At 36.3% G+C, this 283,010-nt stretch overlaps 13 protein-coding genes and 3 long non-coding RNA genes across 29 annotated transcripts; 6 read left to right on the forward strand and 10 right to left on the reverse strand.

Annotated features, from left to right (window-relative positions):
• Nucleotides 1–1,288: 1,288 nt before the first annotated feature.
• Nucleotides 1,289–62,424, reverse strand: LOC128015229 (semaphorin-5B). The gene is made up of 22 exons (XM_052598899.1): nucleotides 62,324–62,424; nucleotides 46,403–46,466; nucleotides 37,277–37,506; nucleotides 34,245–34,344; nucleotides 32,873–32,918; nucleotides 27,819–27,881; nucleotides 27,407–27,719; nucleotides 25,203–25,488; nucleotides 23,902–24,037; nucleotides 23,505–23,712; nucleotides 23,214–23,421; nucleotides 20,084–20,201; nucleotides 13,425–13,609; nucleotides 9,157–9,300; nucleotides 8,762–8,909; nucleotides 8,435–8,663; nucleotides 7,212–7,430; nucleotides 6,966–7,136; nucleotides 5,961–6,101; nucleotides 5,843–5,881; nucleotides 5,546–5,754; nucleotides 1,289–4,566 (listed from the first exon to the last, which is right to left on the reverse strand). Exons 3-22 carry the CDS (start codon nucleotides 37,458–37,460, stop codon nucleotides 4,405–4,407), a joined length of 3,309 nt encoding a protein of 1,102 aa, XP_052454859.1. The 5' UTR covers nucleotides 37,461–37,506; nucleotides 46,403–46,466; nucleotides 62,324–62,424; the 3' UTR covers nucleotides 1,289–4,404.
• An 11,009-nt stretch (nucleotides 62,425–73,433) lies between these two features.
• LOC128015232 (protein unc-50 homolog) lies at nucleotides 73,434–77,271 on the forward strand. The gene is made up of 6 exons (XM_052598909.1): nucleotides 73,434–73,602; nucleotides 75,068–75,342; nucleotides 75,422–75,542; nucleotides 76,460–76,596; nucleotides 76,674–76,781; nucleotides 76,863–77,271. Exons 2-6 carry the CDS (start codon nucleotides 75,069–75,071, stop codon nucleotides 76,997–76,999), a joined length of 777 nt encoding a protein of 258 aa, XP_052454869.1. The 5' UTR covers nucleotides 73,434–73,602; nucleotide 75,068; the 3' UTR covers nucleotides 77,000–77,271.
• Nucleotides 77,272–79,549: 2,278 nt separating this feature from the next.
• On the forward strand, nucleotides 79,550–89,164 carry LOC128015230 (electrogenic aspartate/glutamate antiporter SLC25A12, mitochondrial-like). The gene is made up of 18 exons (XM_052598900.1): nucleotides 79,550–79,644; nucleotides 80,371–80,424; nucleotides 81,297–81,442; nucleotides 82,082–82,197; nucleotides 82,599–82,738; nucleotides 83,516–83,662; nucleotides 83,746–83,884; nucleotides 83,973–84,066; nucleotides 84,150–84,234; nucleotides 84,520–84,604; nucleotides 85,397–85,555; nucleotides 85,693–85,745; nucleotides 85,836–85,916; nucleotides 86,000–86,140; nucleotides 86,248–86,386; nucleotides 87,061–87,219; nucleotides 87,302–87,392; nucleotides 88,274–89,164. The coding sequence occupies exons 1-18, from the start codon at nucleotides 79,633–79,635 to the stop codon at nucleotides 88,476–88,478; spliced, it is 2,046 nt and encodes a 681-aa protein (XP_052454860.1). The 5' UTR covers nucleotides 79,550–79,632; the 3' UTR covers nucleotides 88,479–89,164.
• Nucleotides 89,160–100,315, reverse strand: LOC128015231 (dynein, cytoplasmic 1, intermediate chain 2a). 8 transcript variants are annotated; one of them, XM_052598906.1, is made up of 17 exons: nucleotides 100,168–100,315; nucleotides 99,174–99,282; nucleotides 98,962–99,076; nucleotides 97,412–97,502; nucleotides 96,024–96,083; nucleotides 94,931–95,046; nucleotides 94,767–94,853; nucleotides 94,528–94,690; nucleotides 94,353–94,452; nucleotides 94,145–94,270; nucleotides 93,518–93,664; nucleotides 93,319–93,432; nucleotides 92,357–92,490; nucleotides 92,142–92,286; nucleotides 91,145–91,285; nucleotides 90,948–91,073; nucleotides 89,160–90,855 (listed from the first exon to the last, which is right to left on the reverse strand). In XM_052598906.1, the coding sequence occupies exons 2-17, from the start codon at nucleotides 99,279–99,281 to the stop codon at nucleotides 90,745–90,747; spliced, it is 1,884 nt and encodes a 627-aa protein (XP_052454866.1). In that variant the 5' UTR covers nucleotide 99,282; nucleotides 100,168–100,315; the 3' UTR covers nucleotides 89,160–90,744. The 8 variants fall into 8 exon arrangements, with proteins under 8 accessions (XP_052454866.1, XP_052454861.1, XP_052454862.1 ...); XM_052598901.1 differs by having other exon boundaries at nucleotides 89,160–90,858; nucleotides 97,412–97,553; XM_052598902.1 differs by having other exon boundaries at nucleotides 97,412–97,553; nucleotides 100,168–100,284.
• A 7,913-nt stretch (nucleotides 100,316–108,228) lies between these two features.
• On the forward strand, nucleotides 108,229–123,278 carry LOC128015233 (serine/threonine-protein kinase tousled-like 1-B). Of its 2 annotated transcripts, none has more exons than XM_052598910.1 (22): nucleotides 108,229–108,546; nucleotides 112,183–112,301; nucleotides 112,739–112,810; nucleotides 112,910–112,948; nucleotides 113,535–113,610; nucleotides 113,797–113,840; nucleotides 114,063–114,152; nucleotides 114,220–114,306; nucleotides 114,403–114,495; nucleotides 114,585–114,695; nucleotides 114,784–114,920; nucleotides 115,763–115,948; nucleotides 116,193–116,259; nucleotides 116,460–116,557; nucleotides 116,697–116,778; nucleotides 118,811–118,902; nucleotides 118,979–119,068; nucleotides 119,152–119,321; nucleotides 120,078–120,213; nucleotides 120,414–120,525; nucleotides 120,613–120,720; nucleotides 120,795–123,278. In XM_052598910.1, exons 1-22 carry the CDS (start codon nucleotides 108,411–108,413, stop codon nucleotides 120,957–120,959), a joined length of 2,310 nt encoding a protein of 769 aa, XP_052454870.1. In that variant the 5' UTR covers nucleotides 108,229–108,410; the 3' UTR covers nucleotides 120,960–123,278. The 2 variants fall into 2 exon arrangements, with proteins under 2 accessions (XP_052454870.1, XP_052454871.1); XM_052598911.1 differs by having other exon boundaries at nucleotides 114,069–114,152.
• A 905-nt stretch (nucleotides 123,279–124,183) lies between these two features.
• LOC128015235 (Golgi reassembly-stacking protein 2) lies at nucleotides 124,184–132,320 on the reverse strand. The gene is made up of 10 exons (XM_052598914.1): nucleotides 131,947–132,320; nucleotides 131,154–131,234; nucleotides 130,676–130,879; nucleotides 130,317–130,403; nucleotides 127,286–127,416; nucleotides 127,061–127,193; nucleotides 126,864–126,987; nucleotides 126,661–126,747; nucleotides 126,431–126,562; nucleotides 124,184–125,050 (listed from the first exon to the last, which is right to left on the reverse strand). The coding sequence occupies exons 1-10, from the start codon at nucleotides 132,007–132,009 to the stop codon at nucleotides 124,767–124,769; spliced, it is 1,326 nt and encodes a 441-aa protein (XP_052454874.1). The 5' UTR covers nucleotides 132,010–132,320; the 3' UTR covers nucleotides 124,184–124,766.
• Nucleotides 132,027–139,128, forward strand: LOC128015236 (uncharacterized). Its single transcript, XR_008183849.1, has 4 exons — nucleotides 132,027–132,165; nucleotides 138,260–138,340; nucleotides 138,416–138,501; nucleotides 138,647–139,128. It is a non-coding gene; the product is annotated as an uncharacterized LOC128015236 (long non-coding RNA).
• On the reverse strand, nucleotides 134,629–154,200 carry LOC128015234 (glutamate decarboxylase 1-like). Of its 2 annotated transcripts, XM_052598912.1 has the most exons (17): nucleotides 153,860–154,200; nucleotides 152,844–152,968; nucleotides 151,090–151,152; nucleotides 148,710–148,850; nucleotides 147,300–147,542; nucleotides 146,368–146,458; nucleotides 140,647–140,759; nucleotides 139,570–139,685; nucleotides 139,106–139,185; nucleotides 138,946–139,000; nucleotides 138,613–138,729; nucleotides 138,399–138,463; nucleotides 138,245–138,323; nucleotides 137,254–137,403; nucleotides 136,421–136,528; nucleotides 136,241–136,330; nucleotides 134,629–135,065 (listed from the first exon to the last, which is right to left on the reverse strand). In XM_052598912.1, exons 2-17 carry the CDS (start codon nucleotides 152,917–152,919, stop codon nucleotides 134,892–134,894), a joined length of 1,761 nt encoding a protein of 586 aa, XP_052454872.1. In that variant the 5' UTR covers nucleotides 152,920–152,968; nucleotides 153,860–154,200; the 3' UTR covers nucleotides 134,629–134,891. The 2 variants fall into 2 exon arrangements, with proteins under 2 accessions (XP_052454872.1, XP_052454873.1); XM_052598913.1 differs by lacking the exon at nucleotides 151,090–151,152.
• A 13,145-nt stretch (nucleotides 154,201–167,345) lies between these two features.
• Nucleotides 167,346–169,899, forward strand: LOC128015124 (uncharacterized). 3 transcript variants are annotated; one of them, XR_008183798.1, is made up of 5 exons: nucleotides 167,346–167,456; nucleotides 168,456–168,571; nucleotides 168,690–168,774; nucleotides 169,280–169,406; nucleotides 169,527–169,899. It is a non-coding gene; the product is annotated as an uncharacterized LOC128015124 (long non-coding RNA). The 3 variants fall into 3 exon arrangements; XR_008183796.1 differs by having other exon boundaries at nucleotides 167,355–167,456; nucleotides 167,622–168,571; XR_008183797.1 differs by having other exon boundaries at nucleotides 167,355–167,456; nucleotides 168,421–168,571.
• A 2,097-nt stretch (nucleotides 169,900–171,996) lies between these two features.
• LOC128015125 (uncharacterized) lies at nucleotides 171,997–174,448 on the reverse strand. The gene is made up of 3 exons (XR_008183799.1): nucleotides 174,201–174,448; nucleotides 173,371–173,470; nucleotides 171,997–172,657 (listed from the first exon to the last, which is right to left on the reverse strand). It is a non-coding gene; the product is annotated as an uncharacterized LOC128015125 (long non-coding RNA).
• Nucleotides 174,449–204,087: 29,639 nt separating this feature from the next.
• Nucleotides 204,088–210,292, reverse strand: LOC128015237 (lupus La protein-like). 2 transcript variants are annotated; one of them, XM_052598915.1, is made up of 12 exons: nucleotides 210,180–210,292; nucleotides 209,630–209,688; nucleotides 209,446–209,549; nucleotides 208,627–208,801; nucleotides 208,370–208,477; nucleotides 207,526–207,629; nucleotides 207,337–207,408; nucleotides 207,223–207,265; nucleotides 207,009–207,146; nucleotides 206,066–206,258; nucleotides 205,863–205,979; nucleotides 204,088–205,079 (listed from the first exon to the last, which is right to left on the reverse strand). In XM_052598915.1, the coding sequence occupies exons 2-12, from the start codon at nucleotides 209,684–209,686 to the stop codon at nucleotides 204,985–204,987; spliced, it is 1,206 nt and encodes a 401-aa protein (XP_052454875.1). In that variant the 5' UTR covers nucleotides 209,687–209,688; nucleotides 210,180–210,292; the 3' UTR covers nucleotides 204,088–204,984. The 2 variants fall into 2 exon arrangements, with proteins under 2 accessions (XP_052454875.1, XP_052454876.1); XM_052598916.1 differs by lacking the exon at nucleotides 210,180–210,292 and adding an exon at nucleotides 210,043–210,064.
• A 627-nt stretch (nucleotides 210,293–210,919) lies between these two features.
• LOC128015239 (pyridoxal phosphate phosphatase PHOSPHO2-like) lies at nucleotides 210,920–213,051 on the reverse strand. Its single transcript, XM_052598917.1, has 2 exons — nucleotides 212,963–213,051; nucleotides 210,920–212,828 (listed from the first exon to the last, which is right to left on the reverse strand). The coding sequence occupies exon 2, from the start codon at nucleotides 212,825–212,827 to the stop codon at nucleotides 212,102–212,104; it is 726 nt and encodes a 241-aa protein (XP_052454877.1). The 5' UTR covers nucleotide 212,828; nucleotides 212,963–213,051; the 3' UTR covers nucleotides 210,920–212,101.
• Nucleotides 213,052–215,072: 2,021 nt separating this feature from the next.
• LOC128015240 (peptidyl-prolyl cis-trans isomerase G-like) lies at nucleotides 215,073–222,352 on the reverse strand. 2 transcript variants are annotated; one of them, XM_052598918.1, is made up of 13 exons: nucleotides 222,147–222,352; nucleotides 221,420–221,484; nucleotides 221,250–221,324; nucleotides 220,740–220,847; nucleotides 220,617–220,661; nucleotides 220,076–220,163; nucleotides 219,541–219,570; nucleotides 219,315–219,454; nucleotides 218,346–218,517; nucleotides 217,677–217,880; nucleotides 217,469–217,550; nucleotides 216,619–216,770; nucleotides 215,073–216,424 (listed from the first exon to the last, which is right to left on the reverse strand). In XM_052598918.1, exons 2-13 carry the CDS (start codon nucleotides 221,478–221,480, stop codon nucleotides 215,497–215,499), a joined length of 2,085 nt encoding a protein of 694 aa, XP_052454878.1. In that variant the 5' UTR covers nucleotides 221,481–221,484; nucleotides 222,147–222,352; the 3' UTR covers nucleotides 215,073–215,496. The 2 variants fall into 2 exon arrangements, with proteins under 2 accessions (XP_052454878.1, XP_052454879.1); XM_052598919.1 differs by lacking the exons at nucleotides 221,250–221,324; nucleotides 221,420–221,484; nucleotides 222,147–222,352 and having other exon boundaries at nucleotides 219,541–219,616; nucleotides 220,740–220,843.
• A 55-nt stretch (nucleotides 222,353–222,407) lies between these two features.
• On the forward strand, nucleotides 222,408–223,762 carry LOC128015076 (E3 ubiquitin-protein ligase RBBP6-like). The gene is given in 4 exon segments (XM_052598781.1): nucleotides 222,408–222,439; nucleotides 223,234–223,340; nucleotides 223,640–223,710; nucleotides 223,712–223,762. Coding segments are annotated over 4 exon segments (261 nt in total).
• A 1,094-nt stretch (nucleotides 223,763–224,856) lies between these two features.
• Nucleotides 224,857–229,565, reverse strand: LOC128015243 (kelch-like protein 41b). The gene is made up of 6 exons (XM_052598921.1): nucleotides 228,343–229,565; nucleotides 227,320–227,477; nucleotides 227,109–227,216; nucleotides 226,190–226,375; nucleotides 225,532–225,678; nucleotides 224,857–225,397 (listed from the first exon to the last, which is right to left on the reverse strand). The coding sequence occupies exons 1-6, from the start codon at nucleotides 229,456–229,458 to the stop codon at nucleotides 225,286–225,288; spliced, it is 1,827 nt and encodes a 608-aa protein (XP_052454881.1). The 5' UTR covers nucleotides 229,459–229,565; the 3' UTR covers nucleotides 224,857–225,285.
• Nucleotides 229,566–230,967: 1,402 nt separating this feature from the next.
• Nucleotides 230,968–253,023, reverse strand: LOC128015242 (collagen alpha-1(XXVIII) chain). The gene is made up of 36 exons (XM_052598920.1): nucleotides 252,799–253,023; nucleotides 252,389–252,559; nucleotides 250,920–251,473; nucleotides 246,984–247,004; nucleotides 246,837–246,896; nucleotides 246,369–246,422; nucleotides 246,243–246,287; nucleotides 246,118–246,144; nucleotides 245,549–245,593; nucleotides 245,421–245,465; nucleotides 245,268–245,321; nucleotides 240,933–241,001; nucleotides 240,782–240,850; nucleotides 240,614–240,682; nucleotides 240,291–240,359; nucleotides 239,812–239,880; nucleotides 239,665–239,733; nucleotides 239,477–239,545; nucleotides 238,621–238,692; nucleotides 238,461–238,529; nucleotides 238,200–238,271; nucleotides 238,019–238,087; nucleotides 237,792–237,860; nucleotides 237,642–237,710; nucleotides 237,446–237,514; nucleotides 237,274–237,342; nucleotides 235,951–236,019; nucleotides 235,794–235,862; nucleotides 235,634–235,714; nucleotides 235,199–235,234; nucleotides 235,068–235,104; nucleotides 234,025–234,582; nucleotides 233,095–233,351; nucleotides 232,759–232,951; nucleotides 231,414–231,605; nucleotides 230,968–231,317 (listed from the first exon to the last, which is right to left on the reverse strand). Coding segments are annotated over exons 1-36 (3,618 nt in total). The 5' UTR covers nucleotides 252,800–253,023; the 3' UTR covers nucleotides 230,968–231,309.
• Between the last annotated feature and the right edge of the window lie 29,987 nt (nucleotides 253,024–283,010).

A 283,010-nucleotide genomic window follows, 5' to 3' on the forward strand; every position in this document is an offset into this window, starting at 1 on the left:
GTCATCCATGACTTTTAAAGTGGCGGATATTGTACTGTGCCCTGACAGGAAACCGGATTCATTTAAAAAAGTATGTGAGTGCAAATATGATTTAAGTTGTATAGCAACTAAAGGTATTTTTGAAAAAACATGGAGATTAGAAATTGGTCTGTAGTTGTTCATGTCATATCGATCGCCAGCTTTAAATAGGGCTGTAATGTAAGCTTGATTCCAGATAGCTGGAACCTGCTTAGAACTTACTGACATATTAAAAATTAACCAAATATGAACCATAGGGTACATTCAGGTAAACTTGGCAACATTTTCCCATTTGGCACAATGATTAAAAATGTCTCTAAATCTAAATTCACCCTGCTTCTCTTGAATTGTGCTTTTGAAGATTTGAGGCCCAAACACACACTCTCTTTGTGTTTATGTGTGTGATGATAAATGATGAGAAGCGCATCTGATCGGTCCTGTAGCTATTAAAAAGTGTTCTGAAATGCATCCCATCCATTTACTCTTTTAACAAACTACAAATGAAAACAAATGAACCCGTAAACAATCAGGCATGTTAATGAGCCTGCATGTCTCTGTTCAGTAGAAGAGTCAATAGTCTCTGTGCTGAGATCATTCATTCCTGTGTTAGTGTTCGGGACGCTTTGAGCATGTTTCACTCTGTTTTTGTCCATCTGCTCACTGACTCTGATGAAACCATGCTGGACGCTTCCTTCAGGGACTTTTATAACGTCTAAAAGATGTCTTGACTCACACCAGCATCATGGGTGTGTGTGTGTGTGTACCGAGTGAGTTTATTACATCAAGTCTGGCAGCACAATCCTCATTTCTTGGAATCCGCATGAGTTTCTTGAGAAGTTTCTTCTTCGTGTGAGTGTGTTGTTTGGGTCGTGCGTGTCAAGCTGACGGCTGTGGCTCCAAAACGTCTCATCTGTGTTCAATCATCAACACATCCGTGACCATCACAGCTGATTTCTACAAAACATGCTCCAAAAGTCCAGCATCACCGCTCAGATATCAAGAGCTGGCCGGTATTTCTTCTCGCCCTCACGTCAGAGACTCTGAAATGTACGAGCTGATTAAACCATTTTAACCATTTCTACATCTGGAGAAGGTCACAGTCATTGACTCCTGGGCAAAAAGCCAGCGAAGCTTCTTAAATGATGAATTGACTCTGGACTGGATAGCAACTGTAGAAGAAGAAGTGTGCTTTTGTTTTCTTTTTTAGTAAAACACAGTTATCCTGAAAGATGGTTGGATGGATGGATCAAATAAAGTCTTGACAGAAGACTAAATTGTGGTGTTTTGACACCCAGCTGGATATTTATTTATTTATTTGAACAATGTACAACATATAAAAACATAGCAAAAAGTTCACAGTGTATAAAGGCAGTGATCATGTGTTGGGAAATCATTTATTGCATAGAAGACCGTCTGCATTCAGATAATGCAGCATCCATGCAACATCAGCGTACAGAAGCGTCATCAGCAAGCGTCCAGCTCCAGCGTCCAGTGCCATATTCAACACCCAACCAGACCGTCTGCGTCTTGCATTGGGATCATTGGAAAGAATTAACATTAAATATTTCATTAAACATATTGTCATTAAACATGTACTGTACACATGATGCCAGACAGAAAAAAACAAACAAAAACAAAATAGTCATACGTAAGAAAGAAGTGTAAATCTGAGCACTCTTAGGGTTCTGAAGACAACTTGCTTCTGTCAGTGTCATGTGTTCACTGTGGAGTTATAGTGGAAAAAAAATACCTGATTCAATCAAGAACAAAAAAATCTGAATTTGTGTATAAATATATAATGCCAGCTACAAATATACACACAAACTTAAAAATGTACATCCCTTTAGATTCAATTAAACTCGCAGTGGAGTTATTTCATACTGCTGTTTCAGTCACTATTCACTATTCATTTGATTAATGCTTAAAATGTTTATATTTGTCATTATTTACTCATCTTCAGATTTCATTACTTGTGAAAAAGAGTTTAACATTATGTGCAAAACACTCTTTTACACAATCTCACTGCAACAACTTTGAATGAATTTTTGAATGAAGCTTTAAACAAGTAACTTTCATCCGGTTCCTCACAAAACTTTTTTTTTTCACGCACTGGTAATATAATAATGGGCTATTCTGTTCCCATAACTTGTCTTATTTCAGACTAATGGAAAGAAAACATCCAAAATAAAGATTTAATTGTTTATTTTTATTACATTTGATTAACTTATGTCTGTATATTTCAATTGCAATACACATCTTTAAAGACTGATCTCTCAACTTAGATTAAACTTTAGTTTTATCTCCATCTGTATCCTGAAGGTTTTTACACATTTGGTTTGGTCTATTCATACATCATTCATGTGCACAATTTTATTCCAAAAAATGGTTATTTTTTTTAATAAAAATCTCCAAAATCTTTAATAGGTCAACAACATAATCCAGTGTTCAGATGTGTGTGCAAATGAGTGCATATTTAATTAGACAATGCCCCGTTTGCATATTTAAACAACATTTCATCTTGTAATACATTAAGATTAAAATCTTAATGTTAAAATCTTAATGTACTGTATTAATCAACTGGGGAAATATGGTGATATTTATTAGAACCTATTAGAACAGTGATTTCAAGTTTTCCTTTCTCTTTGGAGTGTTACAAGCTCTTGGTGCGTAAAGAAGATCTGTAAAGTTGCAAAGACTAAAGTCTCAAATCCAAAGAGATATTCTTTATCAAAGTTCACGTCCACGACCCCATGTCTACGTGACTATGTGGAAATATTAGCGTAATGCTGCCCAGATGTTGAAGCAGTCATGTCAGGGAGATGCTGTGTGTATCTAGACAAAAGCACTTTATTTGGTCTTCCGAATGTAGATACATTTAGGAATCTTTAAGATTACTTACAACAGAACAGAACACATTTTATGAACAACCGTTTCATGAACCTAGGAGAGGAGGTCATTCTGACTTTGCTACGACAATCTGGTGCTTCTGAATCAGCTTAAGTATGTTTTGTTTTTAGTTTAAATATTTGCTATTGTTTGTTCAAATGGGAATTTTTGCGAGTTGTGTTTGTGTGTCCGGTGTGTGTGTGTGTGTGTGTGTGTGTGTGTGTGTGTGTGTGTGAGAGAGAGAGAGAGAGAGAGAGAGAGAGATGGGGTCACACAGTGGAGTCAGCTGTCTCAACCGTCCGTGTCTTGTGTACTGCAAACACATACGAGCTTCATCACTGTGTCTGTCACGAGACTCTCTTCCTCTTTCAGGCTTGAACTGATGGTAAAACTAAGGACTTTATTAACTGTCTTTACATTTATTTTGAAAGATTAAGCTCACGGTTAAGGAAAGGGGTGTTATATTTCCGACGAGTGCTTGTGTGTTCGGCCAATCACAACGCACTGGGTCAGGTCAGTTGGCCAATCAGAGCAGACTGCGCTTGTCAGAAGGAGGGACTTTGTAGAAAACTACGTGTTTGAGAGAGGCGGGGCATAGAGGACCTACAATAATGTACAGTATTTGGAAAATACATTTAACATTAAAGCATGTCAAGATTTTCTGTTACACCAAATACACAATATAATGATCTTTAAAAAAGCCTCATCTGACCCCTATTCACATACTGTGTTTTGCCTTTGGAAAAAAAAAAAGTGTATGTAATGACATAAGGGTGAGTAAATGATGACAGAACGATCATATTTGGTGAACTTTCCCTTTAAAAGTGTCTGACAGACAAATCCACAGCCATTTGTGTAACTGTGTGGATGGCCATATATCCATGAGCTCAGGTCTTTTATTGGACACTGAAGATAACGGTCTTTTTTATGAGTTCATCCATACATCACTGATGTTAATCTACCGTTGATCCAGATTACATGTGTCTCACATCTTTGGAGTTCTTGGAGATCTGGATCAAATAAGAGAAACAGATGTCCAGGCTTACTGTGAGACGTCTGGAAACTTTCATGCTTTATCCACTCAAAGCGAGATCTGCGTTGCAGTTTTTCGATTGTGAAAAACAACACAAAGACGCCAGCACATAAAGTAGTACGTCACAATTCAGTTTGGAGCTTGATCGCAGAATTCTTCTTGTTTCTTTGCATTGTAAGAAGAGTGCATGCTTTGTGAGGGTCAGTCTGTAGTTATTACGAAGCATGTGATCAGCTGAACTTCCAGTTCGAGATGACATTTAGGAAAGGAAATGCTACAAGAAAACTACATGGGCCCGTCTAATCCAAACCTCACTCCTTTGCATCTTTCTGCATCTTTTGAGATGCAGATAATGCGCTCAGCCTTCCTGTGGATCCATGCATTTTCCAATGCGTCTGCATGGAGGCATCAAGGTGCGTAACCGTGGTCACACAGCCCTAAGAAAGCATGAGATGTGTGTCTGTGCATCAGCTGTGCACGTAGCTGCAGGGTGAATCCATGGAAGGGAAGTCGTATTTGCCCAGAGGAGACGGGTAATATGTGGTGGCGTAGACGTTGGTCTGCGGTAACGCTGATGGGAAGAAGTTGCAGCTTTCGTCTGGTGGAAGCAGGTTATTCTTATTCAGAGTCTGCGGGGAACAGAGGGAAAGCACAGAAAGTGAGCACAAGAGATGTCGAAAGTCTCTTCAATATTTCAAAGGCCATAGTGTGTTTTGCATCATGCTGCAGCGGTCCTGTGATGTCAACGCTCCCAGGGAAGAGAGGGAACCGAAAAATGAGGAATGATTGAGTTAAAACAGATTGAAGGAACGAGAGCCGTTTCCTTTGAGACAGATTAGAAAGAGTTGTGATTCTCTTTGATTTGACATCAGATGTCCAGAGATCCCAACACAAGACAAGAATTATTCAGTGAACAAAAGTAAATAATAATATAAATAATAATAATGATAACTATTATTCTTATTAAATAAATAATTATATACTATATATTTATTTAAAAATATATAATATTATATATTTAATTATTATTTTATTATAATGATTAATTATTATTTAAAAATATAATATAAATAACATACAATATAATACTTATTTAAAAAATATATTTATATATAAAAATGTTTTTAACATCAAACAAAAGGGAGCGTTTTCACTCTCAACTGCACCAAGACGAAAATTATTTATTAAACTAATAATAATAATAATAATAATAAAATAATAATAAAATATGAATTCACATATTATATTTACAATATATAATATATAACAATATTGTATAATACAATAAAAGTATAATATTATAAAATCTACATTTTATTGAAACATTATTTATATTATTGTATATATTATTAAATAAAAACAAATAATAATAATATAATCGTGAACTGTATAGGCCAAACAGTATGCACAATTAATAATGACTTTTTTGGTTTCTTGAAATGTGAAGAATTGTTTTCTCCTTCCCTTTAAAAAATAAATTCTATTTATTTCTCTATATTAACAACACATGATTATATGATTAAGTGCTTTTTATTATCTGCACTAATTAGTGTTGCGGTTGCAACCCACCAGTTAATACAGAGAGAACGCTGTGGCATGATGGGATACCTTGAACTCCATGGGTGTGTATAAGTCGTTCTTGGGCGCACAGCTGTTCTCTTTATAGTGTAGGTGGTTGGGGGTGCTGGGATGGATAACTGCGGACTCTTGAGGGGGTTTGCGGAGTCTCTGACAGTAAACATACACCAGGACGGACAACAAAACGGCTCCCAGAAAACAGCATGCTCCAGTCAGCACCAAATGAAACAGAGAAAACCCTGCAGGAGACAAAACAGAAAGACATCTTTCACTGGGGTCAGTAGAAATATCCAATCCTGAATGCTCTATGATTTAAATCAGATTTACCTTCACAGTTTGTGCTCCTCTTCTGTCCCTTTGACAGCACTAGAATTAAGGAAACGAAAATGTGCATGTGAAGCTGTACTGTAGTCTGAGAGGCCAGAAAGAAACAAAATTAACTAACCTGCGCTGTCATTGGGTCGACACGGTCTCTGATCTGTGGAGTTTCCTTGGCAAGAGGCGGAGCTTATTTCACATGTACGAGTCCTGAGCTTCAGCCCCTCCTCATTACACTCCGCCCACTCTGACCACGCCCCCCACCCACCTGACACAGGTGAACAAGATAAACAGAGCACAGAGTTCACAACTGTGTCATCATTAACACAGTCATGCAGAGTATTTAAAGGGGAAGTGGGGCAATTTTGTCCCAAATTGCACCCTAAACCCTTGCGGTCTTCCTCTGAGTCCACATTGTGACTTTCAAGTGAACGTTTGCTGCAGAGCTCGGAGAATGACTCTTATGACTGAACAAATGACTGGTACAGTTCAACTGATTCCCGAACCAATTACTCTCATGAGCCGGTTATTTGAAGTTAATTAAACATATACAGTACAATTAGTTCAGACCAACCGATTCCCGAACAATTAGCCTTATGAGCCAGTTATTCTTAGTAAATCAAACAAATACAGCACTGTTAGGGTTAAACTGATTTCTGAATGAACGACTCTTATGAACCGGTGAATCAAACACAGAGTATAACTGATACAGTTCAATCGATTCCCAATCGAATTACTCTTTTGTGCCCGTTCTTTTTATTGAAATCAAACACAGTTGCACATTAGGGGGTTTGCCAGTAGTAAAAATATAAAAATAAATAAACTAATGAAATATGCTACTTTTGTTTAGTAGTTTTTTTTTTTATTATTGTTGTTTAATATCTAGATATAGTTAAGGCCAAGTACTGGATTACAGGAAACAAAGTTAAAGACTGTGGAATGTGTGTATACACATTTTTATCACCAAAATGGACAAATCTTTCCCTCACAACCAAAAACACACTTCTTTGAAGACATTCTGACAATGTCTTACAAAACAGTGTGAATAAGTCAGAATGCATGAAATAGCATTAGACCTCCAGTTTAAAGTAAATAATATTCTTTTACTGCTGCAAGAATGTGATTTTCTCACCCTCGCACTCGTGTGTGTTACAGAGCGCTTCCTCTGTGTGCAGACCGATGCAGATGTCTCCAGAATGAGCAGGGGAACGGTTAGAGCAGGTACGGGAGCGCTGGTAGTGACCGCCGCCACAGGAAGTAGAACACTGAGACCAGGAAGACCAGCATGACCACGCCCCCTTCACTGAGAAACAACACCTGTTAGTACACGACTCCATAAACAGGACAAGAGTGACGCACATCAAAAGCTCTCTCAGACCTGGGCACGGCTGAGTGTTGCAGTCCTGATACTCGACCGGCGCTCCGCTGCAGGCGAACGGCGTGCTCTTCCCATCCGGTGTGGCGCAGGAACGCTTGCGTGTGCGGAAGCCTTTGGAACACTCTTCGGAACATGAGGACCACGTTTCCCAAGACGACCAGGCGGCTCCTTGCACTCGTGTCACAGGTCGACCCATTCTCAACAAATCCTCAACTAGACCTATACAAATATATAAGTGTGCACAATATGGATTAGTGCAATTATCAAGGTTGCGTTTTCATTACATAAATACATGCATGGTGCATTTTAAAGTGAAGAGCAGCATTGTGTTTATTTACACGCAAGCAGTGCTTTCAGCATCTCAAAGTGACGTGAAGCGCTTATTAACCAGCAGCTGTCAACAAAAGTGGTGTTCCGTCAAAATAAAAGTTTGCCGGTTTAAGAAATTAAACAATCCATAAATATTATTATTGTGATTCTACATTTGTACTGTAAAATATAATTATTATTTCTTAATTTTTTAATCATTTAATTTTTCTCAAATAGTAATTTTCTATTTTATAGGGAAATATTAGTAGCAGTAATAGAGGTAATATTAGTTAAATTTATATTTAACAATAATAATAATACAAATAATAATGTCATTAGATAAAAAATATTAATATACAACTACTACTACTGCTCTAATAATAATAATTATTATTATTATTTTATTTTATTTAGTAAAATAATAATATTATAAAATAATAATGTAAGGGAAACATGTAAATTTAGCTCAAAGGGAATCATTTAAGATTTTAAAGGGAATTTGGACAGAATCACTGTTTCACGGCTGATCACTGAGACGACCAGCGATTCATATTATTATTATTTTATTTAATATTTTTATTTAGTAAAATAATAATATATAGTAAATAATATATAGTAAATAATAATATAATCAATAAAAAATAATAGAATAATAAAATACATTTATTATTATTTTGTTTAATATTTTATTTGTTAATAATAATAATATTTATTATTACTGAATAAAAAAAATTATTATTCATATTATTTAAATATATTGATATATAATAAACACATTTCGGGTCGAATTGTACATACGAACAAGCATAGCAAACATAGATTTTTGAATTTTTTAAATCACATTTTAATCACATGTTTTATCAGAAAAGCAGCTCTCTCTGTGTGTGTGTGTGTGTGTGTGTGTGTGTGTGTACCGTCAGTCTCGCAGGCAGCAGCTCCGTCACTGGTGGGACAGAGGCGAGTCTCTATCTTGCGTTTGCCGAGCTGAAGGTCGTGAGGGTCAGCGAGGAGAGCCCTGCAGGTGTACCTGACCCTCTGCTCCTGTCTCGCCCCCATCTGAGTCACATTAACAGGGTACCAGGGTGTCCATGGTGTGGTCCGCCTCACTTCAGCACACGAGTCCAAGTTACACGCCTTATACTCCTGGATACAGTAACACACATGCTTTTCAAATCTTTTTCCGATATCAGTTTTATTTTATTTTTTTTAATTTTTTTTATAAGACCTGTTTAAGACCCTACCAGAGGGCAACCAGGACATGTGTTTCCATTCTCACAGGTTCGAACACGGGATTGGACTCCACCACCACACACAACACTACATTTGGACCAAGCGCTCCAGGAGACCCAGGACACCGGAACAGGACATGGATTATTTTCGTTACACAATCTGAATCACACAAATGAACCCAAATCATTTTCCAGTAACCTCAAATAAACACTTACACACTTATGAATCAGTTTAGCTAGAAAATCAAACAAACGACTCTTAAGAGTTGGTTCTTTTTAGTGAATCAAAACCATAAAGCAAAGCAAGTGTAGTCCAACCGATTCCTGAACACTTGACATTTATGATTCAATTGTAGTGAATTAAAAGCATAGTCTGACTAACAGCCTTCAGTTCCCTCTCGTCTCACCTCTCCTCCCGTGCCTGTCCCACACATACACGTCCTCCGTGTCGGGGTGCCGGGTTGTTACAGGACCGCTGACGGACCTCAAATCCAATGCCACAGCTGGTGCTGCACTCGGCCCAGGACGACCAGGGAGTCCAGCCTCCGTTCCTGAACAAGCACAATTAATTGAATTAACTAATGTTAAAGGGGGGGGTGAAATGCTATTTCATGCATACTGAGTTTTTTACACTGTTAAAGAGTTGGATTCCCATGCTAAACATGGACAAAGTTTCAAAAATTAAGTTGTACGTTTGAAGGAGTATTTTTGTTCCAAAAAAACCTCTTCCGGTTTGTAATAAGTTTCGAAAGTTTTTTTCGAGTATGGCTCTGTGTGACGTTAGATGGAGTGGAATTTCCTTATATGGGTCCTGAGGCACTTCTCCCGGAAGAGCGCGCGCTCCCGTATAGCAGAGCACTGAGAGCACAACAGACTTCACTGATCAGAGCGAGAGCGACGCCAAATGTCACAAAAGAAGTGTGTTTTTGGTTGCCAGGGCAAGACAACCCTGCACAGATTACCAAAAGAGAAACAGCATTAAGGGACCAGTGGATGGAGTTTATTTTTACAGAGCATCAACGGAGTTGTGCAAGTGTTTTTGTTTGTTCCCTGCATTTAGGATTGCACATCGTTTATTTCTTAAGGATAATGCAGTCCCAACTAAAAAGGGTCAGGATCGTGTGTTGGAACCACATGCGGTGAGTAAAACTGCTTCAAATATCTCTGTGTTGTTAACTTAGCTATCAGCGCGTAAGCACATCAAGTAAACAACATGCGATGTTGTCATCAAACTGCACTTTCCACATGTACAGCTTAAAAAAAAAAAAAAAAAAAAAGACGACACAAAGTGGAACTTAGTCATTTTCCAGAACCGCTAAGCAAATATATACAGTTTCACATACCACATAGCATACCGCCTTTGCTGATGCTGCTCTTGTTAAATTTCAGCCTCTGGATCTGTGTCACAGCTTCTTTAGCTCCGCCCACACGTCACGCCTCTAGGCGCTCGTGTTTTTCCGGGAAAAATCGGTACAGACTATCTGTCCCTTATGAATATAATAAAACTAACGACTTTTTGGAGTTATGAAGGATGCAGTACTACTCTATAGGTACTCAAGATTAACAGGATATTGAGTGAGAACGAGCATTTCACCCCCCCTTTAACTAATGATGCCCCAATGTGAAAGTGTGAATGAACAATAAAGAATCAAAACACTTTCAGACAATATCGAAGGCATGTTGTAGTCCAGATTAAAAAAAAAAAAAAAAAAGTTTCAAGATAAACAGCCAATGAAGTCTAAATATTGAAGTATTTGGCGCTGTGTTGAACACCATAGAATACACAAATCTGAATGGCTGTTTAAAATGATTTAAATATGTTTTAGAAAGTTGTGCAGCTGCTTTATTTGTGGGGTTTCGGGGTAAAGGCTGCGTTTTCTGCAGTTTAGCGCCATCTGCTGTCAGAGAGTGAATGTGTTTTCATTCAGCGCGTCTCTCACGTGTTCCTCATGTGCTTCTCACGCGTGCTTGCTTACATCAGTGTGTTCAGGAGTCTTTCAAGCAGTATACAGCGGTGTTGTGCATTTAGACCAGTTGATGGGAAAAGTATTCTTAAAATGCATTCCAAATTCTGAATAATTTGTAATATATAATTATTCATGGTATCTAGAAGTGCCCATGATAATATCATGCATATTCATTCCCGTGGTATATCATTACAGAATACCAACACATGTGTCATAATGGTGACATCAGAATTGTCTGTTCAGTTAACTCGATTTTTGAGAAGAAATTGTAAGTGACACCTGACATCTTTTTTTTTTTTTGTAGAAACTAAATTGTTTAAAAAATGTATCTTTGTCCATATTTTCAATATGTTTTTCTTTTTTCTATACTATTATAGTATATATTAATATTTTGGATAATCTTTTATTTTTATTTTTGAAAATTAATATTGCATTAATATTACATTTCAATAATTTTTTTCATGTGCTTTTGACATTGTTTCATTTATTTTTTATTTATTTTACAATTTTATGTAAGTTTGAGTAATTTTTTATGTTTTTGCCATTTTAGTATTTTTTTATTTCTGTCTATATGTCTGTCTAGTCTTATTGCTTTAGTTTGAGTTTTTTTAGTATATCAAGTTAAACTAAGTTCAAATGAGAAATCCTGGCTTTTTTTTTAGTTAACGTTCATTTCAAATAACAATTTATATATAATATATAATTTGAAACCCTTTAAACTACTTTTATTTAGACAAAATCACTTATTGTTAAGATTTTCATCAAATTGTTATATTTTATAACTTTATTTCAATTGAAAAGAATAATATTTTTTCATACATTTAGTTTAAGCTGACATTAACCACATTGATACTTACTTCATTCTTCTGTGGAACAGTTTTTGTCCAGACAATGGAAATCAATGAGGTTCGAAACCCAACTCATACAGGTTTGGAACGATATGATGATAAAGACTTTGCGGGTTTATGATCACAACTTTAGAGACTGACAGGTAACATCAGTTTTATTAAATTAACAGTAGCTTTCTGACAAAGATGTATTAGCAGCTGATACATATTACTCATCTATTATAGATCTACCACAACTGCTCTTCTGCTGTTATAGTGAAACATTGCATCCTATTAGTTTCTCGCACCCAGACCAGTGATGTGTGTGTTTAAACAAGCTCTCTAGGTAAAGATATAATTGGAAGATTCATTCAGTAACGGAAAGTGAATGCAATATAATGGGACAAGCAAAGAAGGAGCTGCTTGGCCAGAAACGCTGCGTCAGCCGCTTGCAGTTAATGAATCAGAGTTCAGGATTGATGGATTTGAGGCCTCACTCTCTGCAGCTGTTAGCGTTGGGTGGTGACTTTCTCTCGCGGAAGAGCTGAATCAGACGGAATAAAAGCATCACACATTTATGTGCTTTGACACTTTGATTGGCTGTGATTGAAGACTTCAGGCTGATCTCTCTGGCTCTCATATATCAGTTTAGCCGCACTGCCACTTCAATATGGGGAGTCCCAGATTATAACGGTCTAGTTCATCCAAAAACTAAATAACTTACTCTCTTACTCTTATAAATCCCATATGAGTTTTCGTTCTCTGTGGAGTGACAGTGAACAAGATGCTGTCAAACTTGAAAAATTAGATGCACTATTATATCCATATATGATATACTGTATACTCCAAGTCTTCCACGACAGATATCATTTGTATCAAAAGGTGTTTTTTTTTTTTGCAAAAAATGTATACTTCTATACATAGATGATGCATTAAACTGATCAAAAGTGACAGTTAAGACATTTATAATGTTACAAAAGAATTATATTTAACTAAATAGCTGTTCTTTTGAACTTTCTATTCATAATATAATCCTGAAAAAAGACAATTATAATTGATGATATAGTTTAAAAAACTACGACTGACAATAATAATGTTTCTTGATCAGCAAATCAGCATATTAGACTGATTTCTGAAGGATCATTTGATTATAGGAATGATGCTGGAATTCCAGCTGCACATCACAGGCATAAACTAATATATAAAATATAAATATATCCAAATAGAAAACAATTATTTTTAATTCTAATAATATTTCAAAATTTTCTGTTCTTACTGTATTTTTGACCAAATAAATGCAGCATTGGTGAGCATAAGTCTGTGACGAGTGGGGCGGGGCCAAGAGCCGTGGGAACGGAAGAGATGGAAGGATATAAAATTTTAGCGACGACAGTGAAGGACAAGAGAGGACCAGGCCTGGGTTTTACTTGTGTTTGGTTTTTATTTGTGCGCGACAGTCGTCCGTGAGGGGCTGTCACGCTGTTTTGTCTTTATTTTATTATTGAAGCTTTCATTTTGATTGTCTGCCGGTTCCCACCTACTTCTTCCCATGATCATGGAGTTATATTGTTACAAAGTCTTTCAAAGAACATTTTAAAAATCGAATCGACTTCATAGTTTGGAACAATTTAAATATGGCTCATGATGATGTCACGCCAGATTTGTCATCAATGAAGCTCAATGACTTATGCGTCTGGTAACCAATCACAACATGTCAAGTTTATTTGCAGGGTGCGAATGGGATTTGAGATCTACATCAGAGGAGAAAATGGTCAGTGACATAACTAACAGCAAAGCAATAATATCACACACAGGTTGTATGGAGTAACAAGCATGGTTCGTTTCCTTTAACAAGCATATGGGTTTATAGAGAAGGAGCACCTGGAGCAGTTGGCCACCTCCATGTTCGCCCCGACACACTCCATCCCTCCACACTGGGGTCGAGGGTTATCACAGGCCCGAGAGCGACACTGACACGTGCTGCTGCCTTCACCTCCGTCATCATGATTACAAGCCTGCCATGGTGACCACTGGCCAAATCCACCATCCTGGGTGAGGTTACGCTCCTACGCATGTAAATGCAAACAAGGCATGTTTTAAATACAGGTTTAGTGTTTGCACTGAAAATCATCGTACTAGTTTTCAAACTTCATTCTGCATAAACCGTTTTAGCGTACAGATTCCAATGCAGTAGGTAACCCTTTATTAGCATGCATATTACTAACATGTTACATTACTAACAACCCTTAATCCTACCCTAAAAAACTGAAATTTAAGCCATTAATTACTCACTCTGAAGTCATCCTAGGTGTATATGACTTTCTTCATTCAGACGATTTCAGTAGGAGTTATTCTAAATATTGTCTTTGAACCTTCAAGCTGTTTGATGCAACTTAGCAGGTGTTGCACTGCATCGGTCCATGAGATGTTTAATAAAAAGCTCATCCATTAAAAACAGTGTCTCACACGGCTGCAGGGGGTGAACAAAGGCCTCCTGTAGTGAATCGATTCGTTTTTGTTTTTGTGATATACACCTAGGATGACTTCAGGGTGAGTAATTTACGGCTAAATTTTCATTTTTGGCTGAACTTACCCTTTATTTACCTTACTATTAAGCAGCAAATCGGGAGTTTATTGAGGCAGAACTCATAGTTAATAGTTAATTGAGAGAATTTATTTTTTTAAATAAAGTGTCTTAACTTTGCTACCTGTTTTAGTTGTTATAAACTCAATGGTTTTTAAGAAATGTAAAGGGGTTTAACCATTTGCTCAGACAATGATGTGGGTTTGAGATGGGAATATTTCCTTAGCTGACCAACAGAAGATAAGGGAAACCTTCTTGAATACATTATGTCATTATTTTTGCAATTTCAATTGATGATGCATGTGGCACAGAAATTACACACTTAACCTTTATGATGAAAAGGTCAAAACAGTATTCATGCCTTATTTGAAGACAACATTTTGCAAGTTACAATTTTACGGTTTCCCATTCAAATGTTCCTCCCATTTGCAGTAGAAGCTGGTTTATGTATTGCACAGCTACTAAGAATAAAAACTCTAAAATTCATCTCCATGCAGGTGTGTGGCGTGTCCACTGAGGTGAATACCAACATCTACTGTGAGTCTGGATTAGTAACAACTGACCAGAACTCAATGCCATTCATCCAATAGTTCAGACCACAGAGGCACTAAAATCTTATTAAAATTAATAGCAAAATACATTTTGAGACTTGCATCAACTTTCACTGTACTTCAAGGATCAAAAAAGGTCAACTGAGGGCTTTTCTTTGCTGCATGACAAAAATCGTTAATGTAATACTCAACAGTCTGCCCTCTAATTCACTGCTCTGTTCCTCAGGATATTCAAGGAATCAGAGCTCTGCTGTGGGAACAGGGTAGTAACTGTTATTTAGTCTTTACTTAAATTGGCACTTAATTAGTAAGACAAGCCAAAACCATAGCAATGAGATTGTAAGTAGTATTGTCAAAATGCTGCAGATATTAGATCAGTTGGATGATGTTTCTTCATTGATTTGTTTAATGTTTGCATTTTACATTGGAATAGTTTAAATTCCCATTGAGACACATAAAAGAAAATTAGTCAAAAATATTATTCAGAAACCTATGTAAAATGAATCATGGCAATACATAAGGTTGCGTTCAATAGCACAACAAACAAATTACACAAATTAGCTTGGATAATGTAAATGTGTGCATATATTAATATATTTTGCATGATGAACTAACAATGAACAATACAATATTTATTAATTAATACTTATAAAGATTAATGCTGTAAAAATATAGGCCATTTTTAATTCGTAACACTAAATAGATTAATATTAATAATACAAATACTAATATTAATGTACAGAACCTTATCATACAATGTTACCATAACTATATTTAATACAGTAACAGCTCTTACAGTTTATACACAAAAGTTTGATTTATTCAGATAGTAGAAGCACAACATCGACTTTCTCTTAAAATGTAAATGTCGACATAATTACATAAGTGTAATGGACAGTCTTTTTTTTTCCCGCAAAACATGAACTCCAATGCAATCTAAACAGTCCACTATATTTTATCCCAAGTTATTTCTGACTAGAATTGTACGTGTATATTTTGTTTGTATGCTTAATGTTTAAAGGGGGGGTGAAATGCTATTTCATGCATACTGAGTTTTTTTACACTGTTAAATAGTTGGATTCCCATGCTAAACATGGACAAAGTTTCAAAAATGAAGTTGTACGTTTGAAGGAGTATTTTTGTTCCAAAAAAACCTCTTCCGGTTTGTCACAAGTTTCGGAAAGTTTTTTTCGAGTATGGCTCTGTGCTCTGTGTGACTTCTGCCGGAAGAGCACGCGCTCCTGTATAGCAGAGCACTGAGAGGACAACAGACTTCACTGATCAGAGCGAGAGCTAGGGCTGCAACTAACGATTATTTTGATAATCGATTAATCTGTCGATTATTTTTACGATTAATCGATTAATCGGTTTATGTACTTATATTTTAGTTTTTTCCATTTTTTCCCCAAGTAAATTATTAATAAAGGGTCTTTATCATTCAGCATAGATTTTTAAGAGATTTTAACCATTTTGCATTGTCATATCCTCATCAAAAATATACCTGGAGTTGTTTTATTATGTTAGTAATCCTTTGTCGAACTCTTCTGCAATCAAAACACTGACCCATACTCTAGCAAAATTCACAAGGAGATTTCAAATATTGTTTTCACCATGGCAGTCCTTAGAGCTCCTAAAGTAGTTTAACATCCCAAACAAAGCTTAAGGAATCTTTGAGAACATATTTTCACGAAGTATAAGGATAAAACAGAATAAAATTGCAGTGCATTGTATTTTATTATTTACTGGGAAAAAGCTTTATAGTTTATGCTGTGAAATTGTAAACAATCCTTCGAAAAAAAGTGCCAATGGCATGAAACCTGAATGGAACTCACAATTTAAAGTAAAATCCATCAGAAGGTTGTCCAGAAAAAAAAAAAATTGGGACACATACAAAAAACCTGCTGTGTGAAAAAGAGCAGTGAATACTTAGAAAAGAAGTGCATTTTAAATATACTCAAACATTTACCTCTCTCATTCAGTCATAATTAGGCTGCAAGACTGAATTATGAACTGGTAAACGACAAACTGATCACATAACATGTTTGTAAAGCTTTAAATGTTAACTGTTAAAAAGCAATGTTATCAGCTTTTACGACTAAACATTTGCAAAAAACCCTTGTACTGGAGAATCTGCACAAATAAAATTCTTAGGGGCCGTTCACATATCGCACCTAAAAACGCGTGGAAAACGCTAGTCGCGCCGCTTTCTCCTTCTTTCCAAAGCGCTCGGACAGAAGCGCCCCTGAGGCGTCTGCCTTTGCTAAGCAAACATGACGTGCTCTCTCCATGACGTGCCCTCTCCATGAAGACCCGGAAATTTCAGCAAAGGATAAATGGATGCGGTGTGGACGCGCCTGGAAAAACGGGCGCATCGCACCGCGTGCGTGTCGCGACCGCGTCGCTTCCATTATGACAGTGCATACTGTGCGCCTAAATAGGAAATAACGAACTTGAGCATGCAAAAGACACGATATGTGAACGGCCCCTTAAACAGTTCAGTAGTGCAGAGTTTACAGGTTACTCTTCATTTTGAAGGCTCAAAGTAAAGTACTCCCACTTCCCGCTGAATGCTGCAGAGACGCTGTTCGGGAAGCACGTGACATAAAACGAGGCCAGCTATTGGCTATTCGCTACTTCACCTGCTGTACTGGCTGAGTAAAACCTCCGGTGGCTCATTACTGCCACACTTTGGTCACCGCAGATTTGAAATATGCACGAAATGAGCCGCTTATGGCAAATAAAATTTATTTAGCGACGAATCGATTACCAAATTAGTTGACAACTATTTTAATAATCGATTTTAATCGATTAAATCGATTCGTTGTTTCAGCTCTAGCGAGAGCGTCGCGAAAAGTCACAAAAGGAGTGTGTTTTTGGTTACCAGGGCAAGACAACCCTGCACAGATTACCAAAAGAGAAACAGCATTAAGGGACCAGTGGATGGAGTTTATTTTTACAGAGCATCAACGGAGTTGTGCAAGTGTTTGTGTTTGTTCCCTGCATTTCGAAGATGCTTGTTTTACAAACAAGGCCCAGGTTGACGCTGGATTTGCACATAGTTTATTTCTTAAGGATGATGCAGTCCCAACGAAAAAGGGTCACGATCGTGTGTTGGATCCGCATGCGGTGAGTAAAACTGCTTCAAATATCTCTGTGTTGTTAACTTCGCTATCGCCGCGTAAGCACATCAAGTAAACAACATGCGATGTTGTCATCAAACTGCACTTTCCACATGTACAGCTTAAAAAAAAAACAAAAAAAAAACAAAGACGACATAAAGTGGAACTTAGTCATTTTCCAAAACCGCTAAGCAAATATATACAGTTTCAGTACATACCACATAGAGACGTCGTTGCTGATGTTGCTCTTGTTAAATTTAAGCCCCTGGATCTGTGTCACAGCTTCCAAACGCTCTCAACGCAAAAGCTTACTGGTGCTCGTGATTCTTTAGCTCCGCCCACACGTCACGCCTTCAGCCGCTCGTGTTTTTCCGGGAAAAATCGGTACAGACTATCTTTCTCTTATGAATAAAATAAAACTAAAGACTTTTTGGAGTTATGAAGGATGCAGTACTACTCTATAGGTACTGAAGATTAACAGGATATTGAGTGAAAACGAGCATTTCACCCCCCCTTTAATGTTGTGAATCACAAAATTTAGCAGTGCATGTTTGTAACTCCGTAACTATGGAGCCAACGCTCATTTTGCAAAAGTTTGGGAAAAACACTCTTACTTCCTGTCACAGCTTAAAGCCATTATGCATTATAATATGCAACTTGGGACAAAGCCAAAGCTTGCACAGCGTGTAGAAAATGAGGTTTGTTTATTATTGCTCCTCAGAGAATATCAACCATCGGAGATAATAGGAAATTTGTGATGTCTAATTATGGACCTAATGAGGTGTCAAGAAGAACAGGACTGACATTGGCCAGCCTTCATGCAGAACACCAGCGTGTAACTGACAGTGTCAGACGAAGGGTTCAGATGAGCTGAGTTCCTTCAGCCTCGGTTTCAAAGCTCTTCATCAGAAATGTGATTCTTCAAGACCAGCTCAAATCATACAAGATTTCTGGTGTAGTCAAAGAAACAAAAGCTGTTATGTATCTTCACTACAGAAGCCTTAAATAATGTTCATAGAACAGAACAGAATTAAATAGAATAGTACAGAACAATGTAGCGTAGAACAGAATTAACATAATACAATAAAACCGAATATAGAACAGAACAGGATAGAACGGAAAATAATAGAAGTGTATAAAAGAGAAGAGAAAATATAACAGAATAGAACCGAACAGAAACAAAATATAAAAGAAAAGAACAGTAAATAGCAGAGCACAGAAGAGAACACAACATAGACCAAAAAGAATGGAGTAGTGCAGAATAGAATAAAATAGAAAAAAAAACATATACAACAAAACAGAACAGAATCAACTCTGTTGAAATAATATTATTAAATAAAATAATGGAATATAGAACATAATTAAAAAATAAAAGCAGAGTAGAGAATAGAACAAAACAGAATGGAATACAACAGAACAAAACAGAATACAAGCATACAGTACAGAACAATACAGAATAGAAGAGAATAGAACTGAATTGAACAGAACAGAAAATGATAGGTGAGTATAGAAAATGAATACAGAATAGAAAACGGAATATAACACATCAGAACAGAACAACAATAGAACAGAACAAAATTGAATAGAACAGAAAATGCTACAATAGTAGAAAAAAAACTGAATACAGAACAGAAGATAAGTGCACAGCAATAGAACATGATATAATAGAATAAAACAGAACAGAATCAAATAGAATAGAACACAAAAACAAGTCTTTACTAACACAGTAAATAAAAGAGGACAAAAAAGAATAGCAGTGTATAGAATAGAATAGAATAAAACAGAACATAAAAGTAATAATAGCGTATAGAATAGAACATAATTTAGAAGAGAATAGAACAGAATGGAATACAACAGAACAGAACAGAAGCTACAAGCATAAAGTACAGAACAATACAGAATAGAATAGAACAGAATAGAAAAGGGTAGATTAGTATAGAATAATTGAATACAGTATATACCAACGCATAATAGAATATAACAGAATATAACAATAGAACAGAACAGAACAGAATAGAATAGAACAGAATAGAATAGAATAGAATAGAATAGAATAAGAATAGAATAGAATAGAATAGAATAGAGCAGAAAATAATCAAACTGAATACAGAACCGAACAGAGGGTCTTTTGCTCAAGATAATAATTAAGTCACAGGAGACTTAATCATAAATGAATCCATTAACTGTTCATTTCATCTCGGTGAGATTTTAAAGAGATATTAAAGAGATGTAATTTGTGATTTGTCTCTTCAGTGTGATGATGCTGTCTGAAAGTGTGTGTCTTACAGGGCACTGTGTGATGTCTTGGCTCCATTGGCTCATGTTGGAGCTGTCCTCAATCGTCGTACAGCGCTTCTGTGTCTGGTCCCAGCCGCAGTACGGATCCCTGGCACCCAGACAGTCCCTACGATCACCAAATCACACATCAGTGACAAGCTCTTAATAAATACCACCATAATGAGTGTCCTGTCTGCTCGGGAGAACTTCTTCATGACAAGAGAGAAACAGGAGAGGAGAGATTGGGTTTAATAACGGAGGAATAAATCTCACTGCAATAAACATTCAAACTAATCCTTCTGTCACTGAACACTGAATCTCAAGTGAATATTTTGCAAATTTGGTCTATAATATAAACATAACTTTCAGGGTTATGAGAGACTGAGCTGAAGTGTAAATATAATCTAAGCATCTGATCAGAAAATGATATGATCTGACTTACAGGAACTACAGGGAAGACACAATAAACCTCAAATCCTGCTCTGGGAGATAAATAACATCTGACAGAAGGTCGGTGATTTATTACAGCTAGCAGACTTATCATTTTCTCCTTGTGTCCTTTGGGTTCAGTGGAGCGAGACTGTGTTATTAATTCAGGAGCATGTTTCATTGTTTTAATGATGTCATTCTTAAGAAGGACAAAGTTTGAAAAAGCAAACAATGTATATTACAAGCACAAGCATACAATCATACATAAGTAATTAATATATATATATTAATTTAGTCAGAATTAAATAATTTATGTGATTATATATAAAAAAAAAAATATATATATATATATATATATATATATATATATATATATATATATTTTTTTTTTTTTTTCTTTTTTTTTTTTTTTTTTACTCGGGATTAAATAATTGCTTAAAAGTGACAGTAAATATATTCATAAATAATGCAAAAAAGGTTTCCGTTTCAAATAAATGCTGTTTTTTTACTTCCTATTCATCATATAGTCCTGAAAAAGGTATTTAGATTTATTGTGCATCAAATCAGCATATTATGATTTCTGAAGGATCATGTGACACTGTAGACTGGAGTGATAAAGCTAAAAATTCAGCTTTGATCACAGGAATAAATTACACTTAAAAACAATTCAAATAGAAAACAGTTATTTTAAATGGAGATAATATTTCCCAATATTACTTCATTTCTAATCAAATAAATACAGCCTTGGTAAGCCGACCCCAAAACATTTCAACTGCATTTTATATACTCATATTTCACAACCAAATCAAATATAACAATGCGTCTCAGTGTCCCACTAACAACGAAACACCGGCAACACTAGAAAACTGCAAATGTGCTAGAGATGCATAAAGAGAATACATTTGAATACATTAAAGGTTATATAAAGGTATAATGCTTGCAGATAAATCAAACTCTACAGATGAGAAATGGTATAAAATAATTCGAGTTATTTGCAACATCTTGTGAGATGTGACCTGTTCCCACTTGTGTGTACGTGTGCGTGGGGGAGAATACGTCATGAATGACTTCGTTCCATTGCATTGGAATGCTAAACACCGAGCGGCTTCACACACACAGTTCTATCATGTCCCATAACAGCCTCTAACACCAAATGTGTCCGCCTCGTGTAGCTCCGAGTGTTTGTACAACAACATCTGCAGCAAGAAGTCAGCGAGAGTCTTCAATCGATCACATTCCTCAAATAAAGACAATCTTCTACTTCTAAAGTAACTACAGACACCCTCGAATCATCAGCACATGTGTGCTTCTAAACTGACAGATCACATGGAAAACATCTTCTGATGTGACAAGCTGTAAGAAGACAAAAAATTATAATCTGTTATATCACAAGGTGTATTTTAAAAACGGTGCCATGTGGAGCTTGAAGGCATTTAGCAGATAAAAAAAATTGCTTTGTTTGATATTGTAACTCAATTTACCAAGCATTAAGTTACGTACAAGATTGCACAAAGCTCTTACAGATCCAGCTCTGAAGCCCAATTCATCCATTCGGAGTCTATGAATTTGAAATCTAATTACATCTCTAAAGTAAACGCAGTCGCTTCCTGTGAGGAGTGATGCATGCATTATATATTTTTAACGATGTTTGACGATTTATAGGTGTTCTATTCATAACAGCCATGGAGAACATGACAGTGATTTTTTTTAAATGACCTAGTTCATCATTCTCTGGCCTTTACACCAATGGTGGAGAATTTATGAGAGAATAATTTCTGTGACTGCTCATAAGTATTGTCATTCACTTCATCTCCTTGAGCTTCATTTCCTGTCTGACTCCAAGGGCATCAGCCACTCGCAAGGACTGGTGCTGTAATCATCCTTTGCTGTAATTTAACAGCAACTGTGGATTTTGTTGTCATGTGTGAACAGGTACTCAGTGTGGTGGTGATGCTGGGAAATGGGATCTGGAAGTTCTGTGCTGATATTATGTGAATGTGACGGTTCAATCATGTTCACGGTTAGGACGTTCTGACCTCGTGAGTCTGCTGTCAACGACACAATTATTCTTCAAGATGTGGGAACTGAAAATCTTGTTGCATTCAGCACCAAAGAAATCACTGCCATATAGTAGCCTGATTCATATTTCTCAGGAATCTGGTTAACTACCATTCAAAGGTTTAGGGTCAGTAGGATTTTTATATAGAAATTAAAACCAACTTACTTCGCGAGGTTGCATTAAATTGATCAAAAGTAACATTTAAAGACAAATTTATGATGATACAAACTTTCTATTCATCAAAGAATCCTGAGAAAAAAAAAAACATGTTAAAGTTGACAATTTATAGGTGTTCTATACACAAAAAATATTAAGCAACAACCGTTTTCAACATTGATAATAAACAGAAATGTTTCTTGAGAAGCAAGTTAGCTTATTATAATGATTTCTAAAGATCATGTGACACTGAAGACTGGAGGAATGATGCTGAAAATCCAGCGGAGCATCACAGAAATAAATTACATTCTAAATTATATTCAAATAGAAAACACTCATTTTAAAAGGTTATAATATTTCACAGTTTAACTGTATTTTTGATCAAATACATGCATCTTTACTGATACTTCTTTCAAAGCATTTTGGCAAGCTTGTCAGCTGTATCTACAGTGGTTGACTAATGTGCATGCTCTAGTTGACGCGTGTGCGACTCACTGTTCGGTTTCGTAGTTGGAGCATCTCTCCAGAGGGATCTTCAGCACTCTGCTGGGAAGTCCCACGAAAAGCGACCTATCGCTGTGCAGAATCTGCAGGTTCAGGATTGGCTCCTGCATGTTTTCTGGGAGAATGTTAATCTCCTCCAAGTAACATCCATGCAAACTCTTATTAGTTGTGGATAAGGCTTTGATGATGGTGCCGTACTCTGATTGGTCAATGAAAGAAAACTATTAGAACCACAGCAATGGACGACAAAAGTGTGAATGTCAAACTCTCTTCTTTCCTGACCTGTGCCGATGTACATGACGTGGTAGAGCCTGTCTCTTCCCTGAACAATGTCCACAGCCAGTCTGGAGAAACGGATGTTGTCTTGCGTGACCAGAGGATCCGTGGAGATAGGCTGAACCACCTCGCTCATGAGGAACAGCCGCTGGGCGTCTTGAAGACTGCGTTCTGTTAGATTAGCGCTCGGACCCGAATCATTCACTGTCCCGCACTGGCACAGAGAGAGAGGACATTACAGCCAGAGATAGGTGATGAGGAACAGCACGCTGGAGAAACGGTAAATCTAAATCGAACTGACTAATGCATTTGCTTCCAAATCTCTTGAATAAAATTGTGAGTTGGCTTCAGGGTAAAAGTGAAATGCTTTGAAATGGAAGCTGCAGCAGTTCATTTCCTTCACCTGAAAATTTGGGATGGGGTTGGGAGTGGAAAGCCAGCTGGTCCGAGGGTTCTCCTGATAGCGAAAGGGTCCGTTAAAGGCCTGTGTGATGGCACTGAGGTTAAACGCACACACCGCTGATGCAGCAATGCTGTTCCTGTGAAGAGACATGAGAGGAAGAGGTGAGGGATGGTGAGGTGCTGAACATTCTACATCTTAATAGAACAACAATAGTGTTCAGAAGTTAGGGGTCACAAAGATGCAAATCAATCTCTCAATTTCTTTGGTTGGTATTCTGTCTCTATACATTCAAATAAACCTAACATTAAAGTTACAGACCCTTCATTTCTTTGTAAGTGGGCAAACTTACAAAATCAGCAGGGGATCAAATAAAATGTCCCCCACTGATTATAATTATATATATATATATATATATATATATATATATATATATATATATATATATATATATATATATATATATATATATATATATACATATATTAGACATGTGCCGGTACTTGGTAATGCAATATATCAAGGTAATGAATATTCACAATTTTGTTATAATGGGCACTACATATTATTCAGAATTTGGAATGCATTTTAAGAATACTATTCCCATCAACTGGTCAAAATGCTGCTTGAAAGACGTGTGTGCTCTGATGTAAGCAAGCATGCATGAGAAGCACATGAGGCACACGTGAGAGACGCGCTGAATGAAAGCACATTCACTCTCTGACAGCAGATGGCGCTAAACTGCAGGAAATGCAGCCTTTACTCTCGAAACCCCATAAATAAAGCAGCTGCACAACTTTCTAAAACATATTTAAATCATTTTAAACAGTAATTCAGATTTGTGTATTATAGGGTGTTCAAGACAGCGTCAAATACTTAAATATCTAAACTTAATAGGCTATTTATAAAAAAATAATAATAATTGTTCTCATTTTAATCTGGACTACAACATACATAATACAACATATATAATACATAATAACTTGTATAGCAAATGTAGCTATTGTGAATGTTAATGGTTAACTAATGTAGTCTTATTATAAAGTGGTACCTATTAGCTCTTTTGCACATTAATCTGTGTAAACCTTTAAACGTTATATATTTTTTCTGTATTGCTTTATTGTATTTAAATGTTCAGTTATTTTTGTTATAAGAAAAAAGTTATTTAACCTGTTATACTGTATTATGACCACTTCTTAAAAACTAAATACCATGATAAAAGCATTAGCAATTATTCGCAACAGGAAAATTTGATACCGGCATATCCATAATATATTTCAGTAATTCATGAAGCATCCTCTCACATGTTGGTGGTGAAGACTCCGTAGATGAGATCTTGCTCAGGGAGGAAGAAGGTGCTCTGCAGCTCGTGGTAGTAGAAGGGAACATCTCCAGAGCGGGAACAGTTGAGTCGAGCCTTCATGAAGGTGGTCCATGTGTCTTCCAGCAGGAAACGACCACCAATGTCATTCTGACACACGCGCGCCACACGAGAGAAGACCATCTTCCCACAGTCCTGTTCTAGAGCGTTCTCTCTCAGAAAGAGGTATGTGAAGCGGCCCGCCTCGTATGCAGAGACAAAGTGAGGTTCTGTAGAGAAGAAGGGACAGGGGTGTGGAAATATAAGAAATATAATTCCTTATAGAGAACTATTTCAATAAATAGACATAACTGTAAAAAGTTGTATCTAAAGATGAGTTGTGATTTTATTTCTCTCAAAATTCTTTACATTTTTCTATATCAGTGATGATTTCTATCACAGTTTCATTGTTGAACTTTATTATTCAGCATTGCTACATGAATAAAATGAGCTAATATAATGGATTTTTAGATGTATATATATATATATATATATATATATATATATATATATATATATATATATATATATATATATATATATATATATATATATATATATATATATATATATATGTGTGTGTGTGTGTGTGTTCACAGTAAAATATGTAGTCATGAACAATTTCCAGATGTTTAACTGTTGTGTTTGCGTTTAATTTCTACTTTCTAACACAATATTTAAGTAGGGGAGAGCGGGGTCGAAAGTAACGTGGGACGAAAGTAACAAAGCGATTTTCTCCGAGCCTCTTTCTGCATTTGCATTCCCAGCTATGACAGCATGTTCAGCATGCAATCCTTGACGGAGCTGAGAAATATCATGTAATTTCCTCACCCTTTCCAGGAGTTAGGTCCGTAAAACTGTTTTTGAGTACAAAAAGTAAATTGGTGAAGCGGTAATTTTTTTTTATTAGTCATGTTGTTTTTCTTGTTTCATGTGTTACAGTAATGATCAATCTACAGGTTATTTAGTGCTTTAACACATCCTAAAGTTTGCATTTTCAATTTTTTTTTATATAAAATTAAATCGAGTTTAAATGTCAGGAGTTCCTGTCCCGCTACAGTCACAAAAAGAATTTATTTTGTTCCAGTGCAAGCTATATTGTGAATTTCTGTGTCTTGCATCATTTCTTACACATGTTTATGTCATATTATACCAAAAGAATATGTCTTAGTGAGGGTCAGAAAGACAGACAGAGGTCTGGTTTTATCCAGATGTTTTTGAGAGGGCGTTTCTGGACATAGAGGAACATCTCTCTCTGGGCAGCTGCTACGTCACATTTATATTTAGGTTTTAGCCATATCTTAGCCTTTACACCTCCACCTGTGAATTTGCAGTGTTTCCAGATGTTTTAATGCACATTTTCAATTCATGCATAAAAACAACTGGATGGAAACATGAATAGGCCTATACTGTTACATTATGTTGATGAGTTTTTTTTATTATGCTAATGTGATAAAATTTTATATTGTGCATTCTGTATAATTTTTTTTTATTATATAAAAATACATTGAAATTTACAATTAAAAAATACAGTCAGGTTTTAAGACATCTAATGAAACTTAAACTTAAATTTTAAATGAAAATATGAAAATGTAATTGAATAATTTTTTTGCAAAGATAATGGATAAAATATGTTTGCAGTTACTTATTAACAAGGTCACAATCAGGTATACTTAAGAAAAATAAGACTAACAAAAAAAAATCTAGCTTATATTGTTGTTTTTTTGACCCACCTGTGTGTTACTTTCGTCCCAACCGATGGGGTCGAAAGTAACAATGTTCAACTTATGTTCAAAGTGAAATTATACTGAAGTCTTTCTACATTTCTACAAAATACCACCTGGTATTGATAGACCACACTTCTGAGTTACTGGCCACAGCAGAAATATATCTCTGTCTACAACATTATCTTTTAAAATGAAGTTTTTCTGAAAAATGGTACATTCGCCCCTGCTCTCCCCTACTTCATTATATGCAATAAGTTTTTTTTTTAATTGAGGTGCTAAAGGTCCTAAATTATGCGCTATTTTCTTTAAATAAAATTTAATTTAACATACAGGTGTTATTTAGATTTTAATGTAAAATATGACCTAAACACTTTTCAGGATTTGTTTCCATTCATTCAAGGTGTGTGTTGTCCCGCTGTACCATTGAGCCATTTGGAGTTGTACTGTGCGGTCCGCAGGGGCGGCATGTTCCCCAGACTGCGGTAAATAATGGGGTCACGGCTGGAGAAATCGGTCACTGTAGCAGCGTAGACTTCTCCACTCTCAGTTATCATGGCTGTAGAGTTGTGTCGAGGGTCGTAGGGACAGCGGGCCACACCGCTGACGGACTCCAGGACGCTGGAGATGTCCGTAACAGGGCGAGTCGTACACATGGGCATGAAAGCATTAGTGCCGCAGGTGAACAGACGACTGCCGTTCAACAGGAGGACACGGACGTAGTTCTGACACACATCCTGAGAGACAGAGACCAAGTGAAGACTATTTCATTTAACACACATATTACAGCTGATGCACTCTATAACAAACCTTCATTCACAGAGCGCATCTCTCACCTCGGTCTTTCCTTTGCTCTGGCAGGACCTCCTGGTGCTCTCGTCCACTCCCCATTCTGTGGCCTGCAATTAACAGCCAATTAACATCACGGCTAGAAGTTAAGTTATCAAGACATTTGCCTGCTAAAATTCACATGCATCCTTTATCTCTTGGATTCATGAGGGAACTGCAGGGTGTTCATGAGTTGATGAAAAATTACAAATTTATTAAAATAAATCAATTAAAAGCTTTTTTTTGCTTGTTTGTTTTTTAGATATTGTTTATCTGCTTGTCACCTAACCATAGACTAACATCTGAAAAGCATAAACCAGTGTTATTTTAGTATCATCTTTTTGTTTTTCAGTTTTAATTTTAATTATACTTACATTTTTAGTAAATCTGTTGCTTTTGTCAATTGTATTATTGTTTTTTTTTATTGGGCTAACAATAATTAGTCATTTTTATTTAAGTTTCAGTTTAAGTAGCTGTTTTTTTATGTTGTTTTTTTAATCAACTATTATAGATCACTATTATAGATTTTATTAATAATTAACTTTTATTATTTTTAATGTTCCAGTCATCATTTTTGTGTGTTTTTATTTGAGTGTACTTTTTTATTTGTTTATATATATATATGTGTGTGTGTGAGCTTGTTTATGTGGTTAATGAGGACACAAATTTGTATAATGACATGGGTATGACACATGTATTACAATGAGGAGGTGGTTTGTGAGGACATTTTAGTGTCCCCGTGATTCAAAACGCTTATAAATCATACAGAATTAGTTTTTTTGAGAATCCAAAAATGCACAAAGCTTCCTGTGAGGGTTAGGTTTAGGTGTAGGGTTGGTGAAGGGCAAGAGAAAATACAGTTTGTACAGTATAAAAACAATTACGCCTATGGAGAGTCCCCATAAACCACATATACCAACATGTGTTTGTGTGTGTGTGTTTGTGTGTGTGTGTGTGTGTGTGTGTGTGTATGGCCTAGAGCAGGGATCCTCAGATCAGTGTTTTGGGGATCATTAGATCAGGGTTGGAGCCAAACTCTGCACCGCATTGGCCCTCCAGGGCAAGCTTTGAATAACCCTGATGTTAATGATTCGACTGAACTGATTCACAACGAGTAAAACTGTGATGTCGGAATCATAAACAACAGTATTTAAATATTTAGTTCACATAGAAACTGTAAAAGGTCACACAGAGACAACCGTTTACCGATGATTCAAACAAATCTGTAAACGGTTCACTTCCAAAAAAAAAAACTATTCCTGTAAAGTGCAAATATTGACATGCCTTTTACCAAACCTAAACTTATCTCATTACTATGTTCAGGAGGCAGAAGTTGTTGATGAACTAAAACTATGAAAGATATTCAGTCATGGCGAACTCTTCTATTCATTCAACATCCTTCTTTAATCTGAAGAAGGTACAAAACACACAATAACACAAGACGGAAGATGGAGAGTTTCGCTGCATGTGAGGCAAAGCAGCTGTGTGACATTTAATTAGGGAACACTGGATGGTTTGTCCGAATCGCATTTGTTCTCTTATCTGAAACGAAAACCCTTGAATGTGTTGTTTCACTCATTTTAGACGTCCTTCCTCTCTTTTGTTCCTTGTTCCTCCCTCTCCTTTCACAGACTGCTTTGTCATGTTTATCTGTGTTGTCATTTGTCTTGAAAATAATGATGTAGACCAGACACACACACACACAAACACACTACCGAATGCAATAATAAAGCATGATTTAGTATTGGATGTGACCCTTCCTGAAGGCATCTGCTGGAGAACTGTGAGGATCCCAGCGGAGCCTGAATGGAGTGGAAAGGTCACAAATAAAACCCAGAGCTCCTCACAGATTAACGTCTGTGCGTTACTATCAAGTTTTATATAACATAATCACAGCCAGATCTAGACTATTAAAATCACACTATCATTCATTAGGTTGATCTGGGCTAAACTTCACCCTAAATCAAAATATACACTATACAGTTCAAAGGTTTGAGATCAATATTTAAAAAAAAAAAAAATTACGATTTATAATAATACTTTTATTAATCAAGGGAACATTAAATTGATCAAAAGTGACAAAAAAGTTAATGTTATAAAAGATTTGTTTACAATAAATCCTTTTTGTTTAGTCATTAAATAATCCGGAAAAAGGTATGTTTTCAACAAAAATATGAAGCAGAACAACTTTTTTTCAACATTACAAATAATAATTATAGCGCAGCGAATCAGTATTTTAGAGTGATTTCTGAAGTATCATGTGACACTGAAGACTGGAGGAATGATGCTGAATAAATTACATTTGAAAATATATTCTGTCTATTAAAATACTAGTTATTTTAAATAGTAATAATATTTCACAATATTACAGTTTTTACTGTATTATTTTTGACCAAATAAATGCAGCCTTGGTGAGCAGAAGAGACTTAAAAAAAAAGAAAATGATCAAAAATATCTGCTAAAACCACAAAGCGGAAATTTATTAATACTTTAAAGAGAAAAAAATAGTATTTTTTTCAACTGTAAAGAATCTGTACATTATAATTTGTATAATTAATAGCACTCGATAATTCATTGAATTTATCCTGCTTTAAATGTAGTATTTCGTTGTACTACAGTATTTTTTTTACTTTATTACAGTAATGAGTCACCACTGAGGATACAAAAAAAGGGAAATTAAAAAAAACTTACATTCCCGGAAAGAGCTCCGTTAAAACTTTGTTTATTTTGCTGGAGATTTGACTTTAATGGAGCAAAGACTGATGTTCATTGCCTTCAAATACAACTATGCAACAAACGGAAGTGATGTGCATGACTGACAGCCTGAAATTAAAAATTGCAATCTTGTTCCTGTTGCCATTTGTAAATATAGTAAAAATGCAGTTCTGAGCATGATCAATTATTCTCCTTAAGTGCTTTTGCCATTTAGTGCTAGTTTTAGGAGCAACATTGCATTCACTAAATAAAAAGAGTGCATGGATTGTAGTGCGTATTTTGTGATTAAGTTACATCTGTACTTTTGCACTCTTGAAAAGCAGCAGGCGTTTCTGATGAGCACACTCATCTACAAACAGATCTGATTACACATGTTCTGACAAACTGCATCTGCTCACTTGACTTTTGCAAAGTGCAAACTACATTTCTTGCTTGTTGTTTAAGAAACAGACAGATACAAAGAGAGCACAGAGGTTTAGAAAGCAATCATCAATCTAGCCGTGCCTCTGCAGTCAGGTCACTGAACAACACGTGAAAGAGCAGGATTCACCCTGAATGATCTAGAGGGGTCAGACTTGTGTCACCTCTGGATGTTGTGGGGTTGTGTTTTTTCTCCAAAACACTTGAGATCTGCTCATCCAGGCACGATCATTTGACCTGACCTAAACCACTCTTATCTACCCTCTCTATCTCTTTCTGTGGCCTGTTCCTGACACAGAACCGTCATTAAACCAGAACAATTTCAAGACCGATTTAATAAATCATTGACATGAGTTGCAATAGATCATTATGATATCTTTCATTTACTGACATGGCTGATGTGCGTTTCACTGATAAAATACGAGGCGAGTTTTCAGGAAACCTGTTTGAAAACAGTCATTACAGTTTTGTGATGCAAATGGCTGAGAAATTACACCACTTTAATGCAGCTTTTATTTTTTTTTATTTTTTTTTAAGCAGTTAAGGTCTTCATATCATTATTTTTTTTAATTTTATAAAAAAAAAAAATTACTCATCCCAGAATCAGACTTTCTATCTGAAAATATATATAAATGTATAACTAAAATCCATCAAACATATATGGATAATTACATTTTTAATTCTACTATAATATATCATAAGCACATCTCTGCTGTTTTTATTATACGTTCTACCAAAATCAACAATTTTGGCCCTAATTTTTTTTTCTTTCAAAAGATTACTAAAATCACCTTTGAAAGAAAAATTTAAGTTAAACAAAAAGAAAGTGTCTGCCTTTCTATTTAAAATGTTTTTAAAATGTAATTTGCACAGCAACATGAATGGTTATTTAAGACAGGCTGGAAATTACATTCGTTCATGATGGACAGACAGTCAAAATTTTATCTTTAGTTTCTGCAAATATGCTGTGCTAAAATTATTTTACAACAGAGATATAAAGGAGTGCTGTGAGGAAGTTGTCATGCTGCAGTGTGTGTGTGTGTGTGTGTGTGTGTGTGTGTGTGTGTGTGTGTGTGTGTGTGTGTGTTTGCTCGAGGGGTAACCGTGGGTCACTCTTGTGGACACAGGGTCATGAGGTCACTCTAAATCACTGGATTCTGACAGATTCTTGTGAGATCTGCCTCCAGGGCGTCACCCCCTTTTAAGGTTACGGTGAATGTTTAGAGGGTTCACCGGCAGGGTCTTCCACAAACGCAACCCTTAAATATCACACAACCGCTCAAAGCTTTCAACAGGCTTGTCACGCAAGCACAACACAATCTCAGCGTTCCCACTACATCAAGACAAACAAGGCCAATTTAAACCCACTCCCAGATGAGACTGCAGTCTACAGCAGCAGTAGACAAACATACAGACGTCTGCATATTGAACGGAGCATATTCTACACTTTATTTTATATATATGCAGTGCTGGTGAAGATTGCTTGCACCAAAAACATTTAGAAAGTTTTTCCATAACCATTTCCCACCAAAACATACTCTCAAAGATGAGCAAATTATGACATTTGAATGAGAAATTAAATAAAATCACTAATCTTTTCAAGAGATTCGGAGGACAGGAGCTTAAATCAGGATGCTGAACATGACGCAGCGGTCTTGGAAGTCAATGCTTTTCAAACATCTGCAAAATACCAGATGCCACTGAATGTGTGTGTGTTTTTGATTTGATTTGTTGGATATTTCTGCTTCTGTGCATCAGCACTTTCGAAAATGTGGGCAATCATAATAAAGACTGAGTCTGAGTGTGTGTCTGGCATGGGATCAATTAAATGGACAGTGCTGGTACTGCATTTCTTGAGACGTCAAGATGATTGGATGGACAAATGGGAAGGAGAATAAAGAAAGAGAGAAAGAAAATGATGTCCTACCTGCAGGAGAGAGATGTTGCTCAAACTCAAACGGAAGAGATGATTCCTACATAGAAAGAGATGCTTTAGGTTTGACAGGCTCAGCTGGGCTTGTACTTCTGTGTGTGTGTGTGTGTGTGTGTGTGTGTGTGTGTGTGTGTGTGACATATCAGGACACAACTCTGTATAATGACATGGGTATGACACAGGTAATACAAGGAGAGGGTGACTTATGAGGACATAACCCATGTCCCCATTTTTCAAAACTCTTATAAACCATACAGAATGAGTTTTATTGAGAAAGTAAAAATGCATAAAGTTTCCTGTGAGGGTTAGGTTTAGGTGTAGGGTTGGTGAAGAGCGACAGAATATACAGTTTGTACAGTATAGACCCCTTTTGCGCGGACGTCACAGGTATGTCACGACGCTAGCTGGAGGCAAAACAAACGGAAAACTGGAGGCGGCTAATACAAACAAACACAGGGTCGGCTACACAAGGAGCTTAAAATGTCGTGTTGTTGGTTGCCAGAATCGACGGAGAACAGGCAATTTGAAATGTAAAAATGAAACTAATTGATATCTTGTTGCTCATCTCATATCATAGCTAACACAACAACATCACTAACACAACATCATGTTAGATAGCATAACTGCTAACAACAAAAGTGCTTTTTCCATTTTAATTCAATATGAAATGTGATCTTTCTAATCTGATATAAGATACTCAACCAGCCATGCAAGTGCAGTTCGCCGTCAAGATGTAGTTGTTTCCTCTGTTTACAATGACCCAAGCCTGATACATGGTCGTCTTCTGTCCTTGGCGCTGGCTAGGCAGAACTTTGGATCGTACAACACAAAACTCGTCTGTTATATCTTTGTATTATCTCTTGTACGTGACCATTCTGTACGTAGTTATACGTGTCTAAGGATTTATACGCTCGGTTTCTCTATCAGGTAAGTGTAGATGTCAGGCCACTCAATCGGAGGTAACGTTAATCCTGTCAGATCGTCCATCCAATGAGTGATTGTTTACGGGTTGACCAATCTGGTTCCGTCCGTTAAAGTTAACTTTTTCAAAAACTATCGCGGTCCCGGACAGTGATTGACCTTAAATATTCAGATAAAGCAGATATATTCAGATTTTCTCCAGCCATTGTTAAAAAAAAAACAAGCTATGAAAACTCGCTAACTAACATTTGTTTAAGTGTTGAGGGGAATCTTTCTGCCTCCAGCTAAGCCCCGCCCACACAAATACGTCACCTTGTTTACCAACTGTAAAAGGGTCTATAAAAACCATTACACCTATGGGATGAACACACTTTTCACTAAAACAAATGTGTGTGTGTGTGTGTATGTGTGTGTGTGTGTGTGTGTGTGTGTGTGTGTGTGTTACCTGGCTCCCACTATCAGCTGGTTCCTGGTGAGGTCGAGTGTGAGCGGTGAGTAGTCAGTCACTCCAGGAAGAGAGAAAGAGGACAGCCATGGGCTCAAAGCTACGGCAGAAAAGAGCCACAGGTGACAGTTAGACAGCTGTGAGTGGAAACACTTGATCTGCTGTTTAGCTGCTGGGTTCAACTGTTTGTTATACCACGAATTGAGAAAAAAAAAACACACAAGTTAGCGCAAATGAAGACCAATGTTATGTGACTGCAGTATTCCTCTTGTGAGATTTTCTTCATGCACTGTTCCTTAAGATTTGTCTCTGCACACATACAGTGTAGATGTTTAATAAACATATTTAAGTGGGTTTGAATCATGCATTAATAGTCTTGTTCATCATAAGAGACATTATGCACTAATCCAGTTGAACACTTTGTGGTTGGTAGGTATTTAACACTCACCAAGGATGCATTGATTTGACCAAAAATGCAATAAAAACAGTAAAACTGTGAAATACTTTTACAATTTAAAATCACTGTTTTCTATTTTAATATATTTTAAAATGTAATTTACTCCTGTGATGCAAAGCTGAATTTTTCAGCATCATTTCTCCAGTCTTCAGTGTCACATGATCCTCAGAAATCACTTGTGTTGTTTTTATTTGTGCACATTACATTTATTCATTTAGGAGAAATGAGGACTACAACAGCCAATTCAATTCTATGGAAGTCAAAGGGAACTGAAACTGTTTGGGTACCAACTTTCTTCGATTTAATCTATTTTGTTGGTAAACCAAATGGTTTCAGTTCCCATTGGCTTCCAGTCAATAGAAGTCAATAGGAACCAAAACAATTTGGATTAACATTTGAACGACATGAAGATGAGTAAATGATGACATGATTTTATTTTTATTTTGGTGAACTATCATTTTAAGATTTCAGTCACCATTTGTGTAATCCCAAAAGCAGATTTTGGCCTTGTAATCCTTCATGATTTCCAAAAATTTGTCTAAGATGGCAAAATTGTGGCCAAAATCATACTGCGTGATTTAGGCGTAAGTCCAGCAGAAGTTAGCAATTTTAAAATGTGTGATTTTTTAGTGGCAAAAAGAAAACCTTGACTAATAATGAAATGATCGGACATTTCAGGAGCCGCTCGGCTGAAGAGAAGCGTATGCAGTCCATTCAGCTCTCCAAACAGTGCTGAAGCAAGCTTTGCTGTAAATCAGGGTCGTTATCACCCAAAAACAGATGACTACACCCTTACTGTCTCACACTTAAAAAAAGAAATGCTGCTGAATCTCTCTCGATGGGCAAAATCATTCCCTTAATGTCTCTGGTGTACAGCAGCTTCTGCTACTACAGTGATTCACTAACACTTATATAATAGAGGACATTATAAACACTTACAGTGTAGCCCTGCCTGCATACTTTCAGAGCAGACTGCAGCGATTAATGTGAGATATTAGAAACTGCAGGGCGTGATTGTACACACAGCTGTGTTAACCTTTAACATCTGCTTATATAACATCTGATTTTACATACCAAAAGCTATCAAGACAGTTGCGAAAGGTAGTCAGTGGAAGCACAGTGACGTGTCAGAACTCATCAGTATTGCAGTGACAAATCTTTATACAAGCAAAACATAAGGGCTCGTATCATAACGTTTCAAAACTCTGCTGTCTTCTCTCACATCCTTGTATTTATGTTTCATATTGCCTGCACATAATTTCAACCCCACTAACACAATACACCCAGAACACGACTGGGATAGTTTAGGAATGGTTTTGAGAAGCAACTGGGCAGACTTTTTTTGAAAGACCTGGCAACCCTGTTCATATTGTTCTTTTGCGAATGTGTGTCAGTTCAGAACCATGACCTGTTCACACTGGAAATCTGATATTGGCCACATTTAAAACAACAATGTGAACAGCTATACAAAAATAACTGGATCGGAGCAAAATGTAATTGAGCACCAAGGCTCGCAGTGTGAATGTAGCTTTCTAGTCCTGATAGTACAAAGGTTTGTCAAGGATATATTTCAATAACATGTCAAAGAAACAATAAATTCTGATGAAAATTGTGTCATTAACTTCTTTGGCTTAACTCAAGCTACTCTACTGTTCAAAAGCCTTAAGATTTTTTTTATGTTTTTCAAAGAAGTGTCTACTACTCACCAAGGCTGCACGTATTTAATCAAAAATGCAGAAAAAGATTCATATTGTGAAATATTATAAATTAAATTAAATTAAATTAACGCTTTTAGCAGATGCTCTTATCCAAAGCAACTTACAGTGAATTCAGGCTATAAATTTTTTGACGTTCCCGGGGAATCGAACCCCCAACCTTGTGCTTGATAAGCAAAATGCGCTACCAATTGAGCTACAAGGAACACAATTTAATAGGAATTTTTAATTGCTATATTCTATTTGAATATATAGTAAAATGCTATTTATTCCTGTGATAAAAGCTGAATATTCAGCATCATTCCTCCAGTCTTCAGAGTCACATGATCCTTCAGAAATCATTCTAATATTCTGATTTAATATTCAAGAAACATTTAGTTTTATCATCAATGCTGAAACAGTAGAGCTGCTTCATATTTTTGCAGAAACTTTTTTTTCTTCAAGATTCTTTGATCAGTAGAAAGTTCAACAGTACAGCATTTATTTATTTTTATTTTTTGCATTATAAATGTCTTTACTGTCACTTTTGATTTATTTAATAAATAAATACATACTAGTTATTAAAATCAATCAAGTAATGTCTTTTTCAAAAAGGCTCTTGTAACTGAAATTTACAGCCATTATAGTGAGCAATGTGACTTCTCCCATACGTTTTACTGTTTTTATCCTCCCTATACCATCTCTGGTTTCAGTTAGATGGCCTCCTCTTTTCTAGCTGCATTGTAAGCAGTTTTTACTAGCTTCACCAATTTAACAGAGATGTTCAGGGGAAAAAATGATTCAAAGGCTTATCGTTTTAACCTTTGGCTCCAAATGCGATGATGGAAAGGGCAGGAGAGAGCGAGCTATTTTACACCCACCTGTGTAGGAGGTAACAGGGTGCATTTTTCTCAGGCACTCTCCAGGCTGAGAGGGCGCAGACTCAGGGTCAGAGGTCACTGGGAGTAATGGCGTCTGTGATGAGACGAGAGGCAGAGAGAAGAGGCAGAAGATGACGAATCCAGCGTAGGACAGCGGTCCGACCCGGAACGGCAATGCTGTCATGATTACTGCAACAACCTCTCCCTTACTTGTGAACAGTGAGAGAGTCCTGAAACGAGGAGAGATGAAAAATGAATCAAGTTATAGAGTGCAACAGCCGTGTTCCCAAAGGGAAAACTGATTTTACAAATAACTTCTACCTGTTGTGAGCTATGAGGTTAATCAAAAGTACATATTTTTGTTGAAGCCATCTGTTGACTTTATTTCATATCATTTTTGAAAAATCATGTTAAACAGCTTAATTTGTGGTGATAAACTACATTACCCATGATTCTGCACAAAACATTTCACCAATCAGAGAGCTGCTGTGACCAAAAAGAGCTCGGACATAATCGAATGTCAAAATAGTTAAATATTTCTATACGTGTTTGCATATATTACAGTAAATGTAAAATATATTGCTTATATAGAGATATAATCAACAACTTTAATTGAATAGTTTTACATTTCATCATCATTTTTAATTTATGTCATTCACAATGTTTCAAGGGATTGTAGTTCTTTCTCGTAAAGCCATCAAGTCTTGTTTATTTGCTTGATTTTTAAATACTCTTTTTACTTCAAATATAAGTTTGTAATGTTGTGATTCACCTCGTAGCTGGTTGGTTTACTTCATGGCTTATAACACTTTTACAAAGACTTCTTAAAAATCCCTACGGGAAAAATGGAACCAATACTGGAAAAACAGCTTGTTATCTTCACAATTTTTTACATTTTAGTGTGTTTGGAATTGTACATGTTGAAAGAACAGAAAGAAAGCAGATGGACGTCCAGACAAGTAAGCTAGATGGACAGATAAACAGACAAGTGAGCAGACAGACAGAGCGCAGAGAGACGGCTTCATCTTCTCCTCGTGGGTTAGATGGAGTAAGTCTTGCTCTTTCTAATCGAATTAACCTCCATCTCTCAGCAGAGTAAACGTCTGGACCTCTTCCGAGACCCGCAGCGGTTCAACACAATGTTATTCTAAAACATAACACTGCTTTGCTGTAATTGACAGCCTCTGGACGATGAGCCAGCAGATCATTAAAAGTTTAATTATCAGTTAAAAAAAAGATTCTGATATGTTTTCATGATATATTGTCATGGAAATCAACGGCTCTCTTTGATGGCTTCCCTAAAGCTTAAAACGGTTCACTCAGTTTATTTTCCATTAGGTGTTTAACAGCGCATGAGGCTCAGGTAAACCCAACATGTAAACACGCATCTGACATCTGACATGCTCAGAATAAATACAGTACATACACACAGCTTCACTTCAACAGAAACCTCCCCGTTAGCTCTCCAGTAAACACACACTCACACACTAACACATGCTCAATCACACTTAAACTTTTACTTCCTGACACGTCATTGAGAAATCACTGCAGCATCTGTCTTGGTTTTTCGCAAACACACACACACACACACACACACACACACACACACCAAACACTGGTCACTCTCTAGAGAGGTGGTCTGATGTCCTGTATCTGTAACTAGCTCCAGCTTTTTCAGATTTTTGAACTGATTCACTTAAACTTGATACCACATGATGGTATCAAATGGAAACACTTATATACTTTAAAAACAAAATTCAAGTCGGTCCACTCAGGGCATCTTAGAAACACCCCCAAAGTAAAGCCTGATATCTCCAAAACTATGTCAAAACATAGACAGTATAAAAACATGGGCGTAGTGGGCGTAGTGTTTTGAAGCTTAAAGTGGGCGGAGCTGGACGGAGCCATCTTGGCTGAACATCACTGCGTGTCTCTCCCAGCTAATCTAAAATGGGAAAAGAGGCGGGAGCTGGTTGCTGAAGCCACGCCCACCTAGCTCAACAGTGGTGACAATCATCCTGTCACTCAAGTGGCCATGCCCTTAAATATGCAGAATTTTTAGGCTTAATATAATTGAATCAGATGAGTTATAAAAAAATCTCCCCCTTACAGCTGTCATGAAGGGCAAAATTTTTGTACCAGGACGTAAAAAAAATTTTGCCGTAAAAATTTGATTTTTTTATATTTATTCGATTGATTTGCAGTTTTTGTCACTTCCGGGTTGGTTTCATGAGAGAAATCTGAAAGGTTGCCACTTCAAAAATTATAAAAAAATAACTGATGCCCATATCAGAATAACTACTGGCCTTTTGGCATTCCTATAGTCAACATATTGAATGTTACAATTTTTCACATTCATTTTTCAACAAGTGATCCTTTTGTGTGTGCAAATAATTTTCAGTAATTTAAATTAAACTAAATTTAAAATAAAATGTAAATATTAAAATAAGCTGCCTTGGGAACTACCTGAAATAAATACAAGTACTATAACTGAAATAAAGTGCAAATTTAAAAATAAAATAATAAAAATCACAAAAGCAACAAAATGACCAAACTTTAAACTAAAACTAAAATAAAAAAAAGCAAATTTAAAAATATAAATAAAAAAATATCAGTGTATAAATTTTACTAAAATAACATTGAGCTGAAAGCACTATTAATTAAGCATTTTTATTATTATTATTTTTTTTTTTATGTAAACCGCTTTATTCAAAACGATCAAAATTATATTAGTAGAAGGGGGAAAAAAAATTATACCCTGTCCAAACAACATAATGATACCTAAACATTCAAAATAAAATATTCTGGGAAAACTTTAAGCAGAAACTAATATAAAATCTATTTAAAAAAAATAAATAAAAAAAAACATGGAATGGCCTTTAAAAAGCTGATGTGTCATTTTTTCAGGGTTAATATTTTTTTCATATACCATTTAATAAGCAGAAAACAACTAAAAGTAAGCCATTCGTAAGTTGATTTAACTCCAAAACAATATAAACTTCCCATCTTAAACCGCAACAGTGGCTCGACCAATGGCATGATTTGGGGGCGGAGCTATGATAGGGTCCGACCAATAGCAGATCGGGGGACTGTTTACGAAACTGTTTTGAAAACAGTATTTATTTTTACGGTTCCTCTTGGTAATACTATTAACAGTATATATATATATATATATATATATATATATATATATATATATATATATATATATATATATATATATATAAACAATAATTAAAAAAAAAACGCACATTTAAACAACATTTATGCCTATACAAAACTCTCAAAATCCGATTATATGGAAAAACAGTCATAGCAAGGGAAGGGGCTGTGTAGAATTTTATGAATGGCATGCATTTGAATTCTATGGAAATGTGTCGAGTTTTCTGTGTAATTCTCTGGCAGCAGCTTCCGCAGGCGAACTGTTGCTCTTATTCTTGGCTCCAGGAGCGTGACGCTGTGCGGCAGACACTTCATCGCCAACCATGTCTAATGCACCTCAATAGCAAAAGACCCCCGATCCCCCAAATCCCCCTTAATACCCTCAGCATTTCCACATTCAGTCTATTCATGCCCACCTTCTCAGACTCATCAGAGGCCACAGAGATGGAGGGATAACGGAGAGAGAGATGGAGAGCCAATGATGGCAGTGACAAACGCACAGGAGGGGAGGCCAGGGTCAGACAATGAGCTGACTAGGTGGGCCACTGATGGTATGTCTGAGACGATTCCTTCTGGGTTAATAGAGGAGATATGAAAGAACGGGATGAATAAATAAGGTCAAAGATGGCTGACACAAATGAGCTCTTTAACAGACAGATATCCTGGAGGTCAATAGTGAGCTGACAGCTCTTCTAACTAGATTAGACTATGAGTTTACAATTCAAACAATGTGTTGAAGTGACTCAAGACTTCCAAGCATGTTTATGGGTAATGCACAAGGGAATTTTTCAGACTCCTCTCAAATGCTCATCTGTTGTTTCACAAAATATTGTGACATTTCTCGAGGTCATGCCTGGTTTAGAAGCAACTTGTTTCTCGCCCTTGTAAATTAGTACAAAATCCATCGAAACAATCAGTGATTAACGAGAGCATGAGATTATCAACTATTATTATTATATAATAGAGACTTTTTAAAGTGTGTAGATATCTCACAGTCATAACATAAATCTTGATTATGAGATTATCAGGATTAAACGATCTCCCCTTTTGCTGTATTTAAAAAATAAATAAATAGAAATATATACTAAATGTGTTTTCACTTCTACTCTGGTTTTGTTGAAATACTTTTTCTGTTTGTCTGATCCATATCACATGCGACAGTAAAGACATTTAAGATTTCTATTTCTAAGAAATGCTGGGCTTATGAACTTTCTATTCATCAAAAAAAACATTTTTGATGAGTTCCACAAAAATAAAAAGCATGAATTTCTTTAAAATGAAAAAACATCCCTAACTTTTGCACAGTACTGTCCAGTAATAAACCAAACTATTTAATGTATAAAACTGGAAAAGTACTCGCGCTGTTACAAGTATGATGTAGATTTTACAAACCTAGATGTAAAACTACAAACCAACAACACGAAAAATACATGTCCTGAAACCCTGCATTGCATTTGACAGAAATGTAACGTCAACACAACATAGTTTCTACAAACTAAGGGACGAGTCAAAACTGATAATCCAAAGCAGACCACAGATGCTTTCGATAGACGTTGTTGTAGTTGTATTCAAACCGGAACATTCCTTTAACACACTTTGATTATGCAATGTATAAACAACTCAATTCCTTGGATATTAAGTTTCACATGCATCAAGGTCAATAAGTGAGAGAGCAAAAATGAAGGGCGTTGAAGGAAAATTCTGCCAGAAGTCAGATCACTTTAATACAGCTGTCCTCAAGCACATTACTGAAAGACAACGAATCCACGACTGACGCGTGATAACAGTTAAACACAGAGATGGATGTTAATTCACTCTAGATGGTCTCAGATAGACACTGTCTCACTGTCCCAGTGCTTTCCAAACACTGCAGCATCAGCGCACTGATACAGGCGCTTTATGAACTCGATTCATCTCTACTCATCTTGAAAGTGAGAAGGAGGGAAGTCATAAAGAAAGACAAGACAAGTGATAAGAGCAGCTGGAAGGGTTTCAATATGAACTCAGGAAAGTCCAGATGTTACAAAATAACCGAGTTGGTCACATAAGAGCAATAAAGTTTAGTTAGTAAACTAGTTAAAGTCCATATGAAATCAAAAAGGACTGATTTAATACACATTCCTGAACTGCGAGAGATTCTTTGGTACACGTTATTTCAAAGAATAAAGTTTGTCATCTTAATCCTTCATTAAATATAAAAACTTCTGCCGCTACTTTTGGTAACTTTAATTTAAAGCTAAAATGAAATCCAAATTGAACTTATTTACACTATAAGAATAAAAATCTGGAAATGGAAAAAAAGGAATGGAAAATGGAAAAGATACTGGCAATAGTCTTAACTGGTGAATTTACAGGCATCTCCAACTCTAAAACACAACATGATGCAATGTGTAATTAAGACATATTAAATCAATGTATGCAATTTCGAATACATTTTTTTTTCATACCTTTTCATTAAAAATAATAAAAACTTAAGCTACTGGCCAGTATTAAGCAAGAGACAAACCGCTATTTTGTCTAAATCTTGTCTGTACAATACATCATCTGAAGATCTTTTTCAAAAGCATTGCATGTTGTAAATTGTAACGTAAATCATCATATTCCATTTGCACAGTGAAAGCAATTTATGTTAATTTGTCTAACACTGCACAAAACAGAACATAACTTTTAGAGTAATTTTACAAATTTGGTTAACGTTAATTTCTACTTCCTTTTTTTTTTATGCTGTATAGAATAACCTTAGTCGATGAAGTGGCAAATTTCTAAATTATATTATAAACAACAAAGAAAAAATAACCAAGGTTAATAAATGCTGTAAAATAATAAAATATACACTACAAACTACCAGAGTGTAAATGTACCCTACACCATCAAGAAATCTGATTCTCACTACAGCTGCATTTACTTGATCAAATAAAACAGGAAAAACAGCTATTTAGGGATTGTTTTAGGAAATCACACACAGGTGTGCACACAGTAACAGCCAAATATATTGTGGGAGAAATCTTGTTTGTATGATATATCATCTGAAGAGCCTAAAATTGGCTCTTTTAAAGCAACTGAAAGACCATGATGTTTGTTGGCATGTTGTTCTTGGAATTGATCTATAGCATCATTCATGAAATGCAAGCACAATTTTCTGTATAAATTATCACATTCCATTCAGTGCAACAATTTCCAAAGAATGGTTTACCAATGATTTATAGAGAATTTGTTCTGTGTGCATTTGATGAATGAAGTCCGTTGTCTGTGATTGCTCAAGTAAAGTGTTGTCAAAATGACAGAAAACCGTCTTCAAATGCACACAGGATGAAGACCTTCTGCCTGGTAGATGCACTTGATCATGCAGAGTGCATGTAATTTAAGCTAATTGTCCTTAGCTAGACTAACTGACAAAAACACCAGACAAAAAAAACATTGCCCACAGAGAACAAATTTTTGCTCTTTGGAGCCCAGCCGCCCTTAATCGCCAGCATTTCTCTAAATGCTGAAAAGGGTCACACAACCGAAACCTTTATCCCCTAAAAGAGACCCCAAATTAACTGTATTCCCATTCACGCAGCTGGAGGTCTGTGCACTACCCTCATTAGGGCACTAATACGGGCGAGCAACCTAAAGCCAACGCCAACCTGAGCATCCTTAGATAGATGTACAGTGAGACAGATCCAAAGACCTAGCAGTTCCACGGATATTTGTTGTATCTCTAAAAGTGTCTGCCTTTTCAGATGCATCCTTGTTTGCCATTTCTTCCTCCTAAACCTTCCACTCCTTCACTGTCTGTGCGTGAAAGCCTTCTCTGTGCGACCGGCCAACTATCTGTCAAAGCAGAGGCTCTTTAGCACGTGAATGAAGTCCGTTGAGCTTTACGGGTGCTCTGAGCGAGTACGTGGTCATCCGCCAAAGCTAAGCACTTTCACTCAGCCCTGACCACGGACCCGACGCCAGGCAGAATCTTAAACAGCACTCCAACAAGACCGGCCTTTTATTGTGTCCATCCTCACGCCATTCACGTTTCACTCATTCTCCCTTTCTCTGTCCATCGCTCTCCCTCTCTTTGTGTCACTGACAACGTCAGGTTTGTGACAGAAGCATCAGTCTCAACAGTGGATTGATAATTTAATATATTCAAGTAGATAGAAAAGCAAAAAAGAATGTTTAAACTAACGTTATGAGCTTGAAGCAAAAATCGCAGCCCACAGCTGTAAATCTGCATATTTGTTTATGAATCGTTGCGCATCGACGCCTGGCCCTGAATAATGCACAACATGCACTTAGACTCACAGTCGCAGATCCATGAATTTTCATTATCACGGTTGTTTAGGTTTGCGGTTTAATTCTGTGTTAGGAAATTAATCCAACAGCCACACGTTTTATATTTATAGTATTTCTCAGACTTTTCAAAACGACAAAAAGATACGTTTCTTCCCGTTTTTTTTTTTCCTGTAAAAACTTTCCACAGTAATTCATGTTAGTTAATGCAAAAGTGAGTTTTATCTTTATTTCTAGGTATACTAACAGTTAACTTTTCAACAAATGTTGTATAAGTTAACATTAAAGGAATGTATACATATAATAAACAATAAAGAATCATTATCATTAACCAAGATTAATAAATGCTGATAAATTAATACATTTTTATAAAATCAAATTCTTGTAAGAAACATACGCTACCATTCAAAAGTCCTCATGTTTTTGAACGCAGTCTCTTCTGCTCACCAAGGCTACATTTATTTGATCAAAAATACAATAATACTGTGAAATATTATTACGATTGACAATAAATGTTCCTGTATGAATATGTTGTAGAATGTAATTTATTTCTATAATAAAAGCTGTATTTTCAGCATCATTACTTCAATCTTCAGTGTCACATGATCTTCAGAAATCATCTTAATATACTGATTTTCTGCTCAGGAAACATTTCTGATTATTATCAAAGTTGTGCATTTAACAGTTGTGCTGCTTCATATTTTTCTGGAATCTTATTTTTTAAGATTCTTTGATGAATGGAAAGTTGAAAATAACAGCATTTTTGGAAATATAAATATTTTGCATCATTATGATTTACTGTCACTTTTGATCAATGTAATTTAATTTCTTTTCTTTAAAAAAACAACAACACTTAAACAAAAAACAAATACGGACCCTAAACCTTCAGATTTATATAAGGTCATCAGCAATGCACATTCTACAATATACATTATTTATAAATATTATTTATCCATATCTGCAGTGCAAATTACTGTCACGACAACAATGAACATTAACACAATTTAATTTAAAATGAATTTAAAATGAGAGTTGAGTGAAACAGAAGATAGAACGGAACAACAAAATGAACTTTCATGACAAGAAAGACTAATTTAATTGCATTGAAATGAAAAAGAATTACAGCAAGTAAAAAAAAGACATCTAAAATAAGTTATGAGAAATATACAGAAAAAGCAAACAGAATTGACAAGATTAACTCCAATGAAAACAAAAACAGATTAATTGAAATGAAACTGAACTGAACTGAGAAAAAGACACAGACAGACACAAAAACGATAGACAACACGGCTAAATTCTTGTATAGTTGCTCCGTCTAGTCAGACAAACACATGAAGTGGTCAGTCACACACACACACACACACACACACACACACACACACAGAGACACACACACGCCAGCACCACAAGCTCAGAGAACAAAGAGAATTGGATACACACAATGGGGAGGTCTGGAGATGACGGCCAAACTGTTTATCAGCATACCTCAACAAAGACACGGAGAGAGAGAGAGAAGACGGGATGGAGCGCAGTGAGAGAGGATAAAATAATACAGGATGGACACAAGGGGAGGGAAGACATGTGAGCAAAACAGCTCTCAGGACAAAAAAATTAAATAAAGGAAAGCACAGAGCAACAAGATGCAAAGACTCTCAGGAAGTGATGAGCAGAGGAGAACAGAAAGAGTGCACTCACCGGGAGGAAGGTGTCAGCAAGAGCTCATTCCAGAGGAGCGACTTCTGATCTGTTTAATGCAGTCCTTACAGACAGACAGAGAGAGAGAGAGAGAGAGAAATCATTTTAGTCAGTCTCTCGCGGACGGGCTGCATCCAGAGGAAAGGAGGGAGATGAAGGGGCTTCAGTAATGTGTGCAGTGAAGCTTTCGGCCCTGTGAAAAACAAACTGTTAACTTTCTCAATGGAGGGAGGCTGCTGGGGGCATGACGGATGCGTGTTTGGCATGTGTGACGAGTTAACGCGGGGAACGAAAGGGTTAAAATTCCTCGAACTGTTCCCGAATGAAGGCTGGTGCATCTCAGATGCGTATAGAAGCCCCAGTACTTCAACACTTATACTATGCTTGAAAATGTCTGATACGAAGTGTCTTCTGTATTTAAATGCTGGAGAAGCTTTTCACTTCACTACGCTTTTCCCACAAAAAAAACCCCAAAACATCAGACAAAAATGATACAATCACTCGGGTGTTCTAGCAGAGTGATGTTTATGGATCAAAAAGATTCGGATTCAGGTTTCACAAGTGTCATTATACTTTTTGCTTCATTAACATTAATCTTAATTAATATCGAAACATTGTTCAAAAGTTTGGGGTCGGGTCAGTTTTTTTTATGGTTTTGAAAAAAGTCTTTTCTGCTCGCCCAAGCTGCATTTATTTGATTATAAATAGAGTAAAATAGCAATATTCTGAAATATTATTACAATTTAAAATAACTGTTCTCTGTGTGAATATATTTTGAAATGTAATTTATTTATGTGATTCAAAGCTGGATTTTCAGCATCATTCCTCCAGTCTCCAGTGTCACATGATCTTCAGAAATCATTCTGATATGCTGATTTGCTGCTCAAGAAACATTTCTGATTAAAATCAATGTTGAAAACAGTTGATAAATAATTTTTTTTTTTTTTTTTTAAACTGAGATACATTTTTTAGGATTCTTTGATGACTTTTTGGGGCCACTGTATATTCGACATGAGACTCACTCATTAGCTGCAGAACAGCACTTTGAGAAGCAGTGGTCTAGTTTCTGTGGCAACAAGACCCCTGCCCTATGACATCCCATAATCCAGCTGTAATTTTCCTTTCAATCAATTCAAATGTGACATTTCCCAGTGAGAATATGTGAAAAGAGATCAAAAAACATGCTCAATCCCCTCTGTCATAATTCTGTTTCCCTCCATCTCCAGGCCCACGTCGCACACTGAAACACAATACACAACGGGGCGGTTGATTTCGAGTTCAACTTTTGTTTGACTTTCTCTTGAGATCCATCAATTCACTCATACATTCATCCATCCATTCATTTGTGGCTCCATTCATGAGTCGCTTAATTCAGCAGACTGAAATGAGATATTCATTCATTTATTCTCTGAGGGGAATGAGGGAAAGGATGACATTTTATGCAAGAGTTGTGCTAGCTTCACAATCTAACAAGGTTTGCTAAGAGTCAAAAAGATCTCTCGACAACACAAAGGGAAATTCAGCCAATTATTTTGAACTATAAGCTTAAAATAACTGGGTGTACAATTATAAACAGTGGGAAATGACATCTGTTTTGATATTATATATTCAGCAACTCTTTTCTAATTCTTTCCAGTCACAGAGCACTTTATTCTGAGAGTTGTTTAAGTGAAAGAACAACTGTAATGTAACAGATTAGGGGATTTGTAATGTTTAATAATTTATTTTATTATGTAAATATTTTTTGCATTAAAAAAAGAATCAGAATCGGTCAAAAAAAATTGCAATCGGTGCATCTCTACTAACCAGCGAAAACTAGCAACAGTTCAGTACTTAATCTGTAAACCAGTTACAGATTAGCACTAACCAGAATAAACCAGCCACCAAACTTTTAAACCAGCAAAATCAAATTAGCAGACCAGTTTAACCAGAAAGTTAACAGGCACTAACCAGCCACAACTAGCACCAAACCAGAACTTAACTCTAAACCAGAATTAAACATTTACAGATTCAAATTAACCAGCCACCAAACTTCTAAAACAGCAAAATCATATTAGCTGACCAGTTTAAAGCTGCAGTAAGTAACTTTTGTAAAAATATATATTTTTACATATTTGTTAAACCTGTCATTATGTCCTGACAGTAGAATATGAGACAGATAATCTGTAAAAAAATCAAGCTCCTCTGGCTCCTCCCAGTGTCCTATTGCCATTTGCAGAAACTCCATCGCTCCCGGTAAGAAATAACCAATCAGAGCTGCGGTCCGTAACTTTGTTTGTGTTCAAAATGTAGAAAAATTTATATAATAAGTGAGTACACCATGAATCCATTTTCCAAACCGTGTTTTTGGCTTGTCCTGAATCACTAGGGTGCACCTATAATAAGTGTTTATATTCGGACTATTTTAGATTGCTTCGGGGGTACCGCGGCGGAGTAACCCAGTACCTTTGTGATTCTTCATAGACATAAACAGAGAGAAGTAGTTCCGGCTACGATGTTCTTCCGCAAGACGCAAGCAGTTCTGTTTATTAACCGCTAGAGCGTCAAAAGTTACCAACCGCAGCTTTAATCAGCAAGAACCCTCTACTTTACTAATTTAACCACAAAGTCAACCAGGCCAGCACTAAATACCCATAACTAACACCAGTATTAATAATACTAGTATTACTTAACCCTAAACCAGAATGAACCAGCTCATGATTAGCACTAGCCAGCCTTTACCAGCCACCAAGCACTACAATCCCATTACCTGAATATCTTAACTAGTGAAAACCCTCTGCTTTACTGATTTAAGGCCTCGCTATACTTCAAACAAAGTTAGTTTTCGTTCTTTGTTTGGGGACAAAAAGAAGTTTGAAAAGGCTGAGCGAGGTATACTGTTTCCGAACATTAGATTAATGTAAACATGACATAAGGAAAACATAATGAAAACTTGTCTCAGATGTCTCAGATCTGCTTCGCTTTTTGCATAACAAATGTAAATCCCAAAGAAGAGGAACACTACTAAAACAATAGTTGTACAATATGTTAGCATTCAGCGTCGATTTAGTCTGGTGTTAATTAGTCTTGGCTCCGCCCCTCACGGGTGTGTACCCTCTCGAGGGGTTCACTATGAACATGTCACGTCTGAACAGATGCCAGTACCATAAGTCATGCTAGAAGAGCACTGGATGAAGAAACACAAAACAGATTTAGCCAACATGATCTCACCGTGAAATACATGACTCATGCTGTAATCATCTCAATTCAGCACTCATTTTTAGACACTTTATTCGTTCCCACTCGCCATTTCTCTCACTGATTTGACTTAATTCTTCACAATCATTCTTTATAAACAAGCAGCGTGCTGGATATGTGCCATATTCTTCTCTGCAGGCACTGAATGTGGGTGTTTGTGCAAGAAAGCCGGATTGAAATAGACGGGGAAATGAGGTAAAACTTTTGGAAAGCTAACTAAAAGTCAATTATAAATAAAAAGATTATTTCTGTCAAATGTAAAGCCTGGGTGTTTGAGCACGCAGTATTTCAAGGACAAGAGTACAGAGGTCTTTTGCTATGTATTTTGGGTTATTTGAACTCATCTTATGTGCGCCTCACAGTGCTGTCGGTTCATTTCTGAGCTCCTGTGGTCAACCTGATGGCTGCAATCACAAGATGTCCACAAGACAGCACAGTATCAGGAGACCAGTTGATTTAGTCCATCTTCTTTTTGAGGAACTCATGATGAGGAAACATATGCAAAGTGAAAAAAGAGATCTTTCACTCAAACTCAAACTTGTGTTGTGTTTTTAAATGGAGAAAAGTTTCCTGCAGATGTGTCTCCTGAAAAAACACCTCGATAATCATGCATGTCACAACCAGAAGTGCCAAGGAGATCGATAAAAAGTCAGAGAGCTCTACATGCATTAAAATTTTGCATCATGCTATTTAAGAAATCATTCTCTAATTAGCATTTTTTTTGGTCTTATTTTCTTGTAAAAATGTCTAAACATCCATAAAATAAGAACATTTTACTTGCAAAATCCATTGCATAAAACTGAATTAGGAAACTGCAGGGGATTGAGCTATAATTTAATAATGAATGAAATTATAGAAATGATAAAAAAAAATTGTTTTTATAAAATACATCATATACTTTATATTAATGCTTGATATATTTTATACATTTACCTGACCATAAACCAACATCATATAACTGTGAAAAAGCTAATTTGTTGTCAAATTATTTAAATATTAAAAGGGTTACTCCACCCCAAAATGAAATTTTGTCATTACTCACTTACCCCCCATGTTGTTCCAAACTCGTAAAAGCTTTGTTTGCCTTCGGAAAACAATTTAAGACATTTTGGATGAAAACAGGGAGGCTTGTGACTGTCCCATAGAATGCCAAGTTACAGTTACACAGTCACAATTTAGTTTCTTACTAAATTTGTTAAATCCAACAAAAACATAGTTAAAAAAACTAAAGACTAAAATACAGATTTTGCAGTGCATTCATTTTATAGCTCTGTAATCATACTCTATGCCAATGACTGTCTCATATGCACCTATTTTTATTTCCCCTAAGGAGAAACATCACAAATAAAGTTAATACGTAAATAAAGCACAACTGTGAACTCCCTTAAGTCTCCTGAGCTGTGAAAGAACAACCGCGGAGAAATAAAATCCTCCTCCGGAGAACAAGCAAAACAAAGACAGGAGGAGAGAGCGGATTCCTCAAGCCTCAGGTGGGATTCAGTCAGGATTGAGGAAAGAGAAAGAGATATTCACACAGTAACTACAGCCTACCATTCTTCAGAGACAACAGAGATAAGAGAAAATAACATGAATGAAGATTCCTGCACTGGAGGAAAAGAAGTGAGTGATCTCTTCACAAAAGCATTAATAAAGCAAATTAAATCCAAACAGAAAGAAAGAGAAATAGCCAGAGCGAGGGCCAGGAAAAAATAGCATAATTAATTTAAAAAGAGCCATTTAATCTACAACTATTACAATTGAATCTCGGCTGTAGCTATTAAATCCCATTTGCACTTCCAGATATTACAAATTTTGAAAAATAAATAATTAATAATGTATAATGTTTTTTTTTTTTTTTTTTTATTAATCTTTTGGGGAATTTATCATCCCATACAAACTTACATTCAATCAACAGATTAATCTCTAATCAAAATAGTCAAAATCGTAATATTGATTTCTCAGTTTTAATTTATTCTAATCTAGTAGCATTCCACCTATCCAATAAATTGCAATAAGTTTTGTGTTTTGTTACTTTTAATATAAAACAAAGTCTCAGCTTTTTTTATGAAATTTACATTTTGATTGATATGTCATGGAACGTTATATTTACCTCAGAAAAGCCATTCAGTGTCCATAAACATTATAGATAATTAGATCAATGAATTCTAAAGAGGAACATTTTATGCATTATATTTTTACTTAAATTGTACTTCGATATGTGCTTCAACTGTACTTAATGTATGTTTGAATAAACCCATCATGAAAACAAGTTATGACAGCCACTGTTTAAATGTTTACATTTAAAAAAAACTAATTGGAGTAAAAATATTATTATTAAGTTATTTTCTAATAAATTGCATTGTGCAGTTTAATTGTTTGTATCCAAATATTGTTTAAAGGGTTCCCTAGTTTACAGCATAAATTGAGAGAGATTTTTTTTTTCCCTTGAGGAAAACTGACATGAATTACTGCGTAAATTGAGAAATGAATTAAATCAATCATTAGCCGTAGCAATCCTCAATGTTCCTGCATAACTTACAGCAACTGAGAGACAAAGTGAAATGTCAGTCCTGAAGCCAGATGGCTGATTGGAGAGAAAAGCACAAGGCGCAGTTTGACCTGTCAGACACAAACACGACAGCAATTACCAGCACGCACAGATCACATCCCACATCTCAGGAGGAAGTCAACCGCCCCTTCAAGGGTCCGTCCAAACACAGGAGACTAATAGCTCTGCTGTTCTGACATTTTCTTAACCTTTCAAGCCACCAGCAAGAGCGCCATTCATCTTCCTTTACAATGCTCCAAAAACAGACAAAACAGTGGGACGCCCCAGCAGAAAGAGTGATGTTAAACCAATTTCAGTAGGACTGAGACAAATGCAGACTAGGAAGGTGAACGTGCCGTGAAGAGAAAGCACAAGAAGTGTTCAGATAATACACATTGAGAGCAATTAGCATTACGCTAATAATAGGGACCTTCCCCTCCTGGGACAGAGTGAGGTTAAGTGCCTCAATCAAGAGCACTGTGATGATCGGAGAACTCAGAAACACTACAGTGCATGGGTCACACGACCTGGGATTGAACTTACAACTTTTGGGACCGGCTATTTGGACAACATGAATGCAGCACTGTTTTTCCTCCCTTGTAAAAACAGATGCAGAGTTTTCCTTCCCTTGCTCATGAAAACACTCACACTGTTCCTATACACATAGGAAAACTTATGTCACATTTGGAAGGGGAAAAATGGCCCCATCCATGACTTTTTGACAGGTCACTGCCTGGGAATATGATTAAATTATTATTTAAAATAACAGTTCACCCAGAGTGAACATTCTGTCATCATTTACTCACCCTCATGTCGTCCGAGGTCCATATGACTTTGAGTTAATGCTAAAGGAGATGCTCTGAAGAACATCCATGCAATGAAAGCACACCATGATCTGTCAAGCCCCACAAAGGACAAAAAACACCATAGAAGTACTGAAGCACTAAAGTAGTTTATATGACTTGAGAACGATATTTCACGTCTTATGAAACAGACTTGTATATAAAACAGACAGAACTGTAAATTTTATGTGGAAAAAATATGCAAGAATTGATGTCAAAATGCAATGATTCTCACATGTCTGGAAAGCATCTCCTGCTGTCTGGGTTATTATTGGGTTAACTAAAATTAAGACCATACAAAAAAACTCTATATGAAATATAATTAACATTGACTGAAATTTCTCAATTTTATTTCAATATTATGAGGACAGAATGTATATTTCCACACTGTAAGAAAAACTTTGTTACAATCACCTTGACTTATTTTACCTTTCTAAAAACATCATAACTCATCTGTGTGGTTTCCTCACTTTAAGGCGAGACACTGCAGGTGAATAGGGAAAAAAAAAAAACTAATAGTTATCACCTTACTTACCCAGTTGATTGATTACCTTGATTATTGCAAAGATCTTTTGTATTATAAGTTTTCAAAAATGTTATGTTTAAATATGCAAATGAGGCATTATTTTATGAAATATGTGCTAATTTGCATAAATTTGTAGTGCAAAAATCTGAACACTAGATGAAGTCAGTTTCAAATTTTTTGTTTAATTTTTTTGACATATTAGAGTCAAATGATTTTACAGAGGGAATTCTGGTTATCTTTTTTTGTCACTCCATAATTCAGAAAATACTTTGAACAGCCAGAAAACAATATATTTTCACAATTTTGGTGGGAATAAAATGTTGTATATAATCCAGGAAAATATATATGAACAAATCCCTCTGTAAAAACCTTCAGAATATACAGGAATAAAAATGTCAAGTTTGGTGTGTGTAAGTGCTACTGAAGTGGAGATTTATGGCTCAGTGTTGAAGAAAAAACTCATTTTGAGAAAACGGCCTTTAAAAATATGTTTTGTAATTGAAATCTATTGACACAAACAGATAAAGTGCTATAATAGAAACACTTAACAGTGTCTTTTAGATGTTTTCCTTCCACTAATTTGAAAAAGCACTTTATGAAAAACCAAAAAGCCCAAAATCTCAAAATTGACAGGTGCTTGAAAAAACAGTGTTTTTGCCTGCAGTGTCTCACCTTAAAATCATCACACACACTACGATGTCAAACAACTTGTGAATTAACTTGGGAGTACTGGCATTGAAAGTGTGAAACTTGACCGCAGAGTTGTACGTTTCACTGCAATTCACACTTTGACAGCAGTCGATGAAATCTGTTAGGAATGCATTAAACACATTTCAACTTAAACATATATCTCTGCAATACTCGGAACAAAACACGCTAATATAATCCCAGAGTGTTTGCGCTGGATGACAGAAGCTTCTCTGAATGCTTGTTAGCATATTTCTAGGTGGCTGCTAGTGTTTATAATTTTGATAATTCGTTTAAAATAATATGATAAAAAAAAATACCAATGTGCATTACCTAGCAGCATGACAGACTGTGTTTGTGTGGTTAAAATAACTGGGAATGAATGATACCAGAAGCCTCACACATTCAAGTTAAAAATGGCCACACCGCTCTTCAAATAGGGTGAATAATGTTAATACAACCATAATTGCAACATGTTTATAGTTATCTACATAGTTATTGTTCTTGGAATAGATCATTTATCAGATGGTTTCAAGTGTCCATCCTTTCGGGATCAGTTAAGCACTTAAAGCTAAATGTTAAGTTTATTTGGGGGTTTGTACTCGGCCATTAATAATGACCCATAATGCTCTAAAATATATTAATATAATAAAATATATTATAAATAGAAAAAAATATATAAAATGTTTTTTTATATTCTATATCAGTTCAAGTAGCCAAAATAAAATTTTAAAATTTAAAGTGTAAGTAAGTTTGAAGCAGCTTTAAAAACAAATGTGAGAGTCTTAAGTGTCTGTGGTTTATTTGAAGTAATAACCAACACTCTATGGGTCAAAATTATCGATTTTTCTTTTATGCCAAAAATCATTAGGATATTAAATAAAATTCATGTTCCATGAAGATATGTTGTTCTTTTCCTACCATAAATACATCAAAACATAATTTTTAAATAGTAATATGCATTGCTAAAAACTTTATTTGGACAAATTCAAAGGTGATTTTCTCAGTATTTAGCTTTTTTTACACTGTCAGATTCCAGATTTTCAAAATCGGCCAAATATTATCCTATTCTAACAAATAAAATTTAAATGGAATGCTTATTAAAATTGACACTTAAGACTGGTTTTGTGGTCCAGGGTCACAAATGTTCTCTGCTGCACTAATCAAAGGAAAGAAAGGGAGTTATGGTGCCTTATAAAAAGACTTTCCTCTTAAAAAAAGACCTGCTTGTTTGACTAACCCAGTCTGGAGGTGCACAGACCCCTCAGAGGTGAGAGACCCCCGTTAAAACACAACACACCCCGCCGTGGTCAGAAGCATCAATGACTCTCTTGTGCCTGACAGAGCACATCACTGTGCGGCCTGGCCTTAGGAGCAGCAATATTTGCTTTAATATTTAAAACATTTAGCTTGACCCATTTCACACAAGCTTGGCAGTGTTGTCCTCCATCCCCTCGGGTCTGTGCTCGAATACAATCAGCTTCCACAAACGGCTCCTAAAGCAGCTCCTCCAGCCCAGTTCATCCATTCACAGACCCAGTGTGAGGCAGCTGACATGAAAAACCAGCAGTTCCTCATCACAGGTGTGATCCCCCCCCCCAACAGTCTGTCTTTTCTGCACTTCCTGACCACAAGCATCTCGGGCTGAAGTGAAGAACAGTGGCGCTAGTATTGGATGATGTGTTTTCGGTCTAACCTGAGGTTTAGCGCTCCACCAGTGGTTTAGATTACTGTAAAAGGGTGCAGAGTTTAAGCTGAGGTTTCTGGTTGGAAGGAAGACGGGCAGGTGACGAGGAAACGAAAGTGAGAGAGGGCAGATTAGACACTATGTATTCATCCTACATTACTATTTTCCATATTTTAGAATGATAAAGTCATCAAAACCTGTCTGAGTAGGAGTTTATTAAAACAAAAAACTTAAATAATAACTTCATCAAAACCAAACATTCATTAACACATTGTTACTTTAACACATTAACACAACTACTATAAAATTAACCCTGTAAAGCCTGGCATAGTAACAGCTGCTCTATGTGAAATCACGCACCTGATGGAATTTACCGCTGATTAGAGAACTGGCTTTACTGACGAGATGCGCATTAATGATCAGCCAATCGTGATCGAAGCACCCCTACATATATTTGCATTTTATTTTAGAAACTACAGAGCTATATGCATGAATGTTTGTATGTATTTATGTGTGTGAGTATATTAGGGGTTGCACAAACTAATCGACTAGTCGACTTCAGTGCTCTATGTCACTTTAAGCTTGACGTTGACTAGTTGCTGGTCCTATAGAGGGCGCAACAGGATAAGAAATCTTTGCAGGATTTCCACATTTATGCTCCGTTTCCAAACCGTTAAAATGACAAAAGCTCCACAAGACATGTTTGATTATATTCCTGGATGCTCGAAATTGAACGGTAGAATGCACTTTGTAAACAGCTTATTGTACAGGTAAGTTAATCGCTGTTCTCATCTAATGCGCTGCTGCACTGTAACACACACACACAGGCTACAGACAGAAGCTCGTACGTCATGCACAGATCGCTCGAGCACAGAATCATTCAGCACGGAAATGTACTGCCAACACTGTTCTGTGATTTCTCAATAAAATAGCTTAGAAACTGAAAAGTTCAAGCATATATTTGTTGATAACTAAATCCCACAGCTTCACTACTGCTAGAGAGATGCTGCCATGTAGAATTACTTCACATTAATGCATTCATATAAATGTAAACTTGCGCTACTTTATCTAGATCTCATTTAGAACTAACATAAATCTGTGAGAAATAAAACAACTCAAAGGCAAAAGAACTGGTAAAAATGAGCTGTTATAGGAGCATTAGCCATGTACGCAGCACTGTACCACAGCTGTGCACAGGGAGTTTTTCACAGCTCCAGACTTATTTGTTAATTAATGACGTCATCAGCGACTTTGACTTGACTTTCATCACATAAAAGTCAACGAACAAAAAAATCAGAAGTCATTCATATATATTGAATTCATGATGATTGAGATTAAGCACAAAAAAAAGTTGCTTCAGTCCAGTATTGTTCATCTTGAAATATTACTGACTATATAAAAGTTATTCTTTAATCCTTTCCACATTTTAAGAGCTCGCCAGTTAATAAAAAAGTCTGGCATTTTTAATCAAATCTTCCCAAATGCATTTCATCTTGTTCTTGCCAGACACTGTCACTTGTTTTAAGCATAAACCTCTCTAAATGGTGGAATTACTGCAATTATTTCCATTGTAATCAAAAAAAAAAAAAGCCATGTCTTGGAGAAGCAGGGTCTAATTTGGCTCGATTTTCACTGACTTGATTAACCTGACCTCAAAGCAGAAGCGAACTTGACCTTTAGTAGCTTCCCTTAAACCCAATCATGCACTAACTTCTTAACATTAACAGTAAAAAAGACCCGCTTATGTTACACACACACACACACACACACACACACACAACTGTTCAGTTCAGAGATAATTCTATTAAAACTCACTCCAATTCATCCACTAAAAAAAAAAAAAAAGAAAAAATTAATTCATTCATTCTTATAAATTTTATTTGCGTAAACAAATTTCTATGATGTCACAATTTATATTTGTCTACAAAACTGATTTTAAGTATTAAAGCATATGTTTTTAAATCAAGATCATGATAAACACAAATTCAGTCAGGTCTGTCCAAATGTATGTGTGCAACAGATAATTGCGCATCTTGCTGAACAATTTAATGAATAACACGTTCTGATTGCCCTGATCACATCTTTTATTCTATTTTAAGTCCATGCATCTCTACATTGTTCCAAATGAACATTTACCAGTGCATTAATGCTTATTTTTCCATATGCTACAGGCATATTAATTACCTTTATAAGCTTTAAATGTACGGTAAAACAACACTGAATACATTATCACATCAACAGCAAAAACTCTATTGCCTATTTATTTTAGTAAAATGACTTATTGTCCTTAAAGCAAGACAAATTCACTACAATTTTCAAATGCATTAAAACGTCTCTTAAGAGTAAGTATCTTAATTACTTAAAAAAAAAAATTTAATGCTTCTTGAGTGATATTTCAGCTATTCTCCATACAATAAAAAGGAAATGTTATCAGGACTATGTCATGATCCAACCATGGCACAAAAAAAAGCCAAGACAGTATTATAAAAGACTCCATTCTCGTCTCCAGAAGCCTTTCTATAGCTCTGTATGAGAAAAGACAGAAAAAGATGTAGCTGTTTCGGAGTAGAAATTATACTTATATAGTGCTTTTTCATCATATCTGGAGCATATAGCCCCAAAGGTGCGTTCCTGTGTGGAAAATATCCCCAACGCAGTGTTTCCCTGTGCTTCTGATTAAACCGCTTCCCCAGACATGCTCTTTGGGAACCCTGAGGAAAGCTTTCAGACACTTGAGTCTCTATCAGATATGTTTCATTAATGCCTGGAGAACTGTTCATTTATCAGATGTATGACTGTGGGACACATGAAAGATGCTGAAACTTCATGAGATGAGCACAGCACTACAGGCCCAGGTATCTTCAACATGACACATTTAGTCAAAATTAAAACATGAAGATATATGTTACACCATTTCTGGATGCATGTGGCACGGTTTTAATAAAAACTAGACACTCTTGTTATAAATAATCATATTCTACATTATCTACACTGCATGCTTTCGACGTGATGATTTCCCCCATCAGCATTTCTATTTTTGAAGTCTATTCTTCCCCCATTAATCTGAAATAAAACAATTTTAGTTCCACATTTGACATCCAACACATTATCATCACCAACCAAACGTATTTCAAAGAAGATTTTTTTCATCAAGGATGCAATAAATTGATTAAATGTGACAGTAAAGACATGCATAATGTTATAAAATATTTATATTTCTATTCTATCCATCAGACAATTTTGAAACAAAAATGTATCACAGTTTCCACAAAAGTTTTCAACTTTGATAAACAGAAATCTTTCTTGAGCAGAAAATCATCATATCAGAATGATTTCTGAAGATCATGTGACACTGAAGACTGGAGGAATGATGATGAAAATTCAGCTTTAATCACAGCAATAAATTACTTTTTAAAATATATTACAATAGAAAACAGTTCTTAAACTATTATTATAATTTTTACATGTATAGCAGATCAAATAAATGGAGCAGAAGACACTTCTTTAAAAATTCTCCAGACTCCAAATTTTGAACAGTAGTGTAAAATGTTCACATAAATACATAAGAGCAAACATGCACTTCAAGGAAAGACTTGGGCTAATGGACCAGGGGCTGCTGAATGATGATTTAAATCAAGACTGAGTTCGAATGGCTCTCTGAAAGAACCTTGAGGTCACAAACACTTTTCCACCGTGTCCTTGTCCAGATCTGCAAGGTTTGCATTTCTCAGATTGCATGCGGTCTCCACTCCAGTGACTTACCGATGCTAGACACGAGAGAAACAGAGCGAGGGCTGACAGAATGGGGCTGAAGGGTCATGTCCAGGAGACTAATTGAGCTGGCAGAGGGAAGTCTTTAGTTTGGGATCACATTTCACTGGTGACCTGTCAGAATCACTGAGACTCTACAGTAAAGCGGCTATAGAGTCACCTTCTGACAGCACCGAATCTTTCCGAGTAAACTTTTACATTTAATGGTTCTAGACCAAAACTTAGTTGCATGACTTGTTCTGTTAAAAGAACAGATCAACCAAAAAATTATACTTGCTGAAAATGCATTCATGAAATGTACATTGCATCATTTGCTCACCTCTGCAGTGAATGGGTGCCGTCAGAATGAGAGTCCAAACAGCTGATAAAAACATCACAGTAATCCACATGAGTTTAAAATAACTCTTTTAAAAATATTTTAAACAACACTTCAAACTGTTACTAATCCTTTATCCAGTATTCTCCAGTGATAAAAAGTCATCTGGTCTGAATCAGGAGAGAAATATGTACATATCAAGCACCATTTACAAATTACAAGACAGAGCAAAACAGTTCTAAACAAACATATGAGTGGGTTTTGATTTGAGAGACAAAAGGAGATGCACTATTTCACTGTTATGGATTATGGATTCATATTCTGGCCAAAAAGGGACGGTGTTCCATTAAAACAGCTTCATGATGTATTTGCTTCTTACAAACACACAGCTTTTCACTTCACAAGACGTTAACTGATGGACTGGAGTGCTGTGGATTATTGTGATGTTTTTATCAGCTGATTGGACTCTCATTCTGACGGCACCCATTCACTGCAAAGCATCCATTGGTGAGCAAGTGATGCAATGTAAATTTCTACAAATCTGTTCTGACGAACAAACAAACTCATCTACAACTTGGATCAGTAAACCTAAGGCAAGAAAAGTTTCATTTTTAATTTATTAAACTTCATTGCATACATTTAATAAATTTAGTTAATAGTTGTTTACCTATTTCTAAAGATATTTGTTGTCATCGTTCAACTGCATGACTATTGGGTCAGTTCTGTTAATTTACCCCAACATGAAATATTAATGAGTTTGTTCTTGCTGTAGAAATAATTAATGTAACAGACTTTTAAAATGCATCTCTAAATGTTTAATAATAACTGCTGAAACGGTGCTTGTGGCCGTTGGGGAATATGGTAACTGGGGTATTTCTTCATCCAGTAACCCCTGTACTAACCCAGATTACAGCCGATTAGTCCTGATTAGCATATGCAAAGCATCATCAGTAACCAAGTTTGACATACACTTGAAGAGACCATGTGTTTTGTTCATCTGAATATTACTTATTCAGAAATGTAAAAAATTGAAATCACAATTGTTGTTTCTCTTGAACAGCAATGAGATTAAATGAGAGAAAGAAAAAACAGTTTTCCTGGTCTACTGTTTCTCCAAATCTGAGAAAACGGCCCCAGTAATAATCACGTGTCTCCATTAGCGTTTCAGAAGAGATCTCAACAATGTCTCAACTACGCTAAATTCAAAAGTCTGTGATCAAAAGTCGTCTCATTATGACAATATAAATCAGAAATCTATTAAATCACATTGATTGCTCTATACTTCTACTGCATGTGAACCTTTATCTCATTTGTGTCTTTAATGCTAAATGAGTGCTAAAAATTGACTTTTTAGCCAATACAGGCCTATATATTTCAAATTTACAGTTTTGCACTTTTGGGAACGTATTGACTGGGAATATAATAATTGCACAATAAAATAAACAAACAAAAAAAATAGAAAATGTCTGTCCAGTTACAAATTCCTGTGTTAACAATAAAAAAAAAAAGGAAAGAAAAATGTGCTCCGAGTCATTTCTGTAAGGATTCTAATGAAATGCATATTAACAAATAACTTCAGGAGGAGCTGAAGAGAGCCAGCGGAGAAATCACATGCAGAGGAAATTATGACAAGGTCAGAGATCATGCTGTTATTAATCAAAATATGAGGGTGGTCTGTCCAGATGTATGAGAAAATACAGTTTCATCTAAGTGCTGAACCTCTGCATCAACTTAACTCTTGACTACAACTGTCTGTTCATGTCTAGACATACTGATGAGACAGTTTCTATACAGTTTCAGGGTGCAGAATCAGATCACACCATCCACTGCATGGAGAATCAGCAAAAACACAAATCCAGATCAAACCACCTAAACACTTCAAATATGAATTCTGATGTATAATTTATATGCAAGACACAAAGTCATTTAACAAACAAAACAAAGGCAGACTTTTTGTAAATCATAACAGGTAATATTAATCATCTAGTGCGAAGCCAAGTATTATAATAACTGTAGACTCTGTATCGCCCTCTACTGGCCTGCGCTCACATTACTATCTGCACCACAACAATTACATTTCCAATCAATCAGTGTCATTAACTGTAAAGTGAATAAACACAGACATGGAAAATGGCGAAAAAAAATTCTAAACCAGGCAAAAATATTACACAAAATGCAAAATAATCAATTGAAACAACTTTAGCAAACTCACTTACGACAGTAATCCACCTCAACAAGCAGTTCTGCTTGTAAACATGGCATTTTTTTGCACGCTTGATGTTGGGAAACCCACAGGACTGATCTTACCTCTGCAGTCAGGTGGATCCAGCGGTGATTTCAGGGTATGAGGTGTTCAGAAGACTCTGCTGTGCTGCTGAGCTTTGAAAGCAAAGCATCTGTGCTCTCCCTCAGAGTCAGTCAGCTCCGCCTACTACTGCTGCTCATGAATATTAATTAGGTCGTGCTTGTCATTTGTCGGTAACGCTCCTATCAAGAAGATTTGCTTATGAATATTAATAAAGGTATGCTGATGTCGCTTCGTTGCTGTATGGATGCGGTTTGGATAATTACAAACAAAACTACTACATTTGCCTCTGGGACATGAAATAATGGCACTAATCATACACGGATCTTTACAAACAACAACCACTCACTGATAAATGCTTCTGATAAATGACTCCTTTATTTATTAACTAATATTTATCTTGACTTGACTTTTAATTTATAATCTATTTTTCATAATTGTATAAAATGTCTTCATCTCAAGACACTGTTGTCCCAAAGTTCAAGAAACTCTCCTATATAATTGTATAATTAAATTGTTATATAAATAATGCCCACTAACAGGCAATATTAATGGAAAAAAATAAAAATAAATTAATTAATAAAAAAAATCCATTCGGTTTTTAAAAAATAAACATATTTTTACAAAGAATGAGCTGGTTCACAGGCTGAGAGATCATGTGAGGTAGGAATTGGGGTTCAAACACTATTACAGGGAATTTGCCAACTGGAAAGCCATCAAGGCCCTTTTTACCGTCTAATCAGATGTTTTTAAAGGATTACTTGAACAAAAAAAATCTGTGTTATGTTCTCAAAGGCAGTAAGTGCTGCTGAGGGATGTGAACAGATATGTTCATTGTTCTCATGTTATGCATGCTCTCTCTCTCAGACCTGCCAATAAACATAGATATGTCATCCCTAAGAAAAATGAAACATTTGAATTTGCACACAAGACTGTAAGATACTGCAACATGATACTGCAGATTTACTCTCCTGAGATGTAAAAAATGGAAATCAGAAATCAGCAACCGTCCATCACAATAAGTACAGACACTTATGTCAGTGTGAAATGAGAAATATTGAGCTGTCAGTCACATTATATGCTGCCACCGGTGTATTGAAGCTCACCATTCATTTCTAAAATCTTTGAACGATGAAGTTTACAGAAATGCCTGGAAATCACATGTTGGTATGAAAATAAACTCACTAGTTAACTCAAGAGTCCTAAGCACCCTCTGAGCCTTCAGTATTAACAACAGATCTCTATAAGAACAGTCAATCAATGGACCTTGACAGCCAGAGCTTGTCTTTACATTATTTTAACTAATTAATCACAGATCAAAAGCTGCTTTGAAGCTCATCTTTGATATCTGATTGATTATCTCTGTTGGTAAAACTCAGCTGTGTGTCAGCATGTGAATGTGTCTGTGTGTGTGTGTTTATTATTGCATGATTGTGATGTTTTTATCAGCTGTTTGGACTCTCATTCTGAAGGCACCCATTCACTGCAGAGGATCCACTGGTGAGCAAGTGATCAAATTATAAATTTCTCCAAAACAAGCTCATATAAATTAGCGGGGCAGCTGCCAGGAAAATAATATAACAAAGCAAAAAGGAAAAATTTTAATTATGTTAATTTTCTTTTTTGTTCTTTTGGATTTAGAGATGAAATTGCACTTTCATAGTTATCTTCTCTATTATTTCTTCCTCAGTTCAACATATTATGTTACATTTAATAAAAGTTTTCATCCAGTAACCTGATTATGGAATATAAAAAGAATATAAAAAGTATTGAGCACATGTTTATTGTTGGACAACTTCAGTATTTAATGCCATGCATTTATACTATACTTTATTATGCCACAGGTTTAGATGTCAAGAGATAGAGAAGATAACTACGGAGGTGCGTCAATCAAAAGAACACAGCACAATACCAAATCCTCAACTCATATTTAATGATTTCTAGGTAGTTTTTTCTTTTACCATGCAAAGTTTCGTTTTCAGATTATTCTTTTTTTGTATCATGCAACTTCTGTCTATTGGACAGCTTCTAAATAACCATGAAGTTTGATTGGGGAGTATTTTCTATCCTAACCGCGCATTACTGATTATATTGTTAGTTATTTTATTAGCTTTTTGCAAGACCTGTGACCCATTTCTTGTATTGTAACCCACCAGTTGAGAATCACTGATTTAGTCAAAGAAGCTTTCACACATATAGGCACAGATATTCTGCAATAATTGAGAAATTCTGATGGATGATTATTATAGGACGTCCGTCTCTATACCCACACACAGCACTGATGCCCTTCTATTTTCAGAGTCGCAGTGATTAGCCTCTTTAATCAGAGCTGACAGCAAGAGCCAAAGAGAGATGTCGTATTGGAACACTGCATGGATGGGTTGGAGCCAGAGTGTGTTTTTAAGTGAGGCATGTAGCAGTGTGTGTGTGTGTGTGTGTGTGTGTGTGTGTGTGTGTGTGATTATGTGGGTGTGTCATTTCCAGTCACTCGTTCACTGCCAAAAGTATAATTTACTAGAGTCAGAGTGAAAATCATGATCTCACCATCCCGCACGCACACACACACACACACACACACACACACACGCACCAACTCTCTGTAGCTAAAGAGAAATGATGTAATTCCTCTTCCTTGCCTCCTCCTTCGTTATGTCTTGGATTGCATCTCCTTAATTGACAGCGATAGTTTTCTGATTCCTCTCCTGGGATGCATTTGATTAAATCATGGTGTTGAGTTGAGATGTGTTAGTGTTAAGATCTGACAGCATTCAGACGTAAGGCACAGTAGGCATCATTAGGAGGTCAGCGCTCTTTCTCCTCATCTGAACTTACAGACAGTAATAATACATGAGAATGAAAGATTGAGCATTAGTCCGCTGAATGTATTTGTTCATTTCTCTGTCTGTGATTTAGTTCAAGGGATGATAATAGTTCAGAAAAATTAATTGGCACGATTCACAGCTGTTTTCTAACTTTGTGACGTACATAGAGATTCATGAAGGTTCGTTGTCACATCCTTTAGCCAGTTCATGGCAGTTAGTGCTCAAGTAATGGATGAAGCTTTTTCAGAGCGAACTTGCACGAAGGCACTTCACAAAACTGATTTTGGACAAACTTCTGAGGCAGAGTAATGGTTTAATGATCTACAGCAAAATATAGAGAGCTTTGGTGATAACTAAGTGGATATTTCATTACTACAATATTAATTTCTCTCTAGAAATGACAAAAAGTGGAAAACGTTGATCAGAAACATACATTTACACAAACTGACCACCGACCGCAAATTTTAGACGCCATCTTTATTTTTAGGCTTAACTGTCACAGAATGGAACGCACAGGATTGTGGGATATCAAAGGCAGCAAAAGATACATCTATGCTGCCTTCAAAAATTGGCCATATGAAGGCATCTCAGGAGACAGGAACTGAAGCTAACATTGATTTCGGACGTGCCTTGATGCCTTCCTACCTTGGAATGCGTCCTCCGAAGGCAGCATTTTTCAGTTTTCAGATGCAGTCTCTGAATCAGCTACTACTATTTGAATGTACTTGGAAGACGGCCTTTCTGAACCCTACTGGCCAATATGAGTTAACGCCCCCTCTTGTATTCCAGGGTTTCATGCATGAGGTGCTCTGGGAGTTTCTTCATCGCTTACATAGATAACATCCTCATCTACTCCCTGAGCCAGGCTGAACATCGCCAGCACATTTCAGAGGTCCTCCAATGCCTTAGAGAACACAATCTCTAATGAAAGCGGAGAAGTGTGCGCTTTCCACAAAACCACTGCAAAGCCACAAAGCCGCAGACCTTTAGCACATGCAAACAATTACCTACCAACCAGGTCAAAAAGTATAGTTATTTACCCGGGATATCGGGTATCAGACTGCACCTACCCTGTAGGAAACTCAGTCCCAGATTTGTTGGTCCCCTCACCATCATGGAAGTAAACCTGGTCACCTACAGATTACAACTTCCAGCGCAGTACAAAATTCATCCTATATTTCTTGTGTCATAGCTCAAGCCTCACCATGACCCTGTTTCTCTCCCCACAGAGCCTGGCCAGAGGGAAGAACCCCCTCTTCCATTGATTCTGGATGAAGCGTCGGTCTACAAGGTGAAGGAGCTTCTGCAGTCCCGGGTCCGTGATGGTCAGTTAGAATACCTCATGGACTGAGAAGGATATGAACCTGAAGAACATTCATGGATACATAGGGCTGATATTTTAGACCCCGCCTTAATGGCCGAGTTCCATGCTGCTCATCCCGAACTTCCAGCACCTCGGGGCAGAAGTAGACCACGACGACGTCGGGATGTTCAGTCCTCAGGAGCGAGCCGTGGAGGAGGGTACTGTAATGGATCAGCCAGTCTCCACCATCACCCAGTCACCACGATCTCAATCACCTGAATTCTGAGCACCTGCACTTGTCACCAATCAAGCACCTCATCAACCAGCCTGTACAAAAGCACACACCTCTGACAGCCACATTGTCCAGTCTCGTACACATGTAGAGGACTCTCTAAATCAGATACTACCAGAGGTGTCAAGTAACGAAGTACAAATACTTTGTTACTGTACTTAAGTAGAAATTTGGGGTATCTATACTTTACTTGAGTGATTATTTTTCAGCAGACTTTTTACTTCTACTCCTTACATTTTCAGGCAAGTATCTGTACTTTCTACTCCTTACATTTTAAAAATAGCTTCGTTACTGCTATTTCATTTCGGCTTGTTTTCATTCCGGCTTGTCATCATTAAAAAAAAAAAAAAAAACCTATCCAGATAAATCGCGCCATCCGGATGGAGTGAATTTGATTGTGGTTGGATGAGAAGTATAAACATATACCATTCCGACACCCTATTGGTCTTTACGCGATCCATCACACCTGCACGTGACACAAATCACATCACAGTCCAGCCAGGACATAGAAAGTTTTGGGTTCGTTTATCAAAATATATATTTCTTAAAAGTAGGGTTGGGTATGGAACCGGTATCCGATCGCCTCAGAGTCAGTCCGCTTAAATTTCACATGAAACCAGCGTCAGACCGTCTCCTCCCGTCTTTGAGCGCGCTCTTCAATCCACAGAGGCGCAGACCGCGAACGGAGCAGCGCATGCGCACTTAAACAAACAGAGGACACAAGGTATGTGTTTATCGATAGATTGTTAGAATATCCATATCTGTGCAGTTCTTTGTCATAAATACAGTTTACAAAAAGTCACGAGGTAGCAGTCGGTTTCTCATCTGTAAAGTTTTCGCTCATCACACCACAGCCGTTTCCTCCAGCGAAAATCTAGCCCTTAACACATATGAACGAACACATACTTTAATTACACTTACTAAAATATACTTAATTTAATCATACGTACTTTATACATACACTACTGTGCAAAAGTCTTAGACACTTTAGTAATTTCACTTAAAAGAATGGTGTTCGGACAGTTATTTATATATTTTGCTGTAGAATGTCAGTATAAAATATCAGTTTACATTTCCAAAAATTAATTTTCCCGTTGTCAGACTGCTTGTGCATTCAGAATCGCACTAGATTATTACTAAAATTAATGACCAACTGATATTTCCTACTGACACACTACAGCAAAAGATATAAATAACTGGCTTAAAACCCTTTTTGGGGAGAAAATACTAATTTTTCCATAAGACTTTTGCACAGTACTGTATTTTAAAAACGACATTGTTGCTACTTTATAAAGAATGACCATACAGTAATTCACAGAACTGATTTAAAACAGTGACAGACAGCACTCATGTTAACTTTTATATCAGAGTGAGTGACAGAGATACAGTAGAAACATTATGTGTGCTTTTGTATTAAATAATGACCCAGATTGTGAAATACATTTATTAGCCTTAGATTAAGGGAAGCACAACTTGCACAACAAGCTATGGATTTATTTTAAATATTTGTAATGTTTGTAAAGTTATCCATAGTTTTTTTGTGTTTCTTTTTTTTAAAGTATCGGTTCAGGCACCGTTTAGGAGCCGGTACCATTTTAAAAGTATTGAAAAGGCACTGGACCCTATTTAAAAGTTATTATTTCTCACTGGCTCATTTACCAAATGAGTGCTTTTTCTTCGTCCTCCACAAATTAAGCTACTGTAGGTAGTTCGGTAGCGAGATGTTTTAATAAATTAGCGTTTTCGATTGACGATGCGATTGACAATGTTGTGATAAGTAGGCTATACCAACTTTGTAACTCGTTACCCCCCGAACACTGGACATAGCAGACGTATGTACCAAATACAAGAAGCTATCAATCAAGAAAGTATCAGGATTATGATTTCTTTTTCAGTTTTAGTTTTTGATCAATCACTTGGATTAATCATTCATTTTGACAGCACTATAATGTTTACTGTAAATAGACCACCATACAAGTGTAATTGTTACTGAGCCTGTACCAATGTTCTTGTCCATTGCCCTCGCAGATTCCTGCAGCTAAGCTTGGATGTACATTTACATTCCATTAAAAGTTATTGATGACAAGCCTCTGAAGTTTGACTTTTTGCACTATAACAATACTTATTGGCAACTAGTCATCATATCTCTAGTCCTTTAATGTATTTGCATTGTACTAAAGTGCGTTCATTTTAAATGGGCATATATGCGGCTGAGGAAGACCTGAAGGTCGAAACGTTGCTTAATTAAATTCCTCTGGAGCAGTAGTTTTCAGTGTTCAGACTTCACTTCTTTATTTGTCTATATCATTTAGTTGTCTTGCACCTGTGTCCTAATTGGATGTTTGGGATGTGCACACCATTTTTGTATTTTTATATATGCGGCTGAAACAGGAAGCCTAGTGCATCCCAAATTTTTCAACATGAACATTATAGTCATTATGGCCTATGGCCTTTAGAAAAATGTTTTTTGAGGCGGTGGGGTAGTGCACAATAGGCCCCTGTGGTGCGGCCTAAGCTTTTGTTCTTAATGGCATTTTTTTCCCCTTACATTACTTTTACTTTTATACTTTAAGTAGTTTTTTAAACCAGTACTTTTACACTTTTACTTGAGTAAAAAGCTTGAGTTGATACTTCAACTTCTACAAAAGTCTTTTTAAACCCTAGTATCTATACTTCTACTTGAGTAATGAATGCCAGTACTTTTGACACCACTGGATACTACTTCTATTTGATTGTACTTACCTGCTAACTTACCTTGTGTGTTGCTCCCAGCGTCTCTGTGTCATCCAAAAACCCGGACTGAGATGTGTGCTCCTCCTGTGAATATCCCGAACTCCTGCAATAACAAAGACTCAAAGATCACCATTCCCATCATATCCTTTGAAATTATCGATGAACTGAATAGTCCATCTCACGCACACACACAATTGAATTTTTTATTATTTATATATATTTTTTTAACTGAATATTTTTTAGAATAATATGGTTTTTACTTTTGGCCCATGACCCTCAAACAAGATTTTTGGCCCTTTGTATTAAAAAGCTTGCTCACCTCTGTTTTAGATCAGTATAATGCATTCTTGCTTTAAACAAGTATTCACTTCTTTCAAAACTATTTCTGACGCCAAACTTTTGATGTATTTCAAATGCATTGGTCTCACTGTGCGCAGTTCAACAATTAAATGTTAGTTTTCAATCTTTCATCAAAATGTAAAACTTGCCCCACCCTGAAACATCTTCCTTCTCTTGCTGACATCTAACAGCTTGTGTGAGCTCCTAGTAACTAGTCAAAGCCAATTCGGCAGTGTTTCAGTAGGAGAGAAGTTCACCATTCACGGTCCACTGCAAACTCAAATACCTCCAGAAAGAGTTTGCTGGGTGATTTCCAGACCAGTCTCACAGTACAACACAGACTGTGATTAATAATATAGCGATGCTGAGCAGTGCTTACATATTGATCATTCTTTTTCAGTCAAATAGTGTATTATCCATCAAAACTCCCTTCTGGTTCTGGGTGGACAGATAATTAGTTAGCCATTACAGCTAAATCTTCTGCTATTCATTTTCATAACTAATGTTCTGAGCCTGTCAGTTCAGAAAGCAATTCTGAGGAAAATTAAGAGGGGAATGTTATGACAATAAAAACTGATGGTTTGGCTTAAAAATAGAGGACCAATTTCTAAAGGGATAGTTCTAGTTGTTATGAACCTCGTTGGTTTAAAAACCTCTCTTGTTGATATTTTCAAGTCATACCCAGATTTCAACCACCTCAGTGTTTGACCCAATTGACAAAGAAGCCATAGATCAGTCAAAAGAGAGCAGTTTTAATATGCAATGTGTATCATACAGACACAACATTGCTGTCGACATGGGAATCAAACAAGAGCAAAACAGGTTAATCTTTAAACTTAAAGCTATTTTAAATGAATTGAAAACCATTCAAACATTCTTAATCCCATGTTGTTTTGTGATTTGCCAACTTTCGTGATCTCATTCTAAACATTTCAAAAAATTATAAGAGCCTGGAATGAATAAGAGGGTTTATTCATCTAGACGGTATTTTTGGAGCCGAAATGTGCTATAAATTTAGCACAAACTAAAATACCTGGCTTGTTGATGTTCACATGTGTCTCTCTGACAATGAAGTCATTTACTGCTCTGTCCCATCAGATTAAGGGCAATTCTTCCCTTTCAAGAATTAAATTAAAATGAGCAACATTTAACAAATCTTTTGTAAAAAAAAAAAAAAAAATTATAATAATAAATTATTTGCAGCTGAAAACACATATTTTCCCATATCAGTCTCCAGGAATGTTTTTTAAAACAGGTTTGGACAAGAGTGTCAGAGTTATAGTAAACTGAACTGGAACATGTTAAAACAGCTCCATTAATCCAAGAAGTTGCTTTGCTCTGAAGTCTTTGAAAGCACGTTAAGATCATCAAAATAAACTACACTCATTTTGAGTTTACTATACGGATTTTGCCTATTGCTTGCACATGTTTTGCTAAATTTGGCTCATTGTGTCAAAACTCTACACACAAGAAAATAAGACACAACACTAGGAAATAAAGCATTCACGTCTGTCAAACTGAAACTCTGCTATCAAAACCGAACAATCCTTTGTCAAAATGTAACGAGATATGGTACAGTACTGTAAAACAGTCTGAGTAGAGTAGAGAGATGAAGACATACCGGTTTTCCAGTCGGAATGTCCTTATTATGGATGACACTGTGAAACGGCTTAGATTAGGATAGACTCAATGCCCAGTTTCCCTCAGTCAGGCCATGGTTTATGACATGGTCCACCAGAGTTGCTCTTATGTCATCAGAAATAATGGTCCTTGCATGGCCTCTTCGACCACGCTCTCACTCTCCCTTCTTCCATGCTTGCAAAGTTCTCAAAATGGCTTAACTAAGACCTTTTTGTAGCTGGCTGATTGGTGTTCAGTTTTGTAAGTAAGTATTTTCAGGTGTGTGTCAACGCCTTTTTAATTAACCAATGTGTGCTGTATTTTGAATAGATGTGTTTTCCCAATTGTACCCTGAGATTTCATTTTTTAACTAAGTGTCTTATGTAAGAAATAGTGTGTAGTGTCTGTCTAGTTCTGCAAGTGTGTAGCAGAAAGGAGCAAGTGTGTTACAGAACTGCAACTAAAGTGCAAAGCAACGCTTTTGTTTAAGGTATGGTTACACTTTGTTTAAGGTATAGTAACACCAACTTCAAGTTATGTTACTTTGGTTTAAGCATGTGTCTATAGTGTTCAAGCAATGGGCAAAAACTATAAGCAATCAAGAAAAACTAATTATATGAACAAACAATGAACAATACATTTATTACAGTATCTTTGTTAATATTAGTTAATGAAAATACAGTAGTTCATTGTTAGTTCATGTTAACAAGAACAACTTTTGATTTTAATAATCCATTAGTAAATGTTGAAATTAAAGTGAACTAAGATTGATAAATGCTGTAGAAGTATTGTTCTTTCTTAGTTCATGTCGACTAAAGTAGTTAACTTATGTTCACTTATGATAATGTTAATACATTTTATATTTTTTCCCTATTTTGTTAAATTTTAAAATGTCTAGGTTTAAACTAAACTCGTGAAAGATGGAAAGACTAAGAATTACTTTTTTATTAATTGTGATGGAAACTGAAAACTGTGTCAGTGTTGCTCAATGACATGTATGAACCTTGTTTCTGAAGTGATGTGCAAAGTGTTTTATAGTTCACCACATGAATGGCCTGCATGGGGTCGTCCTGAGAGGAATAGCAGAATGAAGTGGTGGTGCTTATTAAATAAATATGAGGCAAATATCAAAACTGCGTTTTTAAAATCCTCTGAAAGAGGAACTGCTCCAAACAGATGTGATGTGCTCTTCGCAGGTAAGCTCTGCTCCAGTCACCAGCAAGAAATGTGGAGGTAAAAATAAAAACTACTTTCTACTCACGCATCTTAGCAGAGTTTTTTTTTTTTTTTTTTTTTTTTTTACAGACATAGACTAAAAATAGAAATTGACTCTTTTGCAGGGGGAAGTAATTTTTTGGAATGTGAACATACTACTCACTAAAAGTCAGTTATCAAAATACAGGTTAACAGGTGGTAAACTATTTGCTTTTAACTCACAGTATTTCATTTTCATCTTTCATATAGTATTAAGAAATAAATCAAGATTTGTTTTTGAATTATTACTCAGAATTTTTGTTGTTGTTTTTAAATCATAACTTTCTTTCTTTCTTTTTTTTTAGGCCTGTTAAAAAGTCATGACTATTCATAAAAAACGCCATTAACGTGACAGAAGGAGAAGGAATAAAGTGCTTTAGCGCCATCTGTTGTTTCTAAACATGCAGTGAACAGCTTTTCAATTGTTTATTATTCAAATGATTTTAATCCTCACAATCGTAATAATCAGTTATTAAAACCTGCAGTGTCTTTAGACCTTCACAGATCAGAATATATATAAATAAAACAGTTTTATAAGAGCCAGAGGAAACAGCAGTAGGCCTAATTCACATTAAATTCACTTTCATTGCAGCCAGTATGAAAAGTTGACATTGTGATAAAAGAACGAAAATGATTTTCATCTTTTGAAATTGTGAGTTTCATATTTATCCAATCTATGAATATGATATAGGAATGTAATATAGTAATGACGTACGCTGCTCTCTACCCCAAAACTACATTTCCCGGAAGGCCTTGACACAGGAAGCTGCGTCACTGTGTCGGTTGCGCTGCTAGCCTCTAGCCTGCTACGTGTTCGGATAAAGCAGGAAGTTGACATGTCACCGTTGCTGCATTGTTTTTTACACCCTGATTAAAAGGAGTTTTGCTTTATTAATTTCTGATACTGCCGCAGAGCAGGTGAGTGTCATGTTTACACACCGCGAGCAGGAGCGACATTATAGCTAACATGTTTACCAGGGTATTATGTGATATCGAGGCCCAAGCACCAGCTTTACCACTCTAGTGCTTCGTCTGTTACGTTTTTGTTATTAATAAGCATCACATTTCACCGAGATATTAAGAATAGCTAGTTTGCTTTTAAACCAGTGATTTGAGTTTGCTGTAATGTTAGAGCAACTGTCAGTTGTGCTGTGTAAATCAAATAAGAGTAACAGGACTGATCCTGAATCAGCTCTACATGTTTACATAGCAGGTTATATTCACAAGAAACAGAAGAATGAACTCACAATACTTTTGATTATGAAGCTTATTTCTTGATGATAGACTAGAGTTCAGGTGGATTTCTTTCAAACTAAATTCATATACAGTTAATAGATGTAGATTTCAAACATGGGCAGATCTACTTTCCTGCAATGAAATTGTAATTAAGTTTGACTTGTCAAAACAGAGTGAGCTGTAATTGATGAAAATTCAGCCACATCATTTATTCCTGATTTAAGAATACATGTAGGAAGGTTCTTGTGTTATACTTGGCCTTCTGTTATTATTATATCAATCAAAATTAATAGATCTTGCTCTGATTTGCTCAAATGTTTATTTGCAGCTAGGGCCCTACGAAATCCGCTTAATTTTTTAACTAATTTCTGTTTTATTTTTTTCCAAATTCATTTTTTTCCCATTTCTGTTTTTCTGGATTCAGTTTTTTATTTTAGTTAAAATTTTTACATTAAATTATACATTAAATGTTATTAATCAAAAAGCATGTCTTACTTAATGCATTTTTTTTTTCTTAAAGTAGCCTTATAAATTGTTTTCCTAATTAATTAATATGTACAACATTTTTTTTCCTGGTTATCAAATGAAGGCATAGAACAATTTAATTTATTTTTTAATTATTGAAAATTGGGACAAACAAAGGGGATTTACAAAAAAATTTAAAAAAGGAAGAAATGTTGTGTGATTATTCCTTAAAAAAAATCATGTTTGTTTCATTTTAGTAGTAGTAGTAGTATATATAATCATTTCCGTATCTGACTCCAATTATTCCATATGTTTGTCAGTTGTGATGTTGAAGCCTGGAACATGTCAGCGCGAAATTTACATCTGAAACCCTGCATCTGCGTCTTCATTAACAGAGACATGCAGAACATGCAGAATTCATATTTAAATTGACTTTTGCGTCTTAATATTTACAGATACCAATCCATGTCATGATTTGATTAAAGTGTAATGACCTACTTTTGATTACATAAAAAATGTGACAAATTCCATGACATTCCACGTTAAACTTTGAATACTATTTTTATGAATGGATACCATGATTCCATCCATGTTTTCTGCATCGTGGAAATCATATGGCCCTAATTTGCACCTTTCATGTGTCTGTAATAACTAAATCTCTCTCTCTCTCATCCCTCGACAGTATGTTGCCGACGAGTTCCCCGCAGATCCACCAGAACGGCAGTCTGAGCGCTCGGGATGCAGCGCGGCACACAGCCGGCGCCAAGCGCTACAAATACCTGCGGCGACTGCTGCATTTCAGACAGATGGATTTTGAGTTTGCTATATGGCAGATGCTCTACTTGTTCACATCACCACAGAAAGTGTACCGCAACTTCCAGTACCGCAAACAGACTAAAGACCAGTGGGCTCGAGACGACCCTGCGTTCCTGGTGCTGCTCAGCATCTGGCTCTGTGGTGAGCACTTTTGATGGAAACATGGGAAGGGTTTAGAAATTAAACTTGCATCGGCTCACTAATCATGTTTTCTCTGCAGTGTCGACAGTTGGCTTCGGTCTGGTTCTAGAAATGGGTTTTGTGGAGACGTTGAAGCTGTTGCTGTGGGTTGTTTTCATCGACTGTGTCGGAGTCGGATTGCTCATATCTACACTCATGTGGTGAGGAGCCACACAAACACTCACAAAGACTGCCCATAATGTGTCCTTTTTCCTTAATGTTGACCTTGCTGTTATGATATTGATTCAGATTTTATTTCTGGGTTATGGATCTTTGCATTTTTTATTATTAGCCTATTATTAATTTCAGAATAAGGTGAATGATCCATCTTTTTTGCAAAGAGATATTTAAATAATTATAAAATAAACCAGAACAGGGTGGTTATGACCCCAGCACAAAACAATGTTGTTATCCTTAACTGAAACTAAAACTATTATTGTTTTTGGTAATTGAAATATGGCTGAAATAAAGTAAAATATAATTGTTGAATACACAACTTAAACTTTAACAACTCAAAGAAGTAATTTTGCCTTGAAAAAAAGATTGTAAGTTAAAGTACTCAAATTAGTCAAACTGAAATAAAAATTAAAAGTAAAAAATAATTGTAAAAAAGTAGACTTACAAAAAAAAAATTTTTTTTATATATATTTATATATTGATTTTAACAATTAAAATTCAAAAACTGCATCAAACTGAAATAAGTACATTTAGGTTAAATTGCTAAAATTACTAAAGCTTAAATAAAAATGAAGTTAAATAAATATAAAAAAAAATACAAAATGGCAAAAGTAAATGACTAAAATAAAAAATATGTTTAATGAATGCTATGATATATAAAATTATGAATACAAAATATATATATTTTGATATATATATTATATTATATATATTAAACAATAATGTTTGCTGTGACTGACCAGTCAGAATCAAGTACTTTATATAATAACATAATGATAATTAATCAGCCAAATATATAATACCGTAATAGATAACGTAACATTGCTAATAAATCAGCCTAACTTACGAGGAGTTTTTACTGTGACACTGTACAGTAATCCCTGTTTTTCTGCTTCTCCAGGGTTGTCACAAATAAATATCTAATGAAGCATCCTAGAGATTACGATGTGGAGTGGGGCTATGCGTTTGACGTCCATCTAAACGCTTTCTACCCTCTCCTGGTCATTCTGCACTTTTTACAGCTGTTCTTCATCAACCGTAAGTAAACCGTAAACAAATATGTGTAATAATGAACTGGGACTGTGTGAAAAACATATTTTACGCTTTCTTGACAGATGTTGTGGTCATAAGTTCAGACTGGTTCCTGGGGTATTTTGTGGGAAACACCTTTTGGCTTATTGCAGTCAGTTACTATATTTACATCACATTCCTGGGCTACAACGGTAAGTGATGTGACTGCTGGTCATGACCATGTGTTTTATGACATGTATCCACAAGCTGAACATTGTCTCTTGTTTCTTTAGCACTTCCGTTCTTAAAGAACACCGCGGTTCTTCTTTATCCCTTTGCTTTGCTCGGACTCCTGTATGTTCTCTCCATTTCTCTCGGCTGGAACTTCACTAAAGGTCTCTGCTGGTTCTACAAGCACAGGGTCCAGTAAAGGACAGCAGAACACATGATGGAAAGTGTGTTGTCGCTCTTGGGACTTTCCGACTTCTTGTATAATCTGTAAATATCAGTTTGGCTGTAGAGGAAAACAATTTCAATTGTTTATGGTGTCATGAACCTTTTCTTTTTCTTAATTTGAGACTCAACCCTCATTTAATGTTGTGATGTGGATAAATGCAAACTTGGGGAAAAGTTTCGGTATCTGATATGATGCTGCACTGTTTACTTGTGAAACCGTGTACAATAAAGATATTTTTAAAGAAACCGATTTTTAGTTTGTTCAGTATTGTCCAGTAATGTATTTTAAAATTCATGAAATGTAAATGTATGCATATGGTTTTGATCACATAAAATACATTATCCCATTGGCAGTTACATATATGGTAACATATTCAGGTGTTTATTGACAACTGTAAGGGATTCTCTCTCTCTCTCTCTCTCTCTCTCTCTCTCTCTCTTTTTTGGATTAGGTTGACTTGAGAAAGTCAACCCAATGTTCTGTATTTAAGATGCTGCTGCTTCATCTTAGACTATATTTCTAAATGCTACCCCTCTTATTAGAGTTTTAAAGATACAACCACCAGCTCTGGCGACTTAGTTCGCTTTATCTTTTTAGACTGATTCGACTTATGGTTTTCATAAAACTGAAGATTTAAAATCATAAAAAAACATGGAATGTTCAAAATTTAAATTTAACATCCCAGAATTCCTTGGGACTCAATCAAATCCCCTTCTATGTACTATCTCTTAAGCTTCCATTCTAATATTTCTAATCTAGCCTAAGAGGCACATGCTAATCGTGGTCTCAACAGCTCATTGTGTGTAGTGACCATAAGGTAGTGACACACTATGCACTCATACACAGTGTACTTATGTATATTGTGTATGAATAATATAAGGATATAATGTATAATATAATGGAGTCTGATAACCCCTCCCTCTTCACTACACAATTAACGATTACTGCGACGGTTGAGTTCATGAAGTTTCCAACATTCCGTTCTTCTGGTGATTTGAGGTCATCATCTGGGTATTTAAAGTGCACTGTTTCTTTTAAGAATTTTCGGTATGAACACGCTACTCACACTATTTATTCTACAAAGTGTCATAGAATAGTTAATAAGTACACAATTTGGGATGCCCCTAAAGTGTTAAAGCATGCTAATAGTGTGCTAAAATATGGGAGAAATATGCAAAATCATGGTGTTAAATCATGCTAACAATATGTTAGTAACATGTCAATCATGTTAGAAACATGCTAGTCATGTTGGAAACTTGCTAGCTACATGTAAATCATGTTAACAACATGTTAATTGTCTTCGAAAAATACGTTCAACATGTTAACCACATAAGAAACATGTTAGCAACATGCTAACAAAATAGTAATCATGTTAACAACATGCTAGTTACAGACAATTAAAAACATGCTAGCAACACGTTAAACATGTTAAAAACATGCTAGTAACATGTTATTCATGTTATAAACATGCTATAAACATGCTAATCATGTTAAAACATGTTAGTAACATGTTAACCATGTTAGAAACTTGCTAGCAACATGCTAGGTACATGTAAATCATGTTAACATGTTAGTCATCTTAGAAAAATACTTTCAATATGTTAACCACGTTAGAAACATGTTAACAACATGTTAACAAAATGCTTATCATGCTAACAACATGCAATAGGCTAATCATTAAAACATGCTAGAAACATGATTAGCAACATGCTCATTGTGTAAGAAACATGCTATCATCATGCTAATCATGTTAAAAACAAGTTAACAACATGTTAACAACACTAATCATGCTAGAAACACGTTAATAACATGTTAACTACATGTTAATCATTATAGCAACATTGTATTAATCCTAAAAAATTGTTAGCAACATAATTACGTTAATCATGCTAACAACATGCTTATCATGTTAACGGCATGTTAGACATGCTAGCAACATGCTAACTATATGCTATTCATACAAACACGATAATCATGCTAGAAACATGATGAACAACATTCTAACTACATGCTAATCCTGCTAGCAACATGTTAATAACATTAGAAACATGCTAGCAACATGTGAATAAAATGGTAATCATGCTAGCAACACAAAAGTTGCAAGATAACCATGCTAAAACATGCTGGCAACATGCTAATCATGCTTTCAGCATCTATCTAATCTAGCTAAATTTTCAAACTTTAAACTTTTACAACTGCTTTGAACTTCAAGCTAGGCTTTCTTACGCCAACCTAAAGCTTTAAACTAGTTGAATTCTAAAATACAAGACATTCCAGAAGGTTCTCAAAATAAACAAGGATACATTAGCAACTACACAAAAATAAATCAGATAAGATTTTATTCATTCATTTATTTATTCATTGAAATTGTATAGATTTAAAATTAAAATTTAAATAAGCATTTATTTTCGTATTGTATTTATTTATATTTATTTATGTATATGCTATTATCTTGATCAAATAGATATTATCTTTATCTAGATGTCAAATTATTATCTTTATCTAGATGTCAAACCTCGTGAGGTTTGACATCTCTAGTTCCCGGTTCTTCTCATCGGCCACGCGCCTGCGCGACCCCACGACCACACGTGACGTGAGACAGCAGCATGGCGGCCAAGGTGACTCCGGCGACACCGCGTTTGACAGAATTTTTTTGTTTTCATTATTTTAGCCGTCGACTTTTAATTACAGTTGCTTATTATTAACGGGAGAATTGCTAATAGATCCGTAAACGGGATGAGTAGAGACCGCGGTTAACGTTTTTAACGGTCCGGCGCGAGCATCACTGAGCTTATCGCCGCGCTCGCGCTGAGACTTTGTCTGAATTTAGTGTCTGTGAAGATCATAAAACAATAAAAAATATCAGAGTTGTGCGTTAACCCGCATTAATCAGCTCTTTAGCAGACTTTTGTGTTGTTCGAGATGAAGAATTGTTTGTAAAGTCTAGTCAGGCGTGTGAGGATCAAGCTCTGTGGGCGAAACTGGGCTAATTTTATCACTTCATGTGTTTGTGACTGGTTATTTTGTGTACTTAAAAAATTAAGTTTGTTTAGTTTTGCACCCATTCTGTCAAACAGTCCCAATAATGCTGAATGTGCTCTCAAAGATATTTTGATATAAATGAGAATTTGGGAATAAATGCAATTTTGAACATTAGAAAATGTATTCGTTCATTAAAACCTAGTCATTTTGGGATTCACTGAGAAACATTTAATAGATGCAGATAGTTCTGTAAAACATGCAATATATTTCTCTAAATGTGGTGGTGATTTTGTCCACAATTCTAGATCATAGCTCTTTAGTTCATCTTTACAGTGTAATTTAACCTTGATGTGATTCTGCAGGTTCAGTTAACCAAAAGGGCCGACCCTAATGAGCTGAAGGTCATCTTTCAAAAGGTAAGTTAAAGTTTTTGTTTGAACGCTTAATTTTGGTGTAATGTCAGGTTAGGATGTTTTTTTTTTCCTCCTCTACACTGCAGTCAATTCCTATTAGAAACTGCAACCTTAGAAGCAGCCACCATAGATTGTCTTTCATTAAATCTTTATTTCCTTAGTGATGCTGCATTTTTAAATGTCCCTCTGTTGTCATCTCTTCTTCTCCACAGCAGTTTAAAGAGACTGGCATGCATGCTTGAACACAATTTATTGTGTATATGCTTCCTTTTGTAGCACGAATAGGAAAACACCAATCTGTGTCCTTCATTAACTGTCAGTCAGGGCTTTTTAATTGTTGTGTTGATATGTGATCACTTCCGGTCTATGAGATCTTGTGCCTCTGTCACCTGAGAGAAGTTGTTTGTTGAGCCGCTTTGGTTTCAGGTAACACAGAGATTTGTATGTTATGTGGCTATAATAATAGGACTCAAGTGTGTGAGATGGATGTTTGGAAGAAGACATGAATGTCAGGGCAATAGATGGATGAGTGAATAATATCTTTATAAGGTCAGGGGGGCGTCTCGCTTTAGTTTAATATTGATTGTCACCTTTGCACATTTGTCCTGCAATGCAGATGTTGGTACTTGTTAAATACTATTTCAGCTAGTATGTTGCCAACACAGTTGTATGGGAGAAGCCAGTGTTATTTTACACAGCTAACTGCAGTTTCGTTTCTCATCTGTTGCCATGCATAACAATATGACATTTAGCTTCAGGTTCTTCTCTATTTTTACACAAGTCAGGTTACACATTAGACAAACACACATGCATGTTCAATCTTGCTTTACATGGTGCTCAGATGCTGTGATTATGTTTGTGTTGTTTCCCCTCAGTATTCCAGTGTGGTGGATAAGGATGGGGAGCGGTACATGACACCCAATGATTTCGTGCAGAAGTATTTGGGCCTCCACACGCAGCTTCACTTCAATCCTAAAACTGTGCAGCTGCTCGCCGGTGTGGCAGACACTACAAAAGATGGGTGAGACGGACATCGGTGTAATCGTTCAGTATTATAATTCTTGATGGTTTGATATGAAGCCTAAACTTCAGCTCAGATCAAGAAATTCTCACACTTGCATTAATTTTACATCATTTTTTGCAGTAGCAGGCTAATGAATATGGCAAAATGTAGAAAATTATGTATTGCACATACTCTGCTTCTCAAACGTTTGGGGTCGGTACAATTTTTAAAAGTATTTTATAGAAGACTGTATTTATTTGATCAAAAATGCAATAAAAAAAATAAATAAATTGTGAAATAGTAAGCTGTATTTTCAGCATCATTCCTCCAGTCTTTAGTGTCACATGATCTTTCAGAAATCATTCTAATATACTGATTTACTGCTCAAGAGCAATTATAATTAATGTTAAAAAAAAACTATTTATTGTTGTGGAAATATATTTTTTTTGTCTTGTCTTTACTCTCATTTCTTCCTTGATCTTATGCAACCTTGCTGAATAGAAGTGTTAATTTATAAAAAAAAATATCGTATATTTCACCAAACTTTTAAAAGGTGGTGTATTTAATTGCGTGTGTGTGTGTGTGTGTGTGTGAGAGATCGCAGAATGACAACAAGTTGTGTATTTCTAATGTTTCTTCTGTTTTGTTTCTATCCAGGCTGATCTCGTTTCAGGAGTTTCTGGCCTTCGAGTCGGTGCTGTGTGTGCCTGATGCTCTCTTCATCGTGGCCTTCCAGCTGTTTGACAAGACAGGCACTGGATCTGTGTCCTTCGGTGAGAACAGTATTGACTGTATAGAAATGTTCAGTCTTATTTAAAGTGGACGTCTGTATTTTTACATGCTGACATCAAACTCTATTGAAATCAATTCAGAGTTAAGAATGTGTGTTGAGATTTGTATGTATGTTGTTCCAGTTCCTTCATCTTTCATTTAATGCTGCCTACAGCTTGCAGTGTTTTTGAAATGACCCGTAGCGTTTCATTTCCTTTAACGGAGTCAGCTGGTCATAATGTAGTTATGCTAAACAGACAAGCAGCTTAACCTTGAACACACAGACACATTCATTCTCGCACATGGTCACGTGTTCAGAGCACATTTAAACACTGTCAGTAATGTTGCAACGCCCATTATGTTCTTCAGGAGTGTATATCTGAGCCTATCCGTGTGTTAACAGAGAATGTGCGTGATATCTTCAGCCAGACCACCGTGCACCACCACATCCCCTTCAACTGGGACTGTGAGTTCATCCGCTTGCATTTCGGCAATGACAGGAAAAAAAGTCTCAGCTACCTGGAGTTCACCCAATTCCTGCAGGTACAACACCCAAACAATTATGCACACTCATTCATCACATTCATTCACCTTTATTTATAGATTTTATTTATTTATACACACTCATCATGGAAATATCATATTACATTTTTTATTAAAACATATTTTATACTTTTATTATATCAGTTTTAAATAATGCTTATCTTTCTACTACTAATAATAATATAATTATATTGTAATAAAAATATAATTGTGTAGTAGTATTATTATTATTATCTTAATAATAATGCATTTAATATAATGAAATTTTTATATATGATAAACTTAATGACATGTTAATGTAATTTATTAAATTGTAGAGTTTATATTATATTATTTAATATTACTAAATATTCAGTATTATTATTATTTTAATGATAGTTGTATGAAATTATTATTATTTTAAATAATAATAATTTATATTTTTATAATAAAATTAAATGCAACCTCTTAATTAATTAATAATTTTTATATAAAATGTTAATATAGTATCGATGAAATTTTACTATAATAATGTAATATAAATTTTATAATACAATAAAATTATATTTTATATTTCAATAATAAAAGTACATTTAATAATGTTTATTTATAAGATAATATTAGTATTAGATAATATTAATTTAGGCCCCTGGAATGATGTATGATGTTAAATTTTGCACCATCAGGTTTTAATTGGCCCATGCCAACCTGTCAAATCTTGACCCTTTGGTCTTTGGCAAAACTTCTGTATAAGTTCATCTTTTAGCAAAAATCTAATTTCTGTGCTTGTTGTCACAGGAGCTGCAGCTGGAGCATGCGAGACAGGCGTTCGCACAGAAAGACAAGGTCAAGAGCGGCGCTGTTTCTGCCCTGGACTTCAGTGACATCATGTCCACCATCAGACACCACATGCTCACACCTTTTGTGGAGGAAAACCTTGTGTCTGTAAGTGTGTGGCTCTCTTTCCATCTAGTAAACTGTTTGTTGCGATGTTGTTGTAACAAGTTTAAATGTTTGTGTCCTCTCAGGCAGCAGGCGGTGGCACCTCTCACATGGTGAGCTTCTCCTACTTCAATGCCTTCAACTCTCTCCTGAACAACATGGAACTGATCCGTAAAATCTACAGCACTCTCGCTGGGTCTCGCAAGGATACGCTCGTCACTAAAGGTGCGTGCCCTCTGTCATATCCAGTTCTGTTCATCTGCACATCAGAATAAAGTTTTTAACTATTATCTAACATTTTCTTCATCTGTAGAGGAGTTTGTTCATTCTGCAAATAAGTTTGGTCAGATTACTCCTATGGAAATCGACATCCTGTTCCAGCTAGCAGGCCTGCACTCCCAAACAGGGTACTTTCCTTTTAAGTTCTTCCACACATACCATAAGCAGCATTATCAGCTGATCGTGTGTTTGTGTATGTTATGATGTGTAGACGATTAAACCTGGCTGATATCGAGCGGATAGCACCACTGGAGGAAGGAGCCCTGCCATATAATCTAGCAGAGGCGCAGAGACAGGTGAGCTTATCTGTATGAACCGTCAGATAAGAGACTATTAGGAATTGTTTAAATGTGTATATTACTACGGAAATTATGTTATCAGTGACTCATTATGGCATGAAACACACTTTCAATACTAGGGATTAGATTCCAATCTCACTTTCTTCAGAAAATGTAAAATCAGGTTTTAAATAAATATTCAAGCTTCTGTCATCCATCTCAAATACAGATCGGCCCAAACTATTGTACATGTAGTTTTTGTGCCTCGCATGCTTATTTCTTGCTGTCTGTCTGTCACTGCAGCATTCACAAGCGGATGTTTCTCGGCCCGTGTGGCTGCAGGCAGCAGAGTCGGCGTACAGATTTACTCTGGGCTCCATCGCTGGAGGTTTGAGTTTTCTCATTTATAAAGACACCACAAAATGAGTACAGTTTTCCATTCTGCGTTATGTATTTCCATATGATAAAGGAAGTTGATAAGTCATAAACTGTGATTTGTTCAGGTGGTATTAGGAGGAGGGTCAGTACCTTTATAAAAAGCATTGTAGTGGCAAAATTTGGGATATGTCAGTGTACAAGATGAGTTGTTGATCCCTTTTTTCCATTTTCCAAGAAGTCTTAAACAGTAAATTTGAAATGTGCATTTCAAGTTGATTATGACGGACTTCAATGCTAATAGAAACTGACTAAAAACCACTGAAATTCAAGGGTCTTTAAATGAGTCACAGTTTTTAATAGAATGCTATCTTTACATATTAGATTGCTCAAGTGACCGTAAAGACGTTTACAAAATTACAACAGATTTCGGTTTCAAATAAACAATTGTTTTGAACTTCATAATAAAAAAGTACAGTTGCACGAAGATATTAAACAGCAACTCTTTTCACCGTTGATATTAAGAAATATGTTTCGAGCAGCAAATCAGCATATTAGAATGATTTCTGAAGGACACAGGAAAAATTACGTTTTAAAATATATTATTGTTTTTTTAAATTGCAATAATGTTTCACACTAGTGCTTATTTTACTGTATTTTCAAATCTACAAGAATTAAAGACCAATCTTGTTTTCCGTGGCCTCTTTAAATGCACAAGATTTTCTGGTTTACATGGATGAGTATATATATGTTATTACACTTGATTGAAATGTACTTTATCGTGTGTGTGTGTGTGTGTCTATAGCCACTGGTGCCACAGCTGTGTACCCCATAGACCTGGTCAAGACCCGTATGCAGAACCAGCGTTCCACCGGCTCCTTCGTAGGAGAGCTCATGTACAAGAACAGCTTTGACTGCGCCAAGAAGGTCCTGCGATACGAGGGCTTCTTCGGCTTTTATAGAGGTTGGATTTGTGCCATCATCGCTGCTTCAGAAGAACGAAATGAAATAAACTATGTGTCTTCAGCTTTCTTAACCTTGATCCCACTTTCTTTTTTCCTTCTTCTCTCTCTGTGTGTGCGTGTGTGCTTTCCCCATCAGGTCTTGTACCCCAGCTCATCGGAGTGGCTCCAGAAAAAGCCATCAAGCTTACAGTGAGTGTCATCAAACATCCTGTAAAAAGCTGTTTCTAATCAGATGACAGTTAAGCCAATTATAGAGATATATCTGTGTCTCTCTTCCAGGTGAATGACTTTGTGAGGGACAAATTTACCACAAAAGAAGATACAATACCTCTGGCTGCTGAGATTCTTGCCGGAGGATGTGTGAGTATAATAAACCGCACAGACCTGTTAAACTGGGTTATGTTCTACTTGAATGGCTAAACTTTTTGTGTCTGTCTTTCTAGGCCGGTGGGTCACAGGTTATCTTCACCAATCCTCTGGAGATTGTTAAGATTCGTCTGCAGGTGGCCGGTGAGATCACTACAGGCCCCAGAGTGAGCGCGCTCAGTGTGGTTCGAGACCTTGGCTTCTTTGGCCTCTACAAGGTGGGAAACGTCGTATACAATTACATTTGACATTGTAACTCACTGTTCCCGAATCGATGACTTGGTGTGAACTGTAACACATAAATGTTACTGGTTTTCCTCCTCAGGGTGCGAAGGCTTGTTTCCTGCGTGATATCCCCTTCTCTGCCATCTATTTCCCCGTGTATGCCCATACGAAGGCTAGTATGGCGGATGAGGATGGAAGGGTGGGGCCTCTGCAGCTGCTGACCGCTGGAGCCATCGCAGGTCAGAACATGACTCTCGCTTGAACTTTGTGATGCTGACCCAGTTAAGTTAAAGATTGTACACACACGTGTGTGTGAGTGAGTGATTGTGTGTCTATTTTGCACTTGTTTTAGAGTTTATCCACTTCATTGCTGTGTGCTTTTTCCCCTATTATGACTGATTTGGAGATTGTACACCACAATTTTTTTTTAATAGTGTTCACATAGCAAGTGCCACAAGTCACCAAGTACAATCACATAAGTAAAAAAAAAAAAAAAAAAAAAAAAAAAATCAAAATTCTTAAACCCCATCTTCAAGCCTGCATTCCTCTGAATTCAATTTTCCACATCTCAGTCAACAAGCGATACACCGAGCCCATACATTTTTTTCTTCTTTTTTTTTTTCGCTGTAAGATGGAAGAACAGATCTTCCACTACTTTTTACAAACACACATCCACAGTGCACGTGACTTAAATCATATTATTGAACAATTTGATATTCATTGGAAAATAATGTAGAACAAGCATGGTTCATGATTTCAAAATTTGAAATTTGAAAAAAAATATATAATAATCTTATTTTCCCTTAAAATGACAAATATGAATGTGTCATGCATGATAAGACAAGATTTCCTATTGAAGATCACACATTTTGTTTCATGTATTAATAGGTGTCTGGATGTTTTTATTTTACAGGTGTCCCGGCCGCTTCGCTCGTCACCCCTGCTGATGTCATCAAAACACGACTGCAGGTGGCTGCCCGCGCCGGTCAGACGACTTATTCTGGAGTGATCGACTGCTTCAGGAAGATCTTACAGGAGGAAGGCTTCCGAGCTCTGTGGAAGGGAGCTGGAGGTACACACACACACACGCGATGACACTGATGTCATTACACATCCATTACTCACTCACAGTCCTCTCTTTGTGTTCTCCGTAGCTCGTGTGTTTCGTTCCTCCCCTCAGTTCGGTGTGACCCTGGTGACCTACGAGCTCCTGCAGCGATGGTTCTACGTTGACTTCGGAGGACAGTAAGTGCTGATCATGTGAAGCACACGTTTTACTGCATGACAGCAGACCTCTCAGGAGAAGATTCACACATCATGCTTGCAAATCAGAAAGATTAGGTGATATAATATCTGATGGATGAGGTTCATTCAAGGTTGCTATAAAATAGCTGATATACACAAGTGTTTTTGCGCATCATTTGAAATTTTAATAATGTACGGATCAACATTGCTGCTACAAATCATTAAAATGTCTCAAAACTCATATTTATTTGAGGTAAGATTTTTCAATTTGAGAGAAACTAAGACTTTTATTATGCAAGGTTTCATTACAGTAAATTGATTAAAAATGTCATGAAAAGACATTTATGTTGCAAAAAGATTTCCGTTTCAAAAAGACGCTGTTCTCTTAATCCTTAAAAAATTTATCACAGATATATAAACTGTTTTCAACATTGATGGTAATCAGAAATGTTTCTCGAGCAGTAAATTAATATATCAATGATTTCTGAACTCTTCAGTGACTCTGAAGACTGAAGTAATGATGCTGAAATTTCAGCTGCTCATTACAGAAATAAATTAAATTTTTCATTGTATTCAAATATACCAGTTATTTTAAACTGTAATAATACTTCAGAATATTGTTTTTATTGTATTTTTGAGCAAATAAATACAGCCTTGTCTTATGTTCAAAATAATCTTGAAAAATTATGTTGAAATTTGATAGAATGCATAGAATGTTTGTTGGACTTGGTCAAAAAATGGTTTCCTGATAATGGTAGTTTTTTTTCTCTGAGAAAGGGTGTTGTTGCACTTCTTAAACCACTGAGAAATATGGCATGTTGAGTCACTTTGGATAAGCATCTGCTGTAAGAAAAAAAACTCTTTTCCTTTCCTCTTTCCAGCCGCCCTACTGGTTCTGAACCAACGCCCAAATCCCGGATCTCTGAGCTTCCTCCTGTCAGTCCTGAGCACGTGGGTGGTTACCGTCTGGCAGCCGCCACCTTTGCCGGCGTGGAGAACAAGTTCGGACTTCACCTGCCCAAGTTCAAATCGTCCGGGGTCACAGCCATTCACTCCGAAACCAGGGAACAGGATGGTGCTTCGTAAAGTCTTGTCCTCCGGTGGCTGCATGCCTCCCTCCTGCAGTACATTTGCCCACATTTTTCACACTTTTTTTTCTCCCTCATTTCGTTTGAGTTTTTAGGTTGGGGACATGGGAAATTATTCTCGTTTTCAGAGTCTGATTGCTTTAACCCATATCAGTGCCTCAGTTTTAATGAAGAACACTGGTTAAAGCTCATAGTTAGTGTGTTTTCTGAAGCACAGTGTAGGCGTCTGCCACACCGATCGAGACCTAACGTGACACATGCAGTGAAATACCTAACAAGGGCTCTAAAGAAGTTCATCAGCCACTGAAACGAAAGAGCTTTTCATGAAACACTCCTGAAAGGAAAACCATGACATGTACTGTTGGTTTTGTTTTCCTCTGATCCCCAAGACGCACATTCGCTGCTTTTGAGTTTTAATCTCATGGTTATGATGTATTGATGTGACCGAAGCATGCTGTAGCGCTCTTCATTTGCTCAATAGGCTTTGCGTAGCTTGCACTTGTACATCTCATGCACAGAGACGTGTGTCTCTCTCTGTCTGCATCACACTGAGAGTGATGTGCAGAGGTTTCCAAACTTGACTGATTGATAAGAGAAATCATGGTTGATTTCAAATGTAGAAAATAATTTAAATGCATTTCATCCTTGTATTTTATGGAAATAAATCAATACAGTTCAATTTTATTTCTAGTTTGTGATGGTTTTATTGAGTTTATTACCTCAAGCTACAAAAGATGTTGGATAAAGTGAGTTAGTGAAGTCGTTGGAGAACCAAACGCACACATGCAAGATCAACACACATGTCCTGGTCATGTAAATCAGGGAACACACACATTTTGTCCAGTGGATTTTTTATGATTTAAAAATAATGCATGCCCAAAGCACTACTTTTAGCTGAGTAATATTTTGCATATGGTTAGGCTTGTCAAAAATGTGATGTAATTGATTTTTTTGACTGTGCTCAGTGTTTTTGAAAGTCCAATCATATCCAAATAAGGGAATTTTAAGAAAATATGAACAAAAATATGCATTTTAAATTCCTAAAATATTTTAAAATTCTTTTAATATATTTTTTTATATCGTCATTGTCATGTGTAGTTATGAGTATTTCATATTCATTATGAATAAATTAACTATGCATATTAATTAGCTGTTATTATTCAATTGTTCATAATTATTTAACAATTAATCATTATCTAAGGGTTAGGGTTAGGAATAGAAATTTCCAAGATTTGAGAAATTTTAAAATGAATAGACTAAGGAATAATAGATCAGCAATAAACTGAAATATTAAAAATGAATGCAAGAGCAGTTGTGTTATTGGCTGGGAGGTCACTAAATTTAAATTACGAATAATTATGTCAAATTACATATTAAAATGGTAAAAATACATAAATATAACAGGATGCAGACATTGTGAAGCTGGCTATTAACTACTTTGTTAACCCTTCAAGGAAAAATGTATTCATAAAATAAATGGAAAAATAATAACACTCTATTAGTTTAAGTATGTGCCAAAGGGAAGTTTTAGGTTAATGCTAATCAAAAGACCACTCCAAGTCCTTTTGAAATGACAAATCATGGGACATTTTTAAAACCATGATCTAGAGATTGCATTTTGCAAAAAAAAAAAAAAAATATTTCAATCATAAGCGCTGGAATAAACAAGCACCAAAAGGGCAATGCTGTGTGATGGAAGATCGTGGACACTTCTGTGTGTGTTATAAAATGAGCTTTAAGGCATTCAGAAGAACTGAGTTACATGTTAATAGGTTTGCCGATCTGGTTTTTACAAATGTGCATTCAGTCTTTATAATCTAAAAACAAAATGCATTTCTTAAAAAGCTATAAATAATCCAAATGTGAAAGTTTATCCAATAGACGGGACTGTTAAAAATATCCCAGCTCTTTAAAAACACATCTCCCCTGTTACTCAGAGTCTAAAGATGCTGGACAATAGTTTGCATATCGGTAGTGTTATTCTCCCTTTCCTCCAAATCAGCCTCTAATCCTAGAAATAGCTCAAAATATTATAAATCTCCGCCTGATATACAATCTACTTCCACATCCCATCCCATTATGATTATTTCTCCTAAATGTTTAGCAACACTAAGTACTTTAGTTGTTAATAGCAAAGTCTTGCTTTCTGAAATAACATTTGTCTCTAGAATTAAAAAAGAGCCTGGATTAAAATAACCTCAGAGAGGGTGGAGATATGCAAATGCAGGGGGAATGTCATTGGTCAGCCGGGGATGCTATGTTGATCATGCAGCCAATCGTTGAGCAGCCAGTTCCTCCACGTCCTCGCGGTTCTCGTTGATCTCGGTGAGCGTGAGCACAAACCGTGTCCACTCGTCCTGCCGCGCCACTGAGATCTGCTGCAGGAAAAACAAACCAGTGTTTCGATGCCCACAGCTTCACAACTTCATTTCATTGTATTTTTTATAACTGAAAGCGTCCTCCTCACCTCTCCGACGTCATAAATGTGCACCCGGCCCTCAGAGTCGCCGACAGCCACCTCTCGTCCCGAATGAGTCCAGCGCACACGGTTCAGCGCGGGGCTTCCCTCCACCGTCGCGCTCGCTGTGGGAACCTGACGCAGCAGATTATCATTCATTCAAGAAACGTGGATTTGTTCATAGTATTTCTATTATATTTTTGTACCTCTGTTTCATTGTTGAGGTTCCACAGGTCCAAATGTCCGACCCCGTCCACGCAGGCAAACAGAGCGGGGTGTGTGGGAGACCACATGACGTCATACACGTAGTCTGAATTGTCCTCGAAGGAGTACAGAGGCTTATTGTTCTGTCAGGAGAGACACAGAGAGACCAGCGTTAATACTGTTGGCTAAAGCTATTACATATGACTTACGTTCATTGGAATAAAGCTGATATTACATTATATACACACACATATATATATATATAAACCTTTACATTTAAGTTGAGGTTCTAAATGTAAAGTTTAAGTTTACAAAATTACTCAAACTGAAGCTAAATAAATTATTAAAAGTATTCAGCAAAAACTTCGATCAAAGAAAAAAATGAAGTTAAAGTACTAAAATCTGAAAGAAATACAAATGAAAGCTTATTGATCTGTCAGGAGAAACATGAACAGACCAGTGTTATTATTGCTAACTAAAACGATTAAAAACTTTTTGCTAAATGAAATAAAGATCAAATTAAGTAAAATATAAATATTAAAAAAACTGAAAAAAAAAAAAGTTACTAAAACTATTAAAAAACGTTTTCATTAATTGAAATAAATTTGAAATAAAATATAAATATTCTACAAAAAAAAAAAGTTAAATGGAAAATTGGAACTGAAATGTTGCGGTGCTAAAATTTGAAAATTTGAAATAAAAATAAATGAAAGCTTATTCTGTCAGGAGAGACACAAACAGAGCAGCGCTCTGAACTGAAACTATGAACAATTATTTGTGTTCATTAAAATAAAGCAGAAATAACAAAATATTAACAGGTGTAAACTATGTACTAGGTTTAAGTACTAAAAATACTAAAACTGAAATAGAAAATAGAGTTAAACTAAATAATCTAAATGATAAAACATACTTTAAAAAAATAATAAATAAACTGTAACAAATAGTATGATAGCGTATAAACAATGTTTGTAGTGTTTATATCAGTAGTGTGTCTGGCACCTTGGTACTCCAGAGTTTGACGGTCCAGTCAAAAGAGGAAGTGACAAACAGGTGCGAGAAGTCGACCGGTCCTGCCGCTGTGTGGCAGTCGAGGCCTGTGATTGGTCCATGATGACCCTCAAACATCTCACTGATGCCCGCCTTACTACAACACACACAGAGCACCAATATAACTCAGCAGACACAAACAGCTGTACACACACTCACACACTCACCTGCCGTGTCTGCAGGCGCTGTAGACCGACCCGTCCTCGCTGCCCACCACAAAGTTATTGACGTCACCCAGAGGAAATGACATGGAGGTGACGGCCACTGACTTAGACTGCTTGAACACCAGCTCCAGACTGTCCTACACACACACACACACACACACACACACACTCAGAGCCGTTAGTTTGACTGCTGTTGTGTGATTGGATCAATGAGAGCCAATGATTGGCTCCATTTCAAACTGTTGACATTTTTAGAAATCACAGAATTTTATATTAATGCATATAACAGATAATCTTTTTCCAAAATGACTTGTATTGCATTCGAGGTATATGTTTGATCAGTTGATGCATTGCCTTCGAAAAGTATGGGTGGGTAAGATTTGAGAGAAAATGCATTTATTTGAATCTTTACTGTCACGTTTGATGCGCCATTGTTGAATAAAAGTAATTTCTTTAAAAAAATAAAACTTACTGATCCCAAACTTTTGAACAGTAGTTAATCTAGAGGCCTTGTGTGTTTTACCTAATTAAATTAATAATTCTTACAATCTATAAATGATAAATAAATGAATTTAAAAGAATTAAAATTAATTAAAAATCTAGTTCAAGTTCTAGTTCTTTTATTTATAAAGCACATTTAAAACAATCACATGACTGACCAAAGTGTTGTACAACATAAATTAAAATAAAATAAAACATAAAATATATCAGTAAATAAATAATTTACTAATAGATAATTGAAATAAATAAATTGACACAATAAATAGTTGCATTAAAAAAAAAAACATTAAATCAACAAATAATTACATAACACAGGAAAGTTCTTAAAAATCCATCTGTTGAAGAGTTTCTGAATGCTTTCTGTACAGTGAACTCTCTGATGCAAAAACTTTTTTTTTTAATTCTGCAGAAGTTGCCTTTAAAATCATTGGACAGCATTAAGCTAGCTGTGCTAAGTGTGTTACCTGCGGTGAGGTCAGCATGTCCAGACTCCAGGAGCACATCTTGCCGTCGGTGGAGATGCTGATGAGATTGTGAGCGTTCTGCGTCCCCACCACATTCACACAGTACACCGGGTGCTGCACACACACACACACACACACACACACAGATGATGAAGAGGAAGAAGATGCTGCAGACGAGGAGGTGTGTGTCTGTGTGTACCGTGTGAGCCGAGGCAGAGAGAGGCGTCCTCTGCACAGGGGTGCGTTTGTTACTGCGGTTGTCCCACAGGACGATCTGCCCCGAATACGTGCCTCCAACCAGAAGATTGGGATGAAACTGTGCGAACGCTGCTGACATCACCGCAGACTGAACACACAAGTTAATCAATTATTTATTTTATTTGAATTCATTCTTTCATCCATCCCCAAACAACTTGTGCTCTATTTATTTATATAAATGTATTATTGAATTGTTTATTATTTTTAATACATTTATTTATTTGAATTAATTCATCTATCCATCCACACCGCTTGTCCTCTTTTTTTAACTCATTGATTAATAAAAAAAATATTTATTCTTTTTTATGTACTTATTGAATGAATGATGCATTTATATATGCATTCCAGTGTTTTATTATCATCATAATCATTATTACTTTTTCTCAGTGATTCTCAACTTATTTCTATTGCGAATATAAAAGTCCCCGTCTGATTTACAATCTTTTAGATTTTCATGAGATAAATAAAATGTGCTCTTGAGGACAAGATCAGAATAATGCCAAGACAAAACAATACTTTAGATTATTTCATGCGTATGTTTCACAGAGAAATGCGTTAAGCTCATCACCTGGCAGTGGAAGACATATTCTGGTGTGGTTTTCTTATATTTCATGTTCCAGACGAGAGCCACCCCTTCGGGTTCGTGTGGAGCATCTTCATTACTGCTGTATGACGCCGCCAGCAGCTCCGGGTACTGATGGGAAGGACAGAAAACAGGAAACCTCAGTGAAATAGTCTTAAAAGCAGAGTTAGACACTTCCAGCGTGATCATGTACCTGCGGTGACCAGTCGAGACAGGTGACCACTCTGTGTTTGGACCAGCGCTCGTCTGCAAACTGTCTGTTCAGGGAGAGTGTGGCTCCAGCCTGAGACTCTCTGAAACAAACACAATAAAACAATCACAAACCACACATCACACCAACACATCTGCTGACAGATAAACACACTCACCCCTCTTTATCCTGAAGAGCCCGTCCGCTGTAGTCGAAAAACACGTCCACCTGCTCGGAGAGAGCGCGCTCCACGATCCGAGAGCTGTGGTCAAAGAAAGTCACGAACTCCTCCGAGTGAAGAATCTGCTGTTTCTGTTCCTCCGTCAGATCATGAGGGAGCACTACACACAGAAACAGATCCCTTCAGCAGTTGGAAAGCGGCCATATTTTCAGTCTAACTATGTCTGAGAGCACTACCTTCCTCTTCCTCTTTCTGAGAGTCTTTCTCCTCTTGATGCTCCAGAACAGGCTGCGTCAAAACCAAATCATCCTCCTCTTCCTCATCTACACACAGCAATGAAGGAGTTCAGTTTCATTTGCACACTGATGCATTAAAGAAAAGCAGCGTTTGTGTGATTTACCGTCTTTGTGATCAGTCTGTGTGGGCGTCTGGGTCTCTTTTGTGTAAGACACCAGCTCTTTGGGCGGGAAATCCACCTGTGTGACCTTTGACATGCCCAACTTCAACAGGCCGCGTCTGCAGAAAATACAGATGCATATGTTTAGATCGAAAAATACTGGGATACAGTGATAATAAATACTTTTTAATTAATAAAAAATATTGAATAATTAAATGAAAAACAATTGATAATTAAATTAAAATAATAATTAAATAAACACTAATAAAAAATGAAAAATAATAAATATCTAAATTAATTAATTAAAATAAATGATAAAGAACAAATAAACAAATTACAAAAATGAAACAGTAAAAAAAAATAACTAAATAAATTACTAAAAAGTCATAAAACACTAATTAAAAATAATAAATAAATAGTACATTAATTAATTAAAATTTTATATTTAATTAAAATTGATTTGTTAAAAAATAATTTCTAAATAAAAAAAAAACAATTTTTTTTATATAATTAATAGCTAAATTGAAAAAATAAATAAATAAATAGCACACCGAAAACTCAGAAATCGATAAAATTTTATCAGCTGAAGTGTGATAACGTTCACAAAGTCACTTTGTGAATAACACGTTTATGGGAGGCTTGAATCTATGCAAGACTGTCAAAACAAAAAGGTTGAGGGAGCCTTATGAAGTAAATGCTAAACTAAATATTAATTCGGGATGCTACAAAAATAACATTTCATGTTGGTCAGAAAAGGTCAATATAGTAACAGTATGATGTCTGAACGCTTTCCAACAGGAAATAAGATTGTACAGTATTTTGACAAATCATGGGTCACTCTTCCTGGACTCTCTGTTTAATGACAAGCAGGAGGAGTCTGATGATGGAAACGTGTTTGAAAACAATACAATTCTGAAGAACTAATCTTTAAGAGAGTTGTAAATCACATTGTTTTCATGAAAAAAAGCAAGACTTGACTGAAGAATAAATGAAGGTTAACAGAAGGAGAGAATGCAGGAGAAGTGCAGTAGGAGTGATGGTTAATAAGAGAGAGAGAGAGAGAGAGAGAGAGAGAGAGAGAGAGAGACAGCAGTACCCGAGCTGAGAGTCTGAATGGAGCAGTAGAGTAGAGGGGTCAGAGTCCCAATGAAGAGTCCTGTTAGACACACACACACACACACACACACACACAGGCAGACACGCATGCATAAGAGGTGCTGTTATACACAAGTATACATGTGCATGCACACACGCTTCACATTCTACACAATACAATATTGAGAAACGTACATTTGAAATATAATAAAGTTTATCTGCATGTCTGTGCTTATAAGGGCTTGGCCTTTTAAACATGATGGTTGAACGGTTTTTGGTGTAACAGGTCCACCATGGGAGAAAGTATCAAAATCACTTATTTTTCGTGTGTTTTAACATTATGATAGGACTTATGCTTCAAAAAAAAATCTTTTAGAAGTTTTTTCAAGATGTGAAAAAATAAATTAATAGTTTCTTAATGTACTGTATGTAATCATTGACATTTCGATACACCCAAAAATTAAAATAAAATGTTTTCAAAGAAAACAGTGTCAGCCTGAAGTGACAAGCTTATTGCACTTTTTCCAACACTTTGAAATAAATTAATAAAAAAATTGTATTATTTTGAGTTTCTAAAAACTCCAAACCATTTATTACAATTTGATATAAACATTTTGTGACAGATTATAAACATGCGGGGAAAAAGATGAAAGGAAGTTAATACATAATGATCAAAAACATTTTTAGAGTGAAACATCAAAGGAATGTGAAATACAGAGCGTGAAGCAAAGATGAGTTGTTTCAGTTTGCCAGGCGACATATTAAAATAATGATCTGTGTTTTACATTGCGAAGCTGTCATGACTAATGAAGAAAAACAGGATGCAGAATCTTTCATTTGTAAATGATTTCATTCACTTAATTATCCAAAAACAGGCATTATCACATGGTGTTATAAAGTATAAACTATATTTTAATAGAATTACAGTAAGGAAAATGAACAACACCACCGTTCATATGTTTGGGGTCATCTAGATTTTCTAATGTTTTTGAAAGAAGCCTCTTCTGCTCACCAGATTTGATCAAAAACACAGTAGAAATCACAATATTGTGAAAGATTATTACAATTTGAAAGCCAGCTTTCTCTCTGAATATATAGTAAAATGTAATTTATTGCTGTGATGTATTTTCAGCATCATTCCTCCAGTCTTCAGTGTTACATGATCTTCAGAAATAATGAAAATATACTGATTTGCTTCTTCATATTTTAGTAGACTTTTTTTTTTAAATAAATAGAATGTTTAAAAAAATAGCATTTATTTGAGATAGAAATATAAATGTCTTTGAAGTCTTTTAATCCCCAAACGTTTCAGTGGTAGTGTATATACAATTATGTTGATATAAATGTACTCATGCGGTGATATGATATTTCTGATGTGAGTGTACACACCTCGGCCCCGTGCCGCCGTCTCCTGAGTCCTGGCTGCCCGTTTCACTGGGGGTGTCCACTGATTTGGCCGAGGGGGACATGGGAGGGGGGACTAAATAGTGAAACAGACAGGTATCTTCTGTTACTACATGCAGAGGTTGCACTACATACACACGCACAAGCAGAGCCAAGAGGGGGTTTAAAATAAAAATAAAAAAAATGCAAAAAAAAACCATAAAATAAAAGTAGGTGAGCAAAAACAAGCGAGAGCAGAGTGGTGTAATAATCACGATGAAGCAGCAAAACCAAAGAGGATTGAGCAAAAGAAAGAAAAAGAGAGAAGACAAAAGGACAGTGGTTAATATTCATGCAGGATCCACGTGTGTTAAAAAGAGATCAGTGCTCATTCCAAACCAAACCAAATTAATTCATGAAGAAAGAGGATATAATGAACATTGAAACCAGGGGAAATGGATAACAAATGAGTTTATTTGAAGGTTTTGGGTTTCTTGTCAGGTGGTCAGGACAGGTGAGCTGCTAACCAACCAGCCAAACAGGTTTAGGAAGGGCTCAAATAGGTCATATCATATAGTTTTGAAGGAATAATAACAGCTATCAAGTTTTCTCCTTATTATCTCACAGCGGCTGAGCAGAACAAGTTTTTTAGCTGTGATTAAATGGATAGTTCACCCAGTTATGAAAATATGCTCATCATTTGCTCACCCTCATATGTTCCAAACCTGTTTAAAAGATATTTTGAAGAATGTTAGTAACCAAAGAGTTGACGGTAGCCATTGACTTCCATATTATGGAAAAAGATACAAAGGAAGTCAATGGCTACCGTCAACTGTTTATTAACCAATGTTCTTCAAAACATCTTCTTTTGTATTCAGCTGAAGAAAGAAGCTCATACAGGTGTGAAACAAGTGAGTAAATGATGCCGGAATTGTCATTTTTGGGTGAAGTATCTCTTTAACATGTAAACATGTAAAGTGTGTGTTAATATGTAAATCTGTCTGAGGAACAGAAAAATGCTGAAGATAAATAAACAACCCTTTTTCGACCCATTTCCAGTCTGCAAATAGCTTTTTTATGATTTTCCAAAAAAGGAAAAAATATCAACACTCAACATTCACGCAGCAGCTTTAACTACTTTCTGTTATGTAATGCCTGTGCAATATACAGGTGCATCTCAATAAATGAATTCCTGAGTCTTCAAAACCAAAGAGGCTGATCACAGAGTGCTGTATCCAAGCATGTAAACAGAAAGTTGAGGGGAAGGAAAAAGTGTGGAAGAAAAAGATGCACAACCAACTGAGAGAACAGCAGCCTTGTGAGGATTGTCTTTTACTTTCCAAAAATGTAAAAACAAAAATGTTGCTACTAGATTTATGATGTTAATAACAGTCTTTTCTCACTGGAAAGGAGGTTTTGAGGTCTGAAAGTGACAGAATATACATGTGTGTATAAATACTGTATATATATTCTTTCGATATGACCCCTTTTTGTCATTAGGTTGTAGTTGACTAGTAAGAAAAGCATTTCCCATGCTGCTTTGCTGTGTTTCATACCCATGGAGGGGTCCACTATCCCCATGCTCTGCAGCAGAGTCTCTGCCTCCCTCCTTTTCCTCTCCAGATCAGAGTCATCCTGCGGAGGAGACGCTCCCTCCTTCCGTCCATCCAGCTACAGAGAGAGAGAGAAAGAGAGAGAGAGAGAGAGAGATAGTTTCAGTATTACAAAGACAAAGAGATCAAATCACTGCAGTTTCACCACAGCTGACCTCTTTCTTCTTCCGTTCTTCTTCTTTCCTCTTCTTCTCCTCTCTGATCTGAGCCAGTCGTTGTTTCTTTCTCTCTAACTCTGCTTTCAGCTCACTTTTGTCAGACATTCTGCAAAAAGATCTGAATCAAATCAAGTCTTCTGGGTGTATTTGCAAGCAGAGCAATTTGTCAAAGAGTCAACAATATTCACAACACAATTTGCTTTTATGGTTATCAGTTAACTATAATAACCCTGGTTGTAATGCATTATCCTAATGTTTCATATTACATGAGCAGTCTCTGGTGGCCATTCAGAGAATATCACACACACACATCTGATGGTGCTGAGGTCATTCTGGTCCACACCAGCACCATGACTTCAGTATTTCAGAGTCGGACAAAGTTGGGCATAATTTTTAGTTTTATATTTTTGTATTCTGCTTGGATCATGCATGCATGATAAGCTTGAATAATATAAAATAATTTATTATTGATGTTTACTAAAAGAAGGCTCCATGCCCATGTAGCCTGAGAAGAGTTTGTTCAATGACACACACGCACGCGCGCGCGCACCCACACATAGGGGACACTCCTGTAAGAGTCCCGGATGATCAGTCGATTACGCTAAAACCCGGAGAAAGCTCGTAAGATCATCAGTTTGGAATCATAATTACTCATGAAGTCCTCACACATAATTATATATAGCTTTCAGGACATCTACTTATATAATTTGTCTGAAGTGCATTAAATACATCATCTGTCTGGTTGTATCAGCTGTAAATATATGTTTCTTTTTTCTGTAAACCGTTTAAATTTATGTTTTAAAAACCCATTGCATTGTGAAGTCATGCTGTGCTTTGTTTTAAATGAATTTCAGTAAGAATGTAACGTTATTTATTATTATAATGTAAATAACACACGTCAGGCAACGAAACATCGCCATTTAAAACACAATAACCCAGTCTAACATCAAAAAACCTGTTTATTAATAAAGAAAAAAAACAGTATCCTTACTTGAAATGAAATGTTATCTGCTCGGAGTCGTTATGGAGAGGATTATTCTTCTGTCAGTTGACTAATAACTTCTTATCCTCTTTCTGTTGTTGTGACAGCAGCGCTGAATCTGGGATGCGGCTACGGGAGCCGCGAAGGGCTCGTCTCAAACACAACACAGAGGATGAGGCGTTTCATAAAGTGACCGCTAGAGAGCGCACCTTCACTTGATAGATTAGTGATGAACTTTTCTGCCTTTTGCAAGCATCACTTTTTAACATCATTTACTAACAAAATAATCAAAATAACATTTAGGTACAAAATAAATTGGAAACCCTACTAAAAATATACAAAATTAATTAAGTTTTGAAGAGGTTTTTGCTTTATCAACACAATCGTCAATCACTAAGATTAAAGGCTAGAGATAGCAGTAGGGAGAATTTTTAATTAAAAGGAGAATAAATAAATAACTACTAAAAATCAAGGACAAACATTAAGAAGGTTAAATAAAATAAAATAAAGCATTTAATATTCAGAAGAATGAAGTATTTAATAAACTGGATTTATACTGTAATAAAAAAAACATACACTAAGCCTATAAAATGTGCTTTATGTTTTCTAACCATTTAAACCCACTTTGGAAAAAAATATATAAAAAATTGCAAAAAATATGTCTCAAAGTGTAATTATGTATTTATATATGTCTATATATAAATGTACTGTATATATTTATAATATAAATATGTGAAGGCTAAAGTTAAATATATATTTATATATAAAAATATATTTTATTGAGGTTTGCTGTTTACAACATATATTTAAATATATAATTTTGGCAGAAACATACTTATTTGCTGTGTATTAAGAGAATAGAATAGAATATAATAGAATAGAATAGAATAGAATAGAATCCAAAGTACGTCTCTTTGCAGTTCACATGTACCTGATTTATGAGTATGAGTTCAGTCCCTCCCGGTTGGTACTTTCCTGCTATAAACGGAAAGATGAACGTGTGTAAGAGGTAGATGCAGAGCTCTATTTATGGCACTGGTTCATGCTTTGTCATGTATGCTATTGTTTTGTATTTATGTGTTTTATAAATTAATAGATGTGAGTCTGAATGTAGTGTATATTTTCAGTTAGCAGTGCAAACATATGTGCATAATCAGTACTGAAATATAAGCGAATGTCTTGATTATGCACTTATTTATTCACAGAGATTCTGTCTGATCAGTAAGAGACTCATTTATTCATTCATATTTTTATTCTAGACACCAGCCCCATATGAGAGAACAGCACAAAGAGCTTGTAAATCAATAGATCACCCCAAATTAAAAATTTAATTTGCATCTCTTTTCCATATGACAAAATGGAATGAGAATTCATAGTGAATAAGATTATCAAACAACGACAAAAAAGCATCCTAATATCAGTCTGCAGAGCTCATATTACTTCTCATGTCTTCTGAAGTCATACAGTATATAGCTTTGTGAGAAATGCACTGGAAAAACGGTAACCTATGGTGACATCTAAATCAGCTGCTTTTATTTTAATCAAAAATATGATTTTAAATTACTAATGGAGAATAAATGCATTAATTTATACCTACAAAATTACATTTTATGGGTTTAAACAGGTAAAAAAAATAAAAATACCAAAGCTGACTAAAAACAATGCAAGGGAAAAATAATACATTTTTTTCCCACCACATCCTGTATCCCAATGCATTTGGTGATTTCATTCATCAAGTGTTATAAATTTGATATATGAGCGGAAATATGTCTGTGTGTCATGTTCTAATGTTTGTGTGTGTGTGTGTGTGTGTGTGTGTGCGTGCACGTTCAGGAGCTTGTGTGCATGATTCAGGGACTTTTCATGGTGAGGTCATCTCTCTCTCTCTCTCTTTCTCTCTCTCTCTGTGTGTGTGTGGAAGAGATGAGCAAAGCCCTGTAACCTACATCTCCTTTGTCTTTTGCCACATGACAATGGCTGTAAAGGGCCGTTGTAGTTTCCATGGCAACATGTCTGTGACTAAAAGTCAGGTTATGGGTTAGCAGATGTGTGCACATGCATGTTTCTATATATCTGCAAAGGTTTCCACATATTTTATCACCCTACATCAGTCACACTCCCTCAGCATCTGAGGAAATATCTGGAACAGGCATAAAACTACATCCCCTGTCCTCTCACAACAAAATCCACCCACATTTTTTATTTTAGAACTGTTTATATTGTTTTCACTTCAAGATCTGTGCACATTTCTCTTCTAACTCAGGTGACCTTTTCACCTGAAAACTATATTATTGTATATTAGCCAAAAGCAATGGTAGGAAGTTTAAACATCTTAATTATGAATTTGTTTCTCATAAACATGCATCTTTTCACTTCACAGGAAGTTTTTAATCAGCTGTTTGAACTCTCATTCTTATGGCACCCATTCAAGTCAAGACAAGCTTTATTTTTATAAGGCTTTATCCAATACAGGTCATGTCAAAGAAAGTGAAAGTGAATTTGTGCTCTGCATTTTCACCCATCCATGTGCAATAGTTTCTTTATGTAACTCAAGTCAGTTTAGATTAATAACAGTATGAGGTTCATCAATTCTGAAACAAGAAGTTCAGCTAAAATGCATTCATTGCAGAGGATCCATTGATGAGTGATTTTCCAAATCTACTCTGATGAAGAAACTTGTCTACTACACCTCGCATGGCCTGAGGGTTAGGAGTGTTGGGAGTAACGCATTACAAGTAAAGCAAGTTACCTAATCAGATTACTTACTTTTTCAAACAAGTAACGCAAGTTACTTTTTTCCAATTTATTGATTGACATCTCTCCTGTCCGCATTTTGAAAGAGATCTGTTACTGTAGTTCTAAAATAAATATGAATATGCATTAGTTCATCTCACTCACAAAAAAAACACAAAAAAAAAACACTAATATATTTGATGTATTTAATCCCATTATTTAAATCAATGTCTTTGCTTCTGATCTTGGATGATCCAGTTCAACAATACTACCACTAATCTGACTCTAGACAAACATTTGTGTGTGTTTTTTATTGCTGAAATGTGTCGAAATTTCTTCTTCTGCATTCTGCTGTCAGGACGTCAATTTACTGATGCGTATTCATTCCACTCTTGATGTGAGAAGGCTTTTATATTTGCCAAAAAATATATTTTTTTGTTTTAAAAACAAACAAGCAAGCCCTGTGCAGATTTAAAAAGTAACACAAAGATAACAAAGTGCATTACTTTCAATAAAACGTAACTAAGTATCGTAATTAGTTACTTTTTTATGGAGTAACACAATATTGTAATGCATTACTTTTAAAAGTAACATTCCCCAACACTGCCTGAGGATGAGTACATTTGAGCAGCTTTTCATTTTGGGTAAACTGTTCCTTTAAGCCACTTTTTAATGTGTTGTTCCTTCACTTTATAGACAGTCTAGTTCTGACATGTGAACTGAGGCTATAAAAAATCCTCTAATCCTCTGTTTGCACCAGACTGTAAGATAAGACATGATGCTTCTTCCTTTCCTATAGAGAATCATAAACGGGAAAATCTCTTATCTCCTCTGAACTGACGTGAATGTTCATGTTACCTGCACATGATCACATGACAGTTCTAATCAGAGGACAAACATTTTATTAGGATCTTACAGAAGTTGAAGAGCTTTAAAAAAGATTTAAAGATGGCACCAAAAAAAAAGTCACTAGCTGGTATGGTTATGATTGATAAAGAAACCTGTGAGCCCTTATAAAGATTTTACAGAATGTTTTCCATTTTTCTTTGCAATTTACATCAGACTGTGTAGTGGACGAGGTTTATGGGCATCTGAGGAAGATACTTTTTGTGTTCGGAGTGTTGTATAGTGAGTAAAGCTCATAACTCATAAATGTCAAGTTCATAGCAAGTTCATGATGACCTATTTACCCTTGAGCAAGACAGTTAATTCAGATTACTGCAGGGAGGATGCAAGTGTCAGTGGAATTCTTTCTACCAATGCAAATATGCCTAGCATATCTCTATATACGAAGAGTTTATGCAGTATTTTCCTTTTTAAAACTTTGTGACTGTAAAGGTAAATGATGTCTTTGGAAACTGCAGACTGAGTAGCTGAGAATATTCCACAAACACCTTCAGATTGTGAAGGAGGAACCTGACACATTTCCGGTCAGATGGCAAAAAGCAGTTCCTCAGAGGCTGGTGTGATTCAGCGGCACCTATTCATAAACTGATCAACCCTGTGAACCCATACAGCTGTCATCTGTTGGCATGAAAAGGCAGAACATATATTTGCATTTTAAAACTGTCTTCATTTCAGCAGAATATGTAATGAGTGCTCTTATTCTGGTGAAATCGTGAGTTGAATTCCTCTGTGGTGAGCTCAGAGGAAGATAACTCTATGTGATGTTGTGAAATATGTGTCTGGAGCTGTTCAGAGGGTAAAGCTCAGCTCTGGGCAGATCTCTGAGTCAGCAAATCACATATGAAGATGTATGTGCATGGTGCATAGAATTCTGCATGTACAACCATTCACACCCACACACACACACACACACGCACGCACACACATAGAGAGAGAGAGAGAGAGAGAGAGAGAGAGAGAGAGAGAGAGAGAAGGACAAACAAGGAAGTTTCATCCAATAAATCAAAACAAAAAACATCTCACTTCACATTACAGAGCTGTTACCATTTAGTTTAATGTTCTAATGAATATGCATTAACTTAAAATGTTTGTAAATGCACTTTTAATATATTATTGTACACAGACTATTATTATAGCCTAATATATTTATTATGTTATTTTAATGCCTCGGACATTAATTATTGATATATAGATTATTATTATTTTATTTCTAATGAATATACATGCCCTCATCACTTATTTTTTCAAGAAGCTTGTAAATACACTTATTATTATATATTATGAGAATTTCTTATTAAAGGGGGGGTGAAATGCTATTTCATGCATACTGAGTTTTTTACACTGTTAAAGAGTTGGATTCCCATGCTAAACATGGACAAAGTTTCAAAAATTAAGTTGTACGTTTGAAGGAGTATTTTTGTTCCAAAAAAAAACTCTTCCGGTTTGTCACAAGTTTCTGAAAGTTTTTTTCGAGTATGGCTCTGTGTGACGTTAGATGGAGCGGAATTTCCTTATATGGGTCCTAAGTGCGCGCTCTTCTGCCGGAAGATCGCGCGCTCCCATATAGAGGTCGGGATCGTTGCGTCACGTCGCAATGCATTGTGGGAATCGCGGTACAGAAGTAGATGTACTGTATAGTAGGCATTAGGTAACGTTGGTCATTTGGTCATTAATTTTGATTATTTTTTGGAAAATGGTTCAGTATTGCTGTATTGTGAACTGCTGTAATCGGTTTCATGATCGACAGGGCAAACGCCTCGTGAATCATATTAGTTTTCAACATTTTCCTACTTGGAAAAAAAAACACAAGGTGTCTGAAATCACCAAGAGGCGTCAGATGGCTTGGGTCGCCACTGTACGGAGGGAAACCATCACCTTCGATAATATTATAATACATAGTTATGGTGAGACATGTTGTGTATGGTCTCTCTCTCTCTCTCACATACACACACACAAACTCAGACACAAACACATTACGTTTTCTGTAGTTTTTGGCCAGTAAGGGAGTCAGTTTAGTGTCTGTATTTTTTGTTTAAACATTTTCTTTTGACCCAATCCTGAACTTAATTTGCTTTTTGATATTTTTGTGCTGACTGTATTTAACAAATTTGAACATCTTGTTTAAAAAAAAAAAAAAAAAAACTGGAACGAACTTCAAAATAGGAAGTTAAGCGTCTTGTTTTGGTGAATGGTGGGTTGTGTCTGAGGTGAATGTTCGTCAATATTATACCGGATTACAGAACTACCGGAGGAAAACAGTGGATTTTTGCAAGTACGGTAGGTGAGTAATTACTCCTGAAGTGTAACAAACCCGCATAGACAAGCTTCATAGCTCGCAGAATCTGATAAGTGTGTGTGTGTGTGTGTCACCACTGATGCTTGGTTAATGTTAACATTTCCTTAGTGAAAAAGATTGTTTTCTCCACGTTTAATTTGCAGATCCATTTATGATCTGCAGGTGAGCCTCCAGTGACTTTTTAAAAAGTGAAAGTGACATTTTTAAATTGATCGGAGGTGTAAGCGCTCACTCCACAGACCCGGTAGGATAAATTATCAGGGAAACTGAGGCTTGGTAAACTTTCATGTGTTCATAGGGATCGATTCCGCCTACAACCTCTTTTTTTAAATTAGCGTTGTTTGGCTTCATTATTAAGTTTGTCCGTATAGGTATAGGCAACTTTTTTTGTCACGTTCTATAACTTTTTCTGGAGACTGGCTATTATCTTATTACAAACCTGCTTTGCGATGCCTCTAAAATGGCCGCCGTTACCCACAATGCACCATTCCATGACGTCTACGCCCGAGCTCTATAGCAGAGCAGAGAGAGGCTGAGCACAGCCTGATCAGAGCGAGAGCGTCGCGAAAAGTCACAAAAGAAGTGTGTTTTTGGTTGCCAGGGCAAGACAACCCTGCACAGATTACCAAAAGAGAAACAGCATTAAGGGACCAGTGGATGGAGTTTATTTTTACAGAGCATCAACGGAGTTGTGCAAGTGTTTTTGTTTGTTCCCTGCATTTCGGATTGCACGTCGTTTATTTCTTAAGGATAATGCAGTCCCAACGGAAAAGGGTCACGATTGTGTGTTGGAACCACATGCGGTGAGTAAAACTGCTTCAAATATCTCTGTGTTGTTAACTTAGCTATCAGCGCGTAAGCACATCAAGTAAACAACATGGATGTTGTCATCAAACTGCACTTTCCACATGTACAGCTTAAAAAAAAAAAAAAAAAAAAAGACGACATAAAGTGGAACTTAGTCATTTTCCAAAACCGCTAAGCAAATATATACAGTTTCAGTACATACCACATAGAGACGTCGTTGCTGATGCTGCTCTTGTTAAATTTCAGCCTCTGGATCTGTGTCACAGCTTCCACATGCCAAGTATAGGTCTCTGCAGGAAATTAATGGGAGTTACGAGATCAAGGTGTTTTTACACCATGATACCTGATTGGTTAATGTAATAGTGACGTTAGGTTTAGGGGTGGGGTTGTGTAAGGGGGATCATTTAGATTGCATGATTCAGAAACGCCCAGCAGTTTCAAAACACCCACATGGTGATAAACGCCCATTTTTGCTCTGCAGAGACCTAAGTCTCCCACATGCTGTCAACTCAAAAGCCTACTGGCGCTCGTGATTCTTTAGCTCCGCCCACACGTCACGCCTCTAGGCGCTCGTGTTTTTCCGGGAAAAATCGGTACAGACTATCTTTCTCTTATAAATATAATAAAAATAAAGACTGTTTGGAGTTATAAAGGATGCAGTACTACTCTATAGGTACTCAAGATTAGCAGGATATTGAGTGAAAACGAGCATTTCACCCCCCCTTTAATGATTATTATATTATATTACATTATAGTGAGCTGGTTGCCTGTGAAATCTATTATTTTTATATTAATTTATATGTAATATATGTAATTGCTATTTTAACACATTATTTAACTTATAGTCCATATATTACATATAATATTACTATCATACATATTTCTAAATTATGACTGGGCAGTGCCTGACTGTCTCTAAATATCTCTGAGGTCTCAGAAAATAATTTAATTCCAACTCAAGTCATTTACATTTTTATGATTATGTACAGCTATTTAATTGTGAGCCATGTAATAGCCCACCAAAGTAATGCAGTCATTTTTACAAAATAAACACTTTTGACTTCTAAATATACTTTTAGGCTATTATGGTCTGATATTATATAAGTTAAAGCTGCTCATGACCACTTCGTGTCAAACCTGTTTATTTTGCAATAATGATCAGCTGATTGATCGTATATATAATACATATTAAGGCAAAGAGTAATTTTATACATAATAGAATTAGTTAGTAGGGTTGAAGCATCAGACATGATCTGAAGTTTGCACTGATGTGTGTGAGTGTACATGTGTGTAAGCTTTGCAACTTGGCGTCACGCATCGTCCACACACACACACACACACATACACTGAGAGTGAGCGAGGATCTCAGTGCGCAGTGCGGAGCTGAAAACATGACTTTGCTAAGCTTTGCATGGATCATCCGGGTTTGTGCATGATGCATTAGACACACACAGGTGTGATTTGACGGAGATCATGCGCTCGTGCGTCCCTTCGCGAGGAAAGTGTCTTCATGAGTGTCCAAAGTAACAGCAACAGCAGTGGAAGTTTGGACGGAGCGCCATCTTGCTCTCAGTTCTCGACTGGATCTCCGACCCCGGGCTCAGTTTCTCCGCTCGATATCTGCGCTCCACGGAGGCGTAAGGAAGGTAAAACCGGCGTGAATGTTGATTTGAAGCTTGTTCGTGTGAAATCGGTCGGGATTGTGTTAGATTGACGTGTGATTTTGAGTAAATCTGGCCTCGAAGCGAAGCGGTCGTGTCGGAGGCCGCTGATCTCTCGTCTACTGTCTGTGTCTCTCCGTGTTTTTATAACAAGCATCGAGTCCTAGACACGAGCTGCTGTGTTTTACATTGTTTGCGATGGAATCCTATCGCTTTTTGTGTTGATTGCACGTTTAATTTGACGTGAGGATGCCCATGGTCACCTATTAGGGACTTGGTCACTGGCCGCGTCTCAAATCCTGGCTAGATGTCTACTTTTGGGCATCGTAGGTACATCTTTTTTGTGCTTTTTTATGTTGCCCCTAAATGCTCTCTTTGTGTCTAGGTGGGAAGCTAGCTAGGCTGTGTTTTGATAGACAGCCAGTCTGATAAATAAGAGTTGATGCTTTGAGGTTTAAAGTATGTAACGTTAGTTATCACTGTGCAATGCAATGGATCAGAAATGAGACACAGTCTGTACTTGATAAACATGAGTTGCTGTCTGCTTGAGTATGTTTATCACCCATGCATGCAATGCAACAGCCCAAAATGCTAGATTGGTAGAAACAAACTGGGTTTTAGGACATTATTGATGTTTTTTAAGGTTGACAGTATGCATTTGTCACTGATGCTTGCTTGCATGCAATGCAATGGCTCATAATGCTGTCTGCTTACTAGCTTTTGAGAAACAGCCAAAACATGATATATATTAGCTGATGTTTTTATGTTTGCGTGTGTTATTTCTAGAACTTATGCATGTCTGATCAATGTATCACATAAGTTGATGTTAATGTTTGAGTCAATAATGCATGTAGGTTGTTGTAAATGTAAGCATCTTACTGGATTTAAATAAAATGCCAGTACCTAACAAACATGATTTATGTTTTTATAGTTGAAAGTATTGAATTATTTATCTAGTATTCAATGCATGTTATGCAATATCTCAAAATGCTTTCTAGGTAGGCAAAAGGTTTGTGAGACACACAACTCATTTGGTGTTCTGCATGTGTGAAAAACAGTGTTTATTTATCTGCATGAAGTGTTTTCTAGGTAGCCATGTTGAATTTGGACACGCCAGTAAACATGAGTTGGTGTTGTTTATTTTTCTTCTGTGCTGGAGAGGTGTTTTATCACGTCCACCAGAGACTCAGGCTGGTCTGTAAACATGCGTACTGTATGTGAACTGATGAGTGTAATATCATATGTGTTAATGCATTACTCAGATTCTCATGTCCAAGAATAAGTTCTCAGCCATGTAATCGCATACCTTGCCTTTCATTTTTTTACCTGCTTGTCCTTTCTTTGCATTTGCAAACATGAATTGCACCTTGTTTACATCCAGAGGAATGCACATGCATTGTGTTTTCATTTCATCTTTGGTTGTAATTCCTTGAAAGCAGCACAACTGTTTTCAACATTGATAATAATAATAATTACCTCAAACAACAAATCAACATATTGGAATCATTCTTGTAGATCATGTGACACTGAAAACTGGAGTAATGATGCTGAAAATACAGCTTTGATCAAAGAAGAAGAATTACATTTAAAATACATTCAAGTTGAAAACAGGTATTTTAAGTTGTTGTACTATTTCACAATATTTACTAATTGTTTTTGCATTAATATTTACCACAGGAATTGATTTATTCATTTTTTTTCATTTCATTCTGATTCATTTTGAAGCCAATTTTGGCTTATATTTGTTAGAATAAATCAAAGTCACATATAAAAGTAACTGTAAATAATGCACAAGATCCTACAAGGAAATATAATAATTTAAAAGTGTATGTTTTTGTCAACTACTGTATTATTTAATAGTAATTATTATTTACTATTTTGGGATCTCTTGATGGCTCACCTGTGCATCAGTGCACAAACTAGGATGTGGCTTGTGTGTTTCCTGGCCATTGGCTTTCACTCATCAGCACAGTTTGGGAGGTGTCTCATTTAGCCAGGCACTGCTTTCTTTGGTGCTCGGGTTGTTTGCCGAAGCAGACGTGGCCTTAGGTTTGTGTATGCTCATTCCCAGTGGTCTGATTTATCATCTGTGTCCCTTATCTGGGCAGCTGTGCTCTTCCTGCCCCATTGACCTTCATAATTTTCCACCCATCCACCATCTTGGGATCTCTTTGGCTTGGAGCTCTTTCTGGCACGAGTCTTATCATGGTAGTTGTGTCGGATGCATCCACTGCGCCGGTGTTTATGAAGCTGAGCTGTTTTGTCTAGTCATTGTAAAGGGGTTTGAAGACCAGACGATTCCTTTAGACAGGTTTTGTGATGATTCATGCTGTTATTAGCAGGTTGTTCTTATCGGCTGCTGATACTGTATTAGTCTCATGAAGTGCTGAAGAAACGGGGGCCATTTGGCTGCTGCTTCGATGATGATGATGATGAATTCTGTCTTCAGGCATCTGCTGCCATATCATGTCAAACATGGAAGGAATAGTTCAACCAAAAACATCTTTCTTATATTATTTACTCCGCGTTCTTAGCAGGCTGTTGAACCATTGTAAAGTTTGGGGTTTGTTCTGCTCAACAAGGCTGCATTTATTGGATAAAAAAATACAGTAAAATCAGTAATATTGTGAAATATTATTACAGTTTAAAATAAGTGTTTTCTATTTGAATGTATTTTAAAATGTAATTTATTCCTGTGATGTAAAGCAGAATTTTCAGCATCGTGACTCCAGTCTTCAGTGTCCCATGATTCTTCAGAAATCACTCTAATATACTGACTTTCTGTTTGAGAAACATTTCTGATTTTAATCTATGTTGAAAACAAAGCCTCATACTTTTGTGGAAACCATGATACATTGGTTTTCAAGATTCTTTGATGAATAAAAAGTTCAAAAGAACAGCGTTTATTTGAAGTAGGAATCTTTTGTAGCATTATAAATGTCTTTGTTGTCACTTTTATTATTTATTCAGTAAATAGGAAGGTCTAACTGTATGTATGGTAGTCTATATAACCAAGTATAATCAGTAAAATTGGGGAAATGCACATTGTATTTATTTAAATCATTAATTTTATAAATGGGAGATTGTGTCATTTATTATTTACTGAGACGAAAATAAGGTGATGGAACCACGCTGACACTGGCATCAGCTGATAATGAGCAGGAAATGTCTAGAAGTACTTCCTGTTTGTAGTCCTGACTCCATCAGCAGGAAACTCTGTTGAAGTTTGCCGTAAAAAAAAAAAATATATGAAAATGGCTAGAAGAGCAATATTGTGGATGGTCAGATGTGAAGCATGGTGCACATCTTATTTTAAACCTATCGTTGTCACAGTCTGGCTATTTCGAAGAAGATTAATATAAATAAACTTTTGAGTCTGATGTGAGTGTAGTTCTGTAGCTGTAAACCTTTTCTAAGTCCTTTGCCTTTAAACCAGTAATATGAGTAGGTGATCTTCTGGCTCTTTTAGGGTGGCATAGGATCGGAAAACAATGACTGGATGGTCTCGTCAGATTCCAGGAGGATGCGTCAGTGTGATCACACCCCTCCCGAACCTCAGCGCTGTGTACATGTGTGTGTGAACATGTTGGGATTGACGTGTGATCCTGTGTGTGTTTGTAGGTATGGATGAACTGCATTCTCTGGATAGACGGCGGCAGGAGCTTTTGGAGGCACGTTTCATCGGAGCAGTTAGTGGAAATACAGGAGGAAGCACGGGGAGCGCGAGCGGAGGACCTAAAGTAATCCAAACACACACATGTGCATCTTCATATGCTCAAGGCGATGCTTTTGATGAGATTTAATTTATATATTGAATTAATACATTTTTATTGTTGACACATACACATACAAAACATGCACATACAAAACTACACCACTGATAAATGGATAGGTAATGAACATCGTACTGTTTTCGAAATTAGCTCACTCAGCTGCGAGTATTTGGGCTTTCTTGGCTTTTCAATCACTTTCGGCCACATCTGTGAGCGCAGTCCGGTCCAATGGGTTTTCAACTACTTCTGGAAGTGTTCAAAAGCAGACGTGCTCAAAATGTTGTATTTAGCGTTGTCCATCTGTGATCTGCTAGACGAAATGGCATCCTAATACCAGGTGTACACAGGCCGTCTGTCATCGTCATGACCTGCACCAAACCTGCTGTGGTCTTTCTTTTTTTTAGGGGTTGAACAATAACGAATGTTCCAGTCACAGTTTTGGCAGCCTGGGGTCATCTAGTGACAAGGAGTCTGAGGTGAACTTTATACTCATGCATACTCATTTCAGCTTTATTATTTATTGAACAGATCTGTTTCAACAGTTCATCCATGTGTACTTTTTTATTCCCTTAAAGAACTCTGACATAAAGAAAGGAGGATCACCTGCATATTCAGTGAGTTTGACATTTCAATCTCTTTTATTATCTTATTTGAATAGGAATAACATAATAATGTTCCAAATCCATTTTTTCTTCCACGGGACACAAAAGGTGCATTTTTGAAAAATATCTCACTTTCTGTATGATGAAAGTGAATGGAAATGACCAATAAGAACCATTAAACTGGTCCATAGGAGTTATATAGGAATACAGTTATGTGATAATGTTGTTGATGTCAAATGTGACGTGCCATAATTCAGAAGCTGCAGTAAATAACTAATATTTCATCATCTCCCTTCTGCAGTGCTCTATTCCATGTCTTCTCAGGGGAAAACTGCAATCAGTCGCTTTTTTTTTGTTGTTGTCATTTTAGAGTTTGACAGCGCTTTTCCATATTCACTTTCATTACTTTTAAAAGAGCACCCAAGATATTAATAAAATGCCACATGGGTTTGGGAAATGATGTGTGCAGTTTGTACAAATGCAGAAAGGCTGTCTGAAAGCCTTATTGGTGAAGCTCCTAAAGCATTGAAATTGATTGTATTGATTTAGTGAACAGAAGTATTGATTGAATAGTAACGTCTTTTCCTGTTTTCCCAAGACTCCAGAGAAGAAGCACTCCGAGTCATCCAGAGGAAGAAAGAGGAAGGTTGACAACCAGTCAGAGATCAGCCAGGGTAATGCTAACTTCCTGTGTGTATGAATGAAGTATTTCTTCATATGCATGACTGGTTTGAAGAAATTTGTGAACAAACCTGGCAACTTTCGAGTTTGAGAATGTTGTGCTTGATGTTTATTGGGAAATACAGCGCTTAATGTTCAGCATCCCATGTTTTTAATATATTTTTTTCCAAACCTCTCAGGAAAGTCTTCCGGCCGAGGGCCCAAGATCAGCGATTATTTTGATGTAAGTAAAGCTTTGTTTGGATGACTCTGTGTGAACTCAGCTCTGTATTAAATGTCAGTCAGGTGTCAGAGTAAAACTGCTTTTTCATCTTCTAAAGGCTGCCCGCTCCCTCGCTTTAGTAGAGTTGTGAAATCGCTCGAGCGTTGGTAGTAACACTGAGATGACATCACATCCTGTCAGTATGTAATGTGGTGTCTGTATGTAATGTTCTCCTTGCTGAAGTTCCAGGGAGGAAACGGATCCAGTCCAGTCAGGGGGCTTCCTCCGGTCCTGCGCTCGCCACAGAACTCTCACTCTGCACCCGGCTCTATCGTAAGTGCTCATCTTTCAGATTTGACATGTGAAGATCCAGTGATGTTGACTTTTTTTCCCTCTTCAGGTCAGGCAGAACAGCTCCTCACCCACAAGCTTGTGTTTCATGGATCCCATGATGAACCCGAAACTGCTGAGCAGCAGAAGTGTCCAGGTGAGGCTTGCATCAGGTCGCTCTCAAACACATGCACTGCATGCTCTGGAACTGTTAGCTGTACAATATTTGCACTGCACACTTCTCTGCTTTCAGACGGATTTGACACTGTTGAAACTGGCTGTACTTGAGAGCAATAAGAATCTTGATCTTGAGAAGAAGGAGGGCAGAATAGATGATCTACTCAGGGTGAGTGTCACCTGTCCTTGAGGTTTTTTTTTTTTTCTTTGTGGCATTTTCCATTCAGAGGTTGAGTGGTTTTAATGTTTTCTCCCCAGGCGAACTGTGACCTCCGCAGACAGATAGATGAGCAGCAGAAGCTGCTGGAACGTTTCAAGGAGCGTCTGAACAAATGCACTACGATGAGTAAAAAGCTGCTCATTGAGAAGGTGAGCTGTGTTTGATGTGCTGGCAGCTGCTTGTTTCTCATGTGTCGGGGAGGTCGAGTGACTCTCGAGTGTGTTCTCGTCTCACTAGAGCACTCAAGAGAAGCAGTCCTGCCGTGAGAAGAGCATGCAGGACCGGCTGCGTCTGGGGCATTTCACCACGGTCCGGCACGGGGCGTCCTACACCGAACAGTGGACAGACGGATATGCCTTCCAGAACCTGGTCAAGTGAGAGTCTCACACAGACACACACTAAAGCTGCTCCTGTCCAGTGCTGGAAAAAGTGCGAAGATTAACCGTCGTGCAAGATTCAATACTTGCCCAGGATGCCAGTGTTCTGCTCAGGGTCATTTTAGCATCACTGAGATACTCTTATATTTTTATTACTATTTTGCATTAGTTTTTTTGCATTATGTATGTTTTCCATTTTCATTTGAATAGTTTATATTTTAACAATTACATTTTTCAGTTTTATTTTCGTATATCAGTTAAACGAAATATTGCCTTGGAAACTAGCTCAAAAAAAATAATAGGATTTTTTATGGTTTTAGTATAGTTAACCCTGGTGCTGCTGATGCAAGGTGACATGAAGCATAAAAGCTAATGCACTGACCTCATCCCTATTCCTAATTTACAGAATTTGACATCACAATTAGTCTATAAATAAATCCATAAATAAAATCCAGATGGGGTGCTGTTGGAATCTAATTAATTAAATGCATAATTTTTTGTATTAACCTCGTCACGAACACCATCAGATGTAATATCATTATAATTTGAATTAATCTATTTATAATATTATATTATTCTTTATTTTTAAGGTTCCATTAAAATTTTTAGGCACAGGTTTCAATAATTTTAATTTCAGTTTTAAGATGTTTAAGAAAATGTTTAAATCATATGTTTTAATAATTCTGCTAAAATAAAATAAGTTTCTTTTTTTAAAATGTAGGCATTGCAGAAAAAACTTTGTAACATATGTAAAAATACAATGTTAATCACTTTCATTATAAATAATAATAGGGTCCTTTTTATTCTGCATTTGCATATTTTTTTTTCTGTGCTGATAGGCAGCAGGAGTGGATAAACCAGCAGAGGGAAGAGATCGAAAGGCAGAGGAAACTTCTAGCGAAGCGCAAACCTCCCAGCACACCCTCCTCCCAGAGCCCGACCCCCAATGAGTCCAAACAGAGAAAGACCAAAGTCGTCAATGGAGCCGACAACGACCCCTTCCTCAAACCCAGCCTGCCTACACTGTGAGACATTAACACACACACACACACACCACATGGAGACTTCCTTTTGACTTCTAGTGGTATTAAAATAAGACGGTTAGGATTAATGTAGACCAGGGCTGCACAATTCATCATTTTAACATCATTATATAAGCACGTGTGATCTATAGAACACCAGAAGGCTGTGATTTTAATACATTTGAAGTGTTTTCTGCAATATTGTCTTCAAAAATGGCCCAGAAATGCTTCTGTGTTGAATCTGCAGGCTGACTGTGGCAGAATATCACGAGCAGGAAGAAATCTTCAAACTGAGACTGGGGCATCTCAAAAAGGTTAGTCTCTTTATAAAAACACACAATCCACACACTCTCAGGTTAGATGGGTAAAAGGCATTGAGGTGGAGCATTAGTACTTCATGCATAAGCAGTCGTGCAGAAATGGTCTTTTTTTTGTCCTTCGAGTGGAATCTGCTGTTCATACATGAGTATGTTAGTATGTGCTCACGTGTGTGTGTGTGTGTGTGTGTGTTCAGGAGGAGGCAGAGATCCAGGCGGAGCTGGAGCGGTTGGAGCGCGTGAGGAATCTGCACATTCGAGAACTTAAAAGAATCAACAATGAGGACAGCTCTCAGTAAGCCACGCCCACTTCTTGTTTTATTTAAATATTTAAATCTTCAATATGGTTTGTGGAGGTCTTGTGAAATTCTTAAACCGCATTCATATTTCTTGGTATAGTATATTTTATTGCTCTATTCTCACTCTGTTTGTAGGTTTAAAGACCATCCAACCCTTAATGAAAGGTATCTTCTCTTACACTTGCTAGGAAGAGGAGGTTTCAGTGAAGTTTATAAGGTAAATGGGTTTTTTGTTTTGTCATTAGATGCACTCACAGACTTGAGGACAGTTCATGTTCTTGCCTGTTCAACGTATTCACTATTGTTCAAAAGTTTGGTGTCTAAAGACTGTTTTATTCAGCAAGGATGCATTAAATTGATTAAAAAAGGACAGTGAAAATATTTCAAATAAATGCTTTTCCACAAAAATATAAAACTGCACAGCTGTTTTCAACATTGACAATAATAAAAAATCATATTAGAATGATTTCTGAAGGATCATTTGACACTGAAGACTGGAGGAATGATGCTGAAAATACAGCTTTGGTCACAGGAATAAATTACTTTTTAAACCAAATTACAATAGAAAATTTTATAATAGGGATGTTAATTTCGGTTATTTTTCCTAAACGACAACCGACGCTCGATTATTAATAACCGATTATTAACGGATAAGATTATTATAAATTAGTTGAATTAATTTAGAAAGGATAAGTGTCTGTGACCCTTCAAAAACACTAACATTTGTTTCCTGGGGATTCATTTCACATGTTCAAATTGAGGATTCACATGGTTTTCTTATCACATCATGCACCTGCAGCAAATATATTTTTACTTGAATAATAAGTTACGAAATTGAACGAAAAACACAGAGTTTTGGTTCATTTTTGTGCTGCGTGGAGGAAACGGATGGCAGGAAGCGGCATCCTATTTTTCTTTAGGCTTATTTCCCGCGCAAAGGTTTGTTTTTATTGTGAATGTACAAAAATAAAGGCAACCCATTTACATTTCTGATCAGGCTCTTTATGGCTTAAAGCAGAAATTGCCCCCACTTTTAGAAGGGAAAAAATCAAGTTACGTTATCCTACTTTGACAATGCAGCCTGTTCATTATCATAATAAAATACAGTCAAACAAACATGTAAGAAAAAAACTGAAAAAATACACTGCTCAGTTTAAATATGTAATAAAATCTGTGCTGTTAAATGTTATCACTGTACTGCCGTGATGTTATGCAAAACATTTTGTTTTAGGCGGATAATGCTGCTCCATGTGAGCGCGCAGGTGATGGAGACTTACAGCTGATTAAACATGTTGCATCAGTATTAGGCCTATTTCTGAAAGAAATAATAAAATGCGACTTATTAATAGGCAACACAACAACACGAAATATATTTTTTAATACGTGTAGCCTATTTTAACAATGCACCAAACTTTTATATATATTTGATAAATTACTGAAAATAAATAAATTGCTTTTTAAATGGTTTAACTGATTGTATAAATTGGTCAAAATTCTTAACGGTCAGTTAACGGTTAACCGGTTAAAACGAATATCCCTACAAATATATTACACTGTATTTTATATATAAAATACACAATTGCACAATATTGTTATATATTATTTACAGTCTTGGTGAGTGTAGGAGACTTTTCAAAAACAATAAATATCATTTTGTGAATTGGGAGTCATAGAAAGACCCCTCACTTGTGAATGTTAATGTGTATTAAAATCAACATGAAACATTTTCAAAACCCCTCTTTACTCTTCTGTAAATATCCAGTGAAAGTGGACTTTAACACTGTAAAAATGTATTGTATAAAGTGCCATATGAATAAAAGTGACTTGACGTGTAGAACAGAACTTGATTTTATAAAAACTTTATTGCATACAGTTATTTGAGAGGTGGAGCAAATTATAATATTTTGGTAAAACTTTTTTTTTCCTTTATTATAAAATTCATATTTCTTTGAATTATTCCCAGTAAGGCCAAGAATGTGTGTTCAGGGGAAAACAGATTACATATTTAACCATGGTAAAATAACACTCAGCCTTGCATGGCTCAATGCTGCTCTTATCAAACATCGAATGCCATATCATTAAAGACACATTTTTTAAATGTAATATAAAATCTGTTTTATAGTGATATAAGAATTGACATCTTACAAAATGTTTACAGACAGCGATAGATATTAACTATTAACCTTAGATAATGTTTCAGGGAGCTTATTTAGTGGCTTGTTTAACCTGTTTTATGTTATTGTGTGAAGGCATTTGACCTGTTTGAGCAGCGATATGCTGCTGTGAAGATCCACCAGCTCAACAAGAACTGGAGAGAGGAGAAGAAAGAAAACTACCACAAGTATGTTGGCCATCTCTTTTGCCCTTTCTCTCTCTCTCTCTCTTTCTTTGCTCATTTGTTGTTTTGTATGCTCTAGACATGCCTGTAGAGAATATAGAATCCACAAGCAACTGGACCATCCCAGAATAGTCAAACTCTACGACTACTTTTCCCTGGACACTGACACGTAAGTCTCTGTCACTTGTTCTGCTAAACCAGTTCTAGTTTTTCCAGCTATTCAGATATTGACTTTGTGTGTTTCTGTTCTAGATTCTGCACTGTTCTCGAGTTCTGCGAGGGGAATGATCTCGATTTCTATCTGAAGCAGCACAAGCTGATGTCTGAGAAAGAGGCTCGCTCCATCGTCATGCAGATAGTCAACGCCCTGCGATACCTCAATGAGATCAAACCACCCATCATCCACTACGACCTGAAACCAGGTGAACGCAACACACACCATAAAGAAATAGTTCCCCCAAAAATAGGCCAGATGTAGACGAGTTTGTTTCCTCAAGGGAACAGGTTTGGAGAAATGTAGCATTGCATCACTTGCTCATCAATGGATGTTCTGCAGTGGATGGGTGCCGTCAAAATGAGAGTCCAAAACTGCTGAAAAAAACATCACAATAATCCACACAAAGCTTCATGTTTGTAAGAAACAAATCCAGCTTTAAGATGTTTTTAACTTTAAATCGTCTATAATAACGCTTCCTCCAATGAAAAAAAAAAAAAAAAAAGGAAAGAAATCTGCACAGATCAACTGCAGACAGCTCTAAACGAAAGTGTGTGTGGAGAGACAACAGGAGATGGAGAAAGCAATATTATGGATGATGGACTCCTATTTTGGTGAGAAGCAACCATTTGAAGTTTCTGACAAATACGTAGCTTTTCGCTTCAAAAAACATCAGCTTTTAAACTGGATTGGCGTGGATTTTTGTGGTGTTTTTTATCAGATGTGTGGACTTTCATTCTGACGGCACCCATTCACTCATTGGTGAGTAAGTAATGTAATGCTAAATTTTTCCACATCTGTTCCCATGAGCAAACAAACTTGTCTATGTCTTGTATAGCCTGAGGGCCTCACAGATTAATGCAATTCATGTAGTTCGTTGAATTGGTGCCAGAAAAATGTTTAAAGATGGTTGGTGGTTATTTGTCATGCAGACTGGATAGGAAGTGTGTTTTTGGTTGCTCAGGAAATATCCTGTTGGTGGATGGAACGGCATGTGGGGAGATAAAGATCACAGACTTTGGCCTGTCTAAGATCATGGATGACGACAGCTACGGAGTGGACGGGATGGACCTGACATCGCAGGGAGCAGGAACCTACTGGTCAGTTCAGTGCACTACAAAACATTACCTACATTTACATTCAGTGATTTAGCAGAAGCTTTTATCTAAAGCGAATTACAAAAATCTTAAAGGACAAAATAACAGCATAAATGTAGTCCATATGACTGCTTCAAAAACGTCTATGTTGGGCTTTACAGGGATAAATGTTCTAATGAAGACCAAATGCTCTGATGTTTTAGGTATTTGCCACCAGAGTGTTTTGTCGTTGGTAAAGAACCTCCAAAGATCTCTAATAAAGTAGACGTGTGGTCTGTGGGTGTTATTTTCTTCCAGTGTCTATATGGACGAAAGGTAAGGCGCATCATTTCAAAACCGTTTATGGAGTCTCTTTACCTACTTTTAGGATGACGCTGCATTGAATCTTTTGTTGTTCTGTAGCCATTTGGCCATAATCAATCCCAGCAAGACATCCTTCAAGAGAACACCATCCTGAAAGCCACTGAGGTGCAGTTTCCTGCCAAACCTGTGGCGAGCAACGAGGCCAAGGTCAGTTTGAGTTACGCGAGGTGAGCTTGTATGTGTGGAAACGACAGTCTGAGTCTCTTTCTTGTCCTCCGCAGGCGTTTATCCGCCGCTGTCTGGCTTACAGGAAGGAGGATCGCTTTGATGTCCACCAGTTAGGCAGCGACTCGTACCTTCTTCCTCACATGAGACGATCCAATTCATCGGGGAACTTGCAGGCCACACTCGCAAGCTCCGCCTCTTCAGGAATCATCTCCTACTGATTGGCTGATCAATCATGATTGATGGTTCTGATGGCGAGTTCCCTCCCTTCGTCACCTCGGGGTGGACCGGAAAGGGGGAGGGGCTATAACTGTCAGCTTACAGGCTGTAGGACACGCCCACATTGGTCATAGTGACTGCCATTGATATTGGGGCAGGGAATGGCTGATGTCATTTCCTGTGTGGATCCAGATGTCAGTCAGAGCTAGAACCATTTGAAAATGGATATTTGTTTTTTACCCAAGGCATTTTGTGGAGTAGATTTGGGAGGGTCACGCTAACATTTAGCTTCTTGTTGATATCCTCCCTGAGCTACGCCTCTGTAACGGGGTGTTTTGTTTTGTGTAAGTGTGAAATTTAGAGACAATTAATTGTAGGATGATTGGAAATAGAAGAGCGAGTGTTTTAATGTGACACAGCGGTGTCTGTGAGAGAGAGAGAGAGTGTGTGTGTGTGTGTGTGTGTGTGTGCGCCTGCGAATGGATGTTTTATGCCACAGCGTTACATGTTGGCTGATCATAACATACATGTGTTGGGCACAGATTGCAAGATGTGTGTGTGTGTGTGTGTTACAAAAATGCTGTCTATTTTACTTCAAAGTAACATTTATGAAAAGTGTCAGTTTGTTTAAATGGGTTTAATATTTGCAAAACGTAGATAGGTGAATCTCATCAAAAATGTTCAGGTCACATTTCACCCCCAAACCAAAGGAGAAAAGTAGTTTTTTTTTTTAAGATTTTGTCAGTTTTCATGATAGTTAAAGGCTATCTCTCTTTATATATATATATATATATATATATATATATATATATATATATATACACACACTATACACAGTGGGCTTGGCATCAGTCATCGGAGAGGCTTTTATTAACAGAAAATAAAATAAAACCTGGGACAAATGTGGCCAAAGGGGGAGAGTGTCCAAAATAAACAGAGGATCTGGTGTCCTCGTTGTGCTGCGGGGTTCGTGGAGGAAGGGAGGAAGGGTCCAGGCAAGGGATATAGATATTTAGAGAGAAAGAGAGATAGATAGATATCTCTATGTGTGTATTTTTCTATTGTTTCATAATAATTATGTATTTAACTTTTATATATTTGAAGTTTGTGTGTGTGTGTGTGTGTCTATATCTATATATCTTTATTACAGTTACCTGCAATTAAAATATTTAGTATTTTGACCTAACAATTATAACCTTGACTATTTTACTGTTAACAAATTTATATATATAATTAAACCAGCATATTTGTTTGTGTACATATATATTTATACACACGCACACAGTTATGTGTGTGTATGTGTATATATATATATATATATATATATATATATATATATATATATATATATATATATATATATATATATATATATATATATATATATATATATATATATATCTCCTTATAAGGGTGTGTCTGTTTCTATATGTATAGATGGATAGATAGATATACACATACATGCATATATATGCTCGAGTGAGGGAACTGGAAAAAGTGTAGTAAGTTATTTTTATTTACATCAGCATAAATTAAAGGCAATGTAACAAATACTCTGCATATACATGAATGTGTATATACAGTGTATTATAGTGAGTTGTCATAAATTTTGTCACACAGATAAATTAGGATTTTTTTTTTCTTTCAATTTTGGAGTGGAAAATGACCTGGACATGTTGTTGACCAGTTTGATGAGATTCACCTGTTTGTCCTGCATGTAGGAGTAGAAACAGTAAAATCATCTCAATAGAATATTCCTCCTATAGCTTCTCTCAAACACACAGACGAGTGAATGACTGTGCTTTCTCGGTTTGTAACACTTAATGTCTGATGCAGCATCATCACCTCGCTGCACCCTGACGTGGTTTATAGTTTCATGATTTACTCCGATTAAGAATCAGACCAAATATACATTTGATTTACCAGTAACAAAAAAAAACTGCATGAATAAACCTCCATTGTGGTTGTGAATGAGGTGTGTGTGTGATGTGAGTAATGATTGACAGAATAGGCGGAAGGTGGGCCGGACCCCGCCCTTGATTATTAACCCCTTTATGCCCAGACCCAGTGCTGTCATGTTGCTTAGCAACCCTCTGTGGTCCCGGTCAGCATCTCTGAATGACATGGACCGGACCGGACCGAGATCAAACGCTCAAAGCTTCCAGAGTCTGGGGACGACCTCAGCTTTTGTTGTTTCCTCTCTCTAAATACTCTTTCAACCCCAGAAGCAGTTTTCAGCTCAATATATGGTGATCTGTCTCCAAGTGCTGCTGCGATTGTAGAGAATGTAGCCAAAAGAGAAATAAACATTTTTGAAAATATTTGGCTACGTGCTTTCTTACCCTTATTTTTTGGACAGTTTCTTGTGATATTAGAGCTGTTCTTATTGTCTGCTCTCAGGGACAAAACAATTATGTTTAAAAGATATAGAATGGAGCAAAAAAAATAAAAATTAATGAAATATTTTAAAGCTGAGCACAAATAGACAAATGTTCACTATAGAAATGCCCATGGCTTAAATTAATTGTGTATATATCTTTTAAAATGTATGATATAATTCGATATATGTTAAACTGCAATTCCTAATGGCCTTTAAATGCTCGTTTTATATTTTTTAAAGTGTGATTTCCAGACCTGAAAAGGTCATGAAAATTTTTATAATGAATATACAGTTCTACCTAATATTCTAGCTTTACATAACTTGGAAAAACTAATTGGCATTTGTGAATAAAAACCTATTTTAAAAACCCATAATCCTGTGAACGACTGGAGATAATGTAAATTCTCTGAAGAACATGTTTTTGAAAGATCCAGAATTATAGAATTTTAATGATTTTATTATTATATATTGAAACTTCTAGTTTCTGTAAATTAAGTTTTATAAAGAATAACCTTATATAGAAATATCTTCGCCTTCGAGCCTGAGAAACACAGAACTGTGATTCTATTTGCTATTCCATTTTACTTTTCTATATGTTCTACTGCTTACTAGAACACTTGATTCTGATATGACCTAAATGTCTGCTGCTTTACATCAGCCTCCTGATCATCCTGATGGGTTTATCGTGTGACAATCTTCTAACAGTACACCAACCTGCTGTCTTAATATGAACCGTTACTATCGAAAACCCCTTATCACTTGGCATTTAAAAGCAAGGAATTGCAACAAGATACATAAAAAATATACTCATGAATTACTACATTAGATTAAAAAGACACACAGTCCTAGTGTAAAATGGTTAGTTTATTGCTTGTGTATGTTTGAATACGAGATTCCTTGACAATCTTCAAACTGCACAAGCACACATTCAGCCCTGCAGCACATTTATAACTGTGTTTCCGTTCATCATGACAGCAGAGCCATCATACAGAGAGTGTGTGTGCACACGCGAGAGAGAAACAGAGGCCCAGAGCCCAGTCTGACCATGAGAAGAAGAGTTTGAAGAAATCAAAGCATTCGAAACGGTGCAAAGAATGAGAGGGAAATAAAGTCAGACATTAAATTGTAAAATCACATAGCAATTGGTCATATATGGAATGCTATACTAAGATTTTAAAGTTGATTACAGGATATACAGAAAGAAAAAGCACGAGTCGGAACAGATTCTGAAGAGCACACAAACCGCACATATGGTCTCTTGTTTAAATGTATTTTTTAATATTAGACGTCCATCCACACGCTCATTACTCTGATGCTGGCGTCTCTCAGAACCACGTTTATCTCTGTGTGTGTGTGTGTGTGTGTTTGCACACTGGAATAAATACAATAGAGACGTACAGAGGGACGCCCTCCGGCCCCGCTCGGACCATTAGGAGGACTCTGGGGCTGTCTGCGCATTCGTCTGCTTTAGGAGGGTCTCGGTGGCAACAGGCATCTCTGAGGTCATGTCTTTGACCGCAGGGTTGGACGTGGCATCTAGTTTGAGCGCTGGAGTATGCACGGATGCTAAGGAGACGGGCAAGATGTGGTCAGACGGTGCCAGGGAAGATGGCAGCGTCACCCCGGGCATGCTGGGAAGTGTGGAAGGGAGAATGGTGTGCATGGGCAGAGGAGAGATGCCAGGCAGGTTCAGAGGAGGAAGAGGAGGCAAACCTGCAGAGACAGACCAAATCAATATTCAGCAGAAATTCAGTGACAGAAACAGGTTGTTCACTGAGGCTAGTGCATATTTAAGACTTTAAGATCTTTTTAGGACTTGCACAAATACAACTAATACATTATGTCTATTCAGAACAGATCTCAAAATAAATCATGCATCTCAGATTCTTTTACTTGATTAAACAATAAACAAAAAGGACTCAATACTGCTTTTTAGCAAAATGGGAACTGTAAGTTTAAAACAATTAAGATATGTTTTATTTAATATGTAATTTCATTGGTTTATTTGCCAACTTAATATTCAATCAATATCATCATTTGTCATTTCTTACTTTTTTTTTATTTTTATTATGTCGGAATAGTTTTAAAATTTTAGTTATTCTTGTACTTAAAATGATGAGAAAAAAGAAGTTATATTTGTTATATTTCAGTTTATTTTATTTTAAGAAAGTTAAATGTTTACAATTCAAGATTTTGTTATTAAGTTTTTGAATTCAATGCCAGATACAGTTTGTGTAACCTAGAAAAAAAAAAGCTTAATGCAGGACTTTTATATTATAAAGAAAACAATTATAAACAAACCCGAAATACAACAGGACTCTTATTTTTTTATTTTTATGTTTATGCTTTAGTAATTCCAGTTGCTTCAAAAAGATGAGGGAGATAAAGGGCCCTATTTTAACGATCTAAACGCAAAGTGTAAAGCGCACGGCGCAGGTGCACTCAGGGCATGTCCAAATCCACTTTTGCTATTTTAACGACGGAAAAATGGTTGGTGCGCACGGGTGCATGGTCTAAACAGGTTGTCCCCATTCTCTTAATGAGTAATGGGTGTTTTTTTGGGGCGTAACGTGCAATAAACCCAATCAAAGTCTCATCTTCCAATCCCTTTAAGAGCCAGACTGAAACTAGCAAACATACTTGCGTCGCAATGCGTCGGGTGTATGATAGGGCCCAAAGTGTGTGTTCTTACAATAATATACAACATAATATATAAACCATTAAGTAAACCATGTCATAATTAACAGTCGATCATAAGCAGGGTATAAATACATGGTTATGATTGCAAACGGCTCTGAAACGGCAAGCTTGTAGAACATGCATCAGCGTCGCACTTTCCTTTTGAATGTGCGGTGCTCATGTTAATGTACTTAATTTTCTTTTGAACTTCAATAAATAATCGCACCACGATCACTGCTTTTCAGTCTCCAAACTTTAGACCTCTTAAAATTACAATTAGTACTGTTATACCAATTAAGATATTTAATACTTTTTATGAGCTGAAATTGAATCAAACTAAATTTAAGACTTAAGGCCCTGTACGTTCCCTGTCTAAGTGGTCAGAATAAGCTATACTAGTTTTGGTGTGTGTACCTGCTGTTGTGGGAGGCAACCCACTGATTCCAGCTAAAGATACAGCACTCAGGTGAGGTAATGGTAGATTAAGGTTAGGGAGGTTAGGCAAGTTTGGCAGGGGAGGGAGGCCACCCGGTAAAGACATCAAACCTGAAGGCACAAAAATCAAGATCATTTAGCCACATGAAATTGCTGAGATACATCTCTTCTAGTTTAACAAAAAACAGAGAAGGGCACATGTTCTTTACCTGGTACGGTGGTGGAGGGGTTGACAATGGGGAGGGGACCCAGCCCCGGGGTCACCTGAGTGGGCAGCAGGGGCACTGTAGGAACACCTGCCAGAAATAAAAATTATGAATTTTGCACTAATTATATTACCATTTATTATATCATGAATTATGCACAATGTATGAAAAATCTGAAGTACTAAATAAAAGCAGAAACAGTTCACCTGTGTGGAGCTCACTGGGTATTGAGGACGGGGCAGAGCTGAGTGACAGGCCGGACAGACTGTCCTCAAGCCCAGTGGGAAAAGGCTGTGACACAGGGGGCGGAGTTACTGCAGACAGCTGAACCTAGACAAGACAACATGGAAGTCAATCGTCTGACCAAATACATCATTATACACCATGTGAAATACACACTAACCTCTGTGAAGCCGTCCTTCAGTGGGCTGGCTGGTTCACTGGGGGTGTGTCCAGGGAAGCTGATTCTCTTCCCTTCTTCGAAAGGTCGAGTAGGGATTCTGTGCAGGTAACCGTAGCCGATACCACAGCCAAGACTGAACAAAGAAGAATAATCATGTTGGACATACGTACAGAGACAGGAAGCAGAGAAAGCGAGAGAGTTTCACACACACACACACACACACACCTGCCCTCTCCACCCCAGGCACCGTTGGGCGTGATGACCACTTCTCTGCAGTTGTCCGTGTCAGTGTTGTAGACGTAGAGTTTCAGGCCTTTGCCCTCGTGGGTTTCTATCAATGAGAATAAGTCCTCTGACTGGAGAAAGAGCATAATGGAAAATCAGAGAGTTTTGGGCCAGTTGATGAAGCAGTCATTTGCCTTTTCAGGTTAGTTCTGCTGTGCCATTAAAATATTTACATAATGATTTAAAAATTCTTTTTTTTATGCCTTGCAACTTAAAACGGTCATGAATTTAGAAAAACATTTTTACTTGAGCTTTTGATATTTAAGGTCATCGTACTAAGAGAATATCCTGTAAGTTTCAAAACCGAAAACGTCCTTGTTATTGAAATAAAAGCTTTTATTGACACCAGGCCCGGCAAATGGCAGATCCTGGATTGTGTTTATAGATTAAACACAGCCTCCACAGAAGAATATCAATGCCTAATACTGTAGCTCCGCCCACTGATTCGTGCACGACATAGAAGGGAAATAACATGAGTGGCACTAAACCAGATCAAGGAACCAAGCAATAAAAATGCCGTTGAAGATTGCAAAATATTGTGCAGTGCCTGGTTGTGGAAGAAGAACAGAGTTGATGCATAACCTTCCTTCAGATTTAAATATTAGGAATGTATGGTTGAACTTTATTTTTAATTAAGTTTCAGCTCATGCGAGTAAAAACATTAAGCATTTGTTTGCTTCATTCGTAAGCAAAACACAGGTCGATGCTGGATTTGCAGAGAGACTGAGATTAAAAGGCAATGCTGTGCATCTATATTGAGTCTGACAGGAATGGCACAGCACACTTATGTTAGTAAAAAATATTTGTTCTGTATCACTATAGCTTTGTTTGAGATCGCTCGATATGTGTACATGTCTAACCAAAGTCACAGAAGGCCCCAACTACAAAGGACGTAGTTCGCCAAACAGAAAATGTGTTTACTATGCAAAACTGTTATCCAATCATAGTAGAGGGTGTTTACTTCCAAGTCATTGCAACACACCCGTAAAAAAAGAGAGGTGGTCTCAAGTCAGCCTTAAAACCAGGGTTAAAAATGGCCTATTACTTACAGAATTTAATGTTTTTGAATGATAAAACTATGCAAATGTTATAAGTTGACCTCAGATAAAATAATAAAAAAGCCAGTTCATGACCCCTTAAAATTTTTCTGTGATGTTCACTGCAAATTCTGCTGATTTGTCATTAAAATAATGTAATCTATCTCAAGCCCTAGCCCTGAGCCCGACCCAGCCCATCTTTTTTTTCCCTTTTCCCTAAACAGCTTATACTACCGTTTCAGCTATTCAAATAGTTAAGTTCAGTATGTAATAGCAAAGTGATTACATTTCATTGCATTGCAGTCAATTTAATTAAAAATATATATATTATGATTGTTTATCATATCTATTTATATTTAATTTTATTTTTAAGTAACGACAAGCAGCCAGCGACAGTGAGCCTACTGTATGTTTAATTTAGCCTTCTCAAATTCTCACGACTTGCCTAAAATAAAATCTATAGATATAAAACAGTTCAAGCATACAACAATGTTCAAACGTTAAACCTAGATAAATGTGTGCTTTATCCAATAGTTTGTATGGATATGCTTTGCAGGACATGGTTCCAGCACGATCACTTGCATTTGTTTCAGTAGATACGCCGTCATTTTTACTCATAAAGGTAAGAGTAATCATCCGTAACGGCAAAGGGTCTACTTTTATTTGTGTGCACTCACAATATCAACAAAACGTTGTGCTTTTATAAAATAAAGAAAACATGCTTTCTGCCATTTCGTCTTTAACAGGAGTTCAAAAATGAACCGAAACTCAGTGAATACGTGCCTCGCAAGCATGATAAATATATCTATAGAAAGCTTTAAATTACTACTTAATGAAATAAAACAAATCAAAAACAAAAACTCTTTCATTATAATTAAAATACATAAAGATGCACTTCTCTCCAAAGGCGCGTCTAATGAGAAGATGACGAGTCAGGATCGGCAACTTCATCCTTGCAACACAGACTCAAAAAACACTAGTTTATTAGTAAATTAGCATCTGAACTATGACGTGAAAATTGGCCCAAAGCCCAGCCCAAGGGGTGAAATGCAGAGTTCTAGTGCTTTTGTCTTTTATATTAGTTTAATAAATATTTCAATGTAACTTTATTTTTAGTTAAGTTTTAGTAGTCTTAGTCTTTTTAAATTAAAACTAAGTTTTAGTTAACAATAACAATACTGGTAAAACTACAAAACAATCAGTTTGCACTGTATGCGGCCATGCTATAGCTGTATAATTCAAAGCTTATTTTTACTTTTGTGTCGTCCCATCAAGCTCTCTCTGGATCTGCTCCTCAGCGATCAACGAGAAGAACATCTGTACTTCCTCAACAGACCACGAAAAAGACATTAATTTGTTGTATGCAAAAAGGTGCACTCGTTCGAAACTGTCATGTTCATTCAAATAAATCTGCGTTCAATCTTTGCTGGCTTGCTGATCTGAGTTCAATGATGCAGGTAGTGATGATTCTCTCCGGCCAACCAGTGATCAGCAGGGTTTACATGTCACATTTTGGTAATAGTACCAGGTACAGTACACAATAGAAATGCCCCGAAAAGTGAGCCGTACTTTGCCGTACCATGCAGTGGTAAAGCGCCATTAGTTACTTTCTTTTCTTTTCTTATTTCCTTTTTTTTTTTTTTATAATTTGTAAGGTATTATAATAATGTAATGCACTGCTAAAAATTACAATGTCTCCTCATCTTATTTATGGCTAAATTGTTCTTTTCTATGGAGTCTGAAGAACTAGCATTTATTTGCCAATCAAATCATTTTAATCTATATTTGAGCTGCATTCTTTCATTTTAATGATTTATCCAAAACCAAAAAAACTAAATGTACAAGAAATCTAGAGTGCAGTTGTGACACTTCCATACATCAGTACACAATGATCAAGAAGTCTGAGAGTTGAGATGTGTGTGAGAGAAATGTACCTCGTTCATGACTGTGTCTGCTCCGATGATGTAATCCGTGTGTGGTCTTAAACCTGCTAATGCTGCTGGAGAATTTGGCTCCACATCCTACAAAACAGGCAAATTATGCATGAAAAAAAAGTAAGTGAGGCTTGCATTCCATCTTACAGCTCGACCGACCGGTCTGTTTTACCAGAGCACGTTCTTGCTGAACACCTTGCTGAAATATGACGAATTAACCAAAAGTTGTTAATCAAAATGAGGTCAAAGCAAACATAATATTTTTCATAAAAAGCCACCCCACCCTTACAAAATATGCAGTGTAAATAACTCATGCCTGACATGTTCTCTGACTGCATTCATCACTTTAATTTACTCACCAAAACATGCCAGACGTTTTCATTGGCTCCCTCAAAGCTGCAAAAGCGGATGCTGACCCCCAGAAGACCCTGACCGCCCCACATGTTGCTGGGAGTAACGGTGGCTTCCCGCAGCTCCAGGGTTTTGCTGCTGTACACCAGCATCTTCACGGGTTTTTCAACACTAGCCTTCAGTACGTCTTTCAACGTGTCATTATCCTTGTTCTTGGGGGAAAAAGAATTAAAGCAAAAACAACATTTATGGTTGATACATTTCTACTGTCAAACATCGTCTACAGCATATATATATAACTGTATTTGTGTGGTCCAGGAGTGCATTCATCAGTTTTTACAATTGCTTTAAAAGGGGTTCATCCAATCATATTTTAGACTCAGAACTGTCAGTTTTACTGTTAAGAGGCTCTAAAGCATCCGTGTGCATGTTCACTGTTGTGTTAAATGCAGAGCACATATTTCAAGTATTTGGCAACAAACCTACCAGTCTACTGTTGTTGATGGACACAATGAAGTCAAAGAATGGTTCAAGACCTGCTCTATGACCTGGGGAATTCTCCTGCACCTGCAAAACACAGAAAACACATTTAACATTCAAAAAGGAACGACCTTTTAACAAAAAAGTTTAATAAATGACCTATTAAGAGCTAAAACAAACATTAAAATTGTCAAGGAAAAAAAAATTAACCATGCAAAACAAACTTGGCATATAAAAGTATAAACTGGGATAGATCATGAAATAATAAACTTTGTAACAAGTAAATCTCACTTTTTATCAGATACTTGACAGAGATGCCAACCTTTAAAATAAGCATTCATGCATCTACGTTCCCAGATATTTAAATGGCATGCAGTTTATACACATTATATTTCCTTGTATAAATTGTAAACTGCATTAGTTTGGGTCAATCGGAGTTGTGTGAGCTTAAATAATAAACATTTGAATAGTAAAGCGTCTTGACATGTAACGTTACTAAGCTTCTTCAATAACAATTTTAGGGGGGAAAAACACAAAACAAAAAAAAACCTTGTACAGTACAATAAATTATGATGTGTGTTTTAAAAGGTATCAGTCTTTGCTTGTCAAATGATGGAAGACTCCCATGCGTGATCTTTACATTTAACAGCAGAGATTTTCATTTAGCCACATTAGCATTTAGGCCGCACTGACATCCTCGGCCTCTATTTGAACTGTGCGCCGCAAGAGACTCGCAATGTACCGCATGAGTGAAAGGGAGAGACCAATAGAGCGGAAGCATCTTTAAAAACACACTCACTCTGAGAACGTGATAGCCCTCCGAACCACCACCTGGAATTTCCACGCTCTGTGATCCCCCCATGGTACCCGCTCCGTGTCCGCGGTGAGAATATTATCCGTTTCTTCTCCCACCAACCGGTTTCGCGGACAGAAGCGTCGAGTCTCCCAGGGATGCGCGCGACGGCGGCGAATGACGTGGCAGTGCAAGAAGGAGGGCTCGTGCTTATGTGGCGCACAGGTGAGACTGCAGCAAGGCCCTGGTCATGTTATAAATCAAACAAGGATAGTTTATTTGTAATTCATACGTGTAATCCATGTGAACGATAGGATGCGACACTTTAGAAGACACGGTATGTCGAATTCGTGAATCATTCATGCGAGTCGGATCTATTTGATGTGTCGTTTGAACGCTTCGTGCACAAACTTATCTGAAAGATTCATTCACGAGCCGATTCGAACCTTTTTTTGGGACACCCAGTGCCCTTCTCTTTTTGTGTTTGATTGTTTTTACATATACTATGCCACTACAAATAATATATATATATATATAAAAAAAGGATAGAGGATAAAGGCAGGGAGTACTTGCTGACTTGATTACGTGTTATTAAAATTTTACAAAATGTCAACTTCTGCATAGATTTAGGGTTTCATGTTGTCCATTAGGGGGCGTATATTGCCATGTAATTTAGTTAGGCTTCAACAAACAGCAGAGCGCCTCCTGGAGGAAGTCAAATGTGTGCAACATTATTCTGGTGATGTGCAAGTAAAAGATAATACAGAAAGCAAGAAACTATAGACCACAAAGAAAAACGTGATAAAAGGAGTCATGTTAAATAGACTATAACTTACTAATAATTTACAACTGAACCTTTTTTTTTTATCTCTATCATTTTTTCATTTACTTCTTTTGATCCAAACGTAGTATAAATGATAAAGAGGTACCTTGTACAGTATTTTGAACATATATATATATATATGTGTGTGTGTGTGTGTGTGTGTTGAAAATGGTGAAGCTTCACTATTTCATTAGTCCATTAAGTATAAATGCAAATTTGGATTTAAAATATATATTTTCAAAAAATGGCCAAAAATAAATTGGTACATATTTTGAAATATATTTTATCAAATATACTTCTTGGCCTTTTTTTGTATATTAGGAAATATTTTTGAATAAATGCAGTCTTATGACATACATAGTGCCAAAGAGCAGCCGGTTAAAAATAAGAATGAAATAAAAGAAAACTCAAACAAACTGGGTGTGAAGTGCAAGTTTATTATATACTTTAAAAAAAAGGTGCAAGATTTTACATTTTAAAAAGACGACTAACCGAACATTCTTATACTTTAATAGCTTTAATTGTGCCGTGTACACATATTTATAACAGTTTACATATAATGTGATTGCAATTTTAAAGTGCCAGCCTTTTCCGGGGAGACCAGATCGCCCTCCTCACATTCAACATATACAGCCAAAAATTACAGCAAAAGAGGAAAAAGATAACTGTGCATTTGTCAAAAACACTTTGATCAAACAGAGAACATGAAATAAACATGTTCCGAAGACAAAAGCTGAATCTAAATACAGCATATCAATAAACTTGTTATAAATCTTAATATGAACACAATCTTCCAACGTCCTGAGGACATTTCCAGCCTTCCAAGTTTGTGCTTTTATTGTTTTATTTTGTTATTTATTTTGTTATCTCTCTCTCTCTTGTTATTATTCATTCATTTATTTTATATGATGCTATAATTGCCTGAGTTGAATATCAGTAATCAGTAATATACATATGGTAACTAACCTTCCGAAAATCGGATTGCATTAACAGGTAACATTATAACACTAACACACTGTTTGCACAGAGTTAATGGCCTGAACAACAAATATATATATATATATATATATATATATATATATATATATATATATATATATATATATATATATATATATATATATATATATAATATATTCATATTTACATGAATGTCTTAAGATTTATACTATTTTTTTATGCTTGCTTATTTCAAAGGATATTGAGTATATTGTAAAATTTATGGCACTATGTGGCGAGTGGGGCGGGGCCGAGAGGCGTGGGAACGAGGAGTGAGGCCAGGTGTAGTGATTGGAGATGAGCTACACCTGAGCCCCACCGCTATCGAGTCCCACGTAGGAGATGGAAGGATATAAAATAACGTCCCAGGCCTGGTCCTCTCTCGTCCTTCACGGTCGTCACTCCAGTTTTATATCCTTCCATCTCCTACGTGGGACTCGATAGCGGTGGGGCTCAGGTGTAGCTCATCTCCAATCACTACACCTGGCCTCACTCCTCGTTCCCACGCCTCTCGGCCCCGCCCCACTCGCCACACACTAGTTCTGTCTTTGGCTCACAAGTACACTTCAGGACCCTAAACCGGTTTGATTATATATAACTTGTCTTAAAATACAAATGAAGAACTGTTACAAATGAGAGAAATACCTTTAACACCGCTGACTCACAATATAAATAAGTCTTTGTATTTATATGAGTATTCTTCAAACTGAAAATTGAATGCTTATGTTTCACCTCACAAAGGTGTTGATTAAACACTTTACACGACCTACTACAAGGTTAGTTAGGGAAACACAACACTAAACTACAGATCAACCACTGGTGTACACACAGACCCCAATACTACACAGAAAGGGGTTCGAGCCTCATTAAAAGGGTGGCACGTCTTTGCTTGTCTTTATATTGTATTTACAAACTCAAGCACTGACTTTTACACCTGACCCCAATGGATTTAAACTGTTATAAGGTGACTGTGTAGCTATACAGGCTTCATAATCTGTAAGTTAAAAATCTAAGGACATAGAAAAAAAGGAGAGAACATATTGGACCACAATACAATGTCGAAACATATCCATTGAACGTGTAGACCGTGCGACCGTCCTGTGGAGATGCCTGAGCCTGGTTAGTGCTCTTACAGGTCGTGACCCAGCCTCTCGATCTCATCGATGAGGAAATCGATGTCGGACTTGGTGGCGGCGTGATTGGAGACGACCATTCGGAAGAAGTTGACCTTGTCTCCTTGTGGCTGGTATCCTACCATGGTTGTGCCGCACTCCATCATCATTGCTTTGATCTTCGGCGCCACCTGCAGGGGAGTCGGTGTAATTTATGACACAGGTTGCAGTGATGTGAGAAACTGAGAACTAATTTCTTCGTAAAATGATTCGTTCTTTCAGAGCGCTGAAACACTGGAAGCACATGCTGACTCAAAACAGTGTAAACTGAAAGAAAAGATGTGTATTTTTATTTATTTTTTTTTACAAATAATTGCAAATGTTTTCATGAAAGTGTTATCTATTCTATAAATAATTTTTAAAATAAAGGTTTCGGAATCGATGGTTTCATGAAGAACCTTTAACATCCAAAATTTTCTTCACACAAAAAAAAAAAAGAAAAAAAAAAGTTAATTTAAAGGGACAGTTGACCCCAAAATGAAAAATTATCTGAAGCTAAAATTATCTGAATGATTTCCTTACCCTTCAGGCTATTCAAGATGTGGATGAGTTTGTTTCTTCATCTGCAACCCCTCCAGTGAATGGGTGCCGTCACAATGAGAGTCCAAACAGCTAATTAAACATCCACAAGCAATCCACACAACCCCAGTCTATTAATTAATGTCTAATTTTAACTTTAAACACCTACATATTTCTCTCTTGATTAAAAAAAAAAGTACTTTTTTAATGGAGGAAGCGTTATTATGGATTATGGGCTAGTATTTTAGACAGAAGCAATGTCTCAGTGCTGGATTTGTTTCTTTCAAACATGCAGATTTTAACTTCACAAGATGTTATCTGATGGACTGGGATGTTATTGTGATGTTTTTATCAGGTGTTTGGACTCTCATTTTGACGGCACCCATTCACTGTAGAGGATCCATTGATGAGCAAGTGATGCAATGATACATTTCTCCAAATCTGTTCAAAGAAACAAATTCTACATCTTGAATATGGCTGAGTAAATTTTACATTTTTGTTTGAATTATTCTTTTAAGAATTTAGTTTGTTTTGAGTTTAAAGATTCTTTGGTGAACCCAAAATGGTTCTTCTATGGAAAACCCTCTTTTGGAAACTTTATCTTTAAGAGTACAGCGCCGAATCCTTGGAATTAAAAAAAAATAAAATAAAGTATGACATAATGAAGCCTCATCTGCTGAAATTACATGACTTTTTGATAAAAGAAGAAAACAAAAGATTATTTTCTATCACTACTAGTTTGTGCTTGTTAGTCTCATATTTTGATAATTGAAATAAGATGAAGCACCCTGTGTAGTTTCTCCCTTCGTTCGTCTCCATCTGGCATGCCACGCAAACTTGGTGGAATATACCAGAAGCAAACATTTGTGTGCTGGGGCTGCAGAGAACAAAAGACAGTCATTACATTCAGTGTTAGGTAAGCAGTTCTTTCAATCTATATGTAAATATGTGTGTGCCAGATACAAACCTGCCCCTCAAAGACCATTTCATATCCCACACGGTTCTTGATTTTATTGTAGAGATATTCAGAAATCTCTAGACATCTGTCAATGTGCTGCTCAAACCCAGTTGTGCCCTGCATAGATAAAAATTCCCCAGTCAAAATCAAAATGTGTATTTCTCTAAAAACTAGGCCTACTCATTGCTATTGCCATATAACCGTCTTTATTTTAAAATTGGGATATATATAGTACATATATACCACTTTACCTGCATACCTACTGAACAGTATACTCAGGATATATATATATATATATATATATATATATATATATATATATATATATATATATATAAAGAAATAAAGAAATAAACGGTATAGCAAAACCTGGCTGTGTGATTGTTAATATTGTTGCAAAAATGTAAACCATTATGCAAATATTATATCAAACTTTTTTTGAATATATACAGCACACTCACATAAAGCAACATATAGTATAGAGCAAATCCCACAAACCTCATTTCTTTTTATTTTGTTGCAAAATGTGATTATATTATCACCCAGATCTTTATATAAAGTTTTATTTTATTTATTTATTTTACTCCATACATACAGTATATATATATATTTATTAATTTATATATGCAAAATCATGCTTGCTTGTTTGTCACAATATATGAATTATATTATTGCCCAGCTCTAATCTGCTAAATGCAACTATAAAGGTATGAAGATATTAAGATACATCATTATGATTTTCTGTGCAGCTGGTTTTGAAGCAGTGTCTAATATAAAAAAAAAAAAACATTTTATAAATTAATTTGACATGACATTACATAACTGCAGCTGTTGTGACCCACCTTGGCCTTCCACATGAGCCAGAATTTGAAGATGTCTACATGTCTGCCACACTGGATGGCCTTGTCGCCGGTGTCGTAGGTCACATCGTACTGTTTGTCTGGTTGGAAGAGGTATCCAGCGCACAAGGAGTTGCAGCCCTGCAGAATGCCCTGCAACAGAGACACAGCTCCTGTATACCTAAACTCTAAATGTATTTGAATTCCCTTGATCTACATGTATTCATTCAGCAAACTTATCCAAATTAAGTTAGGTGTGTAACTGCATATCCAAGTTTTTCGTTTAGGCTTAAACACTGTACTCTTGTAGACTTGATCATGTACAGTACATTCACATACACCTTCAACATTTCACACATTATCACAGTTTATTTGCTATAGTTTAGAAAATGGTAATAAAAAGAGTTAAACTGTGCACTGGTTTGGGGTCTGTTTTTTATGTTTTTGAAAGAAGTCTCTTCTGTTCACCAAGGCTGCATTTTTTCTATACAATAAAAACAGTAATATTGTGAAATATTATTACAATTTGAGAAAAATAAAATTGTTTTCTATTTGAATATATTGTAAAATATAATTTATTCCTTTGATGCAATGCTCAATTTTCAGCATCATTACTCCAGTTTGCAGTGTCACAAATTTTCAGAAATCATTCTAATATGATGATTTCCTGCTCAAGAAACATTTCTGATTATTATTTAATTATTTAAAAACAGTTATCCTACTTAATATTTTGTGGAAACTGATTTTCACTATTCTTTGATAAATAGAAAGTTCAAAAGAACAGCAATGATTTAAAATAGGAATTTTCTGTAAAATTCTAAACGTTTATACTGTCACTTTTGATCAATTTAATGTGTCCTTGCTGAATATAAATATTAATTTCCAGGCTTTTTTCCCTATATTTTTAAAATATAGGCTTTTCCAAGGCAAATGTTAATGCCAGATGTAAATGGGACCCTGATGTGTAATAAATCCTGACTGTTTCCTGTCTCACCTTCTCTCTGACCAGGATGGCTGAACACTGCAGTGGTACACCCATCATCTTATGAGGGTTCCATGTGACTGAGTTTGCTCTGCAACAAACAGACATGTGAGTTTTCAGGGCACACTGCACAAATAAACAGTCATCTGGTGTGATTTTTACATACCTCTCAATGCCGCTTAGCTTGTGTCTGTGTTTCCTGGACATCAGCAGTCCTCCGCCCCATGCACCCTGGAGATATACAAACACCACTGAGCGACTGATTTAAGGTTTTAATTTATTTATTCAATAGCCAATTTATTAAATTGATCTAGTTACAATTTCAGCTAATTCTGAAAGCACTCATTGGAAATGCATGTATATGTTTGAGTCAAGCTTACATCCACATGTAACCACAGGTTGTACTTTTCACAGATGTCTGCAATGTCATTGATGGGATCGAATGCTCCATATACTGTGGAACCAGCCGTTGCGTTCACAAACAGTGGCACATAACCCTAAAATAAACATTTAAAATCACATCCACTGTTGATAGTACATGGCCTAAACAGCACAGTGCCACTTAATTAACAGAGAGGCTTAGTACTTTAAGGTCAAATCACCCATCAGCTTGAGAATTCCTGCTTCATATCGATCCACTGAACTCTTCAGGCACTGAGGTTAAATATTTCACTCGCTTGTCTTAGCAACAGTGAGTCTGAGCATCTGCTTACCTTCTGTTTCACATCAATGATCTTGGCCTCTAAGTCAGCAGGTATGACACGCCCCCTAAAACAAGACAGCCAATGAGGTGCAAGTGGGAGGGACTCTAGCAAATAAAACATGAGCTTTGAAAGAACATAATGGTTAATAGCTAAAAAAAAAAAAAGATACCTCTCATCTGTCTTCAGAAGAATTACGTTTTCTTTGCCAAATCCCAGTACTGCTCCTGCCTTTTTGATTGAATAATGACTCTGTAAAAAAAAAAAAAAAAAAAAAAAAAAAAAAAAAAAAAAAATGCAAACATGAGCCAGATGTTTTCTGATAAATCTGTGAGTTTGCAGATTTTATGAAAAAAAAAAAAAAAACGTATTCAGCTTATTTTGTAGTTATTTGACATTACAGTCCTTTTACCGCCCCAAAAACTTTTACTGCTTTTGCTATTTTGTTAATTGCATCAAAGCTGGAAAATAAATATCAATTATGATATATAACATCAAATATATTTTTTAGCTCAGTATCAAATTAGGTAATATTAGACAGTCTTTGCAAATCAGCAGACATGCATGGCTGTGTAACATATGACCACTAGAGGGAGACAAATCCTCTGCTTAACTGCAGTGAAAGTGAGTACTTACATATTCAGAAGTGAAAAGCACGAGTCGAGGTGCTGCAGACATGCCTTTGGTTTTGACTTCAGGGAAATACTTGTACCTCGCAACCATCACACTATACATGTTTGATATGGCACCACCTGTGAACAGATTCATCACATTACAGCACCAAAATGAAATGTGTTAAAGAATAGGCTTTATGGGGTATAGTTCATTCAACAACATAATATGTAATTTCCTAATCCCCTAATTACACTAAAAAAAGGAAGATGAAGAACCATGAAGAACCTTTCCATTGCACAACAGGTTCTTTGTTGCACAGAAAGTTTCTTTACAGCAAAGAAGGGTTCATTAGGTTCATTGATTAATTGGATGCATTTATTCCCTGTATTACACATCTTTGTCATTTTTCATTTCAAGTACTGGTGGTTTTGATTTTGTCTGAATGGCATGCTGTCCTAACACTAACTAGTCGGAGCTCACGTACCACCCAAAATACTGCCATAACCAATCAGAAAAAGAGAAATATTTAAAGTTATCATCGAGTACTTAGACTTAACAGTGGTCATGAAACTAATGATTGGTGACTTTAAAAAATGATCAATCATTGCTGTCAAGTCTGAGTCCTCTAGTACTTGTGCACTTCCCGATGAAACACATAAACACGGTATTGAGGTATGATGTATGCATTGATGTATACTGTGAATGCAATAAACATTTTAATCATACATCTAATAACCTCTTATTACTTGTGGATTTTCTTTTTTTATTACTTAATGAACAATCCTATTAAAGAAAATTTTGCTATAGTATGATAAATGTAAGTATATTGATCTGGAAGAAATGGAGCCATAAAGAACCTATTCATCAGTGGATCTTCGAAGAACCTTTAAAAAGGGTTCTTTGTAGTACCAGAAAAGGTGCTCTATGGCACCAAGAAAAACACCGGTTCTTTAAAGAATCTTTCACAAAATGGTTCTTTAGGGAACCATTTTTGTTTCTTTCATGAGTGTATTTTATATTTATTATGTCTTTTGGATCAAGTTTTTAATGGTAGCTAATATTAGGTCTACATCTATCGGGTGTTATGGATCAGTTTACCTGGTGAGAAGAGTCCATCGCCATCACCATTAGACCAGCCAATGATCTCTCTCATCTTCTTGAGGGTCAGCTGCTCCATCAGAACAAACACAGGAGCGATTTCATATGTGAACCTGAGCAACACACAGGAAAACTGTGTTTAGGCACATGCACACTAAAAAAAGGTGAAGAAACATTTTTTCACTTAGAATTTTTTTTTTTTGTAAATATGTGACCCTGGAGCACAAAACCAGTCTTAAGTAACTGGGGTATACTTGTAGCATTGGTTAAAAAAAAAAAAAAAAAAAAAAAAAAAAACACTGTATGGGTCAAAATTATCTATTTCTCTTTTTTGCCAAATTTCATTATATTAAGTATAGATCATGTTTCATGAAGATATTTCGTAAATTTCCTGCCACAAGTCAAATTTATTTTTGATTAGTAATATGCATTGCTAAGAACTTAATTTGGACAACTTTACAGGTGATTTTCTCAGTATTTAGTTGCAGAAACGGCAAGTAACACGCGAAATTTTGAAATAGAAATATTGAAATGAAATTTTCGTGTAAAACTTACTTCCAGAAATTAGTTTTACTGACAGCATCGAAAATGTATCTTTTAAGTACAAAGAAAAAATAAGGTGGAAATTTTTTTAACCTAGGATCTAACAATCCAATAATAGTGTAACAGAAATTACACTTTTAGCAAAAAATTATGAAGGCTATTTTTTTAATGATTATAAATCCTTATTTTTTTCAAGTGGTGATTCCTCATATAGCAGCATTAATGCAATTCAAGAAATACAATATAATAGGTACATATCTGATTTTTATTTATTTATTTATTTATTTATTTAAATTGATTTGGCATGGTTAATGCGTTCGTAATATTTATGTTCCACTTTTGCAAATTGTCAAAATCTGGCAACAGCTGCTTCAGAGTTTCTTCCATCAGAGATAGAGCCTACATTCTGTCCCTCTCGGTTGCTTTGGATAGCGTTAATTAAAAGACGGCTGTGATAGACGAGATAAGGGCTCATTTCAGGCTGTTCTGATGAAGGGAGGCAGTACTCTGATGGCTATCTGTTCGTCTAACTGAGGAGTTCAGCCTGAGTGGACAGACAGCGCGCAAATGAGGGGACGGCTGCGCGCGCGAGATAAGACCGCGCTTCAGCACAAATCCGTCTCATTCACAGAAAGGACGGACGAAAGAGGATAAGTGTGTGATGGAACACAACTAGGACACGGAACAGGCACGGGCAGACTCATTGTTCAGCTCCGTCTCAAAAAGGAACAAAGATTTAACTTAAGACAGTAAAATAACGGGGAATCATCAATAACTCTCAGCGAAATCATGATTCGAGCTGTCAGAATGTCATATAAATAGAACAATGTTTCTCGCGCAGGACTATAACACGTGTTGGATTTGACAAATTGTATTTTCATGTACAAAGGAGAAGAAACTAACAAGAGATTGAATACAATGCATATTGGTGCTGTTTTTATATTCGTTATGAAATTAAAAATGCATTGTGTGATATACATTTGCATAACAAAATCATAATCATATAAACACAACACATTGGTCAAGTGAACTAGTGAGATGTCTGTCTGTCTATCTATCTATCTATCTATCTATCTATCTATCTATCTATCTATCTATCTATCTATCTATCTATCTATCTATCTATCTATCTATCTATCTATCTATCTGATTAGACAGCAACAATTATTTTTGTCTTGTTTTCCATCATAAAAAATATGGGGTGAGAAAATTTACTTGTTTTTTCTTTGAATTAAGTTCAGATTTGCAGAAGATGTTTTTCTTATTTTAGACAAAAACCCAATTAAATGTGATACATAACTTAATATGTCATTTTGCTTCTCAAGTGGATGTATTCAAATGTACTGGATAACATCACTTTTTTCTTCGGTGTAATACATCATGTATGTGTCAGCTTAAAAGTGTAGGAGTAAATATTGTGCAAAGTATTTTTAAATCTTATTTACTATATTATTCGTTAATTTTTTCAGCATTATATTGCCCTATCAACATCTGCATCAAACATTGAAAATCATTTGTCATTTGGCTCTACTAGTAACCGCCCTAAAATCTTAGTAACCACTTATCAACACCTTAAAAACACACTCAACTCTTCTTGTCTTTTATGTGAAACTATTTTGAGGGTGAAAGGGTTGTTCTGTGTGTGTGTGTGTGTGTGTGTCAGTCCATTAGCTGCCAGTCAGTGTGTGTCACTGTTGATGAGAACAATAGGTCTAAATTAGTCACGGTGAATAATAACTGAATAATCAGCATTTGCATTCCGTGCATTCGCTGAATCACAGACACGAGGACACTGCCCTTTCTCTACCCACAAAGCCCTTTCTAAAGCATTTCTGTGTGTGTGTGAAGGTAGCAGCAGAACAGCAGAAGTGACACTCACTATCAGCAGTGAAGAAATGAAATGTTTTCAAACATTGCAGGTGAAATCCTTCAAAATGGGGCAGAGAGCAGTGGGAAGCCGACAGAACAGCTTTATCCCTGGAGCAAGAAGAGGGCATAATGTGGGAGCGATGGAGAAACATTTATACTGAGATTCTGAAAATGCTTCAGTGTCAAAGTGAAGCACTAATCAACATCCTCCTCCCAGAGTGACTCCCACACTCTCATCTACTCAACTAACACACCTCTGCCATTAGTGTACAAGAGCCATCCTGGCTCCATCTGCATTCAGATAAAAATATACTGCTTTTTAACCTCATATTGGTGCTTTACAGGAATGAGATCTAAAGAAAGGACAAAATTTAAGGTTTAATACAGAAAAACCAGCCAACATGCATTGAACACCTCTTGACTTCTCAAATGTCAGCAGCACTTGTGGATGTTTTTTATTTCTACTGTTGTAATAAATCATATAAAGCAAATGTCATGAAGTAGAAAAAGAAAATGTTACAAGCTGTTCCGGAAACCTTGGTGTCTACTGCTTGTGTCACATGAAAAGTGTGAGGACTGTGTGCATCAAACAAATGCAAAAAACAAAAACAAAAAAACAAACATGACACATGGCAGAAGCACTGATCTATATAATAAATATAATATTATACATCTATAATCTATATAGAGAGGTCAGTGAGCAGAAAGCATATGGTGTAAAGTTAATCACTCAGTTTTCATGATTTACTTTGAAATGAAAAACATTTAGTTGTGCTAACATGTATGAGTAAGTGATTAATTGAAAAAAGTGAAAAGTTATCTTAGTCTATTAGCAAAATCATGGTTAAACCCGTTTTGTTCAGTTTGGCTAAAAGTAAATAGCACTCCCCATAGAAAAAAAAGAGACAATTTATATAAATAGTATTTCTGCTTGACAAGTAACATTTCACTAATTTTTTAATAACAAATATTTTATTTTGAACAAATTAAAAATGTTAACCAAACCATATACATCATTTGAGAAAAAACGGAGAAATTTGGTTGTAACAACTTAGAATTGGTCGAAAGCAGATTTTTTTGTTCAGTGTAGAAAATAAATATATACATTTTTATATCATTTTCAATTCAGATGTTGTTATTGGGGTCTTTTGTTTATAATTTCATGCTGCGCCATGAATGCACCTGACTCGGTATAAGATTCCTACATGTCCTTGAAGGCAGCATCACATTTGACACTGCTTTAGATTTTGTCCAAAACTGGGATATCCTAGACCTAGAGAAACAACTCATCTGTTGGAATAGATTTTATGTCGAGAATGCACACCTTAAAATACGCCATATGTTAATAGTTCATTGTGGAAGTGACCCTATGATTATTTCATGTAAAACTCTGATTTTAAGGACTTTAATAAAGAAAAGAAACTTTTTCTCTTCATTTGATGATATGAGTTAGATTGAGAGGATATTAATCAAAGAAATTTCCTATTTTCAAAACCCACTGTTCATAGTTATGGCTATTAAAGAAGGCTTTCATCCTAACTGACTTATACTATAGGAAGCTCTCTATTTATATTAGGAAAGACAACCTCAATTAATTGCTTAGTCCTCTGAGATCAAAATGGCCTGCGGGAGTAAAATGCGATGGCCAGACTGCTTGGTAGGACTGGCTGGTCCCAGCTGGCACACCCACAGTCACATGCAATCAATGGGCTGTTAAATAGATTTGGAACAAGTCCATTCTGTGCTTTAGTGATGTACTAAAAAGGCCAGTTTTCACGAGGGGAAGTTATAACTAGTAAAAAAAATTGAGACAAACATTCAGTTGCACAAATGCTTGTTCTTTCTGGTAATAATTTGGGTGAATTTTAAAGGAACACAGTAAAACAACAACAACAATGCTTTGTAAAAAATGTCACCCTGCAGCCCAAGACTGGTGGGCCACTGAAGCTAAGTAGGGTTGAGCCTGGTCAGTACCTGGATGGGAGACCTTCTGAGAAAACTAGGTTGCCTTTGGAAAAGGTGTTAGTGAGGCCAGGAGGGGGTGCTCACCCTGTTGTCTCTGTGGGTCCTAACGGCCCAGTGTAGGAAACAAAAATATTCAATGTGTCTTTGCAATCTATAGGCCTACTATTGTTTCTTTGCAAACCGCATGAGCAACTAATCAGACAGAAATGTCCAATAGAAAAGCTCCGTTCAATTTACTCTTTATAACAACAGTAAAATGTGTAACTCTCTGGGCTGATCAATATGCAATCTCACAGGCCTGGAGGGCAGTGGGGTGGTTACAGCATTCAGACACATCACTCGATACAGCCTTGCCAAAGACAGCACCTCCAGCCATAGCATTCAAACATAGCCTTTCCATAACCTCAGAGCAATGGAAATACTTATATATGTAACACAGACAACATGTTGTTATTGCCAAATGACCCCAGCGAGAGGAGAGGAGAGGAGAGGAGAGGAGAGGAGGGGAGAGGAATAGGAGGAAGAGGAGAGGAGAGGAGAGGAGAGGAGAGGAGAGGAGAGGAGAGGAGGGGAGGGGAGGGGAGAGGAGAGGAGAGGAGAGGAGAGGAGAGGAGAGGAAGAGGAAGAGGAAGAGGAAGAGGAAGAGGAAGAAGAAGAGGAGAGGAGAGGAGAGGACAGGACAGGAGAGGAGAGGAGAGGAGAGGAGAGGAGAGGAGAGGAGAGGAGAGGAGAGAAAGAGAAAGAGAAAGAGAAAGAGAAAGAGAAAGAGAAAGAGAAAGAGAAAGAGAAAGAGGAAGAGCAGAGGAGAGGAGAGGAGAGGAGAGGAGAGGAGAGGACAGGACAGGACAGGACAGGACAGGACAGGACAGGACAGGACAGGACAGGAGAGGAGAGGAGAGGAGAGGAGAGGAGAGGAGAGGAGAGGAGAGGAGAGGAGAGGAGAGGAGAGAAAGAGGAAGAGGAAGAGGAAGAGGAAGAGCAGAGGAGAGGAGAGGAGAGGAGAGGAGAGGAAGAGGAAGAGGAAGAGGAAGAGGAGGGGAGGGGAGAGGAGAGGAGAGGAGAGGAGATTAGATGAGATGAGATGAGATGAGATGAGATGAGATGAGATGAGAGAAGATGTGTGGAGAGGAGAGGAGATGAGAGGAGAAGGGGAAGAGGAAGAGGAGTACAGGAGAGGAGAGGATATGAGAAGAAGAGGAAGAGGAGAGGAGAGGACAGGAGAGGAGAGGAGAGGAGAGGAGAGGAGAGAAAAGGAGATGAGAGGAGAGGAGAGAAAAGGAGATGAGAGGAGAGGAGAGAAAAGGAGATGAGAGGAGAGGAGATCGGTGGGTTTGAGTAACTCACATGTTAGTGTTGGCAGTAGAGGTAAGCCATTCTCCAGCCAGACCAATGATATCCAGACCAGATGAAAGCTGATTGAAGAATCTAGGATGACCTGAGAAAAGATTTTACAGAAACTGTAAGTACAAATTGCAAATACATACTTTTCATCATAAAATTAATCAACCAGAACAAAATACTTTTAACTGTTGTTTATCTGTTTTTATTTAAATAGATTAAAAATTTAATTTATTCCTGTGACAAAATCTATATTTTCAGAATCATTACTCCAACCTTCAGTGTCACATGATCCTTCAGAAATGATTGTAATATGCTGGTTTGCTGCTAAAGAAACATTTCTGATTATTATCAATGTTGTAAACAATTGTTCTGATTAATATTTTGTGGACACCATATTCACTCCCAGGATTCTTTCTTGCCTTTCTTGTAGTAAGTTCAAAAGAACAGCAATTATTTCAAATACAAATATCTTGTAATACATATCTCTACAGTCTCTTTTGATCAATTTAATGCATCCAGTATTAATTTCTTGAAAACTATTAAAACTCTTAAAAACTCACACCACAATATTTGACATTTCTTTGGTTCTTTGGTAATTGCATAATTTATTTCCCGTTCTTATATTTCTTATAAATTATAAGTCAAACTCATCTGAAGACACATCCAATTTCAATTGCTCAATGGTCAACATAACAGAACTGCAGAAAAGACAATACCTAAAACTGCTCATTTCAAATGATCAAGACGTGAATAAATAGGGAGAACCTTTCATAAATTAATCATCATTTAAAATCATCATCAGTTCAAATCTCTGTTGTAAGCTATAAATTATATTAATTAAAGTTTAAGATTGATTTATGTTGGTGTAACATTAACTCATGCTTGTAATGATTGTGATGATTGGACGGTGTGATAAATTGTTCAAGGGGTTGTACCTGTTCTGACTCCATACTTGAGCGTGTCTCTGCAGTCCACCAGGATCTGCTCCAGCGACTCTGGTTGGTCAGACAGCTCCAGGTTGAAGCCCTCCATCCCCTCTAGGAGCTGGTGAGGGTGATGAAAGTCCAACACTTTGGTGGATCTGTCAAAGGTCTTGCGCACATAATTGGAGAGGATCTCCACCACCTCAAGAAGAAACTGAATTGTGGGTTCCTCACCATTTTTAGCAGGCAGCAGATCTGGAATTTAAGGAGTCAGTTTGTCAGCATATGGGGGTCAAAAGTGGGTTAGCGGAGGTGAAAATTCTAAAATCCACACTGAAAATTAAGGATTTGTTTTTATCTAATACTTAAAAATACCTGGTTCTGATTTCAAAATAATTAAAAAATAAAGAGATTTTTTAAAGATCATGCCTTTATTGGTAGTAATAATAATAATAATAACAATTTAAATGGATAGTTCACCCCCAAAATAATATTTGATGTTCATCTGCTTACCACCAGGGCATCCAAGATGTAAGTGACTTTGTTTCTTCAGTAGAACACAAACTGAGATTTTTTAACACAAACCACTGCAGTCTGTTAGTCTTATAATGGATGTGGATGGGAATCACGGCTAAGTTAAAAAAAGCAAGCAAGAAGAAGAAGACGCCTCACCTGCAGGGGTTAAGGCTAGAAGCATAATTTTGGTCACACTGTACAACAATAATTACTATTTTTCATTATCGTAAGGGGCATGTTTATGGATGGTGTATTGACATAAATGAAACACAATACACAAAATAAAATGTAATTGTTAGTGTTGGTTTGAGCAGTCTCCCTTCATATCCAGGCTGTGTGCAGACTGTGTCGAGCTTGCTCAGTACAGTTCTGTAGTCAGTACAGTAAATAACAATATAAAAACTGTTCAGTTTCTTGCACAGATCGATCATTTTGTGCCTTTACACATAAATGTATCGTTGCGAACCGCAGGGTTTAATTTGGTTTTGTTTGTGTGTTTTTTTATTTATAGTTTTATTGTATGTTTAAGGCATGATTCTCGTCCACATCCATTATAAGACTGACAGACTGCAACGGTTTGAGCTGAAAATCTTGGTTTGTGTTCTGCTGAAGAAACACTACACCTTGGATGCCCTGGGGATAAGCAGATAAACATTAGATTTTAATTTTTGGGTGAACTATCCCTTTAAATAGTTATATTTAAATTCAGATATTTTCCTTATATCTTCACTTGTTCATTGGTCCATCTGCGACAACTTGTGAAAATATCATCAATCTATTTTCTGTTTGATTTATATGAAGCACGAAAGCGTTAGATTCAGAAGTTTAACTCTTTTTGGCATACATAATTTGCTCATATATGCAGCAGCGTATGAAAACAGCATTAAGAATGAAGTTTGTGGTTACCTCGAGCGAACAGGTTGGAGAAGTCTGTCTCTGCGCGCGTGAAGCGCTCGCTGTTGTCATACATCGGGTTCTTCGCGCTCTCCTTGAAGGCGCCCACCATCCGACTCTTCTCATCTAGACTATTGTTCTTTTGCAGGAATCCTGCATCATTACAACACGGGGAAGAATTGCAAAACATTTCTTCAGCCTTGATTCTGGATGCAAAAGGGAAAAAGGTTTTATCTCTAACAAGTTGCTTAACAAAAGCAACTAACAGCAGGCTTGCTCTCTGATATTTATAGCAAAGGGTGATTCCAGCTGTTGGAGTTTTAGTAGGACAGTGCTATTTATTGATTAATGGAGGTTCAGAGGTGTTACTGTATCCATGACATCAGAGGATGTAGGGTGTGTGTTTTTTGGATCACGAAACACTGTTGAAACACGGATGAGTTTGGATCTGTCATCCTTCAGAGATTCCGCTTGACTGACTAGATGATCCATTAAATGCCGACAGGCACATTCAATAGACTGAAGCTCCAATCCATCGAGAATGTTTTATTAGAGCATCTTACATGATCATGGACAAATAGGACAAGCAGAAAGAACCATTTACATTATTAAATATAACGGTTCTTTTAGGCATCGATGGTTCCATTAAAAAACTTCTAAAAGTCAAGGTTCTAAAGATTTGTAAAATGCATTAAAAATTTATCTTTTAAGAACTGATCATTGAAAGGTTCTCTGGAGAACTCAAAATTATTAATCAATGGTTCCTTTATTTTTAAGAGTGTATACCATCGGCTAGAGTTTTCATAATTCATACTTTTTGTTTTGACTGGTTTCATACGGAGAACTGTTTAGAGTTACTAAATACTGTCAAACATGAGTTAGAGATGGTTGGTTTATACAGTATATTTGGGAGAAGATTATACAGTATATTTCTCAATATTTAACAGCATATATCCTTAGAGCATCCGTCTTTCGGTCACAGGGGCCCGGTTGTCTTTGAGTGCCGGTTATCTCTCTCATTTTGAGCAGGACTTTCACACAATATTATCAGAGAAAACAGATCCCCGTTCACTCCCCTGTCCACCATGCATCCCATCTCTATCATTCAGGTTCGGTTCTGATAAGAGCTAATAATGAATATTCGACGTCGTGGATATTTGGTGATGCGCATTAACATCAATAGGCTACACGATTTTATTGTGGCTATCAAAATAGATTTTTCTGTTTTCTCTCACGCTTAAAACCAAAGGCTTTTTGGTCTCCTAAATAGCTGTATTATTTAATAGCTGTATTTATTATAAGCTTGATATATAGGATTTGCTAAATATTATAAAAGATGGTTTACACCCTGGATTAGACATTAATTGAGTTCCTTTCCGTTTTTTTTTAATTCAAACCGAAATCAAATTGTGCATGAGCTCTCTTCAAAGAAATAAACAAAAATAAAGACATAAAGGAATACATAAATGCATAAAGAAAAGACCTATACATAATTTATTTCTATATTTTGTTTATTTGTAGTTTAGTTTTTTTCTCTTTATGCATTCCCGTAGGTTCCATTTATCCCTGCGGCACAAAATAATTTTAACACTTTTAAAGATCTTGAACATTTAAATTATTATTCAAGTTTCCGTTTTATGCGTGTTTTCTTATAGGTTGCAGCATATACATTTTATTTCAACAAGCTTCGTGTTGCTTTTGCATGTAATTATCATTACATGTTCATTAAAAAAAAATATATTAGAGAATACATACGAGATACGAGAATGAGACGATTTAAAGTTCACCGGGAGCGATGGCCACATCCCAGACGTCATCATCTTAAAAACACCCAATCCTCTTCACATCTTTTAGCAGTCTATAAAAAGCAGTGTGGCAGGTGGAGAGAGAGAGAGAGAGAGAGAGAGAGAACCACCCACTAGGACTAATAGAGAGCAACACCGGCAGTCCTTTTTCTCCTGATAGAGTTTCACTGTAGAACAAATCCAGTTTTGTCTATCTGACCGCGAGAGAATGTTTCCATCCAGTCCCTGACGTTTCACAGCACTCTCTACATGCAATTTTTATTTGCTCTTGCTGGTGTAAGCCTCTACTTTCGGGCCAATTTATATTCCTTTGTCCAGAAAATAATAATGCGAGTCACGAGTGAACAAGGGGTGATATGGGGGAACAAAAGACTAAGACCCTGTTCGCACATAGCCTGCAGGGTAAATAACAGCTCGCTGACCTTTAGTGTGCTGGCAACACGCAATGACAGTTACTCGCTCCCTATCTAGGGCACATATGAATTCACACCTGGGTCAGCAGAGCAACAACAGGACGGATAAATGTGCCCTTGGTTTTGGCACTTTTAGTGACCCCACTGACTGAAATGATGTTGACTGTAACTTACCACAGATCTTCATGCCCAGTTTCCTCGTGCATCCGTGTGCAACCCCGTACCACGCGTCGCCGGCTAAAACGAGACGTTTGGAAAGCTGTTCAACAATCCATATTTTATTTGATTTTTATGCTATGGGTAAGGATGTGTGCGTCTTATAAAGCAGGGTCATCATGCTTTGACGCATAAGGCAATGAATGTGCAGATTTGGGTCTTTGCCGGCTGTATTTTTCTTCTTCTTCTATGAGTCTATTCCAGGTTTTTAAAAGGAATCAGTAGAGGCTTTTAGAGAGGCAGACAGCTAATAGATGGTGGCACACATCCGGCAAAGAGGCGGTTTAAATAAGCAGGCATGAAATGAGGTCTCGGAATTAATTGAGTGTAACGCTTGTGTTTGACTTGCCAGCCTCCATTCAGTGAGACTAGAGAAAATGTAGCATACAAAAACACAGGAATGACCTCCAGCATTAGTGACCAGACAGACGCCAATGAAACGAACACACACAACATCAAGCATTGGTATATACTGAATTATTATTATTATTAATATAATGCATGAACATAAATATTCATAACGTTTTGAGTGTGCATTTTTTATAAATAATATAGTACAAGTATGTGTTTGGAAACGAAGCAGATTTATTATTATTGTCAATAGTTTGAAATGAATTGATCTCATCCTCCGGGGTGGGTTGTGTCTGGAGGCCGATCTAGCTCTGTCTGCCCCGGGCGCGCGCTGTCACGAGGCAGAGACAGCGCGCGCCCCTCGGGTCAGTGAGCGTGAGATAGAGCTTGGCAGGGAGATAATGGCAAAACACGCAGAACACGCACGCACACACACACACACACAATAAAAATACACAACATACAATTCGTTTGACAACATAGATTTATAACAAAATGGATATAACATGAAACATATATAACATGTATACTAAGTAGTTATTTTATTGCATTATTTATTTTTGTGCATTACTTTTTTTATTTAAATTATTTTAACCAATCATTATTATTATTTTTTACATATCTACACAAAGGCTTATCAAATCCATTTCTTTTATGCATTCATTTAAATAAAATTCTGACTCGGGCATTTTAAGTAGATTTATAAAATACTGTGAATTGGACCGTGATGGCGGGTCATTTTTGTAATTACGCTATTAAAGTGGGACTGTTGAGAGCAGATGATGGCTGATTGCTGCCATTTAAGCTGCCATAAAAACGTGGCAAAATGCAGGACTATTGTTATAAGATCGGGACCATAATTAACTGCAACACGTAATTTAGGCATAAGTGGGATGCTCTTATTTGAGAGTAAAATTAAGAATGTAATTGTATTTGTAATCTCCAGATATTAATTCAGACTAAAATTACCCAGAAAAAAGAGAGGAGATAAAATAATCGTACATAAGATTATTATTTAGTAGTGTTACATACATCTGTACACACAATCCGTCTCTCTCTCTATTCCTCACTTTGATCCTGAAATTGAAGAATTTACATTTTAATCAAAAAATCTAATCTATCTATCTATCTATCTATCTATCTATCTATCTATCTATCTATCTATCTATCTATCTATCTATCTATCTATCTATCTATCTATCTATCTATCTATCAGATAATTCATCATTTGTCTTTCTAGCTGTCTCTGTCAGCTAATAGACATTTCACACGGTGATGTGTGTTTTCAGGGCAGTGATGAACATCGCCACCCCACGGAGTAAACAAGCCAAGTGAAAAACGCGTTATCCAGAGAGACCTACTTGTGGCAGGTTGTCGTAAATTAGCCGTGTTTGGGTCCACATCAGGAGCCGAGGAAGAAGGTGCAGAAGACGCCATCAGTCCAGGAGAAACACCGTACAGCTTCCAGACTGGAAAAAAAGAAGAACTGCACTGGTAAATATGGAGAGTTATGATAAAGTGATGGCACAAATAATGCTGAATAATATTGCCCTAGGCTAGCTATATCTCATATACTGCTTACAAAATTAATATTAAGCGTTTTTGTTTTCAAGGAATCTCTAGCATAATTTCACGCATCTGGCAGCAATTCACTCCCTGTCAAAAGGATAATTTGTCTTGCGCCGCGCGCGCTCAGGGTCTGTCACGTTCAGAAATGCACAGCACACATCACACCAAAACGCGAGAAATTAGCGACAAACTTAAGAAATAACAAAAAGAATGGTAGGTAAGTTCCGAAAATAACCGGACACCTCCAGCTCCAGCGCGCGGCAGACCGTGAAGTCTGACTTAATTGGCTTTGTAACAAGGTTTTTAAATCGAATCATTTAAAACGCAGAAACGGGGAATCTGCTCACTTCAACCACAGCATAACTAAGGCAACGAAGTCGGGGCAGAAATAATCTTTGTGAAGACATTATTAGTGTTATGATAATGACGATGATAAATTCTGTTTCTTTGTGTTTAACCGATGCGCCCAAAACAGCAGAGCAAATGAACAGAAAAAGAGTGACTTATTGATTTCCCAATTAAGATCTTTAAATATCTTCAAATAACTCGCCTCAATCACTGTCGGGGTTTGAAATATGGGCAAAAAATCATTGCGCTGCTCATGTGTTAAATTGCACCATGTTTTTAGACCTGTGCCCGTAAGATCACAATATTGGCATAAACTGCAGGTTTATATCTGCACATGGATTTCTTATGATCGAATATAAAAAGCACAGTTTAGTTTCTGCTCCTCTTTCAAGCATTCTTATCCTCCTAACACCCGAGAAGAGAAAACATTTGGACCAAAACGCAGAAGGTGAGCGCTTACCTTACGAAGTCACAGGTGTCACAATAAAATCCAGAAGAACGGAGGCACACGGAGGATGTTCCACACCGCGTGACGAGGCACTCGACATCAGAAGACCACAAGAGTAAAGAAGAAATTAAAAATCCACCAGCACCAAATCTTGATTCAGTGTTTATCCTTCAAAAGGCGACAGGAGAATCTCCTTAATTCACTGTATTTTTCCACCGAGATATAGCCTATGAGATTAATATATGGACTCGAGGCTCGAGCCATCAGACACATGAAGTTTAATTCTCTGAGTAATATATAGGCTATACATATATATATATATAAATATGAACACGTCAAAATACCGTGAGAGTGAGACACCGGTGAGTGAGAGAACGAGAGAGAAGGAGGGAGGAGAGAGTCAGAGAGACATCATGAGGACGAGCTCAGGGTTTTCTTGTTGTTGTTGTTTTGAAACAATAAACATTTATAGTCTATTGTAATGTAACAAGATTTTAAGATTAGCTTTTTCATTTATTGCATGACTTGTGGATTAGACCCAGGTAGCCTATAACCTAGATGAGACGAGACGTCTGAAACTAGACGACACCGACATCCGCGAGGTGGCAACAGAGAACAGAACAACTTGAATTTGAATTAATGATTTTTGGGCAGCGCCCTGGTATATTCTCTATTTATGCCTGTAAAATCGTTTATTCCAGAACCTCTGCTGATTACGCTTGTCAGGACTGATGACATCTTTCTTTTTTTTTTTTTTGGATGTTGTTAATTAAACAATTACCGCCTTTTTAGCACCTGGACAGCTCCACTCGGTCAATACAGAAGAGACCGGGGCTAATTGTCACGATTGTTTTTTTTTTTTTTTTTTTTTTTTTTTTTTTGCAGTCATTCAGTATCTCGCAGGGTGGGTTTTCTATGTTCAAATTCTGTAGGCGCAAGTTTTGACAACAAAACGTATCTGAACGCACACATCACGCATTGTGATTTTATTGTGTTCACCTGTACAACAATAATAGTATGAATCTTACTTTTGGGAACAAAATCAGCAAAAAATATAGTTTAAAATACATTTGAAGACGTTTGGATTCAGCACACAACCACTGCTATAGAAAAAAAAGCATTTATACTCAAAATATTATAGTATATAGAGACTTAATATACAAGGTTCCTATGTTCTATGTACCAAGTGAGCAAAGAAAATGTTATTTCAGATTTTTTTATTTTTTATTTGAACGTTAAGGGAATCTTGGAAACGTTTTGAATGATTTCTGAAAATTCTAAAACAAGTTGTAACTTTTGATTGACGGCCAACTAAAATGCTTCAGAAATAATAATAATAATAATAATAATAATAATAATAATAATAATAATAATAATAATAATAATAATAATAATAAAACCGTTCTATGAATGTATAAATGTATTCATCCTAACATTTTGAGAATAATATTAAAGACCAGATGACTTTGAACGAACATTCTATTAATGTCATTTGGAAGAACGTTTGTTCACAATGTTAAGATAACCTTTTCAGAACGTTAGCCAACAAAGAACGTTTCTTGTTAAATGGAGATGTTGACATACTATTTGAAGTGTGACAACTAACCCAGGTTCAAACTGTGAAACAATATTGTTGTTTTCCTCCGTTAGATGGCGCAATGATGGCCTGCACCTTTCTGAACAACTAGACCGAAAAAGTGAAGAAATAGCTACTTTATTGTCTTAGGACATGCTGTATATAGATTACAATTCATGCAGAATATGATTTAAAGTCCAGTCAGTACTACACATAACTGGACATAAATGACACACATTGTTTATGAGCATTAGATATATTAATACTAAAACAATACTGTATGTGATTAGGACCACTAGATTTAGTAGATTCTTTGTTTTTTTGTTGATTATTTATGATGAAGATGATAATGTATCATCTGTGCTGTCAGTGGACTCTTCATCTGTGTCAGAGGATTCATCATCTGAGGACTCATCGTCATCTTTAACATCATCATCATCATCAGGTGTCATGTTCATCATATTCATCATCATCATCTGCATCTGATTCATCATCCACTTCTAGAATTTATAATCATGTCCAGATAAAGAAGGTGAATTCAACACACTTTATTTTCAATTATTTGATCAAACATTGATTCATTTCATTCTATGCAGTGCTTATGAAAACAGTTTTGGTTAAAGCAATTTACAAGTTCATGTTAATTTAAATACTAAAGAGGAAAAACGTAGTAAAGCTTATGTTTTTGTCATAAAAAAGAAGGGTTAAAGCATAGTAAAAAAAAAACGATAGATAGATAGATAGATAGATAGATAGATAGATAGATAGATAGATAGATAGATAGATAGACAGAATGTTTGTTTAGTCAGTAATCCTTTTTTAAACATACCAGATACATGAAGTGCCCTATAAATGCCTTACCTCTGCAAACAATTATAGTGGCCCGTGTCCTTCAACGCTCTCATTTCCATCCTCTTCACTCTGCACCTCAAGAGGATCCTGGTCATTTGCAGACAGCACTACTTGAGGGGCCTGGATATGTAGTTCATGCGCACATTACATTCTCCTTGTTTCTGTAATGCTTAAATTAAAAATTATTTTGAAACTTGGGTTTCAAAAAAGGTTTCTGGAACTGTGAGATTGAACAATAAATGTGTTAAAATGACTAAAGGAAAAAACAGATTCGGCACCTGTCATGACAGGAGGGACCTGTTTAGGTAGATTATGTCTATGTGTGGTTACATTTCTGAAGGACGGCGCTTTAGAGGCATTATACCCTCTGGTGCTGAAAAACATGGGGGATAAAAGGTAAACTATTAGAGATCACTGGAGCACATGAATGCCATCAGCTTCCCTGCTTTATGCAAACACGGCCCATAAACCACATCCATCACATCAGAGCATGCTGACCAGAATAAAAAAAGCAACTGATGCACTCAAATTAAAAATAAGCTTGTTTCTTTATTCCTTCTAGTATTGGTCATCTATCCCCTTTCTCTAGTATAGAAAACTTATTGCTTTTAGTTATTATTTTCTGATACTAAATACTATACATACTTTAGTTTTTACCTCTTGGAACTATTAACGTCTTTGAGTGTGGATGTTTTATGGTTATGGGAAGGATTCTCCTCCATCTTTTCACCAGGTTTTGCTTTCTGTTGCCTATACAAAACTAAAGCATCTAGATGGTTAAAGTGGACCAGTACAATAAAAAACATTATCATAAAAAATATTCTTTAAGTTAATAAGTTTAAAGGAATAGTTCACCCCCCCCCCCCCAAAAAAAAATAATTTGCTGAAAATTTCCTTACCCTCAGCCCATCCAGATTTTGAGAAATGATCATTCCATCACTTGCTCACCAATGGATCCACAGCAGTGAATGGGTGCCGTCAGAATGAAAGTTCAAACATCTGATAAAAACATCACAATAATCCACAAGTAATCCACACCACTCCCGACCATCAATTGTGAAAATATGCATGTTTGTAAGAAACAAACTAATCATTAAGATGATTTTATATAATAACTTCTAGCCAAATCATGATTCCATAATTTATAATAATGATTTCTCTAGTGAAAATGCCCATTGCTGGTTGTCCATCAGAATCCACAGACATATTTGCTTAGAATGGTTTGTTTTTAAACGATGCTTGATCTCTGCATATTTCCCTGATTCAGACAAAACTACTTTCACTGGAAATTATGGACATGTATTTCAGCTGGAAGCAACAGTTTGACATTAAAAACATCTTAAAGATGGATTTGCTACTTACTACAGCTTTTTACATCACTAGATTACCTGATTACATGTGGATTATTGAGATGTTTTTAAGTTTTCAGAGAACTATTCCTTTAAATTACCTGTTGACTGAGAGCTGCATGGAAAATGTATGTTTGTTAATCACTGATATAAAATGTCTCTACTGATTTTACCTCATGAATCTTGGAGTTTTGAGTGTCATATTTGTTGTCTCAGAGTTTATAGACAGTCCCTGTCCTTCTGTCTTTCCACTGGGATTTGACAAAATTAAACAAAGCACCTAATACATTTGACAGTGACATATTGTATATGTACTGTATAAGCATATTGTCTCTAAAACACCTCTAATTGATCTGAAAATCCAGCCTTCATTGTTCACTTTAGAGGTCTGGATTTTTTAAAACCTAGTTTGGTTTCCATTCAGCTGATTCTTTTGCCACTGGATCTACAGAACAAAAACAAAGCAGGTAAAGTCATTCACCCTTTCAGAAGAAAAATAAGCCTTAAGGAAACCAAGACAGACATCGTCATGTACATGCAACTGCTAAATGTTACAAAACGTTCTATAATTAAATGTGTGTATATGTTTAGATGGATATTAAATCAGACTAACACCTAGATTGTTTTATCTGCTGAATTGCCAATCACTGGTTTTAAGGGTGCAACTTCCTTCGGCAGAAACAGAAAAAAAAGACTAAATGTGAACAAGACTTAAGACACAATGATCAATTCAGATAGAATTTGGTCTGATGATATGAAAAAAAACACAATATCAATATCTAAATGGAACATAAAAACATATGTAGATTGTCCTGCCACTGACCTTTTCACTGACTTTGGGTGCAACCTCTGATGGCCTTCCAACACACTGTAAACTTACAATAAATTATATAAAAAAGTGTATTATATATATATATATATATATATATATATATATATATATATATATATATATATATATATATATATATATATATATATATATATATATATATTTATTTATTTATCCAGACATGGTAAAGCCATTATATAAAGTCCAATAAACAGTAGTCTATTCCTTCTTATAAAAACTGTTTGAAACACAGTTATGTTCATGTTGAGTTAATGTTAAAATATATCCTGGACCAGCTTTAAACAGGTAATATTATGATGATATTATTTAAACATACAGTATAGCTAACAGTTCACTTGAGGAAAGCTAAATCAGTCTTAATGTGCAGAATTGCCTATATTTCAAAAGTCTGATGAATATTTTAAGCCTTGATCAAAATCAGAGTCACATTTCATTGCAACAATTACAGCGGACAAAGCGAACCAATTTCTGAGGAAATCAGAAAAAGAGCTGTGAAAAATACATAGGCATAGACTTACTGCACCAAACATCCAAATTTTTGATGGATGACTTTGACCTTTTTTACTCCGCCCCTCCCCCACCCCGACCACCCACGTGGCTTTGACCTTTTTACCTTTACCCCTCCCCAAACCATGCGGCTTTGACCTTTTGACTTTTTAACGGATGCAGATGTTGTTACGAAATGTGATATGACATCTGTTTTGAACTATGTCATTAGGGATAAATCTTATGACAACTGTTATAACAACTGTTTGTAATATAGACACCGGACCTCCAGTACGCAACAGCTTCTTTATAATATATCATGCTTAGCTGTTGTACTGCGGATGTGTTATGACATCCTTTCTATATATCATGATATAAGCTAATGGGTATGTGGTCTGTTTGTTATGATCACCTGTTTGTAATACAGACCATGGACCTCCGGAATGAGATGCGACATCTGTTTAAATCAGACTGAAGGGTGCACATGTGCTCTTGTTCACAGTGTGTGTGTGTGTGCACTTTAACTGGATGGGTTAAAGCAGAGCATGAATTCGGAGTATGGGTCACCATACTTGGCTGAATGTCACGTCAATTATTTTTTTTTTTTAATATTGCGCCATTGACTTTTAGACTTTAGACCAGGTTTGAGTTGGTCTATGGCGCCGTCTATTTTCAGCTCCTTAAACGTCACGTCACTCTATTTTAAAGAATATGAAAATAAATAAAATATATAATTATATATGACAGTATGTTACTATCAAGAAAAACATTAATTTCAAACAAAGTATTCATCATTTAAGTTTAATGAACTTATAAAACACATCATAGTAACAAACAAACAAAGTAATTTTTCTTCAAACGGATATAAAGGAAAAAAATATTTTCAGAGAAAGACCCTTGATTGTATTCATTCATTAAAGATGTTTCTGGCAGATGGCTAAGCGGAGATGTAATTCGAGAACTGTGCCCTTCACTGCCATTAAGCTATGCTATTCATCATTTAAAAGGTGTGTGTAAACACAAATGGTGTTTTCACATATGAAGCAAATTTAGCCATGAAATAGTAATTATTTTACTTTTGCTATGGTCATAAACCTTACACCCATCTACTATTTTCAGACACAGAGCAGAAATGACATTTTGCAGGGCCTCTGTTTAGCTGTTCCAAAATACCTCTATTTAAAAGCAAAAAAGTTTAAAATGACCACCTATACCAATGGCTGTAAGTATCTTTACTATCCATATCATCTATCATTTAAATATTTAAAAAAAAACATATTATATTCTTTATTTAAAACAATATATTTAACTGACAGTATATCACAAAGTGTGTTTATGAATATTCAGTTGTTTGGTCTTTGGACTTTTCTATTCTAGTGCTTTTTACATAGTGCTGTTCAATTACTGTAAGATTGCTTTACACTAGTGTAATGAAAGTAAACTTTTCTTAAAGTTTAATGCTGTATTTTACTGTATCGCTATCCTTTTATTTATGTTGTATACTGTAAGTGTCATTGACTAGCAAAAGGATTCCTATTTCCCAAAAAGAGGTTTTAGTAACAGTGTTTTGAATTGATCGTACTAGTGTTCTCTAGGCAGTGAATTAGTTTGTGTATTTGACAGGTTTGTGTTTCATCTGTGGCCAAAGTTTGAGTCTGACTAAACTGTTTGATTTTGACCTGGAAGTTTGAAGTTTGCACAAGCTGGTGTATAGGTTTGAGATTGTGTTTATAGTTGTGAGAAAATGGTGAATTGCTTCATGCATTGGGGAAGTTGTGGCCTAGTGGTTAGAGAGTTTGACTCCTAACCCTAAGGTTGTGGGCTTGAGTCTCAGGCTTAGGTGCCCTTGAGCAAGGCACCAAACCCCCAACTTCTCCCTAGGTGCTGTGCATAAATGATGCCCACTGGTCCGTGTGTGCACTTTGGACGGATTAAATGCAGAGAATGAGTACTGAGAATTGGTTACCATACTTGGCTGTATGTCACTTCACTTTACTTAGAATTGTGTGTTAGCAATCGATACAAACTGTAATGCATTTTTAATTCCACAGAGCATTGTAAAACTTACACATGCAATGACTAAGCGTAAGCGGTGAAAACTCGAAAGTAAAACTGTCAGAGATGGGATAGTGTTATCTTTTCTTATCACAACTGTGGTAAGAATATTTCATCAAGCACGGTGAGTAATGGCTTCTCCTGCTATTGTTATTTGCACCTCTTGCCACATGTACAGTTTATCTATCTCTGTCGCTGATGAGGGATTCACATGTGATAATTGCAGGGAAATAGTTAGGCTGACAGAGAAGATTTCAGAATTAGAGACACACGTCGAGCTACGGGATTCCCATACAATGTTCTGTTCTGGCAACAGAGCCCCTGCAGCAGGGCAACTGGGTGACAGTGAAGCAGCATAGTCGTGGGTCAAAGCACCGCTCTTCTGTTACGATCAAAACATTAAACAGGTTCTCTCCACTCAGTGATGCACCCACTGAGAAACCTGATGAAAGTGCTCTAGTTATTGGCGATTCTATTTTACGGAAAGTGAATGTTTACCGGGAGCCAGAGCACCTGACATCTTGGCAAATTTAGACAATATGTTTCAGGACCTATTCATTGTCTAAATCATACTCTAGATTTAATACTGTCACATGGAATTGATGTTGATGGTGTTGAAATTATGCAGCCAAGTGATGATATCTCAGATCATTATTTAGTTTTGTGTAAAAACTTCATATAGCCAAAATTTTAAATTTTAACCATCACTTCTACCACAAAAGACTGCTTTATAAGTTATCTTCCTGATGTATCCAAATTCCTAAGCATATCCAAAACCTCAGAACAACTTGATGATGTAACAAAAACTATGGACTCTCTCTTTTCTAGCATTTTAAATACAGTTGCTACTTTACGCTTAAGGAAGGTTAAGGAAAACAGCCTGACACCATGGTATAATGAGTATACTCGCATCTTAAAGAGAGCAGCCCAAAAAATGGAGTGCAGCTGGGGGAAAACCAAACTAGAGGTATTTTGTATTACTTGGCGGGAAAGTAACCTATCCTACAGAAAAGCATTAAAAACTGCTAGATGCAATTACTTTTCTACTGTTTTAGAAGAAAACAAACATAACCCCAGGTATTTATTAAATACAGTGGCTAAATTAACAAAAAATAAAGCCTCAACAAGTGTTGACATTTCCCAATATCACAGCAGGAATGACTTTACTTTACTTCTAAAATTGATACTATTAGAGAAAAATTGTAACCATTCAAAGTCAGCTACAGTATCGCATCAGACAGTGCACTATAGACCCCCATCAGGAACAGTTCCACTCATTCTCTACTACAGGAGAGGAAGAATTGTTTAAACTTGTTAAATCATCTAAACCAATAACATGTACCATGTATGCTAGACCCTGTTCCATCTAAGCTCCTAAAAGAGGTGCTTCCAGAAGTCATAGATCCTCTTCTGACTATTATTAATTCCTCATTGTCATTAGGATATGTCCCCAAAACCTTCAAACTGGCTGTTATTAAGTCTCTCATCAAAAAACCCTTTTCTGTCCAAGATACTAGAAAAGGTAGTATCCTCACAATTATATTCCTTCTTAGAGAAAAATGGTATCTGTGAAGATTTCCAGTCAGGATTTAGACCATATCACAGTACTGAGACTGCTCTCCTTAAAGTTAAAAATGACCTGCTCTTATCATCTGATCGTGATTGTATCTCTCTATTAGTGCTGTTGGATCTTAGTGTAGCATTTGACACTATTGACCACAACATTTTTTGCATAGACTTGAACACTTTGTTGGCATTAATGGAAGTGCATTAGCATGGTTTAAATTGTACTTATATGACCGCCATCAATTTGTAGCAGTGAATGAAGAGGTATCATATCGATCACAAGTGCAGTATGGAGTACCTCAAGGCTCAGTACTAGGGCTGCTACTCTTCATTCTTTACATGTTACTCTTGGAAGATATCATTATGAAACATGGTGTTAGCTTTCACTTTTATGCTGATGATACTCAGCTCTATATTTCTTCGCACCCCTGTGAAACACACCAATTTGAAAAACTAATGGAATACATAGTCGATATAAAAAACTGGATGATGAGTAATTTCTTACTGCTAAATTCTAAAGGTGTTAATTAAAAACTAAAAACTAAAAACCTAAAAACTGTGATAACATGTAATAACCTAGAACACTGTCTAAGACTTGATATCTGCTCTGTCAATTCTTCGTCATCAGTTAGGACCCTAAGTGTGTTATTTGATAGCAATCTGTCCTTAGAAAGCCACGTTTCTAGCATTTGTAAAACTGCATTTTTCCATCTCAAAAATATATCTAAGTTACGGCCTATTATCTCAATGTCAAATGCAGAAATGTTAATCCATGCATTTATGACCTCAAGGTTGGATTATTATAATGCTTTATTGGGTGGTTGTTCTGCACGCTTAGTAAACAAACTACAGCTACAACTAATGCAGCAGCAAGAGTTTTTTCTAGAACCAGGAAGTATGACCATATTAGCCCAGTCCTGTCAACACTGCACTGGCTCCCTATCAAACATCGTATAGATTTTAAAATATTGCTTATTACTTATAAAGCCCTGAATGGTTTAGCACCCCAGTATTTGAATGAGCTCCTGTTACATTATAATCCTCTACATCCGCTGCATTCTCAAAACCGATGCATTCTCAGAAAATATTTTTCATTTCCATTCTTATAGTATATATGACACTGCCAAATTAAGTCTGAAACAATATACAGGAGCTCAATTATTCTCTCTTTCTCACGTGCACACACTCTCTCTCTAATTCAGCATGAGATTACCCTTCATCATCTATTAACCCTGACTGTCCCGACTGAGAGGTGAAGGTTCCCGAGGGTCTCTTGGAGCAGCTGGCTCTTGGGGAATCAGATTTTTTCATCTCCCGTCCCTCGAGAGAGATGCTCGTTTTCTGCCCTCCAGCCAATGAATTGGCAGCCAATTTATTGTCTATTTTAGGTTTTTTTATCTTAAAAAAAAAAGTCTGAACATCTAGTGTTAATGAAGAAGCAATTGGATCAATAATTCCTTTCCTAATCCACATTTTTATCTTGTTCTCTACGGTTCATTAACTTCTGTAATGGAGAAATGTCACTAAACATTATCTTCAGGGACTTTGAATATTTTTTTCACTGTTGAAAAGAGAAGAAAAAACACAAGGTAACTTCATGTTTGCCTCCGGGAACAGCAGAAACAAACTGACACTGAATACCAGCACAATCAGTCATAAACACATTTAGCCTTTGTTTGACAATGAACAAAATGTAACTAAATTAAATATCAAAGAGATATAAAAACGCTTTATGATTTACTGCAGAGAGATGCTGGTGAAACACAAGTATATTCAATTAACTCTGACTCCTTTCCCTTGAATTATTTTATGTATATTGTGTGCATAATGTACACTGGGGTCTAAAATTTAAAGACATCATAAAAACATGCTTTAGTAACTCATAATTAAGACATAAAAAGTACAAATTATGAGATACTAACTCATAATCATGAGATAAAAACTATATTAAGTATTATTTATGATAAAACTCAGTATACTGAGATTAAGTCATAAATTACATTAAAAGTCAAAATTGTGACAAAATTCTAATTATAACTAAAATATTGTCTGACATAATTTCGACAAGGCATAATGACTTAGCACCTCATGATTTTGACTGTTTATGCCATTATTGACTTTGACTTTGAATTTTTTTCCTAATAATCATAACTTAGTCATTTTGAATTTATATATCATAAATGAATAATCAAAGCATGAATTTAATTTTTCTCATTTAAAGGAAATGGTCTTTTATAAGAAAAACAAAGAGAAAGGGTTAGAATCTGTCACCTCAGACGTGCATCCCATGTATATGAGACTGGAACATGTTAGCTTTGACCAAACAGCAGTGCTATTGGTAAAATCTGTTTGTGCAAGAGTCTGCAAACTACTGTAAATGATAAAATAATCCAATTACAGTGTATCCGTATAAGGATCAATCTCAAAATTATAAAGGGTTGTTCACTTTCAAGGGAACTTCGAACTGCGTCCTCTGCATCCTTCGTAATCTGAGACGTTTTTGAGATACAAATTTCCAAAAAAGAAAAAGTTTTCATTGATTTTGTTTTCTGTGGTTGTTTTATGTGATTTAAATCTTGATCAGAGTGACTTTATTACCGTGTTTAATGTCCCTGAGATGTCATTTACCACAGTGAGTGATGGACAGTGGGTTAGGCAATCAGGGGATGCTGATGATTACTGGAAAGAAACACATCTGTGGAGAGTTGTGTAGCATACTGATAATAACACACAGATTATGGACAGGAGGCAGCCGGGGTGTTTAATTCATCACAGGCCACAGATGAATGAGCGACAAATGTGAATAAATGAGTCAATTACAGGAGACATGCTGTGTGCTTGGGCTTCACCTGGCTGATGTTTTCATTATAAATAATGGAATAACAACCCTGTGTCTTTCAGTATGTTATCATCCCAATAACAACCACAGCCTGGTAATACAGAGAGAAAACAAAATGTTATACATACAGTATCACAACATGCTGCCAGTCTTTATGATTTACTGCATGCTTTGTGTTGTGTTTTACTCATTAGGTTGGAACATTTGTAGGAGCACAACTTTACTTCCAATAGGAGAACCTCTGGGTAGCTTTTTATATGACCAAGGGGCTCATAAGCTCTAAAAAGGACCATAAAACACTGTAAAGCAGTCCATGTAGTATTCTGTATTGTCAAATGGTAAATACAGAATTTTAGTAATCATTAAAAAAAAAAAAAAAAAACATATATATATATTTTTTTAAATAAATGTCAAATTATTTAATTTCTAAGTTCTTAAAAAACAAAGTTTCATAACACAAAAACAGAAAATACTCCTTAGGGATGAAATAATTAGTGATCGGAAGATTGGATAATTTTACAGATTATCTCATTCAATCTCTCTCATTTCTTACAAAGTTATAATGTTATACTTTCAATATTAATATTAATTTTCAGTACTAAACAAGCTGGAATGGAGTCTGTATGTTAAATTCAAAATAATTGCATAAAGTTGTGGAGGACAAGAAGAAAAAACATATGTCTGAAGAATATGAGCAAGTGCTGTAAGGAGTGAATCTGACTGCTGAGAAATGTAAAGTAACTGTCAGGCCCTGTTAGGTTACACATACACACACATCATTTCTATCCCTATCTCTTCATACACTGCTGGCAAGGGGAGTGACAGCTTAGACAATTATTAGTTTGACTGGTTGTCCATGTGCATTATGAAACCTGGGATGTATGGCGGACAGAGTTCTCCACAACCCATTCTCACTCCAAAGGCGTCAAAAACCGAAGCATGGTCAAGCGCCCCTAGCGTCACTTTTATGACGCCAAATGTGCCTCTCGGCGTCGACTATCGAAGCACTACGACCTTCATTGCTTTCAGTGGGAAACTTTTGGCGTCAGAATTCGACACGAGGACATGAGATGTTTATCGCTATGAAATCACGTTCAAGAAGTCTCATTCAGCACACATCGCGCGATACTTGCTATCAGTTCCACAGTTTGGGTGAGTAGTCGTATATACGCTCTTTTAATGCCTTTTATAAAATGTATTCTGTCTTATTTATTAATCAGATTAGTGCCATATGTTTAATCGCTGTATTATATCGGTCATCCGCGGCTGTCTTTGAGTTTCATTGCGTTTAAATAAATGAACACAGCTGCTAATTAGTGTGATTAAACTCTATCTGTCACGTGACGTGCCATAGACCTTCGATCCGTTTTATATTATTATTAATTTCAGGATCAATGATGTAAGTTGTATTTGTAGTAAAATCATGGTAATCACGACACAATAGTAATAAATGAAATGTGAAGTTAAAACACAGTAAATGGGACATTAGTAACTGTAACTGTAGTTTTACTATGATATATTAATAATCAATACAACAATACAATAATCACCAAACCAGCTATGTTTGTATCACTGTAATGTTAGTGTTTTTATGTGCTTTTATATGACAGATATCACAGTAATCATGTGTTCTGTACCATGCTTTTAATACCTTTTAATGTGAATCCAAAAAAAAAAAAAAATTCAAATTAAAAATAAATAATAAAACATGTATTTTTCCATCTTGCAGTTCATTCATATCAGTTTATATATATATATATATATATATATATATATATATATATATATATATATATATTTATTTTTATATATATATATATATATATATATATATATATATATATATAAATATTTTGCTCACAGATCATTATTAACATTCTGTATATAATTCAATTTTATTTTCTCTCCCCTTTTTTATTATTTATATTTTTAGCTGAAAAGACGTAAAGGCAGTCAGCCCAGTGGTGTTTCTGGAGAGGGATTCCTTCAGAAATGGAGAAGACAGAAAGCTGCGGAGGCAGATATTTGCAGCAGTAAGTCTGTGATAGTTTGTCTCTTTTATCAAAAATTTCTGCTGTTATAATTTGTACAGCATTTGTTGTTTCTTAAACTGTTGCACTGTCCAAATACCCACACTTGCCATCTTTTCACTTGACCACTTGATTACTTATTTGAAGTCTTTCCTGTATTTGGCCTAGTGTTCGAGTGAGCATGATGACCACGAGTGTGTGTCGAACTTTTCATGACCTGATGACTGTGTTTCCCAATCCTGATCCTGGAGAACCCCAGCACTGCACGGTTTTGGTGTCTCTCTTATCTGCCTTGGAGTCTTCACTGATGAGCTGATGAGTTGAATCAGGTGTGTTTGATCAGGGAGACATCTCAAATGTGCAGTGTTGGGGTTCTCCAGGACCAGGATTGGGAGCCACTGCCTTATGGGACACTTATGTGTTTAAAGAGATTTTTAATATCTAATTATCAATATTTCACATACTGTACATTGGACAGCTTTCCATGACCTCTTGTGAGATCTCGGCAAAAAGTCTGACGATTTATTCCAAAACATGATGCATGATGGGATACACTAAGCTTTGTATAGCGCTCCAGAGCAGTATTGGAGAGGTTTAGTGTGTGTTAAGGACGCTGTGCTTTGGCATTATTAAGACCGGGGACAGTCTCGTTCACACACTGTCACGTACACACACTCTCAAGTGGCCAAGACTGCAAGTGTGGGTATCTGGACAGGGTCAAAGTCTTAAAAATGATCCCTAAACACATCACAGTCTTAATAATCCAGTTTAACACTTGTATGATATTGTACAAGCCCCAGGACTGTCTCATCTGACACTATCAAAGAATTCATATGACTATAGCTTGTTATTAATTACTTGCTTTCAATAATGGATTCATTTAACATTTAATTATACAGCATCTTTACAGAGGTGTAATGTACAAGCTGCACGTAATTAATAATATGTCCTTCCTTCTGTCTTACAGGATTTTTTCCAGATAATGCTGTTCTTCTTTTTCAGGTCTAAAATATCGAGCTCAACAGCTATTTTAAGAGCCAACCCTCACAAACCTTCCTAAAACCTAAAAGAGCTATTACTGAGTCTCAGCGAATCTTGCCATGATCAGCTCTTCCCAGGTACATTTGTTTACTCCAAAAATGCTCTGGTCTGAATCTTACTTTAAATTAACTTAATTATGTTTAATGAGCAATATTAATTGCACAGAGAGTAAGTAGAGATTATCTTGTTTCACAGAAGAGAAGGAAGACCAAGGAAATGATTTGCTCAGGATGAGGAATGAAGATGGCCATCTTGAGCTCAAACAAACAGAAGTCCTCTGGTATGTGTGTGTTGAAGCAATGTTATACAACATTTTATGATGATCTCTCACAGAACTGGTCATGTCAGCCTTGATTTCGTTTTATACTATTACAATTACAGCATGTTAGCAAAGTGTGACTGGACATTTTTAATATTATGTTTTTAAAAACACACCACCTGTTTTATTAGCAGACAAGTGTCATGAAATTGGTTTAGTTGATATAAACACCAATTGACATTATTTCATTGTTTTGTAAATGTTATGTTATAAATTGTGAATTGATAGTTGATTGGTTTGAAGCCAGGCATTACACTGCACAGACTAAAACACATTTGTGAGAGAAGTCAGGAACTTTGGAGAAAGATTCTAGAGGAAAAAAACACATTTACTGCAACAACAGATGAATTCTAGAGTCTCTGAGAACTACACATGCTAATGTCTCATGAGCAAGACCTTTGCTTCTGTAACTTTTTCTTAATTCTTGCAGAATGACATATTTATTGCAGTATTTTTATTTGTACAGATGATCTCATCAGCCAAATGAGGGGTTTTGACCAAGTGATGCTCTTGAAAGGAGTGAAAGAAGAGGATGTGGTAAATTGTCTTCAGAGAAAAGCTTCTCAAAAGATCTTAAAACAGCTTGAAGAATGGTAAGTGTACAGTACTACAAGGGTCATAGTTACTCACCCTGCTAAAACCACACAGAACATAAGCTGCGCTCTCTGTCCATTAAACAACTTCTTCTGCATTGTTTGTTTCACTTTGACCAGGTCTGGGATCTTAGGACTGAGAGATCATCTGGCTGAGAACAAGCTACACCTCATCAGTGCTGGACATCAACCACAAACTGTTTCCAGACACGAGAGAAGAAGATCACGATGGGGAGATGAAACCAGTTTAGATGTGATGATGGGAATCATTATTTTCTGAAACAGTATCACATGTCTTATATGTATCACATGATCTGTATCACAGTTGACTGGATGGGACTGTGTGACTTTTAAGGACATTTCATCACTCATCTGTGTGAACTGATTTATATATGAGGTTAATGTATTTTTGATGATAATTATTTTCATTGAATCTTATTCGTCTTGATGCTACTTTATCAACTTTATAGTCTATGCTTCAATAAAATGAAAATGATGAATATTGTGTTCTGAAGATTCTTGGTAAATACATCATTTTACTAGGTAGGTTGATATGTGTTTATTTTAGACTTGGAAAAACTACATATTAATTATTGGGATTATTTTTTATTTAAGACATAAACATTTTTGATCGGATTAATAACATCTGGGACATCAGTACACCAGAAAGTAATTTTTTTATATTTTAGTAACAAATATGCACATTTTTTGTGAAATACAGGGAGTTACAAGATTAATTATTCTGCATTACAAGATGGTGCCATGGGCTTTATTGTTACAAGCACTTGACGGATAACTGAGAATGTAGCAGGAATGATCAACGTGGATCTTGTACTGCATTAAAACCAAGAGCACACACATTACCGATGTCCAGCACATGAGGAGCAAGAGACAGGGGTGAGAGGACATTTTTACACTGATTTCGGCTAATTAGTTATATATAATGCTAATATATATATATATATATATATATATATATATATATATATATATATAAATTAATATTCTTAGCACTGCATGAATTTGTCCTTGTGTAATAGTGAAGTATCACAATGTGTATACATTGTCCTTGATTACTGCTTAACAGTGGGGAATAGATAATGGCAAGTTGTTGCAGGTTCATCCATTATATTTCTTGCCATTTACTTCAAAAATCAAAGAAATAATCTATTATTTTCATTATTAAATCATTTCTTTATAATTTTTCCATGTTTCATCAGATGGCCTCACAATGTCCTGTCAAAAGGTATAATAGCCATGATGAATAGAATAGAAAACAGAGGACTGTGAAAACTGTCAGATATAAATGTGACTCAGCTCAGTTTGTTGTTCATGATGAAGAGAATACATATATGTAGGTTTTACTGCCCTGCTACCCCCAGGGGCCCAGTAGCACCCCCCGGAAGAGCCCAAAACTGTACATTTCAAATGGCTGTAAATCAGAGTCCAATTAACATATCAAAGAGAAAATGGGCAGGATTATTACTTATGCTATGCTGATAAAATAATGTTGAGCTCAGTTTTCAGAAATAAGTGGAAAGCTGGCATAAAAGCATTTTAAATATTGCTCACTGTAAAATACCACATTTCAGCCTGCCTCTCAAATATATCATAGAGGTTTGCACAATAAACATATTTAGATATCCAGTTTACCTTAAAATAAATAATTTATTTAGTTTTGTTAATAAAAAGTTTTAAACTACATTACCCACAAGCCTCCGTCGTTCTATCTATAGAAAGGCAACACTAGGGGGCTGTTTTTGTAGTTCATTGAAGTTATGCTTAGGGTTAGGATTAGGATCTCGCTAAAGATGTCATTTTTCTCAAGATAGCAACACTTCATTGTTGACTTAATATATTACTAATGTGATGATAGGAGCAAAACATACTTTTTAACATGATGCGCTGTTTAATATGGGTTAAAAGATAGTCCAACCACAGACTGTCCTGAAAAGTCATAGCCAATGGCATCTAAGCTGAGCAGCAGCGTCACACTTCCTTATCCATGTATGACAGATGTCTTTCGTTTTTCGGCTGAAGGGATAGATTCGGTTAACAATAGATTAAGCTTGCTACTTATTAGATTCTGTTTTATTAACGTCTTCACCTTCCTCCGTTGTTCAGCTTGACAAAAATTGGGCAATATTGATGTGCACATGCCCAGCAGTCGCAGTTGTATCCAACAGATAGATTCCTCTCATTAAATATAAGACACATTTTTAAGATTTGTATTTTTTTTTTTTGACCAAAGACAAATATATTTACTAATCAAATGACGTGCTTCTAAAATTTACATTGTATATTACATTGTGTTTTAAAGTTAAAATTGTTCACATTTGTGTTTCTGTGATTTACCATTCTCTACCATTTGAACCCTAGGAATAAAAACAGAAATTATAAATTAATGAATGAATGAACAAATAAATACATAAAGCATAATAAACATGCATATTTTTGTAAGGATCTTCCATTATTTATTGATATGTCAAACTCATTTAAAGACAACATGCCCAAATTACTACACTGGATCCTCTGTCACCAAGCTCGTTTTTGCCACCATAAAGAATAAAAAGGCAGTTATGTGGTAAACATTAACTATTTTCAGTATGCAAATGAAAATGCTTTTATTAAAAAACAAAACAGTAAATACAGTATGTCTTTCAGAGAACACTGGAAAAAGATCAATTTTATTAAAAAAATTAAATTGACCAAAATGTTATACAACACAATGTAAATGTTTCAAACTCACAAAAAAACACCATGAAGACATGCATGTCAAGTGTGCAATATCATCTATAAAACTCAATCAGCACAGCATCAAATAAACACTGATTGTCTGAACAATGGAAGACAGAGAAAGTGTTCAGGAAAACAAACACCTGCTAGCTTTGACAATAACATCATGAATTCACTTCATGACTGGAGCTAGGGGATGACTGTGTATGAATATCTCCTTTACTAAAACTCTTAATTAAAGTCTAAAAAGTTCACTGTATGAAGCTTGAAAAAGAGAACAAAATGCTTTATCAATACGAAAAATACTATTTTTAACTATTGTTTTCATCACTGGTTCTGTAATGTATTCATTATGAGCTTATAAATAAAACAAAGTTACATCTTCTGCAAAAATCAAACCACTGCAAAGTCTAATCACTGATCCAGGGACCATATCTGTGTGTGTGGGGGAAAAAGAGTTAACGAGGTGAGTCCTTGTGCATGATGGAGAACTGCAGTGTTATCCTCAAACAATCCTGTAAAACAGAAATATTACATTACATTCAACTTATACATTACACTGTGTTTTGTTTAGACCATAAAAGCAGCCTCTGTAAAGATGCTGTAAAATTAAATGTTAAATGAATCCATTATTGAAAGCAAGTAATTAATAACAAGCTATAGTCATATGAATTCTTTTGATAGTGTCAGATGAGACCGTCCTGGGGCTTGTACAATATCATACAAGTGTTAAACTGGATTATTAAGACTGTGATGTGTTTAGTACAGTATGTGAAATATTGATAATTAGATATTAAAAATCTCTTTAAACACATAAGTGTCCCATAAGGCAGTGGCTCCCAATCCTGGTCCTGGAGAACCCCAACACTGCACATTTGAGATGTCTCCCTGATCAAACACACCTGATTCAACTCATCAGCTCATCAGTGAAGACTCCAAGGCAGATAAGAGAGACACCAAAACCGTGCAGTGCTGGGGTTCTCCAGGATCAGGATTGGGAAACACAGTCATCAGGTCATGAAAAGTTCGACACACACTTGTGGTTATCATGCTCACTCAAACACTAGGCCAAATACAGGAAAGACTTCAAATAAGTAATCAAGTGGTCAAGTGAAAAGATGGCAAGTGTGGGTATTTGGACAGTGCAACAGTTTAAGAAACAACAAATGCTGTACAAATTATAACAGCAGGAATTTTTGATAAAAGAGACAAACTATCACAGACTTACTGCTGCAAATATCTGCCTCCGCAGCTTTCTGTCTTCTCCATTTCTGAAGGAATCCCTCTCCAGAAACACCACTGGGCTGACTGCCTTTACGTCTTTTCAGCTAAAAATATAAATAATAAAAAAGGGGAGAGAAAATAAAATTGAATTATATACAGAATGTTAATAATGATCTGTGAGCAAAATATTTATATATATATATATATATATATATATATATATATATATATATATATATAAACTGATATGAATGAACTGCAAGATGGAAAAATACATGTTTTATTATTTATTTTTAATTTGATTTTTTTTTTTTTTTTTGGATTCACATTAAAAGGTATTAAAAGCATGGTACAGAACACATGATTACTGTGATATCTGTCATATAAAAGCACATAAAAACACTAACATTACAGTGATACAAACATAGCTGGTTTGGTGATTATTGTATTGTTGTATTGATTATTAATATATCATAGTAAAACTACAGTTACAGTTACTAATGTCCCATTTACTGTGTTTTAACTTCACATTTCATTTATTACTATTGTGTCGTGATTACCATGATTTTACTACAAATACAACTTACATCATTGATCCTGAAATTAATAATAATATAAAACGGATCGAAGGTCTATGGCACGTCACGTGACAGATAGAGTTTAATCACACTAATTAGCAGCTGTGTTCATTTATTTAAACGCAATGAAACTCAAAGACAGCCGCGGATGACCGATATAATACAGCGATTAAACATATGGCACTAATCTGATTAATAAAGAAGACAGAATACATTTGATAAAAGGCATTAAAAGAGCGTATATACGACTACTCACCCAAACTGTGGAACTGATAGCAAGTATCGCGCGATGTGTGCTGAATGAGACTTCTTGAACGTGATTTCATAGCGATAAACATCTCATGTCCTCGTGTCGAATTCTGACGCCAAAAGTTTCCCACTGAAAGCAATGAAGGTCGTAGTGCTTCGATAGTCGACGCCGAGAGGCACATTTGGCGTCATAAAAGTGACGCTAGGGGCGCTTGACCATGCTTCGGTTTTTGACGCCTTTGGAGTGAGAATGGGTTGTCCAAACGCACAAGTAAAAACAACTGAATGTTCTAGCCATTCATTAGTAACTTATAAATGCACGCATTATAATTTATTTTATTATTTTATCATTTTTTATTTTGGAAGCAATAGTTGGTTAAATGGCTTGAAATGAGAAAAATAAAAAATGTCACTGATTACTTACCCACATGTCGTTTGAATCCCATATGATTTAAAAAAAGAAAAGTTATGCAGAAGCAGTATCTTCAGTGTTATGTCAGTGTTCAGCATCATTTATGACAAACACAGCATACTGTATCTTCAAGTGGAATATCTGCAAACACTGCTGTACAAGATTTTTGAATGTTCTTTTCTGAACACCAAGGCTGAATTTATTTGATCAAAAATACAGTAAAACAGTAATAAAGTGAAATATTATTTAAAATATTTAAATACATTTAATTTATTATTGTTATGCAAAGCTGATTTTTTTAGCAGTCCTTCGTCACATGATCCTTCAGAAATCATTTGAATATGTTGATTTGTTGCTTCTAGAACATTTATGATTGCTACCAAAAATAATTGTTAGCTCCAAATTATTTTGAAAAATAATATGCACATGATTGTGAATGAGATTTGAGAGCAGATGATGACAAAATTTTCATTTTTGAGTGAACTATTATTTTAACATGATCCTGCAAGCAATAAACATTCTCAAACACACAAACACACACACACACACACACACACACACACTGATAAAGACAGAAGAGGGAGAAAAGGGAAAGAGTAAATGATATGGACTCTGGTGGTGACAGATAGAAGCTGTTAAAAGGGGTCAGACTCTGTCTGTCGCAGTCATAAACCTGACCCCTCATCAGAGAATGGGACAAGAGAATCCAACAAGCTCAGTAACACCTGGAGAGAGGTGTGAGCTCTGGGATACCTCACATTAAAACTGCTGATGCTAACCAGACAGACCAATGAGAACCAATCCTGGAAGGAAAATTACAAAAATATATCTAATATATCTAAATTCTAATAATGTATTCAAAATATGCATCATATATACCATTGAATCATGGTACTTAAAAAATTTATGTTTATATGGAGATACACAGATCAAAATTTTGGGATAAATTAGTATTTTTATTTAGCAAGGATACATTAAATTGACAGTTAAGACATTTATAATGAAGATTTCTATTTTAAATAAATGCTGTTATTTTGAAGTTTTCATCAAAGAATCCTGGGGAGAATTTTTTTTTTAATAATAGGAAATGTTTCCTGAGCAACAAATCAGCATATTAGAATGATTTCTGAAGAATCGTGTGACACTGAAGACTCAAGTAATGATTTAGAAACTTCAGCTTGGACCACAGAAAAAAATTAAATTGTAAAATATTTTCAGATAGGGAAGTTATTTAAAATTGTAATTATAATTCACAATATTCCTTTTTTCTTTCTTTTTTTTTTTTTTTTTTTTTTTACTGTATTTTGGATTAAATAAATGCAGCCTAGGTGAGCAGAAGAGACTTTCTTTTTTTTTTCCAAAAACATTAAAAAGCTTTTGCTTAGTCACATGATTGACTGTTTCAAATCTCTAGTTCAGTTCCTCTGCTGTGTCCATGTGTGTGTTGGCATAGATTTACTGTAGGTTATGTATGAGAGAGTGTTATGAAAGTGTCATGTGCTATTATAATGCCTCCCACATATAAATTATCATCCATAAGTGGTCTTAATATAGAGTAATTAACCTTTTCTTCAGCTGCTCAGCAGTCTGTGAAGTATCAGCAGCAGAACCACAGGGTTTGTTATATGATAAAGGCTGTAGTTGTCTCAAAAAAGATCAAATTTCAGATTAAATCCAAAAATAAAATTGGTAGCAACAAACAAAAAAGAAAAAAGAAGCAAAAGAAATGAAACACAAAGAGAGCTTTCAACACTGTGATATTATATTCAGATATCTGCATGATTTGTGGTATCATGATTTAATGTCTGCAGCACAAACAATGCTGGATGTTTTACTTTCTGATGTTTATTTATTAGATTTAGGGAGTTGTATGAATTATTAATCCTAAGAATGAGTAACAGTAGCAATTCTTTGACCTTCTCTAAATCTGTGTTCAATGCTATATACATTGCACTTCGTTAATAAAAAGCAGTTTGAGGTGACATTGCTTCCAAATCCCTGTCAATGCTAGTGGTACCTTTTTCTTTTTGCTTTCCAAAAAATGCCAGGATACACAAACAACTTGAGATGCGAGAGGCTGAAGGGAGCCATCACAGCCTCTCAGACACAGCATGCAGAGCCCCGAGTGTATGCTGGAAGTGTGTGTGTGTGTGATAAATGACACAGAATCATTTCATGCTTTGTTGCACTCGCTCCCAGACACACAGATGTGTGTGTGTACACAGTCAGACCGGCTCTATTCCAAACTCTAGTGAGCTGACTAGCAGAGTGATTATAGTTAACTAAATCATTACATAAAATGAACAATAAAACAAAGATAAAACAGCTGTAAAATGTCTAAAGCTCTTACTGAAATAAACATGAAACCAGAAGTAGAGTTTAGCATTAACATGGTGCAAAGCTTATGATGTGGTACTTCAAGTCTAATATTTTGTATTTGATTTGTTTATGAAAACTCTTTTCATCAATATGATGTACATTTTAATACAATGAAGAGCTTGTTAAAATACATTCTGTGATTGTTATATCATAAAAACTATTTGAAAAAAGATTAATCTTACCGGTTCCTGAAGCTGAACTGGACTTTGTGACATCAAGGTTTGAATACAATACAACTTTAATATAACTTAGTTTGCACTGGATAAAAGCCTCTATCTTTTGAGGGAGCATACATATAACCCCTTAACATAATGCCTATGTAGTGAGCACACTAGGGTTTGGGACAGAGTCTGTTTTGACTGCTCTCCCAACACATATACATATACACTAAGACTTCCACTTACCCCTTGCCTTTTTGCATTCCCAGGTATTTCATTTTCCAACACATATGAAAACATACAGAGAGAGAGTACAAGAATCCAGATATGAGATAATCAAAAACCTGAATATAAAAAAATAACAACAGCATGTCAAAAAGTGTAACCAAACGTACATAATCTGTCTTATGACCTCTGGTTTCTCAGTTATAGCCAGAAGCACATAACACATGCACACAAACAGCCTCATAATGCAGTGTTTGAGCGTGCCATCTTCATGAATGGAGTTAATTGCATGTGAAAATTACCATCAGGCACCATCTGTTATGTAAATGGACTGTGATTGTTTCCTTAAGCACTTGCCAAACATTTATACCACTAAAGTCATGCTGAACATATCACAAACCTGCATCACGAAGGGTCAGCTTCATCGGCGCCATCAGCTTATTATTTATTTATTTTTATTTATTTTTTTGTGGTGGGGAAAAAAATTTAATTGCAACATGTAATCTCCTAGAATTACTTAGAAAAAACTCACAGAAATCGTGATGACATCAACATTTCATAACACATTTTTTTTCAATCCCTGAGCAATGACTGACTTTGTGTCTTTATTTCCATCCTGTTCATTCTCTTGCTATTGTATAAATAATCATTTAAGTACATAAGATTTAAGCACATTGCCCAAACTAGAAGACAGTTTTGACAGTTTTGGGTGCCAGACAAAACACTGGTTAGATACTGTTAACAGGTTTTGGGTATTAGACAACTTTGCTGACTGGTTGTTCTGTTACCAGACAAAATGTATATTTTTTGACAGGATCTGGCTTCAGTGGCTGGATCTGATATTTCTGGTATGGAGGCATGATCTAACACCTTTTATAAAAATACAACAAAGTCATATTCATATTTTAAATGTTACAGAGTTTAAAAGATGTTTTTGGAAATGATGCAGATATACTCAGACAGGACCAGGTTGCTTCTCTCTGAAAAAGCTCTGGTCACTCAGTATTTGAGCTAGTATTTGAGCAACACATGTACTGAAATGAATGAGTATCCACACTGAATGAGAGCTGTCAATCAGAGCTGAGTCTCCAAATAACTCTTACATAACTCACCAGACATGCTCAGAGAAAATCGCATGCATATTGCCATAAAAAACTGTGCTTGACATGCTCTTTTAAGAGCAACTAGACCATATAATTAGAGTGCAGAAACCCTAATGAGTGTGTGTTTGTGTAGGCATGTCTTATCTCTGGCCAGAACTGTTTAACAGAACCTTTCCTTATTTTCCATTATTCACCACAAGACAAAGCATAAAACAACCGGGCTGCTGTCACTTTAAATGTCTTTCCTCAGGCTGCCTGTTATCATATAAATGGATATCAGTTTGTGCAGAAGACAGTTCCTTTCTCTGAGTCACATGTCCAAGTGCTTTCTAACACACATGTATGTGAATCAGTGATCAGGCCGAAGGAATAAAATGTGTGTGTGAGTGAGCATGTGATACAAGTGTCCAAACATAGAGCCTGTGTGGTTGTATGTATGAAGAGAGAGAGAGAGAGAGAGAGACAGAAGGAGAGACATAAAGCACTGTGTGTGTGTGTGTGTGTGCGCGCAGGCAAATCGAGTGAGATTCCCACTTATTAACCTTGGCTTGACCTCTGCTTTTGATTATGAGCCGAGAGGAATACCAAATGATGAGGAGCAGACTGCTTATGTCTTTACAGAGATTTATATTAATATCTAAATGAGGACATATACTGTAAAAAAAAAAAAAAAGAAAGAAAAAAGTGGTTTTAACAGTAAAAAAACTGTAATAATGCTACAGTAAAAACCTGTTAATTGGTAAACAATACGTTTCTGTACTATAAATGTTGAGAAAACTGTGATTATATTTAATGTAATTTTACAGTAAAATATTGTTAAAATTACAGTTTTTGGAAGTTTTACAGCTATCTATCTATCTATCTATCTATCTATCTATCTATCTATCTGTCTATCTGTCTTTCTGTCCATCCATTAACTTAATATAAGGTTATAAGTACAGCCTGTAACTGTCTGTATAATATTCAAATTAAAAAAGTTAAGCCATTTAAAATATTAGTAATATAGGTATATAATATAAGATAACCTTTTAGATTTTTTAAATTTTAGGTCAAAACTATTATCTAAGTTCAGGAGTAGCACTGGTGTGAATATAAAGATGAACCGTTCACATCCTCTGCATATTATTGATGATTTAAATGTAGGATCACAAAAAGGTCTGTAAAGCATCTCATGATGAGAGTAATATTATTGTATGTCCTATCAGGATAAAACATCATGACATTTAGTTTGTTCAGAGGGGGTTTGATTTTTGCTCTAAAATTAAAGTTCGCCCTGAGCTTCTCAGAGCTATTTAGGCAATCAGCAATCTACTAAATTTTAATCTGATATTTTATATTTGATTTGATTTCAATTAATGACCATTATTTTTTATAGTTTTAGTTAACAATATAACAGCACTTAGGAAAAAATATGTGGTATCCTTTTAAAAGGAACATCTTTGTACCTTATTTACCCCCAAATGATGCATATTAGAATGTTTTTTAAGCCTCTTTTTTAATGTTATTACCTCTATGGTTAATGAGTACCTTTAAAAAAGACAGCTTTTGAACCTTTATTTTTGAGAGTGATATATACTGCACAGTATGCAGTTAGCAGTACATAGTATTGCATTCTGAGTCGCCACAGTGAGAACTCATCACACACATGGACACAGATTTTTGCACAGAGCAGCTTCAGTCAGCATGTGACAGAGAAGCTCAGAGAGCATACAGAAGGCATCTGTGACGAGAGGAAGGTTAAAGATATACAGCCCTGGGGAAAAGAGAAATGCTATTCAGTCACCACTCATTAGCTTAATATTTTCCTAGCATGATTACAGCAATCATTGTCTGTTCCCCTCCAACCCCACAACAAAATACCCCTCATTTTGGCGCCTGTGTAATGGCTCCATTTTGTTGTCATGGAAACAAAAATATTTTACCCCCATCAGCCCATGGTTTCTGAATCTAAAGTGTGCATCTCGTGTCCTCTGAAACAGAACATTTCAGGGCTCTTAACAGACAAAGTAATGATGCTATTCCTTTTCATTTTATACTTGTGCATCTATCCCACACTTTGTCAAGGCATGTTAAAGGAATAAATATGGAAATTTCCTCCTCCAAGATATAGATGAGTTTGTTTCTTCATGGGAATGGATTTTGGAGAAATTTAGCATCACATCACTGACCAACGGATCCTCTGCAGTGAATGGGTGCCGTCAGAGTCCAAACAGCTGATAAAAACATAACAATAATCCACAAGTAATCCACTGCTTTGGGCTAAAAAAACCGATTCCTCTATCTATAATATTTTTCCAGTGAAAAAGTCATCTTATCTGAATCAGGAGGGAAATCTGCACAGATTTCAGATTTCTTTGGGATCTTTCTGCATACATTGTCCTCACTTGTGCCATCTGAATGTCATGCTGTCCCTTGAAGCCTCAGTGCTGACTCGGCAAAGCTGAAAAGTTTAAATAAGATAAGAGAGAAAGTACATTAGTCTTTCACAAATAGGGAAGGTTAGAGAGCTCTGTGCTTTTATATTTGCACAGGTCTCCATCTCATTGATTTGTACTTCAAGAGGTGATTAAAGGCTGTGAATTGTCTTTCCACCACTCAATACTCAACAAACACCAAATAATGTGGATCGACTGAAAGAAATTTAAGAAACAAAACCAAATCTATACATAACATGGACAAACTGAATACTATGAAATACAGAAACTCAAATAAACTGTTTAATTTCACATTATTATGCTAATAATACAATTTACAATGAAAATGTTATTAAATTAAAAAGGACTTAAAGATTTCAAAATTTTTACTAGTTTTAGATTGAGTCACACTGTTATGTGTATATTGTGCATATTGCCGATACTTGTATACAGTGTATTATAAATTGTGAATTTTTAAGGTAATGTAAAAACAAAAACAATAAAAAAAAAACATCTAAATTGGCTGACACTTGAAGTCAAAAATATTATTTGAATATTAAAAAGTAATTTGTATAAAAGCAATTTGTATGAGTTAGAACAGGTAGAAATTGATCCTTGAGTTAAAGACCAGCTACATGAATAGAATGCATATTTCTTTACAAGTCTACAACATTACACAGCAGTGAAAACAGCCTGAGGCTCAAACAAAAGGAGCATTTTCGTGACCATCAGGAGATTTTCGTGACCATCATGTTCAACAATTCTTTTTATCAGACTGGTGCATTTCTTTTAAACATGCCAAAAGAAAAGACTTCTGCTACAAGTGCTGATAGCAAAATGTGATGTAACCAACTGAAAACAGGTCAGAGTGTTGAAAATTACTGCCACCTTTTTACCTTAACGTAACCTTGGTTCCCTTAGATAAAGGAAATGAGCATTGCATCTCTGACACTTATGGGAAAACTAATTTTACCTCCAATTCTTGAATCAATGGCACTTCAACTCACCGAAAGGGTAGGAGCTGACCGATATAGAATAAGTTGGCTCTGAGCACCATTTCATCAGAATCTTTCGACTGAAGTGACAGTCATTCACGTGCAGTCTTATAGCAATAGCAAGGCAGCCTATGCAACGACTGTTCCCTTATCTCAGGGAATAAGGTTACGGTATTAACTTGAACAGTCCCTTTCTAATGGTCTCTCACTTTTTTCAACTGTCATTTATGGTGAATGCATTCAATAGTCCAGTGCTATATGCAAGTGCATATACCCGGCAGGGACGTCCAAGTTATAAAATCTTCTGAAGATGACGGCGACGACTAGCCAGCAGCCGCACAAATATCACCAATAGAAACCCAGATGGACCAAACCTAGAAGGAGGTCATTCCTCTGGTGGAGTGGGCCCTCACTTAAATACTGCACTGCAAGCCTGCTAAGGCATAAGCCAGAGCTATAGCATTGACTGTCCAGTGAGTCTCTGCTTTGTAATCATCAGCCCTTTAGAGTTGCCTTTGAAGCATACAAAAAGCTGCTCTGAAAGTGGCTTAAGATCCAGAACTGGACAGAGTGGATTATCACCCTGTTCACCTTCTGAATTGAGGAGCGCTTGGAGGGTGATGACTTGTGCTCTGAACAGAGTGGACAGCAATTTTAGAAGATAGCATTGTCTCGGTTTGAAGATGAGTCTACAGTCGTTAGGCCCAAACTCAAGACAGGAAACACTGACTGACAGTAATTGCCGGTCACCCACTTGCATGACCTATGCTGAAGCCAGAAGGAGGGTGATAGGGGCGAAAGGAGGGATAGATAAGTCCCAAGTTGGCAGAGTATGAGGGCAATGGAGATTTAATCTCTGAGCTCCCCTTAGAAACTCAATGACTAGGTCGTTTCTGTTGACTTACTGGCCAGCCACGATTTAATGATTCGCTGTGATGGCTGCCACATATACTCTGAGCATGGAAGAGCTGCGCCCCTTTTCCAGCAGCTCTTGTAAAAATGTTAGCATACAGGACACGTTGCATGATGAATCCTGGTTCCATGCTGCACACCAGATAGAGAAGACAGACCATTTAGGGGTGTAAAGATGTCTTGTAGATGGAGTTCTAGCCTCTAAAATGGTATTAGTTACACCATGGGGAGCTGCAAAAGACTCTTTTGGGCTAAAGATCAATAGAGCTGTAAAAGTAGCCATTTGATCAAGTTAATCTGTGCAGATGCCATGGTTTCGTGCAATTACGCAAATGTCAACAAATCAGACTTCAGTATAAGAGTTATTTCCTCTTAAGTGTCAGCCATGCAACAGGAAAGACTGCTCAAAGGGGAAATATAATAATACATACAATATAGAGGAGACTGAGACTGTCACACTTTTTAGCACAAGAAAAAAAAGATACTGACCATTTCCACCCTTAATGCAAAGAACAAAAGGTACAATATTTGGAGTAATATGTCACAATGCTGCCAACTGCTATTAAACAGCTTATTATAATATTTTAGCAAAATGTAAACACTATAATAATTATTATCTTGTAAAATGGAATGTAGAAATATCAAACCATTGTTTTGCCAGAAAATATTACAATAAATCATCTATATGAATTATATTTGTGTAAAAAGTACAGTAACAACTAGCTCCATTCACATCTATTTGAATTTCTAAATGTGATAGCAAATGCCAACATTCATCCTGTTATTATTTCCTGAATCATAAGCTGAAATAAACTTCTAACAATACACACCTACACAGATCCATCAACATTTGGGTTCAAATCACCTCTGAACCCTATTTCATGTCATATCCGCTCACATGTCTTAAAATTATTTCAAATAATTTTCCTTCGCCACAGTTGAGCAATTTAACTGTAAATAATTATTTCATATAGCATTTAAATTTGGTCAAGGCAGATAAAGTTACAAGATCATCTCCAACAAGGGTTAAATGGATGCTAAAAGTGTTTTAGTGGTTTAGAAGTGTTTAACAGATAATACATTCGTGATAGAAACCACAGGCTGTATTATGCATAGAACACATTTTATTATAATATTATTTTAAAATAATAACAATAAAGAGGAAAACAAAAATATAAAATAAATGATAAAAAACAAATTATTATTAAATTAAATTACTAAATAAAAGGAATAAAACTATATATACTTTTAGTATATAATGTAATATAAACTACACACACTCACACACATGTGAATACAGAAAGAAATACAGCTCTGTGAATATAAGGATGAATGAATTAGGGCATCTCATCTCTCTCAGTCATTCACCCATAAATTTTGTCTTTTTCTCTCATTCTTCACCAGAATACAAATCTGAAAAGCTGTATCCACATTCAGTCAATCTCTTCTCCAAACCCCAGGTGGGATCTGACTATCCCATAATTTCTCCGACTCAATATCTGTCATCCCTCTCTCACATCATTCCCTTTTCTGTTCCTCTTCATGTGGAGAACACATCCTTTATCTGGACACGTGTGATTTCATGTCACACACATGCACTCTCACACATGCTCAGTTTCCTTTAGTACATCATTTTATTTAATTCAATATAGATATCAAGTAAGAGATTACAGTTGTCATTCTGTTTGTAGCACAGAAATATAAAATAAAATATATCATAGATCTTTCTGACAGAGAGAGGATAGACTCGCAGCTCATCTCAATCCTCATTTCACACAACCTTTTCCCTCAGAAGTTTTTCATCTGTTTACTGAACAAGTTTAAGAAAAAAAAAAGATTAACTATTTTGAAAAAGAATTGAGCAAAAGAGACATGCTGTATAATATTTATTTAATAAAAAATATTTGCAAGTAAATAGTAGATAGACAATGTATTATTTTTTTAAAGGATTTTTTTATATTTCCCATTCCCTTATATTTACTGTAATACAACTATAATATCTGTGGTGGTAAGATTTTTAATGATTTAGAAAGAAATCACTCATAGGCTGCATTTATTTGAACAATTATACACTTAAAGCAGGAACTTTGTGAACTATTCTTGCAATTCAAAATAACTATTCTAATTAAAATAAATATATTTAAACTGAAATTAATTCCTGTGACACAAAGCTGTATTTTCAGCATCATTCCTCCAGTCTTCAGTGGCACATGATCCTGAATGAGAAATATGAAGAGTGAAATATGCTGATTTGTTGCACAAGAAACATTTCAATGATTATTATCAATGCTGAAAACAGCTTAATATTTTATGTGGAAACCATGATACATTTTTATCAGGATACTTCATTTAATAAAACGTTTGAAAGAACAGCATTTATTTGAAAAAAAAAAAAAAAAACTTTTGTTACATTATAAATGTATTTACCGTCACTTTTGATAAATTAATCTAAATAAAAACATTAATTGAAAAAAAAAAAAATTATCTTACTGACCTCAAACTTTTGAACAATAGTCTATGCTTTACATGGTGTTGCAATATTCTTGGGTTTGTGTAATGCAACATGGAGATTAATACATTTCCCTTTAAAAACAATAAAGTACATATTGTACTCTGTATTCAGCAAACACTTTGGTGATGCAGTGCAGTTATTAACATGTGCGGGAGGCATTCAGGAAAGCAACCCTGGCTCATGTTTCAGAGACTCGTGTTGAGTCATTGAGTGGCTGCTGTTTTCACCAGACTCTGTTTTAACTCTTAGGGTGTAATGCTCTTTTAATAGAGTTCTGATAAACTAGCGCACTGCTCTCTTTTCATCCCACATAGTTAATGCAATGGCAACCTAATGATGATGGATACCAGTGCACACTACAGCACTAAACATCCTCGTTAAACCACTCGCATAAATTCAGCCGGGACCAGTTCTAATGATTGGCCAATATGGAGACATGCTTCTGTAGAAGATAAAGAGGTTAGTTACAGCAACTTTGTTTTGTAGTCCAAATTAACTGAAAGCTATGATGCTACCAGCAAACCCTGAAGAAACTGACATTGTGTGGAACCGTGAAGTCGATTCAACTGCTCAGAAAACTGGAAACTAGTTTCCTTTGCTGACCTTGACAGCTTTTACATAACATAAACAGTGTGAATATGAGAGCCCCTTTATTAACCACTGGATAGAGGAAGCAGTGGGTTGCAAAAGAGACTAGATATAAGGCAGAAAGAGTCAGAGAGAGGCGTTTTCTCGACTGTCACGACTCTCTATAAATTCAGATAATCAGTGGCCTGCGCACTGTCCCAAATCTTTCACTTCCTTTGAGTAATTCATTTCTTGTTGACGGGTCCCATTCCTTTAAAGCTGTGTGCATTCGATGGTTATCTTGTTTAAAGGAAGTATTTTTCTCTCGCCTGCCTCGCTGAAGAGAAGCCCTCAATCTTGGTGCTATCTTGAGGACAAAAATCTCTGTGATTAGAAACTAAAAAACCCCTGCTCTGCTCCAGCATTCTCATCTAACCCAGACACTGATTCGTCTCAACCTCATCTAATCTTCCGAGCTTTTAAAAGACATTTCACTACAGTGGATGAGCGATGGATGACAAGAAACAACAGCGTCTGAAACAGGATTTCTGTTACAGAGAACCAACTTGATAAACAACTATCACATACTGTTCATCTGTACTGTACTGTTTATTTGATCAAAAATAATCGTATTATTACAATGTAACTTTCCTAAGATTCCTAAAAATGTTCTCACAAACACAAATGCACAAACATAAACCACACAATTATATTTGAATATTTGCATATTCAAGTATTTTCTTTAAAAAAAAATGTGTACAGCAGGGATTGTATATTTGTGCATAAATATAACACCCTCGATTATTCTTTTCTGTTTGTAGTCTAACATATATTCACAAAAGAGGAGTGTACATAATATACATTAAATTTTATTCTATTCCTAGATTAAATGCACTTAAAACACAAATGTACATACACAGACAGCCACATTCTATTCTATTCTATTCCTAGCCAAAAATGTGCTTAGAAACACAAAATGCAAATACATAAACCACCACATCCTATTCTATTCTTAGATTAAATCTACTTAAAAACAAATTTACATGCACAGACCTTCACATTCTATTCTATTCTATTCTATTCTATTCTATTCTATTCTATTCTAAGCCTGAAATGTACTTTGAAACACAAATGCAAAAACACAAACTGCCAAATTCTATTCTATTCTTAGATTAATTGTACTTAAAAACAAATGTACATATACCGACCTTCACATTCTATTCTATTCTATTCTATTCTATTCTATTCTATTCTATTCCATTCTATTCTATTCTATTCTATTCTAAGCCTAAAATGTACTTTGACACACAAATGCACAAACATGCTACATTATATTCTATTCTTAGATTAAATATAATTAAATACAAATGAATGTCTACAGACCTACACATCACATCTATTCTATTATAAGCCTGAATTGTGCTTTGAAACACAAATGCTCTAAAACAAACCACCATATTCTATTATATTTTAAGCATAAAATGGACTTAAAAAGAAATATATCTTCACAAACCACCTCTTTCTATTTTATTCTACACATTGATATAGACAAAATCTACCCCACTGGATTATATTATCTTAAATTGTACTTAAAATGTACTTGTATATGTATGTATACAAACCACCACATTCTATTCTATTCAGTTATTTTCCTAAAACATACTGAAAACACAAATTTATATACAAACCATCCAGTTCTATTTTATTCTATTCAATTCTATTCTATTCTTTGCCTAAAAGTACGCACACAAACCGCTCCATTTTATGTTATTCTATTCTAGCCTCAAATGTTCTCAAAAACGCAAATGCATTTTCACACACAACCACATTCTATTCTATTGTTAGTCACAAACAATGGCATGGATATAAAGATGCACACACACAAACAAATGCATGAACACAATCTTATACAACACACTTGAAACCAGTTGACCTTTTCTGTACATTATCATTACAACACAGCTCCGCTGCCATCATTCAGGAGATATTCCTGCATCTAAACAGATAGTCACATGTCAGGCCTGTAGGATGGGAAAAGCTGAGAAAACACTGAATTAACTGCTTGAAAATGCCCTGCAATTTGCCAGGTGCAGCAATTATTTGTTTCTATGGCAACCAGGCAGGATATTTTTCTATCTTTTCACAGAAGGATGAGAGGATGGGGTAACCCAAGACCGCCCGCATCTTCTCTGTTTTTGAAATTGTGCATTCTGCGTAGTCAAAGAGAACTCCAAAAACTCATAATAAACCCCAGGCACTGTAGCTGAGTGTAATTTGATTTTCAAGGAACATGATTGGATTTTATGCCCTAAACTGAATAAGAAAAAAGTCAAATGCATCCTTAAAACCAATTTACACACAGATGCAAATCTGAAAAGGCTGTTCTCGAGTTTTAAACTTAAATGTCACAGTAAGTTTGTGACCCACTTATTAAAACTTTCAGAACTGCTTGCACTCAAAACTGCCTCAAGGCATCCCCGGAGAATCGCCAAAAGCAAGGTTTCAGTTGTGATTTATGACATGTTTATGATTAATCGATGCAAATACAACCTTTAATATATATCTTTTAACACATAGGGCCCTATCATACACCCGGCACAATGCAACACAAGGTGCAGCACAAGTGTGTTTGAATGTCTCAGTTGAATGTCCACTTCTGAAGCCAAATTTTATCTATCTATCTATCTATCTATCTATCTATCTATCTATCTATCTATCTATCTATCTATCTATCTATCTATCTATCTATCTATCTATCTATCTATCTATCTATCTATCTATCTATCTATCTATCTATCTATCTATCTATCTATCTATCTATAGATTCACTATAGACCCCTGAGAAACAATTCCACTCATTCTCTACAATAGGAGAGGAAGAATTGTATAAACTTGTTAAACCATCTAAAACCAACTACATATTCGACCCTATTCCAACTAAGCTCCTAAAAGAGGTGCTTCCAGAAGACATAGATCATTGTCATTAGGATTTTCCCCCATAACCTTCAAACTGGCTGTTATATAAGCCCCTCATAAAAAAAACAACACAACTTGACCCCAAAGAACTAGTTAATTACAGACCAATCTCAAATCTCCCTTTCCTGTCTAAGATACTAGAAAAGGTAGTATCCTTACAATTATATTCTTTCTTAGAGAAAAATGGTATCTGTGAGGATTTCCAGTCAGGATTAAAATCGTATCATAGTAATGAGACTATCATTGGAGTTATAAATTACATGCTCTTATCTTCTGATCGTGGTGGTATCTCTCTATAAATGCTATTGGATCTTAGTGCTGCATTTGACACTATTGAACATAACATTATTTTGAATAGACTAGAAAACTTTGTTGGCATTAGTGGAAGTGCATTATCATGGCTCAAACCCTACTTATCTGTAGCAGTGAATGAAGTGGTGTCATATCAATCACAACAGCAGTATGTAGTACATCAAGGCTCAGTACTAGGGCCATTACTTTTCAAAGCTTTACATTTTACCTATTGGAGATATCATCTGGAAACACAGTGTTAGCTTTGACTGTTATGCTGATGACACTCATCTCTATATTCCTTCACTTCCCGGTAAGATTATTGTAATGCTATATTGGGTGGTTGTTCTGCATGTTTAATAAACAAACTCCAGCTGGTCAAAAATGCAGCAGCTGGAGTTCTTACTAGAACCAAAAGTATGACCATATAAGCCCGGTTCTGTCAACACTGCACTGGCTTCCTATTAAACATCATATAGATCTTCTACTTATAATGCCCTGAGTGGTTTATTAGTCTGTTTCTTTCTTATTCCAAGGTCACCGTAGCCACCAGATCCAGTCTGTATCCAGATCAGATGATCACTGCAGACACCCGGATCCAGTACATATCCAGCCCAGATGGTGGATCAGCACCTACAGATGACCTCTACAGCCTTGAATGTCAGCGGAGACCAGGACAAATAGATGAGCTCAGGAGACAGATCCACAGTGAAGACCTTGTCTCCTAAACAGCCACCGGGACAGGACCACAGGAACCAGTTGAGTCTTCTGCAGAATGGGATTTTGCTGCAGCCTGGAATCGAACTGCTGGTTTCTTCTGGCCAGAGGAGAACTGGTCCCCCGACTGAACCTGGTTTCTCCCTAGGTTTTTTCTCCATTCTGTAACCGATGTAGTTTCGGTTCCTTGCTGCTGTTGGCTCTGGCTTGCTTAGTTGGGGACACTTAATGTCCAGCGATATCGTCGACTTGATTGCACAGACACTATTTCAACTGAGCTGGATGATGACATCACTGAATTCAATGATGAACTGCCTTTAACTGAAAAGTTAGTGTTTACTATTTTCATTTTGCATTATTGATACACTATTTTCTTATTTAATACTGTGAAATGTTTTGACACAATATGTATTTTAAAAGCACATACAAATAAAGGTGAATTGACTTGACAGTCGTGTCCAACAATGATTGACTTTGTTCTCACTCAACGGAATTGTGTGTGTGTGTGTCTTTGTGTGTAGGTAATGCAGCCTTGCCATGAACTTTTGTACAAATCTGAATGATTTAGTTTTTTTCCATTCCATCAGATCAGAAGACAGGAATGTAGATGAGTGACAAAATGAATTCTTCTCATAAACTGCCTCAAGATTATCCCCAGAGAATAGCCAAAAGCAAGGTTTCAGTTGGGATTTCTGACATGATTCATTGATGCAAATACAACCTTTAACAGACAGGTCGAGGAAAAGTTCATGCCAGGTTCTCAAATTGTCAAACTCATGTATTAAATTTTTTTTTTTTTATGTGCAGAAGGGTTTTGTCTAATATGAGCCAAAATCATAATTAAAAGAAGCAAAGACTTGTGAGAAGAGAGAAGTGTGCATTGAATTTTATACATGAGTTTCACAATTTGAGTTGAATTACTGAAATAAATTAACTTTTCTTCGACATTCTAATTTATTGAGAAGCACCTGCATATCTCCTTTAATATATATATTTTATCACATACTGTTTTCATTTCATTTTAGCCCTGACGGTGATTTCAACTTCATTTTATTGTCATTCTTCTATGTAAACAGTATACAGAAGAATGAAATGTCGTTTCTGACGAACCAAGGTGCAAAGACACTGACAAATAAAGACAGTATACACACACGTGTTCATAACAACAGGGATCAGACAAAAGAGCACATTAAACATGATGAGCACAATACATATAACAAGGCAGTGTTAAACACCTTTTCCCAAATCAGCTCATTTACCTATAAAAAAAAAAAAATTGATTTTACTACAAATAAAATAATAATTTTTAAGATCCATGTCTGTTGATTGTTACTGCAGACGTGAACTATAATGTTTATGGTCTTTTCGGGCTGGATAAGCAATATTAATTGTGAAGCTCAGTGTTGACTATACAGCCTTCCAGGCACATGCACACATATAGACATCAATGGGGGCTTGAGCACCTGCCCTTTATTCCTCGAGAGAAAGTTGCCTTTTTCCTCTGAGTGTTTTTATTTATTTATTTGTATAAAGGAATATATGTATATGTGTGTGTGTGTGTGTGTGTGTGTGTGTGTGTGTGTGTGAGCTTTCCCTGTCAAACCCTTTCAAAAAACATCAAAATGACTGTCGAGTTCCGATGCCTTTCTATCCTCCCCATCTCTGCAGCACAGCAGTCAGAGTTGCCATGTCTATAGTTTATATATAATATATATATACACACACACACACACGACAAAAACAACAAAGTGAAAAGAAATCTGAGACTTTAACAAAATCTTAATATAAAAAATAAAAACTATTATACCTCAATAATACTAAAATAACAGCTTTATGGAATCATCACTCATAATCATCATCACTATTTTATTAAATCATTACTAAGTCACATTTCTGATGCCATCATTCTTTTATAAAAATGCCTATATTTACTAAATATTTGCATTTCTTATCATGGCTTTCTGATAACATTTGGGGGAAAAATTCCATCTTATGCTAATATTCAGGGACTTAAATATAATTAAAACTAAAAATAGCTAACATGTGGTATTATTATGTTGATGTGTTCATGGGGGTCTTGGTGGTGACACACTTCACAACTGCCTATTTACTTATGCCTAGCAGAAAGATGTTTATTTATTTTGCAAGGCACTTAATACTAAGTATATTGAATATTGTGAATTATTAACATGCATATGTTCCTGATTACTCTTAGTAGGAAAGCCATATTGATTCAGAGCATTTGATTGGACACAAATCTGTCAAGTGCAACATGAGTCATTAATGCTTTCAACCATTTTGCTTGAAGAAAAAGGATTGTAAAATTGTTTATGTATAGACTATCTCAAAGACTGAAAGTTAAAAAACTCTCATTTTGTTTTCATGGGGTCTCTAATAGGAGGAATATGAAATAAACTAAATATATATATACATATATTATTAATTAATAATAATAAAACCCTTCCTCAACTTAATCCGATGATGGTAACTTTGGACCCTTGTGTCAGGCTATTGTTATTTATGATTTGTTTGTAATATATGACCTTGCACATATGCTAGCAGTCTTTCTCTCAAATCAGAGAGCTCAGGCCTTTCATGATGTACAGTGGGAGTATAGTGTGTTTCAGCGCTTCCTAAAATAAGCTGAAAATGGGTCGCTGGTTACTCCAGCAGCTAATTCGGCTGAAGGAAAGAAAATAAGATAATCCCTCGCTATCCTGTAGAAGGAAAAAAGAATTACAGTGAAATGTGAACGGCATAGGAGAGCATCTGCGGAGAGCTGATAAGACACACAAACACACTGAACAAAGGCAGGGGAAAAAAGCGAGGATGAGAGAGGGTAAAGTTCAGAGGTCACTGGTAATAGTGTATTAACACCAGACATTGGTGATGCGTGAGAAATGAAAGCCCAGAGAAAATCTGCTCAGATGTTGCTCTTTCATTGCTCAGGAGGCATGATAGTGTTATCAGTTATGTTTCATTTAGGTATCAGCTTTGCCTCAGATGTTTCTCCTAAAATGAAAAGTAAAATACACTCAAATGAGACAGTTATAGACATACAGTTCACACACGTATGAAAGCAGACACTGGATCCTAACTTCAAAAGGTACACCCTTGTACCTTATTTTCACCTCAAACACTCTTAAAAATAAAAGTGCTTTTTGTCTAAATGGTTTCATGAAGAACCTTTAACATCGGAAGAACCTTTCTGATTCACAAAAGGTTCTTTGTAGCGAAATAAGGTTCTTCAGGTTATAAAAAGGTAAGAAACAAATAGTTCTTTAAAGAACCTTTGACTGAGTGGTTCATTGTGAAATCAGAAATGGTCCTTCTATTGCATCACTGTGAAGAACCTTTTGAAGCACCTTTAATTTAAAGAGTGAAGGTGTATACAAGCACCTTAAATTTGCATATTACTGTATCTTGTGAAAATGTCCCGCAACAGTAACAGCTTTTGATGCTAATAAGTTATAGTATTAGAGATATTTATAGGAATCAGAGAGGCAAAGAAATGCAATGCATGACAAGAATGGAGATGATCTCCAAAAAGACACAGAGTGATTGGACAGCAGGAAGTGGCATATTTTAATTGTGTGTGTCACACATTCAGAGCAGTCCTGTGTAAAATGGGTGTGTCTTTGACATCACAAGCATCTAGGGTTCCTGTCATCTGATTGGCTACAGCACACGCCACCATTACGCCACTCTTCTAATGGATTCACCACGCATATGCTAATGTACATGTTAATGCTAATTACTCATGCAGTCTTCCTACCAACACAACAGCTTGTACTAACATTTAATTACCATGGAATACTTTTGGTTGGAAGTAGCGTTCAAACAATTGGATTATTTGACAAGCCACAAAATCAAGTAATAATATGATAATATTCAAATCAGAGGAAGGACAGACATTATAATGATGGGATGTACATACACAAGGAATATTTACAAACCTAAAGCAAACCTATTAAAAATATCTAATATTCTAATGTTTTTGTCTGGAACCATGAATAGCAATGATTAATCGTGAGATTAATTTTGTGCACAAACTGCATAGAAAGGCAATATTTCCATTTTAGGTCAAGGACTTTTGTTTCAAAGTAATACAAAATTTATTTGGCTTTAAAGGTTACTTGACATTCTTAAACAGAATTTTAGAATTCAAATAAGTGCTCCCTGATGCAAAGGCTTTAGACTCAAAGATAAACCTCATCCTGACCAAAATCTATAGCAGAAATCCATGCATGCTTCAAAAAAAAAGTAAACCCAGAATGCAAAAAATAAATAAATAAATAACAGAAAAAGTAAAATCAATTCTTATTATAAATACATAATTCAAATCTAGAAAGTATAGTAGTTTAATCAGAATACGTATGGACCCTATATATTTTTAGACTTACTAGAATATTGCTTGGCAAGCTGCTAACATTAAAATCTAATGCAAATCAACTGTGAGGCCTATTTGTGAGCTGCTGCCTAAAGCTTTCCAAATCAGTCACTTTTGCCTATAGGCTGCAAATGACAAGGCAGCTCACTGCTGTGGAACAGTTATAGAGTCGGAAACACACTCCATGATTCATGCTCTCTCACACACACAAAGACACTGAAATTATCTCTTTTTCTGCCCAGCAGGGAAACCCACTTTTTCATCCCCATGGCAACCATAAGAATGGAAAAGGATGCCCATGATGTCAATAAGAGAAATGGCCTGTCAAAGTCAGTCATTGTCTTGTACCGAGTGCAGCTCAGGATTCAGTGTCTCACATGGACAGGTTAATCTTGCCAAACACATAGCTAGAATCAGCATACATGCATAATTACAACACATTTGAGCTTGCATCATTGATTATACAACTCACTGTACACATAAACAGTCAACATGAAAGACAAAATGCAACCCATTTTACTTCTGTAATATGACAGATTTCTGAGTAAAATGTAATATAAAATATAAAATATAGACTACAGATTAGAGGCTGAACAGGGAGGGATTTCAGACATAAAAAAATGTTGTTTCTTTTTGTTTGATTTAAAAAAAAAATTCCACTGAAGAACAACTTATAATATGGGGCGGGGACATTCATATTACACACATTTTAGCATTAAAAAAGTATCTAGAAAAACTGGAAAGCAACTGAACAATATGAGCACAAAAAAAAGTGACAAAATGACATAATATAAAATTATTTCTCCTAAAATTCAGTTTCTTAACTCCCATGCATTGATTGCATTGAGTGATGACGCATTAGGACAACCCATAAGTTAGCATCACCCTGTTCCCTTGACAAAAGCCAGTAGGATTTTTTCATTGGCTCTTGGATTATTAAAGAAAATAAGCTCTGCATCCAACAACTATTTATGATTTTTAGGTGGTGTCAATGTAATTTCATGGGCAAAAAGTTGAATTATCTATAGTCAATAATATAGTGGTGTATGAAGCACAGCTCACAAAGAAAGTCACTTTCAAACCAAGCAGATTTCAATCGGTCAATAAGGTGAGTTTGTGTGAGCTATGAAATGCAATACGTATTGGGAAAATTTTTGTTCTCACACAAAATTCTTGATCACATGTATTTCTACTAAAATTACTAGATTTTGCCAAAACATGGTTAATGTAACCGCACTTTACACATTTTGTTCATCATAAAATCCATCATACTTGGACACAACATGTATACATTTTGAAGCCTAAATACTGGTCCATTGGTTGTCAAAACAGAAATTATTTAAAACTTGACACAATATATACTCTTAAAAAATACAGGTTTTTTATTGGCATTGATGGTTCCATGAAGAACCTTAAACATTCATGAAATCTTTCCATTGCACAAAAGGTTCTTTACAGTGGAAAAAAGGTTTTTAGATTATTAAAATGATCTTTACAATAAGAAAGATTTTCTTTTAAGAACTGTTGAGTGAAAGGATTTGGGGGAACCTAAAATGGTTATATGGTGAAAACCTCTTTTTGGGATCTTAATTTTTAAGATTTTAATGCTGAAAAAAGTGATATTTGAACAAGCAAAGGCATCCATATACGGCATGTTTACATACATTGATAAATCAAAAAGTGACATGGCGTTTAGCCAAGTGTCCCATACTAAGAATTTGTTCTCTGCATTTAACCCTTCCAAGTCCACACACACAGCAGTGAGTAGCAAACACACACACACACACACAAACAGAGAACAGCCATTTTTTGCTGCAGTGCCCTTGGAGAGGGGGATTCGGTGCCTTGCTCAAGGGTCTCACCTCAGCCATAAATTGAGGGTGGAAGAGAGCATCATCTCCCATCTCCACAGGCCAGAGGAGGGCTGTCATAGAAACAGTCCATCTGAGGTTAAAGATCCGAAGAGAGTTGGGCCACTGAAATATTGGGTCACCACTGAACCTTTATTCTGCCATTAACATTTGTCCACATTTGCTAGGGTGCTCTGTGTGATTGCTAGATGATTGCTTACTGGCACAAGTAAAATAAATAAATACAAATCTTTCAATAACTTTTTGTTATTAGGACTGCCTATGCATAGGGCCTTGGATCTTGTGCAGCGCCCTTGTCTGTATGCTACACAGCTCCATTAATCAATTAATGGATATGATTGCATCATGCAGATATTCTTCCCCATGGATTATCCACAGAAATTCAGTGGAAACTGGAGTTGCTGAAAATGCAACTAGTTTGAGGTCTTTTCAAATCCTTAGCCCTATATATGAGCAACAGTAGTGACCACCAACAAAAAAGGGTGAAAAGCTACATTATACTAAAGTAAATATGTTTTTACATAAACCGTCATGTCCTTTTTACAAAAAATGTATGTTAAAAGTGCATCACACACAAATAGCCTATACTCCACATTCACTCTCCACACGACTGCAGTCTGGCCGCCCAGATGCGTCTCTTTAAGATGATAAATGCCTTTGTGCTCCGCCGTTAAACATCTCTCTATTGTCTTTATGATTATGGCTACTCTGATAACAACAATATTTCTGTTCATTGGCTTCCCTCTGCTTAGAGTCGGTGTGGTCATTAATATTGTCAGGACAGCTGATAGCGACCCCACAGCCATTTATCAAAGCAAAAACTCACTAATCATATGCACATACGACCTGGGCATTGATATCACTACAGCTGCAATAACTGACAGCAGAGGAAAGCCCAATGCAGAGAGATCTTCAGCTGACCTTGAGATTGAATCTCTGTGTTTATCTCTGTGAGAGTGCAGAACGGGCTGGAAACAAGATGAGACCACACATGCTGTCGTATATATGATGTTTGCACTTAAAGTGGTGTGTGTTTTCTAAATGCACGAGCTTGTTGTGAACAATCCATCCATGCATATCATATATGCATATTACTTTTTAAAATTTTGTTTTGACCTCAGTAATCTTAAGCAAAATACAACTCCATCTTCCAGTGAAAAGACAGACTTCTTTTTGGTGGTATATGCCAAATTTCTCCAATCATTCTGTTCACTTAAACTCCGCCCCTTTCTTAAAATTAAACAGTAACTCGCAATTAAGATCTGCCTTGGAAGTCCCTGTCCTACATATTTGACTTTTTATGTATGGAAGCTTGTTCCTGCCGTGGACAAAAAATAAATAAAGGTAACTGTGACTTTCTATCTCACAATTCTGAGTAAAATTGTGAGAAAAAATGTCAGAATTCCAGGATATAAAATCAGAATTTGATAACGTAAACTCGGAAAAAAACTCAAAAATAGCAGAGAACTGAATTGTGAGACAGAAATGGCCTTCCACGGATGTACGTCACAATGCAGAATAAAAGATCTGTCACTGTTTCAATTTCAGTGCAACTTGAAAAAATGTCATACCGCTACTGAAAAAAACAACAACAACAAAAAACAGCTTAAACCAGTCTAAGCAGGTCTATTGGCTGGTTTAAACCAGCTAGGTTTTGGACAAGCTTGTAAATCAGCTAAACCACCTGCTTGGTCAGATTAGACAACCATTTTAAGGGTCATAGGCTAGTTTATGCTGACATTTTTCAAAGGAGTAGGCATCAGAGATTTCTGTTCAATTAGTGTTTCCAGATCTTATTAAAAACTCCATCAATCAATCCATCTGCTATGACAGGTACGTAAGCAATGTTTGGCTAATTCCTTAAAGTTAATCATCTATTTCATTAGTGGCAGGTACAGAGGACAAGCAACCAGACAATAATTACCTGCTCACAGATACATAGTGATGAGGCTATGCTTTAGAGCCAAAGTCTATACAGAATTAACTAGATTTTTATATTTTCTTAAGAAAATATGAGCGGTACTTGCCCAGACAGAAGTTACTTACATTTACATTTACATTTAATCATTTAGCAGACGCTTTTATCCAAAGCGACTTACGAATGAGAACAATAGAAGCAGTCAGGTCAACAAGAGAACAACAACAATATACAAGTGCCATGACAAATCTCAGTTAGTCTAGTATAGAATGCCTAGCCAGGTTTTTTTATTTTTATTTTTATTTTTTTATGAAAAGACAAGAAAAGGAAAAGTGCTAGTATTAGTTGGTTAAGTGCTGTCGAAAAAGATGAGTTTTAGATGTTTCTTGAAAATGAGTAAAGACTCAGCTGTACGAATTGAGATTGGGAGGTCATTCCACCAGCTCGGCACAGTCCAGGAAAAGGTCTGTGAGAGTGATTTTGAACTTCTTTGGGATGGCACCTCAAGGCGTCGTACACTTGCAGAGCGCAAACTTCTGGAGCGCACATAAGATTTAACCAGTGAGTTTAGGTAAGTTGGTGCCGTGCCAGTGGTCGTCTTGTAGGCAAGCATCAGTACCTTGAATTTGATGCGAGCGGCTACTGGTAGCCAGTGTAACCTGATGAGGAGAGGAGTAACGTGACCTTTTTTTGGCTCATTGAAGAAAACCCTCGCTGCTGCATTCTGGATCATTTGCAGAGGCTTGACAGTACATGCAGGAAGGCCCGCCAGGAGAGCATTACAATAGTGCAGTCTGGAGAGAACAAGAGCTTGCTCTGATAGGAAGGGTCTAATCTTCCTAATGTTGTATAAGGCAAACCTGCAAGACCAGGTCGTTGTAGCAATGTGGTCTGTGAAGCTTAACTGATGATCCATCACAACTCCTAGGTTTCTGGCTGTCCTGGAAGGAGTAATGGTTGACAAACCCAGCTGTATAGAGAAGTTGTGATGAAGCAATGGGTTAGCTGGAATCACCAGGAGTTCTGTCTTCGTAAGGTTAAGCTGAAGGTGATGGTCATTCATCCAGCTAGAAATGTCACTTAGACAGGCTGAAATGCGAGCATCTACCGTCGGGTCATCTGGTTGGAATGAGAAGTAGAGTTGGGTGTCATCAGCATAGCAGTGATAAGAAAAGCCATGCTTCTGAATGACAGATCCTTATGACATCATGTAGATGGAGAAGAGAAGTGGTCCAAGTACTGAGCCTTGAGGAACCCCAGTAGCAAGGTGTTGTGACTTAGAAACATCACCCCTCCAAGACACACTGAAGGATCTGTCAGAGAGGTTGGACTAAACCCACAGGAGTGCGGTTCCAGAGATGCCATCTTTCTGAGGGTGGACAGGAGAATCTGGTGATTAATGGTGTCAAAAGCAGCAGACAGGTCGAGTAAGATGAGAACCGAGGATTTTGAAGCTGCTCTTGCTAGTCACAGGGCTTTAGTAACTGAGAGCAGAGCAGTCTCAGTGGAGTGGCCACTTTTGAAGCCAGATTGGTTGCTGTCCAGGAGGTTGTTCTGTACAAGGAACATAGAAAGCTGGTTGAACACAGCTTGCTCAAGTGTCTTTGCAATGAATGGAAGAACGGATTCTGGTCTGTAGAAGCGCTGGATTTAGACCTGGTTTCTTGAGCAGTGGGCTTACCCGAGCCTGCTTAAATGCTGAGGGAAATTTTCCAGAGTGAAGAGAGGAATTGATAATGTAAGCGAAGGTATGACTGAAGAAGAGATCGCTTGAAGGAGGTGAGTGGGGATCGGATCAAGTGGACAAGTAGTAGGATGATTGGACAGGAGAAGTTTGGAAATGTCCATCTCTGAGAGTGGGGAGAAGGAGGATAAAGAGTGTGCATCGGTCATTGTGAAGTTGTCCTCAGTCTGCGGTGTGGAGAATTGGTCACTGATGGTTCGTGTCTTATTTGTGAAGAAAACTGCAAAGTCGACCGCTGTAAGAGTCGATGGAGGATGTGGTGGCGGCAGATTAAGAAGAGAAGAGAAAGTCTTGAAGATTGTCCGAGCGTCACAAAAGCTGTTAATTTTGTTGTGGTAGTAGGATGTTTTAGCCGTGAAGACATTCGCAGACATTTGCACTTCCATGAAACTACACAAACTAAGGCACGTACTTCACTACAACTTCACTAGAAACCGTCAAAATAAAAGTTCGGTTTAACTTGATGTAATTATGACAGAAATATATTACTGCACTGTAGAATGTACTTCTCAATTTAACAACAACAGAATTTTAACAACAAAGTTAGTTTTAGAGGAATTTCACTTTGTGAAACATAATATCACTTTTATGTTTTAATTTAAACCTCAGTTGCACTTTGTTTGCAAATTTTTTTTAGCTTAAATTTAATACAATCTTAATTAATATTAATCATTTGAAATATAAAAAGTAGAAAAAGATTCTTTAAATTATTAAAATGTTCTTCACACTATATAAAAATATCAAGAACTGTTCACCAAAATGTTTCTTCAGTTCCACTTTTAGAACCTTTAAAAAGTTTTTAAACAGTTATTGTAAGCTTAAAGGGGGGGTGAAATGCTTGTTTTCACCCAATATCCTGTAAATCTTGAGTACCTATAGAGTAGTACTGCATTCTTCATAACTCCAAAAAGTCTTTGGTTTATTATATTCATAAGAGAAAAATAGTCTGTACCGATTTTTCCCGGAAAAACACGACCGGCTGGAGGCGTGACGTGTGGGCGGAGCAAAAGAATCACGAGCGCCAGTAGGCTTTTGCGTTGAGAGCATGTGGAAGCTGTGACATTACCGTGAGGGAAAACCCATCATCCAAAACAAACCATGGCTTACAGTCAGATTCAGCGTATATTTATGATCCAGAATCAGATCCCGATGCTGAAACTGAACGAGAGCAGCAGCAGCAACGACTCGCTCCAAGCGGGGCTCGAACCCGGGTCTCCGGCATGGGAGGGGACACCACTAACAAGGAGGCAGAGATATTTTAAGCAGTTTTACTCACCGCCTGCGGTTCCAACACACGGTCGTGACCCTTTTTCGTTGGGATTGCATCATCCTTAAGAAATAAACTATACGCAAATCCGTCGTCAAACTGGGCCTTGTTTGTAAAACAAGCATCTTCGAAATGCAGGGAACAAACAAAAACACTTGCACAACTCCGTTGATGCTCTGTAAAAATAAACTCCATCCACTGGTCCCTTAATGCTGTTTCTCTTTTGGTAATCTGTGCAGGGTTGTCTTGCCCTGGCAACCAAAAACACACTTCTTTTGTGACTTTTTGCGACGCTCTCGCTCTGATCAGTGAATCGCTCTGATCAGTGAAATGTCTGTGCTGCTCAGCCTTGCTACACGCTAGCGCGCGCTCTTCCGGCAGAAGTGCCTCAGGACCCATATAAGGAAATTCCGCTCCATCTAACGTCACACAGAGCCATACTCTTGAAAAAAACTTTCCGAAACTTTTGGGAACAAAAATACTCCTTCAAACATACAACTTAATTTTTGAAACTTTGTCCATGTTTAGCATGGGAATCCAACTCTTTAACAGTGTAAAAAAACTCAGTATGCATGAAATAGCATTTCACCCCACCTTTAAGAGATTTTATTTGCATGTTTTACCATTGCTGTGTGAAAATCATAATTCAAATAGCTTGTTAAAACAATATCAAATCATATCCATAGAACTAATGGTGGTTTGTATGTTCATATCTAGGGTTTGGAATTTGAATAAACCTCTAACATAACCTTATTAATCTCTGTCTTGTAGCAAGGAACTTAGAATAATTAGATACGTTATAGTTGCTTTTCTGATTGAAGTCTCATGTGATGTTTCTAACACTGCTCTTTCCTAAATTAAATTTAATTACTAGGATTTGAACACTTGTTTAGTAACCAAAAGATACTATAGACATCTATAAAGACTTGCATCAAGTAAAAAGGGGGGGGGGGGGGGGGGGGGCTAAAAATAGAAATTAATCATCTTGTCATTGTGGTGTCAGGACAGCCTAAGGGAGAAGAACTCCACCGAATTTATTCACTGCCCTTGTACAGCTTATGTCAAACTATATCTCAGTCAAAATACATATCTAGTTCTTCACAGTGACCTTGAATAGAGGACTTTCCCCATTTCTTGCACACACACGATTCTCCTCTTCCAACCTATACAACACTTTATCAATTTAAAAAACGTCTGCACATAAAGCACTGAGGCTGGGATTAACCCTCCGTTATCAGGCTGATCTCCCTGTCCATTCATCTCTGAAAGGCCTCACCACCCACACGTTCTCTTTCTAAAGCCCTGATTGCTCAGGTATTGACCATGTGCGAATCCGAGCGAGCTGTAGGAGCCTGTGGCTGGTTATACACATGCACTTTTCAAGATCATTTAATATTGAGTGTCCATCAGGGGCGTGCATGCTAGAACAGAGTGACATGACACGTTGCTTACATGCAGAAAAAATAATTACAAAGCACCGACACAATACTTGATATCCAGCTAGATATCTACTTGACTTCAAGTGCTGTGAAATTCCAACTTGCTGAGTTATTAGATTGTGTGCCAAATGACACCCAACAACCTGTTTGTTAACAAATGATTCATGTCACATTCACATCACGTATGGCGGTATCTCTGTAAAAGATCGTAAACCCATTGCCATTCATTTCACAGGACATGCACTATGTGCGTTGAACAGCAGCAGTTTTGGTGTCACATTCGAATGTTTGACTTTCAGGTTCTGCAGACATTGAGAGACACCAGGGACAATCATTGACATGCATGTTGCTGCTTGTGCATGTGACAATAGAGCGTGCACCTTTGCATGAAGACCTGTGTGCATGCATGATATGAAAACTGTGAGCTGCTCCATTTCAAATGATGTCAAAAAAAAAGGGAAAATAGGAGAAAACAGAACAAATCTAGGACATTTCATATGCATCTTAACTGGGAGAAATTAAAATAACAATCAGATTGTTGCAGTGTGACTACAAAGAAATAACTTAACAAATATTAATTATATTTGCACATGCAAAACTCTGCATGTTACTAGAGCGATTCTGCCCAAGCCTGACATTCCTGACTTTAGATTAACTTGGAGTATCTTTTCAGCCAGTATACAAAAGGTTTCCACACTGGTATGAACATCTAGACATAATATGGACATGTAAAACAGGTCAAGATTTCACAAAAAAAGGAGCTACAATTCGCTGATGCAGTAAGCCGAGGATCAACACCAGTTTACTGGAAATTTTGTTTGCTTCCCAACAGTGCCATTGCACCAAAGGGAAAACACCACAGATAGAAGTATTTGCATTCTACTCGTCAGGAACATTAAAGGACGCAAAGCAAAACCTGAATTTAACATGCAAAAACTGCAGTGAAACATCTTGAGGTTTACATGTTGGGCACTTAGATGGAGGCATGACGCCCTCTGCTGGATGCACACTGGTATCACAATAATAATTCAGCTCAAATGTTAACCTCTAGAAGACATTGAGCTTTACATTTTTACTCTCAAATCATTGATGATCATAATGATGTTTCAGTGTTTGTGCTGTGACATACAGATATGTATACAGATTTCAATATCAATTCCTTACTTTTGTTTCATTTACAAAATAAATATATTATTGTATTTAGCCTGCTTAATTTAATCCAGGATTTCTGCAGGTGTTGTGATGGTAAACGTAACACTTTAATGAATAAATTGAAGGAAACACAATTTCAGTGTGCTTATCAACATTTCAACAGGTGTTCATTACTTTTTAATTCATAATCTTAATTTTGCTTTAAGCATAAACTCATCAAGTTTGTTAAACTTCTAAGAAAACCAGACCTCTTGCATCATTTTATATCTCAAGTAAATGTATCTAAGAGTGTACTAAAAACAAGAAAATTACATAATTGGAAAGTTGCAAGACCTGTTCAACTGCAATAGTATTCATTTAAAATAAATAATATTCATCAATTCAAGTATGATGCCACGATTACTGCATCAAAAATGACAATCTCGCATGCAAAACCACATAGATGATCACCATTTGGATTTTCAAGACCTTTATTGAATTTCTAAATTTGTGTAATCTTAATCTCAACAGATAGGAGACAGTAAAAAACAAGGAAAAATAACAACGAGTGCTTGTTGAAGCCCTGACTGAGTAAATATGAAGCATGTAAAACAGCACTTTAGATTAAGAGATATGTTTCCATTGCTGTGATAAAGAAAATATGATTTTAAAAAAATTCAGTCAAAACGAATCCTTAATAAAACCCCTCCACATCTACATGCCTCGGTAACCACTCAAAGCAACCTCACAGCAACGTATAACAAGAAACAAGGATAACACACACACTTATTACCGTATGTTAGGTTTGTGCAAGTGACAAAAGCTATGGAACAATCTTGCAGGTGAAAATAATGGAAAATGACTAAAAATTCAGACAGTCAAAACCTTAAATTCACTTATAAATCTCAAACATTTCTACAATAATGGAGTATTGCATTTAACAAATGCTGTCAGATCTGATAATCAGCTCCTTGATTATGCTGAAAACACAAACGTTGCAGATTCTGCAGACCGTCAGCACTCAAGGAATGAAAAACACAAAGATGTCAAGAGTTACAGAAGTGCTTCTAGCTCACAGGTTAAGATGAATGGATATAGAAAAGGACACATTTACAGAGTTGCAGATGAGATCTTAAATCATACCAACAATCTTAAGTGTGTTTGGCATATAAATAAAAAACATCAAGGCTTCCAGTATGTTTTCTTCAAAGAAAGAAAATGCCCTTTTCAGTTTTGGGGGAGAAGAAGTGTGGCGTTAAGCTTTTGTGCAGCGGTTGAAACTGCAGGAAGTGGTCTGAGAAAGCATTTTCCAGGTTTCTTGATTCTAGGGAACATCTACTATAGAAAAATAAGGCCACAGTTATTTGCCCTTAAGATCCGTTCTCGCTTTTCACTTGTTTGGAAGCTGGCTCTTCATTATCTTCCCCATTTGAGTCGAGAGGTCTCTTCTTTTGACTGGCTTGCTCTGTAGAAGAAGAGAATACATTACTGTTTTCTTATATATATATATATATGAGATTTGGTCGAGATACAACTATTTGAAAATCTGGAATCTGAGGGTGCAAAAAAAGCAATGCATATTACAAATCAAAAATTAAGTTTTGACATTTACTGTAAGAAATGTACAAAATATCTTCATGGAACATGATCTTTCTTAGTATCCTAATGATTTTCTGGCGTAAAAGAAAAACAAATCGATAATTTGGACCTAAAAGATTTTTTTGGCTATTGCTACAAAATATACCCCAGAGACTTAAGACTGCTTTTGTGCTTCAGGGATATGTGTGTGTGTGTGTGTGTGTGTGTGTGTGTGTGTATATATATATATATAATTAAAATTGATTTTATCAATATTAGTACAAATATATAATATCTGTTTTCTCTATAAAATAATAAAATGAATTAAATGAGTTTCACTTAGCTGAAGAAAAAAAAAAGCGGCAGCTGCGGCACTATGCTGATAGTTATAAAAATGATTGTAGTTTAAACGAATAATAAGTTTTGCCAGACTATGTCATAAGTACATCACCTTTAAATGTCTTTTTTTTTTTAAATGACAAAAACTACCCGCCATAAAAACTTGGTGGCAAAGAAAAATGAAAATATGTATTTAAAACTATAATATTATAATAAAAACTTCATGTTTAATTAATTAATTGTAAGTATACGTGTCAGAGTGGAAGTTGTTTCGACAGCAGTCTGTCAGTGTGTTTGTCATCAATCAAGGGGAAAAGAAAAGCCCTTTTACCTTCATCTCCCTCGTCATCACTTTCAAACTTGGTCTTCTTTCCCTTGAACTGGGTCTGTTCTCTTCCTCCTCGGTCTCTGCGTCCTCCTCTGCCTCTTCCACGACCCCTGTGACCTCCTGCACTCACAGGACACGCCGTGGCACATTGTGTTCAATGGGGAGACTCAGACACCTGAATGTGTTAACTGTGTCCTCTGGATTACCTCGGCCTCCTTTACGTTTGTTCAGGGACTCCTGCTGATCCTCGATGATTTTCTTCAGCGTCTCCATTTCTACGTCTCCCTCCAGTACCTCCCACTGAAGATCCTGCTCTTTAACCTTGGGGTCCTGTCCTCCGTGAGCCTCTCGGACCTTCTGCAGGGCCTCCTGGGCGCTCGAGTGGAACAGGATCGTGCCCTGAGGAGGATATCAAAGACAGAAGTTAATGAAGGAGATAACTCCTTCTGCTGATGGAGGCTGGGAGCTACTTTTTTTTTTTTTTTTTTAAGAAAGCATGTCAAGAAACATTTTGAATTGTTAAAGATTCAATAAGTTTCAAAGAATCAAAAAAAAAAAAAAAAAATGTGTTCAACATTGATAATCAGAAATGTTTCTGGAGCAGCAAATCAGCACATTAGAATGATTTCTGAAGGAGTTATGATGCTGAAACATTCAAATTAGAAATCTTAAAATGTATTCAATTAGAAAGGAGTTTTTTTCAAGTTGTTATAACATCAGAAACAAAATCAGAATCAGAAAGAGCTTTATTGTCAGGTTTATACATAAGAGGAATTTGTTTTCGGTGACAGAAGCTTCAAATAGAATGAGTTACAAGAAAACAGGAAATAACAATATACAAAACGTTTTTTTTTTTAAATACACAATATACAAAATAGACATTATTACTGTTTTTACCAAACAATGCAGATTTGGTGAACAGAAGAGAAAAAAACAAAAATATATACATTTACAAAACCATTTACATGTACAATTTAAAATGATATCAATATATTTAATTATTTTAAAATATGATTGTTTGCACATGTGTGTGCCTCTTTAACTTACAACATTACAACACCAGATAAAATGCTATTTTACAAACTGATTAAGCAAACATCCAATAAATAATGTTGTCTAGACTTGAATGTGAAGATGTTCATTCCTCACCTCTTTAGCTCCTCTGGTGAAATCAATCCATTTGATCCGAGCATGATTGGAGAAGATCTCGTGGAAATCCTCTCTCGAGGTCTGACCCAACTCACCGGAGAACTTCAGCAGACAGCCTTTCTGATCATTCAGGGATTTCTGGGTAAACAGAAGAGCCACACTTGTTATAAACCGTCACGTCTGAGAACATTTGCGTCTCTGCGCGAGAACTCACCAGCTCTTCTTCTTCAGCTTGTTTCTGCTTGCCCTCCTTTTCACTGAAATGCACATTTTCCAATTATAACATTTTTCATCTCACTTTTTTGTTGAAAGAGGTGTTGTGAATTACCTTTTTGCTTTAGCTTTTGCTTCCACACGATTCTGCTTCCTCTCAGCAAACTTTTTAGAAAAGTAGGCCTCTCTACAGACGAGGTTAAAGGTTAACATAACTCTCAGACCAGTATATTCAAAGCCATTCAGCTACTAAGAAAACACGCAATGCTCAGAGAAAAGACGGACAGGACTCTGAAAAACTTACTTCATCATGACGATTATCTCGTTCCCTTTGTACTCTTTGACATCAGTGCGCTCCACACAAGCCTTGGCAGCTTCTTCAGATGCTAAAACCACAAAGATCGATCCCTGCAGACCGCAACAGAAACAGGAAGAATTGATTAGTTAGACACAACATTTATATTTTACTCAAAAGTGAGATAGATTTCCTATACTAAGTACAGTTTTAAAGTTCTGTAATCTTATTTTTCCCGTTGTTTTGAACTTAAAAAAAAAAAAAAGAAAAAAAAAAAAAAGACATTTCTTTTCATTAATTGAAACAGAGCTGAAATAAAAAACCAACATAAAAAAATTGGTCTTGGCAAATACATAAAATAAAATACTATTGAAGTACAATGAACTACAATAAAAAAAACACCTTAATGCAGAAACTGTTAACTTCAAAGAAATGGTGATATATTAAATGAAATATTAAAATGAAATTTTGAAGTCTGAAATACTATTTTTTGTAAATTGTATTACAATTATCGGTTTTATTTATTTTACAGTGTACCTAAATTATAAAAAATTAAATGAATGCTCAAAATAAAAAAAATCTACCTCACTTATTAAAAATTACATTAATGCTAAATAGAAAAATTACAACAAGGAACAAACTTAAATCTAAAAATAAAATTTTAATGACATTCAAAATATTAATAAATACAATAACAGCATATTAATAATACTAAAATAACACTGGTATGACTACTGATGGCTTAAAAAAAAAAAAAAAAAGCATTTCCTGCATTTTTCTTTTTGAAATATATTTGCCCAAATGGTTTTCTTATTGTGTCACTTTAAGAGCTCTTACACTTTAAAAGCCTTACTTTGAAAGTCTTCTGCACTCCTTTCCTCATGTAGATGTTCTCGACCGTGCATTTATCTGCAAACCACTCTTTAATCTCGTCCAGTGTGGTTTCAAGAGGAAAACCTTTCTGTTGAGTTCAAGCATTGACATCAGTCAACCAACAGAAACAAGTGGGCTGACAAAAACACTAGTGTCCAAGAATACAAACAGGACAAGATCAAATGTTAAAATGCTTTTATAAGCTGTTTGTGAAATGGGGACTTTATGTTCACTCACCATGTAGATAGATTTGTGTTTGAGCGCATCCCTGTATTCCTCGTTGTCCTCTGGGAGAGGTTTGTTGGGATTTCGTCTTATTTTGGTTTTGTCCTCGCTGATCTCCAGGAGACCTGTTTTAGACTTCTGCAGCGACTCCACAATAAGAGCTGCGTCTGACGTGAGACTCTTCAGTCTGTGAGGACCAACACAACATGAGACGAACACAACAGCAGAAAAAACCCTGATGCCCAAAGCTACGTGAACTGATGTGTGTGGAGTGTTATTTTAAAAAAGTAATACATTTCTAATTACTAGCTCTTTTTTGCATGCAAAAACAGTTCACTGAATCCAAGAAAACACAAATTATTCAGAGTTTCTGCAGGTTTTATGTCTCTTTAAGACCAGATAAATTAAACTTGAGGAATAAACTGAAGGGAATACAATATCTGTATGTTCTCTAAATGCACACACAATTAATTGTAATACCAACACGTCAGCGTTTGAAAACAATCTTCATTGCTTTTTACTCTTTTACATGATGGTCTTCCTCAATATTTTATTTTCCAGTGCAAATGTCTTTTTATTCCTACTTTTAAGCATAAACTCCCTTAATTATGTTCAATTCCTCAGACTTGATATCTTTATCTTGCATATAAACTAAATGTTTCTTGTTTTAAGAAAATATATTTTGAACACAACGTCATTACTCTACAAAATAAAGACTTGCTGGTCTATTTAACACTCTTTTAATGGACTTAATTTGTGAAAGAGTGAAAACTCTGGAAACTCTGTTTTCATTTTGACATTTGCATAAGCATTTCTCTTGTAATGTGTTACCTGTTAAACTTCAGCATTGTCTCCAGAGTGACCCAGCCATCATCTAACTGCAGCTGCTCCTTCAGAAACTTGTCTCGAGGGAGATTGTGGTCCCCAAAATAATACTGAACACACAGAAACATTGACATTCATGTCAGTCATTTGAATGAGAAAATAAACCTATTAATGACGCTCATCATCTCACCTCAATCTGTTCCACCACCTTCTTCTCCAAAAGAGACATTTCCTGATTGTCTGCCATCTCTGTTAGGATGAGAAATAGATAATAATGAATATGAATATTTTTGCCTTTCTTTCTATAAAGTCTGTAAGCATTTAAAATGTTTATGTTTTGTACTTTTGTATAAAATTAACAACACAAACCTATATTATCAGCATAACAGTTTAAGTAAAAAACTGATGAAAAATGTGTGTGAACTGAAGTGTGTGATTGTCAAAGCACGTGTTGCATTCAGCTTCTGTTTTAAACGGAGTGTTGCTGACTGTTGAAGTCAATAAATCCATTGGTAAATAGCACTAAAAAATCATCTCTCTGTAGCTTATTAATTCAGTCAATAGTTGTTATAATCTGTATAAAGCAATTTACGCCGCACGCACCACATGTTAAAGGAGGACACTAAACAAACATCGCGCGCCCAATCTGTCATTGCTGTGTTTCTTTGCTGTTTGAAGCACTGCAACACTGTAAACAACAGAAAAACCAGCAGATCGCAAAAACACCAAACTCACTTTACCTGCGTTTTGATTCTGGCTAATCTCAATCAAACACCACACCAAACGCTCTCCGAACGTGAAGCGTGGGGTTGGCGTCGCGGTGTTATGACGTCACGCAGAGACCGGGGAGGATCATGGGAAAGAGAGTTCATATCCTGACTGTTGTATTTTTTTACATAAACGTTGAGCAGCTCTTTTTTTTTTTTCAACGATTTAAAATTACTTCATTAGTTTTACCATGCTACTATGTACTACTACTAAACTAAAACAGGCGATTTATTAAAAGGTGTTTCATGCATTTTATTTGAAATGTGTCATTTCAGTAAAAGAATATTGGAATATTGCACACACACACACACACACATACACATACACACACACACACACACATATATATATATATATATATATATATATATATATATATATATATATATATATATAATGTATACATTTAGCAGACACTTTTATCCAAAGCAACTTACAGTGCATTCAGGCTAACATTTTTTACCTAACATGTGGTCGCTGGGAATCGAACCCACAACCTTTTGCAATGCAAAAGCAATAAGCTGGCTGCATGAAAAAACACATCATATAACCTGTAATTAACTAATGGTTTAGATTAAGAGGTCTGTGCTGCCAGATCCTGTTGCTTAATAACATCATCAACTTCATTATATTATGACTGCTATTTATTTTTTATTTAACTTCCATTTCAGATGCAATCATTTATTCAAAGAAACAAAATGCAAGCCATAACTTAGGCTGGGTAATTCATTTATTCCTTTATAATCAGACACTAAACATGTGAATGGACTGTGTGACACAAGTACAAAGGACACAATATTTGTTGTAAATATTAACAGGAACAAGGTCTGAGTTGAGGAGAATATAACTTTTCTGACATGCAAGCTTCTCTGGCATTTATAAACCAGTACTAGAGTCTTTGTTCTCCTTTCATCCATCTGCTTTCAATACAATAGTCCGAATCAAGACTCAGGCTGCATGTATAATGCCCATCAAGCTCATTCAGAAACAAACATTCACAAAACTGTTGATATAAAGTCATCCCAAACTGCTGTTACCAGGACTCTTTAGAAACATCACTGAAACAAACTGTCCAGTCCAAAAGTCTGAGACCAAACTGACAATCTGAAAATAAATAAAAAATGTAAGTGCTTCAGTAATAATAATGCCAGAAAAATTAATAGGAAATTAATTTTCAATTTCTGACAATTTGTAAGGTAAATTTTCTTATGCAACTACTTTTATCTTGTTTATTTGTAATTTTTAAATATCAATAATATATATAATTTTTTAAATATATAATTCTAAAATAAAAAGTCTTGGAGACTTTTGGGGTCCACTATATATATGGTACTAACAAGAAGATTAGGGTTGGCATTAATACTAATATGATCCATTTTTCTATCTTCTGCATTGAAATATTAAACTATATAGTCGTACCAAACTGCAGTTTCCCATTCAGGCTGCATTAATTCATGACCATAATTGTATTTATTGGCATAGTATTTTTCATCATGCATATTTTGGAATAAATATTTAGCTAGCATGTTAACACATTTACATTTGTTCATTTTAACGTTCTGCAGCAAACCTCAATGAATTCAATATTAAGCACCTCAAACTGTTAAATTATTTGTTATATAAATCCAAAGAGTGAGCTTATTTTATGATTTAAATCTCAATGACAATTAGATGTAAATCTGCTAAAAAATTACATTTTAAAATGTGCACCGCTACCAAAACGTAAACTTAATTGTGACAGATATTACACCATGCCCAAATTAGTTTATCAAGTAGTCCAAGGGGGAAGTGAGCTATAGTAGGATGCACATAATGCACTTACTGCAGAATAAACGTGCTATTCATTTAGTTCAGTGAGACTGAAGTTAGTTACAATACTGGTTACAATACTACATTACTCAATCAGAGCTCTTAGTTCCCTGAGGATTTCATTGCCACTAGCCCAGGGCATGATTTTCGCCGGGAGTGATTCTGAACCTTCTGAAAGGGCTTTGCACAACAGTTTCTCAAGGGTGAATCCTTTCCTAGGCATTGCAATATCCCCTTCTTTCAATTCTTTAATGGGGCAAAAGTCATTTCCTCCATCTCCTATATAGCAAATCCTCTCGTAATGCACACCAGCCTTAGCTTGCTTCTCTTTGAAATCATGCAGCACCCTCCTCTTGCACAGGTTTACAGGACAGTGCTGGCAGTCATGCGCGTGGAAGCAGCGCAAGGTCATGTAGCCGCGCGCATCGATGCTGGCAGGGTTGGTGAAGACGTCATCCACAGCAGACTTCAACCCTGATGCATGCAAAACCCAGTCTATGAAGATGCTGTTGGAATCGGAGATTATGATGCAGTCGATGTCTTTCTTGTTGTCAGATATGAAGGTCAGGAGCTCGATCATGCCGTCGGTGAACGGGATGCTCTCCATCACCGCGCGCATGTGCTCCGGCTGCACGGACTGGTCACCGATGTAGGTCAAGACTCGAGCCATGTACTCGGTCCAGCGGCCTCTCTGGTAGGACTTCTTCAGCCAGTCCGGTAACGTCTGCTCAGGAGCGGAGCGGATCACCCATGTGTCGCTGTTGTCATCCACTATAGTGTGATCGAAGTCGAACACTACTAAGGTCTTCATCCTGTGCAAAAAATAAATAAATAATTAAATAAACATAACACATAATGACCGACAAACAGATGTTCGATATTCAACATATCTTTATCAAAACGTAAAGTAACGAGATGCATGCAAACAAATCAAATATACACTAACCTGAAGCTGCAGCTTGACTGAGTTATTTTACTTCGTTAGCGATTCACTTGCTTATAACACAAAGCATGATGAGTCATCCCCCCTCAAGCGATGGCTCGTCTCTGATAGGCCGCCGCTCACGCCACTCAAACTTCTTGCGACGCTCCGATTGGTCACTCGAATCGTAAGCATTTGGGTCATCCTTGCTTTCTGTTTCCAATAAGTCATTCATTTAAAAAAAGTGAATCAGTTTATTTCGAATGGGAACGGAATTGTCTATCTACTTGAAATATAGACACTGCTAGTAAAATATTTTTGAATAGTAGAGTCATAAATCTATTAAATAATACCACACATTCAGATATCAAGCATGAATACAAGAGGGAAAAAAAGATAACACCATAACTGATTAATCAATACATTAAGACAACTGTTTTGTATTACAATCAGGGCTGAAAAGATTAGTAGACATTATATAATATTTAATATAATAAAAAAAGTCGACAAATGTTTTTGTTGTCGAGTAGTGGATTGATCTCATATGACTTAATGTAAAAGAGCCTGCAATAACGCGGTTTGACCAGCTCCAGTCTCCAGAGGACAGACTCCGCGAGCTGAGTCAGATAAAAGCAGTGTAAACTGATTTATAAAAATGACATGTGCTGCAAGCTTTCATCTCATTATCGAAATAAACACACAAAAAAATGACATTAGTTAAGAAAGCATTAACATAGCGATGTGGATAAGTTTGCACCATTTCTGCATTTGGAACTCCAGTCACATCACGTGTATATATATGGTGTTTTAAGCGAGCTAATGTTGTGAAGAAAATAATTTATCGAAAATGAAATGTCTTCGCACTTTATGACTTACTAAAGATGGCATGCAGAATGATGCATCATTCATTCAGTCAAGTACTTCTTCATTTATTTAAATGGTGATTGAGAAAGTTTTTCTGTCATCTCATTCTGTGTGCCAAATATATTTACATTTAGAAATTTAGCAGATGCTTTTATCCAATTAAGCGACTTAAAAATCAATTAAAACCAACAAAAGAGCAATGTGCTGTAACAAGTGTTTTTTTTAATTATATAACAGATGGAAAGAAAACATATAGAATAGAAAAAGAATATAGCAATAGTGTTTTTCTATTTGTAATTTTTAAAAAGATTTTTATTGTAAAAAAATTTAATTGTACAATAGTAAGCCGACGTGATTACCTTGTTTTATTAATTAGTTAGAATATGTACAACTCGGCATTTTAACTAATTGTAAGAGCAGAATAATAGAACAAAGCCTACCGATTATTCTGTCAAGTAATTGAAGATTAATCAAATAACTGTAATAATCGTTAGATTGATTATTCAAATCGTTTGATGCATTTCTTATTGTTTTCAGAAATATGCAAATTAGGCATTTTCTGATTAAATATGTGCAAATATTCGTACATTTCCAGAAGAGAACAGAGAATTTAAAAGACAGGTTCCAATGTCCCTTTTTATTTAGTTGAAATATTGAAATATGGAGTATTTTGGAAATCCATTTCTATAAAAAATATTTCATATGTTTAGGTAAAAAAAGTTATTACAAATTAGGCAAATTATATATTAAAACAAACCCTTGTGTAAAAATCTTCAGAGCACAGATAGAAATAAAACTGTGAAGTTGTTTTAAGTGCTACTGAGGTGAAGAACTGGTTCAGTATTGAGGGGAAAACTTTCAAGATTACCTTTAAAGAAATAATTTCTAATTAAAATCTTCAATGCATTTCCTTCAATGTGTTTTTTCTTTCCAAAAATCTGAAAGAAAAGTTATGGAAGAAAAATACGTTGATCTCACAACTGAGCAGTGCATGAAATATATATAAATGCTAATAATTAACACACAATGGTAGAACTGAAAAATAAAATCACTTTATATTCAATAAAGGCTACATTTAATGTGTTATGAAATTAATAATGATTATAAAGGTTTACTGTAATGTTAAAATACCTAAATCTAAAAACAGGTGAAATGTGTAAAATATCTAAAACAAATCAATGAAAAAAAAAAAAAAAAAAAATCTCTACTAATAAATACTGCATCCTTAATTCCTAATGGCACTTCAAGAAATTAGGAACAGGTTTCAATCACAGGTTGAGTTTCAATTTTTATTTGTCAAATTCAACAGAACCTAACATTGCCATCTTTTTACAAACATAAAGCCCTTACAAATCTTTAAGGTACTCAAACATGTCTCCAACTAACCCCTTTTAAAAAACACAGCTCAGATCAGACAGAAAAACAGTTAAGCAACCAGTTACACTAAACGTTTATGTCGGATATGGGCAAGAAAATGAAAACAAATATCTGATAAAAGTTGGACAAATATAACTGATTCAACTTAAACAAATGAGGATGCAACTGGTATCAGCCATTAGAAAAAAATATTCCAGGTGTTCAGGAGAAGGACATGTCTGGTTCACACAATGACTAAAATAAGTCTTTGTATCAGTCGTTGTACAGTCACTGATGGAAAAAAGAAAACAAATAAACAAAGTGGTACATGCAGTCTCTCAGTCGCTGTCACTGGAAGAGGAGTCCTTTTTCTTCACATTTTTACCTGGACTTTTAGATTTGTCTTTAGATTTCGGACTCTCGCTCCTTTTTCTTTTCTTCTGTTTCTCAGCATCGCTCTCTGAATCGCTGCTTCCACTGTCACTCTTTTCATTCCTCTTCCTGCCGCTCTGTCGATCATCTCGCTCTCGGCTTCTCTGTCTCTGGGAGCTCCTGTCTCGTCCTCTGCTCTCTTTGCTCTTTGACTCGTCTGCACTCTTCCTCTTGTTTCTGTCTTCTGCGTCTCTCCCGCGGTCTCTTCTGTCTGGTTCTCTGCTTCTCGACCGGCGAGTTGATCTTCTGTCTCGACTGCTGCTGTGGCGTCGGTCACGGCCTCGCTCATGTGATTGGTCATGCTTGTCGCGGCCTCTGGATCTGGACCGGTGTGATGCATCGCGACCCTTTTCTCTGCTTTTCGATCGGTCAAGTCGCTGCTCTCCATTCTTCTTCTTTTCCCCATCCTTCAACTTATCCTTATCATTCCCTTCAGGATGTTTGGTTCTTTCTTTGCTTCTGTCTTTTTGTTCACCCTCTTTCTCTCGCTCTTTGGCATCTTTCTCTTTCTTGTCTTTGCTGCTTGAGCGTCCTCGCTTATCATCCGCTTTGCTGTGCTTTTCCTTCTCTCTCTTCTTTTCTTTGCTCTTGCTCCGACTGCGAGCTTTCTTTTTTTCTGCATCATCATCCGTCTTTTTCCGTGCGTCCCTATCTCTGCTTTTGGAGCGATGTTTGTCCCTCTTCCTGTCTCTTCCCCGGGAGGGACTGCGTGATTTGTCCCGCTTTGCATCTCTCTTTTCTCGTTCAGACTTCTTTTTTGCTTCTTCTTGTCGTGCAGCTTTGTTCTCAGTCGCTGGCTCATTGGCTTGTGTCTTTACCTCTGACATATCGCCTCTGAAAAAAAAAAAAAAAAACATGGAAGATTTATTTTCAAATACATAATAGATAACATGAGTGCAATTAATGTTTTGGAACAGCACAAGGGCAATTAAACGATTTCACTTTTGAGTGAACAAATCAAGTTTATGAACTTCTCATTGCATGAATTCTGGATGCAATGTTTGTATGCACTGTAAAAATGGACATACTTGTCCCCCTTGATCCATCGTTCCTGGGTGACGGCTGTGTTGGGTTTAGCTTTCTGTGTCCTTTGCATTTCCTGCCTCCAGTGTGGAGGCGTCTCACTGCGGCAAAACCGATCCCATGAACGCGAGCGAGATCTAGATGGTGTCCGGTAGCGCTACAGAAATAAATAAATAATAAAAATTAGATATCATTAAAACAAAACCTGCATTATTCAACAGTTTGGGATCAGTTAAATTTATTTTTTTAATTCAGCAAGAATGAGTGAAATTGACCAAAAGTATAAGACAAAAAATTAATAAAAATAAAGCTATTTAAAACTAATGCTATTCTTTTAAACTTTCTATTCAAAGAATTCTTAAAAAATTTCTATATATAAATGTATATATATTTTTGTAGTTTTTGATTGCTTCCACTGTCCTCATTTGTAAGTCGTTTTGGATAAAAGCATTTGCTAAATGAATAAATGTTATGTAAATGCATAACGATTTTCACAAAAATATTCAGCAGTTTTCAACATTGATAATAATCAGAAATGTTTCTTGAGCAGAAGATCTGCATATTCAAATGATTTCTGAAGATCATGTGACACTGAAGACTGGAGGAATGATACTGAAAATTCAGCTGCAGATCACAGGAATAAATGAAATGGTAATATGCATAAAAAAGAAAATAATAAAAAGGCTACAATTTCACCACATACTGTTTTTTTTTTTTTTTTTTTTTTTGGACCAAATAAATGCAGGCTTGCTTAGCAGAAGAGATGTCTTTCAGAAATCTTACCAACCCCAAACTTTCTGAGTGTATTAAAATTTTAACTCTAGTGATCCAAATCAAATAAATTTGTTCTCTCACCCTCGGTCCTCTTCCTTTAATTCTGCGCCCTGACCTGGTCATCACCAGTCTTGTGCGGTTTGGCCGTGAGTTCGTCATGGTTCTGGGATAGAATTTACAAGTTATGAACCCGAGAGGAAAATAATAAAATCACACAACATTTCATCCATGTCTGTACAACAAATGATCCTCCACAACCTTACTGAAGTATTAAAATATCACATCCGACCTGTCCCTTTCCCTCTCTCTCTCCCGGTCTCTTTCTCTTTGTCTGTCTTTCCCAGAGTCTTCCTTTTGCTTTTCTTTCCCTTGCTCCTCTTCTTTGGCCTTTTGGGGGCTTCGCCTCATTAGGAAGCGGTTTTCTGGAATGGGCGGGACTTCCTCTGGACGGACGGTCGACAAGGATTGGGGATCAGCCTCTTCCTCATCAGACCTACAGAAAAAGACGTTAAAATTCTCACACTCTTCTTGTACTAAGTGCAAATAATACAATGAAATTAACTGTAGAATTATTGTGGATATGTAGTGTATGTACATTTTTTTAAATCTCATTTTGCTCGTCACAGGCTGTGCATCCAAACAAAGTCTACAGAATTCACCAGTCTAGTCAAATTAGGCAGATGCCCTTATCCTTAAAAACCATGAGTAAAACTAGACAAAGATAGATGAAAATAGACTATATTAAAATTGACTTTCAACAACACTGACCAGAAACACAAATTATTGGCTGGCAAAATCACTTCAGACATTTCTGATCATTATGGCACTGCGTTGAGCTTTTAGTAATGATGTGCTCAACACATGTGGAAAGTAAATATTTCACATTTTCAAGCATTTTATATTAGTGTTGTTGCAAGGTGAAAGATTAACATCATAAATGTGTAAAAGGTGACTGTACCCTTTCTTGTCTTTCTTCTTGTGTTTCTGTTCTTTCTTTTTCTTGTGTTCCTTCTTATGTTTCTTGCGGCGTTTCTTTTCCTTCTCTGATTCCTCGGAGTCTGTGGAGCTGTCTGAGGAAGAGTCACCATCACTCTCGCTGGATGACTGATGCTTCTTCTTTTCTTTCTTTGCTGGATGACAGAATGTGAAGCAATACTTTAAAAACACACTTTCATAATTTGACTGGGAAAATGTTTTCAAGTAGGATTAAACCAAGACTAAATTAAAGTGTGATCTCTTTGAGATAAATTTTGCTGAACGATAAATTGTCCAAGAAATTATCACGATAAATGGCCTAGACCAGGTTCAACTAAAATAATGATACTGGCATAAAAACACAGGTAAACCTTTTCAAAGATCAATAAACTTATTTTATTTTATGGCAGTTTCAGAGCAAGAAATACCAATATGTTGACTTTGTGTGGCTAAAAATGAATTAATTTTGTATGTTATATTATGTGTATATGCCAGTTAGGGATGCTCATATTGACCGTTTAACCGTTAAACGAAAGTAAACATTTTGACCGATGAAGGAGCTCGATGAAGGGGCCATTCACATAACACATTTTTTTGTGCTCAAGTTTGTTATTTCAAATGCAGTATGCATGCTTATACTGGAAGAGGCGTGCTTGTTTTTTTCCAGGCGCGTCCGCACCACATCTAGTTACAAACATCTCAGCTGTTCAGAATGATGCAAGGGAAATCTGTGGCATTGTCGCGGCCGAAAATATCATTTAAACTGGGCAAAACACTTTTTTTTTTTTTTTTTTTTACAAAAAATCGGATAAAAATAAAACCGATTTCATGGGGCCATAAGGAAGCATATATCTACACAAGTACACAACAAAAATATAAGGTAAAGCTAATATCGTACAACATCGAAACATTTTCTCATGTTCAAAGCTGGAAAGAAAATATGCAATATCACCTTTTGATTTTGGAACAAGTTCCCCACAGTTGAGCACTTTGACCTCAGCGTAGGGTCGGCTGTTGGCATCGGTCTTCTGACTCTCGATCATCCGGATCACCTCCTGGCCGGAGATCACCTGACCAAACACCACATGAATTCTGGGAAAAAGCAACAAAAACCGTTAAACACCACAATTGTTGTTTATATTACTTAGTTGGTACATTACATTGTACTGCACACTTACCCATCCAAGTGAGGAGTTGGTTTTGTAGTTCTATGGTCAGGGACACAAAACAGTGAGGCAGAATGTAAATATAAATCTAACGAACACAAAAACAGTGATTAATGCACACCATAATCGATCCAAGTCATTATCACTTGCAGTTCATAACTAGTTCAAGACCAAACCAATGCACTGAGGACATAAACATTTATTCTGCATCTAGACAGCAAGAAAGAAAACAATAGTTGCAGATCATTGTCCATTTTCAAACAGAATGTTACAATCCACTATCCAACAGCTCAGTAGTGATGCCCCACTAAAGCAAGGTATCTGCAGGATTATTAGGCTCAAAATTAAGATTGTTTAAGACCTGCACAAATAAAATGCATACCATATGAGCAGGGTAGAGAAATGTCTATGGTGACATTAAACTGTTAAATTACTGTAAAAAGCATGATTTACAGGTCAGATACAGGTTTTCACAACAACAAAGCTTTATAAAATGATAACGCTGTAAAGCTGAAACCCTGTAAAGAAGCACAAATGCGGGACTCACATAAAGAACTGTGAGCCATTGGTGTCCTTCCCTCTGTTTGCCATCGACAGCAGGAAATCTTTGGTATGTTTCATTGAGAAGCTCTCATCTAGACAAAAAAATAAAATAAAATAAAATAAGACGAAATATGGAATTCAGTGTTGTTACTGGCAACTAAATCAATTAAAAAGTGTTTAAATACACCTAAAATGAAATGTAAAAATGTAAAGACCCTAAAAAGAAAATGTTCTAAAATTACTAATACAAAAGCAAAATAGAAATAAAAAAAACTAATAAAATTTACAAAAGCAATAGTGTAATATAAGCTAATTCAATAATATTACTAAAAACAATAAATATGTCTAAATGCTAAAATAACACTGAAAGAAATGTAGATGTTTCATGATGACCATTTAAAGTCAGTGATTTATAGACTTGGTCAACGAAGAGTCATCTCAACCAAACGACTTGCAAATTGGACATCAATGTGGAACTTCTAAAACAAAAAATGCTATATTTTATTAATATGCACATGATTATTAAGTGGAAAAAGGACACTCACCTTCAAAGAAACCTCCATATATAGATTCACCACCTCTGCCATTCCCTGTAAAGGCAAACACTTCTGTCAAATGTCAATGCTCATAGGATATACATCATAAAAAACAGCAGAAGTATGAAATACCTTCGCTGAAGTCTCCTCCTTGTATCATAAAGTCCTTTACTATCCTGTGAAACAGACTTCCTTTGTAGTGCAAGGGTTTCTGGGTGGTCTTGCCAATTCCTTTCTCACCTGGAGACAGAGATGAAAGAAAACCCCCACAATGCATAAACACAAGATTTTATTGAATTAAGCATGAATTTTTTTTAGTTTTTGAACCAAAATGTATTTTCAATGCTTCAACAAATTCTAACTGACCCTCTGATGTCACATGGACTATTTGATGATGTTTTTAATACCTTTATAACCATGGACTGTATACAGTACATACATTTTCAATGGAGGGTCAGAAAGCTCTCGGACTAAACCTAAAATATCTTAAACTGTGTTCTGAGGATGAACGGAGGTCTTATGGGTTTGGAACGAAATGAGTGGGAGTCATTAATGACATAATTATCATTTTTGGGTGAACCAACCCTTTAAGTAATATTTAATAAATAAAATTAATAGATAGAGATGTCAGTCTATAAACACCTGTGCACAGGCAGCGGAAGTTTTCACATGTCTTAGGACACGCCTCCGAGAAAAGCTCCACGACCACTCGTCCCGCTGCAGGAAGGAAACCCAATGAGAAAATGATCATACAGAGAAACACATCCCACATTCTCTGGTCCTGAAGAGCAGCTGTGCATATGGAGTCTCACCTGGCACATTACTAATGCCGATGTCAAAGAAGCAGCGAGGACGCTGTGCCTTCACCCCCATCACACTGCAAGCACAAACACTCTTACTAACACATCTGTGCTCAGACACAACACACCATCAAAATCCTGCTTCACTAGCGTAACAACACTATTACACAAACTAACAGATTCAATAAAGGGGAAAACCTTTTGATTTGCATTATGACACGCTTCTGACAGACTCTCATAGAGAACATCAGTATGTCATATTGCTCATGTAGCAAGTCCTCAATGTCAATTATTGTTCGTGTTATTATACTAACTTTGAGTCAGCACTTTCACTTTCAGCAGAATAGCACATTACAACCACGAATATGTCTTTTCCACGTGGTCTTGTATTAGCTTTGAGATTTTAAATAGCTTTAAAGTAAATCGACATTCATTTGTTTATGTTCGTGCTGCTGCTCGTGCGCTTAGCTTGTGCTAAAAACATCAATAGCAGCACACTTGGACTATTCTCATCTGTTTAAACTGCATATTTATAGAATTAGCTTTAAGAAATCGGATAAATGGTCATATTTGCTCACACCCGCGATTAAATGCAAGCGTTTGCCTTTTAAAGATTGAATGACTAGCATGCTAACGTGATACATGTGTCAATTACGTTGAGATTTCCGTTTCGTTTTTCCCTTTGTACGAGTCATACCGAGAAGTATTTTTTTATATATTTGACAGAAGTATAACTTACATGTTTGAATCAAGTTAAACCAATGCTACCAAAACGAAGAGAACGTTAACAACATCGACTGCCGTTCTCCTGGCCGCGCGCGCACGTCTGGAGATGGCGCCGTGACGATCAGCGGTGCATTCTGGGTAAAGACATAAACCGCCTGAACCAGAGACTACGGAAACTTAAAGCGGTCAAGAATCAAATGGGATTTGTAGTTTCAATGTCGCTTGAGTTTCACTTCTTCTTCTTCTTCTTTTCATTTTTTGGCAGATTGCAACCATGACTTTTAAAGGTGCATACCGCCACCTACTGTACTACTTGGTCCAAGGTCTACTTGTCTACTGTCCATTGGTACTACTTTATATATATAAAAAAAAAAAATTCTATATCCTATTGTATATCCCTATATTTTTTAGATATTGTATAACTGCTTTCTGTGTATCCTTTACCCCATCTCCTGTTGTGCCTAATAAACCTTCAAGGTTCCACTTCCTTCCTGTCTGACTTATCTTTTGTTTTAGCCTCATCCTCTCATCTCTATATTTCTTACAATATAGCAATACATGTTCTACATCTTCCTTGGACCTACATTCCAAACATTCATCTGATGGACTTTTGCCCATTAAAAACAGTGTTTTATTTAACCCTGTGTGATCAAACCTTAGCCTGGTTAAAACACTCTCCTCTCTTCTGTTACTTCTATTCACACCCTGAGCATTAATAGATTTTTTGAGTTTCACTATACAGATCAGTTCATCATATACAGTGGAGATATGGAAAGCCGTTGTAACATTTAATCCATAAGCCGTACTAGTATCTTTTTTTCATGTTACTAGTACTTATTTTTTTAGATAGGCTGCTAGTGTCTTTTCCATTTACTACTAATGTTAGTTCACCCAATAATCAAAATTATGTCATTAATAACCCGTGAGACCCCCGTTCATCTTTGGAACACAGTTTAAGATATTTTAGATTTAGTCCGAGAGCTCTCAGTCCCTCCATTGAAGCTGTGTGTACGGTCTACTGTCCATGTCCAGAAAGGTAAGAAAAACATCATCAAAGTAGTCCATGTGACATCAGAGGGTCAGGTAGAATTTTTTTGAAGCATCGAAAATACATTTTGGTCTCGTGACACAGTCCTGTTTGAAGGCCTTCACATCACTCTGACAGAGATAAAACGCCAAATCATGAAGTGTGCGAGACTGAAGCTCTGTGACCACTGAAGTTGAGTTCAGCTCCAGATCACACTAAACTAAACCAAATCAAACATAGAGAACAAAAAACTCATGAAAGTGAGATGAGCTCCGCATCAAACTAAACTAAACATTTGATGTCTGATCAGACAGATAACAAACTAAGTTTACAGTAAAAATACATATGAATCTGCTGATTTAGTGTTACTATGACAGTGATGGAGTCAGCTAGTGATATTTTGGTATTTTGATATATTTAATGGCACTCAAAGAATACTATGGTACTGTGAGTGTGAGTGAAACTGGTGGTCTTATTAGTGTTTTTACTGTCAGAATACACTGATGATGAAGCACTCATTCCCAACAACACGTCAGTCATCATCAGACGGATGAATCCCTGCTGTTGGGCTGAAATCCACAAACAAAAGATTTGTCAAGTAAGTCACGTGATGTGAACACAACTTTCATTTAGATGTAATATGAAGATGTAATATGAAGAATCATAAGTCTCATTGGTGTTTTTGTCATTTGAACATTTGCTGTTTGGTTTTGCAGTGATCGGTCTGAACCATCATGTGGATCTTCACAAACAGTATAGAAAAGGGTTTGCATTGGTCTTCATGTTTAATAACTCATTTTGGAAATGTTCTTCACCAAACATTTGATTCCCATGGTTATTGTACTCTAACATATGGAGGATAGGTGACTGGCTCCTCCAGTACATCACAGATAAACATGTTTGCAATGTTTTATAATGTTACACAGTTTTCGATCAAACTGTCAGGAAAAGCTGTTTGCTTGTTGCAAATCGAAGGTAAGCCCAGTTAAACTAAATGGCAGACAGTCAGATGTTTCTCCTGATGCTTTGACCCCAAACACTGTTTGAGACCTTAAGCCCTGTTTCTTCTTGTAGTTCATCTTCTGCATCTTCATTTCAGAACTATTCCATGATTCTTTCTCACACAGGAGGTGAATCATTTTAGGAATGGAACCAGATCTTTGCATCCAAACCACAGCCGTCGATCCCAGTCACCAATCCCAGAATCCTCATCAAAGAGACGTCGTGATGTGAGAGAGAATCGATCTTACTCAAGATTTCCTCTAAACAGATATACAGACCAGAAGAGACCACATTACTGAGGAACTTTCAGTCCTGTACTGAAGGAAGCTTGTGAAGCACTGGCTCCAAGCTAAGAAACACAAGCAGCAAAAAAAAAAAAAAAAAAACAATAATAATAATTATAATAATAATAAATATATATATTCTTTTTTTTCTTTTTTTTTTCTTTTGCTGCTGGAACAGTTAGAAATAAATATGAATGTATATTTTATAGATTTTATACATTTAATAAAGGTTATAGAAACAATATGAAATAGTGATGTATTTATTAAAGAAGTGCTACCACTGGGTATATGGAGATACTATGATAGGTAAAATTGGGGGGGGGGGAGTATATATACAGTGCATATATATATAAGATAAATGCCTTTTTTGTTTTTGCAATCATCAGAGAAAGCTGTCTGCAAAAAGTTGATATGGTTTAAAATTGTTTATTTTACAAAAAAAAAGTATTTTTATTTAATTTTTAAGTATTTAAGAGAGTTTATTTGTATAATCGTATAACAATACAGAAATGCACCTGTCCTTGCTTACATGGTTATGTCAGTCTGTCAGGGTCATTAAATGGGAAATGGCTCATGTTCTCACACACACCGACACTGACACCGACACACACACACACACACACACACAGACACACACACTTCACATTAACCATGTTTATCTAAAATGTAAAAGAAAAATTACTTTAGGGAACCCGAAAGCTTTTTTCACACTTTTATGAAAAAGGTTTAGTTCCCATGGCCTATCATTTTAGACTAGATATAAATGACCAGAGACAGCTGTGTGCTGAGGTCAAAGGTCACATGACCACAGAGGGGGTGGGGGGGGGGGGTAAACAGATTTAGAGTTTGGGCATCCTGGCAGCATTCAGACGCATTCCAACGCAGGAAGAGCCGGAAGCGTAACGCATCTCTCTCAGCATGCCACTCCATGTCTTTTTGTCTTCTTCATACCTGTGAAAGAAAACAGGTCAGTATATAAACTGACATCCAGTTCTATTCCTGAACCCTTTCTTTGAACTTGACTAATTAATTGAACTCTGTTTGTCTTTTCAGGTCCAGCTCGACACAGCATCAGGATGACTTACTGCCAAATGTCAGTGATCTCAGAGGGCCCGATGTTTTTGTCCTCAAGCTCTACAATAGCAAAGCCACCAATTGCAAAGAGGTTTCCTCCACTGCTCACGAGATTCACCGAGCTGCGCTCCTGAGGGAACTCTGTGAATGTGTCCCACCTAAGAGCAAATTATAGTAATATAATATAATATACATATACAATTTTTACATGCGAAGAGATGACAAAAAAGATGGAAAAGCACAGGAAGACAACATCTATAGTGGAACAGATTCAATATTATCATTTCATATCACAAGCAAACCTGTAACTTGTATAGTATCTATTTTGTTTATTTGTTGTTATTGTTAGCTAAATCGGAAACTATTAAGAATCTTCATTAATTGAAATAAAGCTGAAAAAAAAACGTATATGTTAAATTAAAAAACGTATTAAACAAAACAAAATTAGAAATGTTGCCTTGGAATATAAGTGAAATAAAATAAGTTAAAGTACTGAAATTACTAAAACTAAAAGTGAAAAAAATAAATAAATAACCTAAAGTACTAAAATTACTGAAATTGAAAAAAAAAAAATACATTAAATTAAATTAATAATGACAAAGCATATTAAAAATACAAAAAATAAATAAAAACTATATAGATAAAAACGAAAAAATCGAGAAATCTTACTTGTTTGTTCCAAAATCGTAGGTTTCAGATAAAGCTGTGAGTCCTTCCTCATTCACTCCACCAGTTACAATGATTTTCCCCTTATGAACTACAGCACCAAACATCGCTCTTGGCGTCTTCATAGCAGCCAGTTCTCGCCATTCTGACTGCTTGTGGTTGTACACGAACATTTTATTGATAGCTTTGCTGTGAGAGAGAAAAGTTATTTTCAGATTTTTTAAATCAAATAATTTACAGTTATTTGAATATGAAATCAAAACTGACCTTATGTACATTACATTCGTAAAGCACATTCTTGGAGTTATTGTGAAAAATCCATTGGTTCACATTATTTAAATAAAAATATTGCTTTGTAATCTTTCTTTAAAAAGTAGTAACTTGTGCTTCAGCTCAATCTGACTTTTAAAGGGGCTGTTCTTCATACTAAGGTACTTGTACAATGTATAATTGTATAATTTTCTATTATTATTTGTTTATATCAAGAGAAACTTAAGCCACTCCTTTCAAACATCCAGAGCAGTAGGTGCTACACACAAGCAATAATAGTGCACAGTTGGGCAGGTTTCCTTTTCTTTTTACTAATTCTTCTGCTGTTTAGTAACAGTAGTAACTAAGCTGCTCAATGCCAATATGCCATGCTTTTTTAGGACTGAAGAGGAAGAGGAAGTTTCATCAAGCTATTTTATTTGAAAAGATTAATATAACATTAGTTCTATGATAAGAGTCCTTTAAATGTCACACGGTGCAGAGGATTTTTGAGGAACTTTATTGAATCACGGACAGCTGCAAACTACACCATATGTTCCTGAGCACCACTGATCTCAGTTACACACACACACACACACACACACACACACACACACACACACACACACACACACACACACACACACACACACACACACACTCTCTCTCTTACTTGTCATCTGTCTTTCCTCCAATGCAGTACACCAGGTTGTTATGTGAGACAACTGAATGGCCGTGAATACGCAGAGGAAGTTTCTTGGTCTCGTGCCATTTCATCTTTCTGCAATGACATAAGAATACTATTGAAGCCACGGATCCGAGCCACCAGTCAAGTGTGAAGAGCAGAATCAGCAGTTGGCCAGACAAAGCTTTTGAATTCATACTCAGTGTCGTAACACATGACGGAGTCGAGGGACTCGTTGGTCTGCAGGTCTTTGCCAGCGATGGCGAACAGCAGGTTTTCAGATTCACCAATATTGAACAGGCATCGAGGGCTGGGCATAGGTGGCATTGCCCTCCAATCAGAAGCAATAGTGTCCAGCTGGATAAGACAGAATTGTTTTAAAATAACCCTAATACTTATACAGTAGGGTACATCTAATTAACATTAAAGTAGATATCCTGAACTAACCACAAACAATTATTTTTACCAAATTAATTCATCTAGATTCATGTTTATTTATAAATATAGGCTAATATTGTTTACATATACATAGTTTAAGTTTTACCCTCACAAAATATTACTACATTATCACTCTATTCTTTAAGTAAAGTTGGATATATCTGCATACCTAAAGTTTACTTACTGCTAGATCTCTTATATTGTCTGGACGGTTTAACTATATTATCACCCAGCTTTAATCTGCTAAAATGAATAATGTATAAATATATATTAAAACATTATTAACATCTCAATATTCTGTAAAACTGCTTTTAAACCATGTGGAAAGCACTATACAAATAAAATTAACTTTATATACACAGTTAATTCATATTTCTTTATAATAATTCATGTTAGTTTATACAACTTTAAACAATTATAATGCATTAGTATATGTTGAATATAAAATTGACCTAAACGCTATAAAAAAGTACTGATCATTGATAGTTCATGTTATCAAATTGAAATGTATTGTAAAGTGTTTCCATTACCATTAAAATACGCTCAATTCAGATACTCTAAGATAGGGTTGAAGATAACTTTAACCTGTGAAGTATAGGGAATTGATTAAAGTTTGCAGATTAAAGTTATTTTATTTTAAAGTCTCATGGATTTCTATGCTGATCCTGGTCTAGCAAGTAGACCAGCGTGATCATCTTGGTGAAACCATTTTGGTAAACGTAGTTTAAAAAACCAAGTGTGGTTACCATCACACCAGCATCTAGTTTTTAAAGTTATTTTGTACCTGGTAGAAGTAGCACTGCAGAGGAGACTCCTTACTTTCTTCATCGACAAACAGGCCACCTACGATAAAGAGCTGGTTCTTCTTGGTGCAGAGACTCACATGGTTCTTTGGCACCTGCTCTGCTATGGCAGCCAGAAAACACTCATTCTCGGCCACATCATACGCCACAGCTGCCGTGTCATTGATCATGACGATCAGGTCTCGTCCGTACATCCCTATTCTACGATTATCGTTCAAGTAACCAGGCAGCAGCTCCTCTTCCTCCTCTGCTCCGGCCTCTCCATTCACCTCTCCTTCCTTCTTTTCTTTGGGTTTCTTCTCGGGGAGTTTTCCTCTGAAGGCATCTTTGATGACTTGGAGCTTCTTCAAGAGTTCTGGATCTGCCTTGATGATGTCATCGGTCTCAACTTTCTCCCTGAAGTACTTCTCCGGGAGAAGGCGGAAGCGGATGCACTCGAACACTTCGCACAGATTCTTGGCGCGCTTGGCCTTGTCGCTGCGCACCCACTTCATCACAGACTCAAACACGATCTCCTCTTTCTCCACATTGAGTGTATCTCCACCAATCAGGGCCAAGAGCTCGTGAGGAGCCAGCTGAAGGAACTCCTCCTCAGCCGCCACAGTTTCAAAGCGGTCAGCGATGAAATCGCGTGCTGCTATGGCAAGCCTGGGAACGCTCAGGACCAGACCGAGCCTGAAGACGGCAAGACAATTAGACAGTGACAGCTTCTTCTGGAGATAGTTCACACATACTGTAAACACTGAGGGAATCTGGAAACGGTTCGCCACTGCAAAGATCTCCTGAACATTGTCGTCCGTCAAATCGATCTCAGCGGAATACAGGTACTGGATGATCATATCCATGATATTGGGATCAACGTCATCCAGAACTACTTCCTTACTTCCTTCCTTCTCCTTGCCGTCCTCAGAGAAGAAGAGCTCTCTGAAGTAAGGACTACAGGCGGCCATTATCAGGCGGTGGCAAGGAAAGCAGCGGTCGCCGATTTTCAAAGTGCAGTCCACAAACTTGTTCTCATTCAGAAGTTCTTTCAGTCCATCCTGAAGCAATGTGCTCTGGAAAAGCCGCAGCTCCTCCTTTATGGCTTTAGGATCCATGCTGGTGGGTTTCAAGATAGGAATTGACAGACTAGAGAAGAAAAAGGGGAGAAGGTGGCTGCAGGTCTGCTCGCCACACCGGCCAGGCTGGAAAAGGACAGAGTGCTGAAAAGATTCCCAGAGTGGAGGGGCTGTTATTTAATCCTGCCGTCCTAAATATAACCCTACCGCTCTTGTCCACCCCCACTGCCTCTGTCATCCCTCAATGCTAGTTGTGAAGAAGGAGATCCCAATGTGATGGCCAGCCTGGATGTCAGCTCTCTCATAAAGATCTGAGGAGACCTGTTAGTCTGCAAGTTTTACCAATCCCAATGTATTCTTCTATATGTTGCCTACAATTTTTTTTTTTTTAATGCAAGTGTCTATGAGTTCAATTCCCCACATAAACAGGGTTTAATAGCAGTGTTTGGAGACAGCTGCAGCTACAACAGGTGATGAGCCATTTTCAGCTGCTTCAACCACTCGGTGTCTTGAGTCAAACTTTATTATTCATGTGCCAGATCCTGGGAGGAGAATGTGCAAAAACTGTACTTTAAGGGATACAACAGAGTCACTCAAAGAGTACAACTCACTCTCCAAGGGACATCTTGGTTATTTTATCTAATAAAAAGGTTCATAGTAGTACCTTAAGGGTTTATTTTATCACTCTGATATGTGTCTTTTAGAGGACGATAAGGTGTCTTTTTAAGGATATACTACCCCAGTGGCAAGCTGTTGTAAGTTTTTTGCAAAAAAAAATTCTGTGTGGAAAACATTGCTTAAACACAACTTCAACTGTACAAATGCATTCAAAGATTAATACTTCCTGGTTCAATAGTAATTGGGTCATAACTCATGACTAATTATTTGAAATTCACTGGTGCATTGACGATCACAAATACATAGGATTTCATGTTTTTCCAACTCTACCAAATGGTTCTAGAATGATCTCGGGGCTCAGAGGAGAGCGTCAGTCACACTAGAGACACTATTACTAAAATTAAAACAGACAGAAAGGTTTTGGGGGAAGGAGACATGTGTATTTTAAGTCAAAGCATTAAGGACATATGTGTGAGACTGTTAAAGAGGAAGCATTAGTGAAAAAGATACCAGTTTAATTGATCAAGGTTAGTTGAGGCTTATTCAGCATTAAGGTTTTTATATTCGATGCGGTTTTCTCAGAAGTTTGGGGTTGATTGTATTGGAGCCCTACTGATGTATAGTAGGGGTAAACATACATTAACAAAAATGGCAGGTCATGCCTGTCCAGGAGTGCCACTGAGATGAATGGGAATGCTTATGGATTGCTTTCTCAGGTATTATGGACATCCTTAGACATCACAATATCATAATATTGTACCTTCATTTCTCTCCAAGAGATGGCAGTGTGCAAACTCAAAATTTCTACAGAACATCTTCCACCTTACCTCATTATAACACTATAAAAACCAACACGACTCTTTCTTGAGCTGAACATAATACAACATGATTTAGTGAACCGAATTTGTTGACATTGTAACAGCCAAGTCATTTATCTACATACAAAATATTTTATTACCAAAAGTACAAGATTAAAAATGACAAGCTTTAATACATTCCGAAAACATTAGTTCTCAAAATCAAGACTAAATTACATTTATTATATTAATGTGAGTTCAATGAATGCTGGGTAACTATGACAGTATTACAGTATTGCTTTTTTCACAGTTCTGCAGCTTGTGATACGAAACATACTCTGCTTGATCAATTAGCTACTCTCAATAAAATGTCCTGTCCCACCAATTTTTCATATACTTTGTGTATTTCAGTGCAGGTCCATTGTATTGGAGTGTGAGGAATTACAAACAAAGGGAAATGTATCCACAATGGATATCAGCCTCCTAAATGCAAAGAAAAGGGTGTGACTATATGGCAGACACTGGTGTCCATTTTCATTAAGTTAAGTTCGATAAGTTAAATTCAAATGTGCATTTTACCTGCTCTCACGACAACACATGTGTTTTTGCAATCTTCTTCTGTGTCAAAGCGGTTACGGTTCCCATCACAGCCTCCGTACCAGAACTGCGCACAGGCGTTGGCCTGCCGGTCGTAGTACCAGCGGATGTTATAGTCCCGACAAGGGCCCTGATCCAGGAGCAGCTCACAACGGGGGTCCAGAGATACAACCTCTGAACACAGATTTAAAAAAATTATTTATATATTTCAGATCTTGTCTAGTGAACTACATTGTCTAGTAACCACAAGTTACTTTTGTTATTTATGTGAATTTTAAACTAGGTTTTTGTTGTTGTTGTTGTTCATCAGACATTTCAAGAAATCAAAAGACTGCAGTTTGGTGACCTGATGATCTGAAATGCATGTCATGTCTCAAATCCTGTACATGCATATGCAGCAGACTTTGCACTTTTAAATAAGTAAAAAGATGCAAGTAAATGTCATAAAATGAACAAAATGCTTTATTTGTAAACCGTTGTAGTAATTTTCTAGTAATGTTTCCCAAAAAAATGAATGAGTATCTATGATATCAGGGATTTGAAGAATGTACACTACCAAGCAAAAAATGTTCAATTGTAAGATTTTTTTTTTTTTTTTTTTGAATTCTCTTATGCTCACTAAGGCTGCATTTATTTGATTGAAGATACAGTAAACAAAGTTATACTATATATGCATATTTTAAATTGTAATTTATTCCTGTGATCAAAGCTGAGCTTTCAGGATCATTACTCAGAAATCATTCTAATACGCTGATGAAAAAAGTTGTGCTGCCTGCTGTTTCTTGCAGAAACTGTGATACTTTTTTCAAGTTAAAAAAATAAATTGTTATATATATATATATATATATATATATATATATATATATATATATATATATATATATATATATATATACATATATATTACGGAGCCCCGCACATTACATGCAAGAAAAAATTAATAAATTGTGCGCACAATTTACTAATTCATTCCCTCAATGTACTGAAACGTGCACGCAATTACTATTGCGTTCCCTCGATTTGCTAAATTGTGAGCACGATTTAGCAAATAGAGGGAATAAATTAGTAAATCGTGCGCACAATTTATAAATCGAGTGAACGAAATAGTAAACTGAGGGAATGCAATAGTAAATAACTTTATGTGAAAAAAACTTTTGAAACAATATTTAAGTCATTACTGTCACTTTAATTTATTTAATGCATCTATTGCTTAATACAAGCATTCACTTCTTTAATTAACTAACTAATTAAGAGAAATCCTACTGATGCCTGACTTTCAAACAGTAGTGTATTTAGTCATGTATTAGTGAATGTGTTATGTTTTTACCTTTAGGCAATGGTGGTCGTGGTGCTGGTTTATACCGCACTGAGGTTGACGTGTTCACAGTTGTGGATGACGATGTAGTCCCTGATGAAGGTCTGCTTTGTGTGGATGACCCAGTGTCTGTTGGAGTATCTCCTCTACTGCTGCTCTGCTCTGAAGTGTTTGTGTCTGGCGTCTCAGGTACACGCTCATCCACCTGAGAGAACATTAGAAACTCTAAAAACACTCAAAACAAAATCAAAGTTGAGTGCAAGTAAAAATTCTCTTCATTATCTTAATTACCATACCAAGGCCACCAAGAAAGCAGGTGGTCACTGTTGAGACCATCAGTGAACTAACCTCGGTAATGTCTGGAGCAGCTGTTGGAGCAAACGTGTCTCCTCTCCCGCTCTCATGAGTGACAGTGTTCATCCCCGAGTGTGTTCTCGTGTTCTCTCTGTGGCTGTTATGTATGTTGGTGCCATAATTGTCCCTGCCATTACCATTGATGCGGTTGCCATTAATCCCATATCCGTTTTCAAAACCATTAATGCGACTGAAGATAGGTGCTCCATTCTCATCCTCACAGAGCTTATTGACTAGTTTGGACTCCAGAGCTGTTGATTCAATTAAAAAGAGAGAAAAGTAATATTAGATATTTAAATCTATACAAAAGTAAACAGCTGATTAATTCCAGATAAAGCCAATCATTTGGATTTATTGAAATAAATAAATAAATAACTAAAGTATATATATATATATATATATATATATATATATATATATATATATATATATATATATATATATATATATATATATATATATATATATAATAAGCTATTATTATAAATGAGCAATTACTTATTTATATTAATTTTTATTATATTTTATTAAATATATTATCATTTTAGCATACCATACACCATACAATGTGTGTGTATGTGTATAAAACCTATACATTTAAATTGTGATAATGAATCATAATTTTGTAAATGTAACTAAAAACTTGAATTATTAAAATACTTTAGATGTTAAATTAAGTTTGTGTAAAATTTACTGTTTAGCAGTGCAATCAAATAGTGAGTCAAGATAAAAAGGGATATAAAAAAAATCCCAAAACAAAACAAAAAAACTTGTAGATGCCATAAATACATTATTTTGTGAGAAAAAGCATCTTGCACACACAAAGGTTATTCTCATACCTCCATATGTATGTAAACATAAGTACTTTCATCTAGGAGGAGTATGTGAATTGGCGTTCAGCCTCAGGTTTGCTGTATTGGTTACCTGGCAAGGTGTTGAAGTGGTCTATGTAGAACATGTGCTCACTGTCAGGGTCCGACGCAATGAGATTGAGCTCCTGGAGAAACTCTTCTTGTGTTGGATCACTAATGTTAACAATCCCCAGAGCGTACATCTCAATGTTAGCTGCATGCGCCTCCCTGACAGCGATTTCCAGCTTCACAGGCTCCCGTTTATCAGTTTGTCCGTCTGTGATGACAATGGCAACCTTCCTGACCCCTGTCCTTGCGCTGTAAAATGCTCCCTGAGTTGCTTTGCGTATGGCAGAGCCAGTGTACGTGCCCTCGCCGATGTAGTGAACACTGCGTATCGCTTGTTTGACATCTTGTTTGGTCATGTAGCGAGCGAGGTTGAACTCAAGCTGGACCTCTAAGCTGTACAAAACGAGACCGACTCGGGTGGCGTTACGCCCCACGGTGAGTCTGTCGACTAACGCAGCCACAAAGTCCTTGATGATCTCAAAATTTTCAGGCCCGACACTTTCAGAGCTGTCAATCACAAACACCAGCTCCATGGGACGCTCCTTACACTTGACTCCACAACCTGATAGACAACACGGGACATTTCATGAACTTTACACACTACCATTCGAAAGTCTGGGGTGAGTAAAATGTTTTTAAAATAATTAATGCTTTTATTTACGATGCGTCAAAATTGATTAAAAGTGACTATATCAATTTATAATGTTTAAGATTTCTATTCCAAATCAGTGCTGTTCTTTTGAACTTTCTATTTTTTTTTTATATTTAAAAAATGCATCACAGTTTCAACAAAAATATTGAAATTTTCCTTAATCATGTGACACTGAAGACTGGAGTAATGATGCTGAAAATTCAGCTTTGCATCACAAATAAATTGTATTTTTTTAAATGTTTTACAATAGAAAACTCTTATTTTAAACTGAAAATTGTTTCACGATATTACTGTTTTTCCTGTATTTTTGATCGAGTGCAGTCTTGGTGTGCAGAAGAAACTTACAGACCCCAAACATTTGAACAGTAAATTGTTCAAATGTGAGATGTACATACCACAAATCTCCCTTATCATCCTGATTATCTCGTCCCTCTAAAAAAAAACAAAAAAAACACATAACGTGAATTGCTTGAAATGCACATGATTTTAATGATGTAGTATGATGTGAAAGATTTAAAAGACACACCGTAAGTCCAGATTCTCCTTTGATTCCTGGTCTACCCTGAAAAAAGTGAGTTAGTGAGTTATAATACATATAAATATACAAAAAAATGGAAATGACATCACTGAGATGTTTTACAAACATAAGTTGCTTTAAACCTAGTTTGCTTTAAATAATGGTGAGAAGCTCTTATTAATGTCTTTTATTCTTAAATGTTTCATTTTTACTAAATCTTTTTAAACACTTGATGTTTCATGCATTTTATTGTGTTGTGTATTTCATTGCATGCTTTTTAACCAAATTAATGAATTGCACCAATGAACACATTTTAACAAATTACCTTGCTGTCTACCATTTAGGCTGTATCCTATATGAAATATAAACTCATATACATTATGACTGATTTGAAATGCTTCACACATGCAGCAACGCTGTCAATGCTGAGGTTCATTTACTCACTGTTTGTCCAGGAATGCCATGATCTCCCATATCACCTTTAACCCCCTTCATCCCCCTCTCACCCTGAGCTCCACGATCCCCCTGAAAAACACACATGAGCTTCATATTAAACTGTATGAATATTTAATCACGACACAGATTATACAACAAAACCTGAGACCTTTGACCCGGGCATTCCTTCTCCAGGAGTTCCTCTTGGCCCGCTCACACCCTGTGACCCCTGATCACCCTGCAATAGTGTAGAAGATATGCTGTTTGGTTTGAAAACACATATATATGTGTTCAATTCTTTATTATTTTTATGCCAGTGTCGCCACCTTTGGACCCTGTAGGCCTTGTCCTGGTGGCCCAGTAGGTCCAGGAGGTCCTGGTCTTCCCATGTTGCCCTGGTTTGATCAGAGATATTCAATATTAACACATTTCAAGGGGAAAACACATTCAGATTCATTGGTGCTGAGACAAAAGCAGCCCCGAAACATCTGGAATGACGTTTAGGTTACTGGATTACATTAGCCGGATTTGCTGGACATATGTAGAAGATTTTGAGCACGTGTGTGTGTGTGTGTCTTGTGGTGAATGTATGATCATCACAGAGACAGTACTATGATAAATGTGGTGTTAAGATGATGTGGTAATTGAGGAATGGCATGTATTCTCTGGCAAGTTCATTCAGGGAGACAGAACGGGATCACATATGAGAAAAATACTACACAGATAATATCAAGAGATAACATATTAGATGGCATTTATATATATATAAAAATTCAAAACACATTTTAACCTACAAGTTTCAAATCACTATTACTAGTTGGGGGAACAATTAGCAACATTTGTTTGCAGATGCCACCTTATTATTATTTTTTTTGTACTATAAAAATGTATAATATACTGTATACTCTACCATTCAAATGTTTGGGGTTGGTAAGCTGTTTTGCTTTTTGAAAGAAGTCTCATCTGCTCATAAAGGCTAAATTTATTTGATCAAAAATACACTTAAAACTGTAATAATGTGAAATATCATTACAATTTGAATTAACGCTTTTATATTTTGTAAAATTGTATTTATTTCTATGTTGCGCAGCTGTATTTTCATCATCATTACTCCAGTCTTCAGTGTCACATGATCTTCAGAAATCATCTTAATATTTTGTGGAAACTGTAATGATTTTTTTTCTTCTTCTCTGATTAATAGAAAGTTTATTTGAAATAAAAATCTTCCGTAACATTATAAATGTCTTCAATGACCCATTTGAATTTACTGTGGCTTTGCGGAATAAAAAATAAAATAAAAAAAAACGTTAAAATGGTAATGTAAATGTTATTTTAACATAATATTTTAAATTTAATATTTTAAATACTTTTTGGGGCAACTGTGAAGACTTTTGATTTGATATGTTCATCAACACACATATTTCCTTTTGTATTATGGTAAAGAGTTCTTGTTAATACTCAGTCTAATTATTTACTTTAATTGCACCCCACCATATCATTTTTACTTTTATTATTCTCATTTTAAAATCTTGTGGCACAATGGGAGAGGATCTAATGCAAGAATGTACTAAATCAAAGCTAAGAGGAGCTGAAAGAGATTGACATGGGCTTAATCAAGAGATAGTATCTGTCTGTGTTTGATGACGTACAGGAGGTCCTTGTAGTCCTTCGCCTGGGGGTCCAGGTGGGCCTGGTAAACCTCTGAAGCCAATATCACCCTGAGACACAGTCATGATGAAATACTTGTGTTTACACCCCATTCGATCATAATATTGAAATACAGGTGATCTGCTTTAGGGTGACACATAAGAACAGTCCTACCTTTGGTCCAGGTATCCCTATGCCCTCTGAACCAGGATCTCCTGGAAGCCCAGGAAGACCAGGAGGCCCCTGCAAACAAACAGCACACAGCTACAACAAAATATGACTTCATGATGAATTGTGAGAACTTCCCTACAGAACGATCTCATAATCATGAATGGATTTTAATAAGAGCCTGTGGAGGTTTTTAACACACTGATGGACCAGGATAGCCGTCCCCTTTTGGTCCACTTAGACCAGGAAGACCTGGGTCACCACGATCACCCTGAGAAACAAAGCATGAGCAAGACAGGTTAATAACATGGGTTTTTTTACAGTCTTAACAGTAATTAAGAATTAAATGAACCTTTGGCCCAGGAAGACCATATCCCGTTTCTCCTACTGGACCAGAAGGACCTGGAAGGCCGACATCACCCTGTAATGAGACATCACAATGCGCATTTGAAAGGTTTTTTGCAGATATTGTGAGGTTCAAAAGTCCGAAAGTGACTTGTGAAAACTAGCTTTTCTTTATTTTATATAACAAATACCAAAACTTGGTTTATTTCCATATTGCAATAGAAAAGCTTTTACTTTTGGTCCTGTTATAGCACGCCCTGGTAGTCCAGGTAATCCCAGGCGCCCAGGGGTGCCAGGCTCTCCCTACGAAGACATTAATAAAGAACAGAAGGACATTTTATATGAAATGTTATTTAATGTCTATGTAGCAAAAGACAGAATATTCCAGACTCATCAATGAGAACTAGGCACTCACCTTTGACCCTGAGGGTCCAGCTATTCCTGGTGGCCCTGCTAACCCACGGATTCCCCGCTGACCCTGATCACCCTAAACAACATCAAAACAAAACGCTACATCAATAAGCATCAAGTTGGTGTTCACAGTTAAAGACCCCACTGAAGTTAGAAGATTGACATGTATGGAAATATCATCCTCAAAACTTAAACTTTCGTTTAATGGGTCTTTAAGATGATTTTACAAAGTTAAACATGCAGGAAAATGTGAGTAAAGAGATACTTTTTCACCCTGGATGCCCACTCCTGCTGCTCCTTCATGGCCCCTTAACCCAGGGGTTCCTAGTTCTCCCTGAAATACACACAGAAGATGAATGTGTGTAGACTTTCTGAGCAGATGATGCTAACTAAAATAATTTAAGAGATTAAAGAGGGCCTGGTACCTTCTGTCCTGGAGCGCCATCCTCTCCTGGTAAACCTGGTAATCCTGATAACCCCGGAGCACCAGGTTCTCCCTTCGCAGAATAAATCAAGTATTAATCATTTATATTCTGGATAAAAGCAGTGCTAGTTTTACATGGTTTCTAGCTGGTCAAAGCTTGACATTTATAATCATTGTCTAGTAAAAGGTGGTCCAATCTGGTAAAGATAGATGTTCAGCTGGGTTAACAGCTGATGTGTCTAATTTTCAACCTAGTAGACCATCTTGCTCAAGATGGTTAGAGTTGGTAGACTTGGTGTCTTCAGTGGGATGCTTAACCATTTTAACCAGAAAAATATTGTGACAGATCCAAAAGACATTAATATTTCTTTTCATTCTTTTTACTCTAACCTCTATACTTCTTCTGCTGTTGGTGACCCTGACTCTTTTGCATCTTTTCTGTCCAACCATGATTTACCTAGGCTGTCAGATTCGGACTCTGATTACCTGGCTGAACCGATTACCCTTCAAGAGCTGGAGTCAGCAATTCGATCTATGAACAAGGGGAAATCCCCAGGTTTAGATGGTATTCCTGTCGAATTGTATATTACTTTTTGGTCAGATTTAGGTCCCCTCATGTTAGATATGATACATTTTTCAGTTACTTTAAAAATTATTTTATTATTGTTTATTTTACTTTATGTATTTATTTATAATTTTTCTTCTCTACTCTTTAGTCTAGCAGGGGGTGGGATGGGTTGGGATGGGTTTTACATTTGCTCAGTTGCTTTTTGTCTTCTGCTGTTGTTCACAAAAGAAAATTCAATAAACAGTTGTTAACAAAAAAAAAAAAAAAGAGTAAAGTGAAGATGACTTACTTTAGCTCCTGGTTCTCCTGCTCCTCTCTCTCCTGGTGCACCGATCTCACCTGGTAAACCTTGATCACCCTTCAAGAGTACATTTTTTAAACATACAGATGATTTCATAACTTATCAGATAAAGTTTATTCAACCCTTTTAGTATTTGAATTTGTGACAGTGTTTATAGCATGATGGAAAACTCTTGCCTTTGGTCCAGGGTAGCCCTCACCCACTGGGCCTCTGCTTCCTGGGGGTCCTCGCGGTCCTTCTATACCCTAAAACAAGCATATCCAACAATGCATAGATGTACAGTTCATTTTTATGTCATTCTCAGATCACAAGCTTGTCAGCACCTTCTCTCCGTGGATTCCTGCTCCAGGAAGCCCCACTGGTCCTTGAAGACCGGGAGGACCAATATCACCCTTAAGACAATAAACAAAAATATATTATTGTAATTGCACACCTCGGAGTCAAGCATAAGCCAATCTGTCAGTTCACATACAATCTAGTTATTAAAATAATTTGGAGTAGATGCAACACTTATATTCATATATGCCTGTATGCCATATATGCTGATTGCACTGCATGCTGTGACATGACCTTTAAAAAATCCACAGAGAAGGGTTTAATAATGCAAATGATACAAATAGTTTCACCACAAAATTCTCAGAACTAAGAACACTTCTAATGAATTTTTAGAAGCTTTTGAAGTAAACTAAACATCTAGTATAGAGCAGCTTTAGGGTGCAATCGACCTATGAGCTAAAAAAAAAAAAGTGATTAAACTTTCACTTCAAAATCTAATTTTATTCAATTGATCTGAATGTTTTACCCTGTCTCCTTTAATGCCAAGACCTACTGGTCCCCTGGGTCCTTTCAGCCCCTCCAGACCCCTCTCTCCCTGTAAAAGACAAAAGTTTAAACCATCAAATGTATACATGCACTGCCATCCTGTGTGTATATACATAACATTTAGTTTAGCCATGATGCTAAACTAAAAAATGGTTGTTGGAGATGGAAGTTGCTTTGGATAAAAGTCAAAGGCTCTCTGATATAAACTGCACACACAAGACACAACTTGCATAAAAACATATTAAACCTCTTCATAACTTTGATTTGACTGCATTCTGAAACTGTGTGCAATGACGTGTTTACCTTTGGTCCTGGTAAACCCTCTCCCGGTGGACCCTTCTCTCCTGGCAAACCCTGCGGCCCCTGTGGCCCCTTCAGAGTAAACATAATTGTAAAAGTCAATACAATGATATCTTTGTGTTCAGTGTCAATTATAACCTCTATTGAGAATGATCACTCGGATATCTTTACCGGTAGGCCCGGCTCGCCGAGCCCAGGAGACCCAGGAGGACCCATTCGGCCTTGGAACCCCACATCACCCTACATTGAGAAAACACATGTTATTATCACAGACATGAGTTCACTGGGTGCCTGACCTCATGAGTTGTATATAAAAGCCAACCTTTGGTCCAGGAAGCCCAAAGCCAGTCTCGCCCTGTATTCCTGGTGGTCCGGGAAAGCCTCTCTCACCCTGAAGAAGCAGAACCATCCAGAACAATATTGAAGTGCAATCTGTGAACTCAATGCTCTTTCTCTGCCTTATAGAAAAGACCACATTAGACAGGCATTAATGGTCCAGAACTCATTTTCTGGTATTGCTGGTAAAGGTATTTAAAAACAACTTTAAGACTTAATAACATTAATACCAAACGACTATACAAAACAAACCGATACAGTCTTAAAACAAATCTTAAACTCATTTAACTGCAAAACAGGGTAACTACAACTGTTTAAAACACTCACATATGTTCTGAAATAATAATAATAATAATGCATTTTATTTCATGGCGCCTTTCAGAACACCCAAGGTCACCTTACAAGCAATATACAGGTCACTGCATAAGACAAAACAAACAAGAAACAAACAGCATATACATATAAAGTGGATTTAAGTCTCAATAAAATTTTTCATAAAAAAGCCTGTATAAAAAGATATGTCTTAAGACGCTTTGTAAAAGTCAACAAGCAATCGCTATTGCGAACATCGAGGGGAAGGGAGTTCCATAGGCGGGGGGCAACATGACTAAAAGATCTGGCACCCATAATAGTAAGTCGAATCCGAGGTACCACAAGAGAAATTGAAGATGAAGATCTAAGTGCACGTGAAGGAGTATAAACCTGGAGAAGTTGAGTAAGGTATTGTGGTGCAAGATTATGAAGTGCCTTATAAGTGAGAAGCAAGATTTTGAATTCAACTCTATATTTTACTGGAAGCCAGTGCAATTGCTGGAGAACCGGAGAAATGTGATCAGTATAAGGTGTTCTAGAGAGAACACGAGCTGCAGAATTCTGAACCAGTTGAAGTTTATGTAGCAGTTTGAAGGGAATACCTGTGAGAAGAGCATTGCAGTAGTCTATACGTGAGGTGACTAGTGCGTGAATGAGAACTGCAGTATTATTATTTGAAAGAAATGGACGTAGACGATTAATATTGCGCAAATGGAAGTATGCAATCCGTGTGATATTATTAATCTGAGCTTTAAAAGATAGTGTGCTATCCATGATGACACCCAAACTTTTAACCTGAGAGGAAGGACAGATTGCAGTATTATCAATGTGTAAAGAGAAACAATTAGATTTAGACACAACAGATTTAGTGCCAACAAGCAGAGCCTCAGTTTTATTGCCATTTAATTTCAAGAAGTTCGCTGAAAGCCAGTCTTTAATTTCAGCTAAACAGCTTGACAAAGATGGCGGAGGAAAAGAACCGGTAGGTTTGGCAGACAGGTAAAGTTGGGTGTCATCCGCATAACAGTGAAAATTAATACCATATTTCCTTAAAATATTACCAAGAGGGAGCATATATATAATGAAGAGAAGCGGGCCCAAAACAGAACCTTGGGGAACACCAGTGGTGACTGTAGATATTCTTGAACTAAAACCTTTTAGTTGAATACGCTGACTGTGTCCAGATAGATATGAACTAAACCAAGACAGAGCAGTGCCAGTAATACCAATGGAGACTAATCTGTCAAGAAGTACGTTATGTGAGACAGTATCAAAGGCAGCGCTCAAGTCAAGGAGGACAAGTATAGTTAAAAGCCCAGAGTCAGCTGCCAACAGTAGATCATTGGTTATTCTGACAAGAGCAGTCTCAGTGCTGTGGTGGGGACGAAAACCAGATTGGAATTGTTCATACAAGTTATTATTGGACAGATGTTCATGAATTTGAATTGCAATACACATTTCAACTACCTTAGAGATGAATGGTAAATTTGAAATTGGACGAAAATTTTCAAAATCAAATGGATCACCCCCTGGTTTCTTAAGTATGGGTGTAATAATAGCAGATTTAAGAGATGGAGATACAAAACCAGAACCAAGTGAAGCATGAACGATTTTAGTTATGAACGGCAAAAGGGCTGGTAAACAAGCTTTAACTAAAGGAGTTGGTAGAGGGTCTAATTGACAAGTCGAAGATTTAGATTTACCTATCAGACCCACTATCTCTGAAGTAGTTGGTAGTGTAAAGTTAGAGAAGACAGAGTTGGGAGGTGTGTGAGTGATAGACTGACAGGAGTCATTGTGAAGAGTACCAGTAAGTAATTGCCGATGTACATTTTCAACCTTAGATGTAAAAAAAGTCAAAAAGCGATCACATAAGTCAGTGGAATACATATCAGATGGCAAAGAATCAGGTGGTTTCAGAATATTGTTTACCACCGAGAAAAGTGACCTAGAGTTCCCATTGCTAACTCCAATTACATTGGAGTAGTTATCGGATTTAGCTGTAGTCAGTGCATTTTTATAATTTTGAATATGTTCAGCATACATGTTTTTATGAACGGTAAGGCCAGACCTGACGTACAGCCGCTCTAACCTACGGCCTTTAGTTTTAAGTTCACGCAGTTCAGGTGTAAACCAAGGAGCTGAATGCACAAATGAAACCCTTCGCGTTTTCACGGGTGCGAATTCATCTAAAAGCATGTTCAGTCCATCATTGTAATATTTTACCAGTTCATCAACAGTAGTGAAATCAGATTTACTGGAAAAGATGGCAAGTTCATCAGCAAGAGTAGGCAAATCAATGTTCTTAATATTCCGAAATGTAATCGGGCGACACAGGTTTACCTTAAAAATGGCCAGTTTGGCACAGAATGAGACCAGAAAGTGATCTGATATGGATAAATCAGAAACAGTACAATAAAAAGGTGTTATACCAGAACAGCAAACAAGATCAAGAGTATGCCCCTTAGTATGGGTGGGCAGTGTGTTAAATTGTTGTATACCAAAGCAATCCAAACATGATAAAAATTCGCTTGTAAATACATTACTGACATTATCTGTATGAATGTTAAAATCACCCAGAAGGATAACATTTGAAGATATGGAACATAGATAAGTCAAGAGTTCAGATAATTCAGTTAAAAAGGCATTATTGCTCTTGGGGGGGCGGTAGATAGTTATGAGAATGGTTGGAATCGCACCATTGATTTTTATGGCAATTGACTCAAAAAATGGTTTTATGTACTAATAAATCAATGCACAAGGAATTACAAGTTGACTGATTTTGGATTTTGCTGATATGATAATCAGAAAAAGGCAATAAAAATATTATTGTGCCATTACTAGTAAAATCTTGGTATTAAATGTGTAAAATAATGTTATCTGATCCGTTCACACAGAATGCATTTTTCAATTCCATTGTGCTACTTTTCCATTGTTTTTCTATGCACACACATGCTAGACAGATGTATTTGACTGTTGCACTCATGTTCAATGTCTTTTGCAATATATCATGCATTACATGCCATTCTAAATATGAAGTGTTCAAGTAAAAAAAGGAGGGTGAAGAGTGGATCACATTTACATCTAAAACATGATTAATCTACATGGAACTGATCCCAAAACTCAAACTGCAGCAAAAAACTGTTTACATCATCTGGATTCAGTCAGATTCACTGAATATAAAGTCTATGTTTATATGTGCACCAAAATAAACACGTGCTGCTTTAAACAAAAGACTTAATGCTTGAATATTAGCAGGATCTGTTCAATTGAAATATCACAAGAAGCATTATGTTATAAAAAATCATTTCATTATGTAGGCACAAGTCTTTATGCATTCTTTCATTTGGCAGATGAAATCGGGGGTCTTTAAAGAAACATACTATTTTCAGACATACTAAAGTAAAGACTGCAATTACTGTGTTCAGACACATTAGACAGAACACCTTCACCTGTCAAAGACAGAGATACTGATTTGTGGTGCGACACATGCATGCAAGTCCAGACATTAATCTGTTGCTCAGATGGCAGCCATCGGCATGTGAAAAAAGCAAACATTCCAGAAAAATAATTAAGTTTTAAGTTCCTTAGTAGCACACAGATGGATATCAGCACTAACACAAGTTAAAAACTAAATACTAAATTAAAAATAACCAATAAAAGCCTGATACAGGGGTTTTAAGTCTATATAAATATTTCTATCATACATGAACATGGAAGAACATTTATGGTTTTAGGTTGTTCCAAACATTCCCTACACATATAAATTAAACCTTTGACATCCACTAGACATTTTAATTTCACAAAAGCTTTTTCATGATTATTAAAGAGTTTTAAAATGTTCCAAACACTAAGAAAAAGAGGTTCTTAAAGGTTATTTGTCGGAACCCCAAATAATTATTACATGGCTTTTACTCTGAAAACCCTCTTTTGGAGCCTTTATTTTGAAGAGTGTAATTTTCCACATGCTCTCTGAAAAGAAAAAAGGACACTGCTGAATTGAACCCACTTTTTTGCCCGGTGGGCCCTCAGGTCCCACGTCTCCATTGGGTCCAGGCAAACCCTGCAGAGGAACACAACAGAGTGAATACGGTAAAATACTATTGAATAAGAGAAAAAAAAGCTTGTTTTGCATTTTCACAAATGAAGTTTAAAGACATACCTGCAGCCCTCGGCTTCCTCTGATACCAGTGGGACCCTCTGGACCCTTAAAAGAATCAGATTTAGACAGTTAAACATACAGCATGTTATTGTGCATGAACTACATTGTAGATGTGTAGTGTCACTCACTCTGTCTCCTTTGACTCCTGGTGTCCCACACTCCCCTCGCTCACCCTAAAAATATTGCTTTTTAATGGTCAGTGCCCCTTTGTACATATACACACAATACAATTTAAAGGCATGTCTAGTTATTTTTTGGACTTAATATAGTATATATTTTACACTTTATACAAAATATACATTACTTTGACAGTTTTATGTATGTCTGTATACATATATATAATACAAGTCGAAATACCAAAATTATAAATTATAATTTAAATGTCTATAAATAATTTTAAAAACCACTGTCACATCAAACAGCAAAACATAAGCAAACAAAAATATTTAATGCACTATTAAGGGCTACAAATAAGACATTCATAACGTGCATATATTTGCATATATGCATTTGGCATTTGCTTTTATTCAAATTGACTTTTATTGCATTTCAAGCAATATATATATATATATATATATATATATATATTTATTAGTTCATGCATTTCTTGAAAATCTAACCCATGGGACTCTACTTATTTTCTAATAACAGCCGATTTCTGATAACTTGCATTATGTGAGCTGATGCATCATCTTACCTTTTCTCCTTTGTATCCAGGTTTGCCCTAATGATCAACACAGAACACGTGGTGAGAAAAAGCCATTACACAAGCAGATAATTTCAATATAGAGTGACTTTAGGCCTTGTTCTGGACTTGCTCACCTCTGTCCCGTCTCGTCCAGGAGGACCGCTGAATCCGCTCTCTCCCTGCAGGAAGTGTCTCAAATTTTAGAGGGTAACATAAATAAATAATAACAAACATGAGCATTAATTTAAAATATCTTTGACCTTTTGTCCTCTAGGTCCTGGACTTCCGTCTTCTCCAGGACGACCCTTTTTACCCTGTGGTTTTTAGAGAACGAGTGTTAACTAAAAAATAGCAGTTTTGTTTAAAATTTTTATCAAATCTGAATTATCTGATTCTTACGGAGACCCGCACATGAAATGCAAGAAAAAATAAATAAATTGTGCGCACAATTTACTAATTCCTTCCCTCAATGTAATAAAACATGCACACAATTACTATTACGTTCCCTCGATTTGCTAAATCGTGCACACAATTTAGCAAATCGAGGGAATGAATTAGTAAATCATGCGCACAATTTATAAATCGAGTGAACAAAATAGTAAATCGAGGGAATGCAATAGTAATCGTGTGCACGTTTTAGTACATTGAGGGAACGAATTAGTAAATCGTGCAAATCGTTTAAACACTGTGAGGGGCTAGGAAGCATTTTAAGAATGTTTGACACTTACAGCGGGTCCACTGGGTCCTCGCTCTCCTTTCTCACAAGGGCATTTTGGGGAAAGTGGACACTGTTGGACACACACACATTGTCTTAGTCACAACAAATAATGTCACTCTTAAGTGTCCTAAATTGTTTCTGTCAGAAAAACTCTTACCGCTTCATTAGCCAGCTCACTCTAGAAGGAAACAAAAGCAAAAAAAAGGTAAATTTACATGAAAAATGTACAAGAATTATAAAAGATTTACAAGAATTTCATGACCACAATCACATTTGTGGCATGTTCTGGTATCAAACATCTGATATATGCTGTCATAAGTTACTAACTCTTACATTTTCTAAATGAACCTTAAACATGTAATACTAGACACTGTAAGTTGTCAAGGCATGTTCCCAAATATTTTAAGCCCAGTTAAACCTCAGAGCTACAGAATAAAGCTGAACTAACGGATCACATTTTAATATCTGATATTCTGAAGAGTCACAGAATCCTAAAGATGTCCACAAATGAAAATTCAGAATTAAACAACCCCAAAGAAGGACATATTTCTCTTTTAATTTGCATTAAATAATAACTCTCACTCCTAACACAGCCTATAGGTGTATAAATGTCCAAACCAACATTTAGAAAAACTGAAAAGTCCCATATTTCTTTTCTTCATGATACACAAAGGGCCACTGGAAGTAAGTCTGAATATCCATATACATGTGTACCACATGCAAGGCTGATTTTTTTTATTCAATGCTTCTCATGTCAGGATTAGTGTGCGCATCTGCATAACAGGTGCATGTGTGTATGAATGAGTAAAACAGAAAAAGAGAAAGAGTGACACATAGCAAGATCCCTAGGATGAAAGATAATGTTTAAAGACAGTGACGATAGACAGATGCCGTAATCTGGGAATCACAGGCACTCATAAGAACAAAGGAAATTTAATTGCAGCACATTAAGTAATTTTATCTTGAGAGCACACAGTTAATGACACATCGGAAAGATGCATGTCTTATTTAACTTAAAACGTGTGCGATGAGCAATATCCCGCTTAGTTTGATCGAGCAGATGATTAACAGATGCAAACACTATGCATGAGACATTGAGCAGAGAACACGACAATGCTGCATGCTATTTGTATGCTCCTGGCCTGTGATTAAAGCTCTTGATTGTGCTTTTCTTGTCTCATTGACAAGCACCTGCATCAACAGTCGTTCCAGAGCAGCTAGCGTGCAGAAGGCTGGGTGAGATATTCATCCTGCATGCAGGTTCATGCTGCTCGTAGTACCCTAAAGCTCTGACCCGGCACAAAGTCAATGGGAAACAGATGTTCCTTTTGCAAATACTGCAACCCGCTAACTGATACTCTGCTCTAATTCCAGTAGGAAAAATCCATACCAACTAAAGGTAGTCAAACTGGTCAAGCAGACCCACCAAATCTATTTACATTTAATAACTGAGAAAAATTACTGTAATATATTGCTCCAAAAAACATCTCTTTAAACATATTTGACTACATCATATGCACAGCTGAAAAGCTTGATGGAATAATCAAAATATATGTACTAGTATACAAAAAAAAAAAAAAAAAAAAAGAGTATGGAGTATTTTTACTCTCAGAATTTGGATCTACCCACCACAAAAAAAAAGTTATCAAACTGCTCAAGCAGCTCAGCAAGGTCTACAGCAGTTTAGCCAAAGTCGTCTACTAGCTCTAACAGTGTGATCAAGATCTACCAGGTCTTCCTTGGCTCCATCAACTGGTAGTCTATTTGTCTAAAACCACCTAAACATCCTTTTCTTCCAGTGGTTCCAGCTAATTACCAGATTGGACCATCTAAAATCCTGCAAAACCAGACCATTTATCACCTTCAATGTAGTGTTATCTGGATATTCCAGCGGGAAACAGGAACAGGAACAATTCACTGGAAGTCTGCGAATGTGTATCCACCCACAATACAGTAGATGCTTCCTCACATGTTTCTACCTTAAGTATATGTCTTCTGTTGAAAAGACCAAAGAAACACACATTCCAGCTTACAGAGGTGCAACAGTTAACCAGCTCAACCATCACCAAACCAGCTTAGTCAACGTAGTCTACCAGCCCTGACTAGAATGGTCAAGACCTACCAGGGGCCGGATTCATGAAACCCTCTTAAGAATGAATAGGCATTCTCTTTTAATTCTAATTTAAGAACAGAGAATATTTTGCATTCCAAAAATACTTCTAAGTTATGTTTTTTTTATCTTCTACAGAATGTCTATTATTTTTTCTTATCATTGAAGACTTAAAAATAATTCCAATTCTTGAATAGAATGTTCTTAAAAATCATTGTAAATAACTTCAAACTTCTTTAAGTTCTTTCAAGTTCTGTCCAGACTAAAAGAACATTTAAACAACTGTCATTTAACCCAACAACCTGTTTGATGATTGGTCAACCTGGACCAGCAAATCAATTTACACTGATCCTTTCATCGGGGTATTTGGGTGGAATATTTTTTTTTTTTGTAATTTTTTTACAGACATGCTTTGTATAACCTTTATAAGGTAACTATGGGTGGGAATGGGTTCAGGAAATTACATGAGCCAGACTTGAACTTGCATTACTTGCCTATAAGTGCCATGATCCAAAATACCATCAACACTATCCTCTAGTAGACAACTTCTTAAATCACCTTTAGGGGTTTTAATTTGAGATAAGGTGTGTTTGAGTGAGCATTTACTCATTTTGCCATTAATGCCCTGTCGAAGGAATTCATAATCAAATTTTTCCATGTCCTCAGGACAGATACAGAGATAAGACAGCTCATTTTCCATAGCTTCAAGAAGAATGTTCTCAGTAGCACATACCCCGACACACACATGCCCCTCTTAATCTGAGATCCCTCAAGAGATATAAATCCTTCATTTGGGCCTTCACAAGCATCCGACCTTCAGAATTTCTACTCTTCAAAGTTGGTCCCTCAGCACCAAAAGTTTGATTTCACAGCTCTCGTCTTAACACTGCCAACTTAAACTGCTTTGTTTGGATAATCCTTAGGGTAGTTTTATTGCTCAGATGTTGCTCTTGCATGACATTTTTTTTTATTTTCAGATGTTTCTTCAAACATTTTTCAGGAGAAATAAAAAATAGGAACAAATGAGGCAACAGCTCATATTCAGTACATGTGAAAAGCTATAAAATGAATGTGTTCACAGTTCATTGGGTCTTTGAAGAATTTAAATAGAATTTGAGTTTATACTGAAAGACTTCCAACAGCACTGTAAACCTAAGTAGATTGTAGAAGCTGTTGGCACCAAATAACTCTGCGGTCAATTTAAAGCTGGAATACACTACACAACTTCTGCACAGATATTTGCCCCGATCTTCATTCTTGAAAAGTTGATACTTATTTTGGGCAGTCGGAATTGACAGATTTCACAGAAAATAGGTTATAAAATATATTTTTATCTTCTGTAGTTTAGTTTATGATGCCCAGTTTTTAGCTGTAATCAGTTACAATGTTAGCCAATGTGTGATGCTTAGTCTTTAAAGTCTGTTTTAAAAATTGTGTGGTGCATTTCAGCCTTTAGGCTCACAATGGTTGTGGGGAACTCTTAAAGGGATAGTACTCAAAAATGAAAATTCCGTCATCATTTACTAGCTCTCATGTCTTTCCAAATCTGAAAAACTTTCATTCATCTTCAGAACATAAATAAGCGAGATTCTGAGAGATGTTTGTCCCTCCATTGACAGTATACACAACTATCACTTCAAAGCCTTCATAAAGAAATCGAAAAAACTAATTCACATGTACTCAGTGGTTTCATCTAAATTTTCTGAAGTGACAAAGTCATAGTTGCGTAGACATCTCACAGATACACATTCATTAAAATAATCAAATACCTTAATTTGTGTTTCCGAAGACGAACTAAAATCTTACAGGTTTGATGGTGAGTAAATTACAGAATTTTCATTTTTGGGTGAACTATCCCTTTAATGAGACACCTTAGATTACTGGGGTCTAGCAGGACAAAATCTCCTTTTTCTCTCCATTTGTTATGTCTATCAAAAACAGTTGACACAAGATTTTTATTTCCTAAGGGAAAGCACTACTCACAATCTCTTTGAGGATCTTGTCCACCACGCCCTTGTCCTGTAGGTTGTGTACGTAGCGGGCAGCTGGAGGACTGGCCAGAATCCGCAGCTGTTCCACATTGGCAGCGTTTGTGAAACCTACTGTGAAGAATTTGATCCCTTGGTTCTTGGCATCAGCTAAAGCAGAGAAGATATCTGGATTCTTTGGATGCGACTCGCCGTCGTACATCAGGATGGCCACCTTCACGCGGTCAGGGCCAGACTCCTCCAGATAGATGCGTGTGAGGTTGGTGATGGCGTAGGTGGTGTAGGTACCGTGCCCTATGTAAGCCATGGGCCCGATGTGGTCCTGGAAGGTGGCGACGCCCCTCCAATCTTTGAAAGACTGTTCGGTGATCACATGACTGCTGTACTGAAGGAGGGCAGTTCTAAAGTTCAAGCCTTGGCCGGTTTGGAGTCGGATGTTCTGGATCCGGTTAACGAGATCAGTGACAAAACGTTTCTCTTGGGGATGGCTGTCTTTGGCACTTTCTGAACTGTCCACCAAAAATGCCAGTTCCAAATAACAGTCCGCATCTGAAAGAAAAATGACAAAACATACTAAACATTCATTTTGTTATTTGGACACAACACATCAGATTTTGACACCAGTAACATTTTCAAACAACTTTGTTTCTTGTGTGTATTGTGACCAAATATTGACATCAAACTTGACTCCTGGAGTCATGCAGATTTGAGTTTTATGGTGTTTCATGGTGTTTTTGTCTTTTTTTTCCAATCAATCAATCAATCAAAAAATCAATCACAACATACCAATGTTATTATTGTAATTATTCTAACGTATATTCTTACAGCCAGTGGACTAACCAACATTGCATTTTTGTAACTAAATGTAACTAAATTAAAACTACATCCTAATAAAAACTACACTATATAGGCACATGAGATAAATTATAAAAACATAAAATTACTGAAATTAAAATAAAAACTGAAAATCTTTTGATAAATGGTTAGGTAATATATAAATAACGTATAGTGCCAAAAATTTCTTTGAAGGTAAACGCAAATGGGAACCAGCTGAAATGACCCCAGTCTCCAGTAAATCACATTTATGATGAAGAAGAAACATGTCAAAGAGGAAATTTGCCCCAGGACAGTGAGCAGGGTTTAGATCAAATTCAGAAGCCCTAGAGAGCAGAGCAGACCGTAAGGCGGCAAACTTCACATATGAACTTTTCTTGCTCCTGAGAAGTATTTATATCAGTTTCATTTGTTAATTTAATTTCTTAATCAACCACACCTTGCCGATGTCTGACAGATGCATAAATGAAATCTGTTGTGATTATCTCACACCACATGCATCAAAAACTTTCCTAAACTGGTGCTTAGTTCAAACCAAATGGTCTTTTGAATTAAAGGCAAATACAGTATTTTCCAAGCCACCTGCTCACTTCCTGCTGTCTGTTGTGTTGTACAGCAAGAAATACTTACTATTGTTTTTCGGGATGACATTAGAGGTGATTGGTTTATTTTTGTTTCTTCCATTTCTCTTCTCTTTTACATCATCATCATAATCATCATCATCAAGATCGTCCAGCTGAGCCAAAAGAGCCTGCACTCCCAACAGCAAAACCAGCCAGCTTACACACAGCCGTATCATCACTACAGTAGAAGAGAGACAAACAGATGCCAACACTGTATTAAGAACATATTCTCAAATGCATTACATACATTAAATCATCAAGTGTGCAATCCTACATACTCAAAACATTAACATAATTTCATATTTCAAAAGTGTAATAGCAAAAAAAGTTTTCACATGAGTCTCATTATTGTATTTTCAGTCATTTATCTGAGCTGTTCTAATATAATATGCAAATGCAAGTAAAATGTGCACTTACTGTGTGAAGCAGCTCTAATTTCAGTACAGTACCGGTATTAAACAACCAAGAATCAGCAGATGAATAATGAAGATGAGCAGCTCATTATGGAGTTCACAACGTCTTCTTTGCCTGAGATTCACCTGCAATAAAAAGATGCCATACAGAATGACTGAGAATCACTGGATATGTGTGAAGACTGCTTGGGTTTGCTGTAAAAGACAAGAAATGTTTGCATCGGTTCCATTCATGTGAATCATCTGCTGCCATCCAGAGGAACAATGATATCCAGAGCTCCTCCTGTGAACCCACCCATTTTTACATTTGTTGCATACTTTATAAGACACATGGCTGTGCATGAATGTAACAAAGAATGTAATCATTTTCAAAACAAGTGCAGTTATAATATTTTCATTTTGAAACAATATATTGCAATTTATAACAGATTTAACATTTGAATGCACCTGTAAATCTGTTAAGCATTATTTTATTTTTGTTTATGTTATAAAAGTTATAAAATTGTTTTCAAAAATGCATTGAACAAAAAAAGGAAAAGTTCATCCAAAAGTTTTAATTTGCTGAAAATTAACTGCATATTTGGAGAAATTTTGCATTATATCACTTGCCCATTAACAGATCCTCTGCTGTGAATGGGTGCCGTCAGAATGAAAGTCCAAACAGAATGAGAATGAGATTCCAAGGATTTATTTTTTTTTACTTTAAACCAGTACATCAAGCTAAAATACAAATTATTTATCAATAATATTTCTTTTTCCAGGGAAAAAGTAATTTAGTCTGAATCAGGAGAGGAATATGCACAGATCAAGCACTGTTTACAAGCCAAAACAGTCCAGAACAGTTCGAAACAAATATGTGGGTGGATTTTTACATGTGAAACAACAGGGGACTTTTTCACTGGAGCATGCATTATTATGGAATATGGACTTGAATTTTGTCCAAAAGTGAAGGTTTAAAGATAAAATGTCTTTCTGATGGATTTGTTTCTTACAAAGGCAGCTTTTTGCTTCACAAGATTTTTGTGATGTTTTTATCAGCTGTTTGGACTCTTATTCTGACATCTACATCTTGTGGCCTGATGGTGTGTAAATTTTCTCTATAATACTTCAATCTGATAGCCATTCTTTTTCTAATTGTCAAGAATCTTGTGAATGACCATTTACAACACAACTGTGTGTGCCTTTTCACTTGCTTTCACCCATGTGAAAGTACCAGCTTTTAGCTGCCATGTAGAAGTAGGGCAGACAGTTTCAGTAAATATTGTGGAATAAGGTACTGCTGAAGGTTATGAGAAGCATAACAATCATCGTTTCACTCACCAGGAATAACTCATCTCTTGTATGTGTGTGTTTCATTCCCTTTCCATGATTCCCATGAAATGGGACTTAACACTTCATCTCCAGCGTGAATCGTTAACATCCTGACATGTTGTGATTTACAGCTACATGCCATGTACTGGATGTCAGCATGCTGTGCGGAAACACCTCACCACTGTACACTAATGAACCGAAGCTGAAACATCAAAGCATGTGGTGTTCAAAGCCAGGCAATAATAAAACAATAAAACATGTGAATCTGGGCAGAAACATAAAATCAGATTTGTGCAAATAATGACTTAAAGCGAACAGAGCAGGATCAAATCAGGATAACACCATTCTCAGAGATGTTCTCCAAGAACTGTGGGCCATGGACTTAAATAAATGTGTAAACTATCAATACGCAGTGTAGTGCACTTTGCTATGTTTTCCATGCGCATATATCAGAAAATCATGAACAGTGCACCATATTTTATTGTCCTGCTTCAATACAGAAGCACCATATAACCGCTGTAAATGTAAATGTAAATGAGTTTTTAAAGCCCCCACAGTTGTGAAAAAGAAAAAAGTGTGGCTAATGTTGCAGTCACAACATGGCACTGAAGAAGGTTGTGTTGTGACCAAAACTTTTGCTGTTCCTAGTAAAACATTTTTTTTTCCTCGCATTTTCTTTTTCATAGTGTGTGTGGACCTTTTCTGCAGCTTTTTGCCTTTTTATATTATTATACCTAAAGGTTTCTGACTTTTTAGGCACAGTGGGGTTCACTTTGATGATTTCTTCCACAAGAAAACAGAGCAACTTCAGAGATCTGCAACGCAATAAAAATTATAAATTGGCCTAGCACTTATTTACATTTTTATTAATTCAAAGTCATTTGTCAAAGTCAATTTTCATAGTTGAATTTCTACTCCTTAAAAAAAATGACCAGAGAAACTGAATAAATTGCAAATATAATGATTTGTCATGCACTGCTCAGACAGGCTGAGGATCCAAGTGCAGTCCTTTATTAATCCAGAAATCGTGAATCCAAAAACAGGTAGAGGCCACAACATAGGACAGTCAATCAAGGCAGGTAACACATGCAAACAGCATAAACTAAGGAATCAGGCAAGAGGTGAAACAAACCATGAACTCAGGAAAAAAGGTAGGTGCTCAGAAAGGAGAATGACCACCAGAAAGAATTAATGACTGAAAACATTGTACTTATAAAGACTTATAGACTTGTAACAGTTCTCCTGTTACTAATATATATACCAGTACCGTATTCTTCGGACTATAAGTCGCACCTGAGTAGAAGTCGCATCAGTCCAAAACTACGTCACGATGAGGACAAAACATATATAAGTCGCACTAGACTATAAGTCGCATTTATTTAGAACCAAGCACCAAGAGAAAACATTACCGTCTACAGCCGTGAGAGGGCGCTCTATGCTGCTCATTGTAGACTACAGGAGCACTGAGCAGCATAGAGCGCCCTCTAGCGGCTGTAGATGGTAATGTTTTCTCTTGGTTCATTACTCTTGGTTCATATCAAATTAATTTTGATAAATAAGTCGCACCTGACAATAAGTCGCAGGACCAGACAAACTATGAAAAAAAGTGCGACTTATAGTCCGAAAAAAAAGGCTTCCGTGGTTCAGGACCTGTCGCTGCTGAGGCATGGAGGAGAATGAGTGTTCTGAATGTTTTAAAGAGGGATTTTCCCTTTCACGCTCGTAATGGTGGCGGACGAGAGAGAGCCTCGGGAGGATGATGTTATATCTTTAACACTATCTGATACAGAGGATAGTGCTCTGCTAGGTTTTTACCCAGGAAAAGCAGGAGATATTTGAGGATGGTGAAGAAGCTGAGGCTGAGCCTTCTCAATTCTCCTGCCCTGCGTATGTAGAGCTGTTAGAGGTTATGGATCGTGCCACGGCAGAGTTAGACTTGGAAAATGCGCTAACAAGATGACGATGTAAGACCATTAAAATAAAAGGCTATGAGGGGATGCCCCCTGTAGAAAGAGCTAAAAAAAAAAATTTCTTTCTGCAGGGGAGACATCCTCTCTTAAGCTCCCTCCTCTCCATCTAAGCCCCTTCAGAAATTCATCTGGCTTAGATGGCAAGGCATACGCACCAACAGGTCAGGCTGTGGCTTTGTTACACACAATGGTCGTGCTTCAGGCATATCAGGCTGATCTGCTAAGAGACCTGGATGGAGGCAAGGGCCTTTCTCCTGATCAGGTAGCCGCGCCGCACCACGGACCTCTCTCCATGCTACCAGGTGGAACTAGGGCGACCATGGTGGAAGCCACGGTAGAAGCGGAGAGACGTCTGTGGATGAACCCGGGAGACATCGGGAAGAAAGAAAAGGCTTTCTTCTCGATACTCGGGTTTCGTCTTCTGAACTTATCGGTATTTCCATTGAGACGGTAATCAAGAAGTTCAGGGAGACGAAGGCGCGCTCTGCTGCTTTCAGATCCTTCATTCCACGAAGGTCCTGGACTGAGCCTGAACAACATAGGGGTCCTGGCCTGTCTCTATCTGAGGATCAAAGAAGGGCACAGAAGGCTAGTCTCGCGACTCATGCTCCTCCCCCACCAGTGGGCAGGGGTAAGAGGAATCGTGGGTCATGTGGAGGTAAGCTGAATCTAAGAGATGTGTTGGACGTGAGGGATCTGAACCTAATCAGAGTGAAACCGAGGAATCTACTCATTCCCTTCAGGGATTTTTTACTTCTGCTTTTATCATCCCCTTCCTAATTCCCCTGCAACCACCAGCTCTCCACCTGATCAAGGTTAGGTGGAAACCTCTTGCATAACAGTCTCCTATGCTGGACCTATAATGTTTTTGGTTGGTTTTATGTTCATAGCAACCAACCTACTGATGGTCCAGACTAAAAGGAGGTGCCCCTTGAATGGGGCTCCAACACAGGAGGGTAGGTGAGTATGTAACCTTTCCTGTATATGCTTATGTGTATTAAATTGCTGCTGGTTTTGTGTCTACTAATAAATTCTGTGAGTTTCCTTTGCAGTGCTCAATTACAGTGTTTACTGAACACTCGCCAGCACCAGCCATCCGGCTTCATGTTCCGTTATTAAATGGCTGATATCACAGGCTTCTGAGGGAGCCTCCTTGATCATCAGGCCTGGCACAGCACTGCAGGGAATTTCATGGATGTCCGGCCAGGTCACCCTGAGGGGTCTCCTGGCCGCTTAGTGGTGCTGTTGCATCTAGCGAGTAGTGGAGGTGGCAGTTACAGAAGTCTTCTTATATATGCTGCCTCAGGTGATGCTCCCCTCGCCTGTGGTTTGTAAAATTGAGCTTGCCTCTCCCGTGGGATTCAGTGCCTCCGCGATTGCTTAGGAACCTTTAGGTACACAGGCTAAGCTTTGTGTACATTCTCAAAACCACATGATGGTCAGTGTGCACGTGAACACTTTGCACACTTTCTAAAATCCACATAAATGGTAAGTGTGAATGCTTTACTCTGCGCACTTTCTGAAATCCTGTATGGTAAGGGTTATGTGCTCCGCCTCGTTCCCTTCCTTGAGATGATTAGACTTTGGTTCCTTGGGCTTCATTCAGCAAGTGTGTATTTATTTATACACTTCAAGCATCACTTCCATCAACATGAGGGGCTATTTGGGCGATTCTCGTGGTAGTTTAGCAGCGCTCCTCTTTTTCCTTTTTCCAAAAAGGGTCGCCTATGAGTGCGCTACTCTGAGCTCGGAGTTCTCCTCTCATATGAGAATGAGTTCTCTGTTTTTTTTCAAAAGCGCACCAGTATTGTTTCCATAGATCGAGTTGATGACTATCAATCATACTGTTTTGAGATGCAACATTCCATCTATGCGCTGCTCTATCGGAGTGCCCCGAGAGCCCCTCCTTAGAACAGTATTTGAATCTTTCCTGATTCCAAGCCTTCAGCTCTACACTGGGCCGAGGCCCTAACAATTAAGTTGGGTGTGTAGCTTAGGCCTTTGGTCGTAAGGGGTACTGTCACAGACAGCCGTCTAAACGTCCCAGGGGCAACTCCCGTGGAAATGGTAGAGTTGGTACTTAGTGCTCTTCATGATTCTGGCCTGCACTCCCGGCAGCATGGCGCTGTGGGTATACTGTTCCCCATAGCAGCCCTTAGAGGACGCAGTTCGAAGTTCCCTTGAAAGGGAACGTCTCAGGTTACAAATGTAACCGTGGTTCCCTGAGTAGGGAACGAGACACTGCATCCTCCAGCTCCCTGCCATGCTTCAGACGCAAGCTTCAGACGAAGAAGTGAACGAAGTGTTCTCCCAGTGCCTGTTTATAGTCGCACCCGTAGTGACATCAGAGGCTTTAGCCTGCCAACAAGTTAGTGTTTTTTCAATGTATGCTTCAGACACAGGTCACTATGAGGTGTTCCCCATAGTGGCCCCTAGAGGACACAGTGTCTCATTCCCTACTCAGGGAACCATGGTTACATTCGTAACCTGAGACTTTTTCTCCAGTGTATTTACCATTATTACTCACCTGAGCATTAGGGGGGGCTCTATTTGAGGTGAATTAGTTTGCCTATTTATGGAAACAAAGAAGGAGAAATGGCAGGAAGTTTGTTCTCTTTCTGGATGGAGAGGCTTGCCTCATGGTGGTTGTGGCCTTTTTTACCCTGGTTGAGGAACTTTAGAGTTCTAAGCTCATTTAGGGCTTGTGTTCTAAATGTATGTGGAGTACTTGGAGGCAAAAACAACTGAGAAGATTGGAACTAAGAGTTGATTTCCATTTATTACTTGATTGTTGCCTGTTGGAAGTCAACGTTTTACTTCAAGCATGGACAAAGCTCTCTGACGATTGAGCTCTGCTGTGGATCATCTTGCTACTAAAGTACTGTATTCTCTATTCATAGTCAACAAAGACTGAGAAAAGCTTATGGTCCTAATTGATGAGAAACCAAGGACTGTGCTTTATGTGATGGACTGTATTTCTTATCTTCTGGTTCTAACTGTTTGATGTTGATTTGTGTCAGATTGAATAATGATTTTTCTTGTGCGACTATGTTTAATACATTTGACTCATGAGTGAGATTGGTCTGGTTGGTCCCTTATTTTATGTAGCACTAAGTAAAAGTTAACTGGATAGGTGTTACAGACTTACAAAGAGTTACTGGGGTAATGAGAAACAGCTGTGGGCAATTGGTGATGAAACCAGGAAGTCAGACGATGATGGGAAAAGATGTGCCACTGAATGATAAAGGTATAAGATGGAGTGCCCTCTGGTGGTTATCAAGGACACTCCAGCTGGTGACCATGACATTGTAACTCCTGCTAGTTGAAGTTGAATTACTATAACTAGTAACACTACATGATTAAAAGCTAAATTGACATGCCATACATTTCACCTAGTATGGAAAACCTAATGACATTGTTCCCCTGTACTTCATCTGTGTTTTCATACAGTTGATTGCAAGAAAGCTGAACCTCGTCGAGATCAGCCTGACATTCATCGCCAACTTCACACAGATCTCTGGACATCTTTATGGCCTCTTACACACAGTGAAGTCAGAAACACCTGAATAAAAGTCAGTCAGTTTCATCTCATATATCAGCATATAGCACTACACAGGGATTTGTTTTAATGATGAAGAAATTCTTCAAGATCTGTAAAGTTATATAGCATTACCCAGGAGCTATGAATATACAGTACCATATATGAGTCAATGCCATGTGTATATTCTGCCTGAGGATCTTTCTCATTTATGTCCTGATCCATTATAAAACAAGAGGAACATGCCATCATGATTATACGAAGAGCTGAACAGACACAGACCAGGCCTAAGGGATTCCCAAAATCAAGTCTGCATAATTTCAAACTGATGACAACACATGGGAGTAACTTTTTCTGTCAGACTGGATTGACACACATTATATATAAAATATAAAGACAGGAGCTGAGGGAAACATAAAGATATATCATAATGTAATATCACATCAAAGTTTAAAAATATAGGCCTATGCAATAGTGCAATTGTCCTGTATGATCATATGCAAGCAGAGAGCAGCAGAATCATGAGTTTTTACTTTTAATTTTCTGTATGGAGCCTATACAGTATATCAGAACCAGGCCTGTTTAAACCAAACCAAAATGTTTTTTTTTGTGAGAGTACTGCAGAGAGACAAGACCATAAACACATGCATTTGCTTCCTTACTCCCAAATGTCTGATTCCCAGCATCCTCTGACCCTATTTGAATTTAAACACATCTTTCCAAAGACCAACACCTGGGCGCAGACACAATGTAAAAAAAATACAAAAATAAATAAATACAGAATGGGATAAGAAGGTGCACCATATGTGAAGTTAGAAACAAACACTTTACCGGATTGTTTCAGTCAAATGAGTGAAAAACCTGGAATCCATTTCATTTCTTTGGATAAGAGCATCTACTAAATGACTAAATGTAAATTTCATAGTAATGTGTAAAAAATTCTGAATGTGGAGTTTGTCACGAATATTAACATTTGAACAAAAATAAAACTAATTTTACCGAATTAACAATTTTATCAGATTGCAAAAAATGGATCTGAATATGCAAACTGAAATTGCATGCAAAAAGTCACATTGTAGACAAATGTTATGTTCAATTTGTCTTTCAGATTCCAATTCATCATCATCATAAAAAAAAAAAAAAAAAAAGCAGAAAATTCACTTTCTATCACATGGTTTTTCAATAAGCACACAAATGAATCCATGAAGAGAACTAGATGATCTGACATGCCTATTAAAATAACAAAAGACGACTTTTTTCTTTTCACAATGATGTTAATCTCATTCCTGAATAGGGCAATATTACTGTAAAGACGGGGGGAGGAACTGCCAGTTTTTGATGAATTCATTAAAAGAACATATTCATATTCTACCAGCTGATTGGTGGATTCATCTCCCCCTCCGTCCATTTCCTCCTTATTTTAACTAGCAAATTAGTAATGTCATAGACACAAGATGAGAACATGAAAAGATTAGCAAGATGAGAAATGGTTTGACTCAATATGTGTCATAATAATGGCAGCAAATCTGAAAATGTGTTTTTTTTTTTAAATAAAAAACTCTTAAGAATGATTGGCAAACAGGGAAATATTACAATCCTATGATGGTATTCCAGTGACGTTGTAGTTTAATTTGACGAAATACACATTATAGATCCATGATGAACATTACTGATCAAAAAAATGTATTCATTTATTGAGTAATGATGTATTAAATTGATAAAAAAATTACAATAATGTTACAAAAGATTTCTTGTAAAAGCATATTAGAATGATTTGTGAAGGATGACGTGACACTGAAGACTTTAGCAATGATGCTGAAAATTTAGCTTTGGATCACATAAATAAATTACATTTTAAAATATATTACAGTAGAAAACAGCTATTTTAAATTGCAATAGTATTTCCCGTTATTAGTATTTTTACAGTATATTTAATTAAAAAACAAATGCTGCACCAGTGAGCAGAAGATGCTAATTTCAAACACATTAAAGAATCCTACTTCAGTGTATTTATTTTAAATGTAATTAAAAGGAAAAATATATTGCTGTATCAAAATGCTTTGAAAAAAAAAAAAAAGCTTTGATCTCCCTCATGTGTGAAACATGATCCCTGCAGCGGACCATTTGCATGAGTTTTAAACTAAACAACCTTTTTTAAAACTAAATGTGTTACTCCATCAATATTCAGTACACAGATTTTTTTATAACATACAAATTTAGCATGAATACATGCATTATGACATTTAAACTGGTGCTAATCATTACAAAAGGGCATTATCAAAAGTGCTTTGTTACTGCTTTGTCACACGGATTTACCACATTCAGGCCTTTGTTGTAATGTTAAAATGTTATTCGCTTGCCTCACAAGTCAGTTTTATTTCTTGGTTTCATTCAGGGGTACATGCTTTCTTACTTATCCAAACAGCCGGATGGTTTTGATTCTTCTATTCTGTCTCTGCCTCTCTCACTTGAGAAAGCACTTATTGAGAGGGAAGGAGAAAGGCTTGAACCTCTCCTGAAGAGGTGAGCTCCATCTCCACTCAGGGCTTAAGTGACAGGTAAATTGCAAGTTAAGTGGGGAACACAGGCTTTTAACAAGAGGCTTCGAGCCGCTGCAAAGCCTCGTTAGTCTCTAATCTGAATACAAAAGCTTGAGGCGGAGAGGATTAAATTTGACCCCTGAATGAAATGTTTGTTCCAGCCAAGGAGCCACTTTAGCCGAGAGGAGCGAGCTAGGTTTACGTTTCCTTTTGTGCGACACGGCCGCGTTTAAAAACAACAGAGCCACAATGAATTCTCTTCAGGGGCTCATTTTCCCCGGGACAAAGCAAAGTGTAGAGCCACTGGCTTCCACTGCAGGATCGCCTATTTACCCGAATCTTTGCTGTAGACGACTCTAAAAGACTGTTTATTTAATTGGGGATGAAATGCCATAATGGGCTCCGCTATCGGTGGCGCAGGAAAACTAATCCAGCTTTCTTTTGCAACAGGCTGAAAGGAGAGAAGGGCTGAGGAGAGAGCGAGAGGGGGAAAGTGCTTTTGGGTTGTCAACTTTTTAGAGGCTTAGAGTCAAACCTATCCGTGCTCAGGGAAGAGAAGTGGGGTGTAAGGGAGGCAAAATGACTCGTGATAGAAGGTGTTTGCGACTCAAGTCGAGGGGAATTGTCTCCGCTCAGGGTGAGGGTTGGACTAATTGATTCTCTGAAGTTCCCTGTCATAGATTGTGATTACAGGTATAACTGGATCCTTGAACACACACACACACACACACACACACACACACACACACACACACATACACACACCGGCAGGAAAGGTCTTAGGGATTCAAAGGGAAGATGAGAGCTGCCAAACGCAGCATGACGATACTGGGAGTGTGTGTGTGTGTGTGTGCAGGGCTCTAGCTTGGGTTTGCAGGGCCCGGTGCAGGTTGTACCAGTGGGCCCTATTTGAAAGTGTTTAATTTGTATGTTCATTCTATTTATTTATTTGTGTTATTTCCACAATGTTTACATTTTTTCAAGTTTGTAGATGTCCAGGTACAGAGACAGAATAATGAAATGTAAAATCCCACTGCATAGTCTTATACAGTCAAACCAAAAATTATTCAGACACCTTCAACATTTCTCCACTATTTACTTCACTTTAGACATAACTGACAGTTATTTTGAAGATACTCTCCAAGAAGGGTATTTTGACATCAATTTTTATTTATTTATCATTAAAAGACCAAGAAGAGGCACATTTTGGTGTTCAAGCACTTTAAGACACATCTCTCTGCATACGCCCTGAACACCACGTGTGGGAGTGTGTGTGTGTGTGTGGCAGTACTTATCAAGCAGCTGCATTAAGGGATCATTTTTTTAAATTATTTAGCTTTTTCTCAAGGTCCACTTACAACAATTTGGCACCTAAATCAATTTTAAATTAGTTTTCATTACCATTTTCAACTCTCTTTCTTTGTTTGTGCTGCCATCATATTGCTCTAACTAACACCAACTTCTTCAGAATTACCAAGAGAAATATTATTACAAATTAATATTAAATATTGAAGTATTATTACAATATAAAATACCCATTTTTTATTTGAATATATTTTGTAATAAATTTAATTAATTCCTGTGACACAAATCATTCTTCCAGTCTTCAGTGTAACATGATCTTCAGAAATCATCCTAATATGCTGATTTGAAACAGACATGTTTTGTAACATCATAAATAACCTTAACTGCCACTTTTGATCAGTTTAATGCATCCTTGTGAATAAAAGTATAAATTTATTTTCTTAGAATTTTTTTTTTAGCTTTTATTGAAATCTTAGACACACACACACACACACACACACACAAAAACACACACACATATGTGTTAATATATAATATTTTAAGATATACTGTACAGTGACTGGGGACAGTAATTTAATGTGTCATCGAAGTAATATTTTATCCAAAAATCAAGCATAAAATGTTACTCCTTCAGATGTGACCCCTATAGAGAACAGAGGCAGAGGTGAAACAGGCCACGCTTTCCATGGGCAACAAGCGTTAAGGCTTATATCCTGCTGTAAGCTGTCACATAAGAGTGTAAAATGGCTTTCTTAATGAACAAGACTCATGTGGGTCCTGCGAGAGCCATTACTCCAGCTGTATTGAGCTGCCAGCATCCCCCTGCAACCTCTGATGTTGTACAGTAATTGTACTCATGTGACGCCGGTAATTATCATTGATCTAGAGAGCTGGTCAGACGTACTTGTAAATTAATTATGCCTGACGCGGGACAGTCTTGCTCTTTCTCAGCGGGTAACAACAGTGATGAAGCGCTGCTGAGGGGACGTCTCTCCACCTGCACGTCCTGCTCTTAGCCGCCTAATAAAGCATAGCTCCTGTTTCTCAATCTGAGAGGTTTATTTCGGCCCCAGACACTGACATTCTCCCCTCAAGGCCACAAGCTATCATCGAAATCATTACAGGAAACTATAAGACCATAAAATCCAAACTTTTCTAATCACAGACATCATGGCAGTGAATAGCATTCATTTTCAGCTCGTGGTTACTGTACTCTGAAGAATTAAGCACAAAAGTGCTTGTTAGCCATTACTTAGATTTATTAACAAAGTTGGCGAAATGCATCAAGAGTACAGCATTTCACTCAGTGTGAAAGACTATTCTCATTAGTCTAGGCAAAATATTTTACTGGGTTCATGCAGGAATATAGTAGCACTGGGTAAATATATAGACTACCGATTAATCATTTTACTTCATTTGATCAATAAAATATTTAGTCTTGTAATATTTTTTTTTACTAAACTTAAAGTGCAAATGTGGTACGGTGAAAGTTGCTCTGCAAACAAAGCTCTGAGTTGTGCTCCTAAATATAAAAAAATATGTTTGACAATAAAATAAATTGAAGCCACAGCTATGAAACTGCATACCTTGATCAAACAATTACTTAAACATTGAAACATTGTTTGCTGAAATACTGAACTAAGAGTTTGTGAATTGTCATAGATTAATATACATAATTTAATACATAAAGATACCTTATATTTGGCTATTTATAAAGCAAACACAAGCAGTTTGGGTCCATGACATTTGTTTCCTCTATAATCGGCATAAGGACGCAAAATATTCATGTTGAGGCGCCATCATGACAGTAAAGTGTGTTTGCCTTACACACATTGAAATGTGATATTTCCATAGTCATTTTTGTCACCACAATCACAAATGTGATTCCTGAGTAATAAAATTTTCTTCTGGGATGGAATGAATATGAAAAAGAGCGTGCAATATCTTGATTTCCCTTTTTAATGAAACAGATGAATGTGTCTTTCCATTTCAGGCCTCTTTCTGTTGACGGCGAGGGAAAAACCAATCGTGTATCTGTGTGTGTTTGGGAAAGGAGGAGGGTGCAAGGTTGAAGAAGGTGAGATAGAGTTAGCGTCCCAGACAATCAGTTTTCTTTTTTGCAGCCATTGGAGCAGAGTGGGCATGTCACCATCAGACAGAACCCCATTTCCTATGATTAAGCCCTCGAAAAATATTCCATTTGTCAGTGTCACAGCCCCGACACACTGCAGCCACTCAGCCATGTCTGTTGACTATGTTGCCCTGCTATTTACATCAGCCACTGACAATATTACCTTGCTGATAATGTTGTACGGCCCTTGCCTCCATCAGATGAGCGTTCCAGTGCTCACAGCCCGTTTACATACAAGTCTGCTTGGAAGGTTGACTGGACGTGTGCTATCAACATCTGGATAAAAAAAATAAGATAACTTATTTTATTTTGTAAGCAATGTTTTCAAAAAATTGTGTTCAAATGATTTACAAAAATAAAAAGTGTTTATATGAACAAAACCAAACCACCAGTTTAATATTAAAACACGCAGGTAAATGCGAACAATGCTAATGTCTCGTTTCTCTTTAGTTAGTTAGTTTTCATGGACCTTAGTTGGTATTCTGTTATTCCTGGGTCCGTGGTTTCAGTTTCCTGCTGCTCATTTGGTGTCATGGATGTTTATGAATCATTACAAGTATTATTCATTAGTTCCCTTATTTGCTTTGTATTTATGTGGCTCTATTTCACTTTTCTGTTGTCGGGAGTTGTTTGTGCTTTGCACATTGTTTCGCATGTGGATTACCTTCTGAGTTATTAAATGTTTCATTATCTTCACCGTCTTGGACTATACATTAGAGCTACATTTATATGCACATCATTTTCAGAATGATGGTTAAAGCATAATTCTGAAAAAGATACATATGCTTCACAATTATTGGAATTTTCCTGTTATTTATTTGTCAATCAGAATTAATTTCATGCAGCAACAGTGAAAATTTAGGTTTTGAGACTTGTTTGGTTCATCTTTATATTGATGTATAACTTCTTTCAGATTAACATTTCACCACTGTCTGTGTCTCAGTTCACCCAGAATTACTTGAGTGGACAGGCACCGCTATAAAATAAAAGTTTTTATATATTTAATATAAGATAATTTCAGATTTGTAGGTTCTTCTGATTATTTTCCTAAAATAGCTACTTTATGTTGTTTGTTACACTAATGCTTCCTTCATTCAATAAATTAATCAAGACCAATACAGATTTATTGTTCAGATTTTCATTTACTAACATAATATATCAATTTGCACAATCTGTACTCTAAACAGAACCAGTTTTGCCAGGGTTGAAACATATAATGACCCACAAGCGTGCAAAAGACAGAAATACACTAGAGGTCAGGTGAATATATTTCCATCTTAACCACCCAAATAAGTTAAAAAAAAGTGTTTCTGTAATATTAGGAGTCCACTACGATCTCTGATGGCAAACCCTCACCGTCCTGCTCTTGTGTTTTCTCTCTTCTGACAGGCAGCGGTGTTCGCCTGACTTGATGACTAGACTCAATCACCTGTGACAGAGTTGATTTGATGTCACTTGCCAGGTTTCTCCATTTAGTTGAGCACTAAATAGGTAATCAGAAATTTTAGAAAGGACGGCTTGCTCCAGGAAAGCCACGATGGAGCTGATGAACCACACATGGGGTGGAAGAATGAAGCTGTTATTAATGACAATATCCACTGGGAAAGACAGTGAAAGAGAGCTACTGGAAGACATGCCATTTTCATTGCAACTATCAAACAAATACATATTAATTATAAAGGTCATATAATGAAAATCATATTATTTACTCACCCTCATGTCGTTCCAAATCCACATGCTTGTATTTTTTATTTTTATTTTCTGTGGGGCACAAAAACTTTTTTTTTTTTTTTTTTAACTGAGCAATAGTGTAAACAACACTTTTAGCTACACTTTCTTTTCTAAAGGTACAAATATGTACTATATGTGCACTTTAGGTATTAATACTGTATGTACCTTTAAGGTTATTGCATGAGCGATCCAGACCAAGTTCCAACAATCACCCTTTAGGGGTAAATAAGATACAAATTTGCACCTTTTGAAAGGATACTGCCCCAATAACAGCTTTATATGAAAAAAAAATTCTGAGACTGTACACAAAAATGAACTTTTAAACAAAAGAAGGTTTAGTGGAGTTAAAACTGTGACATCTATCCCCAATCTCCTCTATGATATTCTCACAAGCTTTTCACCTACAAAAGAAAGAGTGAACATGATTTCATGTATGCATTTTCCCTACAGATGAAATCTCAAACCAGTGCCAGTTTATTTCCCCATGCCAAAACGCTTTTCCTCCTCACGCTCCACTCATATGTTAGTTTGTTATCTCAGAGAGTGATTTCAAGAGATTCAAAGCTGATCAAGACACAAAAGCACACAGCAGATAAAATACACTTAGGTAATTGGTTTAGAGCGGTTCTTTAGTGTGCTAAAACTCATCTTCTTTCTTCTCACTTTTCTTTTTTATCACTGTAACTTTGGAGAAGAGAAAAGTAGGTGAGAAAGAAAAAGGGAAGACAAAGCAGGAAAGAAAAGAGGCTTTTAGGCTGAGCAGACGGGAGATCAGCTGTAAACTGCTTCAGGAGACACTGCTGGGGTTTTACCTGAGAGTATCATTAGCTGTATCATGCTTCATGTTAAGAGACTAGAAAACAAAGTGATACAGCAACTGGAAAACTGACATGAAATGTGACATGCTAAACTCTCCATATTTTATCGTTCTTGAAAGAAATTGATCATTTTTTTTTTTCAGTGAGGATGCATTACATTTATCAAAAATGACAGTGGAGATATTTAAGATGTTAAAAAAAATTTTTTGTTTGAAATACTGTTCTTTTGATATTTCCAGGGGAAAAAAAGTTTTCACGGAATCATGTGCAGCACAACTGTTTCCAACATTGATAATAATCAAAAAAAATGTATTGAGCATCAAATCAACATATTTTCATGATTTCTGAAGATCATGTGACACTGAAGACAGGAGGAATGATGCAGAAAATTCAGCTTCGATCACAGAAATACATTACATTTTACAAAATATTACAGAAAATAAATATTTTGAATTGTACTAATATTTCACAATATTACTGTTTTTTTTGTTGTTGATAAAATACAGCCTTGCTGAGAATAAGGCTTAATAATATATTACTCAATTAATTATTTAATATATTTTTGTATTCTTTGTATTCTTAATATTATTTGTGATAAATGCATTGAGGCAGCCAACAAGTGCTCATCATACATGTGAACTTTTAAAAAGCTTCCAATGATCCACTTCATGAAGTTGGCGACATTTTTTATTTGTACATTACATTCAAATATATTTTACGAACATTTCAGGTGAAATGTTAAACAGTAGATGTTTCTACCATTAGATATATATTAGATATATAACTTTTAAATCTTGAAATCTAGGTTGTGCAACTTGTGTACAGTAGTTGGATACCAATCATGAGGTTAAATGTGACTGAAATCTTCATCAATAAAAATGGTGCGTGTGGTGAAGAACACTGAGTGAAACACCGCAAACACGGCAGCATTGTTCCTTCTGCTCTCCTTATGGAAATAACCCACGAGAAAGGTGCTTACTGGGGACAGATAACAGGAAAGATGTGCAGCTATGGATTAGAGACTGGAGGCGATTATGGCCAAAAGGAGATGTTTGTGTGCCTCTATGCATGTGTGTGTGTTTGTGTGTGTGTGTTTGCAGGGGGGACTGATTCCTCTGTGAGTGTGTAAATGTGTTTCTGGGCTGCTGGATATAAAGGAATATTAATCTGGGTTTAGTACAAGCAGGACCCCACAAACGGCTCAAGCACACAGAGCTTAAAGGAGGCCAAGCCTCACAGAAAGTCCTAAATCTTCACACTAGCGCCCCACGTTTCTTCTACTGAACCCATAAGCTCTTTTTCAAAAGGACATAACAAACAACTCGCAATATTAATATATATATACTTAACTAACTGAAAAACCAACTAAATAAATTGTAAATATATACGTATGTACATACAGCATATTTATCTGCATGAGTTTCATAGCACTTATGTATTTAATTTTATTTTGCAAATATAACTGTTAATAAATATAATATTTATTCACTTTAATTCTGATTAAAATTAGTAAGTATTAGTATAGTGCAAATTAGTGCAAAGCTCCAAAACTAAAGGCTAGTAAAGTGTCTTAACATAAATATATGACAAAGATGTTTGGTACACATGATCTTTAGGGTGTCTAGTATAAATATATGCAGTCACATATATTTAGTTTTGTTGAGTGTGGTCATAGAATGAGTAAACATGCTGATGGTCACAATAGTGACCAGTGGGATAACAGTGAACTTAGATATAAAATATAAATCTAATTGCAGTTGCTAGTGAAAATGACAACAAAAGGTTTCAGTGACAAAATATTACACTAGATTAAAAAAACAAATGTTACAAAAAATGTACAATAATGATGTTGTAATATTCTAAGCATTAATAAAAAAAATTATATTTTACAAAAAAGTAGCATTTTGATTTTTTTTATACATAATAGTAACCCTAGAATGTGATCAAACAGTTTAAAAGAGCTATAAAACCTTTAGTAATTTAGCACTGATATTAATATAAACTGTACCGAGAGAGTTGCAGTCTGATGCAGGGGTTTGGTGGCCCAGCAGTCAGCAGGTAGACTGAGGTGAAGGCTTTGACTACAGATACTAAACCTTATTCTGTCACCTGCAGGGTGTAAACCAGGAGAAGCAGCTGTCCTGCAGAGTTTCATTAACCTGCCTGCATGTCCTTAAAACCCTAGCTGCTTTACACTTAATCAAACTGTAGTAGCTGAAGCCTTAGTCAGGGACACTCGAGCAGATCACACATGCTTTTCCCAACATCCACAGCTTCAGTCCAATGAGGATCATCTAAAATAAGAGAGAGAGAGAGAGAGTTGTGCACTGTGCTATTATCCCTTACGAAAGGAAAATATATTTACCAATATATTTCTTAAAATATATTGTGATATATTATTTTCCCTTTTTATTTTCTAATATTTTATATAATTGAATACATTTTATAATATATTGATGATACATATATTATATAATATATTGCAAAATATACAAATGATTGCCGCTTTCAATATATTGCAATATATTGGAAAAAATAAATATATATAAGAATATATGCCTAATATATTACATGATATTTTCCAATATACTGCAATATATTTTTGTTTCATAAGGGATATAACAGAGGTCAGAGATTAATGTAAATCAGATTATATTTATGAAGGAAAATTAACTTTCTGAGAGGAGAAATTAACTAGACATTAATTGTATATATTAGATATCATCTAAAATGTATATAAAGATAGTAGCATGTTATTCCAAATTAAGAAATTTTTTAAAGGTTGCATTTTATTTTTTTAAATCGTTGATCAGTTTTTATTTTATTATTTGCATTGTTTTTCCCTGTTGTCCAGGGTAACAGTTTTGGTCTGTTGCCCACTGAGTGAGAACCATTGTCAAATCAAAGCAATCCTTGTTAACAAACTAACAGGCCCAGTCTAGTTTTCCCACAACCCACATCACTTTAATATTCACGACATCCCTGTGTCTTCTGCAGTCAGCTGTGTAACACACACATTAAGCAGCTCTGTCCTCATTCCCTCACTGAAGCTGTTCGGTCAGCTGATGTGACTTCCACAGATCAATCTTCCTCTGACACTTCATTTAGACTGCATTAATGTGGAATTAGGAGCCATTATGGCCATTGGCAGGCCTTGACAGTACTGAAGCGTGAGCAGTTATCCAGCCTCCTGGGAACTGTTGTGAATTTGAATGGACCAGATAAAGCTTATTCAGCCCCCGCTACAAAGCTCAATAAATCATTAGATTTTTTTTAGCTCCATATTTTCATTCAGCACTGTCATCACTGCTTTCAATCAGCCAATGGAATGTGCAAGGAATTTATTTTGCTTCACTGTTCTCTCTCCAGTGTAAATGACGGTCGAGTCAAGCACACTGCATTGTGGGATACAGCCCTGGCTGTATACTGTACATTTTAGCAAATCAAGTAGATTATCTGGATATTCTATATAGAGAAAAAAAATTATATATATATATTTGCCAACAAAAGTAAGATCTGTAGTTGCTATAAATTTCAAACATAGCATATTATACTGTAAAAAAACAATTTGAGGTTTGAAGATTTTTGCAGCATGTTTAACAAGAAAATACTGCTAAAATATTTTTTCACCTTCACATTTTTTAATTCAAAATATTTAATTAAATGTTACTTCCCATTTCTTTGTAATTATGTGAGAAATGTATTATACAAATCTAATTCAAATAGTTTTAAAGAAAATCCAGCCTTTTTCTCTTTTTTTTTCTTTTTTTTTCTTCAGTGTAACATACTTCCTCCACAATATGTCTGTAAATTCAGACAGCTACTCATTAGTTGCTGGATTACACAGCTCTATATTGTAGCATTTTTGTACCTAATTTGATTTATAATTTGTTATCATAAACACTTTATGTTAGCTACACATTGAACAACGCTCACCTTTGATATCTCACATCCAATATTTGATAACTACAATAAGAGTACTAAACCATTCACTGGAATAGTGTAATGTGAAATTAATCAAATGCTAGTTGACTACAGGGTTATTTGTTTATTTTATTTTAATTTTTTGGTTCATTCAGTGACATTTTTTTCCTGTGTGAAGATTATTTTAATCATCTAAAGAACCTTTTTCCACTGTAAAGAACTTTTTGTGGAATATTAAAGGTTCTTCAAGGAGCCATTGATGCCAATAAAAAAGACTTTATTTTTAAGACACCTGATTAATTTCTGAGCTTGCTGTTATGTCACAAAGTCATAGACAGACAGTTTGGCTTCACGCAGTTCTCTCGCCTCGACTTGGCCGCTCATGGCGTCTTCAATCACACAGTAAATAGGATTAAATAAGCAAAAGCTATATGCAACAGAAAAATCACATTATATATTCATGCCACAAACGTGGCCCGTGTAAAAATATCTCTCCATCCCATATGAAGCCATGTGAAGGGGTGACTCGATAATCACATCACGGCTATCTTTCAGATGTGAGTGTACAGGATGACCCTCGTCAGCTTTGCATGGGTGCATGTTATGAATGCAGTCTGGTTCCCCTCCTCCTCTCACTGTTAGTGACCAGAGACTGAGGCACACTGATACCCCTTAAGGAGCTTTGCTCTTGGGAGGAAACCTAATCTTCTTTTTTAAAAGCTATCACAAAGCTCCTCGCAGACTTTGAAAAGAAGGAGGCGGAGTCCCGTGCTGAGTATCTCTGTCCCCACGAGACAGCGTCGCCCCTGTGATCACACTCAAGGGAGTTAAGCGCTCTATACTTAGGGTAAACCCCTCCCCCTGGCCACTGCAGCGCCTCCTACAGGCCGGGCATCTATTCAGCTCCCTCATTTGCTTTTATAAACAACTACCTATTTATTTATTTATTTGTTTGTTTGTTTGAATATTGAATATTATATTTCAGTATGCTACATCACTGGTAAAAAGTGTTGCAAACACTGTCAAGATGACTTATAATTGTTATTGTAAAAGTTTATGGTGTCACATTGTACTGTATGTCTCGCATACAGTACACAAGCTCCAGTCTGGTTCCAGAACACCTGAGAAGAGATGATGCTGACCCTCAGAGGACCTCAGATGATGCTAACCCTGAATCAACAAACAGAACTAACAATTATTGCTAAATGTGTGACTGAATCATATAATAACTTAATTAATAATATTGATAGTTCATCGTCTAGCTGACTACGTCTTGTATTATTATTATTATTATTTTTATTTTTTCTAAAATCCTGTCAAATGTGCACAAACTACTAGCTGCTACTAAATATTGTAGAAACATAATTTTCTGTAAAGTTGTTTTGTAAAAAGCGCTATACAAATAAACTTGAATTGAATTTAATTGAATCGCATACTGCCTACTACTACATACTCAAAAGAATGTACTTTTCCAGTGCACTATATATATGCTGAAGTATGTGAATTAAGATGCATCAATTTCACTTAACATGAGTTTCTAATTAGGTTGAAGTAGTTTTAAGTGTCAAGGACTGTTATCCCTACAAAAAAGAGCTTGAGGGGCATCAGTTAAATTAGAAAGATAGCAAAACAGCCTAAAAACATGAGTTGACAACACTAGTGTGTTTGAGACACGCGTACAGCGTGCTGAGAAATAGACAGTCCATGGCTCTCTCGATCTCTGTAGAAGAGGTCACGGTAGATATTAACTCTGACAGAATAGTGTGAAAATTTCAGTTGGTTTTGTGGGAAGAAGGTGTGAGAGATTACAGATCCAGAGATTCCTGTGCGGAGAGACAAGTGACATAACTTTTCATCTCACAATCTCCTGGACTGGCCTTCTGATCTTCTCTTTAAGATTCCTGTCAACATTCACAAAACAACACACACACACACACACACACACACACACACACACACACACACACACACACACACACACGCACACACACACACACACACACACACACAGATCAACCCTCTACAGAAATCACAGACTCTTGTGTACTTTACCCTTTACAGCCATTTAAGTAATTTCAGACATGTCAGTTCTTCAGTTAAAACACTCTGTGGTCCCTCTGAGCATATGGCTCAGATCAGACATTTCTCGGCTGAAGATTCAAGTGACCATGCTTCTGTCGTGTCTGTGCGAAAAAGAGCGTATTTAGATGATGCCAGAGCAGGTCAAAGTGAATTCTATCTGCAGGTATTTTCAATAACAGTGTGACATTCTGACAGGACCCTGATAATACAGTCCTCACACTAGCTTAAGACACACAGGAAGTATATACCCTTATGGAAGGAAAATATATTTACCAATATATTTCTTAAAATATATTGTGATATATTGTAATATATTATTTTCCCTTTTTATTTTCTAATATTTTATATATTTGAATACATTTAATAATATATTGATGATACATATATTACATAATATATTGCAAAATATACAAATGATTGCCGCTTTCAAAATATTGCAATATATTGAAAAAAATAAATATATATAAGAATATATGCCTAATATATTACGTGATATTTTCCAATATACTGCAATATATTTTTGTTTCATAAGGGTAATGAATTTTAAAATAAAACAATTAAAGGGTTAGTTCACTGAAAAATAAAAAATTATGTCATTAATAACTCTGTCTTTCCACACCCGTGAGACCTCCGTTTATCTTCGGAACACAGTTTAAGATATTTTAGATTTAGTCTCAATACAATACAATACAAGAGCTCTCAGTCTCAATACATTTTGGTCCAAAAATAGCAAAAACTACCAAAAATTTTTTTTTTTCATATATTACTGTAATGCTTAGAATTATTAGTATTATTTCTAATAAATAATATTTCTTCATTAATAAAAAAAAAAAAAAGAAGAAGAAAAAAAAAAAAAATAGAATTCCAGGATTCTATTTTGGGGGAATAATAGTATTTTTCCCCCCAGCCGGAGCCTTTCATGTCATTTATAGAGGTGTTTAATAAGGATGGGCACTAAGAGGATTATGATCCCATTTGGCCCTGGCCCCGTTGAGACGGGGGTTGTCACTGTCAAAACTCATTTCCCTCATAAATGATCAGCAAGGTGAGAATCCCATATTCTGGAAATGTGCTCCAGCCTCCTCTTCTCACTGGGTAATGAAGACCGAGAGCGAGGTGTCCTCGGTTATTTCTGCTGCACAGTATCTGATGAACTATTGAGAAAATACAGAGAAAATGTTTATCAACAGAATCAATTGCACTATACCCATTTATGAAGCATCATAAAACATTGGAGCAAACCAATCATCTATAGTGCATTTATGTATACTTTTAATCAGTTAGCATATGTTTTTGGATGTTTAACGGATTACAAGTAAATGAAGTTTAAGTACATGAATGTATATGATTGTAACTACAGTGGGTATAGAAAAGAATCACCTTTATCTGCTTCAACCAGTGTGTGTTCTGTTTTGCTGTGTGTTTTGGGTCATTGTCATGTTGGAAGGTAAACCATTTCCTTTGTCAGATTTTCCTGAAGAATTTGACAGTATCTCCATTAGCTGCTGCAGAGAAACACCCTCATAACAGGACTTCACCATCTCCATGCTTTACTGCAGAAATGCTGTTGTTTGGATGCTGAGTTGTGTTGGATTTCTGCCAGATATATCGTTTGGTGTTGAGGCCAAATAACAAAATTTTAGTCTCATCTGCCAAGGTGCATGTCAAATGGCTTTGTGTGTCACTGAGAAGGTGATCAGCTACACCTTATTGAGTTTAAAAGTCATTTTTAGAAGGAGGCTCAGCGATTCTCTTTTATTTGATATTTTTTAAGACATGTTGGTATTATATCTTTCACTTGGATACAATAAGCTGCACCAGAGGTGGGTAGTAACGAGTTACATTTACTTCGTTACATTTACTTGAGTAATTTTTCGGGGTAACGAATACTTTTCGGAGTATATTTAAAGATGGGTACTTTATACTCTTACTTGAGTACATTTTTTGGGAAAAATCTGTACTTTTACTTCGTTACTGTGGGCGACGCCCCTCTCGTTACTTTATCTTAATGCAATAAATGCTTCAGTTTATTCCAAACGCGCCGTCTACTTTTCTCTCGACAATGAGCGATGCCCATTCGCGAATGATTCATTCTTTTGAGTCAACTCTGTTCAAAGGCTTGATCAAACCAATTGGCAAACGAGTGAATTGGTTCATGAATCAGTTTGAAGGAGTCGTTCAGTTCCCTGGAGAAACGCGCTGAGCGTCTGAAGCGGTTCACTCAGAGTTATAACGTTTAACATCAGCAGCGTTGAAAACGGGGCTATGGAACTGCACTGAATTGAAAGCTAATCTGCAAAGGCTATTCTTTGCTTGCGATGGAGATCCTTATTAGATGAACGCGTGTGCTGTCTACTGTTTAACAGGTAATAACTTGGGCTACATTCGATTACAGTACACGATACCACTGTGACATTAGTTTGTTGTACGTGTGTGGCTTATAACAGAGGGCAGTCAAGTTGAATGCAGCTTCCAAAAGACAAAGAATAGCCGATTAAGATTTTATTAATTTGAATACAATCACACCAGTGCGAGTACGTTCAGCAAGTCATATCATCAGCTGCTAAATTCAGATCTGTGATCGCTTGCTGGCGCTGAGCCAGAGACAGACGCGTTTTTACAGCGCTGCGCATTAACCAATCACACACGGTTCTGTTGAGCTTTTGAATGCAATGGCCAATCAGAGGTGTTCCGATGAGTCATCGCTGAAATGCCGGTGCTTCCTTCACTCGCTCACTCACTGAATACCTTTCTGGCGAATTCTCTCGTCAGAAACAACAAAGTGCAGATGTGTGCACGAATCTATAATTAAGATATTGATTTCACAGTGTTAACAGTTTCAGTGATTTTAATGGTAGTTTCTGAGAGTGAATGAAATCTAGACTGTCAGTGAAAATTATGTTTAATAATGTAAATGTTATTTGCTCTCTTTCTGAACAATGAAAGATTAGTAGCAATATTTATATCACATTAACTTTCAATGTTAAATTCACATTTAAAATAAAGTCAGTCGTATTAAAAATATGTTATGGCATGACACCTATATTTGTTACTTAAATAAACAGACAGGGTTTTATAATAAATTACATAAATTGGATTAAAGGCTGATGAAATATATACATTTATACACACACACATACATTACATACATTTTTTGTCTATATATCTATATAAAAAAAGGCTCCGTATATATGACCCAAAGTAACTAGTAACTAACTACTTGAGTAGATTTTTTATCCGATACTCTTTTACTCTTACTCAAGTAACTATTCAAGGCTAGTACTTTTACTTTTACTTGAGTAAATATTTCTAGAATTACTTTTACTTTTACTTGAGTAAAGTTTTTGGGTACTCTACCCACCTCTGAGCTGCACTGAGTAAATACAGATGGATAAAACAAAAACTATGTCCATCTTCATTTCAGGTTTCATTTTAAAGGGTATGATTCTTTTCTATATCCACAGCATGTGTCTGTTTAATTTGGTTCGGTTTGAGCAGATCTGCACAGCATGGGAGTCAAGCTCTTGACTGGCATCCTTATTGCAGCCCTCTCTCTCCCTCTCTCTCTCTCTCTCTCTCTTTCCCTTCTCTTTTCTGCATGCATTGGCTATTAAATGCATCTTCAATTCAGGAACTCTGAAGTGGCACTCCTGGAAATGCACTCTATCAATTATAAATGAAATAATCTCCTTATAATATTAGAGATTTTAAAAGTGTAAGAAATACCGCCAGATTAGGAAACCCAAATCAGTTTTAACAGAATCTAAAGTGACAGCAGGAGAATCATGGGAAGGAATGGGGAGAAAGTTAAAATGATTATGTAGATCTGTGTCACGGGTGAATGTTTCTGCAAATCCCTCCAGGATCTCACAGCACAGTGGGTACAGATTATTCCCGGCCTTATTTAAAAAGATGTGGCTTTGTTCAAATGGGAAACATATATATTTCAACACAAATGTACTGGTCTTGCTATACTGTCTCTCTCTTTTTAATCCAGTGTTGCATCAGTGTTATTGTGAACACTTGACTACTGTACGGACATGTAAATGCAAATTATACAAAATAATTAATGACATTTAAGGTCAAGAATTGTCAAGTAAAACATTTTGTGATTTCAGTTTGAAATGTGAACAGATACTGCAAAAAAACATAGACGAAATTTAACATCTATAATCTGATTGTTAATTTACATGCAAACATCGAATTTAGCTTACTTACATTTTACTTTTGCAGTTTTAAGTCCACATTGTTAGTTTTATAGTCACTTTTATTTATATTATGATTAATATAAAATAAATATAAATATAGGCTATTTTTTTTTCTAAGTCTAGCAGATATAAAAACATTAAAATCTTTCTTATCCCGGTAACTATTGATAAGACTATGGGTTATTATCATTATTATTAATTTATGCATTAATGTATGTTTTTATTTAAAGGCACAAGTCCTTTAATATGTCCTGCAGGAAATATTTCAACATAAGAAAAAAAAACTTGGCTCATTAATTAATTTAATAAGGTCTTTAAGCAGTCCTATGATGTGTTTTAAATGTATGTTAAAAATGTGCATTTGTTAAAGTACAATTTAAAAAATGCTTTGCATAATAACTACTAAAAATATTTACAAAATGATTTTCAAAAAAGTTTTAGATAATGTATATCAGGACTGTCATTCTTGCAAAAAGGCACAGATATAACTAAGTGATATTTTCTAAGTGCTCCTAGAAAATAATGAATGCCATTATGCAGAGTACTGAACTTTCATGCTGTGCTTGTATCCAGGGGCGATTCTAAGATTTTGATTTTAGGGGGGCTCAGCCCCCAATAAGGGTATGATTAAAAAATATTATTTTACTATTAGGGTAGGGTTGTATACTACTAACCTTATTGCAATCCACTATTCCATTGTATTCCTGTATTTCATATATGGGAGTAGGAGTACTGACTGAGCCATATATAACACTGTAAAAAAAAACTAATACAGTTTTTTACGTGACCAGTCACTGGAAATTTTGAATTGGGAATGTAGATTTTTTTATTTTTTTTTTATTTTTTTTTTTTACAATAAAGACTTCCTGATTCAGTATTAGGACATTCATGTTTATCCTTTGATGATACCACTGCTTTTTCTTATGAAATGTACGTGGAAATTGGCAACATTAAAACAACATAAGGGTTCAATGACTGCAATGAATCTTGGGAACACAGTGGTATTGTGTGTGTGTGTGTGAGGCTGTCTGTTCTATTCTCACCTGACTGTTGCTCATTTGCAGACCTACTCCCGCACGACAAAAAAAATGTTGTATATCCATCTACAATGAAATATAAATTATTATATTTTATTTTTATTATTATTATTATTATTATTAATTTTTAGCTTTTTAGCCTTTATAATCAACAATACGGTTGGTTATACATCAAGTCAGCCCCTGAACATTTATTTCATTTCAAATCATTTAACTAACCAGCTAATATTCATTAAGAATATAGACAAAACATGTATTAATGTAATTGTCTATTGGCAATATGTTTAATCTGTTCTATATTTATTTATATTTATTAAAAATAACATCATTATCAATTTGCCACTTCTATAAATCAATTACTTAAAAAAAAAAAAAAAATCACAGATTCCTTTAGCCTACTCTTACTCTAATATATGTATCATGATACACTAATGATTAATTATTACTTAATACAAAATTATGTTTAATAATAGAAAACAAAATATCTCCACATGATGTTTCTCTCTCTGTGCCATTTAGTACTTTCAGACAATGATGTGTGTCGTTAATAATTTATTTTGCATGGCTGCATAATGTAATGCCGAAATACACAATAATATGTTTTCAGTTTCAAAAAGTAAATTAAAATAAATCATGATCGTTTTCTAAAGTATGTTTTCATGGGTGTTAATCGCTTCATTTTTGTTGGAAGAAAAAAAAAATCTGTCACACTGTGATAAAGGCTGAAAGTGAACGCAGCGAAGACGTACTGGTATTGGATGCGAGAACACACACACCACACGCACACACGCACGCACACACACACACACGCGCACACGCGCACACACACACACACACACACACACCTTGTACTCTCTGATGTTCGCTTTGCTCGGCGCCCCTGTGGATTGAAAAACGCGCTGAATCCATGCAGACTCAGATCAGGGGAGGAGCCGGAACTTGATGCAGCTTGCCACCGTTTCAAATGAGTTTTTAAAGGGGACTGAAGCGATCACTAATTAATTAATCAAATAATTTTTAGGGGGGCTGGGCATAAGTTTAGGGGGGCTGAAGCCCCCCTAAAAAGGGCCTAGCGACGCCCCTGCTTGTATCAAACAACAGCTTCCATTAAAAATAAATTTGAAACTTTTGGTTACACAAAAAATAACAGTGCATGGAAGTATTACATGTGGAAATAATTTGGACTGACCTCAGCAGGGTTTCACTACCACAGTATCGGTCAAAAGACGGACTCTGTGGCTGCCCAGGGGCTGAAAATCAATGGATCATTAGGGGAAGATAAGTAGACAAACACATCCATCACTGCTCTGTTCACTAGCACCCCGCTGCTACAGTGAGCAACAGGGATTATCTGTGTTTAGGCAAGCGTCTGAGTCGTGTGTGTGTGTGTGTGTGTGTGTGTTCTCCAGCGGCCTCCTGTCTAACAGGTTGCTCTCACTCGTTACATGGTTAGTTGAGCTCAATAAGAGCTCTGTCAGCTAAATGAGAGACAGGCTGGAGAGTTCATTCAGTGTTTGCATCTGTGAAGGAGTTAGACACACTCGGCCAGCGGCTTGACAGCCTTGACTCCACCGAAGCCGCTACAGTCACACACTCACACACACACACACACACCTACACACACACACATACACACACACACACACACACACAAACACACACACGTAGTTCATCAAAAGTGCTATGAAACTTCAACTTATTATTTTTCTTATGGTTCTATAACAGAATGATGCTTCAAAACTAAAGAACATTTTGGTAATAAAAAGGGTAAAAATTACCTATTCTCATCTATTTTTTTAAGGAAGTGCTACTGAAATATGGGAAAATTGTTTAACAATCCCATCAAGTGTTTCAAACACTCATTTGGATTAGCTCCTGACTATCTAGTGCACTGAAAAGGGTTTTTACTCATCTGACAAGTCTGTCTTAAAATGCGTACAAGGTTACCGAAAACTAAGAGGTCAGTAAGCAGTTTGCTCGAGGCGTTGGTGTGTATGCGGCTGTGTTTAGACCCCAGAGAGTCATTGTGTGGCTTGAGTCTGACTCCATCAGCTCAATCTTTACCTCAATATCCTTCTGAAGGAAAGAATCAGGAGCACAATGGCTCTCTCGTGGAACGTTTAGTGCGAGGGAGAAATGGAAGCCTTCATCGTTAGATTCATAAAGTGGCCACTGAGGGTGAGATTTAGGAGGAAATCGTATTTAAGATTTATACCAGTTGCAGAAATCAGTCACTGGAATGCAACAGGTGCCGAACCCATGGTCCAAACCAGACCGACTATTAGCACTCAAATGGAGCAGATTATTTAGCACTGGGCTTTTGCTTCAGGAGCCAGATTTTAAATTGGACATTAAGCAGCGATGCACCAACCTGTGACCTAAATGTCAGATGGTATGTTACATTTACATGCATCTACCTAATTTGATTAGCTTCTACCAAGTGACATAATGAATTTGAATCCTGCAGATTTGGGTTGGCCCCAAAATCCTTTGTCTTCAGCTACAATGTTTCTGCTCTTTCAAAAGTTTTTTTTTTTAAGTCTTATGCAAGGTTAAATGGATAATTGCATTATTGCTTGCTTGCTCAAAAACAACCTGCAACCTATTTATAAAAAAAAAAAGCTTTTGTGGCATCAGAAGGTTAAATAAGTAAAAAACATGTTAAGATACGTTAAAAACTAACATGTTTCTTAACATCGAATCCTATGAAAGTTTCAATGCTTTATCATTTAACTAGTCAAATATCTAATGTGTCGAGCGTTCTCTGTGACTTGGTACTTTGTGTCACTATAAAGCCTGTCAGAAATGTTTAGTTTCTCCAGGAAAATGGTTTGTATGGATATTTGGTCCAGGTCTTGCCCTGTTTCTGCACAATTTCTCTCCACCCTCTTGTTTTTTTCCCTCCTTTGTTTAGGTAAAGCTAGGATTAGGGAAGATTTTCCCCCCTAAAGTACTGGTTTGATGGTGCTTTTATCCTCCAGAGTTGTGAAGACGGTGGAGCCCCAGGATTAGATCAACACAAAAGGTGTTGTTGTGTCCGGCCGTAGGCTGGAGGGAAGAAACTCAGCTGCCAGTTTCAATATGTCAATGGTTTTAGGATGGGAAGTTGGGAAAACCATCTGATGAGAGCTCTGGTGTCCAAATGCTCATAGGGATGGCAGATCAGATTTTGTGGTCCCAAAGTTACAACTCTTCAAAATCCTAATTTCAGTAAAGAATCCAAAGAATGTGTTTTATCTAGAAAACCAATGTGAAAACTTTTGATTGGTATGACACTTTTAGGCTTTTAATTTCTTTGACGTCATTAATAAATGCACACCTAAGTTGACAAAATTCACTTTTACAAAAGAAAACAAGAAAACACAAGTGACACATTTGTAACATGCCACCGACTAGAAAATAATAATCACCATAAGGCTGTGTCATAAACTAAAACGTAATATTTATTAAAAAGCAATTATTACTTTGATATGTCCCACTCAAACATCCTGCTTTTAGGAAATACTCCAACAAAGAAAACAAACTGTGTTTATTAAGTCATCCCATGGATTTTACAGATAAACAGTGTCATTTAAAATTAATAAAAACTAGATTCTGTCACTAAAAAGTCCTCGCCAGGCC

The sequence above is a fragment of the Carassius gibelio genome, chromosome A6 (genome assembly GCF_023724105.1).
Source record: "Carassius gibelio isolate Cgi1373 ecotype wild population from Czech Republic chromosome A6, carGib1.2-hapl.c, whole genome shotgun sequence".
Classification (NCBI taxonomy): Eukaryota; Metazoa; Chordata; class Actinopteri; order Cypriniformes; family Cyprinidae; genus Carassius; species Carassius gibelio.

What these genes read in the sequence shown, in the direction of transcription:
- LOC128015229 (XM_052598899.1), bottom strand. Translation starts at nt 37,460, where the DNA reads ATGACAGCATTGCCGTTCCGGGTCGGACCGCTGTCCTACGCTGGATTC. An exon ending in TCCAACTACGAAACCGAACA is followed by an intron (nt 20,202 to 23,213) that starts GTGAGTCGCACA and finishes TGGTGATCGTAG; the next exon opens with GGACTGTCTGGGTGCCAGGG. An exon ending in TGCTGCCTGCGAGACTGACG is followed by an intron (nt 7,431 to 8,434) that starts GTACACACACAC and finishes ATATTTGTATAG; the next exon opens with GTCTAGTTGAGGATTTGTTG.
- LOC128015232 (XM_052598909.1), top strand. Translation starts at nt 75,069, where the DNA reads ATGTTGCCGACGAGTTCCCCGCAGATCCACCAGAACGGCAGTCTGAGC. An exon ending in CTCATATCTACACTCATGTG is followed by an intron (nt 75,543 to 76,459) that starts GTGAGGAGCCAC and finishes CTGCTTCTCCAG; the next exon opens with GGTTGTCACAAATAAATATC. An exon ending in CACATTCCTGGGCTACAACG is followed by an intron (nt 76,782 to 76,862) that starts GTAAGTGATGTG and finishes TTGTTTCTTTAG; the next exon opens with CACTTCCGTTCTTAAAGAAC.
- LOC128015230 (XM_052598900.1), top strand. An exon ending in TGAAGGTCATCTTTCAAAAG is followed by an intron (nt 80,425 to 81,296) that starts GTAAGTTAAAGT and finishes GTTTCCCCTCAG; the next exon opens with TATTCCAGTGTGGTGGATAA. An exon ending in TAGCAGAGGCGCAGAGACAG is followed by an intron (nt 84,235 to 84,519) that starts GTGAGCTTATCT and finishes CTGTCACTGCAG; the next exon opens with CATTCACAAGCGGATGTTTC.
- LOC128015231 (XM_052598901.1), bottom strand. Translation starts at nt 99,281, where the DNA reads ATGTCTGACAAAAGTGAGCTGAAAGCAGAGTTAGAGAGAAAGAAACAA. An exon ending in AAGAACGGAAGAAGAAAGAG is followed by an intron (nt 99,077 to 99,173) that starts GTCAGCTGTGGT and finishes CTCTCTCTGTAG; the next exon opens with CTGGATGGACGGAAGGAGGG. An exon ending in ACATGCTGACCTCACCGCAG is followed by an intron (nt 92,491 to 93,318) that starts GTAACACACTTA and finishes GTGTGTGTGTAG; the next exon opens with GACAGTCTGGAGCTGGTGTT.
- LOC128015233 (XM_052598910.1), top strand. Translation starts at nt 108,411, where the DNA reads ATGAGTGTCCAAAGTAACAGCAACAGCAGTGGAAGTTTGGACGGAGCG. An exon ending in GCGCGAGCGGAGGACCTAAA is followed by an intron (nt 112,302 to 112,738) that starts GTAATCCAAACA and finishes TCTTTTTTTTAG; the next exon opens with GGGTTGAACAATAACGAATG. An exon ending in GACTGGGGCATCTCAAAAAG is followed by an intron (nt 116,260 to 116,459) that starts GTTAGTCTCTTT and finishes GTGTGTGTTCAG; the next exon opens with GAGGAGGCAGAGATCCAGGC.
- LOC128015235 (XM_052598914.1), bottom strand. Translation starts at nt 132,009, where the DNA reads ATGGGGGGATCACAGAGCGTGGAAATTCCAGGTGGTGGTTCGGAGGGC. An exon ending in TGAAGGACGGCTTCACAGAG is followed by an intron (nt 126,988 to 127,060) that starts GTTAGTGTGTAT and finishes TGTCTTGTCTAG; the next exon opens with GTTCAGCTGTCTGCAGTAAC. An exon ending in CCCCTCCACCACCGTACCAG is followed by an intron (nt 126,563 to 126,660) that starts GTAAAGAACATG and finishes TTGTGCCTTCAG; the next exon opens with GTTTGATGTCTTTACCGGGT.
- LOC128015234 (XM_052598912.1), bottom strand. Translation starts at nt 152,919, where the DNA reads ATGGCGTCTTCTGCACCTTCTTCCTCGGCTCCTGATGTGGACCCAAAC. An exon ending in CTTCTGAAGACAGATGAGAG is followed by an intron (nt 139,001 to 139,105) that starts GTATCTTTTTTT and finishes GTCTTGTTTTAG; the next exon opens with GGGGCGTGTCATACCTGCTG. An exon ending in ACCTGTGGTTACATGTGGAT is followed by an intron (nt 138,464 to 138,612) that starts GTAAGCTTGACT and finishes GTATATCTCCAG; the next exon opens with GGTGCATGGGGCGGAGGACT.
- LOC128015237 (XM_052598915.1), bottom strand. Translation starts at nt 209,686, where the DNA reads ATGGCAGACAATCAGGAAATGTCTCTTTTGGAGAAGAAGGTGGTGGAA. An exon ending in AACACAAATCTATCTACATG is followed by an intron (nt 208,478 to 208,626) that starts GTGAGTGAACAT and finishes TGAACTCAACAG; the next exon opens with AAAGGTTTTCCTCTTGAAAC. An exon ending in GCAAAAGCTAAAGCAAAAAG is followed by an intron (nt 207,266 to 207,336) that starts GTAATTCACAAC and finishes TGTGCATTTCAG; the next exon opens with TGAAAAGGAGGGCAAGCAGA.
- LOC128015239 (XM_052598917.1), bottom strand. Translation starts at nt 212,827, where the DNA reads ATGAAGACCTTAGTAGTGTTCGACTTCGATCACACTATAGTGGATGAC.
- LOC128015240 (XM_052598918.1), bottom strand. Translation starts at nt 221,480, where the DNA reads ATGGGGGTGAAGGCACAGCGTCCTCGCTGCTTCTTTGACATCGGCATT. An exon ending in CGGCATTAGTAATGTGCCAG is followed by an intron (nt 221,325 to 221,419) that starts GTGAGACTCCAT and finishes TCCTTCCTGCAG; the next exon opens with CGGGACGAGTGGTCGTGGAG. An exon ending in CGATGGATCAAGGGGGACAA is followed by an intron (nt 216,425 to 216,618) that starts GTATGTCCATTT and finishes TTTTTTTTTCAG; the next exon opens with AGGCGATATGTCAGAGGTAA.
- LOC128015243 (XM_052598921.1), bottom strand. Translation starts at nt 229,458, where the DNA reads ATGGATCCTAAAGCCATAAAGGAGGAGCTGCGGCTTTTCCAGAGCACA. An exon ending in TGCAGTGCTACTTCTACCAG is followed by an intron (nt 227,478 to 228,342) that starts GTACAAAATAAC and finishes TGTCTTATCCAG; the next exon opens with CTGGACACTATTGCTTCTGA. An exon ending in GGAGGAAAGACAGATGACAA is followed by an intron (nt 226,376 to 227,108) that starts GTAAGAGAGAGA and finishes TCTCTCTCACAG; the next exon opens with CAAAGCTATCAATAAAATGT.
- LOC128015242 (XM_052598920.1), bottom strand. An exon ending in CAGGAGTCAAAGGAGACAGA is followed by an intron (nt 245,466 to 245,548) that starts GTGAGTGACACT and finishes GATTCTTTTAAG; the next exon opens with GGTCCAGAGGGTCCCACTGG. An exon ending in AAGGACTACAAGGACCTCCT is followed by an intron (nt 236,020 to 237,273) that starts GTACGTCATCAA and finishes TGATCAAACCAG; the next exon opens with GGCAACATGGGAAGACCAGG.